Raw genomic sequence first — 288,358 nt, forward strand, 5'->3', positions numbered from 1 at the left:
AAGTGCTACAGTTTTTAAGACACTTTGTACACTACGTTAAGAACACACATAGCCATTGGAATAATTTTTTTGTTTTCCTCATCTCATGTGGGAGTTAGAATACAGACCCACAAAAATTGCAACAACCTGTTTTAATATACCCCCATCCCCCCACTTATGTACAAAGCTAACATATACAATAAACAATTCTTGTAAAATACGTTTGCACATATTACACGTTCTATACAGATAACCTATCAGAAACTGTTGCTCTTGCAACCATAGGTACGCGTTTTAAGTAGAAAATCTAAAGTGGTTAACTAATGGATAGTGTAATTCAACAACTTTGCATGCTGTCTAATTCGCTGTTTCATTCTTTTATACAGCAGCTTATATATCATTTTATTTATCAATTCATCCATTCCATTCATCTTTTATCTTTCATCCTACTTTATCTTTCATCCACGTATCCATTCATTTGTCTATACAGTTGGCTGGCCTTCAATTCATTAATCAATCCCTTTCTCCAACCTCTACATGTATATATGATGTAGGCCTTTCCATTAATCCATCCTACCATTTATTAATTCTGTTTCACCTATCTATCCGTGGTTTCTTTATACCATCCATAGTTCTGTCATTCATCTATTAATCAATTTCTCCATTCCTTCACCAACTCACTGATTCTATCATACATCAACACGACCATTTATAGATACCATCAATCCAGCTACTGATCTGTCTTTCTTCCACCAAACCAAACGTTCTTCAGTACACCCATATATACCTTTTCATCGTGCTTCCATCAACAGACCTATCCATCCCTGATGCTTTAATATTCGTACCCATGTATTGTTTTCCATTAATTCGCCCGAGCATCCATCAAATATCCATTTTTTCAACAAGTCTTTATTTATCTCCGACCAAGCATCCATTCTTCAATCCATCCATCCATTCATTCTTCCATTTATTCATCCAGTATCCAACCTTCCATATCTCCATTATCATTCTAACAGCCTAAAGAGATTCCCCATTTATATTCTTGTACCCTCTGCACTAAATCCCCCAAACCTACTCTCCCCACCACCTCTACCACTTATGTTCGCCGTCTGGATGACCTCTTTGGTCAGAAACCCGGAACTGACACGATAGCAATGGCAATTTTAATAACCATAATAGACTGTGGTGATATTACATAGAAGTAATACCATACTGAGACAGCGAGTATAAAGAGCTCATTTCAGATTCTATTCACCATGTTGAATTGCTCTCAAGAACATGAAAACATCATTTACCGAAATCGGAAGACCTTTTGTCAAGATCATAAGCAACCATCACAAAATGAGCAAGATTCTGCTGACCAGAGGGTAAACGAGTCCAAAGATCTGACACGTTATTTTAACTTGTGGAGCGTCTCTTAGCATTCAAATGCATTTCGGAAATCCAATTTTGATGTCTACACTAAAACGGACAGATAGTGAGCTTTCTTAGAAGAGAAATGTCAATAATCTCTTTGGAAATTGGCGGAAATTTAATTCCAACGGTTTAAATGGTTTGTGATATTGCATGGCTTGTCACACCTTTTGACACTGCGGCCCTATGTCAGACAAGCAAAGTAACAGTGCACTGGACAAAGATTAGTGACGCTCTGGGTTGTGTGAAGAATTTATTGAACATTGACTTTTTATATTAGTTTTTATACGGTCACGTTTTTAGATTTGTAGAGATCATATTTCCATTTAACCCAAGTTGATATCAGCTGATTATATACCAATTTTCGTTCGTTTAACAGACCAAACAAACACCGTGTGCAAATCTGGTTCAATGTGAATACTGGACAGCTGCACAAACATGGGCAATGTAAACATTTCTATCCAATGAAAGGAAGTAGAAAGGCCAAAACACCAATGATCCATTACTTCAACAAGCGGCAATTCAGGGGTTAGTTGTTAACAGTCACATGGCGTCACTCCTTGAATTAAGTACTAACAGGCGGTCAAAAAGAGCTCATTTTCACAGGACCAACGAATATTCAACAAACTTGAGTCAGCTTGAATATTATGTCAGTGCCTACATCAAACAAAAGTCAAGGTTATCATCCGAATAAGAACGATTAACTGTGATACGCACATAACGTGTTAGGCAGGAGGCCAATAGAAAATGTTATTGTTCACATCTCGGATGTTTATGGAAGGAACGTTGAGGGTCACGCTTCCAGCTTCAACGTTTTTTTCTGTGTATTTTATCGGTAGTGCTCAGATTTCTAGACTTGCCCTTCGAAAATAGCGCCACAAAATATGTTTGGATAAGAGCACTGACGGAAGAGTCGTGGCACCAACTTAAATCTGGATATCGTCAACCCAAGGGTTAAAATCTAATGCAACATTCCCACCTCCCGCGATAGTCAACTGATGTGGCCAATTCTTTTGCATCCCAGCGTGAACTTTGCTCAGTTAGAAATATTGAGCATACTGATATTTTCCCATATTTCAACCAACCTGACTGACATGGCCCTAAAGCACATGTCTCTGAAACTAATTTATTGCTCTTTCACGCTTCACATTTAGTCAATGAATGTTTTATTGATGGTGCATAGAGATGTGCGAAACATGCTGGCACAAATATTAAAAGTGACGGACGTGTGTTATATTTTCAGATGCAAATTAATTGATCAGTGGATAGTTGACAGGGTATTGCTTTACTGTTTCACACCGATATTTGGTCATAAGACCAATATTTTGGCACTTACGCAACGATAGAATTCCCTCAGCCATGATTGTCAATCAACCTAATTCGAGTTTTGATATTTTCTTTCTTTTTCCACCTCAGAAACATGCCCAATAAACATTTATTTATGTTCCAGTAGTTTTTCATGCAAGTACTCGCCCACAAATACCAGATGACTGGTCCTCTAGCTTCGAGATGTTGTAGGAAACCACAAATATATGCAAAGGCAAACGTGACGTAGAACCATTTTTGTGTATATTTCTATATCCATGGTTCAATATGTTTTGACAAAACGATTCATTTTTCAAGGACACTGTTTCCTTCAGTCATCCATGGTTCATGGTTGTTTTTGAAACATAAGGTTTATTATCATGTCCAAGATATTTTTATGGATTAAACTTCTTTTTTATTTCCCTCACGACGTTTCGGGACCATTCCAGGTCCCTTCATCAGGTGAACTCATCAGGTGACCTGGAATGTTCCTGAAACGTCGTGAGGGAAATAAAAAAGAAGTTTAATCCATAAAAATATCTTGGACATCTATGTACAACTTTTAAATGCCACTGAAAGACATCGTTTATTATCATCTTCAAAGAATCAATTTCGAACAGTGCCAATGAATAAAATAATTAAACAATCACTGAAATCCAGTCCGTTAACTCCGGACTGTTATTGAAATGTTATTGAATATGTCATATGCATAAAGACATATATCAGGACTTCTATCCTAGCAGAATTTACACACAAAGAATTACACACACATTCAACATACAGCTGTATATCCAGGTTAAGGGGCGTTCTACTACATAGGTGTAAAATATCTGCATAATGTCGCAAATTGCTGACCATCTGATTTGGTCTCAACTTACCGCTTTGATACTTTGGCTGACTGGCTGGCTGAGTATGGTTTTACGCCGTTTTTAGCAATATTCCAGCAATATCACGGCGGGGGACACCGGAAATGGGCTTCACAAGTTGTACCCATGTGGGGAATCGAACCCTTCGGCGTGATGAGCGAACGCTTTAACCACTAGGCTACCCCATCGCCCCTTGATACTTTGGGAGACAAGTACTATCAATAATGTTATTCTTGTCGATGCAGAACCATTGTTATCTTTGATAAATCCTCACAACATCCGACCTCAAACTGACTAATCTGTATTCTAAGAATCACGAACCCGCTTTATCACGCGTATTGCATACCAACCAGTAGCAGAACACCTTACTTATATTTGATGCTAGTTTCATAGGACCCAAGACAGATATTAGGTTAGTTTCAAATATTTGACGTTCTCAACGAAAATGCAAAAGGACCCGACTTAAAACTAGACGTCAGTAATATTGTCCGGATTTCAAGCATTTACTCACTTCCAGTGGAGAATCTAATACCCAGAAATACCGACACAAAACACAGATTAAATGTCGCTAATGCAGATACCACACATGGGGTCCCTTCCATCCGAGAGCCTGCCTCACAGTGTTACGTTAACAACAGCATCGCAATTATCCCACAGATGAGTCGTCTTATGTAAGGTCCACTGTGTCATTAGGCTCATGACGGGGAATTTTGGTCTAACTCTGTCTCTGATTGAAGCTACTTGGTGTATTTCCTGTGGGCTTAATGCTTCCTTGTCGACGAAGGCATGTTTGGGTTCCATTGCGACACACAATCTCGCGTACAAATACTGATGGCCGGGGACCAGTTGTTGCACTCAGCAATAATCTAGCTATATGACAGCAGGCAAAACTAATCTGGATTAGACAATGCAGTGATCAAGAGCATGAGCATCGATCTAGGATCCAGTACCCACAGTACAGAGGAGGATGTGCAACGTCCATGACTAATTGTTATGCCATTAGTCTGCATCACTGGGGATTAAGTACTGTTAGGCTTCACGGCTAAAATGCCTTGTCAGACCTTTTGGGGAGTAAGGATTTGAACAGTACACCATTCTAGAGGGATGAGGTGTTGATTTAAGCAGTTTCACCACCTGTTGTCTTTGAGGGTTATGTGTTAAATTCATTGGAGAATCAAACGTTTAAATCTCTTTTGTAAAGCCACAAATCCACGAAATCGTTCATTGTTTCACCCTTTCATCGTTTTAATAATCCACCCATCCACCCACGTCCATCCACTTTTAAATATTTACCATTTCACTGTTCCATCCATTCGCCAATCACAATCCAAAGCTTCATGTCTGTCTGTCTGTTTGCATTTTCTTTCATCCGTTCTCCCGTTTCATCAACGGTTCCAACCGACCATCTACATTCACCCATGTATTCTTTTGTCCATCCATTCATTTAACAAGCATTCCTCCATCCATATATCTTCCCAATGATCCTTCAGCCAGTAATTTCGCTCTTTCACTCATCCATTTATTAATTATACTTGCCGAAACTGCACATTGGAAATCAAAATATATACTGGATCGACATGTGTACGCAATTACAGTTGTACACACAGCGATTAATCATGCTACGATGTACGCCTGCACAATGTCATGAAGCTATTGGGATGGTCTGTGGGAAACTGTGAAACACTGTCTTACAGCCGTTTCCCTGTACATTAATTTGTTCCCTCAATTACATCTCATCACCACCATCTGCCCTCCATCGTAACTGAAGTCGACTTCTTGAGACAATTTTATTATATTGATAGATTGTGATGATATTATAACTGGGAGTAATATCAAATTGCAGCAGCAAGTATCAAGCGCTCTTTTAAGAGTTTATTCAACAACTGACATGATAATTTAAAGTTGCAGAGGTCTCTCCACCGTTAAAAAGGTTTATAAAATCAAATTTCCTTGTTGACACTAAAACCAACAGAAATATAATTTTTTCATAGGGAAATGTCACTACCTACTCTTTTGGGAAATATAACGTTCTTTTAATATTTTATTGCTTGTCACAGCTGTTGACTCTGCTACCTCATGCCAGAAAAATAACAGAGTAACAGCGCGCTTCATAGAGACTGGAGTCGCTCTCGTCTGTATGAACAACCTTTTTCAGAAATGACTTTCTATAAAGTTGGTGGGGGGCGGTGGGGTAGCCTAGTGGTTAAAGCGTTGGCTCGTCACGACGAAGACCCGGGTTCGAATCCGCACATGGGTACAATGTGTGAAGCCCATTTTTGGTGTCCCCCGCCGTGATGTTGCTGGAATATTGCTAAAAGCGGCGTAAAACCAAACTCAGTCAGTCAGTCAGTATAAAGTTGGTGAATGGTGCAAGAGGAATACGACCGATGTTTTTAGATTTGTGGAGATGCTTGTTCAACTCATACCACTTTGGATATCAGCTGGATATAAGAGTTGCTCCAGATCCACGGCAAAAAGCCACGCATTTCCATTTGCCCAGGAGCCCTGAACTCACTTTTGATAAAGTTTGCAAGAAGAACACCGCGGGTTTCTGGAGATGATATTTCTAAATACTTAGGACATCAGCTGGATATTAGAGTCCAGGTGCAAACCGCGACGTATCTCCTGTGTCTCCACTCTGTTATATTTGATGCGTCATGAAACATCAGGTACCATGGCTTGACTTCCGAAGAGACATTACGATCTCCATCTTTCTGATCAGTAACCTGAATATCTCACGAAATAGTTGCTAATTTCTAATATTCATATTTATAACTTGAACAATTAGTTACAGTGCTAAAAACACTTACAAGTGAAGTATTTCAGCGGTATATGGGGTACAGCAATTGACGGGGAAAACGAAAAGATGTCCAATGGTTTCTGCACTCCTTACAGCCTTCGCTCGTCGCTGAGAGCACAAGTTCGATTCCCCACATGGGTACAATGTGTGAAGCCCATTTTCTGGAATCCATACGATGATATTGATGGAATATTTCTAAAAGTGGTATAAAACCATATTCATTCATTCATTTCTTCAATACCAAAATTATGATATCCACGAGAATTAGTGTAATAACATCTTTATGAACGATTTCATATGCATTAAATGTAAATGAGTGACAATTTTATTCGTTTAACAAACTAGCCCATGGCATCTCCAATTGCTTATAAGTATTCGTAAGTCCCCAAGCAGGCCATTTATAACGATTTCTGTGCATTAAATCTTCCCGTTATTGTGTACGCAAACATGACAGTAAAAACTGCCAACAGCCCAATCGCGAATTATTTGAACTACTGGTATTTCAAGGGCATACACAATGAAACAGTGGCGCTATTTGAGCTTCGGACAGAGTCGGTCAATCACACCACCGCCATCTCCACTAAGTAATCAACATCATTCGAGTTCCTTACCATCTTAAGAATCGGAAAAGAGTGTGATCGCCAAGAGAGTTCATTTTAACTGTGCCACTCGATAATGAATAAGTGAAAAACAACAGAGGGCAAGGTCACCACCGGAACAAGATAAAGAACAAACAGAGATCAATATGGAACGTTTTTGTTCACGTCAGGATATCATGATACGCGAACACAGTGTTTCCATTCATAATACAAATATATGTAGAGTGACCGCACAGCGTCACACATGTATATTTAGACATTGCTTACACGGGCTTCAATTCGCTAATCTGAATTTTTAATAATTTTAGTCAATGATCAAAATGACGGGTGCATGTGCTCATAAGCCTCGTCTAAGCGAGCACGATCTGTGGATTTAGGATCCATGGCGAAACCGGACTGAATCAAGTCAGAGCAAGTGTGAGTAAAGAAGGTTCAAAGAAAGTTGCATGTTCACTTCATGGAAATAGAAGAATGCATGTTCACCTCATGGAAATAGAAGAATGCATGTTCACCTCATGGAAATAGAAGAATGCAAATAGAAGAATGCGTGTTCACCTCTTGGACATAGAAGAATGCAAATAGAAGAATGCGTGTTCACCTCATGGACATAGAAGAATGCGTGTTCACCTCATGGACATAGAAGAATGCATGTTCACCTCATGGAAATAGAAGAATGCATGTTCACCTCATGGAAATAGAAGAATGCATCTTCACCTCATGGAAATAGAAGAATGCATCTTCACCTCATGGAAATAGAAGAATGCATCTTCACCTCATGGAAATAGAAAAATGCATCTTCACCTCATGGAAATAGAAGAATGCAAATAGAAGAATGCGTGTTCACCTCATGGACATAGAAGAATGCGTGTTCACCTCATGGACATAGAAGAATGCATGTTCACCTCATGGAGATAGAAGAATGCATGTTCACCTCATGGAAATAGAAGAATGCGTGTTCACCTCATGGACATAGAAGAATGCATGTTCACCTCATGGAAATAGAAGAATGCATGTTCACCTCATGGAAATAGAAGAATGCATCTTCACCTCATGGAAATAGAAAAATGTATCTTCACCTCATGGAAATAGAAGAAAAAGTCTGTGCTAAAAGCAGAGTCGATTGCACAGTTGTGACTATACCATGAGTATATTTTGTTTCAGCAGTAGTACAGCTGTACGATGTTGTTTGTAAACAAATCGAGTCTGGGCCAAACAATCCAGAACAAGTCACTGTCAACCAGTAAAACGTCAAACACACGTCTGTACAAATTGCTCAGGCCGAAGGACCTGGTTTGATTCATAATAAGGACAATGTCTAAAGTCTGTTCCTAGTGAAAGTCGGCGTAAAAACACATTACTCACTGACCATATTCCATAAACTTATATGTGGTCATAGGATATCCACCAATCAATACGTTGACTCTTACACAAAGATAGCATTGCCCAAACTCACTATTGTAAATCAAATTAATAATCTATTTACGAGAACATGCAGTTTCCCCAGGAATACATTCCATAGTTATTTTCTGACATGCAATACGACTACCGTGGATTGTTGCAATGTCGTTATATTGTCATGATTTTAATCTGCGGCCAAAGACGGGATTCTTTTTTCATATCTAATGATAACAAAAATCTTGTATACCAGTCTTGAACATTTATTTCAATACAGCGCTTTTTAAATGCAGACATAAATAGGGAAATATCGCCAAACTCTTTATTTATCCACATATGAAAACCCTGTTATGAAAAATAGTGTACGGACATGGAAGATCCAATTCTGGCTACCATTTTGATCATGCTGTTTTAACATTTGATAGCATGCAGCAGGATATACCTTAACATTTGATAGCATGCAGCAGGATATACCTTAACATTTGATAGCATGCAGCAGGATATACCTTAACATTTGATAGCATGCAGCAGGATATACCTTAACATTTGATGGCATGCAGCAGGATATACCTTAACATTTGATGGCATGCAGCAGGATATACCTTAACATTTGATAGCATGCAGCAGGATATACCTTAACATTTGATAGCATGCAGCAGGATATACCTTAACATTTGATAGCATGCAGCAGGATATACCTTAACATTTGATAGCATGCAGCAGGATATACCTTAACATTTGATAGCATGCAGCAGGATATACCTTAACATTTGATAGCATGCAGCAGGATATCGTGAAGGGTGTAAACGAATTAACCGACACCAATATCTAATACAATTGCAATAGTATCTTACACACAGGATGTATCTGCCAGTATCACCCAAAACAGCTATAGTAGAAGATTTCTTACTGATTGATAAATATTTCTTAATGAAGTTATTTTGAACCTTTTCTATTGAATCTCTGAAACAGTATCCCCACATTTCACTGCCATATATGGCTATCGGGGCTATTTTTGTATAAAAAATATTCATGATAGTTTTAATTCCAATATTTGGGTAGTTACGTAACAAACGATAAATCGGAAAACATGCACGTTGTGCTTGTAAAGCTATTTTTCACAATTTTTAGACCATTTTTAACGAGATAAGAAAATGACTCCCAAATATTTAAAATATGTTGTAGGAACTATTTCCTTTCCTCCAAAATACCTTTTTTCTGATCTTCTTAAGTACCCTCCGTTTCTAAAAACTACAACATTTGACTTCTCAAGATTAACTTCAAAACCCACATTATACAAAATTGCTCTAATATATCTAACTTTCTTTGTAAGTCAGTTGGTGAGTCTGCTACCAGTACTACATCGTCTACAAACAATAGTATTCTAATTACCTCAATGTAATCATTTACAAATATACCATTACTGTTACTTTCATTAAGTTCTCTAACAAGCCGATTTATACAGAAGATAAACAGAAGCGGGCTGAGCTTATAGCCCTGCCTAACTCCAGAGGAAGTGTTGAACGACTGTGTTCTGCATCGACCTGATCGAATACAGGACAACACATTAGAATACCTACTTTCCAACACCTTATAGGTCTTACCATGGACACCGTTTTTCCACAAAAGATGTAACATTTTCCTTCCGTTTACAAAATCGAAAGCATTTTTGAAATCTATAAAAGCCGCGTAGAAGCGGTGTTCGGGTTTTCTCAAATATGTTTGTACAAGAGCAGTCAGTGTAAAGATATTATCAACAGTAGAATAGTTATTACAAAATCCTCGTTGTCCTTCATTTAACAATTTATTGAATTCAACGAATTATCGCAGTCTGCGTTCTAAAATAGATGTGAAAACTTTACCTATCACACTTAAATGAGAAATTCCTCTATAATTGTTAGGATTGGAAGAATCACCGCTCGTATACAGTGGCACCAAGAGACCAGTACTCCATGATTCCGGAAAGAGTCCGGTGTCCATGATAGTAACAAACAGAGTATGTAGATAAGGAGCTATAAATGAAGAATCTTTAATAAATTCTAGTGGAATCCCATCAATTCCTGCGGCTTTGCCAGCTTTAAACTGTTGAATAGCCTTAATTACTTTATCTAGACTAATCTCATCAGATAACTCATCAGCATCAACACACTCACGACAGTCTACTGGGTCATGATGCAATCTGGTATTTTCGTCTTCGTCTTCGTACATGGCCTGACGTCTCAGGATTAAGTAGATTTCTAAAATACTCATACCAGCTACCTGGGTTAACCGCATTTCCCTCACGTTTTCCAAAACGTTTTGCAGTCTTTACCTGCCACAGCTGTGTTAACAAGCTCGCAAGTCTTACAATGGGATAAATCTCTCTTGGCTTGACAGGCCTAACGGAATAATTTCTTAGCTTCAAGATAATTATCAAGTCAAGACAATATACAAGACTAAACAAATCACATTATCTTTCCTTGTATAGATTCTTTAAAATCTGAATCTTTGAATCTGAATCATATATTTTTTCAGATATTTTACCTAAAGATTTATCAAGGTTGTTTCTTAAATCAAGATGTCAGTCTCACAATCTCGAAGTTTCTAACAATTGCATTTCAAGGAACAGACTACATCCATATATCATTCCAAACACCAAACACAAACGCCATTAAATATTTATGTGTTAACATGTTTTCTCTACTTCGACAAACACCATGAAACTGTACGAACCACTCGCTGCACTACCATACACGTGATATATGTTCTGAAGTTGAAAACAAAAAAGGGTTTTGTCATTGAAACTAAAAAGTTAACCGGGAGTTAGTCCGCAAGAGAACTAAGTGTGAAACAAAAAAACAACAACAAAAATAATGTGCTGAAATCATAAACATGTGTTCACAATAAAGTTCACAAATCAACGCAAATCTATACAAAGGTATCGCTATGGCAGTTCCAAATTTTGTGGCAATACAAGAGCAATGATTATAGCAAAAAAAGACAATGATGGTAATATTCTCAGGAACAGTAATCAAACAACTAGGGCAAGGCAGCATATATGATCATCACACACAATGCTGGTCCTCTGGTAACTTGAGATGTAATGCAAGATGCGGGGCAATATCTACCTCCCCTTATATAAAAAATAATTGCTGGAAATGTCCATATTGTTCTCTTTATCAGAGGAGGGTTTTAGTGTGATTTCAGCATTCTCTCAAATATACTTCAAGTTCAAATATAGCACACCACTGTTCCTCACAGTCAGGGGCGGTGGGGTAGCCTAGTGGTAAATGTGCTTGCTCGTCACGCTGAAGACCCGGGTTCGATTCCCTACATGGGTACAATGTGTGAAGCCCATTTCTGGTGTACCCCGCCGTTGTATTGCTGGAATATTGCAAAAAGGCGGCGTAAAAATAAACTCACTCACTCCGTGTCAGATTCTTAACGACGGCTTAATTCTAAATTTCTCCAACACAAATACAACACGATGCAATGTCTTACTTTGTCACGACAGTTATTTATACAATTTCTTTACCAAAATGCAAATGAGCCGGTTTAATAGCCAAACGAGAGCCGTAGTGTCCGACATTCAAGAATTTACTCACTTCCTTTAGAGCATCCCTAATTGCATTGGGAATGAAGAATTTGATGTGCGGAGTCCATCCTGGTTAGAATTGGCCTTCAGCAACCAATGATTGTGCTAAGAGGCGACTAATGGGATCGGGTGGTCAGGCTCGCTGACTTGGTTGACACATGTCTTGGTATTCCTGCTGTGCAGATTGATGCACATGGAGTTGATCACTGGATTGTCTGGTTCAAACTCGACTATTTTCAGACCGCTGCCATATTGCTGGAATATTGCTGAGTGCGGCGTTAAACAACAAACAAACCAACTGCCTTGGTTCAGGCATGTATTTGTGTCTGAACTGTACAGATCGATGCTCATAATGTTAAACACTGGATTGCCTTGTCAAGACTCGAGTATGTACAGACCGCCGTCATATAGCTAAAGGACTGCCTAGTGTGGCAACAAACAAACAGAAGCAATTCCCCTACCCACTATTCATCTATACACCTGAGCACTCACAAATACAATCAACCCTGCAGCACATCCCTTCTTCCGTACATATATTATATTTCTCACTTCCTGCTTCGGTAAATGGTTGCATTTTGATAAGCACAAAGTCATCATTCAACCATGAAGCAATCTGCCATATTTTCCGTTTTGCGATCCAACTTTTCATTCTTCCATCCGTCCATCATTCCGTTATTTAACTTGCCCCTTAACATTGTCGTATTTCCTCATTTACACCAACATCCCCAAACGGACACGGAGTCTCCCCACCACCATCCATACATTCTTCAGCTGTCTGTATCCATTCAACCAAGGCTCCTTTGAAATGCGGAACTGACACGTTCTCAACTGCAACAAAACTCTTTTCTGAGCATAACTGACTGTACTGATACTCTGTCAACAAAATATCAAATTAAAGAAGCAAGTATCAATTATATTTTTGAGTTCAACATACTGAATATTTACTTCTGAGAAAGTAGAAACCAAATTGACCCAATTCGGAAACCCTTGTAATCAACATGTTCCACTAAAGTAAACTGAACCAGATTCTGCTGACCCAACTGAAATCGATTCCAAAGAACTGTCATGCTAAATTTAAGTTGTATAGGCCTCTCCGCTTTCTAAAGATTTCCGAAATCCAATTGACATCGAAACTAACACGGACTGAGATTGCATATTTTTTTATCAGAAATGTCAATGGTTTCTTTGAAAATCAGGATAAATATGATCTAAACTTTATACTGGTTTTTAATATTTCATCACTTGAGACCCTTGTTGACACCAAACATTCGAGCCACACAAGCAGAGTAACAGCTCCCTGAACAGACAGTAGAAACTCTTCCCTATTGTGTGAACCAAGTTCAACCTTTTTATAAGGTTTTATACGATGGAAACGGCACATACACGCAGTTTTGTGAATTCTAGAGACAATATTTCGATTTAGGCCTGCTTGTGACCGCAATTGACTGGTAGAGTTCATTTGCTGATGAGCACTAGAGTCCTATTGCACCCGTGAAGATCCGGTTTAGAATTGATTTTCAGCAACCCAAGCCTGATGTAAGAGGTGACTAACTTGATCTGCTTTTCATCTTATACCGATGCTCATGATATCAATCACTGGATTGTCTGGTCCAGACTCGACTATTTTGAGCCTGTAGCCTTATAGCTGGAATATTGCTGAGTGTGGCGTTAAACAACAGACATACAACCTTTAAATCGTGACACATGTTCGATTGTCCATGGTATTATATCTCCACTGCGATTATTGCCCCATGACCATTCGCAGCCATAGCTTCGTTTGAAGAGTGACGTTGTCATCTCCATCTCGCTTATCAGTTCCCCACCATGGGAATATCTCTTTCACATGCCTGTAGTATGTGTGAACGGTTTGTTTTAGAGCCGTATTATTGTAAAAAGCTTGTGCAGACTCTTTCAGTGTTGTGACAAACCCTAATGCAGTACATAACGCTGTGCACCTAAAAGAACCTACGGGTACAACGTGCAATGTGGACGACATCCACCCAGTTGTGAATGGGTACCTTGTAGAGATGGGAAAGCCACATTAACTCGGTGCGCCTAGTTGCTGCAACCAATGTATGATCCCCAAGGAGTCACTATATCTAACGCAAACATGTTTTCCTCGACAAGGACGCACTAAGCACACGGGAATTACACCAAGTAACTTCAATCAGAGATAAAGTTCGACCTACATTCACCGTCATGAGCCTAATGACACAGTGGACCTTAAGACGACTCATCCGTGGAATAATTGCGATGCTGTTGTTAACGTAATGCTGTGAGGCAGGCTCTCGGATGGAAGGGACCCCATGTGTGGGATCTGCATTAGCGACATTCAATCTGTGTTTTGTGTCGGTATTTCTGGGTAATAATCCGGTACATCTCCCTATGGATGCAATTAAGGATGCTCTACCGGAAGTGAGTAAATGCTTGAAATCCGGACACTACGGCTCTCGTCTGGCTTTAATCCGGATTCTTTCGAATCTGCTTATAAAATTGTAAAATTGATTGATCTGACAAATTCAGACTATGCATCATGTGTTTCTGGGAGAATCTACAAATAAGTCATTAAAATACAATTGTCATGTGAAAAGTAGCACATGCTTCTTTAGCTATAGCGCAGATCTAATGTGTGGCATTGCACGGAGTGACTCTCCTGGTATGCAGAGTGTTGACTGACTGACTGAGTTTGGTTTTACGCCGCTTTTAGCAATATTCCAGCAACAGCACGGCGGAGGACACCAGAAATGGGCTTCATACATTGTGCCCATGTGGGGATTCGAACCCGGGTCTTCGACGTGACGAGCCAACGCTTTAACCACTAGGCTACCCCACCGCCCCTAGAGTGTTGATAGCAGTACATCACACTATTGAAAACATTGTAGCTCCAGGTTTCTCTATTGCGGGATTGGGGTGGGTTGTTTTCATAAATAGATACTGTTTGTTTTTAAAAATATAGCGCACAGCTGTGAACATTCTAACACCACAGAGCTCTTGTTTGGTGCGTATATTGTGATAAAGGGGTGTAGTATATGTGAGGAAACTGGTATACACAACTGAACACAAATACAGACATGAGACTATTGGAATGGTCCGTAGGGAAATATCTCAACAGTGTAACAGCAATTTCCCTGTACATTATTTCCCGCAATTACATCTCCCCACCACCATCCTCCCACGAATCGCCTATATTCACTCAACCGTGACTTCTTCACACAATCTTACGATCTTGACAGACTGTGATGCTACTCTATGGAAATAATATCAAATTGAAGCAGCAAGTATCAAGCGTTCATTTCATGATATATTCTGAGTAGGACCCTGGAAATCTGTAAACATTATTTACCCAGTCAGGAACAACGTTGTTTATATCTATATTTTACCACTGCAAACTGAGCAAGAGTCCACAGACCACGATTCCAAGGAACTGGGATGATAATTGTCAGTGCCACAGGTCTCACCACCTTTAAAAACAGTTTCTAAATCCAATTTTCTTGTTGACACAAAAACGAACAGAAATAGGATTTTTTTCTTGGGTAATGTCACTAACTCATTTGGCAAATATAACGGTTTTCAATATTTTATTGCTTGTCACAACTGTTGACTCATCCCAGAAAAAAACAGTGACATCTCACTTCACAGGGACTGGAGACGCTTTCGTCTGTGTGAACAACCTTTTTCAGAAATGGCTTTTTATAAAGTTGACGCATGTTGCACGAGGGGCACGACCGAAGTTTTTTTGGATTTGTGGAGATGATATTTCCACTCTGACTACTCAGGATATCAGCTGAATATGAGAGTACCTTCACATCAAAGCCGAACGGCGACACATCTTCTGTTGTCTGGGGTATTATGTCTCCACTCTAGATCTGTCATAACTGACGCTCCTTCAAGCATCAGGTAACATAGCTTCGTCTCTCCGTCTCGCTTATCAGTATGGGTACAATGTGTGAAGCCCATTTCTGGTGTCCCACGCCGTGATATTGCTGGAATTTTGCTAAAGCGGCGAAAGTATCCATTTAGATATCTCATTATTTGATATTTTCCGTTTTTTCTTAATTTGAACAAATATTTACATTAAACACACTCACAAACAACAAGAGGTTTCTACACTTCTTTTCGTTACAGTGAGGGGGCCTAGCAGTCAAAGTGTTTGCTCAGGTTCTAGTCTCACATGGTACAAGGGTATAACGTGTGAAGTCAACACTGTGATATTGCTCTAATATTTATGAAAAACAGCGTAAAACTATTCTCACTCACTCTTTGGAAGCCATTTATATGTAAACTTATTTTATTCACGAGAACTAGTTGTACAACCCTTTTTTACAGATTTGATAAGTATGTTATGTAAATATGTAAACGATTTCGTTTGTTTAACGCACCAAAACCCGTGGCAAATCCAATTACATATGAGTATTGGTAAGTCGCGCACATGAGCGTTTATAACGATTCTTAGTATTGAATTATCCTGTTATTGGGAATGCAAAGATGTAAAAACAACACAATCTTTCACTAACTATTTGAACTATTGGTATTTCATGGGCATAGTTGTAAGTACACAATGAGAGAATGCAGCTATTGGAACGTCGGACACAGTCGGTCAATCACACCACCAGCATCTCAACTAAGCTCGAAACATCTTTCGACTTCCTTACCATTTTAAGAATCGGAAAACAGTGTGATCGCAGAAGGAGTTCATTTTAAATGTGCCACTGGAAAAAGAATAAGTGAAAAACAACAAACTGGAATCGGCTTCAAACAAAGGGCAAGGTCACCACCAGAATAAGAAAAATGACAGATCAATATGAAACGTTAGAGTTCACGTCAGGATGTCAGGTAACATCATATTTTCCATTCATAAATACACAAAAATGATTTGAAGGGTAGAGTGACTGCACATACCCACAAACATACAATGTATATTTAGACATTACTCACACGGGCTTCAGTTAGCTAATCTGAATTTTTAAATCTTTAAGTCAAAGATTAAAATGACGGGTGCATGTGCTCATAGGCCTCGTCCAAGCGAGCTCGATCTGTTGATTTAGGATGCATCGCGAAACTGAATCAAATCAGAGCAAATGTGAGTTACGAAGTTTCAAAGAACGTTAAAAAAATGGTCATGCATGTTCACTTCATGGATATTGAGCGACAGAATCCTTTCTACATCCATAAGAAATCTCTGCTAAAAGCAGAGTCGATTGTTCAGTTGTGACTATATCATGATTAAATTGTTTCAGCAGTAGTACAGCTGTATGATGTTGGTGGTAAACAAATCGAGTATGAACCAGACAATCCAGAAGAAGTCACCGTCAACTAGTAAAAACTAGCGTCAAACACACTTCTGACGCACGTATGTAGAAAATCAGGCCGAAGGAACTGGTTTGATCTATAATAAGGACAATGTCCGAAGTCTGCATCAAGTGAAAGTTGGTGTAAAAACACATTACTCACTGACCATATGCCATACACGTTTAGAAGAAGAACACGACATTTTACAAGAAATTTAAGAGTTTAATTTGTTCCTTTTGTCTGAATCCTCTCTGTGTGAAATCAAACAACACAACGGTTTACAAGACGTATTTCCAGAATGAATTGAAATTGTTCCTTTTGTCAGAGTCTTCTTTGTAATAAGATATTCATTTCCACATCGCCCCCTCCCACATCTGTTTCCAACAAAACCTCCACAGCAATAAGAAAACACAAATGACAAAATGAAGACCATCAATCCTGCACTGGACACAATAATTAATATCACGGCTCACAGGAGAGATAGTTGCGTCAACTGCCAGAGGTAAAAAGTCTCAATATTGAAGCCAGGAGTATACTGACTAATGATGGCTTAGTAGAGTGAGTGACAGTGAGTTTGATAGAGAGAGCATCAGCGATGGCTGGGTTACTTAAAACAGTAATTAGCCCTGTCAGAGACCACTGATACTTCTCTCCAAAGCTGAAGAATCATTAACATGGCATCGAGATAATCTCTCGTATAACTCAATCAAATCTGGTTCAAAATGTCCACCTCCAACACATAAAATGAAGTGACCACTTTTTTAACATCCTATGAAAATCCAACCGAATCAATGAACATCTCGAAATATTGGCATAAGTTTAGCCTTGGTGGCTAAGGCTAATACAATCAGACCTGTAACAATGTATTGTTCTCTTCTGCTTCAATTAAATTAATTAGTTGGTAAGTTGATTTGTATTAGTGGCTCAAAGAGACTTTGAAGTGTGTGTAGTAATTGTGAATTCCTGCATATTCGTATACATATGATGTCAACAAATTTCTGTCCAAGGGGAAGAGATATCGGCAAATATTACCATTTTAAGCATTTTTCGCTGTTTCGCTGGTGTATTAATTAATCAATGGATTGTATCAGGAAGTTGCTTTCCTCTTTCACACACATGTGATTCTATTTGGTCATAGGATATCCACCAATCAATACGTTGACTCTTACACAAAGACAAAATTGCCCAAACTCACTATTGTCAATCAAGGTAATACTCTATTTACGAGAACATGCAGTTTCCCAAGGAATACATTCCCTAGTTATTTTCTGACATGCAATACGATAGGATTGTTGCAATGTCGTTTTTCTCTTTTATTGTCAGGATTTTAATCTACAGCCACACCTGAAGACGAGATTATATTTTCATATTTCATTTTCAGATTATATTCATCTCATCTTTTGACTATGATTCATATCCTGTTATGAGATATACATATTAATTTTGGTGCTGTTAATTAATCTGTTTTAGGTGTAGTCAGTGAAAACGTCACAGGCAATTCTGGCGCAACCATTATCTGGTGTTGAGTATGTGAGGTGTGGGATTGTGTTGGGAAGTGTGTGGAAAATTGGGACACTATGTTTTTAGTCACGGTTTCAAGACATACATACTCAGTGAATTTTCTTTGGGTTAACTTAACTATACCATAATTTTCCATTCTCTTCCTATGCACAGACCTTCCTGAATATAGCAAATGGCCTGTCTCCAAACAGGCTGACCAGTGAACATTTAAACTGTCCTATTGCCCAATATCGGTTGTGAATTGGAGTATTAAATTGTTCTTTTTCAGTTTACCATTTAGCCAGGTGACAAGCGAACATTAGAACTATATATCATATTGCCCAATATGGGTTGTGAGTTGGATTGTAAACTTGCTCTGAACATTTTTTCTGTTCGCATATATGTCATTTGGCCATTCTTCTTTGCTAATAAATATATTTTAAATACATTTTTTATAAATATCGCACCTGTCCTCAAAGGCCCCCTGAAACAGCTAAACCGTAGCTGTTTCAAATGACGCATTAACGAATTACAAACAGGGTTTGTAAAGTAGTGTACATGTAGTTAACAAACATTAAAAATATGCATAATCTATGTATTATGTGAACTTCGTTACATCACTCCAATTGTATACGACCCCATTTACTTATTACACTAATTACACATCGCTCCACTTACAGATCAGTATCATGTTACATTTAGTTCCGGTTACATTTAAGAAAAACGTTTCAGAAGGCTTTTCAGCACACATTTGATAATGACACTGCTGTTTATATCAAGTTGCAAAGGTGACAATACATCAGGGTTATTTTGTTTCTCAAACGGCAGTTGTTGAAATGTTACTTTGCTGTTACTGATGGTGATTGATCACTGTGTCTGTAAGTGGTAGTTTAGAAGTTGTTGTGTCAATGGTGACAGAATTGACATGAATTTCAACTTTTCCTTTCACTTTCAAACATTTTGGTACAGGGCCAGAACATCTTCAGCCTTTACATCACCAATGCAATTCCGTTGAGTCTGTTTAATGTGCATTTTCTAACAATTGCATTTCAAGCAGCAGACTACGTCCAATTACCATTCCAAACACCAAACACAAACGCCATTAGATAGCAATGTGTTCACATGTTTTCTGTACTTTGACAAACACCATGAAACTGTACGAACCACTCGCTGCACTACCATACATGTGATATATGTTCTGGATTTATACCCTTCTATACCATTACGTATAGATTCCTAAGTTGAAAATAGAAAGGGGTTTTGTCATTGAAACTAAAAAGTTATCCGGGAGTTAGTCCGCAAGAGAACTAAGTGTGAAACAAAAAAACAACAAAGAAATGTGCTGTAATTAAAAATATGTGTTCACAATAAAGTTCACAAATCAACGCAAATCTATACAAAGGTATACTGCTATGGCAGTTCCAAATTATGTGGCAATACAAGAGCAATGATTATAGCAAAAGAGACAATGATGGTAATATTCTCAGGAACAGTAATCAAACTAGTAGGGCAAGGCAGCATATATGATCATCACACACAATGCTGGTCCTCTGGTAACTTGAGATGTAACGCAAGATGCGGGGCAATATCTACCTCCCTTATATAAAACAAAAACAGTGGCTGGAAATGTCCAGATTGTTCTCTTTATCAGAGGAGTCTCATTTTAGCATTCTCTCAAAATATACTACAAGTTCAAATATAGCACACCTCTGTTCCTCACACTTCCTATAACATGCCCGGCAATTGTCCATGTCAGATTCTTAACGACGGCTTAATTTTAATATTCTCAAACTAATACAACACGATGCAATGTCTTACTTTGTTACAACAGTTATTTATATAATTTCTGTACCAAAATGCATATGACCCGGTTTAAAGCCAGACGAGAGCGGTAGTATACAGATTTACTTACTTCCGGTAGAACATCCCTAATTGCATCCATCGGGAGATGTACCGGACTTATACCCAGAAATACCGACACAAAACACAGATTGAATGTCGCTAATGCAGATCCCACACATGGGGTCCCCTCCATCCGAGAGCCTGCGTCACAGTGTTACGTTAACAACAGCATCGCAATTATCCCGCAGATGAGTCGTCTTATGTAAGGTCCACTGTGTCATTAGGCTCATGACGGGGAATTTAGGTCGAACTTTGTCTCTGATTGAAGTTATTTGGCGTATTTCCTGTGTTCGTAATGAGTCCTTGTCGAGGAAAGCATGTTTTGGTTAGATATAGTGACTTGTGGAACCTCAGACTTCCAAGTCAACAATAATTGGGTAAATTTCGGTACAACTCATCCATATCACAAACGTGCTCGGTTATTATATTTTCTACACTATGTTGGGATTTTCCTTATTTTGAAGTTACATTTTTCCATCCTTTCTGAACATTCATAGGTTAAGAGTGCATCAAAGTTTATGGCTATTGTTGTAAATATATTAACAACACATACATAGACACACATACACATATACATACACACACACATATGTATATATACATATATACACGCACATACACACATATATACACACACATATATCATGTATTCAATTTTCAGGAATCAGTGTAGAGGATTTCTAAACATTCAATGGAAAGAAGACCAGAACGCATGAAAATTTTTAAAATTACAGTTTGAATATGCAATAAACGTTGAGGTTTCGTAATATCTTACTATTTCTTTTTGAAAGGTTAAAAAGTTTGGTTTCGTCCTTTTTCTATTAAATTAAAGGAGAGATTTTGCTATCATGATAACAACATTCAAAGGATTATTATATTTACCCTTTAAGCCAAACAATATATGCTCTTAACTGAAGGTGATTCTGCCTTCTGTATAATTTCCAATCCATTCTAATAGCTTTTCCCATATATCAACAGAATATAAACATTTACATAAGATATGTGAACTTGTTTCATCTGGTTCGTTACATAAGGTACAAGCTGCTGATGGTACATAGCCAATCTTAAATAGATAACTGTTTGTACTCAGGATGTCGTGTAAAACTTTCAACTGAAACCTTCTTAAGTCACTACTTGGAGTATATCTTTTTACCATCAAATTATATGCTTGATTGGCATTTTAGAAGATGATATTTGATGAACATAGAGAAAAAAATTTCTGGGTTACATCTTCGAGAATAAAAAGAAGATGTAACCCAGAAAAAAAAATCTCTATGTTCATCAAATTATAGTTTATCCGTTCTGAATCAGTATATGTTTGCCCTAGGTAACTTTCCCACTTTCTGTAGGTCTTAAGTTTTGTCAAAGTAGGCTCATGTAGAATTGTAAAAAGTAACTTACATCCAGATTTATTATGCATTTTTGAGATGCTGAATGGCAATATTGGTCCTTGAGAAATTTTCACTAAATGATTCTTATTAATATTTTGTAAATAGTATGTAGCTTTTGTAATGTTAATAGTGAAACTTTATGTCATGTATATTGGGAATGTGTTGTAACCCAAACCTCCTGGAAGGAACTTGAAAATTGGATAATCCAAAACATACAGAAATTTGAAATAACAAAGACCTTGGTTTGGTTTGGAATTTTGGGTAATAAGCCATTACTATATGATATAATCTTATCTGCTAATATAAATATACTTGCACTTTGAAGAAAATAATTCCAAAAATTAATACTTTTTTTAAAATTTTGAAAGACATTTATACGGTTAAAATTTCATATCCAGAAGGAACAATGAATTTGATTAATTTTCAGACAAATGGTTTCATTTATTCTCAATATTTAACTTCTGACTTCATCTTTAATCAAGGGGAATAACTTTACTGGATTATATTCTCTATATGCTATCAGTTGATCTAACATTTTTGTTGAACCCAATCAACTTTGATCATGTATTTGTACATTTATTGCTGTACTCAATTATGGGAACAAAAAAGAAAATATTTAAAAAAAAATACATCCCCATTAAAATAAATATAAATATATTTTGTAAATAACTCAACATAGCTTTTATGGGCTTACCATCAATTTTGGGGGATTGCTATATCAAACTGATTTGCTCATAATGTTTTCAATAGTTATTTCTTTAGTGTCAAAACTGCTTCATAATAGCAGTATCTCCTTCCAAAAAGTGTTATGAATGTTTGGAGCAATATTTTCATAAATATATGAACCATCAGCCAAAGTCATGACAATTGTATTCACTACAGTTTCAAAAAATATGATTGCCCACTTGGATTTACCAGTAAATAATCTTTTAATCCATCCTAATTTCTGAGCTGCAATTACTTTTTCTACAACAGGCACACTAATGCCACCATATTCGGGCTCTAGTGACATTACCTCCCTCTTGATCTTGTCTGGTTTAAACTTCCAGATAAATTGAAAATATTTTTCTGAAGATTTTCTATTATATGTTCTGTCAGAGTAGGTATACTCCTCCTGCTGAAAAGATTATTAAGCTTGGGTAGAAGCAAAACTTTTTAATACTACATTTCTACCAATTGGAGTTAATGTTCTCTTTGCCCATAGTTTCATTTCTTTCTCTATTTTAACAAACTTATGTGGCTAACAATATTTTCTAATTCCACATTAAACTCTACTCTATGTTATAGACACCAAATCACAACACTATAAATAACCGTTCCCATGGAGGGAAACCGATAAGCGAGATGGACATGCCTATGTCACTCTTCAAACGAAGCCATGGTCGCAAATGGTCGTGGGGTAATAATCACAGTGGAGATATAATACAATAGACAATCGAAGATGCGTCACAGTTTGAATTTTGTTTGTTGGTTTGTTGTTTAATGCCGCAGCTATATTCTAAACCGGATCTTCACGGGTACAATAGGACTCCAGTACTCATCAGCAAATGAACTCTAACAGTCAAATGCAGTCACAAGCAGGCCTAAATGGAAATATTGTCTCTAGAATTCACAAGACTGCGTGTATGTGCCGTTTGCATTGCATAAAACCTTTTTATAAAGTTGAACTTGGTTCACACAATAGGGAAGAGTTTCTACTCTCATTTCATCGAACTGTTACTCTGCTTGTCTGTCTGTATGGTGTCAACAAGGGTCTCGAGCAATGAAATATGAAAAACCAATATAAAGTTTGGATCATATCTATCCTGATTTCCAAAGAAATCATTGACATTTCTCTGAGAAAAAAATATCCAATCTCAGTCCGTTTTAGTTTCGATGTCAATAGGATTTGGGAAATCTTTAGAAAGTGGAGCGTGACAGTTCTTTGGAATCGATTTCAGTTTGGACAGCATAATCTGGGTCAGTTTACTTTATTAGAACATGTTGATTACAAGGGTTTCCGAATTGGGTCAGTTTGGTTTCTACTCGCACAGAAGTAATTCAGTATGTTGAACTCATAAATATAATTGATACTTGCTTCCTTAATTTGATATTTTGTTGACAGAGTATCAGTACAGTCAATTATGTTCAGAAAAGAGTATTGATGCAATTGACAACGCGTCAGTTCCGGATTTCAGATCAAAGGAGTCTTGGTTGAATGGATACAGACAGCTGAAGGATGTATGGATGGTGGTGGGGAGAGTCCGTTTGGGGATGTCGGTGTAAATTAGGGAATACGACAATGTTAGAATGAAAAGTTGGATCGCAAAACGGATAATTTGGCAGATTGCTTCATGGTTGAATGAAGACTTTGTGCTTATCAAAATGAGACCATTTACGGAAGCAGGAGGTGAGAAATGAAATATATGTACAGAAGAAGGGATGTGCTGCTGGGTTGATGGTATTTGTGAGTGCTCAGGTGTATGGATGAATAGTGGGTAGGGGAATTGCTTCTGTTTGTTTGTTGTTTAACGCCACACTAGGCAGTCCTTTAGCTATATGACGGCGGTCTGGACATACTCGAGTCTTGACAAGTCAATCCAGTGTTTAACATTATGAGCATCGATCTGTACAGTTCAGACACAATTACATACCTGAACCAAGGCAGTTGGTTTGTTGTTTAACGCAGTACTGAGCAATATTACATCTATATGGCAGCGGTCTGTAAATAGTCGAGGTTGGACCAGACAATCCAGTGATCAACTCCATGTGCATCAATTTGCATAGCAGGAATACGATGACGTCGACATGTTTCAACCAAGTCAGCGAGCCTGACCAACCGATCCCGTTAGTCGCCTCTTACGACAAGCATGGTTTACTTAAGACCAATTCTAACCTGGATCTTTACGAGTTGAACCGAGCCTGACCACCCGATCCCGTTAGTCGCCTCTTACCACAATCATCGGTTGCTGAAGGCCAATTCTAACCCGGATCTTCACAGTTCTAGTGAATATGTGGTAGATTTGATAAATGGATGGTGGAAGACCGGTCGGTACCATGGAAATTAATAAATGATAGACTGGATTAATAGGTGATGGAATGAATCGGAGAAATTATTATAGGCAGATGGATGTAACATTTCTGCATTATGAATTTTGACAAAGTGAAAAAAGGTTGGGGTAAATGGATGAAATGATGGATGAGTGAAATAAAGCAAGGGTATGTGGATCAGTGAATATACAGGAGATATTTTGACTTCCGATAGCTATCACCTATCAGATCATAATGTATTTGCAAACTCACAAAAGAACTACATTTTTCTACTTAAATTAAGATTAACAAGTCATATATTCCCTAAGATCATTGTGTACTGTTAAAATAACTACTCCCTGAAAGGTTTCCCAAAACACAACGTTTTAGCCTTGTGCCCTAACTGTATGTGTGTTCCCAATGATGCAGGTTAATGGCAACCTGATTGGATATGGACTCTGCACATCCAATTCTTCATTCCTCATTTCGTCTGAAGTACGGCACATTAACTATATCCACAAGTCACTATATCTAACCAAAACATGTTTTCCTCGACAAGGACGCATTAAGCACACAGGAAATACGTCAAGTAACTTCAATCAGAGACAAAGTTCGACCTAAATTCCCAGTCATTAGCCTAATGACACAGTGGACCTTACATAAGACGACTCATCTGTGGGATAATTGCGATGCTGTTGTTAACGTAATGCTGTGAGGCAGGGAAGGGACCCCATGTGTGGGATCTGCATTAGCGACATTCAATCTGTGTTTTGTGTCGGTATTTCTGGGTATTAGTCCGGTACATCTCCCGATGGATGCAATTAGGGATTCTCCACCGGAAGTAAGTAAATGCTTGAAATCCGGACTCTGCGGCTCTCGTCTGGCTTTAATCCGGATTCTTTCGAATCTGCTTATAAAAATGTAAAAGTAATTGATCTGACAAGTTTAGACCATGCATCATGTGTTTCTGGGAGAATTCTGCAATTAAGTCATCATATTTCTTTAACTATATAGCACAGATCGAATGTGTGACATTGCACAGAGTGACTCTTCTGGTATTCACAGTGTTAAAAGTACATGCACTGTAATCTGGGGCTCTTGACTTGGGGTATGGGTTGTTTTCATGAATAGATACTGTTATTTCTTACGAATATAGTTCACATCACTGAACACTCTAACACTACAGACCTTTCGCCTTTTGTGTAGATTCTAAAAGTTGTGAAGAAACTAGTGTACACCACTGAGCACGCTAAAACTACAAGGCTCATGAATGGGGGTGTCGTAACTGCCGATTGGGCGTCAGCAGACCCTACAACAGTTACCTATTATTATGACCGTTCCACGTTGTCAGAGGAGGTGTGAACTCAAGCTCTACACTGGCTTGATCCGTTTAAAGATGTTAAGTCAAGGAGTGAGGGGTCGGACGACCGGGACTCCTAGCGAACAAAATTATATTCAGTGGAAGTCGCAGTGGCTGAGCGGGTTAGGCGGCTGACTTTGTGTGCTGGCGATTTGGTGCCTGACTCTGAGGGTGTGGGTTCGAATTCCGGATGGGACTCAACCCAAAAAGGTACTAGAATTTGTACTTCACTAAGAAAGTGTAATCCCAAATATAACACATGTAACATTACATTCATGTACTGGCGCACATTCATACAATGATTAGCTCAACACCAGATGACATACTCACACAGGTTTACTCAGTCCATCTCGTCATTACAAAGTGACTCGGACTTTACATACAGGGCAAGGTCTTTACCAAATGTGGAACTGCAACGGTCGCGATGCGAACGTTCTTCTGACTGAAAGCCGCACCACTTTCTAGTGCCGGCGGAATGTTGTTAAGGTGTTCGGGTCATCCCTTGTCACATGTCCCCATGCAACGTTTCTGATTCGTTCAAAATTACATCATTACATGGTTTCATGTCTTACCTCGTGATCGGAGAATTACTGTAAGCTACCCATCGCTGATTCACCATCAACTAATACTGTAAGAGTCTGTTGGATTCTGTTACTCCTAGTGGTTAAAGCGTTGGCTCGTCACGCCGAAGACCCGGGTTCGATTCCCCACATGGGCACAATGAGTGAAGCCCATTTCTGGTGTCCCCCGCCGTGATATTGCTGGAATATTGCTAAAAGCGGCGTAAAACTAAACTCAGTCAGTCAGTCAGTAGTATGTCCTATATCTCTTGATTTATTACCATCTTTTCTGTCACAAAATAACCACAATTCTCAGTAATGGGTTTGTTTTACTTGTCTTGTATAACAGGTGTATATATTCATGAAATGGTGCAGTTGGTTTTGAGGAAAATAATGTGTTTGTTTGTTCGTTTTTTTGTAGTTTAGCGCTACACTCAGCCCTATCCCAACTATGTGGCGTCGGTCTGTAAATAATAGTCTGGACCAGGCAATCCAGTGATTACCAGCATGAGCATCGATCTACACAACTGAGATACGATGACATGTGTCAACCAAGTCAGCGAGCCTGACACCCGCCTCTTACGACAAGCAGGGGTTGCTGAAGATCAATTCTAACCCGGGTCTTAACGGGTGGAAAACAGTGTACATCACCGAATACGCCATTACTTTTAAAAACTCTTAATGGCGTCTTCTCTAGCCTATTGGTTAAAGCGTTCGCTCGTCATGCCGAATCTCCACATGGGTACAATGTGTGAAGCGTATTTCTGGTGTCCCCCGCCGTGATATTGCTGGAATATAAGCGACGTAAACCCGAACTCGCTCACTCATTGCATACTAATAAATGGGTTAATTTCTTTGTTAAATGGTTTAATAAAAGAATGACTTTATATTCATAAATAGATACCCAGTTCTTATAACAAAGGAGAAATATATGTCGCCCAAGATTATTCCAGACAGGCTCTATTTGTGGCAAGTCGAGTGAGGTGAGGTGAGGTGAAATTGGGTTTAACGTCGTGCTTGAGAATATTTCGCTCATATGACGACGTGCATGCGTATGTATGTGTGTGTGTGTGTGTGTGTGCGGCTACTTGTACTAGCCCAAACTGAAGCTCAGACACATTATACTGACTCCGAGCCGACCAGTCCTTGTTGTACCCATTAATGCCGAGCGCCAGGCAGAGACCAACAAGTACCATATTTTAACGTCTTTTGGTATGACGCGGTCGGGGATGGAACCCGCGACCTTCCGCTCTCCGGGCGGACGCTCTAACCACTACACCACGGAGGCGGTCCAAGTCGAGTGAGAGAAACAACCAGGGTAACGCAGGAAGTTACTGATACCGAGAAAATCCTCGATGATTCACACAGCATGGGGCCATGCATTCCACGGATGGAACACCATTCCTTGTGACTTTCTACCTGACAGGGAAGGGCAGCTGGGTTCAAAATGACAACCCTGTAACATCATGAAGTGGGGTAGCCTAGTGGTTAAAGCGTTCGCTCGTCATGCCGAAGACCCGGGTTCAATTCCCCACATGGGTACCATGTGTTAAGCCCATTTCTGATCAACAGAAAAAAAACTAATTTGCAAGATTAAGCTTCTGTTAATAAAAATACACTCCAGTCAGATATATTTTATGTAAAATGACGTTACTCACTGTTTATGCCTTTCGAAAACGTTGTTTACGAATCTGACGTCTTCAAAAGAATTTGATTTATGTATACTGATAACAACTGTAATCCATAAACAAAAACATACCAAAGGTCTGGCCTTATGTGATTTTAAACTGTTGAGATGTACGCCAAACTAAATTCCTATCAAATTTGTCCGGTGGAAGGTTCCGAATTTCATGGAATCAACTCAGACGTTCCTGTACACGGCTTATGGTGTAAGGGAGGTTACTCTTCATACCAGTGTCGCCTTCATGTTTTGCTGACAATAATTTTTCCGAATTAAATATCATCCACCATCTAACCCCCAGCTTGTCCAAGACATGCGTCAAACTATATCATTTTAATGGAATTGAAGAAAATTATATATTTTATTTAAATAAGTTGTATTGTCAAAGAAATATCAAACATCGAAAGAAGCGCACTAAAATCCTTTCAGATCATTTCTGAAACCTAAACTGTGTTTATCACTAATAACAAGAATCATTATTTATAAAAATAAAGCATTCCTTGTCGGTCGTACTGTTTCACATATTCATGTTCAGTAAATGAAATTATGTTGAGGCGATTAATATGTGTTCCTGACTCAAAACGTCGAAAGCTGAAATGGCAAGTTTGCAGCATGTTGAATGTAGTAGTGGTTGTGTGTGTGCGTGCGCGTGTGTGTCTGTCTATCTGTATGACCTCTGACTAATTGTTGGGACATGTTCACCACCATCCTCGAAAATAGCCTGTTTTGCCATCCATCCATTAATCAACTCTACCACCGAGTCACTAGAACCGAGAAGATCCGGGTTAGAATTTATTTTCAGTAACCCATGCTTGTCGTAAGAGGCGACTAACGGGATTGGGTGGTTAGGCTCGCTAGCTTGGTTGACACATGTCATCGGTTCCCAGCTGCGTAGATCGATGCTCATGCTGTTGATCACTGGATTGTATGGTCCAAAGTCGATGATCTACAGACCGCCGCCATATAGCTGGAAAATTGATAACGAACATCCGAAACCAGTATCTGGTCCGGGTCTGCAGATAGCAATAAGCTAATCAAATTCACTGTGAACTTCACCCATCAACACCGATGTCTTCAATACGTTTATGAAAATTATCATATAATCCGGTCAAGATAGAGTAGCTTAAGTGCGCAGTTGGCACCGTATCGTCAGTCGAGTTAGGCAATAGGATTTAGATATGATAATAATGTTATCAATGTCACCCTGAGCAGCTGGAAGATTGTGAACCGTGGTCAGTTAATCTGTACATGTCCAGTTTTCAATAATATATACTGTCATAAATATTGGTAAAACTTTATCCAGTTTTACCGTGTAAATAGTATGATAAAGAAGCTGTCATCCATGAAGTATCATAACGTTGTTATTATTCATCAACCTCTAAAATGATAATCATAAAGAGCTATGTTTAAAGTTTGTATCCTTGTTTACACTACAGTCATGCATTTGTGAATACGTTCTAATTTTGTACTTTGTTTCGGTTTTTATACTACATATACTACCCATCAGAAGTTTAGACACGCTAGTGTAAATGTAGCCACTTTCTTCAGTCAGCTGTTCTAAACTATACTACCCATCAACAGTTTAGACACACATAAAGCACTCATTACATGTTATGTATGTATATATGGTTACATCGAAGATTAATTTCTCTACAACTTGGGGGAACCAACTGCACACCTTATGCAGATGATGTTGCAAGGGGATCATGCATCAAATTGCTGCAACGCATGTGCAAATATCATGCATGTGAACAGCTGCGTTTTGGTGTTGAGTTTTGTTAAGAATTCGCCAATTTTCACTGAGTTTCACCATTTATTCAACTCATGACAGTAATCTTTTCAACGTTTCGAATTTGTTTTACAATACATCAGTACATGTATAAACAGTACGGAATATTTTGCAAAATCTAGTTTAGAACAGTTGACTGAAGTAATAAAAGTGGCTACATTTACACTAGTGAGTCTAAACTTTTGATAGGTAGTATAGATTTTGCTAAATATTCCATAATGTTTAAAGGTACTGTTTACACATGAACTGATGTATTGTAAAATAAATTCGTAAAGTTGAAAAATATATTTTCATGAGTTCAGTAAATCATGAAACTCAGTGTAACAATTGGCGAATTCTTAACAAAACTTTACACAAAAACGCAGCTGTTCACATGCACGATATTTGCACATGCTTTTCAGAAAATTGATGCATGATCCTCGTGCAGTTCACCTGCATAACGTTTGCAGTTGGTTCCCCTAAGTTAGTGGAGAAATTAATCTTCGATGTAACCGTCACATATATACATAACATATAGTGCGTGCTTTAAGTGAGTCTAAACTTTTGATGGGTAGTATACATACCTTTACAACGATATATATATATATATATATATATATATATATATATATATATATATATATATATATATATAGAGAGAGAGAGAGAGAGAGAGTACAGTCTATGCGTCACCACTGACATGACCTTTTTTGGTGACCTTGTTCCTAATGACCCCTTGGCCCCATCCCATCGAGCCATTATTTGAAGCGCTCGTAAAATATCACAATTCTCCTTATATGAAACGTTAAAATACGAAGGAATATTTGTCAAGGCTAAAGTACGGTTAACAGTCTTATCAACTCCCCTCATATATGTTGACAATATATACTACAGGAGATCTACAACCCACAATAACAACCCCCATTCCCAAAACAGTTTGACATGTGTCATGTGACCAGCTAAGGTGTACATCGGGTCACATGATCACCGTACATGTTGAGGAAGTGTAGGTATGGCGGCTTGAGGAACCTGCTCCGCTGCCTCAAATTCGAGCTCAGGTAAATCCACTCATTATCACCTGTTTGTTTGCTTCCTTCAACCGTTCATCACAATCGTCAATCACGCAAATATACTTACACCAATTTATTTGCACTCTGAGGTGGAACTGTAGCAGATATTCGCAATTCTTGGATTCTCCATAATCAGCTCTTCTGCTTGCAGTGAATGAGAGGTGTAACGATGCATAACTTTCATGATAAACAAGTTGCGCTGTACGTACTCTATCCCAAATGTATATAAATAGACTGCCCGCAGCATCGCTTTTCCGGGCCGTGTTTGCGAGTAGCTGAGGGGGGAAGATAGATGAAAACTACCTGACAACGGCTCGCAGGGTCAACATGGTGGAAAATGTGAGGTATTTTTCACGTCAGACGTTCCAGCAAGTGCAGGGATGTAATGCCAATAATTGATTCATACATGTATCTAGTCAGAGCGTGTCTAGTATTACATGCCTCGGCAATTTGGATATATAACTCCAGCTGCAGACAGTGCACACATCTACAGGAACGCTGGGAAAAGGCTTAACAAGAAGCAAGCTATCAGTTTGTTGAGGTAGATACTATTTCTGTTTGATTGGCATTTCCTGGGAGTTGAGGAATGACAAAATAGACACAATTCAATGATAAAAAAGTTCTACCATTGCTAAATAGTAGGCCTACATTAAAGAAGTTGTGTCCATCAATTGTGTCTACTTTAAATTCTATTCATCTACTGTCTTGTAATTATATGATATTGGCTGCACAATTTGGGTGATCTTTTCTGAAACAAATGTCGTAGGTTGATCTACCTCTTTGGGAAATTTTGTCCCAAGATATTATGCTATATAAGTCTACAGGGCTCCAGATAATTTTGCATGATCAGGAGTACTTACTCCTTATTTTTTCAATATAGGAGTACTGGAAAACAATAAGAGTACATTTAGAGTACTGAATGGAATTTAATGGCGTAGCAGTAATCTTGTGTTTCATTTCATATATGCACCACAACATTGCTACTCTTGTGTAAACAGGTCAGTAAACAATAATACTTTTTCAGATAAATACGTCTGTAAATGATTCTGAAACCGTACACCATTGCTGTCGTGCGTATCTGCTACGTTTTTACAATTGTTTCCTACCGTATCGTGCTTATTTTATATCCGTACATACGCCGATACGGCCCTTATCTGGAGCCCTGAGTCTAAATATATATTGTTTGAAACGCAGATAGTTAGCATGAACATAATAATATTATCCACAAGTGTGTGTGTGTGTGTTACTTCTTCCTGAAGTTAAATCTGAAATGTTGAGTATAATTCATGCTGTGTGGGTGTGTTCTGAATTTCATTAAATGTCTCTATATGTTTAAATTATGTAGTACTGAAAGAAGTTAAGGATCACCCGTGTCTTTCATACACTGACAGCTTATGTGGAGTACTATGAAACAGTTGTGTGTTCTTTAACTTCTAAGAGTGTACATAACATGTTGAAACTTGGATTGTCTAGTACTAGTGAATTAACGCTGTAAACACGGGTACCTAAATATAATCTGACAGTCCTTAATCTCATTTGTTACAGTAAGTTGTATCCTACTAATACACACATACTTATGGAGGTCAAGGTTAGGATTGGTCTTCAGTAACCCATGCTTATCATAAGTAGCAACTAATGGGATCGGGTGGTCAGATTCGCTGACTTGGTTGACACATGTCAACATATCCTGATTGCGTAGATTGATGCTCATGCAGTTGATCACTGGATTGTCTGGTGCAGACTCGATTATTTACAGACTGCCATCATATAGCTGGAATATTGCTGAGTGACAATCAAACAAACAAAACAAACTAATCCAGACCTTATTTCAGAATGGTGGAATATTATTGCACTGTGATAATTTCAGAAGGAAGACAAGTTGAGCGTGTGCCAGTCTGCTTGCCTTAGCTATAAACTTGGAAAGGATAAACCTGTTTCATAGTAAACTCATGAAGGTCATTTGTTCTCGTCGCTGGGGTAGGTAATGGAAAGGCATTGAATGACATGCATGATATTCAAATTTAACCATTCAGGAAGTTGTCACTGCTTATCTACAAAATCTCTGTTTTTACTGTTAGACAATATATAATAGATTGATAGTATCGACGTTTGCATTGTCAACTATGAGATACGAGTGCATCGATACAAAACACTATATATCAGGATATTTATATCGCAAGGGTCCATGATACATCGATGTATATTGCCACAAGAGACGATATATCCCGATACTACTTAACTACAACTTAAAGTTGCAAGGAGTATTGCATTAGGAATAGGATGGGAGTCTCTTTGAAATCCTTTGAATTAGAAACAAATTGAACCTTAAAGGAATTTGTTTGTGTCTGTTATCTTTGTTACATGAACAAAGGAGTCGGTGTATAAGTCAAAGAGTGTGAACATTTTACAAACTCTGTGACCTGTAGATAACTTGTCTTCAAGTAATGAAATATGCAGATATGTTTTAGTTGTTTGACAAATACCACCATTTATTAACAACTATGAACGATGTCTTAGCTTTGTTAAGAAGAGAACAAAGAGAAGATAAAGTTTACAAAGCAGACTTAAGAGTTTTTTCAGTGATTCTTAATTCTGATATAAATTACAGTGAGGTGTTTGTGAAAGCATTGGTGTAGAAACACAACTTCCCAAGGGAAACTTCAGTTTAAAATGTATATATATTAGATCAAGGTACCGGTATACTGAGTATGTTTGACTGTACTTTCTTAAGCATTAAATGCTGAAACTTTATTAGATGAACAGCTTTTTAAGTGTGTGTGAATGTAACACAAGTTCTGCTGTATAGCGAATAAAGTTTCAGTCATTTTATCTATCATATCTGTTCTGTTATTAGAAATTGTAAAGTATTAGATCAATTGTACCATTGTAGTATCGGTTCCTTGCCAATACTTTCATGATATATCGTATTAAACTGGTATCATATATCGTCATTGTAGGCCACGATGACAGCTCTAATATGATGTGACATCAGTTATATCAACCATATTGTGACCCACTTGAGATTTTAGCGATTGTTATAAATCCTGTTCAATATTGACAACATTATCATTTATGTGTCTAAAATGGTATCATGCATGTGAGGTATGAAATCGGGTTTTACGCCACTTGAGAATGTTTACACATATGGCTAATATGATGAGACATCAGTGTATCGCTGCGGCTGCTTGTATCAGCCAGACTTAAGCTGGTTTTATAGACTAGCCCACTGAGATACCATGCCGCATTGTTATGAATCCTGTTCAATACATTATACTGACTACATTATCAGTCCTGAACCATTAATGTGTCTCAAATGTTATTTTATTTTGCATGGAACCCACGACCTGATAACTCACGGATGCATGCATGTGATAACTCAGGGATCACTTTAGGCATATAGTAAACTTGCACTGGTGCAACCTGAAGCTGCTAAATGCAGCTTAATATTTTTACCGACTTGCACCCTGTATGCTAGTACTGTAAATCATGAATTTAATGCGAGCATATTATTAATGCGAAAAAAGAATCCGTAATCTTCTCGCATTATTATAATGACACATTTCAGTCTGACCATGTCTACTTTTGAGAACATATGACAGAAAACGTAAATCTGTTGACACTACACATTACACCAATACAGGTCACTTCCTCATTACAGGTATCTCAAGCCACATGTAATTATCACTGGTTACAATCACTGGTCATTGTTTAAAGTCACTCAAGCACATCAGCCAGACCGGACATTCTCCAGCCACGTGTTTGTTGTACCTGAGTGGTAGATGACTAGTCTTTCAAGTCGGATTACGTTTATACATGTTGTCATAAGACAAGTAGTAGCAAGCAATCACGTGATCAAACAAGGCAGCGTAATCAAAACATCGTCAGCTCATTTCCATTCATTGCTTAACAAGCTCAATTCAGGTTATTTGGTAAATAACAAGTGTGAAAAGAAAAAGAACAACACCAAAGATTCAGGGTGTCACATATTATCATCAACACAGATTCCTGAGCTCGCATTAATTTTGTGACGCATTTTAGACCAGACCCTGGCACTTGCATTAAATTCGTGACGCATTAATTTCATGATTTACAGTATTTTACTATATGTTGCGATGCGTTAGCCTAGTGGTTAAAGCGTTCACTCATTATGCCAAAGACCAGGTTCGATTCCCCACGTGGGTACAATGTGTGAACCCCATTTGTGTTGTCCCCCACTGTGATATTGCTGGAATATTGCTAAACGCGGCATAAAACTAAACTCACTCACTCACTGTGCAGCTGGAAAACAGACTGATGAGTAACTGACTTGGAGCAGTGCCTCAGATGACTGCAGTGACTGACTGACTGTTACCATGGTTACTGTCCATGTCATGGAATGTTTTGAAGCAAGATAAGGCCAGACCAATTTTATTTCTTGTTTTACGGATTTTTGTCCTCAGAAATCCTAAAGGCAGGAGGGGGAAAAAAAAAAAATCACCAGTGAAAGTAATAATCCTTTTGCATACTAAAAGTATTTTATTTTTGGCAAGTTATAAAGTGTATATGGGGCAAAAAACAATCAAAACAATTTTTTTTCGTAAGTTTGCATTTTTTGCCAATAAAAACATGACGATTTTATTTTTGAAGCGGGGAAAATTAAATTTTTTTATTATTATTCTTGAAAAAATACGACCTGCGGATCCGTAAAACAAGAAATAAAATTGGTCTGGCCTAAAATATCTTATCAGATCTTGAATAGTTTTGTTATAATGACATTCTGAATCATCAATACCAAAACACAAGCACTAAGCATAATGTTAGGTTGAGCAGCAAGATAAACCTGTTTTTGTCTGGTGCAACAAGGTAATCATCTAAGGTTGCACCTGGTGCAAGTCAGTTGTATTTCCTTAAATGAAGCCCGTAAATTGTCAGGGGTGTTCGGGCCATTGAGCCTTTAATGTCATGAGATATTTGTACCCCGGAAGGGAGAATATATAATGTGGCAGCTTTTATTAGTCTTCCCCATCTAGCAATTTTAATTGTAAACCAAAAGTCACTGTGTTATTTAATCTGATTGGTTGAAAAACGTGATCAAATGGTATTCGATTCCCGGAAATTCGCTGCGTATTAATACATACAAACATCGCTCACACCATTGTATTGTTACGTCGTCAGCTGTGATGACATCATTAAAATCATATTGTGACGTAAAGTCCGAATGACGTCACAAATGAGCAGTTCCAGATGCTACCATGGGAGACAGCCGAAACGGCCAGCTGATAACATTTCACTGCTGTCGATGTTAATGAGTGCAGACACAAAAAACGTGTGTAGACCTTTGGTTTACTTGTGTGTTTACAATGTCGATAAACATCATGTGTTGGCCAATTTCCTGGTGTTATTGAGTATTTGAAGCACGGGAATATTTCATTTGAAACCTCCGGCTGACGCCATCGGTTCCAAATGAATTCCCGTGCTTCAAATACTCAATAACACCCGGGAAATTGGCCAACACATGATGTTATCTCCTTAATAGCTTCGAAACATACTCAGGTCCGCTTTGGTTATCCATACTCATTGTACATGCTTCCTGGCACTTCTTGTTAGCAAGCACTTGTTTCTATAAACTGTCACTAGTTGACCATATAATGAACATATGTTTGATATTTGATTTTTGTTTCACAGGTACAAAACCAAGAGAGAGGCTATAAACAAGTAGGGCAAGGAACATACAAAGATGGGTATGTAGTCATGGTAACACGGTCTCCATGGTGACCACTAGTAGCACAACACACAGTTCATAATTTCATAATGGCGCGTTCAACCGCCTCGAGTCCATGGTGTAGTGGTTAGAGCGTCCGCCCGCAGAGCGGAAGGTCGCGGGTTCGATCCCCGACCGCGTAATACCAAAAGACGTTAAAATATGGTACTTGTTGGTCCCTGCCTGGCCCTCGGCATAAATGGGTACAACAAGGACTGGTCGGGTCGGAGTCAGTATAATTTGTCAGAGTGGGGTATTCATGCTTCACTGTGGCATGGTATCTCAGTGAGCTAGCACTATAAAACCAGTACAAGCAGCCGCACGTACACATACACACGCATTCACATCGTCATATGAGCGAAATATTCTCAAGCACGTCGTTAAACCCAATTTCACCTCACCTCACCTCATAATGGCGCGTTCAGTTTTCACAGCACTTGTGCACAATGTTCCTCTCAGTCTGATACTTTTCGTCTGAGATACTGCATCTCTAAACTATCTGTAGGACAAGTGAATGCGAGTCTGTATGACGAAAGTGTACAGTATATGAGCGTCCATTTTGCATCAAATCCAAAGGATGATAACATAAATTTGTGAGTTAGTTTATGGGTCCTGGACAAATGAAGCTGAGCTACTTTTGCAGTCATGAAAGTGTTTTGAAAATCCAGCTCTCAAGTTTACAGGTTTACATGATGTTTACTGATTTATTAAACAATAAATTGACGTGACATAATTGTTGTGATGTTTTAAGATTAATTGGATCATTAAAAGGTATGGGCACACTTGTTTTCACAAAGGCACGCCTAAATCATCTGTCTGGTGCTCTATGGCACTCTTTGCAAACGGGGGGCGGTGGGGTAGCCTCGTGGTTAAAGCGTTGGCTCGTCACGCCGAAGACCCAGGTTCGAATCCCCACATGGGTACAATGTGTGAAGCCCATTTCTGGTGTCCCCCGCCGTGATGTTGCTGGAATATTGCTAAAAGCGGCGTAAAACCAAACTCAGTCAGTCAGTCAGTCTATGCAAACGTTGCATTTCTATCACTGTATATATATGTGATGTATCGTATGTCCAAAAGTAATACACCACATTTGTGATATACATACACACTAACACAGTATTTATTGCATACATGTTATGTGATATGTGCATATATGTCATGTAACACTTCATGTCAAATAGTACTTACATGTCAAACCTACATGTGTTATATAGTACATATTTACCAGTATTTATCATATACTCATGTAAACTTAAGATAGCAAATACAGGGGTGCAATATGGATGACATTGTCAAATTCCGTATTGCACCCTAGATTCTGTATTGAACCCCTGCCAGTTACTACGCTATGATTTGTTTTTTTCCCAATGGCGCAGATCAATGCTCATGCTGTTGATCACTGGATTGTCTGGCCCAGACTTAATTAATTACAGACCGCCGCCATATAGCTGGAATATTGCTGAGTATGGCGTAAATCTAAACTCACTCACTCACCTAGATATGAGTGGATACATGTCTTATCACATATGCATATGTCATACCATGCATACATGTGTCATATAGTACATGCATATCATATAATTCATATGTGTCATGTAGTTGATACATGTGTTAATTATTGCTTGATTATATATATCATGTATATGATACAGATATTTGTCATAGTGGAAGAATTATCAATATATATAGCATGACATGTGCCATTGTATCTATGACACAATATTCCTGTCCACCCAATGATCCATCCATCAGTCCATTCATCCATCCATCCTTTGTACATGTGTGGTATTGCATGTATATATCATGTATATGATACAGATATATGTCATATATTGTATATATGTCACACAATACATATATAGCGACATAACCTTGTATCTATGACACAATATTCCTGTCCATCCAATGATCCATCCATCAGTCCATTCATCCATCCATCCTTTGTACATGTGTTTGTACATGTATTGCATGTATATATCATGTATATGATACAGATATATGTCATATACTTGTATATATGTCACACAATACATATATAGTTCAGGCATAACCTTGTATCTATGACACAATATTCCTGTCCATCCAATGATCCATCCATCAGTCCATTCATCCATCCATCCTTTGTACATGTGTGGTATTGCATGTATATATCATGTATATGATACATCCATCACTCAGTATATGTCATATATTGTATATATGTCACACAATACATATATATCCAATGATCCATCCATCACATAACCTTGTATCTATGTCACAATGTTCCTGTCCATCCAATGATCCATCCATCAGTCCATTCATCCATCCATCCTTTGTACATGTGTTTTCGTACATGTTCATTACTTGCTTCCACGCATTCTTTCTTGCATGTTCAGTTGGAAGACTCATTTGTGAACTAATCCATCTAGAACCCTAGATGCACAGTAAATTGTTCAACCCATCCTTCCATCACTCAGTCGTCAGCTGCTTATCCCATCCACCACTCAGTGGTCAACTGCTTATCCCATCCACCACTCAGTGGTCAACTGCTTATCCCATCCATCACTCAGTGGTCAACTGCTTATCCCATCCACCACTCAGTGGTCAACTGCTTATGCCATCCACCACTCAGTAGTCAACTGCTTATCCCATCCACCACTCAGTGGTCAACTGCTTATCCCATCCACCACTCAGTGGTCAGCTGCTTATCCCATCCATCACTCAGCGGTCAACTGCTTATCCCATCCATCACTCAGTGGTCAACTGCTTATCCCATCCACCACTCAGTGGTCAGCTGCTTCTCCCATCCACCACTCAGCAGCCAACTGTTCAGCTTATCCATCATTCAGTGGTCAACTTCTAATACCACCCAAACTCCATTCCATTCTCCAGTGCTTCTTTTATTGATAAACTGCCAGCACATCTATCAACCCATCCTGTTCATGCTTGTTCATTTTTTCCCCATCCATTTCGCCCATGGAGATTATAGGCCTTCATCACAACAGTCTTCCTTCCCTCAGACCCAAAGCCATGGGAGTCAGACTACAAATCACGATTAAGGCCCACTCAAAGGACAAGGCCAACATCCTCTGAAGAGTCTTCTACAACACCAAGGTGGGGTGCTGGATCAACAAGGTCAACAGGATCGTCCAACCAGGACCCTTCTTCCACACGAAGATGGGGTGCCTCACCCACATCCACCAAATCGGATGAACCCCCGAGACGCAGATTCGGCCCAGGCACTATGCCCACACAGTCAGAAGACTCTGCTTCAACTTCTAGATGGGGATCTAACACATCGTCAACTTCATCAACTCCATCTGAGGAGACCCCAAGACGTAGATGGGGGTCAGGATCAGCCAGGACTTCTGACACAACATCAGCAACATCAACAACACCTACCGAGGAGACCCCAAGACGTAGATGGGGGTCAGGATCAGCCAGGACTTCTGACACAACATCAGCAACATCAACAACACCTACCGAGGAGACCCCAAGACGTAAATGGGGGTCAGGATCAGTCAGGACTTCTGACACAACATCAGCAACATCAACAACACCTACCGAGGAGACCCCAAGACGCAGATGGGGGTCCTCACAATCATCAGCATCAACTGCAGAAGAACCTTCAACACCAAAGCAGGATACAGAATCTAAAAAAGCATCTGACTTCAAACCAAGGAAATACAGATCCTTATACGATCCATCTCCAGAACCCTCGCCAGAACCAGAACCAACTGAAGTGTCCTTGACATTGCCAAGCGGAGAGGCAGAACCAGTTGTAGAAGCTACAGAGGAGCCAGTTGAAGCGACCTTCACCTTGGAACCTGCTGTATCTACCCTGGCAACAACTTTCATTACTCCAGAACCAGAAGAGGCACCCAAACTTGCTAGTTAGTGTTGAGCGTTCAGCGATAATCATGGCATTATGACCTATGTACATTGTGTGTGTGCAGTGTCATGCTAATAATGCTTTCGCCAAGAGAACCCTTGTGTTTATTGTATCATGAATGCCAGATAGTGTATACCATGTCCTTAGCGTGTGATGAAGATGTGATGGATTATTATTTCTTAATAACATTTATTATTTTCAGAGAATATAGCATTGTGCTTGTTGTTATCAGTTATCCTTACCCAGCCAAACCATAACATATATTTTAGGAATACACTATTTTTTGGCATTCATAAATATTCCTGATATGCCAACATATTTAACAGTGCTCTCTTTAACCCAAAGTGGCAGCAGCCTTTGGGATTTCCTTACAATCCCAAAACAACCCAGTGCTCTCTCAGTGTATGACAGGTTTCTTTTGTTCAGTATTTAATTACAATGTAAAAGGACAATGTTCCATTGCTATGACAACCAAGGCTAAGACATCATTTCTTCCAAGCCATACCATCTTAGATGGGGTAGAATAGTGGTTAAAGTGTTCACTTGTTGAGCCGAAGACCCAGGTTTGATTCCCCAAATGGGTACAATGTGAAGCCGATTTATTTTTGTCCTCCACCCTGATATTGCTGAAAAATGCTAAAAGCGGTGTAAAACCATACACACTCTTGCTCACTAAGATTGATCATTTGCAGAGATGCCAACTCTCCCGAATTTATCGAAATCATCTCGAAACTTGCATGTGGATTCCGTCATTCCGACAAAATTCATTCTGATTTTGTTCAACAAAGATATGGATAAAGGGATAGGATCAACATTGACTATAAATAATGATAATTAAATAAATATAACACTTATTTACAAAAGTAATCCAAAGTTGAGTAAGCAGCCTGGTAAATTCCACACACTGTTTATGTTATTCACTTATCATTCACAAAAGTACTGCTGCGGTAAATTCCACGCACTGTACTGCAAACCAGTTTCAGTTGTATAGGATCGCTATGTGTAATGCCATTGAAAAGTTTCGTTCCTTGAGTGCAACAATTTATAGGAACCCCTAATTTGTTGCGAAAATTCCTATTTTTTTCCATCTTAGGGAGCTCAGATTCCTAATTGCACCAATTTTGGGTTGGCATCTCTGCATTTGTGGCACCAATGCACTTGCACTTAGGATATATCCTTTTATCATCATTAACAGGCTCGGACCACAAGTCGATTTCATAAACATTTACTACTTGGAAATATCAAAATCTTACAAAGTTTGGGACTCACTCTACTGGGATCAACTGTCTATCAAAGAAATGGTAGTTGATGACGACCAACTTCCGGTTGAGCATAGACAGGGCTTACACCCTGTGATTTAGTCTCAGTGATGATAATACTTGAAAACTTGTCTCTTTGAATTGCCTTTAAATGTTGCAAGAGGTCCAAAGAATCTCCTCTCTTTTAGAAAGCCAAATTATTATACCACAATGTATTATGTATAGAAGTCCAACTCAGATCTCAGACTTTCGCCACCTGTAGCTCAAGTCTTGCACAAATTCTGTCACAAGTTCAAGTTGGAGAAGCACAGGTATTTCAGACAGATTCAATATAAGTATGGTGGCATCGATTAGTCAGCTTTAATCATGTAACTTATCTTGAACAGATGTGAACATGACATGGTCGGTCCTGTATGAACAATATTTAACTTTGTTGGTTTATAGTTTTATCTAATCCTGTCATTACCCTACTGATTCTTTCTTATTTTATTTTGTAGCCTGGTGTGTGGTTTTTTTTACTTTTATTTATTATATTTTGTAATAGGCATACAATAGTGTTTCAAACAGTGTTCAGATTTGTATAAAGTGTCCAGCCTTCAACTTTAATCAATAAAATAGTAATATCTCGCAGCAGAGCATGGATTTCCCTGTCTAAGACTCTAGAGTTGTGTCCCTGTGGCCTTCTAAGAGCTTTCTAATTCTGTCAGCATTATGCACCAAGATTGATGCTCATGCTGTTGATCACTGGATTTTCTGGTCATGATTCGATTATTTAAAGACTGCTGCCATATAGATTGAATATTGCTGAGTGTGGCGTAAAAACAAAACCAAAACAAAACAAAACCAAGTCATGGTTTTCAGTAGTGGTGAACATGTAAAACCTGAATCAGTTTTGCGTTCTTTCACGTCAGTTGACACGCTGTGACATAACTGGAGTACTGTTCAAGACAGGAACCCAACTCACTGATAATTAGATTCCGAAAAAACGTAACAACCTGTACCTGCATGTTGTACTCACTGTGTTATTTTTTTTAATGGTGAATTTTAAATTTGTTTTAGACACGATATGGCTGAAATATTGCTGATGTGACTGTAAATCTTAACTCACTCACTCTCTGTTTTTGTAGTTCAAAATTGTTTGGTTAACTAAACAATTAAAGTAGGTTCGAACTCTCCTGGTACTTATCTGTCGTTACAGTGAATATTTTGATGTTTTTTCAATTACATACTGTTCAGGAAGACAGACACTGTGTTGTGATCAAGAGCTTCTGACTAAACGGCAGTGTATCTATATTATCAGTTGTTCCACAGATGTCTGTCCTGTGATCAGAGTCCAGCTGATTATTGTGCTATATTTAATTATATTGTTATAGTATTTGACATAATCAGCTTACATCACTAACATAATTCAGAGTCATTAATACAGCTTGAATGATCATAAGTGTTGATCAGTTGTATCTCCAGTAGAACATACTTAACCAAAAGACCGAAACATACATCATAGGAAATATGGCCCTCATGGCATCACATGGATATGAACTTTTGTTTCATGACAACCAAAAATTCTAGCAACCAAATAACCCAGTCAGCGTGCAACATTCTGTATTGCATCATTATTCTGTGATCAATATACATACAATTTTGACATTTTCCATCATGAAATGAATGAATAATAATCACTTATATAAGCCCAAACATATTTAGTTGTGATAATTCCGGTGACGTTATACTTTGAATCTTGCATTATGATATTCCCAAATTCCATTAACTCTTTATTTTTTTATTAATTCTAACTTCTACTTGGTTGTCATCCATATATATGTTTGGTTGAAAATGCTGTGTATTTATATATCCGAATGATTTTACTGAACTTTCTTGGAGTATGCAATATTATATGAAAAAAGAACTGATAAAAACTCTTTATTTTGCTCTCTAAGTTGGCTTTTTGCCTACTAAGCAAACAAAGTCAGATGGGAAGTACGTTAAATGTACAAAAAAGTATAAAACTAAAAAGGTTTAATTAACTTTGAATGTTAACTTTTAGTTTAATTAACAATGTAACTCTTTCCACTGTCATAATGCTAGTTATTTCTATTTATCTGTCAAGCAGAATCAACATTTTCAGCATAAAATAATAATTTCTTTGTGTAGATGACTTGACAATGCTTAATTCATAGCTGTAATTTATGCCATCACCTGACTGATTATTATTACAGAGTCAAATGACGAAGCATCAAAGGCGGCTGAATCAAAACCAGAGCAAGTACCAGAGCAAGTACCAGAACCGGAACCGGAACCAGCACCAGCTCCAGTTCAAGCACCGAAACCAGAACCTGTGGTGGCACCTGTGTCGCCACCTGTGTCGGATCCTGTGCCCAAGCCTGTGCAAGAACCCAAGCCAAAACCTGCACCAGAACCGAAGCCAAAGCCTGTGCCAGAATCCAAGCCGAAGTCGGTGCCAGAATCCAAGCCGAAGTCGGTGCCAGAACCTAAACCCAAATCTGTACCAGATTTTAAGCCAAAGTCTGTGCCAGAATCAAAGTTTAAGCCGGTATCAGATCCAAAGCCGAAGTCTGTTGCTGATCCCAAACCTAAGCCTCCTGTGAAGGCTGTGGCAGATCCTGTGCCACAGACCGTGCCACAGGCAGAGAAAGAGGAGCCCCCAGTCAGTGAGTATCTGTTCCTTTATATTCCCTGCATGGTAGCGAATATAGCAGAGCATTAGTCATGCCAGTCACATGACTTGTGGACATCCAGTTTGTAGGGATGCCACGATATATCGATACATCAATGCCTCGATACTTTTTCTAAGATGATACAATTATCGATACATTCAAAACTGTATTGATATTTAGTTTTGAAAGTATCGGTTTAAATATGTTTATGTATCGTTTACATTTTTCAATTGTATCATGTTTTTTATATCATGAGTTATAAATGATTATTTTTTTATGCACAAAGATGGAAAATTAGAACTTTTTAATCTCTGAGAATAAAAAATGTTGATCTTTTCATATAAAATATGAAATGTTAATGTTCAAAATGTAGCTAAATTTACGCAATAATGCCGCAAAAATAGGTATCATGATACGAATCGAATCATGACATGGGTATCGTGATACGTATCGATTCTTGAAACATCCCTACCAGTTTGGTGCCCAGGTCCACAGTGCTTGGTGCACACTTCTAGCAGGCTGGTGTATAAAATAGCGGTATGATTTGGCTGAGGTGATGTTGCTGTGACATTCCAGTGGTATGTCTGTGTGATATCACTGCCTCCGTGGTGTAGTGGTTAGAGCGTCCGCCCAGAGAGCGGAAGGTCGCGGGTTCGATCCCCGACCCCCGCGTCATACCAAAAGACATTAAAGTATAGTACTTGTTAGTCCCTGCCTGACGCTTGGGATTAATGGGTACAACAAGGACTGGTCGGTTCGGGAGTCAGTATAATGTGTCTGAGTGGGGTATTCATGCTTCACTGCGGCATGGTATCTCAGTGGGCTAGCACTATAAAACCAGCTTTAGTCTGGGGTAGAACCAGCAGCTGCACATACACATACACACGCTTGCATGTCGTCATATGAGCGAAATAGTCGCAAGCACGACCCTAAACCCAATTTCACCTCACCTCACCTGTGTGATATCGCTGTTATGTATATGTGATACTACAGTGACATACCTGTGGTATGCAAGTGTAATATGGCTGTTATATATCTGCGATAATGCTGTTTTATGTCATACGTCATGTCATGTGTTTTATGTCATATTGCAATGATATACCTGTGGTATAGCCGCATGATATTCCTGTGGGATGTCTGTGTGATATAGTTGTTATGACCTGTGATCTGCAGTGATATACCTATGGTATGCAAGTGTGATATAAAAGTTATATCTGTTATACTGCAATGATATACCTGTGGTAGAGCTGTGTGATGCGTCCATCACGTGATATTATCATGGCTGGTTACATCACACAATATGCCCCACCTCTTCACACCATATGGCCGGAGAGCGGAAGGTCGCGGGTTCGATCCCCAACCGCGTCATACCAAAAGACGTTAAAATATGGTACTTGTTGGTCCCTGCCTGGCGCTCGGCATTAATGGATACAACAAGGACTGGTCGGCTCGGAGTCAGTATAATGTGTCTGAGTGGGGTATTCATGCTTCACTGCAGCATGGTATCTTAGTGGGCTAGCACTATAAAACCAACTTAAGTCTGGGCTAGTACAAGCAGCCGCACATACACATACACACGCATGCACGTCGTCATATGAGCGAAATATTCTCAAGTACGACGTTAAACCCAATTCCACCTCACCTCACCTCACACCATATCCCTACTCTGTAGATCCGGAGGTGATTCGGTCCTGGGAGTCTGATGCCAACAAGGGCTCTGAGGAACATCAGCTGAAGCTAGGGAAACACTTCCTGTCTCTGGCCGACTCCGACATAGAGAGGGACCGCAATGCAGGCCTGGCTCTTGACTGGCTGATTCGAGCCTCCAAACAGGGTAGTGAGGAGGCAACAGAGTTGCTGCAGAGCTGCGTCAACAGGGATCTACCTGGTAGGTTTTAGATCCCTACTATATGAAAACAATAAACATGATTAAAAAATGGAAAGTGGAAAAATTTATCTAAAATTTTTTTTAACATTTTGAGGGCTTTTTGTTGTAGTTAGTACCCAGATATGACCATGATACCATTTACTTCCAGTCTTGCAGAACAACTTTAGGCTGTACACAGTTGGGACTGAGCATGGGTGTCAGCTAAATATAGATCAGAATATTCTGAGAATAAATGACCTTGGCAAAGTTGTTAGCATTTTATATACAAGATCAGCGATATTGAAACTGCTTTATGTGTAGGCACAAAATGACTTGGTAGCTATAGAATATGAACGAGAAAGAAGTCATAGAAAGAAAATAACTTGCAGTGTCAGTTATATGATTTTTTATAGTTTTTATTTTGAACAATACAAACAAATAACAGTGATATTCTTGCAGATGAAAAATCAAATAGTTTTAGCAGAATAAATCATGACATGATTACCAAAATGTTTAGAAAGCATTTTGTTCTTATTGCTTCACTTTGTTAACATATAATATTCAAACAGTTTTGTTGAAAAACTTGAAAAAATGGCATTATCATAAGCTGAGTTATACAAAGGACATTTTTCAGAAAGTTTTCTGGCGATACTTATTATAGCTGAGTATACAAAGGACATTTTTTTGAAAGTCTAAGGCCACACAAACATGTGTCAGTGTGGATAGGACCTGAAACCTAGAAACCATCACGTGATATCTGATGGCTACAGTCCGTTTGAGTCAGAAACGGACCGATGAATTGCAAATTTTATCATTGTACAAAATTGCCACATAATTGCCACATAAATATAAATAGTACACATGTTTATCATTTACCCAACAGCTTTCTTATATTTGAAAATTTTCCGGACTCCACCAAAAAGGTTCTTTAAGAAACTATCATTAAAATTTTGACACAGTTCACTATTTGTTACGAGGGAGGAGTGCAGAGGAAGGGACAGCCGGGTGTGCGAGAAAGGATGGAGACGGCACAGCACAGGCTAATGAATCAATAACTTGGTGGGCACTTGTGCACGTGCTTCTCTAACACCTGGCTGTCCCTTTCTCTGCACTCCTCCCTCGTAACAAATAGTGAACTGTGTCAAAATTTTAATGATAGTTTCTTAAAGAACTTTTTTGGTGGAGTCCGGAAAATTTTCAAATATAAGAAAGCTGTTGGGTAAATGATAAACATGTGTACTATTTATATTTATGTGGCAATTATGTACAATGATAAAATTTGCAATTCATCGATCCGTTTCTGACTCAAACGGACTGTAGTTCTCTAATCCTTTAAGGGCGGTGGTGTAGCCTAGTGGTTAAAGCGTTTGCTCATCATGCCGAAGACCCGGGTTCGATTCCCCACATGAGTACAATGTGTGAAGCCCATTTCTGGTGTCCCCGCTGTGATATTGCTTGAATATTGCTAAAAGCCTCATAATACCAAACTCACTCACTCACTCACTTTGATCCTTTAAATTGTTATAAATTTGCTGAGGACATTTGTGGTACTGCAGGCGTCAACGAAAGGGATGCCAGTGACCTCACCTGGTGCCTCAAGACGTCATCATATGAGAAGAAGATCCGGCATGCGGCTCGCAGCTTGTTCCAGAAGATCAACACAACACACAAGGAAGCTATCTCGAAGGATGAGTACATGGAGGCCATTAAAGGGGTCACAGGGAAGGTGACGGAACAGCGACTGCTGATGGCTGCAGGTAGGGGACGGTCACACAGTTAGCAGTCCGTTAACTACCACCACATGGTAACACAGTTATCAGTTGGTGAACTATGACCACACGGTCCACACACTAGGAATTAGGGGAGAGAATCAGTTGGCCAATATCTCTTTGAACTCAAGTGTTTATAGTCGTGTCCAGTATCAGTTTAAACTCAAATATATAGTCTTGGCCAATATCTGTTTAAACTCAAGTGTATATTGTCTCGGCCAATATCTGTTTAAACTCAAATGTATATAGTCTTGGCCAGTATCAGCTTTAACTCAAGTGTATATAGTCTTGGCCAATATCTGTTTAAACTCAAGTGTATATAGTCTTGGCCAATATCTGTTTAAACTCAAGTGTATATAGTCTTGGCCAGTATCAGCTTTAACTCAAGTGTATATAGTCTTGGCCAATATCAGCTTTAACTCAAGTGTATATAGTCTTGGCCAGTATCAGCTTTAACTCAAGTGTATATAGTCTTGGCCAATATCTGTTTAAACTCAAGTGTATATAGTCTTGGCCAGTATCAGCTTTAACTCAAGTGTGTATAGTCTTGGCCAGTATCAGCTTTAACTCATGTATTCAAAATCTTGGACAATATTAGCTTAAACTCATCTATTTATTTTCTCGGCCTGTATAGCTTATCTGCTTAACCACTGTCATAAACCATTCAGTTTTACCACTTGAATTATTTTCATTTCACTTATATTGACTTTATTCCAAAATCTCTTCACCACACAGGTAGGAAAATCGGCAAAGAAATATCTGAGAATGAATTTGTGAAGATGCTTTCGAAGAAAATTCAGGGGACTGTGACCTTGACCACAGAGGAGCTAGCTGATACCAACGTGTCATACGAATCGGCCGGATATTTAACGAAGGTAAATCAATATGTTGATATGACACATGTTGTATTTGGAATTGAACGTTTTCAGCGAAGTAAAATTTCTAATATTTTGCAGGGAGTATGGGAGGGATTCAGTCCCATTCAGATTCAAACCCACCCTCTCAGAATGAGGTACACAATCACCAGCACACAAAGTCAGTGATCTAACCCATTTCTTAATATCTGAGGCAGTGGGGTAGCCTAATGGTTAAAGCGTCCACTCGTCATGCTGAAGACCTGGGTTCAATTCCTCATATGGGCAAAATGTGTGAAGCCCATTTCTTGGGTCCCCTGCCGTGATATAGCTGGAATATTGCTAAAAGCGGCGTAAAACTATAATCACTCACTCACTCACTCACTCACTCACTCACTCACTCACTCACTCACTCACTCACTCAATCACTCAATCACTCAATCACTCAATCACTCAATCACTCACTCAATCACTCAATCACTCACAGGCACGGTGGGAATCCGTCACATGAGATAGGATAAGTATATAATTATACAATTTATATTAAAATTTCCAAGTTTTATAACTTATCCTATCTCATGATTTATATAGAGCTTAAACGTTTCTACTATATCGTTTTAAATACTTAGACCATAGCTTGCACTATATCATTATGGGCATATTCTTTATCCCACGGTTGGACATCGGGTCGCAGATTATCCTTAGTCAAAAGGCACTGACAGTATATACTTTATAGGCTAATGACTAGGGCTGTGCAATATAACCGGTTTACCGGTATTTATTGGTTCAGAGATGAAAACGGTACATATTGCAAAACACTGATCGAAAACCAGTATTTTGACTTTCATTCGGAAAACTTCGTAACACTCGGAAATCTTCGGATATTTCCTTGTTTCATATGTGCCAAATATTATTTACATTTTTATTTTGTCATGATTAAAAGTTTTTATCAAAGCTTAATCAAGCATACTGATTTTGTTGTGTTCATGCTTTATAAATCAATCATTAACTCGATTATACGTAGTTTTTTGTTTAAAAATACTTCTTGCAATACATATCGCAATAAATGCTTTTGCATCGCAATATATCGCAATATGAAAATTCTCTGCAATACCCACCCCTACTAGATAGCAATGAACAAGGGAGACCGGATCTGACTAGCATAGTACTTATACTAGTGATGGGTTCTCCTGAACCCCTTGGCTTACTAGGCACCATCGCTCCCAAGGAGTGGGTGCTCCCAAGCAATGTGGTGTTCGGCACAGGATCCGACTAGCATAGTACCTATACTAGTGATGGGTTCTCCTGAACCCCTTGGCTTACTAGGCATCATCGCTCTTAAGGAGTGGGTGCTCCTGAGCGATGTAGCAAGAGAGAGAAGTGCAAATTGTGAGACAGGATAAGTATATAAATATACAATTTATACTTAAAATTTCCAATTCTTATTGTAACAAATAAACCTGTTTTAGCTGAAAAGAAGCCCCAGAAGATGGGAAATTCAGAAACTGAGGGAATCTAGACTTGCTTCATTTAAGGCTTCAGCTTTGCAGGAATGGCAAGGCAGTAGGGAAAATAATGTGGTTCAGGGACTGTCAGACAGACCCTGTGGATGCTGAGGAGCAGCAGCGAGTCAAGGTTCCTATTGATAGTGGCTGCATGTGTGTGCCCATTATTGAACACAAACAATAAATAGATGATTCTGAGTCACCAGAACTATGACAGTTTGATTGCATGCTTGTGAAGTGATCCTATTTACCTTGGCAGCAGATGGAATTCACAGATACTTTATTAAAAAAATGGCTGCATCATCTCATGCAAACAGATGTTGTCATGTGTTGTTGTTTTAGTACACTTATGTAAGTGGCATATTAGATCATTTTTCACTTAATCTTAGTGTGTGACATGGTCATTTGTAAAATCTTAATGTAAATAAAAAATTATTCTTTTCAACACTTTAGTATCATACATGGTCAATTTTACTACCTTGTGCAAAACATTATCCATTTTAATACTTTAGTGCCATACATGGTCATTTTTACCATCTTAGTGTAAAGCATTATTCTTTTCAATACATGTCAGGGGTGGAAATAACTTTAAAATTGCTAGTGTACTCCGGTACAGTGGCACATGTAAAATTACTTGCCCTGATAATTTTTCCACTATACCGGCCGTTTTCTTGTTGATTTTTTAAATGAACAACATAATTAATATTGGAAAGTCAACTTGACACCGATACAGTGTGATATAAAAATTTGCTTGCCCGACAGAAAAAAACACTGGACTCGTCGGGCAATGGGTTATTTCCACCCCTGCATGTGCAAAACATTGTTTGTTTTAAAACTTTAGTGCCATATGTGGTCACTGTTACCAGCTTAGCGTAAAGCATTATCCATATTAACACTTTAGAGTCATACATGGTTATGCTGAACATCTTAGTGCAAAACATTATTTTTTTCAACCCCCTAGTGCCATACATTGTAATGTAGCATTGTGATGAGAGGTATACAGGGTTTTATGCGTCCCGTGTTAGGTTTTATCCACCGAGCCGGATACTGTAACGAGGGATACATAAATCCTTGTATACCCCAAATCACAATGCTACAACAAATTTATCTTACCGAATGTTTAAATCTCCCATTATGGAAATATAGCATTAAAACAAACAGAAATTCAATCATATATATCATAACATGGTACTGACTAGTCGATCCAAACCGCTGGTTCACGGTTCACTGACTGCTGTGGATGCATCCTTTTTCCATGGAGTGAGGTATAAATGATTTATTCTCTCCCCACTTGGGCAGTTTACGGCCGTGAACCGGGCATACATGGTAATTTATTCAAGGTCACATGAACCAATCAGAGATGGACATTGTTACATGAGGTAGGATAAGGGCAGTTTTACCATGTTTGTGTAAAGCTTTATCCATGTTAACACTTTAGAGTCATACATGGTAATGTTTAAAATATTAGTGCGAAACATTATTCTTTTCAACCCCTTGGTGCCATACATGGACATTTTTAACATCTGACTGTGGCACCTTTGTGGCATGTATGGTTGTTTATCCATGAAGTCTTAATTGTTGTAGCCTTGATCAAACAGTGTCACAGTCTTTGCAATCTTCTGTGCTCGTCACATCGAAGGTCTGGGTTCGATACCCCACATTGGTACAATGTGTGAAGCCCATTTCTGGTGTTCCCCTCCGTGATATTGCTGGAATATTGCTAAAAGCAGCATAAAATCCAAATCACTCACTCACTCACTCACTCACTCACTCACTCACTCACTCACTCACTCACTCACTCACTCACTCACTCACTCACTCACTCACTCACTCACTCACTCACTCATTCACTCACTGTCTTTGCAATCTCCATAGAAACAGCATGTGCGAAAGTCAGTCAAAACTTATGGAATGAAAGTAAAAACATGAAAAGGAGCTTCCTATAAATATATGATTGTTTGTGTTGCAGGTGTACCGCTACCCGCGACAGACCTTTGGTACCGTGTTGGACCAGGCCCTGGAATACTCCTCCCAGGAGGGACTCAACTGGGTTGTGTCACTCATCCCCACCAATCAGCTGTACGTCCTCGGCCTGCTCTTCGTCTACAGCTTCATCACTCCCGACTTCATGTTCTTCTTCATCCCTCTCTTCATCTTCTACCTCTCCTTTGCTGCCATTATCGTTTGCACTTTGCAGATGTTCTACAAGAGGAAGAAGCAGAACGATGCTGCAACTCTCGCTGGTGTTCTCAAAGACCTGGACGTGACCATCGATCTGGACAAAACAGAATCACAATTCACCTGGAACACCCTCACTCCTTACATTGTCTTCTTTTGCAATTTGCCCCTCGTTATTGCGAGCTTCTCGCTTTGCAATAAATCCTATGTGCCTTGTGCTGAGATTTCAGTCATTTCTCTTGTCATGACTGGATTATGTTTCTTCAGCCTTAGCGACCACCATGACAAGCTGACCTTCTTTGCGCTGTTCGCCAACCTGCTATCCTCACTTCCCATCTTCCTAAACAACTTCCCGTCGGTACCGCTACTTAAAGAGATCATCGGCTTCCTCACGGATCCATTCATCTCTCTGGACACTGGCGTGGGTATTTCTTTCAATGTCAGTATTCCCTCAATAGCATATGCAATAATTCCCTTGTTCTTTGTCCGAATGGCCACCCGGAAGTCATGGCAAGGCACGTACCGAGTCCTCATCCCCCATCTTGTCTGCTATTTCTGGTTCAACATCCTCACCTCCACTTTCCCTTTCACATCCTGGGTGGGTCTGGCTCGGGCCACCATTGGATACATGCTTCTTCCCGTGCTGGTCCCGCTCAGCCTGGTTGGCGTAGCTGCGATGTCCGCCTTTGCTGTCTACAAAGCCTTCCAGACAGAGATGCTCGGAAAGATCATTGTGACTGTTGTCCTTCTTGCAGTACCGATTCTCATGACCCAAACCAAGAAAATTTTCGGGAAAAACTTCGACGCCAAGTTTGGAATTGCCAAAAAGGTTGTCATGATTGTTTTCGCCATTCTTGCTTTGTTGCCACTGATTTTCGTCAAAATTCCTGCATGGAAGAAAGAGGTTCCTGTCGAACTGTCATACGATAATTACACTTCGTTATGTTTCCGAGAAAAAGTTGTAAACGATGTCCCGCAGCAAATAACATGCAGCCATCTCACTGGCACAAAAATTAGATGGACCGGAACCGTTGAAGGAGTGACTGTTGTAAAAATTGAGAATACAGCTGAAAGCGTTATTCGAAGTCTTCCCTCTCTCGTAGCCAAGCCATTATATTGCATGTATGGCCAGCCGTTCCCACAGTGTGACCGGAAGCTTCTTAGTAAAAAGGGTTACAATTTCTGCATTATTATGCGTGGGCTTGGACATACGTGCCATGTTAAGAACCACAATGTGTATACTTTCGAAATACTCATGCTTACTGGAAGTCAGAATATCAAAATAGAAGCTGGCGATAACTTCAAGGAAACTGTACTTGCGCTGGAGATCGGAGACGTGGTGGAATATAGAGGGGTTCTTGGGGATAACCTTGGTGGAACTATCCCCAAATTAAAACTGTCTTCTTTGAAAGCAACCAATCGCACGCTGCCGATCATGACATGTTGACGAGGATGACGACAAGTACATGTCAGCTGTTCAGGAAGCAATAGCCGTCACATTCAACTTCCTCTGGTTTCCGCTGCTGGAGTTTTCTGTCAAGTAACCATGGCAACATGATATTTAATGGATGGATTGGATATGAACATTTTCTTTATGAGCTTCGAAGTGATTGTTTCATTTTGATAAATACTTCTTTATGGACAGATAATCTTGTATGCTAGGGCTGTCTACAGAATTTGTTTGAATTGTTCATGTAATGTCGTGCATGCATAAATTTTATGGTGCTTATGTGTATGTTTGCATATATAATTAGGGAGCGGAAAAAAATTCTATTTGCTGTCTTGGGTGATTTGACAATGTTTTTGGTGTGGATGATATCAAAGTAACCATAAAAAAGTATTACAAAAATATTGATCTATGGGTAAGGATTTTTATCATTTCCACAAGCATTGCAGATTATAAAAAGTATAAAATTTGCATTGAAATTCATCAAGGATATAGTTTTTACTTACAATGTTCAAAATCCCTGTACCTTTGCTTTTGAGAAGATGTGTATTTGTGCAAAATATGCAAAAGATATCACCATTATGCTGTTAAATTGTGGATGCTTGCAAAATTATGCTTTTGAAAAATGTCAAAACAGCAACACAATGCATAATGACCCAACAATGGATTTTCTGTAAGCCCTTACAGATTTTGATTCACTGATCAAATGTAGGCATTGTCTATCAATGAACTGACTGAAGTGATGCGCAAAAGTGTGTCATCGTGTCTATTGTAGTTCTAACATGTATATCACTGTTTATGAGACATTTAGGTCCTGCACAATGGCATATACAATTTATTTGTTGCTGAAAAAGAATTTCCAGAAACGTTTTAAACTAGTTTACTTGTTGGTTTGAAGATACACTATAGTTGGACCTATTGCTGTAAAAATATATGATCAACAACCTGTTGACTCACACGGCGAGTGGGTTAGACAGTCTGAATGTCAGGATTCTGATGTACTACTTTAGATAACATGTCATGAATTTGAGCCCTTGTAATGATAGACAACTTGGTCTGGAAATTAGAATTTTTAATTTTTATACAAAAATATAACTGAAACTTTCAAATCAAGGAATGTTTATGAAAAATTCGGGAAAGAAAATTGTACATCCTCACCAATCAGGTGTTTCCCATGCAGGTGCTTCCAGTGTGTTTCTTGAATCAAGGCCTGAGCCCTGTTCCTCAAAGCGATCGTAGCGCTACGACTGTCGTAAGTCTATTAAAGAGTCATCAGCAAGTTCGGTTATATTTTCATATCCTTCTCAAAATGTACAAAATAAGCAATATTTTTTATGTAAAAATACAAAATTAGTTGCTAGCATAATATTTGAAGAGACGTTATCAGTTATTATTTTTTGTGTTGTGTGACTATTCCAAACATTCTGAGAACGATCTAAAAGCTCAAACCTATTCTCACCGGACACATTGGTGTTCAACAGCAATCAAAAATCGGTGATTATATTATAAAATTTTGTTTTACTTTTGTTCTTGTTCAGTGTTAAACTTTTGTACACTTTGTCAGGTGGATGGCAAAAAAAATTTCAGTAACTGAAATGCAATCAAATATTTCACTTGTTCTTTGTTATGGAATTTTAACACTATTTCCTTGCATGCTGTTAATTCCGTGATTCTTTAGTGTATATTTTGATCTGATTTGTAATCATTTGCTTTAAAAAATCTTAATATATTGTCAAAGACACAGAGCAATACTTCCTGTATAGCTGTTGAACTTGTTTTTATATTATAGTTTCAATACAGGGAACACATGTTACTGAATATCAAAGATCGACAGTACTGATCAAATATATATATGTGCAGTTGGCTTGTATATCTGATCTCTTGTTCCATGGCTGACATTAGTTACCTATCACTAAATTCTGTGTGCCCCCTGTGATACTTTTGTTCTATTACATATCCTTGTACTCAATATATCAGTTTTATAGTTTATTATTTAATATTTCAGATTATCAATTATTTATATATTGGGATTGTGTCTTTTTTACATCTATGGTTTAAAATATATGCTCTGATGCTCAGGTGGAACTACCTGCAGATTGCAGGGTTGTGTTAACTTCCATGTTATTCTGATTAGAACAATGTCTTGTTGCATTTGGATCTTGGTCAGAACAAGACACAGTACAATGAAACGCACATGAAAAATGTTTTCAAATGAAAGTTTTTGAAATAACAGATCAAACAGAATTCAGGAGCGTAGCTTCCTTTATATAAAAAAAAAAGCCCAGGGTTACACGTGATTTTGAAAATGAAAGTTGGGCAAGACCTCGATGCTATGTAAATATAAGCTCTGCAATATGAACTGATAAGTTAAGGAAGTTTTTGAGTGAGTTAGATCTTAATCACAAGACTGATCAGGATACTATGGGTTTAAATACACCCTGTATATCGAAGAGGTAGTTATAGTGCTTGCCAATGTATATTACTTTATAACAATTGACTGTGTGAAATGGTTGCCCTATTACCTAACACATGCCTTGTTTGTTGACTCCCTTGAAGCAAATGTGTTTAGTTTCTTGCCATGAGATTATTACAGAATTAGCATTACGTTATGAAAACAGGGTTTATGAGTGTGGATGATACATGGTGTAATGTTTGAACTTTGTTGCCTGTGCTGCTTAAACAAATGTATAAATTGCTTATAATTTTTATAGAGAGTGAGCAATACTTAACATCACGTCAGCATTATTTCAAAGTCAGAGGGTACAAATTACGGAGTATCAACATTTCAAACAAGCCTCTTAAGAGTATAAGGATCAACTTAGATAATTTCAGCTACCTTCAAACTTTTGGATTGAGTACAAACATTTTAATGTTTTTCTCTAAATGTAGCACATCAGTCCTGACGATCCTCAGAAACAAATTCTGTCTGGTGTAAAGGGAAAATAGCAGTGGAAATTATATGAGTGGAAAGTCTGTGATGACACCAGGTGTTTGTGAAAAAAAGTTTAAAAAATTGATTCTGTAGTTATACAAGTTAAACACAGTACATTATTACCTAGTTCTTTCATTTGACTGTTGTTACTCTGTCATAGAGAGATGTAAAATCAAAATATATTCTTTTGTTGAATGTAACATATAAGTTGATCATGTGTATATTCGTCTGTTTCACGACTTGCCGTTATGCATATATTACATGAATGTAAGGCGAGCTGTGCTGATGGGGGCTGGTGGGGTAGCCTAGAGTTCGATTCCCCACATGGGTACAATGTGCTAAGCCCATTTCTGGTGTACCCTGTCATGATTTTGCTGGAATATTGCTAAAAGCGGCGTAAAACTAAACTCACTCACGCTGTGCTGATAGGGCCGCTGTTGACCCAGCCAGCTAAAGTACTGCAGTTAGCTGTCAAGAGTTGCCTCCCTTGGAGGTGTCAGTAACACACAGTCAATCTAATCGTGGTTCCCCGATATGTTTTTGAGTTTGAGATAAAAATGTGAGACCAGCATCCCTTTGGGTTTTCCTCCAATATTGGGGGCGGTGGGGAAGCCTAGTGGTTTTTAAGCGTTCGCTCGTTACGCCGAAGGCCCAGATTAGACTCCCTACATGGGTACAATGTGTGAAGCCCATTTCTGGTGTCACCTGTCGTGATATTGCTAGAATATTGCTGCAGTCTGCGTAAAACTCATGCACTCACTCACACACTCACTCACTCACTCTCTCATTGTGTTGGGGTGGTTGGGTAGCCTAGTTATCAAAGCGTTCGCTCATCAGTCGGAAGACTTGGGTTTAATTCCTCACATGGGTACATTGTGTGTGAAGCCCATTTCCGGTGTTCCTTACCGTGATATTGCTGGAATATTGCTAACAGCAGTGTAGAACTATACTCACTCACCATCTCTCACTTACTCACTCACTCACTCACTCACATTGTACTGATGTTTGTACACAGATACAGCAGTGCTTTGACCACGCCAGGCCATGACAGAATGTTCTAGTTGAAATTAAATTATTTGCGGCTTTTATATCATTAAGTTAAAATGACAAATTGTTCATTAATAAAGAATCAGAGATTCACTTGTTCAGTAGTTGTTTTGAGTAGGTAGTTCTGATCACAAGGTCCAGGATGAGGTGGAATGGGTTTTTGAGACTCTTTAGCATCTGTATTCAAGTAGTCATATTAATTTCATGTTCCAGAGTTGAAAGAATTTATTAAGTCTGTATTTGTTGAGGTGTGATAAATGCGTCGGGAGTGGTGGATGTTATAGCTGTTAATTAGCCTCCTGACGAGTATACTTATCAAATATGTACATGTGCATCTACTTAGATTGTGTGCCTACACTGCTTTGCAGTATGTAGCTATAACAGAAAGATGTGGCTTCCAATAAAGGGATTAGACTGAAACTGACACTGGTTCCTGGATTTGTCTTCATTGTGGAGTAGGGTAACCTTGTGGTTAAAGCGTTCGCTCGTAACACTGAAGACCTGGGTTCGATTCCCCACATGGGTACAATGTGTGAAGCCCATTTCTGGTGTCCCACCGTGATATTGTTGGAATATTGCTAAATATTGGCGTAAATAAACTAACTCACTCACTCACTCACTCACTCATTGTGGAGAGACCGTGAAGATCAAGGTTTGGACTGGTCTTCAGCAAACCCTTGTTGCCATAAGAGACGACTAACGGGATCGGGTGGTCACACTCCCTGACTTAGGTGACACATGTCATCGTGTCCAAACTGCATAGATCAGTTGGTCTTCATTGTGGAGAGACACAGTATATACTTGTTGAAAGTCTGGACTGGACAATCCAGTGATCAACACCACAGTGGAAGAGTAAGTTAGGGAACAGTATTTGAATAATGTTACAAGTGGGATGAAAACCCGACATAATGTTGGTGTGGGATAATTGCCGTCTTAGTGAAACCCAAGAGCGCAAGTAAAAAACCTGGAAACCTAATGAGGGCAAATCCAGAATCAAACCTGCGATATGTTGCGCCTTAGATTGGTTGATTGTTTAACGTGGCACTCAGCAGTACCCCAGCTATATGGCCGCGATCTGCAAATAATCGAGTTTGGACCAGACAATCCAGTGATCAACAGGATGAGCATTGATCTACGGATACGATGACATGTGTAAACCAAGTTAGTGAGTCTGACCACCCAATCCCGTCAGGTTCTGCACCTTGTAAGAATGGACGCCTGTGCCCTCTAGCAGATCATATCAGATGTTGTCATAATAAGACAAACCATACTGGAGATGGAACTTGCCCCAGGGGAAGGCACAGCACCCGATCAGGACTATCTTGGTCAAACCACCTCAAAACCACACTACTTGAGTGTGCAAAAGCGACAGGATGGCCTGATAATCCACGCATAAACAGCAAGTCGCTAAAGCTGCATTGGGACAATGCCATGCCCATGTATGCTTTCCTGACGGAGCAAAATCTCCGAGATCAATTCCGGCGGCTTAAAATTCTCATGCCCCGTGAGCCAGTTCAACCCACAACTGGTGCCCGTCAGGGACCTTTGCTTGAGCACAATGCTCAAGTGGCAGCAGATCCAAAACTTCTGATGGACGTCCGCGTTAACCTCTCTCCTCTTCCTGGTGGAAACTCTTCCGGCGTAAAGCCGGTTGGCCCCGAAATTTCGGAACCTCACTCTTTCTCTTTCTGTTCCTCAATTGCAGATCTTTCCGAAAACCCTGTGTTTATTTTGTTTCATCCTACTTATGATGTAATATCTGATTTACCCATTTAGAAATTAAACAAACAACTAAAACTTTTCCCAAAAATTAAATTAAATTATTAAATGATAATATTTCTATGAAACTTTCTACGGACAGTTCGTTACATGAAGTTAATTGTTCTGTCTATGCTGCCGCTTGAACCTTGGAGGAATTTCACACAGTTTCCAAAGAAAACACATCCAGTCCTAAGAACAGTACACAAAAGAAAAACCAGTTTCAAGTAAAATTAACAGAAACTAGAAAATACATTTCCTGGATAGAGCTTTGCCTGAAGTTAAGATCATCGGGGAATCCGATGTCTAAACGACAAAAGGCAATTTGGAGAAAATTAAAATTACAGTATAAGACAAGAAAAGAAAAAATACTTCTCCAAATTGTCGATTCCTTGAAGGCCAAAATAAAGGTTTGGACAGAAAGAAAGAAAAAATGAGAAAAGAAAAATAAATTCATCAAACAAAATAAACTTTTTAGAAATAATGAAAAACACTTACAGGCAACTGAAAACAAACGGTGATGGTGAGCATGATAAATGGCCTCCCATGGATGCCAATGAAAGGTTCTGGAAACAGTTGTGGTCTGTAACCTGGAGGCACCATGGGTCCATGATTATGACCATGCAATGCATGAGAAAGTAACTAGGTCGTTTGTCTGCTACATCTCACCAGATTGCCTGAAAAGTGTCATCAAAAAGTCCAAATCTAATACAGCTCTAGGGCCTGATGGCATTCAAAACCGGTACTGGAAACTGTTCCCCTGTGTCCAAACACCATTACTCCACTGCTTCAATACTCTCATGGACACAGGTGATGTTCCTCCATGGTTCTGCAAAGGTCGCACATCGAGTATGACATCGAGCTCCTTGCCAAAGGAGATACCAATTTGAAAGAACAGGTTCTCCTTGTCGAATCCTTTTCTAATGGTATTGGCATGACATTTGGACTCGACTCCTTTGGAGTAGTTGATTGGACAAAACAAGACATCCAGAGTCTTGACCGCCTGACCAGAAGGATCATGTCTGATAACAGAGCCCACCACCCTCGTTCCTCTCTTAACCGTTTATATATGCCAATCAATTCTGGAGGTCGGGGCTTGATTAATGTTGAGGCTCTTCATGATAGAATTTTATTGTGTACTTTTGCACATATTTATTTATCGGATGATCCTCTGGTGATGCATGTCAAGACTCATGATGAAAGCAAAGAATTCCACAGCTATTTTAAGCGTGCCAAGGTTGTTGGCCAGACTCTGAAATTTCAGGTTGATTTTGCTGATGGCGATGTACTGCTGGACGGTACAGCGATGGAAGTAAACCAGGTGAAGTCCTTCACCAAGTCTGCCCAGAGTCGTTCTTTGGTGGAGCGGCTTTCTGAGAAGCCATTGCATCGTGTGTACATGCAGTGTGTGGAACAGAATAGCAATCCCACCGACTCCTTCGCCTGGATGAAGTCGGCTGGTCTCAAATGTGAAACCGAGGCCTTCCTTTTTGCTGCTCAGGACCAGTCACTTCCCACTCGTAATCGTCAAAATGTGATTCTTAAGGAAACTATCAATATGAAATGTCGACTGTGTAATGAATTTACAATGACTGTCCAACACCTTGTCAGTGGATGCCCTTCCTTGGCACAAACAGCATATCTTAAGAGACATGATGACATGGCTCGTTGCTTTTACCACCGTCTTTGCCATGCCTGTGGCTTTGACTCTGAGGTCCATCCATGGTAAGACCCCGAACATGTTGCTTTCAAACTTTTGTGGAACAGGCCCATATACAGCCTTAGAAGAATTCCTGCCAACAGACCTAATCTTGTCCTTTTTGATAAAGCCAATGAATTTATTTATATCATTGAATTTTCTGTCCCTTTTGACAGCAATGTGATTGACAAGATTCAGGAAAAGCATGATAAATATGCTGACCTCGCCTTTGAAATGTCTCGCTTGCTTCCAAAGTACACTGTCGTCAGACTCCCCATTGTTCTCGGTGCCCTTGGTTCGGTACCTCCTGATCTCTTGGCGCAGATCAGGAGAGTGCCAAGGTTCTCCACCGGGAGCACAGCCCTTTTGTTACTCTGAGTAATGCAGAAGGCTGCAGTGTTGGGGAGCCTTCATATTCTCCGGAAAGTTCTTGGTGGGTTCGACTAGGCAGTGTTTCCTGGGAGAGGTCCCATTCGCTGTCTGGGCTGCGAGGGCCCTGAGCTGATGATGAGCCTTACCAGCCTGACTGTGCCAGGATCACCCGAACCCTCTCTGCTGCATTTTCATCTTTAATCTGTAAAACATAATAATAATAGCACTCTTCCATGCAGTCAACACTCATACCATCATACCGTGTCAACAAACCATCCACTTACATATCCATGCAATAAAATCACCAACACAATGTCGCACTGAATAAAACACCTGATATGAGCAATTTCTTACATTCCTTCCCATTCAAGGTCACCCACACCCAACTGTTTAGGTATCGACGTGGGGATGTAAGGGACACAACTCTGCAAGGCATATCGTGGCACCTAAGACGCTGAAAAAACGAGCAATGTTGGAGAGTTCAAAAAGTGGCCGCCGCCGTAATCTGGGAAATAGCGTCTGCCTGGAGAGGACGGTGGTTCGATCCCCGACTGCGTCATACCTAAGTTGTTGAAGGATGGAACTTGTTGTTGCCTTGCCTAGACGTTAAGCGTGGAAAAGAGACGAGGACTGGTAAATGTAGGCACACGTACGCACACGCACGTGCACCGGCGGAGGAATAACGTTCGGCAGAGTTGCATTATGGGAATGAAAATACACCTGCATTGGAGACTGAACACATGTATGTACAACCGAGTTTCTGAGTTTCTGACTGATTGACTGATGTTGTGAGTGAGTGAGTGTCGCACGCAGCAATATTCCAGCTATATAGCGGCGGTCTGTAAGTAATCGAGTCTGGACCAGACAATCCAATGATCAACAGCATGAGCATCGATATACGCAATTGGGATACGATGACAAGTCTCGATCTTCACGGGTCTCTCCACAATGCAGACAAATACAGGAACCAGTGTCAGTTTCATTCTAATCCCTTTATTTGATCTCGTCACTATATGGCTGAAATATTGCCGAGGTGACGTTAACTTCTAACTCACTCACTCACCTTTATTTGAAGCCGCGTCTTTCTTTTATTGCTGACAGTAAAGAAATTTGAAGCAATGGCTTCAAACACACACACCCTGATACTACCAACAAACACACGCGCGCGCGCGCACATGCAAAAACTCGTCCAAACACGTCCCTATGTAACAGTTCCACCCATACGTTCGACGTAAAGCCCCATTTAACAGCTGTTCAGGGATGTCTTTTTGTACATTCATAAGGTTCTTTTCTACATCGTGCTCAAAATATTACTCCTACTTATAATGTGCACACGACAAAGACACCATTGTTATATCGTCTTCGATCGAGTACCGCCTGTGTCCAACATCATGGCCGAATCATTGACGCAGAGGAACAGCTGGTGGACACTACCGTACACAACATAATAACGGACGAGGCACGACTTCATCTGCTGATAAGGTTTCATATAGAGAACGCGAACTACAATTGATCTGTGTGCTTGAAATATAAGAAATATATGGAAAACCTTCGTGAACTGTGTATTTGTGATTAACAAAAAGAACCTTAGCAAAGTAAATATTTTTTGGAAATAAAAGTGCTAACATTCAGAAAAACGCTTTTTCACAGGTTCGTGTTCCTCTCCGTTCTTTATGGCTGATTTTTTGTTCAATACATCAATACACTCAGGCAGGAGTTTTAGAACAACTGTCAATGATAATGATTATAACGTATCCATAATCAATAATCAATATCAATATCGGTGACACATGATGTACACGCCCTTTATTGAGACTACGGTACAACAACGCTTGTCTCAACCGTGGCAGACTAGTTGTACTCATAGACAAATCAGGTTACCGAGTTCTCCTGGTGAATTATGAGGTAACGTTTTGTCCAAGGACATATGGCAGGGTTGCGATTACCTAGCTAAAACACCCGGATGTGCTACTGGGGTCGGAACGGTAAGGTTGACGTCAGTGTGACACGACGACGCCGTCTGTGTGGGATTGACGTGTTTTAGGTATGTATTCCGAACAACTAATCATGATAAGTCTATTTTAACACATCTTTCTTTGTTTATGTCTAAAAACACTTAATTTGTTCGTTAAAGCAGATGAGTGATTTTTGCATTTTCCTTAATGAGCAATATCACAGTTGAATCACGAGTCACGTAAACGGGTCTCGATCAGGTAAACGAGGATCATCACCGATATTCGATAGTGCACCGACATAATGGAGGCAGGTCTGAAATCCGGGCTGGTGACAGCTGTGGTCTCCAACCCATGTCTTGCCACAAGGCGACTAAGCGGGTGGTCAGTCCACTTCAAATGTTGGTTTCGTGATATCACTGGATTGGGTACAGCCATACGTCTTCGGCGTGTACATATCACAAACCCGTGAAGGTCCGGGTTAGAATGAACCTTCAGTAACCCATGCTTGTCGTAAGAGGCGACTAACGGGATCGGGTGGTCACGCTCGCTGACGGTTGACACAGGTCATCATATCCCAATTGCGCAGATCGATGCTCATGCTGTTGATCACTGGATTGTCTGGTCCAGACTCGATTATTAACAGACCGCCGCCATATAGCTTGAATATTGCTGAGTGCGGCGTAAAACTAAAATCACTCACTCACACTCTACATATCACAGTGGTCTGAGGCAGAGCTACTATATAGTGTTTCCCCAAGGATCCAAAGAGAGCAGGGAGACAGAATTCAAAAAGGGCACCATTATTCTAACACGGAAATGCAATGACATATTTCCAAGTATCAAGTAATCCATACATATGATTCTTAAAGGCTCAAAGAGCACAGTTGTTTCACTAAACTTCAACATAAAAAATACTAAACACAAACAAGTGTCGATATCAATTATTGTATTCTTTGAACAGCAATCTTTTGAGGAACACACTGAAAGAGGTCAGTCTCATATTCTTTTGTTCTAAGTATATGCCTCAGTTGAGTCTCAAGAACCTCTGTTTAGGAAGTCTTATTACAAACACTTAACCTATCAACATTCCAGAATTAATATTGAAGGTAAACTGTTACATCCGTGAAGATCCGGGTTAGATTTGATCTTCAGCAACCCATTCTTGTCGTAAGAGGCGACTAACGGGATCGGGTCGTCAGACTCGCAAGCTTGATTGACACATGTCATCGTATCCCAATAACGTTGATCGATGCTCTTACTGTTGATCACTAAATTGCCTGATCCAGACTCGATCATTTACACATATAGATGGAATATAGGAGGGGAAGCCTAGTGGTTAAAGCGTTCGCTCGTCACGCTGAACACTCATTTTCGATTCCCCACATGGGTACAATGTGTAAAGCCCATTTCTGGTGTCCACCGCTGTGATATTGCTGGAATATTGCTTCTAGCGGCGTAAAAGTAAACTTACTCAATCATTCCACATGGTCTCGTCAGCATGTAACTCAGTCATGTACATGTTCTTCGTGAAATAAAAGTATTGAAAAACCCATTCTCGTATGTATGGAATCTTGCAAAGGGCAATGTTGCATTGTCGCATTGTCGCGCTTTAGTCAACTGTGACACTTTTGCTTGTTCTTGTAAGGGCGACAATGTGACGGTGCGACAATGTCCCTTCAAGAGTTCCATACATATACAGAGTTATCATACCTCAGCAGTTTATATTTTTCTATATTTAATTTACAAGAAGGATCTTCCATGGTCGTCATTTGGAGAATTCCCGCCTCTCTTCCAAAATGTCACGATTTCGTCAAAGACTTGGTGCGTACCTTCTGGCGCTTGTGTTTGTGTGGGGAGGAATGTCGTGGTTGTTCCTGATGTGGACGCACCTCGAGAGTGATGGAACACGATTGCCAGGGAAGACAGAGCGTCATCAAGGAGACAGCATGCTGAAGGGGGAATACAGAATAGCGACAGGAAGGGAGGACGTCGACAACGCCACTGTTGTGTTCAGGGGAGACTTACCTCCTGAACCTATGCCTAATGAACCCGACTTTGATGTTGTGCGACACCTTTTCAACATAACACGTGCCGGTAAGTAACTGTTTGGGAACAAAAAAACACATCATCATTATCTCTTGCTTTCCCATGTCTTCGTCCATCCCCGGGATAGTGGGGTAGCCTAATGGTTAAAGCGTTCGCTTGTCACGCTGATGACCCGGGTTCGAATCCGGACATGGGTACAATGTGTGAAGCCCATTTCTGGTGTCCCCCGCTGTGATATTGCTCTAATATTGCTAAAAGCGGCTTAAGACTAAATTCACTCACCCACTCTTCCATCCCCATCCAAAGACCCATCCAAGGACAAATGATTTTGCCTTTTCAAAACTGGTCCAGAGTTGGTCGCGATGTCGCGTGTCGCGTTTTGAATTTTGCCTCATTTTGCATGTATTTGAGAGGGCGACACCCTTCCAGGATTCCATAGTTTAGAATGCTAAAACCCGTCACACACTCACCAAACCAACAGCCACCACTCACTCACTCAACAGAAGAGTTCGATATTTAACCTTTTCTTATAGACAGAGGTAGGAGATTTAGATTTAATGTTCAAGAAGAATACAAGATTCAAATACTTTAAATATCTGTGTTGTAGGCGACGGAGGTATAGCGTTCCGCCTTGACCCTCAAAAGTTACCCCTAGAAGAGCAAAAGAAACACCAGCTTGCCTTCAGAAAGAACGCCATGAACGAATACGTCAGCAACATCATCGGCGTGAGACGGAAGCTGAGGGATGTGAGACTGGAGGGGTGAGTTGTCCAGGTGCTTGGTTTACACAGGTGTACATGGTTTACAGATGATACATATTAAGTATCCTTGGTACATGGTAGCCTGTGGACAAAGGAATGCTTTGATGGTTACACGATGTACAGATACATGGTTTACAGATGATACATATTAAGTATCCTTGGTACATGGTAACCTGTGGACAAAGGAATGCTTTGATGGTTACACGATGTACCGATACATGGTTTACAGATGATACATATTAAGTATCCTTGGTACATGGTAACCTGTGGACAAAGGAATGCTTTGATGGTTACACTATGTACAGATACATGGTTTACAGATGATACATATTAAGTATCCTTGGTACATGGTAACCTGTGGACAAAGGAATGCTTTGATGGTTACACGATGTACCGATACATGGTTTACAGATGATACATATTAAGTATCCTTGGTACATGGTAACCTGTGGACAAAGGAATGCTTTGATGGTTACACGATGTACAGATACATGGTTTACAGATGATACATATTAAGTATCCTTGGTACATGGTAGCCTGTGGACAAAGGAATGCTTTGATGGTTACACGATGTACCGATACATGGTTTACAGATGATACATATTAAGTATCCTTGGTACATGGTAACCTGTGGACAAAGGAATGCTTTGATGGTTACACTATGTACAGATACATGGTTTACAGATGATACATATTAAGTATCCTTGGTACATGGTAACCTGTGGACAAAGGAATGCTTTGATGGTTACACGATGTACCGATACATGGTTTACAGATGATACATATTAAGTATCCTTGGTACATGGTAACCTGTGGACAAAGGAATGCTTTGATGGTTACACTATGTACAGATACATGGTTTACAGATGATACATATTAAGTATCCTTGGTACATGGTAACCTGTGGACAAAGGAATGCTTTGATGGTTACACGATGTACCGATACATGGTTTACAGATGATACATATTAAGTATCCTTGGTACATGGTAACCTGTGGACAAAGGAATGCTTTGATGGTTACACGATGTACCGATACATGGTTTACAGATGATACATATTAAGTATCCTTGGTACATGGTAACCTGTGGACAAAGGAATGCTTTGATGGTTACACGATGTACCGATACATGGTTTACAGATGATACATATTAAGTATCCTTGGTACATGGTAGCCTGTGGACAAAGGAATGCTTTGATGGTTACAAGATATACAGATACGTCTTACACATACATGTGTTCAGTCTCCCATGCAGTTATATTTTTATTCCCATCATGCAGTTGTGCCGAGCGTTACTCCTCCGCCGGTCTCCCCAGACCAGCATCATCATCTGTTTCGTCAACGAGGCGTGGTCAACGTTGCTGAGGCTGATTCACAGTATCCATGACAACACCCCGCCCCACCTAGTAAAGGAGGTGATCCTCGTCGACGATGGATCGTCATGGGGTAGGTGCCGTGTTTGTATGTTTGTTTGCTGTTTTACGCCGCACTCAGCAATATTTCAGTTAAACTGGCGTACAAAAGAAAGTACACACACGGTTCTTTTAGATTACTTTCCAAAACGCGACGTAAATGTTTTGAAAAGAGTTTTTACAGTAATATAGAAGTCCCATTCCTAATATGTTGCCAAAACACCGCAGATATCGTGCCCAATTGCGAAGTTGCCAGTCAAAATCACAACACTTTTCAAATAATCTCAAAACACCAGGTGTGTACTTTCTTTGTAAGTCAGTTTTATATGGAAGCGGTCTGTAAATTATCGAGTCTGGACCTGACAATCAAGTGATCAACAGCATGATCATCGACCTACGCAATTGGGATACAATGACATGTGTCAACCAAGTCAGCGAACCTGACAGACCGATCCCGTTAGTCACCTCTTACGACAATCATGGGCTGCTGAAGACCAGTTTTAACTCGTATAATGTCTATAGGGCTTGTCAATCAGAGGTTGTAATTGAGATTTGAAACCTCTGATTAACCAGATACAGAATCAAAATAGTGGTGGGTATGATGTCCATGGTAGAAATAACTGGTAGTGTGTGATAGTCTGTGTCTGAGATGGAGAGGTTTATGCTGCCTTGAGCATATTGTAACCATATGTGATGAGGGATGTCACCAGAATCTGGTTTCTCAAGCTGTAGCTATTTGGAAACTCGAACACTAATATTCGCCGTGACGAGCGAACGCTTTACCCACTCTGCTACTGAACGCCACTAGAAGTATTTAAAATCCGCGGATACGAGACATTACAAGTGGGCTTATTTATACGTGGACATAACTTTAGATAGTGAAGCGAACCAAGGTGTATTTCTACACAGCAAAACGTAACAGTGACTTCATACTGTGACGTCATCAACCAGATGTCCCAGTGTGAACCAGAACTCTTCTACCTCCACAACATGCACCCTCGTTTTCATAGTTGTCAAATGTACCGCCACGTGTTTATTTTTCTTGTTAGGAAATGCATACAGTTGCGATACTGATTAACAACGATGTGCGTCCCTCCAATAATGTTAACAGCAATGCGACCTTTAAATCGCGGTCAGCCGTCAGAGGTTGTAACAGCAATTTGAAACCCCTGATAAATCGATCCGAACTGACAACTTCAATTCTCAATTTCATGCTTGTCTGGACCGGTTGCTCGATGTGTGTTTATGACTAGTTTAATTAGGGGTTGTAACTGCGATTTGAAACCTCTGATTAAGCAAATTCAGAATTAAAATAGTCAGATTCGTGTCCTTAAAAGGATTCGCCATTTCATATTTGTCTGGACAAGTTGCTCGATGTGTTCATTTAGAGGTAGTAACTGCAATTTGAGGCCTCTGATAAACCGATCAGAAAGTTATAAGGATTTTCCATTTCCAGATTTCCTGGGGAAGCCGCTGGACGCCTACATGGCTCGGTTCCCTAAGGTGCAAATAGTCCGAGCCAGGAAGGGCCTGGGGCTGATGGTGGCGAGGACATTGGGCTACAACTACACCACGGCGCCCTTCATAACGTTCCTGGACTCACACTGTGAATGTTTCCCAGGTAATCTACATGACGACTCAGACTTGACACTGGCCACAATCATGTTTAAGACCATTGTAAATCAGTTAATGTCTATGAGTGACAGTAAACATCAGTACAATATGTGTTGGTTTACATCAATGTATGTCAGTTGACGTCAATGTATGTCAGTTTACATCAATTTGGGTCAGTTTACGTCAATGTGTGTCAGTTTACATCAATGTGTGTCAGTTTACATCAATGTTTGTCAGTTTACATCTATGTGGGTCAGTTTACATCAATGTGGGTCAGTTTACATCAATGTGTGTCGGTTTACATCAATGTGTGTCAGTTACATCAATGCGTGTCAGTTTACATGAATGTGTGTCAGTTTACGTCAATGTGTGTCAGTTTACATCAATGTGGGTCAGTTTACATCAATGTTTGTCAGTTTACATCAACATGTGTCAGTTTACATAAATGTGGGTCAGTTTACATCAATGTGGGTCAGTTTACATCAATATGTATGTCGGTTTACGTCAATGTGTGTCAGTTTACATCAGTGTGGGTCGTTTACATCAATGTGGATCTACGTGGGTCAGTTTACATCAGTGTGTGTCAGTTTACCTCAACGTGGGTTAGTTTACATCAATGTATGTCAGTTTACATCAATGTGGGTCAGTTTGCATCAATGTGTGTCAGTTAACATCAATGTGTGTCAGTTTACATCAATGTGTGTCAGTTTACATCAATTTGTGTCGGTTTACATCGATTCGTGTCGGTTTACATCAATGTGTGTCAGTTTACATCAATGCGTGTCAGTTTACATCAAAGTATGTCAGCTTACATTAATGTATGTCAGTTTACATCAAAGTATGTCAGTTTACATTAATGTATGTCAGTTTACATCAAAGTATGTCAGTTTACATTAAAGAACCACTAAACTTTGTTTTTGTTACTCTTTTAACCATTACATATGAAAGATTTGTGGTTAGTCTTATGCGGAACACCAAATTTATTCTTTAAAACTTGTGGTTAATTAATACCGAGCGATTAAAAGTGGCCAAAAGTCGCCTGCTTCCCTCTCGCCCGCGAACGAAACCACAGACAGGTTACGTAACTCTGTCGCCAGAGCACTGCAGTGACGTCATATGAGGAACGATTTTCAGTTAGTTGGATAGAAAGTGTGTAGCACGCTCATCATTTTGTTGATTTCTCGACATGAACGACGACATGCCGAATCGTTGCTTTGTCGTCAATTGCCCCTAGGGGTCGGGTGATGGTGTCACCATGCACAGATTTCCACAGGACCCCGCAGTTCGTGCTAAATGGGTTATGTTTGTGAGTGCGAAGCGAGCGTTGTGGAAGCCTGAAACGATATCTTACTTGTGTTCAGATCGCTTCACGGAAGTTAAAGAATCAAAACTACTTACTAGTTATAGTAAAATATGTATATGATTGATGACCATAAAGATTTTCCATAACACAACTTGTAACATAACGATTTCTTCCTCGGAAGTGAGGTTGTGGTCGAAGTAACAATAATATTGTAAGTAGTATTATATTGACACCCACCTCGCTGCCAGGAGAAATTGTTATGTTATACGCTATGTCATGCAAACTCCTATTGGCCATCAATAAAATACATATTTTGCTACCAGTAGAAAGTAGTTTTGATTTTGTAACTCGGTGAAAACAAACCTAAATAGCATTTATCCACAGACTGGCGGATGTTCCCGACAGAATGCCGCCATTTTTTGAAAATCGTAAAGTCTGTTAGAATTAATGAGATTATAGTTTGTTTTCATCAAGTTAGCAAATCAAAACTTCTTTCTACTCGTAATTAAATATGTATTGGAATCATAACCAAAGGATTTTGCATGACACAACCCATAACATAACGATTTCTTCCACGGAAGCGAGGTGGGGGTCGAAGTCACAATACTGCGCGATAACTTTCTTGCTACATTCCCATGGTTAATGTCCACTCACCAGTATGTAGATACTAGTCAATGTGCGTCTTTATATTTGGTCTTATAACCCTAATTAAATACTTGTATGCATTTTGAAACTAAATAAAAGCAGACGATCTGCTGAATACTTATAGTGAATTTATAACAGAACTGTAATATCTAGACATTATATAGTTTGCCAATGTGAATCATAATTCGCACACACCCCCTAGTGCATGTTGTCTGTCTCATTACACTTCACGGCGAAAACAATGATTCTGTTGATATGCTACGACAAATGAATAAAAACAAAATGCAAATATTAAAATTAAAACAGATTAAACTTATAGGAACAATATCAGGCCATTACCTTGTTCGAGGAATGTATCCATCAATATCAACAAAACTGTTCCAAATGATGTGCCTTTAAACAGTTTAATATACGAAAAAGTGATAAATCTTTTCAGGTATTGGTGTATAGTCTCATTGGTCACCCAAGATAGCACACCTGGCAACTAATTGCATAATGTCCGCCTTTCTTTAAAAACAGTAATTTAGTTAGCCAATAATGGGCAATCAATCAATGTATTGCCGGTTAATCCTTTGAAAGAAGGACGTTGTTTTTACGCAGACACCGACACGACAGAGTGTATTCAGTATAGATTAGTAAATCTACTTACATAAACACTACCTTTTGACAATTCCGCTGTGTAAGATGAAAGTAATTAATCAATCAGCGTGTTATCGGTTAATCCTTTGATCGATGTTTATAATGTTGAATATTTACTCCAGACACAAGAAATGCCAAATGGGAACCTTTGTCGGGTAATCTAAGTGTGTTACCACTAATTATACCTGTTGTAAATTCATTAACTGACCATCAAGTGAATGATGACAAATAACATATGTAGGTATATACCACCTAACACGGGTTACAACAAGGGAGTATTAATTGCTGTATTGCATGTGAAAACTTATGGGCCGACACTGTTTTGAGAATACAAACAGATTTTTACATGACATGATTAAATATCGAGGTAAAAAAACACAGAAATGGGATCAATTTGAATCAGTCATTATACAAATATGGCCTAACGACACCAATCGATTTTGACAGAATCGTCTATGAAAACAAGTTGTAACTCGGAAACTAGGCAAAGCAGGAGACAAAACTAAATGACAGTAGATTGTGAGAACATATAGCTTTCATTTTCCACAACAATTGTCACGATTTCAGGTTTATACAAGCCTGTAAACAAGATAATTTAACCCTAAAATGTAGATGAATTCTGCATCGGCCCTCAAAGCTATTCCTCATATGACGTCACAGATGCGCGCCGCTCTGATTGGTTGAAATTTCGTTCGCGGGTGAGAATTGTGCACTGTTGTCAAAAGGTCGATTTAAGTCAATTAAAGGTCGAAATGAGTAGTTTTAATGACGGGGTTTCATTTATAACGATGCCAGTTAGTGATTTATGTATTTTTACCCCTAGGGTTTATGTGACCTTTAATGTATGTCAGTTTACATCAACGTATGTCAGTTTACATTAATGTATGTCAGTTTACATCAACGTATGTCAGTTTACATTAATGTATGTCAGTTTACATCAAAGTATGTTAGTTCACATTAATGTATGTCAGTTTACATCAAAGTATGTCAGCTTACATTAATGTATGTCAGTTTACATCAAAGTATGTCAGTTTACATTAATGTATGTCAGTTTACATCAATGTATGTCAAATTACATCAACGTATGTCAGTTTGCATCAAAGTATGTCAGCTTACATTAATGTATGTCAGTTTACATCAATGTATGTCAAATTACATCAACGTATGTCAGCTTACATTAATGTATGTCAGTTTACATCAAAGTATGTCAGTTTACATTAATGTATGTCAGTTTACATCAAAGTATGTCAGCTTACATTAATGTATGTCAGTTTTCATCAAAGTATGTCAGCTTACATTAATGTATGTCAGTTTACAGCAATGTATGTCAAATTACATCAACGTATGTCAGCTTACATTAATGTATGTCAGTTTACATCAAAGTATGTCAGCTGACATTAATGTATGTCAGTTTACAGCAATGAATGTCAAATTACATCAACGTATGTCAGCTTACATTAATGTATGTCAGTTTACATCAAAGTATGTCAGTTTACATTAATGTATGTCAGTTTACATCAAAGTATGTCAGCTTACATTAATGTATGTCAGTTTGCATCAAAGTATGTCAGCTTACATTAATGTATGTCAGTTTACAGAATGTATGTCAAATTACATCAACGTATGTCAGCTTACATTAATGTATGTCAGTTTACATCAAAGTATGTCAGTTTACATTAATGTATGTCAGTTTACATCAACGTATGTCAGCTTACATTCATGTATGTCAGTTTACAGCAATGTATGTCAAATTACATCAACGTATGTCAGCTTACATTAATGTATGTCAGTTTACATCAAAGTATGTCAGTTTACATCAAAGTATGTCAGTTTACAGCAATGTATGTCAAATTACATCAACGTATGTCAGCTTACACTAATGTATGTCAGTTTGCATCAAAGTAAATATTTGTCGGCGTACATCAGTGTATGTCAAATTACATCAAAGTATGTCAGTTTACAATAATGTATGTCAGTTTACATCAATGTGTGGAACCAATCTGTTTACATGCGTCACCACTATGACCTCAGGGTGGCTGGAGCCCTTGCTGACCCCCCTGGCCACGGACCCCAAGGTGGTGACCACGCCCTGTATAGACAGTATCGACAAGAACCACTTCGGCATCGGTGTCGGGCCAGATGCGCTGGTTGGGGTGGTGGAGTTCCCGACGCTGCAGTTCGGTTGGCGAATAGCGCCCCCGAGAGAGAGGAAACGGAGGAAGAGCAAGCTGGAGCATGTCAGGTAATATATTTATCTTCATGTATAGAGTATCGATTTTGTCGTACGCAAAATTCTGAATCCGCTGATGCGTTTTAGTTTTTGGCGATTCATGGGATTCGGGTGATTCTACGATCAAAGGCGCCAACTCGTGGGTTCGAAACCCGGATCAACCCTCTCATACACCTTGGCTTTCAATGCAAAATGTGTATTGTTTCCAAAGAGGATGGGTTTAAGTGATGTGTCACTTAGCACTCTCCATAGTGCCGAGGTGATAAATAATATGCTGTCCAAATGGCTTGCATATCATTAATTACAAGCAAACAGTGATGCCAGACCCTTGGCGAAAGGTTGAACTTGTCCTGCCCGTTCGGGGGCGCATGTCATAAACACACGCAAAGGCAAGTCATTTGTTCATTCCTTTTTCATCCCTTATTGACCAAACCAACAGTGCTCAAATACGAGTTGAGTGTGTTTATCCTGTTACCTTCACGGGCCGAACTTCTTATATTGTATTCCCAGTGTAGTTCTATTATACATAAATCATAATCAGCTTGAAATTGACGCTCGCAAACACCGGGTGTCTTCACTGATTTTCGGGACCCATTCATATAACTTTCACTGCAGTGTTTCCCTTCACACGAGAGGATGGATAGTCAAGACAGGGTATTCTTTTCCATTGACGTTCGGGCGGTGGGGTAGCCTAGTGGTTAAAGCGTTCGCTCGTCACGCCAAAGACCGGGTTTGACTCCCTAAATGGTACAATGTATGAAACACATTTCTGGTGTCCCCCGCCGTGATATTGCTGGAATATTGCTCAAAGCGTCGTAACACTAAATCCACTCACTCACTCCACTGACGTTCTATATCTATGTTCTATTCTTAAACATCCCAGAAGCCCAGCAATGGCGGGAGGCCTTTTCTCCATCACGCGTGAGTTCTTCGATCTTCTTGGAGGTTTTGACCCTGGAATGAAAATCTGGGGAGGGGAGAATATCGAGATGTCGTTCAAGGTAAGTCTATAACCATCACCATCTTAAACCTTGGCTGAAGTTCTCGTATTTTCTTTCAAAGTACTTTAAGTGTGTTTTTTTAAGAGTTTCCAGGAAACCTATTCCCATTTAGCTCACTCAAGATTTTAGAGTCCCTGATCGACTGATTCTATATATGTAAATGTGTGTGTTATTATCCGGTCGGCAAACAGCTGCGATATTGCGTAGGTGATAATATTAACTCCCTCCCTCGACATACCCTGAACTATTCATCCATTCAACTTTCTCATCTCTCGTGAATATTTCGACTCTCCTGGAGCATAAGGAACTGTCATGGGAATTGCTCCCGTTCTACAGCTAAAGCATGCCACCACAAACCAATCAACTGAAAAATGGATACATGAAATTCTTCAAACACGCTGCTGTCAAATTGTAATAGTTGTTCAAAGATGGTTTTATTGGTTGATTATGTTCCTCATTAACATCCAATGGGAGCGTGCGATGCAGTCCTCTGCGGCATCATCATTCATTGTGAGGAGTTGTGTCCCTTAGGAGAGACAGAATTCGCAGATTTGTAACATGGACACTCAACCGTCTTAACTACTGATATGAGCGTAACACAGTGACTACCATACGTAGCTTAACCTCGATTCCTCACCCATAGGGTAAATAGGTCCCCTAACCCAACGGGTTTTATCCCCTAGTATGCTGAACCCTAGTCAGGGTAACAAAAAGTACCATTGTTAATATATGTATCTTCTTGTTTTATGCCGCTACCGTGGGACCGTACAACACACCTTCCGCTCTGTCCACTAGAGCAAGTCGGTCGTAGATCAAAAGATTCGTTTTTCTTTTTGTAATTTGGAGTGGCACTATTTCAAAACAAGGAAACAAGGAAAATTCTATAATCGAGTCTGGACTAGAAAATCCAACGATACTTACCTCAAGATTTCAGCAGATTATCCAAGGACTTAGGCACATTTCCCGCGTCAACCATGTTACGAAAGGTGACCCTTAATCAATATCACTCTTAGTCACTCGGGCGGTGGGGTAGCCTAGTGGTTAAAGCGTTGGCTCATCACGCCGAAGACCCGGGTTCGATTCCCCACATGGGTACAATGTGGGAAGCCTATTTTATGGTGTACCCCGCCTTGATATTGTTGGACTATTGCTAAAAGCGGCGTAACACTAAACTCACTAACTCACTCCAGTGTTATAAATGTTATAACAACATCATAAATACTTCCATTTTTGTTTACCATAACGAAACTGCCATAATGATGTTCCACCAGATCTGGATGTGCGGTGGGCGGATTGAGACGCCCATCTGTTCACGTGTCGGTCACGTGTTCCACAGTCACAACAGCTACCAGGGGCTACGTTCGGGGACCTTCGAGGCCGGTGATGCCAACAACGCCCGCGTCGTGGAAGTGTGGATGGATGACTACAAGAAGTACTTCAACCACTACAGAAGAAAAGTTCGTGAAACACGCTACGTATGTCTATATACAGAAACTTACAATAACATATTACAACGCTTCCTTAGCCTCCGGTGGGGAACTCCAGCAATCTTCACACACTGTACCATGTGGGGAATCGAACAAGGGTTTTTCACGTGAGGAGCGAACGCTTTAACCACTATGCTACCCCTATTAGTAACAACTTGTGTCATTCAGGCAAGCCGTATGGCGACTCGTACCCCTCTTGTGGGCATGTTCATGACTGGGCCTTGTCTAAGCGCAAACGGGGACGAAGATGAAAATAGTCTAGGACTATTTCCAAGGAAAGATAACTCTGAAATTCCAAACATGGCTACTCCTAACACGAAAGTCACTTTACGTAAGTCTATTGTGTCGTTAACAAATTCAGTAACAAAATAAAAAAATTTAATCCCGGAAACAATATTAAAAATCGATAATCGCAAAGAAACTATTTGACCTCATTCACATTTTACTACGCGCGATTTGATCGGTTTGCTACTATTCTTGGCAATAATGGCGTACTATCCAGTCTTCTTGTAGGTCACGGTGGAAAGAGGCGAGTAGTTACGAATGGGCTACCCCATCGCCACCAACGTCATACATGGTTATACATGTACATTAACTAAGGTTATATCGTACCAAAAGAGACCAATAATTTTAGTTCGTAATAACTGTAGTTTTGTACGCAGTGCGAATAAAGTATACAGAAAATGATAGAGGTTAAAAAATGCTCGCTATAGCCTACGCGTCTTCGTTATAAAAGAAATTTACTGTAATTTCACCACAAATTGCAATCGCCTTGTCTTCCTCGACGCGCAGGGGTGATGGCGTAGCCTAGTGGTTGAAGCGTTCGCTCGTCACGCCGAAGACTCGGGTTCGATTTCCCACATGGGTACAATGTGTGAAGATCATTGCTGGTGTCTCAGGCGTGATATTGCTAGAATATTGCCAAAAGAGGCGTAAAACCATACTCACTCACTCACTCCTCTGGATCGGTAAGAGGCAACTAACGGGATCGGGTGGACAGTAGTGTTGGGAATTGGTTAAAATCTCATAATTGATGATTGGTTCATTACAACCGATCAATCATCGAAAATAATTGGTTAGCGTCATTTATGAAATTTGTTAATGCACATAAATATAAGGATAAAAAACATGTAGTTCTTTGGGGCTTTTTGGCAAATTTCACATCTTTAAAGGATGACTAGTATTTTAGGAACATAAGTTTCTTGGAGCCTTTAAGATAACTTCAATCATGACTTGGAACGAGCTTGTAGTGCTTACAAAATGTAACAGACAAAACCATCCTTGTGAAAAATATTGTTAATGAAAACAAGTGTTCTAAAATTGGTTGTGTTCGATTATGAGAAATTATGATCGATTGCTTGGTCGTTTAGTCACTACGACCAATCTTCGATTATTTCAATTAATTGGACCACAACTATTGGACAGGCTCGCTGACTTGGTTAACACATGTCATCGTATCTCAGTTGCCTAGATCGATTCTCATACTGTTTATCACTGGACTATCTGGTCCAGACTCGATTATTTACAGACCGCCGCCATATAGCTGGAATATTGCTGAGTGCGGCGCTAAACACCAACCAACCAACTCTAGAATCTCCCCCTTTGTCATATTTTAGGCTTACCAGACAGGGTGCGTTCCACAAAGTGATCGTAGCGCTACGACTGTCGTAAGTCAATGTCAGTGAAAGAGACTTACGATCACCTTAGCTCTAAGATCCACAAAGCAATCTTAGCGCTGCGACTGTCGTCAATGTTAATGAGACTTATGAACACCTTAGCGCCAAGATCCACAAAGCGACCTTACGACTGTCGTAAGTCAATGTTAGTACGAGACTTACGATCACCTTAGCGCTAAGATCCACAAAGCAATCTTAGCGCTGCGACTGTCGTCAATGTTAATGAGACTTATGAACACCTTAGCGCCAAGATCCACAAAGCGACCTTACGACTGTCGTAAGTCAATGTTAGTACGATACCTTACGATCACCTTAGCTCTAAGATCCACAAAGCAATCTTAGCGCTGCGACTGTCGTCAATGTTAATGAGACTTATGAACACCTTAGCGCCAAGATCCACAAAGCGACCTTTACGACTGTCGTAAGTCAATGTTAGTACGAGACTTACGATCACCTTAGCGCTAAGATCCACAAAGCAATCTTAGCGCTGCGACTGTCGTCAATGTTAATGAGACTTACGAACACCTTAGCGCCAAGATCCACAAAGCGACCTTACGACTGTCGTAAGTCAATGTTAGTACGAGACTTACGATCACCTTAGCTCTAAGATCCACAAAGCAATCTTAGCGCTGCGACTGTCGTCAATGTTAATGAGACTTATGAACACCTTAGCGCCAAGATCCACAAAGCGACCTTACGACTGTCGTAAGTCAATGTTAGTACGAGACTTACGATCACCTTAGCTCTAAGATCCACAAAGCAATCTTAGCGCTGCGACTGTCGTCAATGTTAATGAGACTTATGAACACCTTAGCGCCAAGATCCACAAAGCGACCTTACGACTGTCGTAAGTCAATGTTAGTACGAGACTTACGATCACCTTAGCGCTAAGATCGCTTTGTGGATTGGGACCCAGTTGTTTATATATCCTAGATATGCAAGTATGGAAATGAATTACAATGGTTTTTTGCACATCACTGCAAACAAAAGTGATAACTGTCATAGTGAAATGAAAAATTAAGCTGATGTATATCACCTGTGCCAAAATATGCTCTTGTCATGGTTTTACTGCACTTAATCAGAATCAGTGGTTCAACAAGCAGTTTTCGTAGGCCCTTCAGTGCAAAACAGCAGATGAGAATCATCTGACCGCTGTGATTGGATGATTTTGTTTAAGATTTCTGCGTTTTTTAAATGTACATCCATTCAGTAAATAAAACGATCCATATTATTCGATATTTCTCGCTGTCTTTTTCAACATGATGACTTACGTTGAATGTGACCACAATTATTTTCAAGTATGTGACATTTTGTGAGGAACTGGGTTCGCCTGAACATGTTCATGTACAATGTATTCGGAAAAAGAGATGGTTAAAGAAGTCTTTTTGCGTTTATTTAATTTCAGCTTTAATGCCAAGCAGCGCACACATATGCATGTAAAACCTGTCGGTCGTTTAGTCAAATAGCCTTTAAATATATAGTTACTTTAAATGTCAGTCGAAATATCTTTGGTTCAGTGTACCTTCATACCTTATCCTTTGTGAACAAACTGCTAGACTATTTTCACGTCCTAATTACTGCTTCACAGATACCAGGAGATGTCTCTGAACGCCAGAAGCTAAGGGAGAGAATTGGATGTAAGTCCTTCTCCTGGTACATCGAAAATGTGTACCCGGAAGTAGCCCTACCGGGAGACGGTATATACTCAGGGGAGGTAAGTCAGTGCAAGATGGCGGTCCGAAGCTGCCTTTTCTTTCAGTACCCGTGAAGGTCCGGGTTAGAATTTTTTTTTTTACACTCACTTTTCTTTCAGTTGAACATGATACAGGTGAACAGCTGAATCGAATGGATTGGTTTATCTGTAAGCGATATTTCTGGAGTGTATAGCTCACACATCCATTTTTCTCTATATTACACTACATTACAAATATTTAAAAACACATATTGAAATTTTGAATGTTTTTCTCGTAATTTCAATTTTTTTCGAAGTCTTTTACTTTGTGATTATTTTAATTATTTTTTTTTTAAATTTATATATACTCAAAATTTATATTTTAAAAAACTAGCTGATGCTTTCAAAGAGGCAGATTGCCGTTTCTAATTATCTCTGAAACACATGAGGATGGTAAGATGCAGTATTGTGTTTGTATTTTTCTTTGGCCAAGTTGCTTAGAATTTTGTCTGGTATTTGAGAGAATACCAATGGTGTTTTATGAACAGTCAGAAACTTAGCACTCCTATTTGTTTAACCTAAACTGTTTCCTTTTTCAGATACGTAACGAGGCCTTTCCCAAATTGTGCCTCGATATGATGACTTCCAAAGAGGGGGGTCACCCCGCCATGTTTGGCTGTCATGGGCAGCGGGGTACTCAGGTGAGTTAAATGATGTTTGGGGTGTCGGTGTTATTTAGCTATATAAATATTTCTTTTCGGAGGGTGGCGAGGATGGGCGGTATTGGCGTCACGTATTGGTTTGTGGAACTTGTTTGAGAGGCATTTAGAAGTTGGATCAGTGAGGAAGCATGACAATATACTAAGTATGCTTATACCGCAAGCATCGCTATTCCATCTACCTAATTTAACCAACCAGCCATCCATTCTGTTCCATCTACCTTTAATAACCGTCACGTAACCAACCAACTCATTATAATGAAGACATTGCGACATTGTTCATGCATATATATATATATTGTATTCCTTCCTGGTTTGTGGATGACTGACTGAATGTCCGACTCTCTAGAGTTACGACCCATAACGATGTCAGGATCGGCTGAAAGTTGTGAATCACAAACAATATTCATCATGATTTGACCTGCTACTCTTGGGGTCTCCCCCTCTGGCACACTGTCAGCAAACTCCCCCTGCTCGCCTATTTACATTATTATGTGTACCTGTGAAGATCCGGGTTAGAATTGATCTTCAGTATCCCATGCTTGTCGTAAGAGGCGACTAACGAGATCGGATGGTCAGGCCCGCTGACTTGGTTGACACATGTCATCGTATCCCAGTTGCGTAGATCGATGCTCATGCTGTTGAGCACTGGGTTAATCTGGTCCAAACTCGATTATTTGCAGACGGCCTCCATATAGCTGGAATATTGCTAACTGTGGCGTTAAACAACAAACCATCTACATTATTATGTTAAAACCACGATGCTTGGACACATTTACACTTCGTGTTTCCAGTTATTCGACATGACGGATCTTGGAGAAATCGTGTCGTTGAACCGCTATCTGGCCCGAGTACACGGCGGTGTATTGTCTAACCAGAAGAGCAACTGGGGCTCTCGAAAACACGTCTGGGATTACAAGGTAGCTAACAGTAGCTAACTCACGATTTGTGAGTGCCAATTTGTAGACCGATTTATGTAATCGTAAAAGTGTAATTTCAACGCATAAATCATACAGACCAACAAATTCCCTCTTCACTAATAATTCAGCGTTGGCTTCCCAAACACGCCAAAGACCGGGTTCGATTCCCCACCTGGGTACAATGTGTGAAGCCAATTTCTGGGTGTCCCCGCCGTGATATTGCTGGAATAATGCTAAAAGCGGCGTAAAACCATACTCACTCACATACTCACTCTACACTGAAGCTAAAACTAAAGATTTTAATTTCCATGCCTAAGCGTTTTTCATAATGCACGTGTAAGAGCTGTATTTATAATCCTGGTTAACATAATACAGGACAAATAAGTCAGAACAGTTACCATTACTATGCAGCCTGTCCTTTTAATTTGCATGCTTAGCTTCCACGGGTAACAGCTGTATTTCATTCATCCTGGGTTAGATCATAAAAGACCGCCTCCGTGGTGTAGTGGAAGTTAGAGCGTCCGCCCGAGCGGAAGGTCGTGGTTCGATCCCCGACCGCGTCATACCAAAAGACGTTAAAATATGGTACTTGTTGGTCCCTGCCTGGCGCTCGGCATTAATGGGTACAACAAGGACTGGTCGGCTCGGAGTCAGTATAATGTGTCTGAGTGGGGTATTCATGCTTCACTGCGGCATGTGTATCTCAGTGGGTTAGCACTATAAAATCGAAAAGCACTTCAGTCTGGGCTAGTACAAGCAGCCGCACATACACATACACACGCAAGCACGTCGTCATATGAGCGAAATATTCTCAAGCACGACGTTAAACCCAATTTCACCTCACCTCACCTAGATCATACAGCTCTACAACGTCCGGACAAATAAGTTAGAATAGTTCCTTAGTCAACTACAGAAAATGATTCAAATCACTGAAATTATCATCATGTATGTCTAGTGACTAGCGGCTTTGAACACTCAATTAACTCACACATTGTACCCATCGGGAATCGAAACCGGTCCTTCGGCGTGTCGAGCGAACGGTTTAACCACTGTAGGCTATTCTCATGCTGGAAATTATAACTGGCTCTCGCGCGAATTGCATGTGCGGCGTCAAACACTGTTCATTCACTATTCGATTTTACACTTTCAGATAAATGTAGTATCTCATCACCAAATTCATGATAGGCTGAGTTAGAGAGGCAGAACGTGACAGAAGACACGAGTGACGGTAGGAATCGATTAAACTATATATTGGATGGTTAGAATCTGAGATAAGTACGTCAACAGCAGTAACGCTGCTCATTTTAGCAACAACACAACAACGGTGTTGGCGGCGATATGAAACCAGTGACATCGTTCAACGCATTATGCAACATAAGTAAGAATGCCTGATGCTGTGACGAGAAAATATTTGATGTATCGAGAAATTAATCGAAATTTCAAGTTTTGGAAAGAAACTTGAAATAACGAGAAAATATTCGAAGCAACATTTCTGAGTACTATTTATACTTCTTCATAAGAATAAACTCCGAAACGGGACTGTCCGTATTTTAGTCTCCAGTCCGATATAAATAATGCATTGATGTGACAAAAATAAACCCATACCCGTGCACACTCATAGAAAAACAGGCGGTGGGGTAGCCTAGTGGCTAAAGCGTTCTCTCGTCACGCCAAAAACCCGGGTTCAGTTCCCACATGGGTACAATGTGTGAAGCCCATTTCTGGGGTCCCCCGCCGTGATATTGATGGAATATTGCTAAAATCGGCTTAAAACCCAAACTCAGTTAGTCATTGAAAACAGGTCAGCTTGACCTGTCCTCATCTAATTATATTGAAAACATGTCTCCGAACCAAGGCTATTCGATTTACATCATAAATTAGTATAAAGACATTTACGAATTGATCTAAATTTATCAATTCATCAAAAAGAACGTTAGACAGTTATTTTTTCTTAAACACTTTAATAAGTACGGATTGCCCTTCACAGATGTTGTTAATTAACCACTAAACTTTGTTTTTTGTTACTCTTCCCCCTCACCATTTTTCACAAAGTGGTGATTAAAGCGCCCATAAAATATCACTTACTGACCGCAGTGTGGACTCTAACTGCAAGTCTGCAACGGTTGTACAGTTAAGACAGTCTTCAAATAACCGCGTTGAGACATATCTAACTACGGCGACCCAATCAATCAATCGATCTATCTGTCGATTTAAGTTTTATTTAATTTAATTTACCGTTGTAGGAATATTGAGTTTTGTGACATTTTCTGTAAGTCAAAATTTAATTGACCGTTCTAAGAATACTGAAATTTAGCGACATTTTCTGTAATTTAATTTAATTTACCGTTGTAAGAAAACTGGAGTTTAGTGACATATTCTGTAATTTAATTTGATTTACCGTTGTAAGAATACTGACGTTTAGTGACATTTTCTATAATTCACTAGTAATATCAATAATTAAAATACAAGTTGTTACTTTAACTATATTATCATATTCATCATAAGCCGGGTTTCTTGTTTTGCAGGTAGCTGACACATGACGTCGTCTCGATTATCCTATTCTTCTTCCACCATGCTCAAACGTCGACGTAACCTTGACCTACTGTTGGTGCTAGCTGTGTTTGTCTGGGGAGTGATGGCGTGGTCCCTCTTCAGTTGGGTCCACAACGAGAAACGGGGATCCTTGCCGAGGATGACGAGGAAGTACGTGGCGGACTTTATGCTCAAAGATGAATTTCGGATGGTGCCAGGAAGGGGAGGACCGGGCAAAGCATCATGGGAACGTAGAGAAAATATGGCATCCCCAGAGTGCCGTTAACGCACATAGGACTTCTTTAAATAACACAGCTGGTGTACATGTTGAGAAGAAAGGCAAAGAGGACGTTCACAACGCCACTGTTGTGTTGAGAGGCGAATGGCCACCTAATCCACTTCCTAATGAACCCGACTTTGACGTTTTGCGTCGGCTTTTCAACATTACAAACGCTGGTACGGATCTAATGTTTTTATTTGTTTTATCTTTTCACATTTTATTCACATTTGCCGCTACGTAGGATTAGCCCTGCATATCTGCCAACATGCTATTTTCAGGAGTTTTGTCATTTCCATAAATGGACATTGTTGATTGTATTCGACCAAATTCTCCAGTTCTTCCATTCCATGACGTTTCTTTCTATTCTTTCTAAGAGATGTTACATTTGAATTCAAGCCTCTGCAAAAATGGCTGAAAATGCAATTATTCTTTTTAAATTTCGACATTGATAAATTAAATATTTCACATGTACATTAAGATAATCAACCATGACACTTCAAAAATTACCATAAAGAAACTTTTTTGTTTGTAAAAATATCAGAAAAACTAAATATAACTTATAAGTATTCATTTAGAAACGCCCAAAGATAATTAAAATGATGCCAATATTATCTCTCTTGTTTCAGCATGGACAATGTTCAGAATCAGTAATATTTTTTTTTTTTCAACCATGTATATGTTTTTACTATATCATTCTCAATCTTTGGTTGAAGCTATTTCACTGTATTTTCAAATGATATACGATGAAACAATTCAAGGGGTTTTTTTTTTCATGAAACATGGACCCAAAGCGTTTTGTAAAATTCTTCCATAAAACAATTTTGCCGACTAATTTGAATCAAGCGAAATACCGTTTAGACGTGGACAATAGACGTGGACAATAGACGTGGACAAATGTTAGCAATCGTTTTATTTCTTTAATCTCAATTTCAGTTTTCGTATATTAACACGGAATATTTCTGAAACTTATCTTATACTAAGAAATATTCCCTCATCATCAAATACATCTCTCACAAATACAATGCCGACTTTATAGTGAGTGAATATAGTTTAACGCCGTTATAGCAATATTCCACCAATATCACGGCGGGGGACACCAGAAATGGGCTTCATACATTGTACCCATGTAGGGAATCCAACCCACGGGTCTTTGGTGTGACGAGCGAACGCCTTAACCACTAGGCTACCCCAACCACACATTGTACACATATGTTGAATGAACCCAGTCCTGCATCGTCACGAGCTAGCGCGTATGACGACAAGGCTACCCAATAAGCTGGTTCCCGGCTCCCTTTGCGCGCGCTAACGTATTGCGATATGCGAGACGGGGCCCAGCTTAGGCTACCCAACACCTTGTCTGTCATGCAGACCCCGAAACAAATATATCCAAGAAAGCCCATGCCCAAGAAAGTCCAGATTTTCACAGTTTCAGTTTCTGAAAATGAGGAAAGTCTCTGGGCTCCTTTTCTTCATATTTTATGATTATTGTTTTATGAACAGTTTTTCTTCTGTGAAATATGTTCATGTCTGTGACTAGATGTTGGTCTACCCAACACCCCGTCCTTAGTTTTTGACGATTTTGGCTGCACCCCTCGTTTGTTCATCGAGCGGGTCCTGTATAGTGTTGTAACCTTCCTAAATCAAGCATCCAAGTTGGCCGCCATTTTGTCAAAGACACTCGATTCTTTTCACCTTTTTCTACTTTTTGAGCATTCAATTAAAACATTACTTTCTAGGGGATAGAGGCGAGAGGTTCAGCATAGACAAAGACAAACTGCCCCCTGGGGAGCTCAAGAAATATCAGGATGCTTACCGAAAGAACGCCATGAATGAATACGTCAGCAACATCATCGGCGTGAGACGGAGGATGAGGGATAGCAGAGTGGAGGGGTGAGTTATCCACAGGAGCAAAAACTCATGTCCGTACTTGCTGTGTTTTATATGATCGATTTCTTCATGTACATTGAAATTAATACGAGTTATCTCCCTTACCCTTTCTCCGTCGCCCTGTCCCCAATGCCCACGTTTCAATGAAAATCAAGGGCGGGTAATTTGCAGTGGCTTTGATTTCTAGATAATACGTATTATCTCCCTTACTGTTTCCCTGTCTGTAAAGCCCACGTTTGATTGGCCGTTATATGTAAATCAAGGGCGGGTTTTGCGATCGCACGAACCACGGGAATGGATCCAGGGTAGTGTTAGTGTAAGTGTACCGAAACACAAGTCAGAAGCTGGCACTCGGTCCATTGAAGCCCAACTTGCTTGGCACATGTATATTACACATGGGATTTTTATTTATTTTAATCACAGCATAATTTTTTATATGGGATTTCATTATGACAGATCCTGGCGTGAAATTTCAATGATTATATGATTCGATTTTTGTTATTTGTTATTGCTTCCCATTGCTGTGCTCTTACAAAGAAAGCTTATGTTGTCGAAGCACAATACACAGGCCCTCGTGTCTTTGCGAGGATTATTTTTTTACAAAAATACATTAAAATGTGAGATGACCCCCGACTCGAAATGCTTCACAGTTCAATACATAATGAATGAGTGAGTGAGTTTAGGTTTACGCCGCTTTTAGCAATATTCAAGCATTATCACGGCGGGGACACCAGAAATGGGCTTCACACATTGTTCCCATCTGGGGAATCGAACCCGGGTTTTCGGCGTGACGAGCGAACGCTTTAACCACTAGGCTACCCCACCGCCCCAATACATAATGATATGGTCGGACACTTCTATATACCCCACCCGCCTGCTTTGCCAATCGCTACGCTAGTCGATTGAAACCCGATTATTGACTCTCAACTAAACGATATTGACACAAATTGATGACGATACATCCGCACAAAACGGGGGTGTGGTCAAAGCAAGCCCTCCGATTGGTCACCGCCTGTAAATCTGCACATTCTTTATAAATTCGCGGGAATTTTTACTTTCATCGACTGCTTGACTTGGAAATGTAAGATTCTTTTTTTCTAGCAATGGCTTCCCAAAAGAAAGCTTCAGGTGTAAATGTCTCCTTAACAAACATCAACCAACCAGAGGGCTTGCTTCGACCACACACCCGGTTTGTGCGGATGTATCGTCATCCATTTGTGTCAAGATCGTTTAGTCGAGAGTCAAAATCGGGTTTCAATCGACTTGCAGAAATAACAATAAAGAACTGGTAGGGTGTCATGAGTGGTGCTCGATAGGCCAATCATCCATGATCATGTTTCCATTTCCAAGTTTTAATCGATTGGATGCGATGGTAGCGTAGCGATCGGCAAAGCAGACGGGTGGGGTACACCGAAGTGTCCGGCCTTGTCATGATGTATTGCACTATGAAGTATTTTGAGTCAGGGGTCATCTCAAAAACAATATTTTTAAAATAATTTCTATATTACAATCAGGGCTGCATTTAAAGCGTCCGCTCGTCACGCCGACGACCAGGGTTCGATTCCCCACATGGGTACAATGTGTGAAGCCCATTTCTGGTGTCCCCCGCCGTGATACTGATGGAATATTGCTAAAAGCGGGATAAAACTAAACTCACGCACTCGCTATTTTACAGCAAATCACGGCGAGGGGCACCAGAAATGGGCTTCAAAAGTTAATCGCTTGCTTCATAAGGGTATTAGTACCTACAAAGCAACGTTGCTCCTAACTGTCAAAAAGAACTTGTTCAATCCATATAACTCATCTATATAGTACCCCCAACTTCTAAATGTTTCCCTTGGGGCAGTGGTTAAAGCGCTCACTCGTCACGCCGAAGACCCGGATTCGATTCCCCACAAGGGTACAATGCGTGAAGCCCATAACTTGTGTCCCCCGCCATGATATTGCTGGAATATTGCTAAAAGCGGCGTAAAACTAAACTTACTCACTAACTCACTCACTCTAAATGCCTCTCAAATAAGTAATTGCCCATCTAACCAACGTGCCTTATTTAGTAATCTGTTATCCCAATATTTTGCCAATAAATTTCCAACAAAACAAATTTATGTGTACTTGTGCATATACATTTTGCAATCTATGGGGTGGTGTAAATTAGACAGGTTTCTAAGTAGGGAAGTCGATCCCAGCATCTTTTCACTTAGGGCTGTCGGGAAACACTGAGCTTGTTCTGATCTACTATTTCCTCAATAATCCAGCTGTGCCGAGCGTTACTCCTCCGCCGGTCTCCCCCAGACAAGCATCATTACCTGTTTCGTCAACGAGGCGTGGTCAACGTTGCTGAGGCTGGTTCACAGTATCCATGACAACACCCCGCCCCACCTAGTAAAGGAGGTGATCCTCGTCGACGATGGATCGTCATGGGGTAGGTGTTGTGTTCGTGTTGGTTGGTTGGTTGGCTGGTTGGTTGGTTGTTGAATGTCGCAATATTCCAACTATATGGCGGCCGTCTGTAAACAACCGAGTCTGGACCTGACAATCCAGTGATCAACAGCATGAGCATCGATTTACGCAATTGGGATACGATGACATTTGTCAACCAAGTCAGCGAGCCTAACCACCCGATCCCGTTGGTGACAATCATGGGTTTGCCGAAGACCAGTTCTAACCCGGATCTTCACGGGCATCATGTCTATAGGGCTTGTCAATCAGAGGTTGTAATTGAGATTTGAAACCTCTGAGTTACCAGTTTCAGAATCAAAATAGTCAGATTCGACAACTTTTAACGATTCCATTTCCTGTTTGTCTGGACAGGTTGCTCGATGTGTTCAATTAGTAGTCAATTTGAAACCTCTGATAAACCAATCAGAAAGTCTCCATTTCCAGATTTCCTGGGGAAGCCGCTGGACGCCTACATGGCTCGGTTCCCTAAGGTGCAGATAGTCCGAGCCAGGAAGGGCCTGGGGCTGATGGTGGCGAGGACACTGGGCTACAGCTACACCACGGCGCCCGTCATAACGTTCCTGGACTCACACTGTGAATGTTTTCCAGGTAATTTGATTGTAATTTTAGAAACATATAATCACATATTCCTGAGTGTAATTTTATATATAATTTTATGTATAATGTTTATTACATGTCTGTTAAACTACTGCCTTTTTATGCAGTCAGATAGCCTAGTGGTTACAGCGTTCGTTCGTCACGCCGAAACCCCGGGTTCGATTCCCCACATGGGTACAATGTGTGAAGCCCATTTCTGGTGTCCCCGCCGTGATATTGATGGAATACTGTTAAAAGCAGCGTTAAATCAAACCCACTCACTCACTACTGCCTTTTAGTAACGTATAGCAACTTATATGTACGGAAATTATGGATGGTAAATGGTTGTTTAACCAAAATAACTGTATGTCAGTTTACGTTGATGGGTGTTAAAAGTAATATTTCCAGGTAACAAAAGTGTCTACACGTGGTCGTCAGTAACCCACGCTTGTCGTGAGAGGCGACTAACGGGATCGGCGGGTCGGGCTCGCTGATGTCACGTTATCCCAATTACGTAGATCGAGTTGATCAAGGGATCGTTTGGTCCAGACTCGATTATTTACAGACCGCCGCGATAGGGCTGGAAAATTGCTGAGTGGGGCGTTAAACAACACACAAACCAACAGTCAAACAAACACGTAGATCAATTCTAATTATGCCAATCACTGGATTAACTGGTCTGGATTCGATTATATACAGGCCGCCGTCATACAGCTTCTCATAGACAAAGACGTTCATTATGTCAATCACTGGATTGTCTAGTCCATTAACAGACCGGCGTCATTAACTGCCGTTGGGTTGTTTTTTGTTGGGATTTGTTGTTGTTTGTTTTGTTTTGTTGTTTTGTGTGTGTGTGTGCGTGTGTGTGCGTGCGCGTGCGTTAGTTTTTGCTAACTGTGATGTTGATAAATCAATGAACACACCAGTGTGCCCGTTTACAGTGATGTATTTTAGAACGAATGTATGCCAATCAATATTTGTACCTGTCAGTTGACACTGATTAAGGGGCGGGGAAGTAGCTTAGTGTTGGCTCGTCACACTGAAAATCCGTGTTCGATTCCCACATTGTGTGAAGCCCATTTCTCGTGTCGCCCACCTTGATATTGCTGGAACATTGCTTAAAGCGGCGTAAAACTAAACTCTCCCACACTGATTGATGATGGCACTTATCTTAACCTGTACCAACATGCCAGCAGTGATATATATACATGCATGTCACAGATCACTGCTGTAGGCTTTAACTTGACATATCACATAAGGTTAGACTAACAAACATGGACTGATGCTTCAGGTTGGCTGGAGCCCTTGCTGACCCCTCTAGCAACGAACCCCAAGGTGGTGACCACGCCCTGCATTGACGACATCAACAAGGACGACTTCAGCATCTCAAATGGTGCAGAGGTGATGGTAGGGGTTGTAGAGTTCCCGTCGCTGCAGTTCGGTTGGCGTTCGCAGCCGCCCAGGGAGAAGAAACGGAGGAAGAACAACCTGGAGCACGTCAGGTAAAGCAGATTCTCATTATTGTTGACGTGAACCATTTCCATGCCTTTGCATGTGTTTGTGATGGTTGCCATGCGTGGCTAAGGATAGGCTCACCTTTCAGCTTAAACCTGGTATGGCCACAATTAGTGATTTATAGATGCATGTTTATGCCATAGTTGGAATCGTACAATGGAATCTGATTTCTAAGGTGATTTCGTGTTTTTTTGGAAAGCGTTTTGACTTTTTTATTTACAGATCTTCATTCTCATTTCTTCCAGATCCCCTACAATGGCTGGAGGCCTTTTCTCCATCACCAGGGAGTATTTTGATTATCTGGGAGGATTTGACCCTGGAATGAAAATCTGGGGCGGGGAAAACATCGAGATGTCATTCAAGGTGAGTTCATAGTGTTTGGGGGCGGTGGAGTAACCTTATGCTTAAAGCTTTCGCTCGTCGCGCCGAAGACCGGGTTCGATTCCCCACATGGTTACAATGTGTGAAGCCCATTTCCACCGCGCGCTGCGATATTGCTGGAATATTGCTAATAACGGCGTAAAACCAAACTCATTCACTCACTCATAACTAATTCCTGTTTAGTTTACTATAACGATACTTCCACTTATGTTCCACCAGATCTGGATGTGCGGTGGGCGAATTGAGACGCCCATCTGTTCACGTGTCGGTCACGTGTTTCACAGTCACAACAGCTACATGGGGATTCGACCAGGGTCGTACATCGCAAGTGCAGCTAACAACGCGCGTCTCGCTGAGGTGTGGATGGACGACTACAAGAAGTTCTACCAGGGCAGATTCTACGTGCGTATGATGATGATGATGCTACGGTGAAAATAGTGTCAGAATACGGGCCATTATCAACAACATGGGTACTACGGACAAACCAGGGCTCGAGCTTAGCATGTGTATGAAGTACACTATGTGAAGCACAAAATGTGAAATACAATACGTGAGGTACAATATCTGATTCACGGTATGTGACCACGAAATATGCTCCCCATCAAAAAGTTTAGACTCACTAGTGTAAATGTAGCCACTTACTTCAGTCAACTGTTCTGAGCTAAATTTTGTAAAATAATCCATACAGTTTAAAGGTACTGTTTATACATGAGCTGATGTATTGTAAAACAAATTCGTGACGTTGACAAGTTTATTGTCATGTGTTCAATAAATGATGACACTCGGTGAAAAATGGCGATTTTTTTCTTATCAAAACTTTACACCAAAACGCAGCTGTTCACATGCACGATATTTGCACATGCTTTTCAGAAATTTGATGCATGATCCTCGTGCAATTAATCTGCATAAGGTTTGCAGATGTTTCATCCAAATGTGATAAAATTCTCCCCACTGTTAAGTAGTAAAAATCCAGTTCTTCTACAAAATATTTCAATGTTCATTTACTATGCTATGATTACCCGATCTAAATTCCTCTCAAATGTAACATAACTTTATGTACTATAGGCCTGTGGCCTTCTCAGTGCAATTATAGATTATTTTTATTATTATTATTATTATTATTATTATTATTATTATTATTATTATATACAAGTTAAGTACAGCATGTAAGGTACATAATCTGATTCACGGTTTGTGACAAATAACGAAGTATAACACAAAAGTACAATATGTAAAGCACTGACTTGGCTGACACATGTCATCGTATCCCAATATTGCTGAGTACAGCCTAAAACAAAAACCAAACAAAACTTGACACAGTTGTTTCCGCCATTCGACATTCTCAGTCTGCATACAGACCACTGGCCCATGGTAAAATTTTGGTCAACATACATTATACATAAATATTCCAAAGTATACAAATGTCAAAATTAGAATATTGACAATTATCTTTCATTACTACTGCAAATAAGACCTTCTCAGGCCCATTGCATGGTATACATATATAGCGACATGTCGTAAAAGGCGAGGACATGCGCAGCCATTTCATGTACATGTAAATTTGGCACCACAGCCTCGCTCGATTAGCAGAGAGTTAGCAATTCGGATGACCTGATTCTCACGGTTTGTCTTTCATTCAATAACATGGCGTCGTCTCTACAGCAACCTGGAGATGTCTCTGAACGCCGCAAGTTGAGAGAACGACTCGGATGTAAGCCTTTCTCCTGGTACATCGAAAACGTTATGCCGGAAGTAGCCCTTCCGGGAACGGCCTTTACTCAGGGGAGGTAAGTCTGAACCTGAATAAAAACTAAAAACTGCATAAAAACGAAGAACCTGCACCTTCGATTTTGCGCATGCGCACATGGAAGAAGAAGTCTCGACCGCACGTTGACATTTTCCAGCTTGGACAAAAGTTACATTCCTTTTTAAGTATTTCTGTTGTGTTATTTGACATTTATCATCATGATACTTGTGTGAACATTTGTTTAGTTTACTTTCCATTCGTATGAAATGATTGACAGCAATTATTTCGACATATTTAATACTTTTTCTACGCGAGGCGATTCACGGTTGCTCGGAAATTGGAATGAAGCGCGGATCGTAATGCGCATGCGCAGTAGAGGTCAAAGTTCGCTGATGTAAAAATGTTGCAGTTTCATAGTTTTTCGTTGCCGTTTTTACTGTTTCAGTAGCGAGGTATTCTGCACAGTGGGAAAGTTTTCTTTGGTAGGCCTGACTAATAACACTAGATTTTGTTGTGTCAGGCTATCCTCATGTGTTTGAAATTACCGTATTTCCTCTAATAAGCGCCGAGTCTCCAGTAAGTGCCAAATGTTTACAATGGAGAATCTATGTTTATTTTCGTTGAAACTTTAAGCGCAACGGGTCTGCAATAAGCACCGGGCCTCTAATACGCGCCGGGTCTGGAAGTCCGTTGAAAAAATAAGCGCTCAGGTGCTTATTAGAGGAAATACAGTTGTTGCAATGCGAAATCCTCACAGTGAGTCGATATCCTATTCAAATGAAATTTATGCAAAACTGTTGTCAACAGAAATTCCATATTTCCTCAAGAACAGCTCCTTTTAAAACACTATTGTGCTTACAATTTTAAACTTAAAAAACTTGACGAGATTTGTTTGTTCCTTCAAAGTCAAACGGTAAAGTAAAAGAGCTGTAAGCATTGTTAATGTTGCAGTTACGCAACGAGGGCATCCCCAACATGTGTCTGGACATGATGTCCACTGTAGAGTGGAACCAACCCGCAATGTACGGATGTCACGGACAGGGGAAAGCCCAGGTGAGCTATGAACGATTGTTAGGTGAGCTACTACCTGGCATCTTCATCTACAAGTGGTTTGCAAGTTTATGGAGTGAGAACTAAAGATTTATAATATAATTTGTTTATTTGTTTAACGCCACATTCAGCAATATCCAAGCTTTATGACGGTGGTCTGTAAATAATCGAGTCTGGACCAAACAATCCTGTGATCTACGTAGTTGGGATACAATGACATGTGTCAATCAAGTCAGCGAGCCTGGCCACCCGATCCCATTAGTCGCCTCTTTCGACAAGCATAGGTTGCTGAAGACCAATATCTAACCCGGATTTTCACGGTAAGCTATAAATAGAGACAGATATATGTGTTATTGCTCTTTGAGCCTATAAGTGGATCAGGCAGTGGGGTAGCCCAGTGGTTAAAGCGTTGGTTCGTCACGCCGAAGACCCGGGTTCGAATCCCCACATGGGTACAATGTGTGAAGCCCATTGCTGGTGTCCCCCGCCGTGATGTTGCTGGAATATTGCTAAAAGCGGCGTAAAACCAAATTCAGTCAATCAGTATAAGTGGATCAGGAATTGGACACAGTACATAATAATGACCATAACTGTTAACATACCAACAGGACTATCTTTCTCATTTCAATTGTTTTGCAGATGTTTGATATGACAGATCTTGGGGGAAATAGTGGCCAATAACCGATGTTTAACCCACGCACGCGGAGGTGTGTACATTCAAAGATGCAACTGGTCGACCCGGGAACACGTATGGGAGTACAAGGTAGAACGATTTATCTCGTTATATAGCAACTTGTCTCTATAGTGAGTGAGTGAGTTTTATGCTGCTTTTAGCAATATTGCAGCAATATGAAGGGGGACACCAGAAATGGGTTTCACATATTGTACCCATGTGGGGAATCGAACCCGGGCTTTCGGCGTGACAAGCGAACACTTTAACCACTAGGCTACCCTACCGCCCCTCGGTATTATATTGTATGGTATACGAGTATTCATATGTAACAACCAGTCAGTCTGGTTGGCAACGCCTTCTGGGGCATTCCGATAGAGGAACACACATACATGTTGACTGGCCGTGATTGGTTCTTTATTTCAGAATAAGATAATAAGTAGGCGACAGAAAATTAGACTGAATTTGCATGTCCAGTTATGGGCAAGTTAATAACAAGAAATGCTTGAATGGCCAGATGTGTTCCTTTGTTCCAGGACGAGTTTCCCGTGAAGATCCGGGTTAGAAATGGTCTTCAGTAACCCATGCTGTCGCAAGTGGCGACTAATGGGATTGAGTGGTCAGGCTCGCTGACTTGGTTGACACATGTCATCGTATCACGAATGCGTAGACCGATGCTCATGTTGTTGATCACTGGATTGTTTGTCCAGACTCGATTATTTACATACCGGCGCCATATAGCTGTTACATTGCTGAATGCGACGTGAAAAAACCAAAAACAGCCAACCAAATCAACCATAATATTTTGTCATAAATGTCACTGTCCTCTTGTAAGTCTTTCCAGTATCGACAATTCGTTTAATATAGTTTCATATATATATGAGTGTGGCGTAAAACTAAACTCACTCACTCACTCCAGGACGAATTAATATGGTGACATCAAAAGGTCACCGACCGTTTGTTTCAACGTTCCAGTACAAGGTCATGAGGGGGCATTTTTACCAACCTATTTTTTGTGTGTTCCAGGACAAGTTAATAAAGAGACACGATAACTGTTTGACTTTGAACGCGACACTGCACGTGGTGATGGAGAAATGCTCCGGAAAGACGTCCCAGATGTGGACGTGGAATTATCACAGACCGCGGAGGAAGAATGTGCTGAGGATTGAAGAAATGTGAAAAATGATATCATTTTAAAATGTCATGGCGTTGAGTGCAGGGTTGTGGTTCTTTACCTGAAATATCAGATGGCCGTGAAACGAGTACATTTTAGGAAGAAAGCCAAGGTATCCCACTTCTTATCGGAAAAGGGGCGGCGGGGTAACCTAGTGGTTAAAGCTTTCGCCGGTCACGCCGAAGACCCAGGTTCGATTCCCCACATGGGTACAATGTGTTAAGACCATTTCTTGTGTCCTCCGTTGTGATATTGCTGGAATATTGCTGAAAGCGTCGTGAAACTAAACTCACTCTTACCGGAAAGATCAAGCTGACGGATTATCTCCCCTTTGTGTGAAACGATGTCCTCCCTGAAGTATTCCGATCAACCGGCATCACTTGTATCAGATTGACCTATCTCCTGTTCTAATGTGCAGTGTTAAACAAGCCGGGTGATCATTTATCAATTACCAGGCCTCATAGGGGCTGCATATATCACGTATAAACCGTTGGTGCAGCCGAGACTATAGAATCAGATATTTATAGACTAATTGCAATTATTTTTCCACCGTGCAGTGAATTCAAGGAGGCGGTGTAAGTGAATTTAGGCTGGCAGTATGTAACGGGACTCGAGAGTCATAACAAATGGTCATGAAGTAACACATGTGACCTGGGACAACATGAAACCTCACGCCCCTTGAAGAGCTAGGACGAACGTCGGTTTGAAAGAGGTTGGGATAGAGAACGGCAGGTTGAAAGAGGCAGCGGCACAGAACGTCGGTTTGAAAGAGGTTGGGATACAGGTTGAAAGAGGTGGCGACAAATATTGCTCAGCGGATGAGTATTCTTCCTCAGTGTGTCCGGTACAATTTCATTGTCCAGGTTATTGGTAATATATAACTTGAACAATAGGTACACAGATGTATTACTGACTCTGTAACATATTGACATGCCTATGGGTATATAATTCCTAGAAAAGGTCATCGCATTGTCATTGTCTTCTTATAATAAAGGAACAGTGAAATGGCGACAAATTCTGAAGTGGTTATTTACTGATTTCACAATGTAGTTATGTTCGCAGCGAGTTTGGGGTTAACTTTGTGTTTCTATCTCACACGCTATGAAAATACACCAATACAACAATGTTTGTTTGTCGGTAGTAGTTCAGTTACATGACGATGGACTGGATTGCATGTCATCATGACCCTATTGTGTAGTTGATGTTCAAGATGTCAATCACTGGGTTGTCTGGTCCAGATGGAAAAATGCAACCACAACCCTTACCACAGAGATCAATACATTACCGATTTCGGGGCGGTGGGGTAGCCTAGTGGTCAAGGCGTTCGCTCGTCACGCCAAAGACCCGGGTTTCGATTCCCCACGTGGGTACAATGTGTTAAGCCCATTTCTGGTGTCCCCCGCCGTGATACTGCTGGAATACTGCTAAAAGCGGCGTAAAACCAAACTCACTCACTCATTACCGATGTCAATGATCCCGGAAAAAACACGTTTTGAAACAGCCTAAAGTCAAAACGCTTAATCATATAAGATGTGACGTTTTCATTTCTGCAGATGTTCACATTGAAGTCAGTTAGCTGCGTTTTAAGACTGACTAATAGTAAGTACAACATGATCCGATATCACAAATCCCGGGACATAACACAGGGCTCTTATTAATATACATTGACCTTAAGTGCACAAAGAACGCGTCGAAGAAGAAATATTTTCATAAATGAATTAAGTATGTCATGTTGATTGTCAGAATTCTTGTAAACACCAGGCAAGCGCTTGACAAGAATCGATTTCCGTCCATATCCGTTGTGTGAATATTTGATCAAATATTCTAGATAAATTCGCTCTCATGGAACAGATGTCTAATAACTTCAAGGCCACGTGTTGGTTGAATACACAATGCCATTTATACGTGGTTTATACTACGTTGCTGAAGTTGCCAAAGTTCATTACAGAGAGTGAGTGAGTGAGTTTAGTTTTTTGATCACGCCGCACTCAGCAATATTCCAGCTATATGGCGGCGGTCTGTAAATAATCGAGTCTGGACCAGACAATCCAGTGATCAACAGCATGAACATCGATCTGCACAACTGGGAACCGATGACTTGTGTCAACCAAGTCAAAGAGCCTGACCACCCGATCCCGTTAGTCGCTTCTTACGACAAGCATGGGTTACTGAAGATCAATATTCTTACCCGGACCTTCACGGGTGTCATTACAGAGAACCCATCACCCGGAATAAAACACTCAAATAGGTGCCCGACTTGTTGTAGCATCAATAACTAATGATAGCACTAAGTCAACACATTTGTCTTATTATTCATAGGACCGCCTCCGTGGTGTAGTGGTTAGAGCGTCCGCCAAGAGAGCGGAAGGTCGCGGGTTCGATCCCCGACCGCGTCATACCAAAAGACGTTAAAATATGGTACTTGTTGGTCCCTGCCTGTCGCTCGGCATTAATGGGTACAACAAGGGCTGGTCGGCTCGGAGTCAGTATAATGTGTCTGAGTGGGGTATTAATGCTTCACTGCGGCATGGTATCTCAGTGGGCTAGCACTATAAAACCAGCTTAAGTCTGGGCTAGTACAAGCAGCCGCACATACACATACACGCGCATGCACGTCGTCATATGAGCGAAATACTAGTACTAGTATTCTCAAGCAAGACGTTAAACCCAATTTCACCTCACCTCACCTATTATTCATAAACATAATGGGCTCAGTTCCACATTATACTGAGAATGAAATTGGCATGGTGCTGACAATGGAGTGAGTGAGTATGGTTTTGCGCTGCTTTTAGCAATATTTCAGCAATATAAGGTCGGGGAACACCATAAATGGTCATCACACATTGTCCTCATGTTGGGAATCGAACCCGGGCCTTCGGCGTGAGGAGCGACCGCGTTAACCACTAGGCTACACAATCGCTCCGCACACATTATACTGAGTGATATCTGATCTACTGTTAGATTGCCTTAAGTTTTTATCGCCTAATTCACAAAATTAACCATTATATTTTCAAAAATAAAAACAAATTTAGAAGTCAGTCTGGCACAGACTTTACTGAAGTCAGTTTAAATGACAAAGGTGATCCGTTTATTACGCCATTAGCAATGGATTGCGTCATATCATGGTGTTCTCTGCAACCATGCATGAGTGCATATATTAATGTCGAAATATTCTAATAAACGTCTGGAAATGTATCTTTTATGCCAAATAACATGCTCAGCTAATCGGGATCTGACAAAGCTGAAATTGTAATGTCAACGGCCTTTTCTATGTGCGTGTGTCGATTAGTATAACTTCATAACTTTCTTTTTTCAGCTTCAGTTTTATATATGCTTGAACTGTGTGTTTCGGCAGAGAAAACACACGGGGCTTCAAATATGCTCAGGCATACACACACATTATTTAAACGATTGAACTGCATAGATCTCCCTCAACGTGTGGGAGAATTAATAGAGCAGATTTACAAGGTGTCCCAATGAAGATTATTTTTAAGAATCCCTAAATATTGTAAAAAGCGGGATATTTTAGCAATATTCCAGCAATATCACGAAGGACACCAGAAATGGGCTGCACACATTCTAACCACGTAGGGAATCGAACAGTCTTTCGATGTGACGAGGTATACACTCTCGGGTCTGTAGTGAGTGAGTTTACGCCGCGCTTTTAGCAATATTCCAGCAACATCACGGCGGGGGACACCAGAAATGGGCTTCACACATTGTGCCCATGTGGGGAATCGAACCCGGGTCTCCAGCGTGACGAGAACGCTTTAACCATTAGGCTTACCCATTGGGGGTCGGTAACAGAACCTTAACTACCGCCAAAATAAGGTCTTTGAATGAACGGTGACTGTGACTGACTGAGTGTGGTTTTACGCCGCTTTTAAATATTCCAGCAACATAACTACAGATTTGTGGGGAATCGAACCAACGAGCCAACGCTCGTTCCCTGGTGAACGCTTATGATACCGCGGCCATGCATTTGTGCGCAGCATCTAATCGTAATGAAACTTCACACCACGCACAAACGGGGACGTGCACGGAAAAACATGATGTAGAAAATTGACATGCACAATTAGTGTCACTCAGTGTCAAACACTTACCTTCCTAATATATCGCAATATGTACCAGGGGCGGATACAGCTAAATCGCAATATATTGCAATGCAATGTATTTGCCGCTTATGTGTTTGCCAATACACAGCACAGGCCCTCGTGTCTTTGCGAGGATTAAAGATTTTATAAAATATATTAAAAAAATTGAGATGACCCCCGACTCGAAATGCTTCACAGTATAATACATAATGACAAGGCCGGACACTTCGGTGCACCCCACCCGACTGCTTTGCCGATCGCTACGCTGCCATCGCATGCAATCGATTAAAACTTAATGTAAACATGATCATGGATGATTGGCCTATCGAGCACCACTCATGACACCTACCAATTCTTTATTGTTATTTCTGCAAGTCGATTGAAACCCGATTTTGACTCTCAACTAAACTATCTTTGCACAAATGGCTGACGATATATCCGCACAAACCGGGTGTGGTCGAAGCAAGCCCTCTGGTCACTATACCTAAATACTAATGGTATAGTGAGTGAGTTTAATTTTACGCCGCATTCAGCAATGTTCCAGCTATATGGCGGCGGTCTGTAAATGATCGAGTCTGGACCAGACAATCCAGTGATCAACAGCATGAACATCGATCTGCGCAATTGGGAACCGATGACATTTGTCAACCAAGTCAGCGAGCCTGACCACCCGATCCCGTTAGTCGCCTCTTACGACAAGCATAGTCGCCTTTTGTGGCAAGCATGTATCGCACTTAGAGAAATAGGTTGTTACTCTATGTGGATGTCTTGTCATGAACAACTCATGGTATAGAATAGGATGTTTGAAGTACTCATGTGGGCATGTAATAAATATATGAAACAAAATTCTGTCAGATGTCCAACTACTCGGTATATACATGACGTACAATATTTCATGTTTGATATATACAACACCATGTTTAATTATGTACATTTGGGCATCATTTACTCATATGGTGATTCCGCATTAGCTTTTGGTGCAGGTTTCTGTTTGTTTTCTAAATCATATCAAATATCAGTTAGCCGCTCTAGCCTGACAGTGAGTGGTTGACAATTTGTTAAATGTCCCTGCCGATCAACCGGAGAAAGGAAGTACCCTTAGAGAGGATAAAGTGGTTGGTTTTACATTAATTATACTTCCTTTGGCGCTTTGAGCAGCCATTCTCGTAAAGATCATTAGTAGTAGCAGTAGTAGTAGTTGTTGTTGTTGTTGTTGTTAATGTTGTAGAAATAGTACCAGAGGGGGGGGGGGGGGTGTCAGGGGTGCGCGTCCCCCTTTTGTCCTGAAAGTTTATTATATGACAGTAAAGGACCATTGAAACTCTCGCGAAAACGGGTGGAAATGAAGTGTGCACCCCCTTCCCCGCCCTGCCAGTAGTAGTAGTAGTAGTAGTAGTAGTAGTAGTAGTAGTAGTAGTAGTTATTCAACATAAACCAATGAAACCTGCTCTCGCTTTTAGATTTCACCTTCATATTTTATATTTTAGCATTTCAATTCATGTTTTCATTTTGTTATTGATATAAAAGCAAAAATAATGAAATAGTGACAACAATATTTTTAGTTTCTTAGGTCGACAAGATATCCGAATTTGCTTTGTTAACTTGCACCAGAGACCCATATGAACTGAGCTGGCACTTAGTTGTTAGATTTTACAAGCGCCTCTTTGCATAAAGATTACTTCCCTTTACACATCCTTCGAACCAATAGCGGCCTTTCTTTCTACACCGTAGAGTTTTGAAACAGACGCTGTTATTGGTTCATTTTAGTATCAAGGTTCACAGACATGGCCGAAGACGAGAAAACACCTCTGCGTCAACAATTTAACCCGTGGTCATGACAGAACGAATACTCTGTTATTCCAACGCGTTGATGTAGCAGACACAAAGGTAATACATCAATCGTATGTTTCAAAATGAAAATAACAGTATCACAAGGCTGACGTAGCCAAAGACTTGTTGACAGTATCGACAGGTTGGAAGAAGTAGGCAGTGCCTCTCGATCCTGCCACTTGTGATGTGAGGTAAATTTTGACAGTTCGTTTAGGGGGTGTGTATGCTTAAGTCTGCCGTGTGCTTACTTATCGTAATTTGTTTCGAGTTATTCCAACTAGATGACGCCACAGTGTAAGGTTTATCAGGTTCATTCATATCTGTCCTGGCAGATCGACATTTATGACTAATGTCACGGCCATAATTAAATAAAATCTAAGAGATCTTGTCAGATTGTTTCAGTTGATTGCCGTCAGTTTCAATAATGACGAAACTTCAGTTTTGCATTTCAAAACAGGTATGACCTTGTGAACTAGATACAAAACCAGATGACAAGTTACCATAATGTACACTGTTTCAGGTAGAGATAAAAAGTTAGATTTTTAAGATTGAAATAGTATTTGGCCTTTGCCATTCTCACAGACTTGTACATGTTTTCATCTACCTACAGACTTTATACCTCTGAAGTATTTGTTGTGGAAGTCTAGTGGTTAAAGTGTTCATGCGTCACGAGGAAGACAGGGTTTGATTCCCACATGGGTACAATTTGTGAAGCCCATTTCTGGTGTCCGCCGCCATGGTAATTGGTATTCCTGGAATATTGCTAAAATCGGCATAAAACCATGCTCACTCACTGTTGTTTAAAGACCATTCAGATACAAATCACAAACTCACCTGTCCATGTCATTGTATTGAGAACATTAAACATGTTAAACATGTTGATGACAATGGCATCAATCTTCAGACAACCCCCTTTGGATAACACTTCCCTTGGCAGTAGTGGGGAGGTAACTCAGTGTTATAGTATAAAGTATATTGTGCACATTCTTATATATTGTCATAGAGGGTAAGATAAGGATAGTCGTACAACTTAAAGGAAATGGTACAACTATGTATAGAGTAAGTTACAAACGTAAAATCTGTAAATATAATCAGATAAGCATGGTAAGAATACCACGCCCCCTTCCTTAAAGCAATCTTAGCACTAAGGTGATCGTAAGCCTGTGACAAAGTATAGGGGATAAGGTCACCCCAGCACAAAGATCACTTTGTCGAACAGGTCGCTTGGAAATATAGAATCTGATGTTTCATACCTAGTCTCAGGTACTGAAGAGAAAAGTTTATTTTCCTGCAGTAAATCACTGAGCATGATTAGTTATGTTGTGGTAAGTGATATATAAGCAGTGTTAAAGTAAATAGTGTCTGACCCTCTGACAAATCCGGCATAGCGGTCCGATAGAAGTTACAACCCAAGGCCCCAGTGTCCGACTGTATATTTTGCAATGACTTTGACTGAAGTTGTTATATTTGACATGTGACACTTGTTTGCTGTTTATTTCCATCTTAATTTTTCTTATGTTTGTAAATAATTTCAATGCCAATTATAAGAAATGGTAAATCTGAAATGTGTGTTTAATTTTATTCCATGGGTCCTGTGAATTTTCAAAGGGTCAGACAGACATCTTAAACTTACAGGACCCAATGTCCTGTTACTTTGAAACACCATTAAGTGAACACTGCATAAGTTCTGTGAAAGTGACATATAAGTGTTGCAGAAGGGTTATGAAAGTGTTGCTGAAGTAATACATAAGCATACATAAGAGTTGTGTGATTACTTAATGTTGTGAAAAGGCAGTATCTATTCTCATTATCATTATTGTACTTTGATATGATGCGTAACACTAAATATTTTCTTTTGCCTGGAGATAGGGACAGGTGGCATGCATAAATACATTGATTGCCAGTAGGGCTGGGTATTGCAGAGAATTTTCATATTGCAATATATTGCGATGCGAAAGCCTATATTGCGATATGTATTGCAATATATTGCAAGAAGTTCTTTTTTAACAAAAACTACTTATAATCGAGTTATTGCTTGATTTATAAAGCAAAAACACAACAAAATCACCATGCTTGATTAAAAGCTTTATTAAAACTTTTAATCATGACAAAATAAAATGTAAATAGTATTTGGCACAAATAGAAAAAGGAAAGGAACAATTTATAAAACGGAAATATCCGAAGATTTCCGAGTGTTACGAAGTCTTTTCGAATGCATGTCAAAATACCGGTTTTCAATCAGCGTATTGCAATATGTATTGTTTTCATGTCTGAACCGGTATATAACGGTAAACCGGTTATATTACGGAGCCCTAATTGCCAGGCTTATTAACCATTGTAATGGGAATGACAAGTCTTTATGGATGATCAACTTTATGGCAACGTTTCGGTATAGATACTTATGCCGTTTTTAAGCATGAATCATGCTTGAAAACAGTGTAAGTATCTATACTGGAATGTCACTATTGTACAATAAAGAAGTTGATCATCCATAAACACTTGTCATTCCTATTACTTATAACTTCTAGAATGCCTGTTAAACAAACCGTAGTAATGGTGGTAAAAGTGTAAAACAGGAAACTGAGCTGATTCAATTTTTCTCAAATCTGTAGCCGGTGAGAAAGTAATACAGCTGGTATCAACAGGATCAGTGCCCCTGTCCATTTGGGACAGGGCAATCAAGCTACATAAAATGGAACCCCACTTTTCTGGACACCTACCAAACAATATTTACATGAAGCAAAATATATGCTACACAGGAAAGAATTCTAACCGTTCCTGCAACTCTTTGCTGGGTAAGAGTCAGGGTTGGTTTGCCTAAGTATAACCTAACCTTGATTTAAGTCATAGAAAATTCTCTTTCGTATAGCTTCTAGTTTTTGATAAATAAGAATGACTTAAAATTATAACTTAACTGGCTTGAAGGATCAGAAGTTTTACTGCCAAGCAAAATGCTTCATTTACATTGTTTCTGAATCTGGACTGTTAATTCAGTTACGAACAGTGCCAAATATTGTGACCCACTTACCAGACGACGATCATGTCTGACGATGTTTGTTTTGCAATTCATCACAGAGCATCAAAAGATGGTTGGTTTGGTTTGTTGCTTAATGCCGCACTCAGCAATATTCCAGCTATATAACGGCGGTCTGTAAATAGTCAAGTCTGGACCAGACAATCCAGTTGTCATAAGCATCGATCTACGCAATTGGGATACAATGACGTGTCAACCAAGTTAGTTAGCCTAACCACCCGATCCGTTAATGCACCGCTTACTGAAGACCAATTCTAACCCAAATCTTCATAGGTCTATCAATTGCGGTTATTAAATGCTGTTATTACTATAAAAAGTACTCGTATTGAAGCAATGTTAATAATATCAAATGTTTAGTTTTTCTTCTAACCAATTTATTCAGCAGTCCCTCCTGGATTCCGTGATTCTGCGGTTGAAGAATAAATAGCGGAAATGACCTTTTCATGCAGAAAAATGCCTGGTCCGCGGAAAACGCATTTTCATGCAGAATACCTGTAGAATTTGCCATTATTCTGCCGCAGAATTTACATATTTTGAAAGCTGAATCAAGAATGACATCAACTGAAACGAAAAGTAGGAGTAAATGTCAAAAGTATGATTGGTTACACAAAAATGAACTGAGACATTTGTTATAACGATATTTTCAAAATATTCACAATTAAGGTGGATTTATTCATTAAGTAATATTACGTCAGCACCTTACAATAATATTATTTGAATTTGACACACCATTATGTTCACAAAATCGATCTTTTTGAAGATCAAAATGGCATTATTTTGTGTGGGGTTTTTAACCTTTTTTAAACTAAGCTTTTAACTGCAGAATTTTGAAAAATGTGATGCAGAATTAACTTAAATTTGCTGCGGAATTAGTCGCAGAGTCCAGGAGGGACTGCATAAATCAATTTTTAAACATTACAGGGCTCGATTTAGTGCTTCGTTACTTGCACTGGTGCAACCCAATATTACAAAATGCAACCTAGTTATTAGGCTAACTTGCACCAGGTGCAAATCAATTTTTGAGTGGGTAAACTTCTGAAATTTTTTTCTAAATAATTCAATAGCTTATTTCTTCATTACATGTTGCAATAAATGCAGTGCAACTGGAATTTGGCGGGTGCAACTAGGTTTTTATCTTAGGTTGCACCTGGTGTAAGTGGGTTAACATCTCTTAAATCTAGCTCTGCATTACGAGTGATCGTATGAACTCACTGTTACTTCTATCAACCATTGAATGTGTGTACAACTTAAGGCTGTGCAATATAACCGGTTTACCGGTATTTACCGGTTCAGTCATGAAAACGATACGTACTGCGATACGTTGATTGAAAACCGGTATTTTGACATGCATTAGGAAAACTTTGTAACACTCGGAAATCTTCGGATATTTCCGTTTTTAACACCGGAAGTCATGTGATTGTTGTAAAATGGTGACACCCAACAACGGACAAATACTAGGACAAAGGTTTAAGCATGGCAGCATTTTGGGTTGAAAAAGTTCACGGTTTTTATTTTGTCTTGATTAAAAGTTGTTATTAAAGCTTAATCAAGCAATTTGAATTTGTTGTGTTTTTGCTTTATAATAAAGCATTAACTCGATTATGAGTCATTTTTGGTTAAAAGAAACTTCATGCAATATATTGCAATACATATCGCAATGTATTACTTCGCATCGCAATAGATCGCAATATGAAAATTCTCTGCAATACTCACCCCTAGTACAACTGATGGCTATTTCTAGCCAAGTTCACAAGAAAATACATATAGTAAACAATACCTAGCGGAACTAAAATATAATTTAAATGGTAAATCATTCCTTCAAAAACCACCTCTTGTCATGTTTTTATCGCCAATTTGACATTTTAATTAACCATGTTGGTTACCAGCTGTTCATTCACCTGAATTCACTCAAGGGATACAATGTAGTATTTGAATGCGCATAATAGTATACTGAAATAATCGTATGCATTATGTTGTTATTGTCTTTTCACCTCCTTACAATAGGTACTGGAGGTCACTGACAAGAGATCGACCACAGATAACTGGCAGTTACCGATAATTACAACTTAGGTCAGCATTATTCAAAGAATTCACAATCATATTGTGTCTACTCACACCTCGAAATGAAGTGTAGTTGACAGAAAATGGTTAATATATTTTGTTTTGCTAAATATCATACTTATTGTAGCTGGACGATCACATGTCAACAAACTGGCTTGCGTATTTTACCCCATTCCATGTGCGTACAACTTCCGCTTACCATGTTCATGAGGGTCCGTATAACCGTGTTGATTATACATGTATATTTTACATTTAAAGAACAAAACCTGTAATTAAAATTACACAATGCTGGGAAATATTTCTTTGGGTTAAGTAATAATTTTATGTATTAAAATTCATCCTGTTAAATTATTGTGTATGTTTTAACTAACAGGATGCTTGGGTTATCCGGGGTAATAATGTGCTGTGCCTTGATTGTTAGTGCTATGAGCATACCTAGTGTGGAGATTGGCGCTATATAAATGGACATATTATTATTATTATTATTATTATTATTATTAAATCACCGGTTGATTGCCGAGGAATGTGTGCACAGCTGATTGCTATTTCCGGCTACAAGACAAATACACACGGTAATCTTAATCCCTGAAAAATAATACAATGCCCAGCAAAAACAAATTAGAACTTAAAAGGTAAATAATCTTGTCTAGTGATGTTTAATTGCAAATTTGATGTCTTTACTGAAAAAGTTGTCTCTCTTTGTTTGTTTGTTAGCATGAAGCGTCGATGTAATGGTTTTCTTACCCTCTGGAAAAAGTTTGACCAAAGTGTAACCCATAGATATGCTGACCCCTTCTACAGACTGCTTTTTTTTCCCTCAAAATTAGAAGCTTATCTCACGGTAATATAACGGTACTTGTTTTTCTATATTTTTAGTGCATTAACAAACATAACAAGGAGAATTTGATAAATGGCGCTTTACCAATTAATTTTGATGATTGATCGGTTGTAATTACCCAATCATCAATTGTGAGGATTTTAACCAATTCCCAATACTAGTAAATTACACAAATATTTAAAACTCAATTCTTATTAAGTCATTGCATACAAATGCGGCTTGAATTTTAATAAATACTCAATAAATTTGATCTTACCTCATGCACAAAATAACTGAGGTATATTGTGAGGTTCCATTTCAGCACATTAACTTGGCAACTTGCAGTCTTTCTTATCGTTTCCCATATTACAGATCAAACATAAATAGCAAACACGTAAACCAACATTTGAATTTTATGATATTATAACAATACATGGAAAATGGCAAAATATCCAATTGAGTTTGAGTGAGGCGGGTACAGTTTATTTGGTTACTCAAAGGAAAAGTTAGATACCCAGTTGAGATGAACACAAGCGAGTACATAACTCAATGACCCGAAACGTTATCTGTAGCTCTGTATTTATATCGGAACTCAGTGATTGATGAATAATCGATTGTAATCGTAAACGGAATCACAAAGCTTATGCGAGCAAAAACAGAACACAGTCATAACATTTTGAAAACGAAACAGGCACAGATTAATACGACGATCAGGGTTATTTCCTGCTGAACATTTGTATGTTGTGTTTCTTCATCTTGTGGGCTTTTAGATGCTTAAGAACAATCGTAAATTGTATGAACAAAAACAAACGTGTCACTAACTCATTAATTCAGTAACGACAACTTTTCTTTACAACTCATCGTTCAAGTATTCACGGGGCGGTGGGGTAGCCTAATGGTTAAAGCGTTGGCTCGTCACGCCGAAGACCGGGTTCGAATCCCCACATGGGCACAATGTGTGAAGCCCATTTCTGGTGTCCCCCGCCGTGATGTTGCTGGAATATTGCTAAAAGCGGCGTAAAACCAAACTCACTCAGTCAGTCAGTCAAGTATTCACAATGATGTGACAAACATAGCAATAACAAGCATACTTTCTGAAGTTTCTTTTGATGTTTCATTTCATTGTATTGAAATAAACTACGAAGGATTAAAAACTGTAACCAATAATGAAATTACATTTCAAAATTTGAGACATCCCAAATTAGTTGCAAAAGTGACCTTACACATGATATCTATCAGATGAACCTGAAATCAATTCCCTCAGTTTGTTCATAAAAAGCAAGTTTTGGAAAAGGCATGCATAGAAGACTGTTGACTAAATACCTCTTAGACAAAACTAAGCCTTGTAATTTGAAACATGGATAATTGGCAATTAAATTACAGGAAATAGACTGCTTCGTCTAATTTACTTAAGAAATGAACTGAACAGAATATTTTTACTGTCACCAATTTGGTGTCGGTGTCAACACACAAAATGGTGCCATGTGCTCTAGTTCCACACGACAGCTTTATGTAAGGAAATATTGCGACACAAACCTGTTGTTATTACAAATTTAGGTATCATTCATGCCTGGTGATGTGCTGTTTTCAGGGTCATGCTATAGACAAGACATATTCATAAATTTATCATGAAATCCCAAGTCTTAAGTAATTTTTCAGTCACCCACCGTACGAACAGATTTTCAATGTTATTAAATTCAATCATCAAATAATGTTAATCTTTCCAATCTTCATCTATAAGTCATAACAGAAGAATACAAATTACTGTAAATCCTTGTCTACGCATGCTGAGAGACGAGGAAGTATGTCAGTTTATATCCCAATTATTGATTATTAACTGACAACTATCATAAATAATATATAGCGGTAGATACAACTTCATGCATGTATGATATATCACCATGTGTACCCACTGAGCAATAACATTAAGTTGACGTTATAACTCCACATTAACAAGGCACCTTTGTGTGGCATGATAAGTTTCATTAGCAGGGGTGGAAATAACTTTAAAATTGATTGTGTACTCCGGTACAGTGGCACGTGTAAAATCACTTTCCCTGAGAATTTTTCCACTATACCAGCCATTTTCTTGTTGATTTTTTAAATAAATAACATAATTAACATTGGAATATCAACTGGACACCGGTACAGTGTGATATACAAATTTGCTTGCCCGACAGAAAAAAACACTGGACTCGGGCGTCGGGCAATGGGTTATTTCCAACCCTGATTAGTGTTACATTCTGACGACGACACATGAGGCATTCCTGAAGTTATTATTAACGTGAAACGCTGTGGGGATTCCACCTGTGGTAGCACTGACTGAGACGACATTAACACCTTCGGTTCTCGCTGATAGCTGGCATTGCCGGCAGCATGAGGAGGTCCCTAAGCACGGAGTTCTTATCGTAACCAGCCAAGTAGGTTAAATGAATGTTCACTCCCTACCTCAAAGACGAAGTTCTGTACATCATATATTGAAAAGTACTTTGAATTTGGGAGGAAGGATAGCCTAGTGGTTAACACATTTGCTCGTCACGCTGAAGACCCGGGTTCGATTCCCCACATGGGTACAATGTGTGAAGCCCATTTCTTGTGTACCCCTGCCGTGATATTGCTGGAATATTGCTAAAAGTGGCGTAAAACTGAACTTAAAGTCCCACTGACTTTGAATTTTGTCATATGTCTTGAAAATATTTCAAAATTACTGCTTGAAAATTGCATGTTTTTCCGCAGTTTTCATTGTCACTTATGTCTTACTGTTTTCAAACTCAATTTTGATTGATCGTGAACAAGCAGATAATTCTATATATCGCATGCTGCTTTTCTTCTGTCTGCTACTAAATACTTGTGAGAAAGGCCATGACAAACAACAACTACAATGACAACATTTACAACATTTGATGTGTGAGCATTAGCAGTTTACTTTGCTCGTGTGAAGTCTTTGAGTGCCCAGGGTGCATTTCATGTAGGGTGTTCCACTTCAGCTGACAACAGTATTTTATTTTATTTTGACCATGTTTGCATGTTTATATTCATGTAAGCTGCAACCACATTTTTTTAAATTTTTTTTATTTATTTATTTTTTTTATTGTTTAGGCCAGACCAATTTTATTTCTTTTTTTTACGGATTTTGTACTGGGGAAAACCTAAAGGCAGGAGGGAAAAAAATAAAAATCACTAGTTAAAATAATTTTCCTTTTAAATGCTAAAAATATTTTATATTTGGCAATTTATGAAGTTTATATGGGGCAAGAAACAATCACCACACACCACGATCTTACCCCCTACCCCACCCTCCAAAGACGCGACTAGCTGCAAAGTTGCTGATGCGGCTTAATGCAACATATATTCACTCAGTAACTCCACCACCCGAGCAAAGAAGAAAAAAGAGCCTGTTTACTTAAATTTATTCATTCCTATGGTATTATGTCTTTTGTACAAAATAACCTTTTTGGCACATCATCACCCCTTCATTGTGCTATCTCGGAATAAAGGTGAGCTTCAGAACCTGGTACTTAGGCTTAATTTCTTGGCCTTATTGTGTCGAGACATCTACCATTATATGATAAATCAAGTTATCCATACTTCATTATCGGCTGAGTGCCATAAGACTGCAGTGAGGCAAGTTGCTAAAAACTGTTCAGCCCCTGCAGCTGCGACACTGATTCCTTGGTCTAGCGGATACAGTGTTCACCCTGACATCGGAAAGTTGGTAGCTCGATCCCTAGCAGTGAGCGAGTGAGTTTAGTTTTACGCCGCACTCAGCAATATTCCTAGCAGTATCTCGCCAAAAAACTTTAAAAACTTGATAAAAGTTACTCAGAAATCCCAAGCATTCAGATTTAAGGGGATAAGCATACTTTAGGAATAACGACCAAACTTAAGGAGCCGTTGAAGGAGCCTAGTAGTTAAAGTGTTCACTTGTCATGCTGAAGACCTGGGTTTGATTCCCCACATGGGTGCAATGTGTGAACCCATTTCTGGTGTCCCCTGCCTTGGTATTGCTGGAATGCTTCTGAAAAAGAGGGGAAAATCGTACTCACTCACTAACTCAACCATGTAGACTACAGGAAATACACATGAACTTCATCGAGAGAGGTGTAATTTTACTGTAAATCCTAATTGTAGGTAAAGTCATCAGATTGTAAATTGTCAAACAGTCTGGCGTATTTTAGCTGAATCTACCACCGATCCAAACAACCTAAGGCTCAGGGTCCCACTTCACCTACCTATTGTACAGCTCTGACTGGTTTAACTACAAAACTTGAAGTCGTAAATCGGCAGTAATTTTGTGAAACGAGACCCAGGCTGCCAATCTGCTGCCATTTTCCAGGTCATTCCTGACCAAAATGTACACGGGTGAAGTGTGCCACAGATGGTTAATTTATTCCAGCCAGTACTCCGTTTGCTCCATAACACAATACATAAATACAGATCAGATTTGGAAATTTGACAGGTATCACTTAGTAGACATTTACATATGGCGATATATTGATTATAACTCGTTAACAGGTGTGAAGCATTGCTGTGTTTACCTGTCCATTGACTCTACCAGGGTTAGGTTCTGTGTGTCTGTGATCTGTTTGCTTTCTAGACATTTTGATTCTATTGTTAATTGTTTGTATTGGGCATTGTCAGAATGGTATATTTCAGTTCTAAGTGAAATACCTCTTGCTCAACATTATCCATTGTTTCTATTGAGAGAATGTACTTTTTCTTTCTGTCATTAGTTTCTGTGTGAATCTGATCTGCTGGATTTGGAGAAATTTTGATTATATCGTTAGTATTGTGCGTTTTCAGACAGGTATATTTAATTCTAAGTGAAATACGTCTAGTTCAACTTCAAACCTATGCATGTAACTTAAGTAACATTTTATCAAAATCGTTTCCATTAAATGTTTAATAATGTTGAAAGATAAGTCCTGGTTGCGCATGTCAGAGATTTTTAGTCAGATAATGTTTATTTGTCAGCGGCCATGCCAATTTTTGGTTTTACAGGACTGGAACGGCATATTTTTTTAGCCGTGCAAATTTTTCCTTATTTGGGTAAAATTTTGTCCAAATTTTAGCCTGAGCAGTAAAATCAAAATAAGGCTAAAAACATGATAGGAAGAATGAATATTTCAAGTTCAAGGAAATGATACTCTGAAATTGAAAGAGATACCAATAGTTAAGCATTTATTATGCACAATTTTGTTTTTCAACTTGAAAATTTGGAGTCAAGAACACATTCAAAATTTAAATGTTAGCTGTCAAAACAGAAACCGCAAATCAATATGCATGTCTGGGTACACATTTAAAATGTCCCATTTAGTATTCAGACTCACACTTAGGGTAAGCGTCTAATGTGTTGTACAAATAGGGAAACCACTTACAGTAGCTGAGGTGTGGCCACAGTGTACATAGCCTGTAAAGAAGCATGTAGACCAACAGCTAGTCTCTGAAATGAACATATTTTTTTTAAAATAAGATTTTTTTATTTTTAAAAGTAAAATTAAATACAATAAAATGGAGCCCAGAGACTTTCTTCTTTTCCTGAAAATTCGGTAATCTAGACGTTCCACACATTCTAGACTTGCATCGGCTGCATTGGGTCTATTTGTTTCAGGGTCTGTATGACAGACCAAGAAGCGTGTTACATCGCATGTTCAAAAACATTTGGTTAGGGACATCAATCAGTTTTCCAATTTTATTTAAGCCTGTTAGCTTAAGCATTTTTAAAAGTGTTCCATTTTTCTGTTTGTAAGCCCATGAATGCGAAAAATAACCAGGGGCTTAAAAACGTGCCATCCTGACAGTGATAAACATTGTACAGTGTATTCATGGTTCCAATTCTGTTTCCTACACTTAATATTCAGCTCATGTAGCTAAACCCTCTCATGGGTATTCCAGCTTAGTGTAGGTTCCAGGCAAAATACGATGTTGGTAAGGGGCAGCTAAATGGTAGGGTTCAGGCTCTGTGACTTGGTTAATACAGACAAAATACGATGTTGGTAAGGGGCAGCTAAATGGTAGGGTTCAGGCTCTGTGACTTGGTTAATACAGACAAAATACGATGTTGGTAAGGGGCAGCTAAATGGTAGGGTTCAGGCTCTGTGACTTGGTTAATACAGACAAAATACGATGTTGGTAAGGGGCAGCTAAATGGTAGGGTTCAGGCTCTGTGACTTGGTTAATACAGACAAAATACGATGTTGGTAAGGGGCAGCTAAATGGTAGGGTTCAGGCTCTGTGACTTGGTTAATACAGACAAAATACGATGTTGGTAAGGGGCAGCTAAATGGTAGGGTTCAGGCTCTGTGACTTGGTTAATACAGACAAAATACGATGTTGGTAAGGGGCAGCTAAATGGTAGGGTTCAGGCTCTGTGGACTTGGTTAATACAGGCAACTTGGTTAATACAAACGGCAAAATCTCTGACTTGGTTAATGTTGGTAAGGGGCAGCTAAATGGTAGGGTTCAGGCTCTGTGACTTGGTTAATACAGACAAAATAATGATGTTGGTAAGGGCAGCTAAATGGTAGGGTTCAGGCTCTGTGACTTGGTTAATACAGGCAAAATAATGCATGTTGGTAAGGGCAGCTAAATGGTAGGGTTCAGGCTCTGTGACTTGGTTAATACAGACAAAATACGATGTTGGTAAGGGGCAGCTAAATGGTAGGGTTCAGGCTCTGTGACTTGGTTAATACAGGCAAAATACGATGTTGGTAAGGGGCAGCTAAATGGTAGGGTTCAGGCTCTGTGACTTGGTTAATACAGACAAAATATGATGTTGGTAAGGGCAGCTAAATGGTAGGGTTCAGGCTCTGTGACTTGGTTAATACAGACAAAATAATGATGTTGGTAAGGGGCAGCTAAATGGTAGGGTTCAGGCTCTGTGACTTGGTTAATACAGACAAAAATATGCATGTTGGTAAGGGCAGCTAAATGGTAGGGTTCAGGCTCTGTGACTTGGTTAATACAGACAAAATAATGATGTTGGTAAGGGGCAGCTAAATGGTAGGGTTCAGGCTCTGTGACTTGGTTAATACAGACAAAATACGATGTTGGTAAGGGGCAGCTAAATGGTAGGGTTCAGGCTCTGTGACTTGGTTAATACAGACAAAATACGATGTTGGTAAGGGGCAGCTAAATGGTAGGGTTCACGCTTAGTGTAGGTTCCAGGCAAAATACGATGTTGGTAAGGGGCAGCTAAATGGTAGGGTTCAGGCTCTGTGACTTGGTTAATACAGACAAAATACGATGTTGGTAAGGGGCAGCTAAATGGTAGGGTTCAGGCTCTGTGACTTGGTTAATACAGACAAAATACGATGTTGGTAAGGGGCAGCTAAATGGTAGGGTTCAGGCTCTGTGACTTGGTTAATACAGGCAAAATACGATGTTGGTAAGGGGCAGCTAAATGGTAGAGTTCAGGCTCTGTGACTTGGTTAATACAGGCAAAATACGATGTTGGTAAGGGGCAGCTAAATGGTAGAGTTCAGGCTCTGTGACTTGGTTAATACAGACAAAATACGATGTTGGTAAGGGGCAGCTAAATGGTAGGGTTCAGGCTCTGTGACTTGGTTAATACAGACAAAATACGATGTTGGTAAGGGGCAGCTAAATGGTAGGGTTCAGGCTCTGTGACTTGGTTAATACAGACAAAATACGATGTTGGTAAGGGGCAGCTAAATGGTAGGGTTCAGGCTCTGTGACTTGGTTAATACAGACAAAATACGATGTTGGTAAGGGGCAGCTAAATGGTAGAGTTCAGGCTCTGTGACTTGGTTAATACAGACAAAATACGATGTTGGTAAGGGGCAGCTAAATGGTAGGGTTCAGGCTCTGTGACTTGGTTAATACAGACAAAATACGATGTTGGTAAGGGGCAGCTAAATGGTAGAGTGCAGGCTCTGTGACTTGGTTAATACAGAAAATTATTCCCTGATGGTGTTGATCTTTACATCAATTTAATCACCTGATTGTCTGGTCCAAATTTGATTATGTATAGATTGCATGTATACGGATGGAATATTGCCGAGTGCCGTGTTATACAACCTGCAGCATCAGTCCTACACTTGCGTGTTTCACAATTGGGACACACAAGTATGGGCAAAATAAAAAAATGTTGTTCCGATTACACCTCTTTAAAATTTAGGGTAGGTAGATAGGAATTTATATATTTTTTTACATATTGTTTTAGAAGTAAAGTACAAACTAATAACATATTTATCAATGTGTAATTGTTTACTTAATCAAGCTTGCGGCTATCATGTCGACTTTCTCTATCAGAATGACCAATGTCTGTCGGTGCCGGGAAAAAGCAATGGTATCCGAAAGCTTATTTTATTCATTCCGCTTTAAATAAAATAGGGTCGGCACCAGAATTCAAGGGTTGGTCGGGTAATCGGAAGCACAAAATTTTGTGTGTGTGTGTGTGTGTGTGTGTGTGGAGGGGGGTTTGCTAGGTTGGATTTTTTGGTTGTTTTTTTCCATCATGTCTTTTTGGCTTCACAATGTCCTCAGGATGTATTAAAACTTGGTATTGGTATTGAATGTTATATCATAATTTGCTGAAATCAGTCATATCCAAAAGGCAATTGTTGTCAGTAAAATCACTGGTACAATAGATATGGGAATCATCTTGAATACAACTATTGTTACTTCATAACCAGAGCTCGGTTAAGTACTTTGTTACTTGCACTGGTGCAACCCAATCTTACAAAGTGCAACCTAGTTATTAGGCTAACTTGCACCAGGTACAACTGAAATTTTGAATGGGTAAACTCTGAATCAAACATCTAAATAATTCAATAGCATATTTCTTACACTACATATTGCAATAATAGCTGTTCAACTGGAATTTGGCTGGTGCAACTAGGTTTTTATCTTAGGTTGCACCTGGTGCAAGTAGGTTAATATCTCTTAAATCGAGTCCTGATAAAGTTGACAGATATTCTGTCCCTTGAGCTGAGATTCAACAACAATGAAATCTCACCCTAAGCAATATTGTTACCATAAATTATGAGTTTTTCTCTTATGTTTCGACCCAAGTGAATTTCGGGGCAGAATAGGTCCTTAGCAACAACACCTGTTATACAAGGTGACAAAACTGATAGGGTTGCCAGGCGCTCTGACTTGTCATGTTGCTCTAAAGGCGTAGATGTCACTCACTGGATTGCCTAGTCCAGGCCCGATTATTTACAGGCCACCATCAAGAAACTGGAATATTCCTCCATGAGACATGAAAAACAAAATATGCATGTGATTGACTTTGAAAGACAGTAACTGTATTTAGGCCAGTGTGGAATTGATTTGGTGAGCGTGGCTCGCATGGTTAAGGCCTGGCACACTGTTAATGTCAGATAATATTTGTTTATATTTTTGCTTCAATAGAGTTTACTGTTACCATGTTTACTGTAACCACTATCAATAAGATTAACTAAACCAGGCCAGTTATTCCAACTAATAATTGAAGATATGAATTCGCTCAACTATGTAACTGCAGATCATTAAGGAGCTCCTATTGATTTTATTGATTTTCGTTGCCTCAATAGCTGTGCCTACTGCCTACAAAGTCAGGTGCACGGTTGCAGGTATTAGTTGAATGACTCAGGTGGGTCCAACAATTCATCAAGTAATGGTAATGTTGCTTTTTGTATGGACTTGACTTGAATATTCCAAATAGCTGCCTGCCCACTGAACCATTGCTCACAGTACATCATTTATTTGGTGGGCTGTGGTGTAGCCTAGTGGTTAAAGTGTTCCATCGTCACACCAAAGACTTATGTTCGATTCCCCACATGGGTACAATGTGTGAAGCCCATTTCTGGTGTCCCTGCTGTGATATTGTTGGAATATTGCTTAAAGCAGTGTAAACTCACTCACTCACTCACTCATTTGGTAACGTTTTTGTAGGGATAGGTTTTGTTATATCTGAAGAAAACATTAATATCTAACTTCCCTGAGACAAATGGTAATGATTACCATTACCTACCATATATGACTGCAGATAAGCAAAATTTTGAGTACTGAAACAGCATTTTGTACTCTAGCAATTATTTACAAATTTCTGGGTGGGCATTGTCAGCTAGTTAAGTTATGGGTCGCCAGACCTCCTGGCTTGTCTCTGAAGGAAGTAAGAGGCAACTAATGGGATCAAGTGGTTAGGCTCGCTGACTTAGTTGACATATGTCATTGTATCCCAGTTGTGTAGCTTGATGCTCATGCTGTTAATCACTGGATTGTCTGGTCAAGACTCAATTATTTACTGATCACTGCCATATAGCTGGAATATTGATGAGTGCGGCGTTAAACAACAATCCACTCACTCACTCACTCACTCACTCACTCACTCACTCTCACTCACTCGATCATTCTGGGATCAGTGGGTGTGATAAGCTACTTTTTTTCAATAAGCAAAATAGGTCTTGCAAATCATGATCAGTCCTAAAAGACAGAATGTTAGTATTTACTGTATTTACTAGTCCTGTTAAGATTCAGTCAATTGAACCATATTCTTTCATGAATTCATTATTGAATCACAAAAATCAAAATATTTTTTCAAGGAGCATTTTTACTTGGATCTATAATTTCTTGATATTGAACAAAGAATTCACGTATACACATCCCTATTTGTCACCACATATTTCAAGAAACATATCATGTTCACATTATATTGTATTAGTTGCAGCTGTTGAGATTTTGTTAGTCGTAAACAGCTCCAAATGTGCCCAGAAATATGCTGTTTGTATGGTAATAGACATCCTTGATAATCTCCAGGGTATATGTTCCAATAAATCTCCACAAGTACCCTGGATGCTCGGCCCTTTGCTGGCTTTTTATCCAATCAGGTGTCTCTGCTGGGTAGTCGAATGTACCGTTCACGAGGCTTCTATCATAACTCACTTCATGATGTTGAGTGTTGTTACAGACAATGAGTTTAACAGTCATTTTAGATGATGATGTTGAGTGTTGTTACAGACAATGAGTTTAACAGTCATTTTAGATGATGATGTTGAGTGTTGTTACAGACAATGAGTTTAACAGTCATTTTAGATGATGATGTTGAGTGTTGTTACAGATGATGATGTTGAGTGTCAATGTTACGAATGATGATGTTGAGTGTTGTTACAGATGATGTTGAGTGTCAATGTTACAGATGATGATGTTGAGTGTTGTTACAGATGATGATGTTGAGTGTTGTTACAGATGATGATGTTGAGTGTTGTTACAGATGATGTTGAGTGTCAATGTTACAGATGATGATGTTGAGTGTTGTTACAGATGATGATGTTGAGTGTTGTTACAGATGATGATGTTGGGTGTTGTTACAGATGATGATGTTGAGTGTTGTTACAGATGATGATGTTGAGTGTCATCTGCAGATGATGTTGAGTGTTGTTACAGATGATGTTGGCGTCAATGTTACAGATGATGTTGACTGTTGTTACAGATGATGTTGAGTGTTTTTACAGATGATGATGTTGAGTGTCAATGTTACAGATGATGTTGAGTGTCAATGTTACAGATGATGATGTTGAGTGTTGTTACAATGATGTTGAGTGGTGTTACAGATGATGTTGAGTGGTTACAGATGATGATGAGTGTTGTTACAGATGATGATGTTGAGTGTTGTTACAGATGATGATGTTGAGTGTCAATGTTACAGATGATGATGTTGAGTGTTGTTACAGATGATGATGTTGAGTGTCAATGTTACAGATGATGATGTTGAGTGTTGTTACAGATGATGATGTTGAGTGTCAATGTTACAGATGATGATGTTGAGTGTCAATGTTACAGATGATGATGTTGAGTGTTGTTACAGATGATGATGTTGAGTGTTGTTACAGATGATGATGTTGAGTGTTGTTACAGATGATGATGTTGAGTGTCAATGTTACAGATGATGATGAGTGTTGTTACAGATGATGATGTTGAGTGTTGTTACAGATGATGATGTTGAGTGTCAATGTTACAGATGATGATGTTGAGTGTTGTTACAGATGATGATGTTGAGTGTCAATGTTACAGATGATGATGTTGAGTGTTGTTACAGATGATGATGTTGAGTGTCAATGTTACAGATGATGATGTTGAGTGTTGTTACAGATGATGATGTTGAGTGTTGTTACAGATGATGATGTTGAGTGTCAATGTTACAGATGATGATGTTGAGTGTCAATGTTACAGATGATGATGTTGAGTGTTGTTACAGATGATGATGTTGAGTGTTGTTACAGATGATGTTGAGTGTCAATGTTACAGATGATGATGTTGAGTGTTGTTACAGATGATGATGTTGAGTGTCAATGTTACAGATGATGTTGAGTGTCAATGTTACAGATGATGATGTTGAGTGTTGTTACAGATGATGTTGAGTGTCAATGTTACAGATGATGTTGAGTGTCAATGTTACAGATGATGATGTTGGGTGTTGTTACAGATGATGATGTTGAGTGTCAATGTTACAGATGATGATGTTGAGTGTTGTTACAGATGATGACTGACTGACTGAGTTTGGTTTTACGCCGCTTTTAGCAATATTCCAGCAACATCACGGCAGGGGACACCAGAAATGGGGTTCACACATTGTACCCATGTGGGGATTCGAACCCGGGTCTTCAGCGTGACGATCCAACGCTTTAACCATTAGGCTACCCCACGGCCCCTACAGATGATGATGTTGAGTGTTGTTACAGATGATGATGTTGAGTGTTGTTACAGATGATGAGTTTCACTGTTGTTACAGATGATGATGTTGAGTGTTGTTACAGATGATGATGTTGACGTCAATGTTACAGATGATGATGTTGAGTGTTGTTACAGATGATGATGTTGAGTGTCAATGTTACAGATGATGATGTTGAGTGTCAATGTTGCAGATGATGATGTTGAGTGTTGTTACAGATGATGTTGAGTGGTGTTACAAATGATGATGTTGAGGAGTGTCAATGTTACAGATGATGATGTTGTGTAACAGATGACGATGTGTTGTTACAGATGATGATGTTGAGTGTTGTTACAGATGATGATGTTGAGTGTCAATGTTACAGAAGATGATGTTGAGTGTCAATGTTACAGATGATGATGTTGAGTGTTGTTACAGATGATGATGTTGAGTGTTGTTACAGATGATGATGTTGAGTGTCAATGTTACAGATGACGATGTTGTGTTACAGATGATGATGTTGACTTGTTACAGATGATGATGTTGAGTGTCAATGTTACAGATGATGTTGAGTGTCAATGTTACAGATGATGATGTTGAGTGTTGTTACAGATGATGATGTTGAGTGTTGTTACAGATGATGTTGAGTGTCAATGTTACAGATGATGATGTTGAGTGTCAATGTTACAGATGATGATGTTGAGTGTTGTTACAGATGATGTTGAGTGTTGTTACAGATGATGATGTTGAGTGTTGTTACAGATGATGATGTTGTGTTACAGATGATGATGTTGTGTTGTTACAGATGATGAGTATGACTTGTTACAGAGGATGATGTTGAGTGTTGTTACAGATGATGATGTTAAGTGTTGTTACAGACAATGAGTTTGACTGTCAATGTTTCAGATGATGATGTTGGAAAGCAGCTGGATATGGCTGACACTGGCTGCAGGACTGTTTCTGGTGTCGTTTGGCAGCTTCGGGCTGCTGTTTGCCATCTACGCCCTGGCTGTGGCAGCAGGGTAAGTCACACAACACTTCCTTATCTAGTTCAGAATTAGTCAATATGGACAGAGTAAGAACTAGAAATTCAAAACCTTTGAATGGCATATATAATATTATGTACATACCACAAAACGTCATGCTCATCATTATACAGAATATACAGAAGTTGACATCCATTAATTTAATATATGTTTTGACATTGATTGGTGTATATCAGGGTTATAATAAAATAGGCAACAGACTTTCCCGTGTGATTTCCTGAACTTGAATGCTTGTGTTAATGTTGATATTATAGCAGTATTGATAAGGGTCTGGGTTCATCTAAAGATTCTTGTACTAAAAGGAATACTGATGAATATGCATTAAAATTTGCTTGCAAAGTACTGATAGTTGAGAGGTTTACTAAGTGACAAGTCAAATTGAAATTAAGAAGTTTAGATATCAGCAGCTGATCCTGGAATAAAAAAAAGTCTACTGTTTGTGACCACTTCCCTGTATACAATGTGTCATACAAGTTGTTTAGGATAGCAAAAACAATGTGGGGAAGTTTTTCATATTCATATATGTCAAAGATTACTGTTATCTTGTTTTGAAGGTATATTAATGCATACATAATTGATGTACTTTACAATTTTCCTCTTTCTTTACGTGATTCTATCGTGTGCAAGAACTATTGTGGAACAGAAGTCCTGGTCTAATACTATTGTGGAACAGGACCATGGTCTAATGCTATTGTGGAACAGGGTCCTTGTCTAATGCTATTGTGGAACAGGGTCCTTGTCTAATGCTATTGTGGAACAGGGTCCTGGTCTAATGCTATTGTGGAACAGGGTCCTTGTCTAATGCTACTGTGGAACAGGGTCCTGGTCTAATGCTGCTGTGGAACAGGGTCCTGGTCTAATGCTGCTGTGGAACAGGGTCCTTGTCTAATGCTATTGTGGAACAGGATCCTTGTCTAATGCTGCTGTGGAACAGGGTCCTCCTGTCTAATGCTAATGCTATTGTGGAACAGGGTCCTGGTCTAATGCTGCTGTGGAACAGGGTCCTTGTCTAATGCTATTGTGGAACAGGATCCTTGTCTAATGCTGCTGTGGAACAGGGTCCTGGTCTAATGCTGCTGTGGAACAGGGTCCTTGTCTAATGCTACTGTGGAACAGGATCCTTGTCTAATGCTGCTGTGGAACAGGGTCCTTGGTCTAATGCTGCTGTGGAACAGGACCCAGGGTCCATGGTCTAATGCTGCTGTGGAACAGGGTCCTGGTCTAATGCTACTGTGGAACAGGGTCCTGGTCTAATGCTATTGTGGAACAGGGTCCTTGTCTAATGCTGCTGTGGAACAGGGTCCTGGTCTAATGCTATTGTGGAACAGGGTGGTCTAATGCTATTGTGGAACAGGATCCTTGTCTAATGCTGCTGTGGAACAGGGTCCTTGTCTAATGCTATTGTGGAACAGGGTCCTGGTCTAATGCTACTGTGGAACAGGGTCCTGGTCTAATGCTATTGTGGAACAGGGTCCTGGTCTAATGCTATTGTGGAACAGGGTCCTGGTCTAATGCTATTGTGGAACAGGACCATGGTCTAATGCTATTGTGGAACAGGGTCCTTGTCTAATGCTATTGTGGAACAGGACCATGGTCTAATGCTATTGTGGAACAGGGTCCTGGTCTAATGCTATTGTGGAACAGGATCCTGGTCCTAATGCTGCTGTGAACAGGGTCCCTGGTCCTGGTCTATTGTGGGAACAGGGTCCTGGTCTAATGCTATTGTGGAACAGGGTCCTGGTCTAATGCTATGTGGAACAGGGGGTCCTGGTCTAATGCTATTGTGGAACAGGACCATGGTCTAATGCTATTGTGGAACAGGGTCCTGGTCTAATGCTAATTGTGGAACAGGACCATGGTCTAATGCTATTTGTGGAACAGGGTCCTGGTCTAATGCTATTGTGGAACAGGGTCCATGGTCTAATGCTATTGTGGAACAGGGTCCTTGTCTAATGCTATTGTGGAACAGGACCATGGTCTAATGCTATTGTGGAACAGGGTCCTGGTCTAATGCTGCTGTGGAACAGGGTCCTGGTCTAATGCTATTGTGGAACAGGGTCCTTGTCTAATGCTGTTGTGGAACAGGGTCCTGGTCTAATGCTATTGTGGAACAGGGTCCATGGTCTAATGCTATTGTGGAACAGGGTCCTGGTCTAATGCTATTGTGGAACAGGACCATGGTCTAATGCTGTTGTGGAACAGGATCCTGGTCTAATGCTACTGTGGAACAGGGTCCATGGTCTAATGCTACTGTGGAGTGGAACAGGGTCCTGGTCTAATGCTATTGTGGAACAGGGTCCTGGTCTAATGCTATTGTGGAACAGGACCCTTGTCTAATGCTATTGTGGAACAGGACCATGGTCTAATGCTACTGTGTGGAACAGGGTCCTGGTCTAATGCTAGGGAACAGGGTCCTGGTCTAATGCTATTGTGGAACAGGGTCCTGGTCTAATGCTATTGTGGAACAGGGTCCTTGGTCTAATGCTACTGTGGAACAGGGTCCTTGTCTAATGCTATTGTGGAACAGGGTCCTGGTCCATGGTCCTGGTCTAATGCTATTGTGGAACAGGGTCCTTGTCTAATGCTATTGTGGAACAGGGTCCTGGTCTAATGCTATTGTGGAACAGGGTCCTTGTCTAATGCTAATGCTACTAATGCTAATGTGTGAACAGGGTCCTGGTCTAATGCTACTTGTGGAACAGGGTCCTGGTCTAATGCTGCTGTGGAACAGGGTCCTGGTCTAATGCTATTGTGGAACAGGGTCCTGGTCTAATGCTATTGTGGAACAGGGTCCTGGTCTAATGCTATTGTGGAACAGGGTCCTGGTCTAATGCTATTGTGGAACAGGATCCTGGTCTAATGCTATTGTGGAACAGGACCCTGGTCTAATGCTGTTGTGGAACAGGGTCCTGGTCTAATGCTATGGTGTGGAACAGGGTCCTGGTCTAATGCTATTGTGGAACAGGGTCCTTGTCTAATGCTGCTGTTGAACAGGGTCCTGGTCTAATGCTATTGTGGAACAGGGTCCTGGTCTAATGCTATTGTGGAACAGGGTCCTGGTCTAATGCTATTGTGGAACAGGGTCCTGGTCTAATGCTATTGTGGAACAGGACCATGGTCTAATGCTTTTGTGGAACAGGGTCCTGGTCTAATGCTATTGTGGAACAGGACCATGGTCTAATGCTGTTGTGGAACAGGGTCCTGGTCTAATGCTATTGTGGAACAGGGTCCTGGTCTAATGCTATTGTGGAACAGGGTCCTGGTCTAATGCTATTGTGGAACAGGGTCCATGGTCTAATGCTATTGTGGAACAGGGTCCTGGTCTAATGCTATTGTGGAACAGGGGCCTGGTCTAATGCTATTGTGGAACAGGGTCCTGGTCTAATGCTATTGTGGAACAGGGGCCTGGTCTAATGCTATTGTGGAACAATGGCCTGGTTTAATGCTATTGTGTAACAGGGTCCTGGTCTAATGCTGTTGTGGAACAGGGTCCTGGTTTAATGCTATTGTGTAACAGGGGCCTGGTGTAATGCTTATGTGGAACAGGGTCCTGGTCTATTGCTATTGTGTAACAGGGGCCTGGTCTATTGGTATTGTGGAACAATGGCCTGGTCTATTGCTATTGTGTAACAGGGGCCTGGTCTATTGGTATTGTGGAACAATGGCCTGGTCTAATGCTATTATGGAACAGGGACCATGGTCTAATGCTAATGCTATGTCTACAGGAGTATGGTGATCATCTACTCCTATGGCAAGGTGATGTCCCAGGAAGATCTGGACGACACAGTCACTGGTGTCCGGAGGCCACAGAGAGCTGTGCAGAAGGTAAACTATCATGCCTACCTGGAAAAAATCTCCAGAAGATTTTGGATAGTATTGAAGTATTGTCAGTAGAATGCAGTATAATTGATAGTTTCAATAGTTGCCATTCGTTTCAGATAAAACAAAAATTCTGCTCACTGCACACTGTCTGTGTGTGGATGAGCAATGATTAACTTCAGCATGTTCAGATAAGAGTTACTTCCCTTTAGTTTGTAGAGCAACAGGAAGGGAAGTGGCAGACTTTGAGATTGTCAGCAATACTTTATTCATTTTTATAAAATTAAGATGATTATCATGCTGTATTTTATTACTACCACAGTACTATTAAATAGTGTGGGCTGCTATAGCAATACATTCTCAATAGTGAAAATAGCCCAAATAGTCATCCCTAGTTAAGCCACAGTCCCCTGCTGGGGGTTAGAATTGGACCCAGCAAGAAGCCATTTACCAGATAAGGTTAGATTAAAGTTTTCAGATTAGAGAAAATCTTTGAAAACTTTTCAGATAAAAGCAAGGATGGAGCAGACCACAAAGTTGAAAAACTTTGACAAAAGAATGACAGGCCAGCATCATCGACGATGCCCTCCAAGAGGTAGGTAGTCGATAATAAACGAATTGCGTTCTTGTCAGTTGCCCTAGTTAAGACAAGTATTTTCAATCAGTTAAGTATAATAGGCATTTTAAGTACTTAATGTTGCAAATGTTTATTGTTAGTTGGACCTTTTATCAAATTTGATATGAAAATTCATAAATTCTCCTTGTTTCATTGTCATGGAAACCTGTGCATGAAATAATGAACTTGAATTCTGCTCCATGATGTTTCTGAGTTTGGCAAGTCCACCATGAGGGGACACCAGAAATGGCTTTTCATATTTGTACCTGTGCATGAAACCCAGGTTTTCAGTGTGATGAGAAAACACTTGAACCACTGGGCTACCCCACCAGTTTGCTTGAAGATGTAGCATTGTATGTCGATGACATGGATTGATGCTCATGATATTAATCACTGGATTGTCCAACCCAGATTCCATTATTTACTGTCTGCTCTGACATAGTTGGCCTGTGTTAATGTCTCTTTATATGCAGGTGTTGGACCACACCATCCGAGACTACATCAAGACCTGGTACCGACAGCTCAGTGATCACGACCGCTTCCCCTTGGATGTCCGACAGTGTGCCCAGAAGGCTATCATCACCTTCTCCAACAGGTCGGTACATGATTGTCCAAAATTATGCCCTGAAAGCTAGTATTATGCTATCACACCCTTATAAATGGCTTATAAAGTCCATTCCCTAAAAGTCAAACCTGCTTTTAAGTATAATTTCCAGTAGGATGTTGTAAGTCAATTAGCAGAGCTTAATTGATTTTACTAGATTCGATCTTCGGAACTGAAATTAAAGTTGCCATGTTATGTTATCACACTCTGCTTACAAACCCATGCTAACCATTTTAGTAAGAACATTGTGCCATTTTCAGAGCAAAGGAGATAGACTGGATGCCCCACTTCACCAGGCGGCTTGTTGACGACTTTGCATCACACATCCGCCTGTACCGGCAAGCTGTGGACAAGAAGGCGAGGCTTCCTAAAGAAGGTGAGTCCGAGCTGTGGACAATGATGCAGCAGCAGCAGCTGCTACAGTAACAGGCAGTCACTGCTTAGAGGATGTACATGGATCTGGGAGTGCAAACTAATTGCCTCTTGCCAGACGAACTGGAAAATTTATCTGATTTTAATGAAATTGTGGAAATAGGACCTGCACTGTAGGCATGTGTGGAGCTCCCTTCATGGCCATTGTCACTGCAGCCAGATACAGCACCTTTATCTCAGTTTTATGTGTTTTAGAAATGTTATTGCCTTGTTTACTATGTGGGTAAAGTATTCTATTACCATGCTGTGGTTTAGTTCCTCATAATGAGTGTAATATGTGAAACCCATTTCTTGTGTCCCTTCACCATGATGTAGCTAGAAGCAGCATCAAACCCGACTTACTCACTCACTCAATCCATGGAGCTATCGTATTGGGGAAGATTAAGTCTGCCCAGTGTTTAGATCTCGATAATTGTTCCTGCTTATCCAGATTACTTGGGGCTGGTGGGATAGCCTAGTGGTTAAAGCATTCGCTCATCACGCCGAAGACCTGGTTTCAATTCCCCGCATGGGTACTATGTGTGAAGCCCATTTCTGGTGTCCCCTGCCATGATATTACTTGAATATTGCTAAAAGCGTTGAAAAACCCAACTCACTCACTCACTCCAGATTACTTGACAAACCAACTTTGGAATATGCCATTCATGATGGGTATCACTTTCATTCAAAACTAGAACTTTCTACCCTAAAATCTATTACCTATGTCATGATTCCATTTCAGAACGAGAAACAGCTGATCTTGAAAATATTTTCTTTGACCTGGAGGTTAATATGGAAAACAACATGAGTCGTGATCTTGTATGTTTATCCCCAGAGGCAGAAAGACGTAAGTATGATTTCTCAGTTAACTACTTGTCAGCCTGACCCATACTCACTTTACAGTGCAACACTGTTGTGTCGAACTTAGATGTGTTGTCTCAAGTAAGCGCTTGTTCCCTGCATAATTCTTCAGTCATAGTTTTGCCGTTGTGAATCTTGGATGATTTGAAGCATTTATGTAGGCCCCATCAGTTTCAAAACAGTGGTATACAAGTGTATTCTCAGACTGCAAAACAGACAGTTAAAGATCCAGGTTAGAATTGGTCTTCAGTAATCCATGCCTGTCGTAAGAGGCCACTAACAGGATCAGGTGGTCAGACTCACTGACTTGGTTGACACATGTCGTCGTATCCTGATTGTGTAGAACGATGTTCATGTTGATCACTGGATTGTCTGGTCCAAACCACAGCTATATAGCTGGAATATTGCATTTAACAACAAACAAACAGACTGCAAAACAACTATGCTCACAAAGAGTATGATGAAACAATATTCACTGCAGATCCTTCCGGTTCAACCACTGAGACTTCCACTAAAATGGAACCCATGAAGGTCCGGGTTAGAATTGATCTTCAGTAACCCATGCTTGTCATAAGAGGCGACTAACAGGGTAGGGTGGTCAGACTCGCTGACTTGTTTGACACATGTCATCGGTTCCCAATTGCGTAGATCGGTGCTCATGCTGTTGATCACTGGATTGTCTGGTCCAGACTCGATTATTTACACCATATAGCTGGAATATTACTGAGAGCAGCGTAAAACTAAGCTCACTCACTCACTCACTAAAATGAAAGTCCGACAACTGGTAGTCTAGATCCCATGCTTTGTGTACTGCTGTGACAAGCATGAATTGGCATGGTTTCCCTTGTCAAAAGATACATATAAGCCTTACAGTGGGTGTGATATGATTGCAGTTGTGAAAATAACACAATTAGCCCTCTATTTATATCTATATCATGGTTAAAATTGTTGTTCTGTCTTCCAGAATATCTACAAGACCTGATTGAAGTTATTTTATTCCTACTTTTACCAAAAGAAGATTTCTACAACAAACCCTTTAGATATGTAGTTAGGGTAAGTGATCTGTCTGACAATTTGTATACATATAGCTTAGTCTTTATTTCATGTGAATGTAGGCCATCGGCACATGGTACAGCATTATACATTGGCAGCCTTCAAGCTGTAGCGACAACGATTGTTAGCATAGAAGATAAATAAGGCAAGATGTCTTAAAACCAGAGGAGTAGCATTACTCATCAGTCGATTAAATTTACACAAGGTTGGATGGGTGAAAACATCGACAGGGATAAAACGTTTACTTAGATCATCATAGGCAGTACAAATCAGTAAAATGTGGTACTCATTTTCTACATAGTTACAGGAACACATTTCACACAATCTTGAGTTTTTGGTTTCTTTATGCAAGATTGGGGAGAAATTTAAGTAACTTGATCGTAATGATCCTTCAGAGACATATTGGTCAGCAGATACATTCTACACTGCTCATTCAACATCCGCAAATATCCTATAGCCTTCATGATTCATGGGGGGGGGGGGAGCCTAGTGGTTAAAGCGTTCACCCGGTTCAATTCCCCACATGTGTACAGTGTGTGAAGCCCATGTCTGGTGTCCGCCGTGATATTGCTGGAATAGTGCCACGACTACACCCCTCTAGCCCTCGTCCCCCTAGCCTCCTGTTGTTACAAGCTGATAATTATTACTCACCGTATTACTCAGCTGTACTCACTCCCCTGTAACTGGATTAACTGCTACTATTAATTAACTCGTTAGGTCAGGTGTTGTGAGTAGGTGACTACCGGCACTTGGTATAGAGAATCACAGCTCAGTGATCATTATTGATCATTAGATGATCATTGTTGCTAATAATTGACAAAACAAATATGCTTCCTTCCTTCTCACAACCATCAACTGCTTAATGAACATTTCCTCCTGATCAGTGATCCATGATTCTCTATTATCTATACCAAGTACCGGTAGTCATCTATTCACAACCCACACCTAACCTAACGAGCTAACCTAACAGGGAAGTGAGTACAGCTAACAGAACAGCCAGGCGAGGGGCAAGAGGTACTATAGTGGCTTGTAACAACAGGGGGACGGGGGCTAGAGGAATGATGCCATTGCCACAACCGGCGTAAAACTAAACTCGCTCACTCATTCACGATTCATGCTAGTCGAGAAGCCTATGACTACAAAAAGTACAAGGCATGCACACACATGATGGACACAGGCATGCACACACATGATGGACACAGGCATTCACACACATGATGGACACAGGCATTCACACACATGATGGACACAGGCATTCACACACATGATGGACGCAGGCATTCACACATGATGGACGGACACATGATGGACACAGCATGCACACACATGATGGACACAGGCATGCACAGGCACACACATGACAGATGGACACAGGCATTCACACATGATGGACACAGGCATGCACACACATGATGGACACAGGCATTCACACACATGATGGACACAGGCACACAGGCACACACATATGATGGACACAGGCATTCACACACATGGACACAGGCATGGACAGGCACAGGCATTCACACACATGATGACGGACACAGGCATTCACACACATGATGGACACAGGCATTCACACACATGATGGACACAGGCATTCACACACATGATGGACACAGGCATTCACACACATGATGGACACAGGCATGCACACACATGATGGACACAGGCATGCACACATGACATTGGCATGCACACATGATGGACACAGGCATGCACACACATAACGTACACAGGAATTCACACACATGACGGACACAGGCATTCACACACATAACGTACACAGGCATGCACACACATAACGGATACAGGCATTCACACATGATGGACACAGGCATACACACACACATGATGGACACAGGCATGCACACACATGACGGACACAGGCATTCACACACATGATGGACACAGGCATGCACACTCATGACTGATGCAGACCTACACACGCATGAACAGACACAGGCATTCACACACTTGATGGACACAGGTGCACACACAGCCTGAATTTGCACACATCTAATCCAGGTCTCCTCTTCATAGTGTTTTTTCTTCTCTTTTTTTCAGGAAGTTTTAGTCAATGGTGTTTTTATGCCGACAATAGATCTCTTGTCAGATCCAGACTATATCAACCAATATATCGCATGGCTGGTGAGTAATGACATTAATCCCACTGGAGTATAACTGTGTCCCAGTTCATAGTTTAGTGCCAAACATTGTAATAGTCAGGTCTGAAAACTTGAGCAAGATTTTCCTTCTAACAATTCATGTATGAATTTTGTTTCCATGGAAAAAGTTTTAAAAAGCCAAAACAAGCTGTAATGAGAAACAGATGAAACAGAATAAATGTTTAACAGTCATGGATTACAGTTTCACTGGCACCAGCAGAGGAACTCTATATACGACCCAATGAAAGTAGCGTATGGGTGGTGTGATAGTCTAGTGGTTAGAGTATTCGCTCATGACACCAGAAACCCAGGTTCAGTTCCCCACCCACTTTGGTTGACATTGCTAGAATATTACCAAGAGCAGCATAAAACCATACTCACTCAAAGTAACAAAGGTGGAATGGTGCCTACGTTTGTTTTAGAATGTGGAATATATACTCATGGAATTATTTTTAACCGATTCTTAATACACCATATCCCCACTTGAATCCACTGATCCTTTACAACATGATAAAACATGGCTTGAAATTGGAAATGACTTGTATGCTTTGCATTGTATCAATTATTTGTTTGTTTATCCTCCAGTGCCGTGAACCATCCTTTACTAAGGAGACATTTCTGACTGTGATAAAGACAAGTGATACCGAGGCTGAACTTGACGCTGTGAAGGACATTATAGAGTCTGAGATAGCCAAGTGGCGATCTAAGGATACTGGGGGCAGTGATGGTGAGTGCTTAGTACTCCACCATGGAGGTATTACAACGTTTGAAGTATTGTAAATGTCTTGCGAGTTCATTTGACATTTTGAGTGTACAAGTCCAGTGAAAAGTCTGAATGAGGCGTAGTCAGCATGTCTGTCTACTTTTGGTGCAACTAATTAACTTATAGGAGGCACAGTTGGTCGTCGTCTGATGTGCCACAATAGGCTGTGCAGAGTTGGCTCCCTTGGGCACAACTGATAAATATGAGCTCCATAAAAACAGGATTAGTCCAAGACACACACAGACAAAAACTAGCACTCACACACACGTTACGTTTGAAGTGCAACATGTTTTAACAGTACATTACGTCCATTTTCACCTCTCGTCTTTAACACCCGTGAAGATCCGTGTTAGAATTGGTTTTCAGTAACCCATGCTTGTCATAAGAGGTGACTAGCAGGATTGGGTGGTCTGACTCACTGACTTGGTGGACACTTCATATCCCAATTGTGTAGATCGATGCTCATACTGTTGATCACTGGATTGTCTGGTCCAGACACGATTATTTACAGATCACCGCCATATAGCTGGAATATTGCTGAGTGTGGCTTAAACCTAAAGTCACTCACTCACTCACTGAGTGTGGGGTAGCCTAATGGTTAAACCTAAAGTCACTCCCGGTTCACTCCTGGGCACAATGTGTGAAGCCCATTTCTGGTGTCCCCTGCCGTGATGTTGCTGGAATATTGCTTAAAGTGGCGTAAAACCAAACTCAGTCACTCACTCACTCACTCACTCACTCACTCACTTCTTTAACATGAATGTATTGACCATCACATCTGCCTCTGTTTCAGATGCTATTATTAAGCAGAACTTGAACAGTTTAGTGTTTGTGCGGGACACATGTGAGGCTCGCAAGAAGCGGTTACAGGATGGACCAACAGAGCCAGACATTCTACCAGAAGATGAGGTATACAGTTATTCTGCAAGTTCTGTTTACACACTATTGAGCACCCTTCAGTTACTGTTTTTCAACATCTCCTCCCGAAGTACAAGTCTTATGGATGTGAAACATCGCATGAATTATCCCAGATGTAGTGTGTCTAAAAGTTCTCACAGAATTCTGATCAGATTATATACTAGGCCACCACTATATCTTCATAGGTCAGAACCTGTGCTTCAGAACCTTGTCAGTCTTTTTTTAGTTATCAATAAGTTTCCCTCAAATCCATCATTACTCGTTTTGTGATGCATGGATTCAATTATGGAATTGGGCTGCAATTAAAATATGTTCTGAACGACTGTCAGTCCCATAAATGGCATCAAAGAGCACTCAAGTTATGACTGTCTGATCAGGCCCCGATTTCTCGAAACAAACTTAAGTCTGAGTTTTTACTCAAATTTGAGAAAACGCAGGAAAATGCATTTCCCAGAATAAACTGAAATCAATATTAAACTCAAACTTAGTAGACAATTTGAGTTTGGTGGATAGATTACTTAAGTTGTTTGGGCTTTTTTTATTTAAAAAAAGCAGTTGAGTTAAAAATACAGCTGTTTCAAATTGTCAAACTCAGTTTGAAATTTGAGTAAAATTTAAGCTTGTTTCGGGAAATCGGGGCCTGTAGCCATGGTAACCATGGTTTTGATATTTTTAGCTCACATTAAAATGCCAAATTTAAATGCTTTGAAACAGTTGTAGCTTTATAGATAATAGTATAATGTAGGGCTATCTATCGCTATAGATCATAAATATTGATAATCATTAACTAAATAACGATCAGTAATTATCTGTGAAGTAACTTTGAGCAAAAAGGCCAAAAACTGTGTGAAAGAAATGAATATATTTCACATCACTGGTGAGTGGAGACATGTCTGTGCATGGTAACTAACTAAACATCATCCGAAACATTATTTAGAACTAGCCCATGATAATCATTAACTAAATAACGATCAATAATTATCTGAGAAGTAACTTTGAGCAAAAAGGCCAAAAACTGTGTGAAAGAAATGAATATATTTCACATCACTGGTGAGTGGAGACATGTCTGTGCATGGTAACTAACAAAACATCATCCGAAACATTATTTAGAACTAGGCCATGATTGAAAAGTTAACTTTGTATATTATATGGGTAAATTAAAACTTTATTCTATCACAATAGTTTGTGTACACTAGGGCTGCAACGAATACACTATGTGGCAATATGATACATATCATGAATATTGGGTAACAAATATGAATAATTATTCACGAATACAATATTGTAGTTAAGTGATTGATGTTCAGTATGGAACGCCCATGTTGACAGTGTTAATTTGTCACAGCAATAACCAGTGATTTCATGACACTCAAATTTGGTATGTAATAGTTATAGATGACAGTACCATGTGTGGCCTTGGAAAACTAACATGACTTGTGCTACTGCAAGGCTAGTACATATTCCATAACTCCATATCTCACTTTGAAAAAGGACATGAGGGTTCAAGTAAAACATGCTCCCTTTAAAAAATTGTAAGTATTCGTTAATATTCGGTTCTGGGCCTAGATTTTCGAAGCTCTCTTAGCTCTAAGATAGTCGTAAGTTAATGTTAATGAATGGCACTTACTGACTATCTTAGCGCTAAGAGAGCTTCGAAAATCTAGGCCCTGGTGACCACGAATAACGAATTGAATTCATGAAGGGTTACAGTTCGATTCACCAAATATGCGAGTGAATTGTTACAGATTTAATGTACACTATTTTCACATCGATAATCTTTTATTATTTTCCTATCGACGCTATTCTTGATTATCATCTTTTCAGCCATCCCTGATATAATGTAAACTGCTCCTGTTGCAGGGTCCTGACTTTCTGAAGTACCACAACTTGTATATACTGAGTCTGGACGACATTATGGCCAACAACATTGCTCTTCAGTCTTTCATTGGTCAGTTTCCTGCTTTGGAATGTAAATATCTCCTGCTGTTCTGCCTGTAATGGATTGGATTAGTGGCTGTTTGTCCTAGGAAATCTTGTAAGAGGCAACTAACGGGTGGTCAGGCTTGCTGACTTGGTTGACACATGTCAACGGTTCCCAATTGCAAAGATCGATGCTCATGCTGTTGATCACTGTATTGTGTGGTCCGGACTTGATTATGTACAGACCGCCACCATATAGCTGGAATGTTGCTGAGTGCGGCGTAAAACTAAACTCACTCACTCACACCAACACTAACAAAAATAGAAACATTTTTTCTTATGAAAATACATCTTTTTATTTGCAGAATTCATGACCTGTAAAGGGGGGCAGCAGTATTTATATTTCTACTTAAACGTGGAAGTAAGTACTCTCAGTAATTGACATGTGAACTAGTATGTAATAATAATAATAATAATCCCTTGGTTCGGTACCTCCTGATCTCTTGGCCCAGATCAGGAGAGTGCTCGGGTTCTCCAGCGGGAGCACAGCCCTTCTGACACTCTGGGTAATGCAGAAGGCTGCAGTGTTGGGAGCCTTCATATTCTCCAGAAAGTTCTTGGTTGGTTCGACTAGGCAGGGTCTCATGGGAGAAATCCTATTCGCTGTCTGGGTGCGTGTAGAGGGGGCAAGGGCCCTGTGCTGATGATGAGCCTTACCAGCCTGACTGTGCCAGGATCACCCGAACCCTCTCTGCTTCATTTTCATCTTAACATAATAATGCAGTAATAATGTGAATAATGATAACTAAATCCACGCAAAAAGCATGGTCACATTATCAGTTTCATTTCATCCTACAAGGTGTCCTAACTGTGAGATGAACAACGGCTTTTGTTTACCTAAGACACTTAGATACAAATTGTAATTTGTAAAGGATGGCTTTTTTAATGTCGTTGCGGTCCTTTTAAAATTAGATCATATCTCTCACTACTGCTAAATATATAGATCTTAGGGCATCCCATTATGGTAATAGGACACAGTTTGTTCAGTGTGATGGAAACTCATCTTCGTCCAAGACATCCTCTTTGTAGCACCTGTGATGATAGCCTTGGTCTGTGTATTAGGGTTTCCGGGCGGCAGCTGAACAGCAGATCAGAGAAGCCCACAAGTTGAAAAACGAGAACTGCAAAGCAGCAGAACCAGACCTGGAGTCACTACGCAGAGCAGCAATGATCATCTACGATCAGTACTTGTCTGACAAGGTAATAACATGTGATCAGTATTTGTCTGACAAGGTAATAATATGATCAGTATTTGTCTGACAAGGTAAAAACGTGATCAATATTTGTCTGACAAGGTAATAACATGATCAGTATTTGTCTGACAAGGTAATAACATGATCAGTATTTGTCTGACAAGGTAATAAAATTATCAGTATCTGTTTGACAAGGTAATAACATGATCGGTATTTGTCTGACAAGGTAATAACGTGATCAATATTTGTCTGACAAGGAAATACAGCTGTGATAATATATGATCAGTATTTGTCTGACAAGGTAATAACGTGATCAATATTTGTCTGACAAGGTAATAACGTGATCAATATTTGTCTGACAAGGTAATACAGCTGTGATCATATACGATCATTATTTATCTGACAAGGTAATAACGTTATCAATAGTTGTCTGACATGGTTGTACAGCTATGATAATATATGATCAGTATTTGTCTGACAAGGTAATAACATGTGATCAGTATTTGTCAGATAAGTTAATAATATGTGATCAATATTTGTCTGACGAGGTAATACACTTCTGATAATATCAACATCTCTGATTTTAGATTTACATGCGACATTGATTGTCTGAAATTTTAAAAGTATCGTGAGGTAATGTAAGTCCCCTTTGACATGACTTGATCTTTAATACATAAATTGTTCTCATCATAATATGGCTGAAATACTGCCAATGTGACGCTAAATATTAACTCGCACACTCACTGGTGTGACATGTAAGTGTTGATTGTTCCAGGCCAGCTCCAGGATTAAGGTCGAATCAGACATCAGCAAGAGAACCATCAACAACATCAAGAGCAAGATGCTGTCGGAGGATGTGTTCGACACTGTGCAAGCTCGGGTAAGCAAATAATGTCAGCTGTCTGGAGTAGACCAAGGCTATCCTGATAAGAGGCATTTTAAAATAATTTTAAGTTATTTAAATCCTCACTCAAACATCCATTTGGGTACAGGTGTACCAGAACCAACATGTCTCTCTCTCTCACACAACAGGTGTACCAGATCCTAACATATCTCTCTTGCTACAGGTGTTCCAGATCCTACATATTTCTCTCTCTTGCTACAGGTGTACCAAATCCTACATGTTGCTCTCTCTTGCTACAGGTGTACCAGATCCTAACATATCTCTCTTGCTACAGGTGTACCAAATCCTACATGTTGCTCTCTCTTGCTACAGGTGTACCAGATCCTAACACATCTCTCTTGCTACAGGTGTACCAAATCCTACATGTTGCTCTCTCTTGCTACAGGTGTACCAGATCCTAACATATCTCTCTTGCTACAGGTGTACCAGATCCTAACACATCTCTCTTGCTACAGGTGTACCAAATCCTACATGTTGCTCTCTCTTGCTACAGGTGTACCAGATCCTAACATATCTCTCTTGCTACAGGTGTACCAGATCCTAACATATCTCTCTTGCTACAGGTGTACCAAATCCTACATATTTTTCCTTATCCTGACTCATGCTCTTTTGCTTGTCTTCTTCTTCTTGCGAACATAGTGGAACACTTGTATCTCCTTATTTGAAGCTCCCTTCAAAATAAAATCACTAATTGGTACTCACCACGAGTTGCTCCCCTTTGTCTCCCCTGGCGGGAAAGGTGTCGCCACCCTCTGGCCATGTGCTGCACTCTCTCCTTCTTCGCCCAGTGAGCAGGATGTGAGAGCGCCTTGTGTCTCCTTACACACCATATCCTTTGATAATCTCTTAGTTTTTACCTCTCATAGGTTACTATAGAGGTATAGCTAGTATCCTTTACTATTTGTATTGATTAATTATCGTATTTCTACTGTTTATTCACGTGTATTCGTGATTGTTCAGCTAGCTTTACGTTGATGAAAATCTGTGCGATTTGTAGATTACGTTTTCTGCCTCCGATCCACATGTAATATGCCCTAGTTGTTCTCGCCCGTGCATGCGTTTAATTCCGCGTTGCAGTTACTGCATTAATTTATCTCATTCTGCATTTAATAAATATCTACTTTATGTCTTAAGGCGTGCTGCAGATAGATCACGCAAACAAGGGCAAAACATGGCAGAGAGTCCAGATATTCCATCCAGTCAGCTGCTAGCGTCGACCCTCTCCCGTCTGGTGTTCTGCTAGAGACCCCTGCGGCAGAGGAACGTGGGGCATGATCCGTTACCTCAAAGAAACGACCGGCCTCCCAGACATCCCGGCCATTGCAGACCAAGTCTAAGAGGGCCTCATCGTCGCCTCAACGCAGATTGAGGGACACCCAGGGCAGCGCAGACTTCCAAAGGGAAATCACGAAGACAGCAAGAACTTTCTCAGCCGAGATCGCTCCAGCAGCAGAATTGGGCCTCTACGATGATCAGCCGATAATCATCCCCGACTTACGGCAGAAGAAGCTGACCGGTGTCAGCGACTGTGACTTCTGCAGAGATCACCATGCAGCCTGATGCCTCTACACCGGCGTCAGGCGTCATTGATGTGAACCCCATCGCAGAAAAGGCGCCCGGCGACTTCGTCACAGATCATCCCAGAAGACATGATGCGGCAGTTTATGAACATCATGGAGGACCACTACAAACTGCGCCAAGCAGTCCGAAGCCAGCGAAGGCTCCAACGTGACAGCACCCCAGAGGCACCCCCGTCAAGCGTAGCAGCCAAGGCGATGTCACCTTCGCGAAGCGAAGTCCCGCACCACCTTGGACGAAGGACCTAGATGTACAGCCTTCAGCGGCGGGAGAGATCATCACCATCTTCGATTTCATCTCTAGATATGGACTCAGACCATCAGACATCACGGAGGCCTTCGCGAAGGTCATATCATCGATCCCCGGACCGGACGAAATGAAGCTTCAGCGAAGGCATTCGCGAAGGACATATGATTCCAGATCCTCATCATCTAGAAGAACATCGAGGGACTGCGAAGAGCCCGCTAAGCTATCAACACAAGTCTCCGAAGATCATCCCATAGACGATCTCCACTTCGTTCATCACCAGGCCGATCACCCGTCAGATCTCCACATAGAGCGCGACAAGTCAACTAGATCGATCGCCACAAACCTCATCAGATATACAGACAGCTACATGCAGTCCCAAAGAGCATCTACAATTTGTTGATGATGATGGTTTTGAGGATGATGGAGGAATCATATTTTCTGATGCAGAGATACGGTATTGGATGGTCAATAACCTAGATCTCACATCACCATCTAAAAGTGGCAATACAGGCGCAGAGACGTATTTGATGAAGGAAGATGATCCAGATGCAATCACTCTACCCCGATCGACCCGATTAAGCGGCAGTGCCACAGAATCTAGATGCAGCTTTCCAGAAAGCTACGAAAGTTCAGATACCACATCTGCCCAACTTTCAAGCCAAGAAGTTCTCCACGCATAACATGGACTCCTTCTACAAGGCCCAGGACATCGATGAGAACTATAAGATCATCAGCGATGTAAAGAACAAGATTTACAAGATGGATGATCGCAAGTTGGCTCATATAGAAACCATGGCGAGGAGACGTATGTTCTTTGGGTTAAATAGATCTAGGACGATCAATGAGACTCTTATTACTAGATTCCGGGATTCCACGACGGAAGATGATAGAATGATTTATTCTGCCTTACTTATGCAAAAGAAAGATCAGCAGTTTTTAACGGATCATCTTACATCTGTTTCAGCAGCACTGACCTTAGCTCGTCGTCAAGGCCTCCTGCGCCTCCTGTAATTAGGGGAGAACTTTACAGCCCCACTTTATACAGCCCGTGGTCGACAACATCCATCTTTGACGGAGATCGACGACAAAGTCGCCAAGGAAGTCTCTAAGGATTCCAGGGAAGTCCTTATGATTAGATCGATGGACACACTAGCCAGCGTCATTCGTCAGACTTCACAAAGATACTCAGGCAGATCTAAGTTCACGGGCCTACAAAGAGGAAGAGACAGGAAGATAGCCAGCTCTAGAGGTAAAGATTCTTTTCACGCCCATATGGCAACTATAGAGGAGGATCAGGAAGAGGCAGGACACCCAGAGGTTCCCGCAATTATAGACGCTGAAACACAGGTTGGAACGACTGGAGTCTTCCACCCCAGCCGTTCCAGTACAGCCAGCTCAAGTGGGTGGGCGCCTCCAACTACACTGGGAAAACTGGGGAATATTGCAAGACCCTTACGTCTCCAACATTCTTCAACACGGATTTCAGATCCCTCTACAGGCCAAGCCTCCGCTGACAATCAAACCCCCAAGTTCGATTTACAAGCTGCTAACAACTACCAAAGATAAGAGAGGCTGTTTCATCACTCCTATCCAAACAGGCCATAGAAGTAATAGATCAAGCAAGCGTCCGAACCAGGTTTCTACTCCCCAGTTTTCCTAGTTCCCAAGAAAAACTCCACGGAGAAATACAGACTCATCTACAACATGAGCTTTTTCAACAAGAACTATCTACGCGAACCACCAGAAGTTTCGCATGATACATTTACCTCAGTTACGCCAGATGATTAGATCCTATGGACTACATGGGCAGCATAGATCTACAGGATGCCTACCTGCACATCCCCATTCATCCCGATTCCAGGAAATACCTACGATTTACTCTAGAAGGGCTACATTACCAGTGGAAAGTACTCCCATTGAATATCATCAGCCCCTGGCTATTCACGAGGATAACGAAACCGATTATCAAATTTCTACATCGTCAAAGGCTACGCGAGTGCGTTTTACCTCGACGACCGGGATACAAGTAGATCAAGATCCACTGCGTCTCAAACTACAGTTAAATTACATCATAAAGCTACTAACACAACTAGGTTGGTTAGTAAACTTACATAAAGTCGGACCTAGTACCATCGCAAGACCTGCAGTTCCTAGGTATTCGATTCATCACAAATCGCAACCGTATTATGGTACCAGAAGACCGTTGGCTCAAGATACAGCAGACCATTCCACCAGCTCTACTCTCTCGTTACCACTGCGACAATGGCAGAGCCTACTAGGTCTTCTCACATCAGCCCAAGACATGACTGTCACAGGCAGATTACAGTTACGTCCCCTACAGGTCCTCATCAACGCACATCTCAACGATGTACAACCATTCAGTCTACGAAACATCTCAGACCGCATCTACTATGGTGGACCAAGAAATCGAATGTCTGCGAAGGGATTTGTTTAGCAGAGCAGGAATACAAAACCCATCTGTATGTAGAGCGTCACTCCAAGGTTGGGGAGCTCATCTCACCAACCACACGATATCAGGGTTATGGAATCAGCAAGAATGCAAACTCCATATAAACAGTCTAGAAATGAAAGCTGTAATCAACGCCATTCTACATTGGAGCACATTCCTACAAAATGCTGGCCTAATGATCCATACAGACAATTCGACAGTGGCGTTCTACATAAACAAGCAAGGCTCAACGAGATCGATGAACCTTTTGAACCTAAGCTTTCAACTGTTCGATTTAATACAAGATCTAAATCTACATGTCAGAGCAGTGCACATTCCCCGAGCCAGAAATATACTAGCAGGCGGCTCTCTCTCGGCCTCATCTACCATCACCGACAGAGTGGATGATCAACAGGAAATTTTTGCACAGATAACCAAGCAATTAGGAGCGCGCTAATAGACCTATTAAGCACGCTGATTCAACAATCAGCTACCGACATTAGGTGTCACCAGTCCCAGACCCCCAAGCTTGGGCAACGGATTCTAAGTCTATCATGGAAGGCCTCAATGCGTGCGCGTTTCCGCCGCCAGCAATAATACCTCAAGTATTACAGAAAATCAGACAAACACAGAGCCTACAACTCACTTTGGTCGCCCTACTGGCGGCCAGAACGCGTGGTTTCCATACTAATTCAAGAAATCGGTCAACCAACACTGGAGCTACCCAAAGCGGCGCCAAACCTGTTAATTCATCCTCACACCAAACAAGTGCACGGAAACCCAGCAATGTTCCAACTACTACGTTATGGACTGTATACAAATGTGTTTAAACAAGAGAGGATATTCTGCCAGGGCGGCAAAAGCAGTCACGCTTTGCCTTCACGTTACTCAACTTCGTAACTTGTAACGACGACAAGTGGCACAGTTTCGAAAATTATGCAACAAAGAAAGGGTTTACAGCAAGAGAGGCTTCACAACCTCAAGTGGCAGACTATTTGTGTTACCTACGCCAAAACAAACATTTAAAAGGTTCAACGATATCAACATATCTTGCGGCTTAGTTCTGTAATCACCATGAGAGCGGGTGTCAAATTGACAAGATCTCCAGAGTTACTGGCCTTACTCACGAGCTTTCGATTGGAGGACCAAAAGCGGAAGTTCCACGCTTCCAGCTTGGGATCTGAATGTAGTGTTACAACACCTCACGAGTGAGGTCTATGAACCTTGGAATCGACAAACTTTGAATTTCTCTCACAGAAAACACTGTTTCTGCTATAAGCTAGCCACAGCAGCAAGAATGTCTGAAATTCACGCTCTGGATTCTGAGAGGATACAGTTTGATGACAATCATAACACAGCCCTCTGGATTAAGATGGGATTTCATCGCCAAAAATCAACTGCCAGGTCAACCAGACAGATTATTCCACATCCCGTAGCTATCCTCTATTCTCGGATCACAAGATACACAAGACCTATCACTGTGTCGGTAAGAGCTCAAAGTTTATTTCACTGACGATCCAAAACAAGGAGAAGATTTCTCAAGCGTTTATTCATCCCCTTATCAGCCCTCTGAATCAAACAGAAGTGTCACGGACCACAATATCTATTTGGATAAGGACTGTCATTCTCCGTGCCTACAAGGCAGCAGGCTTGGACCCACCAACAGCATCAAATCCACATGAGATCAGGGCACTGGCCTCTACCCTCGCCCTACACGGTAACTGTTCCTTGAACACGATTATGGAAGGATGCTATTGGAAATCTAACATGGTATTTGCTAATCACTACCTAAGAGACATCACTACAGAAGATGTCTCTGGCATTCACCATTTCGACCACTGGTCCTCAGCTCAGCAACTGACAGTCCCTCGTAGGCGTTAAAATATTATCCTCACAAGATTAATATGTATTTTATACATACTCATCTAGCTTATAACTCTACGGAGTTTTAGGGCTATGTATATATGTTCAGCTTAAGTATTCAACCTTAAGCATATACTTTGGTATAGTCAATTTCAGTGCCTCTATCAGAGTCACCTATATATATATATATAATTTATATGTATTGTTCAATATATTCATAATGTAATTCCCCTTTAATGGCTTTATATAACCTATGGTTTCTTTATACAGGAAACATCCTAAATCTAAGACTTCATGAAGTTCCGTGAGGAGATATTACAGTATATCTATACAAAATCACTAATTATAAATCCAAAGTATTCTGTTACCCACCTCATCTCCGTAGGGATGCTACAAGCAAAGAGCATGAGTCAGGATAAGGAAAAATATGTAATTTTTAGAGTAAAATTGATATTTTATACTTATCCTGACTCATGAGGTTAGCCCTCCCATCCTCCCCACATAACACTTTGGATTTCCCTGTAAATTCAAGTGTTGGGCTCGCTAAATCAGGAGAGAGTGGAGCACATGGCCAGAGGGTGGCGACACCTTTCCCGCCAGGGGAGACAAAGGGGAGCAACTCGTGGTGAGTACCAATTAGTGATTTTATTTTGAAGGGAGCTTCAAATAAGGAGATACAAGTGTTCCACTATGTTCGCAAGAAGAAGAAGACAAGCAAAAGAGCATGAGTCAGGATAAGTATAAAATATCAATTTTACTCTAAAAATTACATGTTTCTTTCTCTTGCTACAGTTGTACCAGATCCTAACATATCTCTCTTGCTACAGGTGTACCAGATCCTAACATATCTCTCTTGCTACAGGTGTACCAAATCCTACATGTTTCTTTCTCTTGCTACAGGTGTACCAGATCCTAACATATCTCTCTTGCTACAGGTGTTCCAGATCTTACACGTTTCTCTCTCTTGCTACAGGTGTACCAAATCCTACATATCGACTTCTATGAGGAGTTTCTCCAGAGCCACGCCTATGTGAAGCTGCTGGGAGAACTGGGCATGTTACCCGACAGCAAGTCAGAGGACCGGGCTGACACCCTCAGCATAGATGATGGTGGGTAGTGCCCTCTCAATCCTTAACTCTAGCTGCAGGTTACATTAGTTTGGGGGACTGACAAGAATTAAAAAGAGCAACTGTTACTGATTAAATATTAGTGGCCTACACAGCTTGTAATTTACAAAATGGGTTTAAGGCTTTTGGGGTTAATTAGTGCTTTTTTAGTATGTATTAAAATTTGCTTTAGTTTATCAGTCAATTGGCTGTAATTTTATAGTTTGTTATTTCATCTTCTGGTAATCCTCCTTTATAGCATGAATTCTTAGACTGTCCTAGTACACGTGGAATGAATTTGGAGAAATAAGCTTGGATTAATCTGTTTCTTTACTATGCCCAATAACATTGCAAACAGCTGTGGCCTTCGCTATGATTCTTTTCACTTGCTGAAACTAAGAGAGAGCACAGACCATTGTGGCCTCGTACTCTGTGCAGAGTTGCCTCCCTTTGTCATGTCAGGATTTGATGATCATGAGTTTAAACCCAAAACATTTTACCCTTGCTTGGTAACACTATATCCAGACTGGTGAATTTATCTTAGTGATAAGCTTGCGCCAAAGTTATGAACTTGATGGTAGCTAGTTTATTTTATTAGCTACCATATTTCAGTGTTGTACTTTCCACTTTGCCCTGTCTATTTAATGCCAAAATTCAGCTGTCATTGTCATACCACATATCCTTTATATGTACCATAACCATGTACGATAGGATTCAGTTTTTATGGAAGTAAGTATTGTAATGAACTGAGGCTTCAAACCATTACACACTGTCAAAGAATATGCTTTTCTTGAAAATTACACTGTCATTGTCATAATAATTAAATTGGGTTAGAATTGGTGCTCAGTACCCTATGCTTGCTATGAGAGGGGACTGGGGCACTGGATGGTCAGGCTTGTGTTATTGTCCCTATTTTGATAATTCATTAGATATTTATCAGCCTCTTGCAAGGATTTATCTGGATCTTCTCAGAGGCTTATGTTCAAAGACTACATTGGTAAAACTTCTCAAATTAAAATAAAGGATTCAGGTTATCATGAATAAGAACTCTACTGGTAAAAAATTGCAGAAAGAAAAGTTTCATTAGAAATTACCATGCCACAGGCACTTTGTTTAGGCCAGAAACTATCCTGCCGCATACACTTTGTTTAGGTCAGAAATTATTCAGGTCAGAAATTACCGTGCCACAGGCACTTTGTTCAGGTCAGAAACTATCCTGCCGCATACACTTTGTTTAGGTCAGAAATTACTGTGCCACAGGCACTTTGTTCAGGTCAGAAACTATCCTGGCGCCGGCACTTTGTTCAGGTCAGAAACTATCCTGCCAGAGGCACTTTGTTCAGGTCAGAAATTACAGTGCCACAGCAACTTTGTTCAGGTCAGAAACTATCCTGGCGCCGGCACTTTGTTCAGGGCAGAAATTGCCCTGTCACAGGCATTTTCTTCAGGTCAGAAATTACACTGCCGCAGGCTTTTTGTTTATGATCGTAGATGAATCCCTGTGTTTGTTTATGTTGGAGCCTTCTCAGAGGCTTCATTTCAAAGGCTGCATTTGTTGGTAAAAACTCTCAAATTGAAATATAGGATTCTGGTAATCATAAATTACAACTTAACCAGTAAGAAACAAAAGTTACTTCAGAAAATGCCCTACCACAGCCACTTTGTTTAGGATCCAAGATAGATCTGTGTGTTTGAGTATGTTGGAGATTCCAGTTGATTGTGATACTGATGCCTATGTTGCAGTGCCGAGGATTATATGGTTTAAAGTAGGTGGAAGTTCTGGGTGCCTGTTGCACTCTGCCCTCATGTCCCATTGTTCGTTCATGCATGGATTCTGGGATTCTGATTTTAATGTTTGTTCTTCATATTGGAAAACGAGCATCTGTAGTTTCTTTCTTTGTTGAAAACTTGAAAATATGTTTTCTATCATCGTTTGAAGATTGAATGAATTTATTTATATTCATGTGTTATTTTTTAATGAGAACTAAAGAAACTCTATTAAAATCACATGAAAAGAAATGTTTTTGAATTCATTTTGTTCAAGTGTTCTTGAATCTATTTTTTTCTTTTTAAGATCATATGAAATATGAACTATTTTTGAAGTTTGGTAGAATTAAAGATCTAGTAAATACAGAAATAACTTTTTGAAACATCTTATGATCCTTATTCAAGAAATGCTCCTTTCCCAAAAAATTAAGTTACCATGGAAACTGCATGGCTGAGTGTACATATATGCATGGCTGAAAATAGTGTGGACAATGAAACATTTAACCTGTCTTACTGATAGTACTGACTTGAGTCTGTCTATTGCATCAACCAGAACCCTATCTCCTGCCCTGGACTGACTGCATGTTAGGTATTTCCACTTGACATTAAACTGCTCACGTCACAAGTCTGCCATAAAGTGAAAGTCAAACTAACTCTTGTTTTAGTTGCATGAAGACCAATGCAATGAAACATTAGAAGTTGTTATACTGTCTTATTTCTTTATCTGATTTGTCTCTTATTTGAAAATTGATACATTTCAGCACATTCAACATAATTACAGTCAAATCCCGATGAGTCGAATCGCTGGGGACCAAGTAATTAATTCGACTTATCGATGTATTCGAGACATAGGTATGTCTATGAGGGTAGAAAAAAAGATGATCCCTTCCTAATTCCTGCGCCTAAGCATTTGTTTATCTAATGATTTCCCTATCACTAATAGGGACACCTTATCGGTTCCAGTCTGATTAGCACAGACAGTGATTTCCGTAAAATCACAAATCTGCCTTTTGAACTCACCCGTCAATGGCGGAAAGGTGTGAGCCGCGCTGGTTTGTTAATTGGATCAGTTTGCTACACCAATCAACTTCTCATTCACTGACTTCGGCTTACGTATACAAGATTGCTGTTGTTTGAATCTCATGGGACCAAATTTCCTTCTCGAGTCATCGTGTGTATTTATGAGACGAATTCGTGTAACCGGTATTCAAATGATGACAACTATAACAGGGAATGGTCGGGACCGACAGGTACTTCGAGTTATGCATAATATTCGAGACACCGGCATTCGACTCATCGGGATTCGACTGTATAAGTTTACTTAAGATGTAACACAGCTAGGTGTTCTCTGAATCAAAATTTCATCCATATTTTCAGCAAACATTGTCAAAACTTCATATACTTGAATTTCCATGTTATGATAACTAATGATGTAACTTTACAGAGGTATCTTGTATTTTACTGATGTCATTAATAAAAAAAGCAAAAGAGCTTTTAAACACAGTTAAGCATTATTGCATAAAGTACTGAAAAACAGAAGTTGCATCATAAGCATTATTAATAAATAGTCTTTGTATCTTACAGTGCTGGTAAAGTTTATTTAAAAGTGAAAGATTTTAAACGTTAATTAGAACGTTAATTAGATCGGCACCACATTTGACTATTAAACACTATATTAAGATTTTAACTAGCTAAGTTTTCCCTTTATTTCTTGACATTAACATGCCTTACTATCAAATGCACCCGCCTTAATTACTATTTTTATTTTAGCTGATCTTACTATTTTCTTTAAAAGGGGTAGGCAAGTCTGTGACAACACTGGTTGCTCATTATATCAATCACTGGATTATTTGGTCCAGACTTGATTGTTCACCTCCTGCTGTCACAGGAATATGATATCTTTTAAGAAGACCAGAAGACAGTTTCAGTGCACGTCATGACAATACCGACCTGAAGTTGAGTCAACCAGCAAAAGAACAACATTGTGTGCAGGTGCAGCTAAAGGATCTGTACCATAGACTGAAATATATTACACATTTCCTAGAATGCTTGCTAACAAAATGAAATTCTGTCTTTAGAATTGTGAAGTAAAATTGTAAAAGAAATTTTGTAAGTCAAAATATAAAGATTAGATTTTGAAATGATGCATTACCAGCTCAGTAGCATGGTTATGACAATGTTAAAATCTGACCCCGATTTCTCGAAACAAACTTAAGTCTGAGTTTTGACTTAAGTTAAAGTTTTTACTCAAGTTTGAGAAAATGCATTTTGCAGAATGAACTGAAATCGATATTAAACTCGAACATAGTAGACAATTTGAGTTTGGTGGATAGATTACTTAAGTTGTTTGGGCTTTTTTATTTATAAAATGCAGTTGAGTTAAGCATTCAGCTGTTTCAAATTGTCAAACTCAGTTTGAAATTTGAGTAAAAACTTAAGTTTGTTTCTAGAAATCGGGGCCAGATCTTCTCACCACCCCAAACACAGATCAGAGGATATGCTGTTACTTGTCACATCAGACAAATCAGACTCTCTCTTACCAGATCAAGAAACTGACTGAATGTTTGTTTCCTCATGGAATCACTACTGGTCAACATTACAACAAAGGGTTTTCCACATGACTTTTACGGACTGGCAGAACAACAGGTTCCATCAAGACCTTTTTCTGTCTCTGGTCTCAAAGGGATAGACATTTCTAAGCATAGAGACTATCCTTAGCCCATGGAAAATATTGCCAAACACTTTTGTTTTACAAAGACGAATTTTAGTTATTTCAGCTTTCAAACTTTGAATAGATGATGGCAGTGATGAACTAGAGCTGTAAAGCTTGTGAAAGTTGCTGTCTGGTTGGTTAATATCGATTTCTTGTTTGTCTTATTGGTTATTCAGAATTTACGAAAGGTCGCCCTGACAGGACTCGTAATTCTTCAGATTTTTGTGTAGTGGTAGAGGGACAAAGATCTGATTTTAGTGAGATTGTGGTTAAAAAACATTTGAAATTAATAACCAGCCACACACTACCCATGCTTATGTAGCGTTTCATGTCAAGATACACTCAGCCACGTCAGTCAGTTATTGTTGACTGTAGTATTTATGCTAAACATAGCTCCTAGATGGCCTTATAACCTGATCTCATATATTGCTGTTTATGTCATTAATTGCATTTTTCATCTCATACAAACACTAGTGAGTGTGTTTTCTTTTTGCTTTGCTTAGACATGTCTGCACGGTCTGGTTCGGTGGGCAGTGTAAGTTCATGTTTTTTCCTATATCTTCTACGTTTATCTCTGTCAACAGTGTGTGTTTAGACTTTTTATCTGTAATTTCTTTTGAGAAAAACTGTTATTAGTTGAATGTTGTTTTGCTTTCAAATTTTCATTTCCATTGAGCTGCTGCATCCCATATAATGTACTAAATAGTATTAGTTTAAAAAATAATTGAAGGGCAAATAAGTTTTCAAAGGAGTAACTATAGGCAATGTGAGAAGAAGCTATTACAAAATTTCAAATTTAATCCTGAAATGATATCTTAGAATATTTTCTAATCAATCCTAAGAACCGTTTTCAAATTAAACCTAAAATATGTTTCTGGAATAATTTTTTTAATCAATCCAAAAATTCATGATTGGAAATTTTCATATAAGTCCAAAAAACAATTTGGGAAAAGTTTCAAATGGAACTAAAGACATTTTTTTTAAAAAGGATATTTTTATCTTTCATTCAGTTTGTTGATTTTATAACCAGTTTCCTCCATGCTTGAGATTACAAACTGGAAACACAATATTTATCTGGTTTTGTAACTTAGCACAATTGATCTAATTTGCATTACTATTTGTAAACAATTATTTTATCTTCATGCAGTTAGGTCTACAAGAGCACAGATTCTGTTTTTGAATTTTCATCATTAGTTTTTGTGCAAATTATATTTTAGTTCAATGTCATAGTTAGGCACTTTAATTGATTGTTAACACAAATTTGATTTGTCACTCTGCACGTTGACTCATTGAAACCTGACTCATTTTTCAGACACTCTTTGGAATGTGTTTTTTTAAAGCAATGCATTCAGTTTCTTTATTGCCTTCTGTTGAACAGAGATAAAAGTAAAAGACAACCCTTTGTCCTTGTCATGTAATTTCTAAATGGTGTTCTGTATTTTAAAGTTTACATGTTTCTCACAGAAAACTGTAAATGTTTACACACCCAGTAGTCCTGCCGATTTGTAATGACCTTCAATGCACTCTTCAGTTGCTCTTTTCACTGTTTTGTTATCAACTGAATGTTCTAGAATGCTCATCAAAGCTTGTACTCGAATGCTTTCTGTTGCCATGGTTACAGTAGCCATGAGAACCTAGTCAGCTTAATCACTTTCATCTGTTTGCTTATAACGATATGTTTGAAATAAGAATGTCTAATTTAATATCTTTTTAAAGTTGTAATGGTATTAAATACTTTATTTAATTTATTCAATTGTAAATATTTGAATGTTTTCTGAAATATTATGTTTTTCCAATTGTGGAAATCAGAGAATCATTTTGGCATGAATGATGTCAACTCTAATGTTATGTGAACAACAACAACTCCTGCTCTCACACAAGAATGTTCATTTTCATACACCTCACATCTCATCTCCATGGCCTCAATATAGCTTATACTGAACCCCCCTGACATTCACTCATGTTTCCCTTAATTGGCCCCTATGGGGGATAACCGATACCCATCCAGATACCGATATTCTCCGTCTGCAATACATCATCATCCCACAACATTATATTTCGGTAAATAAGAACTTCAAAAATATTAATTTTGAACCAGAAAAAAGCAGCTACCTATTTTCCTAGTCTGGGATGCAACTGAAATACTCCATATCTGTAACCAATCAGTCAACTCCATAACAACCAACCACAGTGGGATGTACCTGAAATACTCCATATCTGTAACCAATCAGTCAACTCCACAACAACCAACCGATGTGGGATGTACCTGAAATACTCCATATCTGCAAACAATCAGTCAACTCCATAACAACCAACCACTGTGAGATGTACCTGAAATACTCTATATCTGCAACCAATCAGTCAACTCCATAACAACCAACCACTGTGGGATGTAACAGAAATACTCCATATCTGCAACCAATCAGTCCACTCCATAACAACCAACCACTGTGGGATGCAACAGAAATACTCCATATCTGTAACCAATCAGTCAACTCCATAACAACCAACCACTGTGGGATGCAACAGAAATACTCCATATCTGTAACCAATCAGTCAACTCCACAACAACCAACCACTGTGGGATGCAACAGAAATACTCCATATCTGTAACCAATCAGTCAACTCCATAACAACCAACCACTGTGGGATGTAACAGAAATACTCCATATCTGTAACCAATCAGTCCACTCCATAACAACCAACCACAGTGGGATGCAACAGAAATACTCCATATCTGTAACCAATCAGTCAACTCCATAACAACCAACCACTGTGGGATGTAACAGAAATACTCCATATCTGTAACCAATCAGTCAACTCCATAACAACCAACCACAGTGGGATGCAACAGAAATACTCCATATCAGTAACCAATCAGTCAACTCCATAACAACCAACCACTGTGGGATGCAACAGAAATACTCCATATCTGCAACCAATCAGTCAACTCCATAACAACCAACCACTGTGGGATGTAACAGAAATACTCCATATCTGCAACCAATCAGTCAACTCCATAACAACCAACCACTGTGGGATGCAACAGAAATACTCCATATCTGTAACCAATCAGTCAACTCCACAACAACCAACCACTGTGGGATGTAACAGAAATACTCCATATCTGCAACCAATCAGTCAACTCCATAACAACCAACCACTGTGGGATGTACCTGAAATACTCCATATCTGTAACCAATCAGTCAACTCCATAACAACCAACCACTGTGGGATGTAACAGAAATACTCCATATCTGCAACCAATCAGTCAACTCCATAACAACCAACCACTGTGGGATGCAACAGAAATACTCCATATCTGTAACCAATCAGTCAACTCCATAACAACCAACCACTGTGGGATGTAACAGAAATACTCTATATCTGTAACCAATCAGTCAACTCCACAACAACCAACCACTGTGGGATGTAACAGAAATACTCCATATCTGTAACCAATCAGTCAACTCCACAACAACCAACCACTGTGGGATGTAACAGAAATACTCCATATCTGTAACCAATCAGTCAACTCCACAACAACCAACCACTGTGGGATGTACCTGAAATACTCCATATCTGTAACCAATCAGTCAACTCCACAACAACCAACCACTGTGGGATGTAACAGAAATACTCTATATCTCTAACCTTTCCTCAGTGATATTCCCCACAGTTCCCAGCTTATAACATACCGTATATTACCGTCTATAAGACAACCCCATGGATAAGACGACCCCCAAACTTGACCCTTAAAATCAGTGTCAAAATGGTATGTTTCATGGATAAGTCGATCCCCCACGATGGGGTCCTAATCGCAGCAAACACAGACCACAGACAACTGGCAGTTACCAATAATTATAACTTTGGTCCACAGAATTCACAATCATATATATTGCGTCTACTCACGGATCGAAACGAAGTGTAGTTGACAGAAAATGCATAATATATTTTGTTTCTCTAAATATCATATTTATTGTAGCAACAAACTGGCTTGCTTATTTTACCCCATTCAACAATCACGAACTGATTACCGCCTCGTTTTCCATTGACTGCTAGTTTACAGTAACATCGGTAAAAATGTGTGAATTTAAATGGCTTCCGTATTTTACCCCATTCCATGTGCGTACAACTTCTGCTTACCACGTTCATGAGGGTCCGTATAACCTTAGTGTTGATTATATATATTTTACATAAAAACTGTAATTAAAATTACACAATGCTAGGTTATATTCCTTTGGGTTAAATAATAGTACTCTGTATTATATTTTACTGATGACTGCGTCAGAATTTGCCCCATTATATTATTGTGCATGTTTGAACTTGTTCGCTGCTGATTGCTATTTCTGGCTCAAATACACACGGTAATCTCAATCTTAATTAATTTATAGAGCAAAAAATGTAATTAAAATTACACAATGCTAGGATATATTTCTTTGGGTTAAATAATAGTATTCTGTATTATATTTTACTGATGACTGCATCAGAATTCATCCCGTTATATTATTGTGCATGTTTGAACTTGATCGCCGGGAAACGTGCACAGCTGATTGCTATTTCCGGCTCAGATACACACGGTAATCTTAATCCCTGCAAATAATACAATGCCCAGCAAAAACAACTTAGAACTTAAAAGGTAAATAATCTTGTCTAGTGATGTTTAATTGCAAATTTGACGTCTCTACTGACAATGTCGTCTTCTGTTGTTTGTTCACACGAAGTGATACGATGTCGTTTTCTTACCCCTGGAAAAAGTTTGACCGAAAGCGTAACCCATGGATAAGACGACCCCCTTCTACAGACTGCTTTTTTGGGTCCTCAAAATTCGGCTTATAGACGGTAATATACGGTACCCTATTGTCAAACCTCACAGATGCACAATTAACCTTTCCCCTGTCACTTTTCAAATGGATTAGGGATGTACGATTTTCACTTGTTAATAACACATATCATGTGTAAAATGTATACATTTACTCTAATGCCACAATTAGACACCATTTCTCTCATCAAGTATTCTGGATATAGAGATACAACATTTGAAAATACTTGTATCTAAGTTTGTATATTGTAGTGTTCTGTTCCTCAGGCTGAAGATATCATCGACGACAGTTCCCCAGAGACACGGTCCCTGGACTCATTGTCCTCAGCCTCTTCTGGAGGAACACCGGCAGAGATAACGTACCTGGCTTCTATATCTCAGTGTGGTATGTGTTGATGATCCTGTCAATGATTGCTGGCTCAACTGGCTCACATAACATGCATGGCCTGTATCACATCAATGTATGGAATAGTGATCCATGGATCGGCTATAATCAGTCAGAGGATGCTTCAGTTTTGCTTCAAACTGAATAGAAAATGTGAAGACTGTGAACATTGTTTCTTGTTCAATCAGGATTATCTACAAACTCGTATGATCAAAGAAATAGCATTTAGATTCTTATTAGTGTCCATAAGTATCTCAGGGTGACTTGAGATGTGGCTGTTGCAGGTATTGTGAAGGAGTCTGGCAAGTCGTACGCTGTGTTCGCCGTGACGGTGAAGAAGCGGGTGAGGGGAGTGGAAGAGGAGGAGATCTGGGACGTGTACAGACGCTATAGTGACTTCCACGACCTTAACATGCTGCTCATAGAAAGGGTAGGTCAAATAGAGGTCTCTTGAGTTAGGACTTTGAGGGAGTTTGAAACCATTGGTGATTCCAGTCCCATGCTGGCTGTAAGAGTAAGTGAGTGAATTTAGTTTAGTTTTACGCCACACTCAGCAATATTCCAGCTATATGGCGGTGGTCTGTAAATAATCGAGTCTGGACCAGACAATCCAATGATCAACAGCATGAGCATCGATCTGCACAATTGGGAACCGATGACATATATCAACCAAATCAGCGGGTCTGGATTATAGGAGAAAAAGTCCTTGGTAAAAAAAGTACCGAAAAAAAAGTCCTATTATTGTGAAAACAGATTAAACTGATGTTGACATCAAAGTTATTGTAACATTAAAAGTAGGACTTTTTTTCCCAAGGACATTTTTCCGAACACCCGAGCCTGACCACCCGATCCCGTTAGTCGCCTCTTACGACAAGCATGTATTACTGAAGATCAATATTCTAACCCGGACATTCACGGATGTGGCTGTAAGAGACATCTTTGTGGATTGGGTGGTCTGGCTCGATGACTATATATTGTGTATCATCCTACACCCAACTGCTTAGTTCGATGCTCATGCTGTTGATCACTGGATTGTCTGGTCCAGACTCGATTATTTACAGACCGCCGCCATATAGCTGGAATATTGCTGAAACGCCTACACCAGTAGTAGGGATCATGGTGCACAATATTGATCACTGGATTGCCTGGTCCAAACTGGATTATTTACAGGCTTCCATCATGCTCAGTGGTCAGTCTTGCATACTTGGTTTGTTATGTCATAATACCCAAAATTGTTGCTCACTGTATCAGTCACTGGATTGTCTGGTCCAGACTGAACTGTTTTTCCAGGCTAGGTCATAATAGTTGGAATATTGCTCAGTGAACCATTGAACAGCAAACCAACAAATCAAAGAGGGCTAGGTATTCACACTAAGTGGCTTGGTTGATCGTGTCAGTATTCACCGGTTGTTGTGCATGCATTTAGATTTCCGTTTGTGTTTAGCATCTGAGATTAATCCACTGCGGCATGAGCTATATGGCACAAATATTGTTGCCTGCAGTATTGAACAAAATGTTTATATGTACCAGTTTTGGTTGCTGTTTGTGTTGGCATCTAAACAGCTTTATTTATGGAAGTGGACATAATGTTAAATGTGAAGGTGAGTTACAGTGCAATGGCGTTTCTCTCAGTTTCCAGAATGGATTGGGCCTCACCTGCCTCCCAAGACATTAGTGAAGAACACAAGCAAGGACTTCCTGGAGAAACGGAGGAAAGCTCTTGATGCTTACTTCAGGGTGGGTACTCTTGCTTCAGGGTGGGTACACTTATTTCAGGGTGAGTGCTCTTACTTCAGGGTGAGTGCTCTTACTTCAGAGTGGGTACACTCAGTTCAGGATGGTTACTTTTACTTTAAGTTGGTTGGGTGCTCACATCAGGGTGGATCCTCAGTTAAGTCTGGGTATACTCAGTTCAGGGTGGATGCTCCTACTTCAGGGTGGGTATTTTCCGTTCATAGTGGGTAAAGTCATTCACTTATACTCTTATATTGGAGAGGGCATGCTTACTTCAGGGTGTCCACTGTTGCATTATATGCTTACATTTTGTTGAACGACTTCATATCTCACTCACTCTCATTGTTACAGGGTCTGCTTAAGCCAGACATGTGGACCAAGTTTCCTGGAATGGAAGAACTGGTTATACAGTTCTTGGCTCCTGGTCTCTGGGAGAAACACAAGAGTGATCTGGCACGGAAGGTGAGTTCTTGGATACACAGCCCATAGTTTCTGGTTGTAAATAGGTCCCGAGCAACATATTCTACACTTCAAGAGGCCACTGAAGAAATTATGAAGATCATACACACAAAATCAATCAGTGGATGGTCTGGTCCAGAGCCATGTTTTTAACAGCCAGCAGTGATATTGCTGGAACACTGCAGAGTGTAACATTCAATGACAAACACTGACTGTTTCAGATGGATACAATCGTCAACCCATTGAAGACGTCCATGAAGAATGTCAGCAACGCTGTCAAGAGTATTGATGGGATGAGGACAGGCAATAATGTGAGTAACCATGACAACGTGTCAGTTTAGTCACACCATTTTTGTGTTATATTTTAGGCCAGTACACTGATGTTGAATGAATAAGTGATTCAGGACTTGATATTCAAGTTCCAAGACCATGACTTTCTTGAATTACAAACTCTGTTTTGTCAAACTTTGATGTTTCAAACTTATAGTCGTGTCTACGTTGAAAGTGGGTACCTGCATATTCCTTATATAGTCATCAGGGGCGGTGGGGTAGCCTAATGGTTAAAGCGTTGGCTCGTCACGCCGAAAGACCCGGGGTTCGAATCCCCACATGGGCACAATGTGTGAAGCCCATTTCTGGTGTCCCCTGCCGTGATGTTGCTGGAATATTGCTAAAAGCAGCGTAAAACCAAACTCAGTCAGTCAGTCAGTTATTTAGTCATCATATTATGATTACATCTAACCTTTTTTTTATCTTGAAGTATTTATGTAGGTCCATTCGACTTGAACACAATTGTGTTTGACTGAATATTTAAAATGATACTTATACAGTAATAATGATTATCATGATAACAGCAAGTCAGAACCAATCAAATTGTTGAAGAGTTACTTGGTTTTTATGCAGGGTGAACTGCAGGATGGCTTCAACAGTGGTAAAGTCGGGGCTGGCTTGCATGGCTTGGACGTGAGTGACATAGGGACACCCCACTACTCAATGAGTTCATTTGTAGTCGCAATTACTGTACTTCCTCTTTGAGAAGCCTCCAATATACACGGGCCTCTTATTGTTGCCAGGTTATATCAGCCACTATGACAGGGTTTTACATAGGTCTTCAAAACTGGGAGTCCTGGAGAATCGGGACATATTTTCTTTAGAGTCCATTTCCAAAAATGGGAGTCCATCAATTTGCATGAGATCTTTGATCATGGATGCTTCCCACCTGATAATGATTATGTTATAATGTGTGTTACTTTCAATGTCATTAGAATAGTGATTGTAAACAGAATGTTTATATTTAATTATGGGATATCATTACAAACTCAGAAAGTTCTTTCCCAGAAAAACAAAATTATATTGCATCCACAAGGATGCACATGATTTTAGTTTGGGGGTACTTCATCAAATTTCTGCATCCAATACGCAGGAATCACACGTTCTGTAAACCCCTGCTATGACAACTGAAAACAAGGACGTGTTTATCGATGTTCATGTGAGGAATATCTCCTGCATAATTTTTGGGACTCTAGTATTTGTTATTTGTTTTCAACATGCTGAATAATAACATAATGATTACTGCTGTAAATTCATTCATGTTATTGATATTTTTCATATGACAATAATGTCATACAGATTTTAAATGATGAGTAGTTGTGCTGACAAGAATGTCATGCAGATTTTAAATGTTGAGTAGTTGTGCTGACAATAACATCATGCAGATTTTAAATGTTGAGTAGTTGTGCTGACAATAACATCATGCAGATTTTAAATGTTGAGTAGTTGTGCTGACAAGAATGTCATGCAGATTGTAAATGTTGAGTAGTTGTGCTGACAATAACGTCCTGCAGATTTTAAATGTTGAGTAGTTGTGCTGACAATAATGTCATGCAGATTTTAAATGTTGAGTAGTTGTGCTGACAATAATGTCATACAGATTTTAAATGATGAGTAGTTGTGCTGACAATAACGTCCTGCAGATTTTAAATGTTGAGTAGTTGTGCTGGCAAGAATGTCATGCAGATTTTAAATGTTGAGTAGTTGTGCTGACAATAATGTCATACAGATTTTAAATGATGAGTAGTTGTGCTGACAATAATGTCATGCAGATTTTAAATGATGAGTAGTTGTGCTGACAATAACATCATGCAGATTTTAAATGTTGAGTAGTTGTGCTGACAAGAATGTCATGCAGATTTTAAATGTTGAGTAGTTGTGCTGACAATAACGTCCTGCAGATTTTAAATGTTGAGTAGTTGTGCTGACAATAATGTCATGCAGATTTTAAATGATGAGTAGTTGTGCTGACAATAATGTCATGCAGATTTTAAATGATGAGTAGTTGTGCTGACAATAACATCATGCAGATTTTAAATGTTGAGTAGTTGTGCTGACAAGAATGTCATGCAGATTTTAAATGTTGAGTAGTTGTGCTGACAATAACGTCCTGCAGATTTTAAATGTTGAGTAGTTGTGCTGACAATAACGTCCTGCAGATTTTAAATGTTGAGTAGTTGTGCTGGCAAGAATGTCATGCAGATTTTAAATGTTGAGTAGTTGTGCTGACAATAATGTCATACAGATTTTAAATGATGAGTAGTTGTGCTGACAATAATGTCATGCAGATTTTAAATGTTGAGTAGTTGTGCTGACAATAACGTCCTGCAGATTTTAAATGTTGAGTAGTTGTGCTGGCAAGAATGTCATGCAGATTTTAAATGTTGAGTAGTTGTGCTGACAATAATGTCATACAGATTTTAAATGATGAGTAGTTGTGCTGACAATAATGTCATGCAGATTTTAAATGTTGAGTAGTTGTGCTGACAATAATGTCATGCAGATTTTAAATGTTGAGTAGTTGTGCTGACAATAATGTCATGCAGAATTTAAATGTTGAGTAGTTGTGCTGATGTCAGTATCATTCTGGTAACTTGAAATCTCTAGTGATGTTGAGGTGTTACAGGACATGTCATGTTTTCCCACAGACTGAAGACAACATCCCACTCCGCATCATGTTACTGCTCATGGACGAGGTGTTCGACCTGCGGCACAAGAACCAGTGGCTTCGTCGTCGTATGGTGGCCATTCTACGTCAACTCATCAAGGCCACATTCGGGGACATGATCAACAGGTAGGCCACTGTAGCATCTGGACCAGTGTGTGTGTGCGATGCGGCGCGGCGGCATGCGTCATGCAAGGCGTAGCGGCGCGGCGCGCATGCGGCGCAAGGCGCAAGGCACAGCAAGGCGTCGTGAGAGAGAGAACCATTCGGTCGTCAAACCAAAGACCCAGGTTCAATTCCCAACGTGTACAATGTGAGAAGCCCATTGTCCTGAAGAAGGAGAGCTGTCACTTTAGTGTTTAAACTTTTTCGCATTCAACATTTCCCGACGTGGCATAAGGTATGGGAAGTACACATTGGTATATCATAGTTAAGTCCCTTCTTTATGTTATGCTTATGACAGTACCAGTATTCCATCTGTCATGTAGGACCCGTGAAGGTCCGGGTTAGAATGAACCTTCAGTAAGCCATGCTTGTGGTAAGAGGCGGCAAACGGGATCGGGTGGTCAGACTCGCTGACTTGGTTGACACATGTCATCGGTTCCCAATTGCGCAGATCGATGCTCATGCTGTTGACCACTGGATTGTCTGGTCCAGACTCGATTATTTACAGAGCGCTGCCATATAGCTGGAATATTGCTGAGTGCGACGTAAAACTCAACTCACTCACTCTGTCATGTAGCACCACATGACAGCATCCAAGATGGCTATTCCAGGTCACATGAAACCTATGAAGATTCGGGTTAGAGTTGGTCTTCAGCAACCCATGCTTGTCGTAAAAGGCAACTTTTATTGTGTATGTAAATGAGATAGCTGATAAGCTACATTGCATAACTCGGCTTTTCGCTGACGATACTTCACTGGGAACTTTATCAAAGGACAAACAAGTGATGGAAAGAGCCATGAATGAAAATCTAAAAATATTAAACGATTGGGCAAAGGTCTGGTTAATTTCCTACAATCCGGAAAAAACTGAAGCTATATTATTTACTTTGAAAGATGGCAAAAAAGACATTAATTTGAAGTTTGATAACTGCAATATAAAAACAGTCGATTTTCATAAACATCTGGGTTTAATCTTCACTTCTAACGGAGCTGGCATCATCATATTGAAAACATTATCAAAAGACATCTAAAATGATTGATCATTTCGAAATTAAAGTTCTTATTAAATAGAACAACACTAGCTTAAAAATATATACTGTATTCATAAGGCCACACTTTGAGTACGCATGCGAGGTATGGGATGGATGTTTAATTGAACAAGCTAATAGATTAGAAAAACTTCAACTTGAAGCAGCATAGTTACTGGTCTTCCAAGATATGCATCTTCCAGTTCATTGTATTACTTAAACGGGATGGGATTTACTTTCTGAGAGAAGGAGAAGACGCGAAATTAACATTATTTTATAAAATTAAGAAATGCCTGACACCAGTTTTTCTTCAAGATTTACTCCCACCTGTAGTTAGCAACCAGACAAGTTATGAGTTAAGAAACTCAAATAACTTTAGTCAACCATATACAAGACTGAGGTACTCAACGTCATCTTTTATTCCATCAACAGTTAAAGTGTGGAATAATATTCCCTTAGCTATTAGAAATTATGACTCTGTTGCCACGTTTAAATCTTATATCCACGCAGGAAAAATGTGCACCTATATATTATTCATATGGAATAAGGAAGTTCAATGTTATGCACACTAGATTAAGATATATGACGAGTACACTTAATTATGATTTATATAGAATAAATGTAAAAATGACGATCATGTCAATGTGGCCATAGATGTGAGAATGTTTTTCATTACTTCCTTGAATGTCCTTTGTATACTATTCAAAGACATAAACTGTTAAAATCTTTAGAACATATTGTCAAAAATAGAACACTGATTGATATTAATCTTATCTTACAAGGCAATGCAGGTCTCTCAATCACTGACAACCAGAATGTTTTCAAATATGTACATATCTATATCTCTCAAACAAAACGCTTTCTCAGTTAACATCTGTTGTACATATCCTAGCCTATGTCTGTCACTTGTGTACTTTGTTGTAAGATGAATTGTGTAATTATCTGGAGAGGGCTTTTCTAAGTTGGATAACTTGTGCCCAATCCTTTTCTTGAATGAATAAAATATGTTTAAAACAAAAAAAACAAAGGCAACTGACAGGATCGGGTGATGTGGCTGACACATGTCATCGTATCTCAACTGTGTAGATCGATGCTCATGATGTTGATCACAGCATTTTCTGGTCCAGACTCTATTATTTACAGAACGCTGCCATATAGCTGGAATATTGCTAAGTGCAGCATTAAACAACCAGCCAACCAGGTAGCATGCACTCATACATCCAAGACTGTTTCAGTCCAGCCAAATAGCTCTAGCTCAGTTGGTCATGGCTTTCAGTGGCATGTGATATCGAGCCTGTTCATTTCATTTACACCTGTTGTCATACTGACTGTTTTCAGGAAAATAGTAGATCACGTGAACTGGATGACATCGGCAGAGCAGATGGCAGAGTACATCAAAACTTTCAGGTAAATTGCATTGTCTCCCTTGATCATACACTTCTCATGGACATATTTAGCTCACCTTGTCATCATCAATCTGAGCTGACGTTATGGTCTTTGTCAGTCTGTCCATCCTACCCGGGAAGATCCGGGTTAGAATTGATCTGCAGCAACTCTTCTGAAGAGGTGTCTAACGGGATCGGGTGGTCAGGCTCGCTGACTTTGACACAAATCATCATATCCCAATTGCGTAGATCAATACTCGTGCTGTTGATCACTGGATTCTCTGGTCCAGACTCGACTATTTACAGACTGCCACCATATAGCTGGGATATTGATGAGTGCGGCATTAAACAACAAACAAACATGAGCTATATCCATCCATTAACACCAAACTTGAAATCTCCAGTGTCGATTTCTTATTCATATGTGTTCTACATGTCTTCATTAAGTGGGGCGGTGGGGTAGCCTAGTGGTTAAAGCGTTCGCTCGTCACGCCGAAGACCCGGGTTCGATTCCCTACATAGGCAAAATGTGTGAAGCCCATTTCTGGTTTCCCCCGCCGTGATATTGCTGGAATATTGCTAAAAGCGGCGTAAAACTAGACTCACTCACTCACTCATTCTTCATTAAGTTTATACAAATTAAACTTTTCATGTTAAAAGATTCAAACAAAAACAAACGAAAGTGTTGATTTTTTTCCTGGTTAAATTATATAGACTCAAGTAGGTATTGTAAATTACTTTCAAGTGTAGATTCATATCTCTTACAACTATTTAGTCCATGTAGTGAGAGCACTACAGAAAGCTATTGATAACTTTTAAATGCTACAAAGTTGATAAACATTATGTGTTTCAGTTTTTGCGTTATCATTATTTGATATTCTATGCAGGCAGTGGGATAGCCTGCTAGTTAAAGCATTCACTCATGACACTTAAGACCCAGGTTTGATTCCCCACATGGCTACAATGTGTGAAGCCCATTTCTGGTCTCCCTCGCCCTTGATATTGCTGGAATATTGCTAAAACTGGCATATAAGCTTACTTACTAACTTAGACTCAATGACACTTGGAAATGTTTTTCAGGGATTCATTCTGGCCCATGGGTCAACTGGCTGAGCCACGGCCCACACGTGACGATAACACCATGATGAGAACACGGGTACTGTGCAAGGCCAAGATGCTGGGTAGTGTGTCAGGTATGTGATGGAGCAGTAAGCCACTCACTCACTCATTCACTCACTCACTCACTCACTCACTCACTCATTCTCCCACTCACTCATTCTCCCACTCACTCTCCCACTGTTAACCGCCCACTCTGTATCACTCAATCACTCATTGTTGACCAAGCACTCCTATAACTCACTCACTCTGTTAACCACCCACTCAATCACTCCCTATCACTCACTCACTTTGTTATCGTGTTATCACTCACTCACTTTGTTAATCTGTTAATCGCCCACTCTGTCACTCACTCACTCACTCTGTTCACCACCCACTCAAGAGCTCTGTATCACTCACTCTGTTAACGGCCGACTCTATCACTCCCTATCACTCCTTCCCTCACTCACTCACTCTGTTAACCACCCACTCAAGAGCTCTGTATCACTCACTCTGTTAACGGCCCACTCTATCACTCCCTATCACTCCTTCCCTCACTCACTCACTCTGTTCACCACCCACTCAAGAGCTCTGTATCACTCACTCTGTTAACCGCCCACTCCATCACTCCCTGTCACTCCTTCACTCACTCACTCACTCTGTTCACCACCCACTCAAGAGCTCTGTATCACTCACTCTGTTAACCGCCCACTCTATCACTCCCTATCACTCACTCACTTTGTTATTGTGTTATCACTCCCTGTCACTCCTTCCCTCACTCACTCACTCTTAACCACCCACTCGAGCTCTGTATCACTCTGTTAACCGCCCACTCTATCACTTCCTATCACTCACTCACTCACTAACTCTGTTAATCACCCACTCTATCACTCCCTATCACTCACTCACTCACTCACTCTGTTCACCACCCACTCAAGAGCTCTGTATCACTCACTCTGTTAACCGCCCACTCTATCACTCCCTGTCACTCCTTCCCTCACTCACTCACTCTGTTCACCACCCACTCAAGAGCTCTGTATCACTCACTCTGTTAACCACCCACTCTATCACTCCCTTTCACTCACTCACTCACTCACTCACTGTTAACCACCCACTTAAGAGCTCAGTATCACCCACTCTGTTAACGGCCCACTCTATCACTCCCTATCACTCACTCACTCACTCTGTTAACCACCCACTTAAGAGCTCAGTATCACCCACTCTGTTAACCGCCCGCTCTATCACTCACTCACTCACTCTGTTTACCTCCTCTGGGATCGATTCCCCACATGGGTACAATGTGTGAAGCCCATTTCTGGTATCCCCCGCCGTGATATTGCAGGAATATTGCTAAAAGCGGCTTAAAACTAATACTCACTCACTGTTTACCTCCTACTCATGAGCTCTGTATCACTCACTCACTCTGTTAACCACCAACTCAACCACTCCCTCTCGCATCGTCTCACATCATTTTCCTCCCATGTTAAAGTCCAGTGTTATAACTGGAATAACAGCACTAAACCCAACTTATTCTCGTGGTAATCAAAGTAACCTACTGATACCCTGTAATTCAGCAATATACAATATGTCCACCATTTTCTATTTCAGATGAGCTGCGGCATCTGATGGGAACAGAGACAATTCGTATTGGAGTTTCCAGAGTGTTCGACATGTTCCAACACAAAAACTTAAATCGAAGACTTGTGTATGTTTGTCTTGAAGGAGTACTAGAAACATTATTTCCGACCAATAAATTCCCAGAACTGTTACGAAAACTACATTCTCGGTCCAAACGAGTTAGACCGCAACAATCAGAAACTTACTCTGACTCCAACAAAGAATCAGTGTTACGGCAACGGTCCATCAGACGATGATGAAGCCCATCGTCAATGCAACTGTCTCAACAACTTATCTCTCACATTCAAAGTATTTTATATGATCAGTGTTTTATTTATCAACCGACGACATTTTTCATGGTTAGTACTTTGATGCAATTAATACAAATAGTGCTTTCATTGAGATTAAATTGAAGTGTCCAAGTTCTGAAGAAGCTGAAGCTTCAGGTCCAATTTTAAAATCTGGAGATGGTTACCAGTTTTTGTCTATTGTGAAAAAGGAATCAGACATTTGGAAGAGCAATGTCCAGGTTTCCATCAGAGCAACATTATTCCCAGGGAAACCTGTGTTGCCATCCCAGTGCCAATACTACCACTACCCCTGTGCTTACATAAACAGAGCAACAGTCTGAAGAATTTCAGTGTAAACCAAAATTCTGGGAATATGTTTCATGGCTCTGGAGGTCATCTGAGGCAGTTGTGAAAATGGTTGCTTCTTTATCTCTGTTTTGAAGTTTGGTTGAAGTTTAGAACAGTAACCACTTTCTCAATATTCTAAACTTGTTGTTTGTATGATAGTTCAGAAGAAAACAATTCCAGTGGACAAACAAAAACATTCAGCCTTCGCCTGCTGCTGTTGTATATGCGAAGGGAACCTACAGCGCCAGCTTCATTTTTCTCCGTTACCATGGTATCAAAGACACAACCAGATCTTCATACATCATCTTTGTAGAAGAAATGGTCAGCAATTCAACTGTGTTCATCTTTGAATGCTATAAGTATTGTATCTTTTTTTTGTGAAAATGTTGTTAAAGAATAACCTCGAAGTTGCCAAGCTTTCAGCTTTTAAACATGACATCGAGGAGCATCATTGATGTGAGTTCAAGGTCATCAGTGTTTTATGACAAACTTCAAACAATTCAAGGGAACACATCCTGAGGAAGTTCATTAGAAAGGTCACCTGTGTTTTGTGGCTTGAAAAAGTTCAGGATACAATTAACAAGCATTCCGTGAAAAGGGCAAATGTTTCAACTGACCAGTGGCTCAATGGGTCAACTTTTGGAAGAGGGGTTTTGTACATATTGCCATCCTTATTTAGTATGGATGAAATAAGTGAAGTATGTATTTAATGTCCCATGGAACATTTCTGCTGCATCCAGTGGAGAACTTCACTTGCTCACGAAGCAAGCTGTTCATGCTGAAGTAAGAAATCAAGTCAAGTTGTCAGAAATTCAAGCACATCCTATAAAGTTTTCTCTGAATTAGGAGCACATTAGGTCAAGAATACAGCTATGTGTGAAGGAATAAATCTGTACTGAACAAAATTAATTAGGGATCAAGAATAGTTTTGGAATATTTCCCAGAAATATTCATGCTCCCATACTTGCAACCAAGTGATAAAGGGAAGACTGTTAGTCAGCTTTAAGTCTTGTCTTGATGATATCATAATGGAGACCCAAGGGTGACGAGCAGATGCCATGCCTCAAGATCCCCTACTAAAACATTAGCTACACACAGGGACAGTATTATCAACACGAATAGTCCTGGGTATCATTTGTCCACAACAAACAATGCAACATCGAATATATAGTTCCAGATGTTATAGTATTATCATGTTTCATCGTTCACTTGTGTTCATCTTCAGTTGTGCTGAGTGTGGCGTAAAACTAAACTCACTCATCTTCAGTTGACTGATCCTGAGACAATGGTTGTCGAGAGACTCCCTGTCCAATAGGGCTGGGACGGGTAACCCGGATACCCGGGACGGGTTGGTAATGAGTTGGACCCGGGTACCCGTCTCAATACCCGGACCCGTTATGATCACGTGACTATGTCTAAATCTTCAAAGACAATAAATCTTTTTACCATGAAAGAATAACACATTACATTGTTTAATATATCAGTCACGTGATAGGTATCCGGGTAGGGTATGCAGGGCTCCAGATAAGGGCCGTGTCGGCGTATGTACAGATAAAAAATTTGCACGATACGGTAGGAAATAATTTATAAAACGTAGCAGATACGCACCACAGCAATGGTGTACGGCCTTAGAATCATTTACAGACGTATTTATCTGAAAAAAGTATTTGTTTTATTGTATATTGACCTGTTTACACAAGACTAGCAATGTTGTGGTGCATATATGAAACGAAACACAAGATTACTGATACGCCATTAAATTCCATTCAGTACTCTAAATGTAGGCTTAAGGTTTTCGAGTACTCCTATATTGAAAAAATAAGTAGTATGTACTCCTGGTGTTCAAAAATTATCTGGAGCCCTGGTATGTAATAGGGGGTAGGGTACCCGGGTAGAAAATGTGGACCCAGTCCCAGCCCTACTGTCCAACTGTCCCGTTATGGATATGTATTTGTTTACATGCCGGGCATCACGTGTTGTTGGGTGTTGACTTCACTAAGCTGCATACTGTCCAAATGTTTCATATTGCTTACAAATTTGCGACAATAATATGATTTCTTCCGTTGTTCATACAAATATTGTGCCAATCTATGAAAACAATTCACAAGGACTAAATGTTCATATGGTCACTGGTAAAGAGGAGTCTTTTTACCCTTACCAAATCTGCTACGATTTTGGGTACATCTTGTGTATCAGCTTATATGAAGTCTATTTGTAGTGTTGAGTATGTACAGTTGAGGCCCGATTGGCCCAGTTGTCCAAGGTCCTGCAATTCACTATCATGAGTTGCGTCTGTTGGTAATGTTCTTTGCTCGTGTTTCGTCAACGCTGTAAACATCGGAGACCTACATCACTTTGGGCAAACATGCCACGATATACCTATTGTTGTTTAAGTCAGTCACAGTCGGTCAGTCTAGACACTTCAGTCTTTAGACAGGGCACCTGTCAGTTAGTTCTGAAATCATGCCGGGAAGTTGTGCATGCATCATCAGCTGTCGTGGTCAAGGTTGCTGACTCTAATCTGTAAATAGAAGATCTGCATCAAGGTATTGAAAATTAGCAACTGTACCGTAGGTTCCAGACTTCTGTGTTACTTCTTGGCCATGAAACAAGGGCAGATAACTCTGTTATAAAATTTAGCTTTATGAATTCTCATGACAGCAGGGGTGGAAATAACCCATTGCCCGACGTCCGAGGCCATTGTTTTCTTCTGTCGGGCAAGCAAATTTGTATATCACACAGTACCGGTGTCCAGTTGACTTTCCAATGTTAATTATGTTGTTTATTTAAAAAATCAGCACGAAAACGGTCGGTATAGTGGACAAATTATCAGGGCAAGTGGCATTACATGTGCCACTGTACCAGAGTACACTGTCAAGTTTAAAGTTATTTCCACCCCTGGACAGCATTCACTCAGTGATGGTTCTATACCATTCAATAGCTGAGTCAGCACTTTACATGGAGAACAAGAATTATTCAACTTTTCCATCTTTCCTTTCATACGTTCTTGTCACAAAGGAGGAGCATTATTTGTTTATATTTATTTGATGTGAATTGGAAAAGGGACAAAATGGCTGTCGGTTCATTTTCTTGAGAGTGGTGAGTGAAGGTGTTCAGTGAATGGAGTTTGTGCGAGATGAACTGTTGATGTGCTATTTAATTCAAAGTTTTCCTGTCAGTCACCTAGGAGCTATCGTATCTCTTTGTGGTGAGGATGGACATTGTGCACACTGTGCTTCACACTTACAGCTGATAACATCCCTGTGTGGGGAAGATGTTCACTAGTCGATAACATCCCTGTGTGGGGAAGATGTTCACTAGTCGATAACATCCCTGTGTGGGGAAAATGTTCACTAGTCGATAACATCCCTCTGTGGTGAGGATGTTCACTAGTCGATAACATCCCTGTGTGGGGAAGATGCTCACTAGTCGATAACATCCCTCTGTGGTGAGGATGTTCACTAGTCGATAACATCCCTGTGTGGGGAAAATGTTCACTAGTCGATAACATCCCTCTTTGGTGAGGATGTTCACTAGTCGATAACATCCCTGTGTGGGGAAGATGATCACTAGTCGATAACATCCCTGTGTGGTGAGGATGTTCACTAGTCGATGACATCCCTGTGTGGGGACGATGTTCACTAGTTGATGACATCCCTGTGTGGTGCGGATGTTCACTGGTTGATAACATCCCTGTGTGGTGAGGATGTTCACCAGTCAATGTCCTCCCTGTGTGGTGAGGATGTTCACCAGTCAATGTCCTCCCTGTGTGGTGAGGATGTTCACTAGTCAATGTCCTCCCTGTGTGGTGAGGATGTTCACCAGTCAATGTCCTCCCGGATGTTCACTAGTCAATGTCCTCCCTGTGTGGTGAGGATGTTCACTAGACATGTCCTCCCTACATTGTGAGGATGTTCACTTGTCAATGTCCTCCCTGTGTGGTGAGGATGTTCACTGGTTGATAACATCCCTGTGTTGTCAGGATTTTCACTAGACGATGTCCTCCCTACATTGTGAGGATGTTCACTAGTCAATGTCCTCCCTGTGTGGTGAGGATGTTCACTAGACAATGTCCTCCCTACATTGTGAGGATGTTCACTAGACGATGTCCTCCCTACATTGTGAGGATGTTCACTAGACGATGTCCTCCCTACATTGTGAGGATGTTCACTAGACGATGTCCTCCCTACATTGTGAGGATGTTCACTAGTCAATGTCCTCCCTGTGTGGTGAGGATGTTCACTAGACAATGTCCTCCCTGCATTGTGAGGATGTTCACTAGACGATGTCCTCCCTACATTGTGAGGATGTTCACTAGTCAATGTCCTCCCTACATTGTGAGGATGTTCACTAGTCAATAACCTCCCTGTGTGGTGAGGATGTTCACTAGTCAATAACCTCCCTGTGTGGTGAGGATGTTCACTAGACGATGTCCTCCCTGTGTGGGGACAATGTTCACTGGTTGATAACATCCCTGTGTGGTGAGGATGTTCACTAGTCGATGACACCCTTGTGTGGGGAAGATGTACACTGTGCATATAGCCTCCATCCTCACTATGTTGCGAGGTATACTGAAGATGTTTATTCCCATGTATACATTAATTTATAAGTGTAGATATGTCAGTAATGCAGCCATTCTGTGGCTACCGGAGAAATTCAATCCCTGTACATATACTGGCAAATGCTCACCATACTTGACACTGAATGGGGAAGCTGACAGTGTATGTCTGTGTATGATAAATGAATATTTGTGACACCTTGTAAAATATACCTGTACTTACATAGAGGAATCTCCCAAGCATTGTCATGGACTATTCCATGTTGGATGTGAGGGATTAGCGTCAAGGAAAATGGAGTTGTGATATTTTCTTCTGTGTTCAGTGTATATCGTTTGACATTCATCATTTTCATTGTGTAAGTTTGCACCTTATTTTCACATTTCAAATTCACATCTGGGGGTGGTGGGGTTGTTTATTGGTTAATGCGTTCATTTGTAACACTGAAGACCTGGGTTCGATTCTCCTCATGGGTACAAAGTGTGAAGCCTATTTCTAGTGTCCCCTGCCGTAATATTGCTGGAATATTGCTAAAAGCAGCGTAAAACTAAACTCAATCACTCAAATTAACCTCTTATCTATCCTTCTGTCTTAAATTTGGGACTGGTCATTTGACAACAGCAAAATTTAAATAATGCCACAGTTCTATTTTTTTAATATTTTTTTTACAAATAATTAATTTTTCAGTTCAGTTGTTAAAGACTTTAAAGGTCTTTAAGACAGTTCTGTTTATGCTAAAATATTGAATATTATAAATGACCAGTCCCTTAGATGCTAATATTTTATAAGTTGCATCTCTGGGTGTCGTCGTATAAAGCGACCTTAGCACTAAGGTGACCGTAACTCCCATACCTTAGCATAAACTTAGCCTTAGTGCTAAGGTTGTTTTGTACAACGGCACCCTGGGGCACTAATTGTAAGGTTTGTTTGCGTGTTGCAAGTCTAACAAGTTGGATACGATTTTGCTTGGATTAGATCAGTCATGCCGTCAAATTTGTGAAAAGTACCTTGTCAAATTGCACAGGTGTTCATGCTGTTTAATCTCATTCTGGTGCAGTTTGGAAGTCCAGTACAGAATAACTAACTCTGGGGGACAAGTTTGTCATTTTCACAGAGTGAAATCAGTTGTGGTAGCTTTGTGATTGAAGTGTTAACTTGTCGTGGTGAAGACCCAGGTTCGATTCCCCACATTGGTACAGTGTGTAGAACTTATTTCTGGTGTGCCCTGTTGTGATGAGTCTAAAATATTGCTATAATCATGGTCAAACCAAACTCACTCGTCCAATAAGGAAATACTGAAATATCTGGCCCAACATTCAAGTAAAACAAAAAAAGAACACGATCACAACCAGCTGCCTTTCAGCTATTTTCAAGTCATTCAATATGAAAATCATTAAATATTCTTATGCGAGAAGTGACACGTGGCATATACACCCAGTGTAGACCAAAATATGTTTGCCTACAGAAAACAGCATCACAGAATGGCTGTATATGCTAAGTCAATATTACAGAGGAAGTTTTCGTTAAATTGCTCTTTGAACTAAGTTCCTTCCCAACTGCTTAATCTCTCAAAAATATATGCGACTCATTTGGTAAGGTTTTAATTTTCTGAGTTCACTGGGTTCTTAAAAACACATTCTGACCTGAATCATTAGATTCTGTCAATTAAAACAAATTAGCGGGTGCGACTTTTTCAGATTTTAGTCTATAACATATTGACTGTGAACCCAAAATACCCCATGGGACATGAGTGTTAGAATGGCTCCTTACAGTCTGTTTTTCTTGTGAACAGGAATTTTAATGGATCATGTGGTTCGTGACTTGGTTGATCGAGTGTCAGTGGACCTCACTAACATGGAGGGGCAGTGGGGTAGCCTAGTGGTTAAGGCGTTCGCCCGTCATGCCGATGATCCAGGTTCAATTCCCCACATGGGCACAATGTGTGAAGCCCATTTCTGGTGTCCCCCACCGTGATATTGCTGGAATATTGCTAAAAGTGGCGTAAAACTAAACTCAGTCAGTCAGCCATGGGACATGAGTGTTAGAATGGCTCCTTACAGTGTTTTTCTTGTGAACAGGAATTATAATGGATCATGTGGTTTGTGACTTGGTTGATCCAGTGTCAGTGGATCTAAATAACATGGAGGGGCAGTGGGGTAGCCTAGTGGTTAAAGCGTTGGCTCGTCATGCCGAAGATCCGGGTTCAATTCTCCACATGGGCACAATGTGTGAAGCCCATTTCTGGTGTCCCCCACCGTGATATTGCTGGAATATTGCTAAAAGTGGTGTAAAACTCACTCACTCACTAACATGGACCATTCCTCATAATATCAATCACTGATTGCCTGGTCCAGACTGAATTTTTTGCAGCCACTGTCATATGGCTAGTCTTTTCCTGAATGTAACATTAAACAAAGACACAAACTATCTGCATCTGTTTGACTCGCCATGCTGGGCAGGTGTGTTTCAAGTGTCATGAACTCTGACATGTCTGCTCGTCCGAGAGTCCCGTACACGAGATTCATTTGATTCAGACATGTATTTTCTGCACATATTTTTCTTTTATTACTTCCTTAATTCACCTTTTCATCCTACCTCTTTATAACACTTAATTATGGATACATTATCCAAAAACGCAAGGATTTCTTTGCTATATGAATTATTATGTATTTAACTTTCATCCATGTGTAAAAAGTTTGGATACCAATCCAAAGTGTAGTTTCAGCATGTGTCACTGACAAGATCTTCCTTGAATAAATTGCAAAGTCAGCACATCTCAATCAATGTCCACAAAATAGAGCAGCTTGACCTACTTTCAGCTCATTGTTGTTAGGATTTTCAGCTACAGAACTTTGAAAAATATACTCAACAAAAAAAGGACCACCCCAATTTTTAATATTAAAGTATTTAATAGTTCATATTATTATCCATATAATACTAAAATATTGAGGGGCAGTGGGGTAGCCTAGTGGTTAAAGTGTTCACTCGTCACACCAAAGACCCTGCGTTAAATTCCCCACATGGGTACAATGTGTGAAGCCCATTTCTGGTGTCCCCTGCCGTGATATTGCTGGAATATTGCTAAAAGCGGCATAAAACCATACTCACTCACTCACTTGAAAATTGCATATTGGGTAGGTCCTTAACTTTTGTTGTTGAGTATATTTATCTGTACATGGTAAACATCTAACACCTGTAGGACATCAGACTTTCCTTCCACATTGAGTTGACATGCCAGAGCTGAAAGACAATTTTAAGTGCATGAAACCCAACTTGATCAAAGCAACTGCCTTTAGTTTGACTCAGACGTTATAGACAAGCATTGAGCTCCTGTGCTTTTTGGTGTGCTTTGCTTTGCTTTGTCAGCCCCGCTTTATCTGAAGTTGTGAAAGTTTGAATGTCCTCTGCTTGTAAATATTATGTGAAGAAATTGTTCTGGGAACTTTTTATTCATGAAAATAAAAATGAATAGTTACTTTTATGAGAAACACCCATTTCTGTAAATGGATAGCTTAAACAAGCAAAGCAATAGCTATTTATCAGTACTTATTTTCAAACGATTGTCTTATTTTAGGATATTATGTGTAAATATCTTATATCAAAGTAAATGCACAGAATATTTATTAATTTGCACAAGTTATGAATTTGTACAGAGAAGTCAGCTTTATTTATTGTTTTTTAGGATTTGTTAATATTATTGAACAGTTACGAGTATCATTAAGCTTATATGCTCCGTCCATGGTAGCTTGATGTTGTGTGTTACTGTGGTAGCAAGAGTATAGCTCTAACTATATCTGCTTGTATCTTAGCAACTTGGTTGTCATGCCAACAACTGTACACTTACTTTAACCAAGGTTTTGTTAGGTGATTCAAAGATGTGATGTAGCCACAATATATGGGGCAGTGGGGTAGTCTAGTGGTTAAATTGTTCGCTCATCACGCCGAGCACCCAGGTTCGAGTTCCCACATGGGTATGGTATGTGAAGCCCATTTCTGGTGTCCCCTGCTGTGATATTACTGAAATATTGCTACAAGCGGTGTAAAACTAAACTTGCTCTCACTATTCACAATATGTTATAGATACTTTTCATATTGACAATTTCTGTATGAAGTGAGCTTAAACGTGGAATTGTTTCCCATTATCAATAATGTACTGCACAGAAAGTATTCATTAGTCGGAGAAAGTGTTGAAATTATTGTAGTACAGTCAAGCTTGTTCCTTCATGGGGATCAGTGGACATGTTGCTTCTTGCAAGCTCATTCCGACCCTCCATTTTTAATCTGGGGAGAGGCTAGATATTTTGTCAGTCAAGACTTCAAAACATACAAAATTCATGAGAATATAAAACCTCAGAAGCTTAAATCCTGTACTTGTTGGTAACAACACTATAAAACTTTGAGATATTCAACAGAAGTTCTCTTGACTATCATTTAGCCATAATAAGTTGTGCAAGTAATAGTAGTCAAACACTATTGTGTCAAAGTTGAAGGGACCTACGTAGATAATTCCAGATACATGTACATGTATTTGAGGTTCTACACAACTGTTCTAACAACTGTACTTCACAAGCTTTTACTTTGAGCCAACTGTAATTTGACATAAAGCTGTTTGATTGTATCTTGATTAACGGTACCACACAGATTTTATTTTTTCAGCACATCTTGAAAACAATTTTATTTCGAATTTTAGAAGAAGGAAAAATAAATCATTTCTGGAACAAATTTTAGTTTTAAATCCAATGCACTCTGCCTCAACAGAATATAATATGGTAGGTCTTTTCTGAACACAAACTCAAGCACAAACCCATCATATCAGGCAAAATATGTATCAGGCAGATAGTGCGATATGCATATTGATAACGACTCTACACTGCAGCCAATCTGCTACAGGCTTACACACTAGTAAATAGGTTCTTGTTATAGAGATCATAAAGGACATCCTGATGGTGGCACTGAAAAATGGATGGACTGTTTAATTATCAGAATTATTTTTTGTTTCTCAGGTACATGTTCTTATTTGTTCATATCTGCAAAAATGTGTATTATTTTAGGATAAATTTGTATTGATATTTTCACATCAATGGTTTCTCTCGTTTTAGTCCTTTGCTTTGTTATGCTTTTTGGACCAACTGTATTGTATTGGATTAGATTCATTGTAGACCTCTCTCTCTCATGAAATCTTTGCATGAAACCTTTATAAAACAGTAGGAAGTGTCTACTTGTAAGTACTGCCATGAACATGCTTTGAAATTTTACAAATACAATTACAGTTTGTAATGAAGGCTTTTAAATCTGCAAGTTCATTCCATCTAACTGTTAGAAGAAAACAGTGTGAATGAGTTGTGAGGGACCGGTTATTCATTACTAGGGTGTGTAGGATGGACATTTTTTATGCACTTACCGTATGTTCTCCAAATAATGACCTACCCTGAATTTTCCTTGGCATTTTCAATTGAACGTACCAAAGTCCTTATACATTTTTCATGCCTCACCCAGGGAAAAAAATGCACAAAGGCAGTTTATATTTTATTATTTAATGTGAATTGTTTTAATAACCCTCTCTGAAAATATGTGTATAATTCTTAATGACCTTCCCTTGTGCCTGTCATATTTTTTGTGACCCTCCCCCATGCTATAATGAATTACCGGTCTCTAGCTTAATCCTTAAAAGTGTTCAAAGTGTCCTATTCACCTCACTATTTAAGAGTTATTTTCTCCTCCACGTTTCATGCCATATTCAGTAGGCCTGTAGAAACTGAAAATTGACTTACCATCTTCCATTGTCTTTGATATTTCTGCATTTCTGCATCAGCCGGTTGAAATATTAATCAACAGATTTAATCTCACACAGTTTGGCAGAGTATGTCTTTCATTTTAGCTGTTATGTATTTTTCTTAATTTGTTTATCTTTCTGTTCTTGTAAAGGTAATTACCGTTCCAAAAGTGGAATAGTTTCTATGGAAATGACCATGAGTGGTACTTGATTATGATTGGGGGACACAGCAGGCACATTATTGTGTTGCATCATATTAACCTGTATTTATTCAGTGATTAACTATAGTGATCAGGGAATTCATTCACTACATATTGCATCCTGAGGCGTGAAATTAACAAAATTCTGTTTCTTTCAACTTTCTGTAACCATGGCAACATGATATGGATAGTGGAGTACTCAGGATGTTTTTGTCTCATTTGTAGTTATTTCCAGCGACAATCCACCTATATCTACATTCCAATTGTCACCATGACTGTATATTTTGTGTATATTTGCATATATGACCGTGTGTATGTTTTGCTGGCTATCATCCATTTGTACAAATCATGCCGACAAGGAGAAGTGAATTGTTCTGAAGTATGAAAAAACATGTCAACCAATCACACACTAATCAGCTGAGGAAGAAATTAAAGGCGATACCTCTCTTCATATTTGGTAACATGAATTTATTTATTTAAAATTTATTTTAAAAAACATCAGCCATGTGAGCGTCATGTGAGATTAAGTGTATTTCTTGTTTTTGGAAAAGTCATCATTGTTCTGATTATTTAATTTCAACAAGGGAATATTGGCATTTGGAATTCCTACTTTGGACTGTTAATTATTCAGTCATGTTAACTGACTTTGAAGAAACTTGAGTTAGAGGGGGTAACTTTACCTTTTATCATATACTACTCAACAGAAGTTAAGGATCAACTGATTCTTTCATATAACTAAGCTAATCTGTCAAGCCATGACCCGATTACTTTGGTAATATGACAGTATTCGGTGAGGTGAGGTGAAAATCGGGTTTAACGTCGCACTGAAGAATATTTCGCTCTTATGATGACATGCATGCAGCGCGTGCGTTAGTGTGTGTGGCTGCTTGTACTAGCCCAGAGTTAAGCTGGTTTTATAGTGCTAGCTCACTGAGATACCATGCCGCAGTGAAGCATGAATACCCCACTCAGACACATTATACTGACTCCGAGCCGACCAGTCCTTGTACCCATTAAAGCCGAGCGCCAGACAAGGACCAACAAGTGCCATATTTTAAAGTCTTTTGGTATGACACGGCCAGGGATCGTTCCCAAACCTTCCGCTCTCCGGGCGGATGCTCTAACCACTACACGACAGTATTGGGTAATCCTTAACTTATTTTGAGTAGTATAGGTTAACATAAATAGCCATAACAGCTACCTGCACATGCTGGTTCACCATTATATGGTCACATCTCATAGAGACAGTTCAATCATCACTTCTACATGTAGATTCATAAAAGCTTGTTATAAGTTATGTAAGTGGCTTAGGGCATTTCACAGGAATTTTATTTAAAAACAACTGGAAGGGCATTTTAGAAAATACAGTTCCATTAAAATGCATAGACTAAGGCATTATATATACATTTTGATTAATTAATATGAATCAGTAATTATACCTGTTTTAGATAAAAACCATTAAGTCAATCCATATGAGTATTATTGGAAAATTATTATAGATTATTAATAGCGGACAAAGTTTGCTGTTACTTCTGGTAATTAAGATGTACAGTATCTGGCAATAATTCTGTGACAAGGAAACAATGTTTTAACCCTTTCCATCAGATTTGGAGCACTGTGGACCCTGAGGGCTTGCTTGTTATTGCTGTGTGCCAGACAGTCGTTGATTTGCTATACTTATTTGTTATAGGAGCCTTAGCTCCTCAACAGAGTATATGTTTTTATTTATGTATGTATGTCTTATGTTGTTGTGCAAGTTTTCAGGTCATTTTATCAAAATACTGAAATAAACTGATGCAAAAATAATTATTTGCTTGTTCTCTTGTGGAAGACTGTCTCAACACTCTTGTTTCGATTCTCTTTTTATGGATTAAACTTCTTTTAATTTCTCACGACGTTTGAGACCATTCCAGGTCCTTTCATCAGGTGAACTGAGACCATAAAAAAAGTTATCTTGAGCCACTTGAAAGACATCACTCTTGTTTTCGTTGACAGAGTTTGGGCTACAGAAGCCGAAATGTATAATATCCAGATTTCAGATTTCAGGGTTTTTTTTAGGAGCACTGCCACACAAATCACTTCATAGGGTATAGTTCCTCTGGTGTCTTGAAGAGGCTTTGGTTAAGTAGATGGAATATTGCTGATTGCGGCATAAAACAAGACTCAATCCATGATCTTATTCTCTATGTCCAAGCTCTTCTTGCATTAGTATATTCACCAAGTCCTTTTCTGAATAGGTAGCTGGGACATTGATATTCATTTGTTCCAGGGTGGTGGGGTAGCCTAGTGGTTAAAGCGTCCGCTCGTCACACCAAAGACCCTGGTTCGAATACCCACATGGGCACAATGTGTGAAGCCCATTTCTGGTGTCCCCTGCTGTGATATTGCTGGAATATTGCTAAAAGCGGCGTAAAACCATACCCACTCACTCACTCCATTTGTTCCAAATTACAGTTGCAACATCATTTTGTCATGTTTTGCTTGTCTTTAAACTTTTTTTTGGTTGCCGCACATATTCAAGCTGTATTTCCGCTGTCAGTATTAGTGAGTGAGTCTGGACTAGTGTTAATAATTGGTTAAAATCGCGTAATTGATGATGGGATCTTTGACAACTGAATCATCAAAAATAATTGGTTAGCGTCATTTTTCACATTTTCCTGTTAAGGTTGTTAATGTAGATATATAAAAAAGAAAATGTCGTTCTTTGTTTTTATTTGCAAATGGCACAAAATGCATTGGTTGTCTTTCAGACGGGTTTGACATTGATCTTGTTGTGACGCAGTGTTGTAATAACTGTGTCGTTCTATAACTGGTTTGCTTGGTGTATTTGTCTCTATACGAGACCTAAAAGGATTAAGAAAAGAAATGAGAGAAGAAGAAATTATTTACAGCAAAATCAGTATGACACATGTACAAACTGGAAAAATACAAAGTCACATGCTCGTATAATGATCTGGTTTTATTAAGCTTTGATATAAAGCTGCACTTTATCAATGTACTCTACAAAAGACGTGGAGAAACATTGATATTCATGAGCAGATATTCATGGGTGTCATGTTGCCTATGATCGGATTACTTATGCTGTTGATACTATTACGTCTGTACTATTGTTCAGGCTGTGATGTAGATATAGTATTCCCAGAAATTATTAAGAAAATCTGATCATACTGGTAATAGAATGTTATAATAGGTGCTACAATATGTAGTACGGTACTCAATATGGGAGGCAACTCTTGGAGGCTTAAGAATGAACTTACTACATCAAGAGTTATCTCCCCTGGTGTAGCAGACCGCATACTTTGTTGACATGGCAGATTTGACAGCAGAAGAGAAAAGAAAGCAGGTTAAAGATGATTTTGAAAGGGATGTGACTAATGCAAAAGAGTTAGCTGGTAGACATGACATTCCTCTGTCTACAGTATACAGAACTTTGAAGAGTTGGAATTTAACACAAGACGGGCAGGGAGGCCAAGGAAGTTCAGTACTACGGATCGCTGGCGACTTGGTCAGATTGTGAGTAGGGGAATATTGAAAAGCGTTGAGAATATCAGAAATGAGATGATAAATGGAGGATGTCCTCAGATATGTAATGAAACTCTTAGACACGAATTACAAAAACTTAATTGGGTGAAAAAACGCGGAATTCCCGCACAATTGATGAAAGATGCACAAAAAGAAAGACGTTAAACTGGTGTAGGGCTCACGAAAATCAAGATTGGGATAATGTTTTCTTTTCTAATGAAAGCTTTTGTCTGGGTTTTTCCGAACTGTGTGAAAATTAGGACAAAAGATACCATGAAACCTATCTACCAACGCCCAAAACACAGCCCGAAATTTAACATGTGGGGTGGGATATCATCACGTGGAGTGACACCGTTGTGTATTTTCAATGGAAATTTGACGAAGGAACGATATGTTGACATCTTAAATGGTCACCTCCTTCCAACGGCCCGAACACTGTATGAAGATAATTGGATTTTCCAGCATGATAACGACCCAAAACAGTGATTGTCGGACGAAAATATTCAAGTTTAGACTGGCCCAGGTACATCCCAGATCTTAACCCTATTGAGAATGTGTAGGGACTAATGAAGGACAGAATAAACAAAGAAGGACTTAGAAATATTGAGGATACGAAGAAGGAAGTGGTCGAATATTGGGATACGCTGTCACACGATTTCCTACAAACTTTGGTCGGTAGTGTACCTAGGCGCATTTAATCGTGTTTTGCAGGGCAAGGACTTCTCACAAGGTACTGAAAAGACACATAGACTGTAAGAGAATCATATCTGGACATATTCATTTAAGTAAACCTTCTATAGTTTATATGTACATGTATTAGATATTTGCCGAAACAACTTTCTCGGGAATTTCTGGGAATACTATAAAAACAATAAAACCAATTCCATCATCTTCAGACATCTTCAATTGTACGATTCCTACTATATCATAAGATCAAGTTGACGAATCAGGATGTTACAGTGATATTTTCGAAAGAGTGAGTGTTTCCCGCCTCACCGCTGGAAACCGTCACCAGAGACCATCTAATATTATATGGTCTCTGCCGTCACCAACAAATGCAAATTCAAGTTTACTGTCCAAATGAGAAATACAAAAAAAACACACACATTGCAACCTGCGACCATATAATTATATAATATTTGGTCTCTGATATATTTATATCATATGGGGGGCGGTGGGGTAGCCTAGTGGTTAAAGCGTTCGCTCGTCACGCCAAAGACCCGGGTTCGATTCCCCACATGGGCACAATGTGTGAAGCTCATTTCTGGTGTCCCCCGCCGTGATATTGCTGGAATATTGCTAAAAGCGGCGTAAAATCATACTCACTCACTTATATCATATGGTCTTTGTCGCCACATACAGCTCAGGAATTACATCAGATAGCGTCAAAACCTTTAAAAAAGCTTTCCCATGTTTCAACCTGATTAAACAGCCGTGTGAGGCTGTACCCCCTACCACAATATTTATGACCAATCACTTTCTAATCTTGACTCAGATGCTCATCATACCGACCGCCTCCGTGGTGTAGTGGTTAGAGCGGAAGGTCGCGGGTTCGATCCACGACCGCGTCATACCAAAAGACGTTAAAATATGGTACTTGTTGGTCCCTGTCTGGCGCTCGGCATTAATGGGTACAACAAGGACTGGTCGGCTCGGAGTCAGTATAATGTGTCTGAGTGGTGTATTCATGCTTCACTGCGGCATGGTATCTCAGTGGGCTAGCACTATAAAACCAGCTTAAGTCTGGGCTAGTACAAGCAGTCGCACCTACACATACCCACGCATGCACGTCGTCATATGAGCGAAATATTCTCAAGCACGACGTTAAACCCAATTTCACCTCACCCCATCATACTGCTATTGGGACCTTTATTTTTATCCAAATCTACTTCGCAACACACCATACGTGTGTTGTGCCCTAAAACACTTAAGACCATTGTAGGTTTAAGGGCACAACATACGTGTACAATTTAGTCAGATAACACAGGGACCATATAATATTATATGGTCTCTGGATAACACAATGAAAATACATAATATCGATTACCCCGTCATGCTAACATATTCGGTTTAAAATTAGATTCGAGGGCTCAAAACAACATTAAATCTAATTCTCACCCTTCAAAAAACATAGAGATGCAGGTCCAATTTTAGAAAAATGACCGAGTCAATGAAGAAACAAATACTTTATTTTAAATTGTAAAGGAGACCCATTGAGATGAGAGATTCTGACCATGAGAAAATCTAGACATGCTTCATTTAGGGCTTTAGCATTGCAGAAAAGGCTGGGCGGAAAGGAAAATAACGATTTTCAGGGACTGTGAGACAGTTCAATTCACTCACTCACCCCAACTGAAAGAACACACATATTATAACCCTTTGTAAAAGCACAGTACTTTCAGTAATATCAGGGCACTGCATTATACTGGGGAGTCTACATAAGACGTATGTAGACTCCTACATTAAACATAATGGTGATTTTATTCTTGTTGGTGAACTAATACAAGTGAAGTGGTAAAACTAGAGTTCGATGAAGGATTGTTCCGGATTATAAACATGGTGCACTTCCGGTTCCGAAACAAGATGGCGGGAGCGAGCAGCCTTTCAGCCCTCCCGGCAAATACTGTTCGCCTTATTGGAAGTACACAAGTGATAACATCTGTTTTCAGCGTTATCAAAGAACTAATCGAGAATTCGTTTGATGCTGGATCAACAAGTATCGATGTCAAATTGGTACGGTGCTTGTTATTAGTCGTTCGCTCAAGGATCCGTGTAGCGCTTTCTCAGTTTCTGACCTATGATTATGAATCGTAGTGTGAATATGATGGCTTGTGTCTGTTGTTACGTGGGAGTGGGACGTATTTGGTATAGATTTGGATTCTCACTAGTACCGAGTCACAATTCCATTTTCGCAGTGACTGTCATAGTTGGTTTGTCAACACTACACACATACTGTTTACTGGTCGAGAGCCGCGATGCGGTCCTATACAGTCAAGACATGACCCTGCATCGCGGTCTTGACTGTATAGGCTATCGCGGCTCTCGGCTAGTCGTAAGAGGTGACTGATCGGGTGTTCAGGATCGCCGACTTGGTTGACACCTGTCATCGTATACCAACTGCGTAGATTGATGCTCATGGTGTTGATCACTGGATTATCTGGTCCAGAATGGATTATTTACAGATCTCCACAATATAGCTGGAATATTTTTGAGTGCAGCTATAAACAACAAACACAACACACATACTGGGATTTCCAGTGGTGATACAACTTTTGTGATAGGAAGAATGTAAACTTGAACTGAAAATGAAAAGAAATGCTAGATGTAAGCAAATGCAGCCTATTTATGGAAGTGTTTGTGTGTTTTGATGTATGTATATTTATCATGGTAAAGCTCTCAAAAGAAAAGTCTCATGATCCACTTTCCGAGAGTTTTTGCATTGTTAAGTGTCTCACTAGCTGCTTGTCTCTCTGATTGTATTATCTTTTTCACAGCATGTCTGAGAACGAACACCACCAACTGAGGTGGTTAACAAAAAACTTATCATGATTTACAGGAAAATTATGGTCTTGACAAGATTGAAATACGAGATAACGGAAGTGGGATCAAGCTACAAGATGTGGAGTTTGTGGCTCAAAGACATTACACATCCAAGATATCCTGCCATGCTGATCTAGAGTCACTTACAACATATGGCTTCAGAGGGGAGGCTCTAGGTAACTATTGTCTTAAGTATTCAGCCATCGAAATTCATGCAAGTCCACCAGCCAAAGGCTACTACATTGTCTTGAGGACAAGTTAACATAGTAGTATTAGTACAAATCTATTGGGAACCCTCATTGAGCAGTAGCATCCCTACAACAATATCTGCAGGTCATCAATCAATTACTGACTCAGCTGCTCATTCACCAGCTCCCTCATGCTGGCTCTCACTCGCCAACCTACGCACTGTCACTCTAATACCTACCCCTACATGCTCTTGTTTGCTCCAGGGCGGTGGGGTAGCCTAATGGTTAAAGCGTCGGCTCCCCTACATGGGCACACCAATGTGTGAAGCCCATTTATGGTGTCCCCCGCCGTGATATTGCCGGAATATTGCTAAAAGCGGCGTAAAACCCAACTCACTCACTCACTCTTGTTTGCTCCAATACACAATCAACCAATCAATCAATCAATCAATCAATCAACAGCCCGTGTTGGAAGTTCAGTCAGTCAATCAATAACTGTTTCAGTCTCTGTGTGCAGTATGTTCAATCAATCAATCAATAAGACTGTGCTGGATGTTCAGTCAGTCAGTCAATCACTGTTTCAGTCTCTCTCTCTGTGCAGATTGTTCAGTCAATCAATCAATCAATCATCTTTTCAGCCTCTCTATGTGCTCTATCTGATGTTTCTGTGACTACCAAGACTGCTGATGATGATGTCAGTACGACCAAGACTGCTGATGACCTATGTCAGTATCCGACTACAGTCTGACCAACCAGGGACAGATCTCCGACAAGAAGCCATCTCACCTTGATAATAATATTGTTCACATGACATCTGATCGTGTGGCACATATTATCAGATAGTTGACTTATGTCCCTCTCCGCAGCCCTGGATCAAAGTCAAGATAGCTTGTCTCATCTGTCAGTAATCCTCATCTGCTCTGAAACCAGCACTGAAGAAGCTGAAACTTGACATACTTGTTCTAAGCCGAAATCAATCGCCTCCGTGGTGTAGTGGTTAGAGCGTCGCCCGGAGAGCGGAAGGTCACGGGTTCGATCCCCGACCGCGTCATACCAAAAGACGTTATAATATGGTACTTGTTGGTCCCTGCCTGGCCCTCGGCATTAATAGGTACAACAAGGACTGGTCGGCTCGGAGTCAGTATACTGTGTCTGAGTAGGGTATTCATGCTTCACTGCGGCGTGGTATCTCAGTGGGCTAGCACTATAAAACCAGCTTAAGTCTGGGCTAGTACAAGCAGCCGCACATACACATACATACGTATGCAAGTCGTCATATGAGCGAAATATTCTCAAGCACGACGTTAAACCCAATTTCACCTCACCTCACCTCTAAGCCGAGATCATCCCGATTTGTTCAAGAGATCCAAATCTGATTTCCAATATAGTTGCCTCATCATCCATTGAGGAATGATGTTCTAGCAACAACCTTAATATCCAGTCCAGTTGGTAAATAGATTTGATGTTATGTATAAATATTTTCAATCCTTTATAAGTTGAATTTGCATTTTTGATCATTTGTTACTGTAAGTGCATACCGAAAGGTATCAGAATCTGCAAAGTTGTGTTTTACGTTGCATGTGACCTTTAAGCGATCACTTCTCCCCATCACCAGGCACCACGGTGACAGCCAGCCACCTGTTCCGGAACCTCCCAGTGAGGAAACAGTACCACAACACTGCCAGGAAGAAAAAGGAAGAGTTAAAGAAAATCGAAGACCTGTTTATATGTTATGGTGTGATCCGTCCTGACGTCCGACTGTCTCTCCGTCACAACAAGGAGTCAGTGTGGCAGAAGAACGTGTTGCCCGACCCCAAGGCCGTGCTGCTGAGTGTGTTGGGGAGAAACGTGATGAATAAGCTCATCAAGAAGGAATGCCACGAAACTGATCCCGTGGTAAATGAAATTCAAATTCTGTTTTATTTATCATGTATTTTCAGTAGATTTTATTAGCCAAGAAATGTGCTGAAAAAACTGATCAAGAAGGAATGCCACAATCTGATCCTGTGGTAAATGAAACTCAAGTTCTGAATTATTTTATCATATTTTTTATGTGGAAGTTATTAGCCAAATGTGTTTACATAATAGCATAATTTAGAGATGAAAGCAGTATCATGAAAGGCTTTTCATTCAGTAAAGTAACCACTGAAATTAAGATTCAAGACAATGTATGAGTGGATCGCCGCATTTATTATGTAGTGCAGAATGATTTGCTACCGTGTTTGCCTACAGAATCACTCATAAGTCATGGAGCTCTAAATCCATTTGAAATATTAGTCAATAGTTTGCTAAGCAAGCAGGTATTGCCTTGATGTATGGAGCTTGAAAGTCATTCCTGCTTGGTACCCTCATCGTCAGCTGCATATATATTTGGAATCTGCAAAAATAGCTTTCAGAAAATACTAAATGTAAGTTTCTGAAAAATATGCACATAGGTGAAATTCACTTTTCAATATCGTAAAATTTTGCTTAAATTTTGCACATTTTGGTCAAAATTTGACTACCGTATTTAATGTATTCTTTTTACGTTTCTATTCATGTCAATCAATACCTTGAACACCTATCAATGACTGTAGCAAATTTTGTTTCATTATTTTCATAAATAACACTTTTAAATACGTTTTTGTGTGACATGCAGAATTTCCCTGTCTGTGATCAGGCAGTCACGCGAATGAGTGACCCGCTTTCAGGTAGTCACTTGTATGCGTAATGGGGGGCCGTCTCACATACACGTTACGTCCTCTACTGATCATTGCTCTCACACAACGAAACCATGATACAAAGTGGATTAGGTTTGGTTTATTGCAGTGATGATCCATTATGTGATAAATCACTAGATAAAACAGACTGTTGAAACTTAGCTTGTAAAAGTGGGACAGAAAGCATTAAATCATTGTATTGTATGTTTATCACGTTATTCAGGTACATGTTAATTTTGTTGAGGTTGATGTTTATGGTTGTGAAGGTAGATATCAATTGTTGTTAAGGAAGAGAACAATTGTCATCCAGGTAGATGTTGATTGTTGATCAGATGGATGTTGCAGTTGTTCAGGTTGTTGATTGTTGATCAAGAGATATGATTGTTGTTAAGGTAGAGAACAATTGTCATCCAGGTAGATGTTGATTGTTGTTCAGATGGATGTTGCAGTTGTTCAGGTAGATGTTGATTGTTGTTCAGGGAGATATGATTGTTGTTAAGGTAGAGAACAATTGTCATCCAGGTAGATGTTGATTGTTGATCAGTTGGATGTTGCAGTTGTTCAGGTAGATGTTGATTGTTGTTCAGGGAGATATGATTGTTGTTAAGGTAGAGAACAATTGTCATCCAGGTAGATGTTGATTGTTGATCAGTTGGATGTTGCAGTTGTTCAGGTAGATGTTGATTGTTGTTCAGGGAGATATGATTGTTGTTAAGGTAGAGAACAATTGTCATCCAGGTAGATGTTGATTGTTGATCAGATGGATGTTGCAGTTGTTCAGGTAGATGTTGATTGTTGTTCAGGGAGATATGATTGTTGTTAAGGTAGAGAACAATTGTCATCCAGGTAGATGTTGATTCTTGATCAGATGGATGTTGCAGTTGTTCAGGTAGATGTTGATTGTTGTTCAGGGAGATATGATTGTTGTTAAGGTAGAGAACAATTGCCATCCAGGTAGATGTTGATTGTTGATCAGTTGGATGTTGCAGTTGTTGTTCAGGTAGATGTTGATTGTTGTTCAGGGAGATATGATTGTTGTTAAGGTAGAGAACAATTGTCATCAAGGTAGATGTTGATTGTTGTTCAGGGAGATATGATTGTTGTTAAGGTAGAGAACAATTGTCATCCAGGTAGATGTTGATTGTTGATCAGATGGATGTTGCAGTTGTTCAGGCAGATGTTGATTGCTGTACAGGTAGATGTTGTGATGTACATCCCCTCCCCCGGCTCGGATGTCCAAGTGATGAGTAGAGCGTCCACAGACAGGTGTTTCATGGCTGTCAATGCAAGACCTGTCGATGTCAAAGAAATACACAAGGTAACACTGTGATGAAGTCATTTTGTAGGAGGAATTGTTCGTTTAACGCAGAACTAAGCAATACTTCAGCCATGAAAGAGTAACTTTGGTCATTTCAAAAGAAAAAGGTGTCCTTCAACATGTTTTACTTGTGTATATAAGAGTATCAATGGCTGTGTAATTGTTGAAATTGTGTTTGTGTGTGATCCTGTACTGCCCCTCTCAGCAATATTACAGCTATATGACAATGTCCTGTAATAATTGGATCCCTTTGAGTCATGAAATAAATCTCTGTGTCTGTCTGGGTTAGAATTGGTTGTGGTCAACCCATGCTTGTCGGAAGAGGCGACTAACAGGATCAGGTGGTCAGGTTCGCTGACTTGGTTGACACATGTCATGGTATCCCAATTGCGTAGATCAGGGGCGGTGGGGTAGCCTAATTGTTAAAGCGCTGACTCGTCACGCCGAAGACCCGGGTTCGAATCCCCACATGGGTACAATGTGTGAAGCCCATTTCTGGTGTCCCCCGCCGAGATGTTGCTGGAAAATTGCTAAAAGTGGCGTAAAACCAAACTCAGTCACTCAGTCAATTGCGTAGATCGATGCTCATGCTGTTGATCATGAGATTGCCTGTTCCAGACTCGATTATTTACAGAACCCTGTCAATATATATATGTAGCTGGAATATTGCTGAGTGCGGCATTAAACAAGAAACCAAGAAACAACTCTGTTTCTGACCACCTTATCCACTGTAGACTCTTGCGACTAGAAATACGATGCTGTGAAGCAGTTCTAACCAGACAGGGGCAGTGGGGTAGCCTAGTGGTTAAGTTGTTCGCTCATCATGCTGTAGTCCAGGGTTCGATTCCCCACATGAGTACAATGTGTGAATGCCATTTCTGGTGTCCCTGCGGTGATATTGCTAGAATATTGCTAAAAGCGATTTAACTAAACTCACTCACTCACTCACTCTAACCAGACATCCCCACAGGGTTGTTTGACTATCAATTCTCATGTTGTTTTTTGTGCAGCTTATTCGCCAGTACTACTGCACCTGCCACAGTGTCGACACACTTCGTCACCCTGTCTACTACATCTCTGTGAACATACCACCCAGCCAGGTGGACGTCAACGTCGAACCCAATAAAACCAAAGTCATGCTGCAACACATGGTAGTGCTACTGAATATTTAGAATGTGAAATTAAATACTTGACCATTTGTCTATTTGGTCATTTTATCCGATTCCCTTTTGGGTCAGAAAGTGGGAAAAGTGTTCGCTCTTCTTGCCAAAGGTCCATGTTCTATTCCTGACGTGGGTGGTGGGGTATCCTAGTGGTTTAAGCGTTGGCTCGTCACGCTGAAGACCCGGGTTCGAATCCCCACATGGGTACAATATGTGAAGCCCATTTCTGGTGTCCCCCGCCGTGATGTTGCTGGAATATTGCTAAAAGCGGCGTAAAACCAAAACTCAGTCAGTATTCCTGACGTGGATACTATATGTGCAGCCCACTTCTGGCATCCCCAGCAGTGATATCGCTGGATTATTGCATAAAGTAAAACTATTCTTACTCTGATTCCACTTGCCATTATTATTTTTTTCAAACAATTTATACGCGAGAGAAACAAATAAAAGACTACAGGAAAATTCAAGTGTTCCTTTTTTATTTTCTAGTTTTCATCACCAGCTTTGAATAGCGCTGTGGTGATGATAACTGGAAAATAATAAAGGAACGCTTGAATTTTCCTGTGTGCCTTTATTTGTTTCTCTACGTATATTAAATCTTGATTTGCTGCAGCTGTTCAGAGCTGATTTGTGTAACTATAGTGAAATCATGTCATGGACAAAACAATATTCACTTTGTCAGTTATGATTCAGAAATTGTCACAAGATCTGTTCTGTAAGGTATCAAGAAATCTCATCAAATCAGTTATTGTAAAGTGCCTACCAACCTGTACCTGTTGAGGCAATTTTATCTGGAAATATATACTACCCATCAAAAGTTTAGACTCACTAGTGTAAATGTAGCCACTTACTTCAGTCAACTGTTCTAAACTTGATTTTGCAAAATATTTCATTCATTTTAAAGGTACTGTTTACACATGAACTAATGTATTATAAAACTAATTCGTAACATTAAGAAGATTATTGTCATGAGTTCAGTAAATAATGAAAATCAGTAAAAATTGGCGAATTATTAACAAAACTTTACACCAAAATGCAGCTGTTCACATGAACAATATTTGCACATGCTCTTTAGCAATTTGATGCATGATCCTCATACAATTCATCAGCATAAAGGTTGTAGTTGGTTCCCCCAAGTTAGTGAAGAAATTCATCTTCGATGTAACCATATAGATATATATATATACATAACATATAGTGAGTGCTATAGGTGAGTCTAAATTTTTGATGGGTAGTATATACATATTACCTGAAGTGTATGTTTTCAATTGTAGGATGTTGTCAAGAAATGTATCGAAGCTGAGCTTCTGTACGTGTATGGTCCCTTGGACAATCAGCCATCATGGAAGTACAAAGATCCAGACCCAAGGGTCAAGGACAGTGATGAGATCAATAATTCTGAGGTCAAGGAAAAGGTCACAAAGTACATTTCCCAAAAAGCTTAGCAAAGATGATGTGGTAGATATTGACAATGTTCCAGATTGTGATGAGACTATGATCAAAGAAACTCCATCCTGTAAGAAATCATTGAACAATAACAATGAAGACAATAACGGTTTCTCAGACAGTGACTTCGAGATATCTTTCATGGAGTTTGGTGATGAAAGTGTCTCGAAAGACAAACAGCTTCCTGCTTCAGATCCAGGGGGTTCAATATCTGCTTCTAATCCTTCTTCCAAACATGGTGAGGACAAAGATACAGCACAACTTACCTCAGATGTGTCTCAGCTCATTTCAGATGCATCAGTGAAAGATGTAGTTGGTTCTGAACATCCTCCAGAGGGCAACAAGGATGTAGTTGATTCTGAACATGCTGCAGATGGTGACAAGGATGTAGTTGATTCTGAACATGCTGCAGATGGTGACAAGGATGTAGTTGATTCTGAACATGCTGCAGATGGTGACAAGGATGTAGTCGATTCTGAACATGCTACAGATGGGGCTTTGGATAAAGTCATTTCTGAATCTTGTTTGAACAGCAGTCAAGAGGTGGTACCGGTTGGTGTTGGGGAGTTCAGCATCAGTGATGATGTGTTAGATGATACATTCTCAGCAACACAACAACAGAAAAGACTCAATCCTTGTTTGGTTACATCTACAAAGAAAGTTAGTGATGCTGTGTCACATGACCCAGGTAACAACCTTGACATTGACCTGACTAAAGAAAGTGTATCTGGGGAGTCTTGGAGTAGAGGTCAAGGGTTGGTGTCTACCAGCGGACAGCCTGTTCAGGTAAACAAATCTGCCATATTAACATCTAGGTTAGCTAGATGATGACCTGAAATAAACAATATACACATCTCTCAAAGGGAAGTATGCAGCTCTTGCCTGTAAACAGGAAATTGATCATGTTTCAAAATTTGCTCCAAAGAGAAGACACACTGAGATTAATGAACCTGCTTTTTGTCAGCAGTTTGTTTAATTTTGTTTTTATTTGTTGATGTTTGAAAACTACTGGTTTGTACTGACACAAGGCCTATCAAGCCAATACCTTTGTCATGGCCAAAAGTATTGTAAGGATGGATTGAGTCAGGGTTGAAGTCGGGGAAGTAGCATGTAGCATTGTTAGCATTTTTTTTTAAGCTGATTTGTGTTTCTGTGCAGCCTGTGACACTGTTGCCACCGACAACCAATCACACGCCAGGAAAACGTCCACCATCACCTTCCCATGATGCATCATTCATCAAACAGTTGGGACCTCCCGAGAAGAAGAGAGCTGTTGGGGAGAAGGTGAGATAAGTAGACATTATGTTACCGACAAAGATTTTGTTATAACTGAGATTCACAAGGTGCATAAATGCGGCGTATTTGATGTAATTTTAGTTGCTAAATATTCATTATGTTTTTCTCCCATTTGACGTAACATATTTGACCAGTCGGTACAAGTTCCTGCAAACACATCAATGTGATTGTAACAGAAAACGTTAATTTTTAATAGTAAAATGATTCAACCAATAATGTTCAAGATCTTACTTTTTGGTTATCAGTGTTAAACAGACTTGTGCATGATTCTGTAAGTTGTGCTAATGATTCTTAAAAACAAGTAGCATATCCCTGGACCTCTGGATAGAGGGTCCTCCCCCAAAAATGGAAAGATTTTGGTTAAATCCACTGACCATAACATACCAGATGATGTTAACAGATGGTACTTGATGTTACCCTGCCTGGCACCGACATAAATGGGATAAACACGTACTGGTTGGCTCTGAGTCAGTGTACTGTGTCTGAGAAGGGTATCAATATTAAACTGTGACATGGTATATAACCAGGCTAATACTTGGTGTTTCTTTAAGGATTGACGACCACCTCCATGGTGTAGTGGTAAGAGCGTCCGCCCGGAGAGCGGAAGGTCGCGGGTTCGATCCCCGACCGCGTCATACCAAAAGACGTTCAAATATGGTACTTGTTGGTCCCTGCCTGGCGCTCTGGCATTAATGGGTACAACAAGGACTGGTCGGCTCGGAGTCAGTATAATGTGTCTGAGTGGGTAATTCATGCTTCACTGCGGCATGGTATCTCAGTGAGCTAGCACTATAAAAACTGCTTTAGTCTGGGCTAGTACAAGCAGCCGCACATACACATACAAACGCATGCACGTCGTCATATGAGCGAAATATTCTCAAGCATGACGTTAAACCCAATTTCACCTCCCCTCACCTTTAAGGATTGACTGTGTATATTCATTGTGGTATAAATTGAAATATCACTGTGGAAACAGTATGAATCTGCCTAGGTCAGTGAAAAGAAGCTGTGAGAACCTTCAGGGAGTGATGAGGATTTTTTTCCCCCATTCCTACTTGACCTCTGACCCTCTGTTTGCATACACATATGCGAGGTCCCTGAGAGCTATTTTCACTACTTTTAAACCATTGCAATGAGAGTTTGACAAAAATCCATGCAAAACAACTTTCATTTTTGATAATGATAATGTCCCATGAGACATGACTTCTTCCATTTCTTCAGAATAATCAACATGTCACAGCATTTTGAAAAATCAGCCAGTATGCATTATGGTGTGAGAATTGTTGCATTTCTAAATATTGTCTTCCATGTCATGGGCAGATTCAGTAAATCATTCCAACTAATTGCTGTTCCAGACGATGCTTCAAGGGCAGACAACTCTGTACGACCTGGTGGGCAATGAAACTGTGAAGAGACAATCGGCTTTCCAGTTGTTTGTCAAGGACAGAACACAGGATGGTATATATCATGTTTTCTCTAGACATAGTTGCTGTACAGAGTTGCCTCCCTTAGTTTACTTTGTGCTGGCTGTTGGTTTAGATCCCACTGTCATCCTTGGTTTATAGAAGCAGTTCTACCTTTGTTGATTCCACTGAATTTGTGAAAGTCCATGACTTTGGCTTTCTTTCCACAGACGCTCCGTTTTTGTCTCCAAACGAGAATGATAAATTGCAAAATAACTCGAGTGAGTGCGTGAATATGGATTTTCTCCGCTTTTAGCAAAATACCACCAATATGACGGCGGGGGACACCAGAAATGGGCTACACACATTGTACCCATGTGGGGAATTGAACCAGGGTCTTCAGCGTGACGAGTGAATACTTTAATCACCAGGCTTCCCCACCGCCCTGTATATAACTCAGGAACAGTATTTAATGCCAATACGGTACATGACAATGAATACCCTCTACCTAACAATATCTGCTGTTAGTTCATCCCCATCACTGGAAAATATTATTGATATGTGTACAAGTTGACATCTTTAATGGAGGGGGCACCACAGTAGAAAGAACAGCACAAACAATCACTCTCCATGCTGCATGGTGTATGTCATTGTTGACTGGCAAGATGTGCTATTATTATTTTGCAATTCATCATTCTCATTTGGAGACTGACTGTAGAGCCGACATACTGTGATATGACTGAAGCACAAAAGCATTTATCACTTGTATATGACTAATATTCAGTGGGAAGAAACTAAATTCTTTCACTATTCCCTGTAAAAAGGACTAATAGTATTATGAATTAGTAGTAACAGGTCGTGACTTGGCTCATTCAGTCATTCAAAACAATATATTCACCACACAATATATTGATCTCTATGTGAGTGAGTGAGTGAGTTTAATTTTACGCCGCACTCAGCAATATTCCAGCTATATGGCGACGGTCTGTAAATAATCGAGTCTGGACCAGACAATCCAGTGATCAACAGCATGAGCATCGATCTACGCAATTGGGAACCGATGACATATGTGATCTCTATGTAACCATGGCAACAATGCTTCAACCTCTGTCGCTTTCCTCTCCACCAGTTGTTGAGGAGCATCCAGATGCTGACCAGGATGAAATTGGAGCCATTCTGAAACAAACTTGGAGCACGATGCCCGAGTCACAGAAACAAAAGTACAGAACTCATGTGTGGGACATGTAAGTACTGAGTGAGTGAGTGAGTTGGGTTTTATGCCACTTTTAGCAAAATTCCAGCATATATCTCGGCCGAGGACACCAGAAGTGGGCTTCACACATTGTACCCATGTGGGGAATCGAACTTGGGTCTTCAGCGTGACAAGTGAATGCTTTAACCACTAGGCTAACCCACCGCCCCTTGTAAATACTAAGTGATGACTAGATATGTTCAGGGTTGACCTTGAGTCAAGACTTTGGTGTCTAATTTACAAGAAGGTTACAGAGAAATTGGACACAATTTAGAGATTGGCTAATGGTTATGATTCCAACCAGTCTGTATCATTTTTAAGTCGTCTAGATGAGAATTTCCAGGTAACAAGTACTACATATGGTGATTGCTGTGAATAATGAGGACTGAAGTTATTAATATCAAAGGGACACACGATTTCACTGCAGTTTATAAAAGCACTCTTTTTAGACATTTTAACAGAAACATACACAGGTTCCCACATTAGGGTTCAGTAAAATCTTTAATTAGATACTATTCTCACCAAACATACTTACGTTTTACATCCAAGAGGGTAACTCCCAGTTGTCTTGTGGTCTGAGTTGGCTGCAGTTGGGACCCCATCGCGGGGTCGGCTTATGTACGAAACATACAGCTATATGTCCATATCCAATCTGTATCATTCTTCTGAAGAATGTGAAAAAGTTGATAAAATCGTTGACTCATACTGATGTCCCCAACAAAGATTGGTGCACACATTTTGTGAATATTTCGTGTTATTATGGAATACAATTGTTCTTGGGTATGAAAATGCCATCTTGTTATATATTAGAAGAGATTATCTTTTTGTCCAAGATTGTCTTGTGAAGAAGGAATTTGGTGACAACATATTGCAAATTTGAAAAAAAGTTTGAGGAAAGTGTAACCCATAGATAAGCCGACCCCTTCTACAGACTGCTATATTCGGCCTATCTACGGTAATATACGTTATGTGAAAAGCTTCGCCTACTGTTGTCACCATGTAAGTTAATTCTTTGTGTAGGTACAAGAATGAAGAAAGAGAGAAGGAATTCTCAACCAAAGGCAAGAAAAAAGTGGAAAAAGTAAGTACAGGTAGATGTGTGGTGAGCATCCAGCGTCATTTCCGTTGTCACTCGTTAGGATTCTGTGACTGTAGGAATTGCTTCATAGGATTCTAATTGTATTCTGATCAAGGAAACAATTGCAGTAAACATAAATCAAAATGTGTCCTTTTTAAATCAACATGCTTAGACTGGGTGTGTGTAACAGTGACTTTCCAATCATTTTATCTTTTATCAGAACAAGAGATTTGCTTGCCCACTTGGTCGACGTTATCCTATCCCAATTGCATAGGTCGATGCTCTTGCTGTTGACCTCTGGATTGTCTGGTCCATACTTGATTATTTACAGACCACTGCCATATGTCTGGAATATTACAGAAGGCGGCGTTACAAGCAAAAGATGTGACCATATCAGTCACTGGATTTTCTGGTCTAAATTAGTTGCAAGCCATCGGGAGCGGTGGGGTAGCCTAGTGGTTAAAGTGTTGGCTCGTCATGCCGAAGACCCGGGTTCAAATCCCCACATAGGTACAATGTGTGAAGCCCATTCTGGTGTCCCCCGCCGTGATATTGCTGGAATATTGCTAAAAGCGGCGTAAAACCAAACTCAGTCAGTACATCTTTTAGCTGGAATATTGCCGATTGTGGCGTGAATCAACAAACACTAACATTGAAGATCATTAGTCTTCTGTTGACTGTACTATGTTAAACCCAGCACTATTTGACCATTAATCCAGGGTGAGTGAGTGAGTGGTGTTCTCTGTGTTCTAGGGACGTAGCTCTGTTAGGGATCATCTTGTTTCCTCATCAAAAAACCTCAAGAAGTCCAACGATCAAACAGAACACACCAAGGTCAGAGATTTGGCCTTCAACCTGGAAGACCTCAAAAACAAATACACAAGCGATTTCAGACAAAGGTATGTGATTTTTGTCTCCCTGTTGGTATTGTAGACAAGTTCCTTGATAACTTAATATGCCTGTCACCCCATTGGGTGCCGGGGAACATTAGGTCCTCAGTTTTTACGTGTTTGTTTCAGCATGGGTGTTCCTGTGGTAGAATTAGTCCTCAGTACTGAAGGCTTGTCTAGTGATGGGTTCTCTGTGTAGAATGGGTCTTCAGTACCCCATGCTTGTCTCCTCTTAGGATTCAATAGCAGATTAGGTCCATAGCAGTACCTATGCTTGTCTCCCCCATAGGATTCCCCTTATAGCAGGATTCCATAGCAGAATAGGTCCACAGTACCCCAGAATAGGTCCTGTTTGTCTCCTCCCCTTAGGATTCCATAGCAGAGTAAAGGTCCACAGTACCCCATGCTTGTCTCCCCTTAGGATTCCATAGCAGAATAGGTCCTGAGTAACCCATGTTTGTCTCCCCCATGTGAAAAGATTCCATAGTACCCCATGCTTGTCTCCCCTTAGGATTCCATAGCAGAAAAGGTCCACAGTACCCCATGCTTGTCTCTCCACACAGAATAGGTCCTGATGTTCCCAGGGGTAGACCCCATGCTTGTCCTCCGCTTATGTTCCCAGGGTAGACTCCGTCAGCATCATCCCTCAAGACAAGATAGGTCCCCATGTTTGTCATCACAACCATCCTGCGGATCAAATGGTTACAGTTTGCATCCCAGCTGAATCTGTCACTGTACTTGGGTTGCTCGACAGTCACTGACTTGACTTGATTAGTTCAGACTGTGATGATTTGACAACATTTACACAAAATAAATGCATGCACCATCAAAGTGGCTAATGTTCACTTTGAATAAAAATCTGTTTGTTATCATCTTGTATGTTTAGTCATGCAAGTGATAGCAGCAACCTTGTTAGCTAGGCCACATGGAACATGGCAACTTTCACCCATAAATAGCTTCACGATTGTGCTTCTCAATCACAACTCATGTAGTTGATATGTATCATAACTCAAATGTTGTGATATGTCTCATGACTTGTGGATGAAGTTTTGTTATTTTACACTATTGATATGCGTGATGAAATCATTTCAGTCAAAGTCAAGTTTCTCACACTTCCAAGCTAACACTGATTGGTCCCCTGAAGTCATGTGGGTCCTGGGTATGTAGCCGTGGCAACAAGATTCTCCTGGCAAACCCTCACCGATTGGCTGAGACTATCCTGTATCATCGACTTCTGACTCAACATCAGCTGGCACCTCGGCCTGTGGACACGCCCATCCCACTGACAGTCAGGTATTACTGTGCTTCTCACCTGGCAGCCATAATGCAATGAGAGGGTTTTGCTTGCTTAGACTATACATATTTAAATTTGATTAGGTATTCACAAACCATGAAAACTCTTTAAAAAATATTACAGAAATAAAACCTGTTACATATTGTTAAATGTGATCAAATATTGACAGAGCTAAAGGAAATTCAAGATTGTTGAGCCAACACTCACTCACTCACTTGTGCATTCACTCACTCGCTCACTCACTCACTGAGGATTACCGTATTGATGGGATTTAGACTGACTCTATGACCTAGGGTATACTGTCACCACTTGGAAGTGTCTGTGTCTGAGGGTTTATCAGGATGTTTGTGTTTGACTGTAGAGCCTGGGAGACGAGAGTCTGATGACGACCTTGGAGAGTTTGGCCAAGGAGAATTGGACTCCTGGACCGTATGTAAACATAGGAGATGAGAGGATAACAGCCAACGGCTTCAGCATCAGATGTCGGAGAGGTGGGTCAACAGTCTCCTACAAGTGTTTCAGTCTGTATGAAGTCTTGTATACTGTTCAATGTTTAATAGGGATATTCTAACTGTCTAGGCTAGGGATAATCTGACTGGTTTTGTAGAGATGTTGTTTTATGAATAGGATGCTATTTGGGCATGGATCTGATGCATTATAAGCTTCATTTCATAATAAACAAAAGTCGGAATATCGGAATATTCCTATCAAATGTTTAGTAAAAAAATATGGTTGGTCTGGCTTTTAAAGACTGTGGATAGAAAAGGCTTTATTGTATCTAATGATGTTTCAATGCTACTTCTTGCCACTTTGTCAGATATATATGTATGTGAGAACTACTGATAGGTGTAAAAATTACTGTTAGGTGCAGTAATTTTCCATTACAGTCCTCTATGTCTCAGGTGAGAAATTTGTGTGGATTTGTGTCTTAGTCTCTGTTTTTTGTGGTTTTTTTGAGGGTTTTTTAAAATTAAAAATATGTCTGAGTTCAAATGTAGATGCATTTTCCTGCAGGCATCACTCTGGGTGCTTGGTCAGCTTCTGTAAAAGGGACTCAAAAATAAATATGTTGATTAAAAAAATATGGGAGGAAACAAATACTCATGTTTGTTCTCACAGGGCAGATGTCATACAAGACTTTTTGAATACAGATTATTTAAGGTGCTACTGTCAATCTGGCAACAATGTAAAATTATTGCAGATGTGGATGGGCAGTTCCAGGCTGAGCTGGTTGGCCTGGCAACTAACATTCCAATGTATGGTGTGGCAGATCTGTCTGAAGTTCTTGACCTCATCACTAACACAGATGCCAGCACCCTCAAGCAGGCACGACCCCTCAAGGTCATCAACTTTCTCAAGGTTAGAACGTTTCCCTCCAAGTGTCTTTGCGTGTGTGGGCTTGAATGTTCACTTGGACAACTGTAACATGACTCAAAGGTGTCATAGATATCCCAGTCATCTTAGGCTGCCACACTAGCTGTGTAGGGTTACCTCCCTTGGGCATGGCAGAATCCTACGAGCAGTATTTTTATCCCCCGCAAAGCGTTTTGCGTGGGGTATTAAAATGGACTCCGCCCGGTGGCGTCGTAAGCGTCCGTCCGATTCATCCGGTCCGTCCGTCCAAGTACACATTTGTCTTTTCGGAGCATAACTCTAGAACCGTTCAATGTTTCTTCACCAAACTTGGCACATAGATAGATCTGGTGGTGAACTGGTGCCTTTTGGTAGTTTTGAAATTCTGAATAAAACCATTTTGGCGTTTCCATGGCAACAAGTTTGACTTAGACTGAAATTGGTGGTAGGACTCTTTTCCGGAGCAGTACTCTTAAACCGTTGAATGTTTCTTCACCAAACTTGGCACAAAGATAGATCTGGTGGTGAACTGGTGCCTTTTGGTAGTTTTGAAATTCTGAATAAAATATTTTTGGCGTTTCCATGGCAACAAGTTTGACTTATACTGAAATTGGTGGTTGTGCTCTTTTCCGGAGCAGAACTCTAAAACCGTTCAATGTTTCTTCACCAAACGTGGCACATAGATAGATCTTGTGGTGTATTTGTGCCTTTTGGTAGTTTTGGAATTCTGAATAAAATATTTTTGGCGTTTCCATGGCAACAAGTTTGACTTATACTGAAATTGGTGGTTGTGCTCTTTTCCGGAGCAGAACTCTAAAACCGTTCAATGTTTCTTCACCAAACTTGGCACATAGATAGATCTGGTGGTGTATTTGTGCCTTTTGGTAGTTTTGGAATTCTGAATAAAATATTTTTGGCATTTCCTTGGCAACAAGTTTGACTTAGCCTGAAATTGGTGATAGTGCTGCTTTCTGGAGCAGAACTTTAAAAACCTTTCAATACTCTCCTTCCACCTTTCTATATACACACCTAAATATTTGACATAATCATAACTCGTAGACATAATCATGAAGCGTATTTTGCCATTGCGGGGGATATTGATGACTTTGTCTTCTTGTTGATACTGTATTTATAGTTTTTACTGAAGTAAAGAATCTGGTACTAGCACCAGTTTAGGCCTCCTCACACATCAACATAAAACACTGTGATATAACATTCAAAGGAGTCTAAAGCAATGCTAATTGACCGAATCAGAAATATCAGACATTATATTATGTACATTAAAGTGAGTGAGTTTGGTTTTACGCTGCTTTTAGCAATATCACAGCAGGGAACACCAGAAATGGGCTTTACACATTGTACCCATGTGGGGAATCTAACCTGGGTCTTTGGCGTGACAAGCAAATGCTTTAACCACTAGGCTACCCCACCGCCCCTCTGTATATCAGAGACCGCCTCCGTGGTGTAGTGGTTAGAGCGTCCGCCCGGAGAGCGGAAAGTCGCGGGTTCAATCCCCGACCGCGTCATACCAAAAGACGTTAAAATATGGTACTTGTTGGTCCCTGCCTGGTGCTTGGCATTAATGGGTACAACAAGAACTGGTCGTCTCGGAGTCAGTATAATGTGTCTGAGTGGGGTATTCATGCTTCACTGCGGCATGGTATCTCAGTGGGCTAGCACTATAAAACCAGCTTAAGTCTGGGCTAGTACAAGCAGATACACATACACATACACATACACATACACACGCATGCACATCGTCATATGAGCGAAATTTTCTCAAGCACAACGTTAAACCCAATTTCACCTCACCTCACCTCACCTCACCTCTGTGTATCAGAACAACAGGGATTGTGTTTATGTTTGTCATCGTCTTCTGTTGTCCAGGGAGAGGCAGTGAGGATGATGCGGCAGAGCTCCGCTGAGCGAGACCGGGATGATCTCCTGGAGCTCCTGCATCAGATGGAGGTGGATCTCCCCGAGGGCTGCTGCAGATGTCTCCATGACAAGACCTTCTTCCACCAGGTGAGTGACAAGACCTTCTTCCACCAGGTGTTTGATGTGGGCAGCGTGCCTGTAGCGTGTGATGATACACTTACACAGGCCAGTCAGGACTGACATCCTCGCTAAAATGTTTTCTGTGTATCTTTGAAAGAACTTGTCAAATTGTCCAGCACCTACTTGTGTTAAATGATAGTGAATCATCCCAGGGTTTTTTCAAATTTGGACCCAGTCTAAGACACCACAACATTTGGCTATGTAGAGCTCAGTTGCATTCCTTAGGTGTTCCAGGAACCTTTGGTCATATTTTCAAATACATATATATGAAAATAAATACATATGTATATTTTTCTCCTACATTTGTACGTTTTTACTTTTGATATTACTGTGGCTGTGTTTAGAATTTTGAAATTTGCCTCTTGAAAGATTTACAATACGAGGACTTTTGATATCTTTATTGTTTTGATATGTTTATATGATTTCATGAATGTTTGATATATTGACAGCAATCAGCAACAAGTTCTATCATCACATACAAGAATCATTTTTGTGATGGAGCCCCCGCAATAGATCACCGAGGTTTATGTGTATGTAAGAATGTAAGTACCGTATATGACCATCTATAAGACGACCCCATGGATAAGACGACCCCCAAAACCCTTAAAATAAGTGTCAAAATGATATGTTTCATGCATAAGTCGATCCTCCGCGATGGGGTCCTAATCGCGGCAAACACAGACCACAGACAACTGGCAGTTACCAATAATTTTTAACTTTGGTCCACATTATTCAAAGAATTCACAATCATATATATTGCGTCTACTCACGGATCGAAACAAAGTGTAGTTGACAGAAAATGCATGATATATTTATATCTCTACTGACAAAGTCGTCTTCTGTTGTTTGTTCACTCGAAGTGATACGATGTTGTTTTCTTACCCCTGGAAAAAAGTTTGATGAAAGCGTAACCTATGGATAAGGCGACCCCCTTCTACAGACTGCTTTTTTTGGTCCTCAAAATTTGGCTTATAGACGATCATACATGGTATGTGCACTGTTGAGATGGATGTTAGCATGTAATGTCAAGAGTGAAATAGTAGCTGAAATTAAGCCTGTCTTTGCCTGTTATTTGACATATCAGTCAGCAATATTTGCAGCATGTATTAAGCCTGAGTCAGTGTAGTCATCTCTTACCACAGACAGTAGAGTGCTGAAAAAGTGTCTCAGAGCCCCTCGGGTTTAGAATAGAAAATTTGAATAGAAGGAAACAGCTGGTCTTGGTTTGTCTTGAGTCAGCTTGCCCGAATACACCCGTTGCTACACAGTTTGCACGATATATGAATCTTGTGCTTTTTCAAGTTCTGTATCTGAGTACTAATTGAACAGAACCCATGAAGATCTGGACCTGATTTTCAGCATCCCATGCTTGTGGTAAGAGGCGACTAACATGTCAACGTATCCCAATTGTTTGGATTGATGCTTATGATGTAAATCACTGGATTGTCTGGTCCAGACTTGATTATTTACAGGCTGCTGCCACATAACTGGAATATTGCTGAGTGTGGCGTAAAACAATAAACAAACATTGAACAGATAAACATTCGTTGAAATATTATCGTGGAGGGGCAACCACGTCCATGGTACTCCAGTCAGGAGTTCCAAGAGAAATTAATTACATTATCGGAATAGAAAATGCTGTTTATGTTAGCATTCACACTTTCGGTGAATTTGTAGAGAGTGTACTTTGGGGGGATATTATCATGAAATAATAATTCATACGAAAATTCATTATTAATTATAACCACTACAAGCGATATATTAGGATTCAGATATTAGGAAAATATAAATATAGAATATTAGTTTCATCATGTATCAGTAATAGCTTAGAGAAAGACTCCAGTCAAAAGTAGTAAAACTCATCTCACAGACATACTATTGAAAAAGGTATAAGTTACGGCTGCACCATTTCACAGATGTTCAAGATAAATCTTAGCCTAATGTATCAAGGACTCAACTGCTAGACAAACCTTTCAATAAAATACAGCTACAAAATCTATGACTAGACAGTTTAATAAACTGCTTTAAAATAACATTGTGCAAACATTTCAAATAAATAGTCACCAAATCTGATTTTTTGTCAGTGGGGTTTAGACTCCCAACACAGGTCATCTCTAGCCCTCAGCCCAGAGGGTTGTACCAACTCTCTGTGGCCACCCTATGTTATTCTGTTTCTTGTTAATAAAATTGTGATTAGCTTCTTGTGACTTCGGACTCTTTGCTGAGCTAATTCCCCATCAGCAGACTAGCACGCCAGTTAGATAAGGCCTGACTGACTGACTGAGTTTGGTTTTAGGCCGCTTTTAGCAATATTCCAGCAACATCACGGCGGGGGACACCAGAAATGGGCTTCACACATTGTGCCAATGTGGGGATTCGAACCCGGGTCTTAGGCGTGACGAGCCAACGCTTTAACCATTAGGCTACCCCACAGCCCCAGTTAGATAAGGGGTCTCACCAGAACCATCACTGGGACCCAAGACCCTTATCATAATAATATGTTCATTGGTTTAAAAACAATTTTTGTGTGTCTGTTTTGCATCATTAAAGTGTGGCTTTAAACAAACCAAGGACAAAGAGGACAGTGCCAACAGATACATTGTTTATCCTTTATGTCAGATATTAACTTTTTGGGGGTGGTGGGGTAGCCTAGTGGTTAAAGCATTGGCTCGTCATGCCAAAGACCCGGGTTCGAATCCCTGCATGGGTACAATGTGTGAAGCCCATTTCTGGTGTTCCCCGCCGTGATGTTGCTGGAATATTGCTAAAAACGGCGTGAAACCAAACTCAGTCACTCAGTCAGTATTAACTTTTTGACATGTTGTTTATTTAGTGGGGAATATGGACTTCCCCATCCCCCACTTATATGCAGTACTAAAGCTGGTGCTATGTTTTGTTGTTAACTGTATCCGCAATGTGAATAATTTGTGTAAATATAATTTTGTTTGTTCTGTAATAGAGTGTGAAACATCTACTTATGGCAAATGCACATTGATGTAAATTTGTATAAAATCTTCCACAACTTTTATGTGTTCTGTTTTATTAACTCACCTGTCATAAGTGTATATAAATATGTGCCTTGGAATGTGAGTGTATGTGTATGGTTTTATACCAATATTGAATCACAGACTCCAGAAATGGGCTTCACACATTGTTACCATGTGAGGAATTGAAACTGGGTCTTTGGATGACCAGCAAACACTATAACCAAGCTGCCATCACCCCTTTTGAAAGTATAGCAAGGACAATTATCCATATTGTGACAGGATCTGGCGATGACTTGGTTGACATATTTCATTGTAATGCGGTACCATATCTAAATTGCCTAGATCGATGCTCATGCTGTTGGTCACTGGATTGTCTGTTACAGACTTGATTACTTATGGACTGCCGCCATATAGCTCGAAACTTGCTTAGTTGGTTGTTGAACAACAAACAAACACAACAAGGATTTAGGGAGTGAGTGAGTTTAGTTTTACGCCGCACTCAGCAATATTCCAGCCGTATGGCGGCGGTCTGTAAATAATCGAGTCTGGACCAGACAATCCAGTGATCTACAGCATGAGCATTGATCTGCGCAATTGGGAACCGATGACATGTGTCAACAAAGTCAACGAGCCTGACCACCCGATCCCGTTATTCGCCTTTTACGACAAGCGTAGTCGTCTTTTATGACAAGAATGGGTTGCTGAAGACCTATTCTACCCGGATCTTCACTTGTCCATTTAGTTTAGAGTGGTAGGGAATTCAAAACATAAATCATAATTAACATAAGTAAATTGTACCGATCACTGATTTCTGTTGAAGGATGGGAACATGAACAAAATATAATTGCATCATGGACTGTCCTGTGACATGTACATTGGATCATAAAGCACATAGTAAGGAATAAGATCTACCCATGCAGTATTATTGTCCTAAACATGTTTGTTGGCGTGTGTAACTCTGCATTTAACAATATTCAATCTTAGAGACCGACATCATGATCGAATATTAGTGCTGGGAATTGGAGTCAAAATCTCATAATTGATGACTTGTTCATTACAACCGATCAATCATCGGAAATAATTGATTAGCGTCATTTATGAAATTTTCCTGATTATTTTTGTGAATGGAAAAAAGAAATAAAGAAAAAACCATGTAACTCTTTGCATTTTGCAACAAAATTCAAATTTCATCTTTAATGACTAGTAGGTTAGGAACAAATATCAGTCTTGAAGATAAATTCAGCCATGACTTGAACATTGCAGTGGTCATGAATGTAACTACCCAGCCTTGTGATATTGTTAATGCAAACCAGTGTTCCAGAATTGTTTGTGTTATTATGAGAAAACATGATCGATTGCTTGGTCGTTTAGTCATTGCGACCAATCTTCGATTATTTCAATTAATCGACCACCACTATCGAGTATCCATCTACCCGGGATATGAAGATGTGCATTAATCATGAGCCTCACATGGGTACAATGTGTGAGGCCTATTCCTGGTGTCCCCCGCCGTGATATTGCTGGAATATTGCTCAGGCCTACCATACAAACGGTGAACAAATCATCAAAACTGAACTCATATACACCAAAACAGAACACAAATCACCAAAATAGGAAAATAAACTTCCCAAACTGCAAGAATATCCTCTAAAACCGAAACAATACATCTGTAATGGAAGACTAACCGTTTGAAATGGAAACAAAACTCGCGTATCAGCTACAAGAGCGCGCGAGAATGGTCGCCGAGCGTACAAAACGGCAGTCGTAGCATCCCAACACGGCAGTCATAGCATCCGACAACGGCAGTCATAGCATCCCGAAACGGCATACAAATCGTCAAAGATGGCGGCGAGGGGAGACGAATAGGCTATGGTACATAATGTTTTTCGTCACTATGAGTCTAATCTTGAAAATTTGATATTGGGATGTAGCGCATCAACCCCCTATTGTAGTTAGCTTCAAAACTATGTCCATACTTCTCCGAGTGAGGTTTGCAATTCTGCACAATGTGGTCCCTCGTTCGACCGAATAGGATTTCTTGTCAACATGCCGGGCTACTTTTTCTCTTCAGTTGTGTAAATAAAGTATTCATAGCATCACAATCAACATTAATATATTTTAGCGATTTAAAAATTTACAAAACTTTGTTCACTCTCCGTGAACTGCATATCTAAGTGATCATTTTTAAAGTGTACGAGTGCAAACTCGATTTGTATGGTAGGCCTGTTGCTAAAAGCGGTGTAAAACCAAACCCACTCATTCACTCACTCATATAAAAAGCATACAACTGAATAACATATATGTAGAATATAAAGGTTTTTTCTCCAAATATGACAATAACATATACGTGTTGAAATCAAATATCATGTGGAAGGTAAAGTTTATCCAAATACGATGGAATAGCATATAAATAGATGGTATTCCAGTTAGGACTCCACTCCTTGTGTCTGTATCTTACTCTACTGTGAAGGAACATCGTAATCAACAGTTACGGGGACCAGACAATCCAGAGATCAACAGCATGAGCATCGATCTGCGCAATTGGGAACCGATGACATTTGTCAACCAAGTCAGCGAGCCTGACCACCCAATCCCGTTAGTCCCCTTTCACAAGCATGCATGGGTCACTGAAGATCAATTCTAACCCGGATCTTCACGGGTTTGTGAGTATAAGTTACTGAAGGTATATCCAATATTGTCACACACACACATATATCTCAGAAATTAAGTCTCTATAATTCAATTCAACCTGATTACATTCAGCTTATAAAATTCCATCCACCATTGTACAGTGTCATGCTATCCATGTTACTAGCAAGGGTACAATGTGTTAAACCGAGTTCTGGTGTCGCCCTCCGTGATATTGCTGGAATATTGCTAAAAGAGGCGTAAAAAGAGAGTCATTCACTCACTCATATTCATGATATTGCAGGAATATTGCTAAATGCGGTGTAAAACTAAACTCACTCATTACCGCATGCTCCAAATGGCGTTAAACTTTGCAGTAATGATGATTTGGGGGTTGGGGGGTTTGGTCACCCATTTTGTTCTGGGGAGCTAGGGGGTCAGCAATTTTGTACACATGTACTAGGGGGTCAGCAATTTTGTACATGAATATATGTTTAAAATTATACTTAGAAATTATGGGAAGGGGAGGGAGTCACCGATTTTGTACATGACATGCGGGGGCACACTTATTTTGTACATAAATTTTAGGGGGTCATTTACATTGTGCATGCTTCTTCATAACAATCATCGACACACACCCCCACACCCCCACCCCTAGCCATAAATTATGAACGGTCCCTAAAGCTACAATATAGACAGAATGAGTGATTATAGTTCATCTGCCATTGGACCTGTGAAGGTCCGGGTTAGCATTGATTTTCAGTAACCCACGCTGCTTGTCGTAAGAGGTAACTATCGGGATTGGGTGGTCAGGGTCGCTAACTTGATTAACACATGTCATCGTATCCCAGTTGCGTAGATCGATGCTCATGCTCTTTATCACTGGATTGTCTGGTCCAGACTCGATTATTTACAGACCGCTGGAATATCGCGGCGTAAAACTAAACTCACTCACTCACTCATCTGTCATTTAGATGCCTATACTATCAGTTACTGGGTCATCTTGACCAGATTCGATTATTTACAACCCGCCACACAGCAGGAATATTTCTTGCTACGTTAAACATACGCAAGCAATAGTCAAACAAACTTGATATACAATGTACCTCAAGTGTCTTCCTTTGTTGATGTTACAGACTTCATTAAAATCAATACCGCTTTGTAAACGTTTCTTCACTTCAGGCTGCTGCAATTGTTATCATTCTGAAATACGGATCGACCAAGTCATAAATTCCATATACCTGGCTATATAAAGAGGCCATCTGTCAAGCCCTACCAGTGGAATTCAACAATAGCTTCATTGCATCAAGCGATCGAGCAAGTGTCTAACACGAACATTGTCATCGTCAATAGAACGGCTCATACACGATCGTGTAGAGAGACGCGCGTTTGGCAATATGGACGTCCACCGAGTGAGGAGGTAAATTACTGCTAAAGGTAAGACATCATCTTTGTCGAATCATGTATAGTCATATTCTTTACATTTTGAAAATGCTTATCAAATACATCCGATCGGGAAAAATTAAATATCATATTCCCCTTTTAAGAATATAATATCCTACTTGGAAGAATTTTAAAAAAACGTCCGATTCTTCTTTGACAAATTGACTTTAGTAATATGAAAGAGTTTAGAGTTTTTCGACTTCTTTTACGTAGTATATTTTCTTTATTAGATTATCATAACGTTTTTGTCAACAACGAAGATGATGTCACTGAATGGCTGAGCAGGTAAATTTCGAAAAACTGAAATGATGAAAACGTACTTCATGAGTTATCGCGTTTGTTCATGTACTTGTGGACTGACTGACTGAGTTTGGTTTTACGCCGCTTTTAGCAATATTCCAGCAATATCACGGCGGGGGACACCAGGAATGGGCTTAACACATTGTGCCCATGTGGGGAATCGAACCCGGGTCTTCGGCGTGACGAGCGAACGCTTTAACCACTAGGCTACCCCACCGCCCCTGTACTTGTGGAGGTTTCATTTATTAATAGTGGCAGTGAAAGATAAAGATGATTATTAAATGAATTAAAGGTTTCCAGTCTGATAAATTATACTTTATGGTCTTAATACCGAAACTGGAATACATTCATATTGTCAGGAGCCGATTATTTCACTTTCTGTGATGGGGAAGAATGTTTTGTTCGATACTGTATCCTTGAGTGCGTTATCGTCGTCCAAGACGTTCTTATCGGGTTTTGTTTTTGGGGTTGTTTTTTTTTATCTTTTATTTTTCTCTGAAACGAAATGCCACACATCTTTTTAGACCCACAACACATTACATTTCTGGGTCCCGATCCACAAAGTGTTCGTAACGTTACGACCTGTCGTAACTCTATAGTTTATCATAGGCTAACGAATGACGTAGCGCTAAGAACACTTCGTGGATCGGGAGCAAGAACATACATTCACGCACGCGCGCGCGCGCGCACACACACACACACACGATAAGAGAAAGATTAACTCGATAATACTGCTAGAATTGTAGTCTTGTCTTCTGGGATCCAGTACGACGTAGAAACCAAAGAAATCGCAATATTAATTACTTAATGTCATGCAACTATTAACAAAATATTCTTCTCGGGTGTGATATGAGAAATTGTTGGTAAAGCAGATATGCTTAATATATGTCTTCCAGAACCTATATTCAACCAAGGGCCTACAATATCCCAAAGAAAGAGGAGTAGGGGAAAGAGATATTATCCGAAACCTACTTTGAGCTGAGGTTTAACAAATGCCAAATAAGACAAATCACTCACTGGACATATTTGATATGTGCGAGCGTGCGAGCGTGTGTATGTGTGCAGTGCACACATGTGTGTCTATACATATATGGGTGTCTGTGAATGTGTAGCATGTGTGCGTGCGTGCGTGCGTGTGCCTGCCTGCCTTCCTTGTGTGTGCATGCGTGTTTGAGTGAGTAAGTGAGTTAAGTTTTACGCCGCACTGAGCAATATTCCAGCAATATGGCGGCTCATGCGTGTTTGTATGTAAAAGTATTGTGTTGTATCGCAGCCCGTGTCTGTATCTGCGTGCGTGCGTATGTATGTATGTGTGTATGTTTAACTAACAGTCTTACGCTAATCGAATATTTTTTCAATTGATCGTTTTTTCACATATGAACTGCCGTGACCGCTCGGCTGTTCCATTGCCCCGTGTTTACATTTCCACCCAAACCCACGGAGGCGTGTCTCACCCTTTACATATACGTCAGAAATAACGTTCAGTTTGTACAGTACATTCAACGCGTGCTACAATGTAGATGTCGGCCAACAGTCGCTGACAGTTGTACCACCAAGGTCGTGTGTAACCTGACCACTATCTGTTGTATCACAGCCCGTCGTTCCATGTCGTTGTTGGATATACACTGGGCTATCTCTATAGATTTTATGTCACATGGAAACAATGATTTATAATTGTTGAAAAAACATGTGAATTTGATGTAGGTGTCTTTTGACGTGAGGTTTCTACAGGTAAGAAACAGAGGCATTATTTCAGTAATGATTGGGCGGATACAGAATTTATAGAAAGGAAATATACTGAACAACATTAGAAACGCACCACACTAAAATGCACTGACGATGCTCCGATATCATGGGTACATTGCAGTCTGACGGGGATATTTCGTATTATATGGGTGGTGCGTTTCTAATGTTGTTCAGTATATATTGGACTAAATTGTTTGATTGTACTTTGTGGCCATGGCATCCTCTTTTTTCCAGAGATTTTGTATCTCCAATCTGATAAATACCCTCGACCAATTATCCACCACAGCTCTGTTTCGGAAGTGATGTCATTTTCTCCATCTTGTCAATCTTTAACTTAAAATTTCATAGGATGGGTCATTTTAGCATTGTGCTATTAGAATCGAACTTCAAAGAAGCTACATTAGCTTACTTTGTTTGTTGTTTAACGCCGCACTCAGCAATATTTCAGCTGCCTGTTAATAATCAAGTCTGATCCAGACAACCCAGTGATCAACAGCACGAGCAGCGTACATTAACTAATGGTTCTGGGTAGTTAACGCAATGGAGTTGACATTTAAAGAATAAATATTCAAAATTACTGTGTGGTTACAGTAATTTGTCATCTTTTTTCGGGTAGATGGTCCGGTTTCGCTTCCCCATGTGTGTGGGGCGGTATCCTCCCAAAACTTCCACATCCCAAAACTTCCACAGCCTATAACAACAACATTTCTGGTTGACTGCACACTCTTTGGCATACTGATTACCTCTGTCTGTAATGGTTTAGCGTGGTTTTGGCATAGAACCGTGTGGGGCAACTAACGGGAACAGGCTCGCAGACTTAATTGGTTGATGTTTTCACAAGATTGTCTGTCCCAGACTTGATTAGTTACAGACCACCGTCAAATTGCTGAGTGTGGCGTTAAACAATATACAAAACAACAAACAATGAACAGCTAAACATCGTTTGTGATAACATTATCATGGAGGGACAAACACAGTAGTCCAGCCAGGAGATGCTTGATAATTTAATCACAATATCGGGAAGAAAATGCAGTTTATGTTAACATTCACACTGTCGGTAAATGTATGGAAAGTGTACAACAGGGGATATGTTAATTGGTTTATAAAAAATTTCTGTATCTAGTTTCGCGTTATTAAAGTTATTAAACAAGAAACAGACAAAAAGACAAACAAAAAAGGAAGGATAACAAAAAATGTATGGAACAGAATGACGATAGAGAGGCATGTACATGTATACAAGTGTGAGAAGTCTATCGTCATTCTGTTCATCACTTGCGTGATAACGGTGTTAGAAACGTCGCTCTCACTGTTGTAAAGAAGTTGTTCATCTATATAGTGTTATGCTTCCTTACTGCTCCAATTTCTAAATACTTTTCAAAGCAGTTACACCAACAAACAATCTAACAGGACATGCCAGGGGGTACCCTATTTATACATTATGTCTAGCTGTGACAACGAGTATTGATAAATATGCTGAGGTAGGTGTTACTTCAGTGTTAACTATCAACATGCATGGCGTCGCCCCGTTTTATCACCTTGGACCAGATATTGTAACAGTAGAGCACCATTCAAGTAAGATGTCACTCTCTGTTCAGATCGATGTTGTTATCGTTAACTTACCATGTTGTTATCTAAGGCACCCCCGTTTGACAACTCTTTAGTTGTCAAATTGACAACGTTTTATTTACAGTGCACCACCAATCCCAGGTATGAATATGACTATCTGTAGTCTGTCTCACAGACATTGAACCACAACATTTCCTTTCTGCTCAACCCGTTCTGAAATAATAAAGCCCTTAATGAAGCAAAACTAGATTCAATTTAAAGGGAATTATTTGTTTCTATCAAAATTATGTATATTCAGAAACTACGCGTTAGTCTAGTCTGCCTCCCACCAGGCAATTTCGCGTATAGATATTGGAATTTATTACTTGAATCCTGCAGCATGTGAGTAGGCATTTTGACGGGATATGGGTTCAACGGGGGGATTTATTTATTGTTATGTTTGTATACTCCATGATGATGAATTTCCGTATCTGGAGAGACAGGTCTCTCAAGAATAACAGCTCGGGATACTACGCCAAACCATGTGTATGTTTTCTTTACCGGAACATTTCTGAAATACACAACAACCTGTGTCAGTTGGAACTATTGCTCATTGCCTGTGGTCACTGTCTGACAGGGGCGGTGGGGTAGCCTAGTGGTTAAAGCGTTCGCTCGTCACGCCGAAAACCCGGGTTCGATTCCCCACATGGTCACTGTCTGACAGGGGCGGTGGGGTAGCCTAGTGGTTAAAGCGTTCGCTCGTCACGCCGAAAACCCGGGTTCGATTCCCCACATGGTCACTGTCTGACAGGGGCGGTGGGGTAGCCTAGTGGTTAAAGCGTTCGCTCGTCACGCCGAAAACCCGGGTTCGATTCTTCACATGGGCACAATGTGTGAAGCCCATTTCTGGTGTCCCCCGCCGTAATATTGCTGGAATATTGCAAAAAGCGGCGTAAAACCAAACTCACTCACTCACTCACTGTCTGACACTAATCAGTGACCTTGTGAGGTAACATATCTTTTAGCACTTTCCAGGAAAACGTATGTGCTCTTTTGGACCACAGATTCTTTAAATGATAGCATATTTAACATATGTTATCCCGCTTATATGCTTGGGGGGTTGGGGGGAGGGGTGGAAATCCTGTATTGTCCTGTATTAGACTCAACGAGTCTCCCTATATACAGTGTATATTGTTATACCGAATATATACCACAATACATTTACCTCACAAAGGCTCCCTATATACAGTGTATATTGTTATACCGAATATATACCACAATACATTTACCTCACAAAGGCTCCCTAAGTGCAGCGTTTATATTTATACCGGATATTTAACACGATGTATTTAACTCACAAAGCCTCCCTAAATACGTTAATTCCATACACAGGATATTTACCACAATGTATTTAGCTCACAAAGCCTCCCTTGATATGTTTGTTCCCCACACAGAATATTTACCACGATGTATTTAGCTCACAAAGCCTCCCTTGATATGTGTATTCCCCACACAGGATATTTACCACGATGTATTTAGCTCACAAAGCCTCCCTTGATATGTGTTCCCCACACAGGATATTTACCACGATGTATTTAGCTCACAAAGTCTCCCTTCATATGTTTATTCCCCACACAGGATATTTACCACGATGTATTTAGCTCACAAAGCCCCCTTCATATGTGTATTCCCAACACAGGATATTTACCACGATGTATTTAGCTCACAAAGCCTCCCCGAATACAGTGTATATTCCCCACACAGAATGTTTACCACGATGTATTTAACTCACAAATTAACGCCCTCTCGAATACAATATACATCATATATATTCCCCACACAGTATATTTACTTTCCCAACCACACACGAGTGATATTTATCCCCGACAGCAGCATCCGGGCGCAAGTCTGATATACCAGCTGTGTGTATAATCGTTGCTGAGCTGCTGCGTTTTACCTGTACGCTGTGTTATGGCATATATATACCACTCGCAACAAGTTAAGGAACATCCGCAATTGGAAGGCTGTGCGTGGCAATACCCACCCGCTTTGACATGTTAACTATTACGCATATGAATAAATCCCATGTTCTTCACCACCTCTGAGTAATGTATGCTCGAACTACGAAGTATTATATACTAAGCAGCAAAAGAAACGTCAGTTTGGAATTTTCCTTCGCAGAAACGGATAACTGTAAACTCATTTATTGTTTTGATTGTATATTTTTTTGACAACATCTCTAACTTTACCTGAGCAAAGACATTCCTTCCCAATGGAACCCAGGAATGGTCTCAAAAAACGCAACCTGATCTCGGAGATGGTACGGTGTTCTCCACGTTTGTCATGCAACTAATGCTGCACGTGCTGTTCACAAGGACCAGCCCTATAAATTCACCCCCCAAACCTGGTTGAAACATTCACATTCCAACGTCAGCAGGATGCCGCGACTCACGACAGCTCAGAGGGACCAGGCGCTAGGAAGACTTGAACCTGGCCATACTGCACAAGCCGTTGTCAATCATTTTCAGGTCAACGTTCAGACCATCTACAGGCTGCAGCAACGTTTCCGGGCCACCAACACCACAAATGATCGCCCCCGTACTGGCAGACCAAGGGTGACCACAAGACGACAAGACGGCCATGTTGTGCGACAGCATGTGCAGTATCCCTTCATGCAAGCATCCGAAACAGCACACCAGACAGTGGGAACACACGGAAAACCAATCAGTACTGTGAACGTCTACAGTTTGCCCGACAACACCAAAACTGGCGATACAGGCAATGGAGAACTGTTCTGTTCACATATGAGAGTTGGTACTGCGTATCAACTGCAGATGGCAGAACAAGAATATGGCGACGACGTGGTCAGCGTTACCCAGACCAAGGTGTTATGCAAAGAGACTCATGGGAAGGTGCAAGCATCATAGTATGGCGCGGAATAGGCCTGAACCGGAGAGTGGGTCCCGTGGTGTTCCAGAACCTTGGTCCAGGGAGAGGAGGCGGCATCACAGCGGTGCGCTCATCGACCAAGCTCTCAGACCCAACGTCATACCACTTTTCGCACGTCACCGGAACAACATTTTCCAGCATGATACATGTAAATCCCGGGCCCATACTGCCAGAGCTACACGGGACTTCCTACAGCAGAACGGTGTCCACATTATGCAGTGACCAGCCCTTACTCCTGATTTAAAACCCAATCTAACATCTTTAGGATGAAATTCAGAGGAGACTGAATAATGCCATACCAAGGCCGAACACAGCCGATTTTTTTGCGCCTGGCCGTTCTCAGAGTGTGGTTCCAGGTGCCACTAGCCTTCATCAATCGATTGGTGCACTCCATGCATAGACGCTGTGTTGCAGTTATTGCCGCTCGTGGTGGTCACACTAGAGTTATTCATTGTTGTGTCAAAATATTGTACACAAAAAAATGTTTTTGATCCGCTTATTATGTCCTTTTCTGTAATGATTTTGAATTCGTACTGACGTTTTTTTGCTGCTGAGTATATAGAATAGATATACGTAATATATCTTCACATGATTTACATTCAAGGATTTTCAAATCATTGTTTCAACGTGGTATATGGACCTTGGTTTTTCAATCACTCAAACTGAATGAACCTGACCAAACGAAATGTCCATGGTCGTCTTTGCTTCAAGTTTGACTAAAGACCAGTGAAGGTATGTACTGGACTAAGCCAGCTGATCACAAACCCTGACGGATTAAGTACTCTAAAGCTGAAAAATGTCCCACTCTAAAATCTGTAGTTTTGCGCAATGGTGTATACTGTTCGAAAGAAGTTAAGGAACTAAGATTTTTTTTAACATTACTGTAGTTAATGTCTCTTGCCATTTCAGTAACCATGCGAGGCCGACATCGACCGTCCCTCGTGGTGGGTCTCCTGACATTCCTCGGGACGCTGACAGTGTCGTCTGCTCGAGCCGTCTGCGATCATAAGATCCAATTTATGACGTTCAACGCTGACCTGAGTACTCAAGTCCCGCATTATGAGAGGAGGAGAAAGCTCATCCCATTGGCTCTCGTGGAGACAAAGGCTGACGTCATCTGCCTCCAGGGCATATGGTGAGTTAGTGAGTGAATTTACTTTCATCTGGAACTATCACATGTACATTACACTACTGTTTGAACGAACTCAAAGGGACCGCTAATTTTAGATCGTCATAACCGCACATCATTCACATTTCGACTAGAATATACTGCAAACGACAGGGATACAAAACCCAACGGTTACATATATTCATCATTTCGTTATAGGTTAGACTACAGCTTCGTGTTCTGAAAATATATAATTCTGATAGTAACAAATAATCCCATTTAAATTGGAATGGATCCCCAGTGAGATGGTAGATTCAGAGCCTGGGGAAAGCTGCAGTGATAGAGCCTGATGGAAATCAATTCGGGCTTTAGCATTGTAGGAAGGACTGGGCTGGAAACATGATACGGTTCTGGGACGGTAAGACTGTGAGTTATAGGTGTATAGTTCTGGGAGCAGGCAAACCAGAGGCTTAGAACATCATGAGAATCCTTTGACAGGATGACGACAGGCTAGGATCCTGACTAAGATGGAGAAATAATATACTGCTCACAGACAGTTGATGACTTCCCGATGGCATAATGGATTGACTATAATACTAACTGACTGACTGAGTTTGGTTTTACGCCGCTTTTAGCAATGTTCCAGCAACATCACGGCGGGGGACACCAGAAATGGGCTTCACACATTGTACCCATGTGGGGAATCAAACCCGGGTCTTCGGCGATGGCATAATGGATCGACTATAATAATGCGAGAGAACCTAGTGGTCCTTTACTGCTTTTGAGTACCTCAAAAAGTCTTTATTCTCAAGTTGGTGAATTACGGAGGTTACTGATCTCCTTCCTCGCGCATATCGACTGAAATTCACCAACTGGATGTTGAAGATTATTTGTATTGTTATTATAGATGTACGATTCTTACTTTTACGCCTTCGTCGTATCTCAGTTGCGTAGATCGGTGATCATGATGTTGATCACTGGATTGTCTGGTTCAGACTGGATTATTTATAGACCTCCGCCATATAGCTGTAATATTGCTGTTTGCGTGTGTATTGTTATTATAGATGTTCGATTCTTACTTTTACGCCGTTGTCGTATCTCACTCAGCTGCGTAGATCGATGCGCATGATGTTGATCACTGGATTGTCTGGTTCAGACCCAATTTTTTTCAGAACGCTGCCATATAGCTGGAATATTGCTGTGTGCGTGTGTATTGTTATTATAGATGTACGATTCTTACTTTTACGCCTTCGTCGTATCTCAGTTGCGTAGATCGGTGATCATGATGTTGATCACTGGATTGTCTGCTTCAGAGTGGATTATTTATAGAACGCTGTCATACAGCTGGAATATTGCTGTGTGCACTGTTAAACAACAAACAAACAAAACTTGCAAACACAAATTTGCAGTATGTATACACAACCCACTTGTTTACTTGAGTAGTACTTATATTATCCCTTAAAAACCAGAGTGTTCAATTTTCCCCCATTTATATATTCATAAAAGTCTAATTGAGTGAGTGAATGGGTTTAACACATCTTTGAGCATAATTGTCTAAGTTATGGCCATTCCGTGTCCATGTGAAGAATTGCAAATCACTCATTGTGGCTCCGTCAACATTATCATACCGTCAGCATACATTCAGCGTCATGAAGTCGCTATATGGGTCCAACCGCCCCGATGCGACATTAAATTTTAACTCACTCACTCAGCGGGTCGGTGGAGGTAGCCTAGTGGTTAAAGCGTTTGCTTCACGCCGAATACCCGGATTCGATTTCCTCATGGGTACAATGTGTGAAGCCCATTTCTGGTGTTCCCTGCAATGATAGTGCTGGAATATTGCAAAAAGCAGCGTAAAACTAAACTCACTCACTCAATCAGCATCACCATATATGGCCCACTGCTTTCAGGAAAGGATCGGACGTTGACCGGATCTCGACAGCTGTGAAAGACGTCTTCCCCCACTCCTTTAGCAACGTGCACTACACCGTGGGGAGAGTCAGTCGGAAGTGAAGAAGATGGTGATCTGGGGCATGCTGGAGAAGTACTTTCCCATGCTGAGGACGGAACCCTGCAAAGTCCTGGAGGCCGTCCCAATGGGCTACTGTCTGCTGTTCAGCTGTCAACGTCAGTCGGGGACCCAGCTAATGCAGTGCATGGCGGCCCACTGCGCCCGCTACATCAACGACATCAGCCCTGTATGCATAGCATGCATAGTCCGGCGTCCGAACACCCCAAAGTACGAGTCCGAGTGTGGCGAAGCTGTAGCGTTGCCAGGGATGAGTGCGAGGATGAATAACCACGGGTTGCTGTTGCTGAGCAAGTTGAACATCACGGGGACGACCATGGTGCGGCAGCAGACGGGGAATCACGGATATCTGAAAATGGAGGTGGGAACACTGATGTTTCTGGAATCATTTGGTTGAAACTAATCCAATATTGGTGCCTGTGGACAAGAAGACGGGTTGAAGAGGAACATTTTTGGGGATAGGTCTACAACTTCGTTATTGCAATATGATGACGTTTCGGTGTAGATGCTGGCACCGTTATCAAGCGCCGCATCTATTGCAATAAAGAAGTTGTGTATCCCTAAAAATTGTTCCTCTTCACCAGAGACAATCTATTATATATATGTATTGACATCTGTCTTCACCAGCTTTTGAATTTCACGCAAAGAAGTAAGACATGTGTTTGTTTACGCTGCACGCAGCAGATGTCTTGCTATAATTGTCCAGCTTTTATGAAAGTGCTCAAATGCTTTCTCAGTTAAGTACAGATTCTCATACTCATATTGGTTTGGACCCGTACTCTCAGACTAAGGCACCGAGTCAGCGATGTAGCCCGAGGTCGCAGATCTGCTGCAGATGTATGTGAATATGTTGCATCTGTTTATACTTCTAATTTTGATTGTTTTTCTTTCGTATGATTTGTCAGATTCAGGATGTCGGTAGTGTTGTTTGTGCGCATCTACACGCCAGTGATGAACTTCCGGGCGTAGAAGGTAGGCTGTTGAATTACAAATGGCGGCTGCATTAATGTGACCTTGACCTTTGAAGCTATGTATTTTTATTGGACTTGGAAGACTCGTTAATCCAGCAAAACCATAACTCCATAATTCCAGCCTTGTTCCGTAAGTGGAAACTGGACTTATATGCACTCAGTTAATTCCCTTGTCTCGAGACATATCATTATATTCTTGTGTGTGTGTTGTTTAACGCTACACTCAGCAATTTCCAGCTGTATGACGGCGGTCTATAAAACCGAGTCTGGACCACACAATCCAGTGATTTAAATCATGAGCACTAATATGAGGTATGAGTCAGTGAGTGAGTTTAGTTTTACGCCGCACTCAGCAATATTCCAGCTATATGGCGGCGGTCTGTAAATAATCGAATCTGGACCAGACAATACAGTGATCAACAGCATGAGCATCGATCTACACAGTTGGGATACGATGGCATGTGTCAACTGGGTAAACTACACTGTTGTAACTAATCAAGTGACATCACACGTAAATTACCACTACCACAGGTGTACTACCACTACCACAGCTACTGACACCACTACCACAACTACAACCACTACCACCACTGCAACCACTACCATAGGTAATCTGATGCTATTTAGGGGGCGTTGGGTAGCCCAATGGTTAAATATTGCATTAAAACTAAACTCACTCACTCACTCACTCACTTCAACCACTACCATAGCTCGTCATGCCGAACACCCGGGTTCGATTCAACACATGGGTACAATGTGTAAAGCCCATTTCTGGTGTCCCCCGCCGTGATATTGCTGGAATATTGCTAAAAGCGGCGTAAAACCAAACTCATTCATACGTAATTAAATAATAACTTCATCCTTTAGACCAGAGTATGAAGAGGATTTCAAACTTTTTCACTGTTGGTTTCAGATTGCGGAGAGAAGGTCGCCAACCCGAACCGCGCCTATGACAACCTGATGGGAGTGTATCATCTCGCGTCGTCAGGAGACACGAAAAACCACGTGATTATGGGAGACTTGAATACCAGCCCACAGTTACCGTGGAACATTGACTCGCTGTTTGGGGCGAGTTACGCGGCCCTCATCTATGGTGGCTTTTCTATTCCTTACGTAGAACACATTGGTCACTGTACTTACTGCGCAGACAACCAACTCGTCCGCAGCATGGGCTACAACAAGAGTCATATCCTTGACCACGTACTGACCAAGGGATTTGTGCCTTACAGCGCCATGGTGAGTTAATAGATTTTACGTGAGTGAGTGAGTTTAGGTTTACGCCGCTTTTAGCAATATTCCAGTAATATCACGGCGGGGGATACCAGATTGCACGTTACACATTGTACCCGTGTGGGGAATCGAACCCGGGTATTCGGGTATGGGCGCCACACATTGTACCCATGTGGGAAATCGAATTCGGGTGTGGGCGTCACACATTGTACCCATGTGGGGAGTCGAACACGGGTCTTCGGGTATAAGCGACACACATTGTACCCATGTGGAAAATCGAACCCGGGTATTCGGGTATAAGCGACACACATTGTACCCATGTGGAAAATCGAACCCGGTCTTCGGGTATAGGCGTTACACATTGTACCCATGTGGGGAATCGAACCCGGGTTTTCGAACGCTTTAACCACTAAACTCCCCACAGCCCCTTATAGACTTTAGGATTACCCAGGCATATACTGATACGAAGAAGTAAAGGATCACAAGCACATATTGCCTCCATGAATGAAAGATTTGGTTTTAACGCCACTTTGAAAGGTACTTCAGTTATATCATGGCATGTCACCCTAATGGGTAAAACGGCCGAAATAATGCAGGTCTTTGACTTTTTCCGCTTTGGTGAAACCCACAAGCACTGGTATGTTGCTGACGAACCTCGAAACATGATCTGGACCAACCACCGATCATAGGCTTCTGATGTGCACAAGGGAGACAACTCTGGACCGCGACAAATTGCCTCAATACGTTTGTGTATTAAATGAATGGTGTTTAAACGCCGCAGAGAACAAAACAGAAAAGACGAGTTTGGATACTCAGAATCATACCAACTGATACTCTAGATTATGACCGTTCCCTTACTTTTTTCGATCAGCATACACTTTCCTATAGCCGAACACAGAACACTAGACCCCAAACTTGACAATGAAATTTGATATACCTGTTAAGGGTTCTGTAAGGGTATTGTTCTGATTTCAGCGGACGCTTGACAGTTATAAAGGAGAGCCCCTGTCAGCACACTATGCAGTGCAGGTCGGAATATGCGTGGACAAGAAATAGCAGAGGTCAATCAACTACCAGTTGCATCTCCATCTTGTTCGTGGTTTTAGGGTGGGGGTAGAAGGTACGAATCTGTCGACTCCCCAAAGTTGAAATAAAGAACCAAGTGCTTATATTTTTATTTTTTATTCCGACGACCAGAAATTAAAAGAAATGTGAAAAAGACCTAATTTACTGTCGCTACCAATGCATGATCATTGACAATACTTTAATTTAAATCCCTGTAAGATAAAAGTATTTAAAACACAACGAATTAAAACTGAAGTATTATTGGAGTTATAATTTGATTAGTATTTTGACCTTTGACCTGAATTTGGGAGCCAAAAACTATGATAAAAAACAAAAACGAAGTCTGAATGTTTACCGTAGTGGTTTTTTTTCTGTTTATGATAAACTAACGAATCTTTTGCATAAGTGCCAAATGTTTCTGGTATTCGGCCCCTGTCTCCTGAGACTGCAATATATGGCACCGACCTCTTCTTATTCCTCATTGCACCCGAAGACCCGACTTTCCAAAACTTGATCCTGCTTCTCAACCCTGTTCTAAGGCCACATAAAATATACGTCTTGTTTCTCATCTCGTGTGTCCTGTTTGCGGTCCTTACACTTTACAATATTTAAATGTCGTATGCACGCACGCACACGCACGCGCGCACACACATTAACCACGCGCATACATGTTCGTTTATTAAAACTTCTTTTCTGTTCTGTATGTTTGTCCTTATACCTATTGATTACAATACCATTTAGAAAGTGGTCAAAGTGGTATATTTGGGATTACACTTTCTCAGTAAAGTACTAAAATTCTAGTACTTTTTCGGGGTGATTCCCATCTGGCGCGTGGTGGCGTATGGTCCTGTGCTCAAAGCTCAGGTCACAAATCGGTGAAGTGAAGCAGCGTCGAGCTCGGAGAGTCCTTGGATGGGTGACCGTAGACTAAGGCTTAGTCTCTGAATATATATAATTTTGATAGTAACAAACAAGCCCATTTATATTGAAAAGGAGCCCTAGGGAGACCAGAGAACCTGGGGAAATCTAGACTTGCTTCGTTTAGGGCTTTAGCACTGCAGAGAGGCTTGGCAGTAGGGAAAATAATGTGGTTCAGGGACTGTGAGACAGACTAGGGTGACCGTGATTGGCAGCTTGACTCCTGAGAGTTTCTAGGACTTGAGTCCTGCCCCACAACGAAGCTCATGTGACACATGTGGTCTCACCTTAGGCAAGTGAGTTTGTTCAAAATTGTCTCTGTTCACCCAGCAGGAAAATGGGTACCCGGTGGAAAAAGTCATATGACTATAACCTTCTAGCGCAGCTTGGGTTATCCGGGGTAATAATGTGCTGTGCCTTGATTGTTAGCGCTATGAGCATACCTAGTGTGGAGTTTGGCGCTATATAAATGGACACATTATTATTATTATCTGAGGGTGTGGATTCGAATCCCGGATGGGACTCAACCCGAAAAAGTACTAGAATTTGTACTTTACTGAGAAAGTGTAATCCCAAATATAACATATGTTGCTTATACCTATTGTTTAAACTTTCCAGGACGTGATTTACCAAAATTTTATGACTCGATTGACTCTTGCTAAAAGGTGGTTTGATAAATGTTACAACATCGAAGGCTTCAGTAAAGACACTTATTTCCAAATATGACGCATCAGGGATAAGGAATTATGACCCATGCAATAGTCTGTTTTGACATACCAAATTTCCGTGATTTTCAAGCGAGCAACTGCCTTGCCTTTGCATGTGTTTGTGACGGGTTCCACCAGTGGGGCAGGATAGCTCTCCTTTCCACGGACACCTGGCGTCATTACTGTGAGTATGATGTAGTCGAAATCGTACAATCGACTGCGCTTTATCGGAAATTCCTTCTGACTACGGAAAGTGTTAGACTAACAACTAGTCTCTGAAATGAACATATTTTACTGAAAAAAGTTCATAGTAAAAAAAATATATATATAATGAAAAGGAGCCCTGAGACTTTCTTCATTTTCAGCTGAGCTGAAGCTGATGAAATCTAGACTTGCCACATTTTCTAGACTTGCGTGGGCTTTCTTGGATATATTTGCTTCAGGGTCTGTACGACAGACTAGGAAAGTGTCTGTCGCTAATATTTACAGATAAGTAAGTAACTATCTTTTATATGACAGTTGTATGTATCACATTCAGACCTAAAACACTGGAGTGTAGAATTAAAGCACAGAGGTGTGGCACAATAGTGAACTAAAGTGATGAGAAACAGCAGTATATTTTACTGTAGCCGAAAAACACATGTTTGAATGTCAGGGCCCACTCGCACAAAGCTACCCTTACACTAAGACCGTAGTCTGTGTTAGAGGATGGGAGTTAACATCATCGTAGCGCTAAGATCGTTTCGTGCAAGCGGGCCTTGCTTAATGGCAGGATTATCAGAAAATCCTGCATCACGAAAATAGGAACGTTTCCCTTTTTCCGTTGCAATTTCAACCGTTAGACTATTGTTATTTAGTAACTTCAGTCATTGACCGTTCACCGATATGTAAACTAAAGAACAAAAGAAACTACACATCTCAGTTGATTTTCACGTTTGATTTTCAGTTATCTGAATTTACGTCATATCCAGTCGATGACCCGTGCTGACTTTAAGTCAACTCTCAAAGAGTACTTCCTCATGGTCATGTTTTAAAACATATTATCTGATTTAAACGTTTGAAAATATTTTCGCATAATACATAACTGCTGGTGTGTATCTGCAACATCTTAAATTTGCATTCTTCGGCTCCACTTTGCCATATTTAAAACATGAAAGGGGTCAACTGGCTTCATGTTTTCCTCTTTAAGTGTACCATGTATCTTGACACAAAATTACCCAGCCACAGATTACTTTCTACAACTGTTGCAGGAATGAGTGATGATTAAAAAGACATAAATAACAAATTTTACAACTCTTTCGGTATTCACTTACATGACAAAAACCTTGGTTTACTTTCTTATAGTGGTGGTCCGATTAATTGAAATAATCGAAGATTGGTCGCAGTGACTAAACGACCAAGCAATCGATCATGTTTTCTCATAATCGAACACAAACAATTCTGGAACACTTTTTGCATTAACAATATATTTCACAAGGTTGGTTTTGTAAGTTACATTTCATAACCACTACAAGCTTGTTCCAAGTCATGATTAAATTTATCTTAAAGACTCATGGAATTTTATGTCCCTAACATACTAGTTAAGTAGTAATCCTTTCAAGATGTGAAATTTGCCACACAAAAAACCCAAAGAACTACATGTTTTTTCATTATGTTTTTTTTTTCATTAACAAAAAACAGGAAAATATATATATTTCATAAATGACGCTAACCAATTATATTCGATGATTGATCGGTTGTAATGAAGCAATCATCAATTATGAGGTTTTAACCAATTCCCAACACTACTTTCTTATAAAATGTCTTAAAATGGTAAACGTTTAGGAGCAACATCACCCTCAGCTTTCCTTCCACCTCAAATTGATTTACCGACATCCTTGGTCGGTGTCGTAACTAGTAACTTGTTACTTTCTTCGTTTCTTCAGTTTTCGTTCGGAATCAGCTTGAGCGTTTGTCTTTCTTTCCGGCAACTTACCTACAATGTCAATAAATATCAATACGCCCATCCAGCTCTACAGGATACTGATCGATATCCTGTAGACAGAGTTATTCGCATAAAAGGCAGTCGGGCATAAATGCCACTTTCTGTTATAACGAGGTGATTGTGGAGATCCGTTATAACCGTATCTTAAAAGGTTTGAGGTGGTTATGGTAGGAACAGTATGTTGTTATGGTCCCGTTTCCAAACATGTATCATGTGTTTGAATAAACTGATCAACACAACGTGATTCGTGTTCGTTTCAGGGAGTATTGTTTTACTCGCTTCTTTTGTTATTGCAACAATGGGATCACTTAAAGTGAGATTACATGTTTTATTCCTCGTCATCTTGTGTTAATGCATTGCTACGACTAGGTTATTTAAGAGTGAGTGAATGACGTTGTATTCCGCCTCTTGCAGTTTTCAGCAATAGTACGACTGAAGCCTCTGAAAGTGTCACCATTATTGCAGAGGATCTGCAATACACATCCCCTAGGGTTGGGACTTGAGCTGCCGGTGCCTCTGCCATTGGCATGAAGGAGGGTCTTGATGGTCTTGCTGCTGGTGAAGGTGACGTCTATGTTGGCTCCGTAACGTCACGTCGTTTTCCTCAAAACGTTGGCTCCCATAGTCTCGCCTATGACAAATCAGTGTTTATTTTTGGCAGCGACCAATGCTCTATGGTGAGTTGAGGTGAAATTGGGTTTAACGTCGTTCTTGAGAATATTTCGCTCATATGACGACGTGCCCACTGAGATACCATGCCGCAGTGAAGCATGAATACCCCATATTGTACTGACTCCGAGCCGACCAGTCCTTGTTGTACCCATTAATGCCGAGCGCCAGACAGGGACCAACAAGTACCATATTTTAACGTCTTTTGGTTTGCCGCGGTCGGGGATCGAACCCGCTCTAACCACTACACCACGGAGGCGGTCCAATGCTCTATGGTCACTACGTTCCATTTTAAACTCAACTTTTAAGGAACTGTATTTGGATGGATAGGACCTGTGCCTGAGAAGGATTAAGACATAATAAAAACAATGGAGAATTCATAGCTTCCGAGAACGATGTAATACGGTCTACACAGTTGCGTCCCTTTGGCATGCCCAAAACGTTCCGACCGAAGCCGGAACGCCCAGTCTGTGTTTCTAGGTTTCTCAGCATGTTGGTTGCCCCACAGTGGTAAACGTCTTAGACCTGCACATATCGGGCTTGTCTTCTACATGATACCGGCGTGACGTCAATACTTTCCAAAGCGACGTTAAATCTCACTCTCACTCAAACACTCACTCACTCACAGATTGAACATTCCATGCATCTCATATATAGACAAAAATAGCAAATATATTCTCCGAAACAAAAACATTTAAACGTGTTGGTTATGTTACGGTTTTAAGTTCAAAGACACCTTCGATCCAATGAACTCTGTATTTTTGTGTTACTGTGAACAGCACGCGTAACATATCGACTACACCCACAACCTCGTAATGTGTAAACATATTGTGGTTTGACGTGCTGCATCTACGAACAGCTTATTGGGAAACAAATAGTCAACGTCAACCAAATTATTGGAAACGTGACTTTATCCCTTTATTTCGATTTAAAACCTTTTCGAGACTATGTTAAGATAGAGTTGTACAGACACCCACGCTGGGCAGGTTGTTGGTGTTCGAAACTTGGGGAGGGGGAGGCGGAGGATGGGTAGCCTAGTGGTTAAAGCGTTCGCTCGTCACGCCGAAGACCCGGTTCGATTCCCCACAAGGGTACAATGTGTGAAGCCCATTTCTGGTGTCCCCCGTCGTGATATTGCTGGAATATTGCTAAAAGCGGCGTAAACCTAAACTCACTCACTCACTCGAAACATCTGACAATCGTGAATGAAAGTGTGGGTGTATTGGTGGATCGATTCCTTCCTACAATGTACAACACGACAAGTGTTGTGTATACGGCAAACAAAAAGTACTATCTGGAACGTGCTTTTCTTAAATAATCTCATTCTGATCTGGACTAGAAGTGGGCATAAGGCGAAATTTAAGACATTGAGTGAGCTTGATTTTACATCGTTTTTAACAATATTCCAACAGTTTCACGGCGTGGGACACCAGAAATCAACGTCACACATAATATGGTTTGTTGGTTGTTTAACCCCTGGATGCCCCGGGTTTTTTTCAGGCGCACATTTTCACACGGTTTGAAAAGTGAACGTTGTGCGAAATTTGCGCTCGCGTGGTCCTGGATCTGCGTACGGCTATAAAATTACACAGAAATGTAGAATATTAAATTTCCTATCCGTTGGTATAAATACACAAAATGTATAAGTGCAACTACCTCGGCGGTTTGAGAGATAGACCCTGTTAAATGTTGTCCAAATTTTTGTTATGGGTTACAAAAACAGTAAATTTATCCGCTTTTTATCGTGCACCGATAAAAGCACTGTGCTACGATTTTTAACTTTGGCATCTTTACGGAAAGTGTGAGCGAAGAAAATACAGCCTGATATCTGAACCACATAAGTGTATATGAATTGGGTTTGTGTGCTTATGCATAACGTTATAGGCTCAACATTAAAAATGACTCGCAATAAATGTCAAAAATGGATTTTCTTCTATGACGTCAAACGACGACAGAGAGGTCATACGTGTATAATAACGCCACACACAGCAATATTCCAGTTAAATTCCAGCGGCGGTCTGTAAATAATCGAGTCTGGACCAGACAATCCAGTGATCATGAGTCACTCATGAGGGGAATTGAACCCGAAACGTCGGTGTAAGGAGGAAATGCTTTAACCACTTGGCTACCCGACAGCCTTCAAAGAATATATGTTAGATACAGCAACACTTCTGGGGTTCCAACAGCTGGACCGATCCAAAAGTAACATGTTCACCTGAGAAAGGGGCGGCGGGGTAGCTTAGTGGTTAAAGCGTCGCTCCTCACGCCGAAGACCCGGGTTCGATTCCCCACATGGGTACAATGTGTGATGCCTATTTCTGGTGTCCCCTGTCGTGATAATGCTGGAATATTGCTAAAGGCGGCGTGAAACTAAACTCACTCACTCACCTGAGAAAACGGTTCTGACATCACATACATAACAGGACCCCCCTGACAGTCATCGATTGGAATTTGGTAGGTGTACGTTGCCTTCACAATGTTTTCCGTCCTTACGTTCCCCGCGGGGCGGTGAGTTAGCCCAGTGGTTAAAGCGTTCGCTCGTCGCGCCGAAGAGTTCGAGTTTGATACAATGTGTGAAGTCCATTTCTGGTGTCCCCCGTCGTGATATTGCTGAAATGTTGGAATTGCTCAAATCAAACAACCAAGATTGTGACAAGCGACTACAGAGATCTAGTTGTCTGGCTTATTGATTGTTAAAGCTTGCCATCGTATCCCAAATGTGTTCATCTATGCTCTTGATATTAACCATTGGTTTTCCGATCCAAATTCAGTTATTTTCAGACCGCCGACATATAATGGAACATTACGGAGTGTGGCGCTAAAACATCAAAACCGGACCTATCGAGTAGAAATTACCTAACTTTGATAAGATATTTGTGGTGCGCTTCACTCAATATGAACAATTTCTGGTGCAGAGTTGATCTTTCGATCACCACGCGATAGCATACAGCTTTTAGAAGAGGGCGGAAACAGCTTTGTGTGTGTGTGTGTGTGTGTGTGTGTGTGTGTGTGTACTATTGAGAACAGTGTGTGTGTGTGGTGTGTGTGTGTCATTTTTATCCGAGTTTCAATGGTCATTTAATAAACTTTCAGGACAAAGGGGGTGGGGTGGGGTGCGCAACCCTGCACCCCCCTTCTGGATCCGCCTATGAGCATACACGACAACCAATGAGAGCCACTTTATTTAAGAAATACAGTTCGCTCTACCACCATGTATAGTGTAATACAGCACACTTTCGCCCTGAACTAGTATAACGTTAAAGCACTCGGACGCAAGTTGAAAAAACCCCAGATAATTTACTGAAGGCCACAAGGGCCTGCAAATATTTGACTGACTGAGTTTGGTTTTACGCCGCTTTTAGCAATATTCCAGCAACATCACGGCGGGGGACACCAGAAATGGGCTTCACACATTGTGCCCATGTGGGATTCGAACCCGGGTCTTCGGCGTGACGAGCCAACGCTTTAACCATTAGGTTCACCCCACCGCCCCGCAAATATTTGAAACTGCCAGCCCGATACAATATCAACCGGCGCTGGGCCTCCGGGCGGGCGATTATTTCGAACGCTTACATCAACATCTACATCAAACTGTTATACCGACAAACTTGATCGGTGTCTTTAAACAACTATCAGGCCACTTGTAACTTGTAGGTGATAAACTCCGGGCATTAATAATCATACTCCTGTACTCATGAAGTATGAGGACTATTTTTATGGATATACAACTTCTTTATTCTATATAGGCGACGTTTCGACATAGATTCTAATGTCGTTGTCAAGCAAGAATCTCTGTCGAAACGTCGCCTATATAGAATAAAGAAGTTGTATATCCATAAAAAAAGTCCTCATTCTTCATCTACCCAACTTCTAGAATGCCAATCAAAGAAGTCTTGTACTCATGTCGAACTTGAAACTAAAAGATACGCTATGGTTACATGCACACAAGTTTTCCGGATTTTAAAGAAGCCAGCCCGATACTGTGCAGCACATTTCTACAATTCACTTTTGTACGACATTGCTATTTAAGATCTTTAAGTTGTCGTTTATAATAATTGCCCATGCTCACAAATTGTATGTGCTCTACACATCTTACACAAATGAAATAGGTGGGGTGGGGTAGCCCAGTGGTTAAAGCGTTCGCTCGTCACACCGAACACCCGGGTTCGATTCCCTACATTGGTAAAATGTGCGAAGCTCATTTCTGGTGTTCCCCGCCGTGATATTGCTGGAATATTGCTAAAAGCGACGCAAAATTAACTCACTCACACTCACTCCACAGAGGACATTACAGCTTCAGTTTACTCTAACTGCTTTTATGACAAATTGCTTGTTTTTCATATTTTTTTTTAATTTGGTGCTATGACTTTTCTGTATGAAAATAATGTTGTAATGAAGACATATGTAGTTAAAAACTCATTTGGACTTTGTAATTACAATGTGTATGTGTACAGACTTGGTCTCGTCGCTATACGACTCAATTATTGCCTATACGACGTAAACGTTTAACTCACTCACTTCAGAAACACGTTCAGAAGATTAACCAGGAAAAACCAAAATATTTATTCAACATGAAAGACAGAAGCACCAATAAAAGAATAAAATGTTGGCGTCATTAAGAAGCTACCGTAAAATATAGAGAGAATTTACATAATAATATATTCCCATTTCGGATTTACAGTTCAATACTTTAACAAAATCATCAGTGATGCTTTTAATAAAACCAACCTTCAAGACAACCTCGTGTTTACATAGCATTCCCCATACGTAGAAAATGAAATATTGTATGTAAGCCCAGTGACCATCCATTAGATCAGAGACTAGATCTACTTCGAAATATCTCAAATTCTACCAGACATTGTTGTACATTATGAGTCATTATTTCTACAACCATTTATGCGAAATAATTACTGGGCTGGAATCGCTGTTTCAATGACTCATTCCTTACGCATCGTTCCTTTGGGAATCCTATTCCACAAATACATGAAGTAGGCTTTTACATTTTTGAAACCACGTTTGGCGCATGTGTAGTGTTGACGAGTGATTGTCATATCCGGTTTGACGAATCGACAGTCTCGCAGTGAAATAAACAAAGTTTCTGCACATATTTTGGAGTCACTGCAGGTAACGAGCCTCATCGATATCTGTAAACAACTCACACTTGATAACATCATTGAATGATAATGACAGCAATGGTGTTTAAATTAGTATTTGATTGTATTTCATGGTGTTAGGGACAGTGCAGACGTCAAAAAAGCTCATGCAAATCAAAACATGTCGGAACGAAAACCCCTGCCATTTTGCGTGTTTGTGGTGGAAACGGCAAACGTTATACCAAATAGAAGACTCAGGATCACTGACACTTGGTGCTAGTTGATTCTTGGTGAATCCTTCATATCGTTGTTGTGCTTTTATTACGAAACAGACTTTCAAACTATCGTACTTGCAGGTAACGCGGAAACTGCAAATTGTTGCGCTGCCATCTGTAAACGTAGATATTATTATTGTTACATACCTACAATGTCATCTCCTTTTTGTCTATTAGCCTCCTTTTCAAATTCGACATTGCTTTGAATTTCACTTTATGAGTACTTGTGTTTAGGAATATCTTTATTGGTCACAAATTGTGATTGTAAATGAATTTCCACAAAATCCCTCGTGTTCATGATGTATACTTTGCTTTACTTTAATTTACTGGTTGGTGAAAAGCACACTATCATCACTGGAAATGAAAAAAGCGAAATTTTGTTTCCATTAGTTTAAAGTATATAGCTGTTCTTTGTGTTTTATTGTTACTAAGGAAGTTACTTGAGCATTTAGTTTTAGCAAACCATACGCAGATATTACAGAATAATAGAGAATATACACTGAGAATGTGTCTGTCATCTTGCCAACCATAATTTTATTAGGAAGGCTGCTTTGGTATAAACAGCAGACTGGCCAAGTAACAATGATGGATAAGTTACTCAGCTCTCAAATGTTCATACAACTTGTATTCTTTAATCTGGCATGTACACTGAATAGGGCTTCAACGAGTCCATTTTCTTGGACTCGAGTACTCGAGGGGTGAGACTCGACTCGGACCCGAGTACTCGAAATTCATACCTTTCAAAAAACGATAGCGTAACCGGCATGACATGTGTTCCGATCACACAAGTGAACACTTACTTCTTTCCGACTTCATATCGTCGTGTGACTAACATTTCCTATTGGTCAGAATCAGTATTTGGATGTTTACTTGCCAAATGTTTTTTTTCATCGTACTGGTTGTACTGCCTGCATAACGCAGTGATATACCGCACAGGCGGCATTTGGTTATTTTTCTCTTTTCACTATCCAGATCAAGACACGCCCATACATTTGATTTTTTATCGTTCTCCATGTCTGTTAAGATAGTTACCTAATCATTTTAAGAAGTGAAATCTCAAACGATGTATAATACTTACTCTCATCTGCAGACTTGTAACAACTAATACCATAGAGCCACACCGTATGAGGAGTAAACTACTTAATCTAGGCCTTAATAAAAACATTATCATATGGGTTAAAGAATTCAGGGTACATAGAACTCAGTATGTTAGTGTCAATGGCTATCAATCTTCTTTCCTCTCAACCCCTACTGGAGCTCCACAGGACTGTGTTCTTTCATCCGTACTCTTCGTTTTGTATACCAATGACTGTTACTTGTCATTAAATGACTTGTTTACTGTGAAATTAGCAGATGACGCCACTGTTACTGGCCTAATTTCTGATTCTGAACCATATTATCGTCAAGGCATTGACAAAACCGTAATAACAGTTTTTATCAAACCTTTATTCAAAGTGTGTTGACCTACAAGTTTCTATGTTGGTATGGGGCCTGTCTGATCGCAACAAAACAAACTTTTCAAAATTGTTAATACTGCCGGCAAAATTTCGAGTATATTCCCTTTATCTATGAGCGCCAGACTGTCAAAAAGGCAACTAAAATTAGATTTGATAGTTAAGATATTTTATCTCACCATTTTGAAGTACTTCTTTCTGGACGCTGCTGTCGATTACCTTCCCTCAAAACAAACAGAGCTCGACAGTCTTTCATACCATTAGTATTCCTGAATGCAACAAATATTTTGAATTATCACCATGTGATAACAACTAGAATTATTCAGCCTCTTTACCTATGTGGTTAATTGAATTATATCATGTCAGTTTTATTGTGTAAATAGCTTTCGTTTTGAGCATGTAATTATTGTGTATATTTTTGTTCAGACAGTTTGGATGTATAAGAATTTCCTCCGGGATAATAAAGTTATATCTTATCTTAATATTAGGCGTTAATGGCCGCTCATGCTCGGCACATGGCAGACAGTCTGTCAACGTAATCCAATAATTCGTCCTAGAAAATGGACTCGAGTCCAGCTAAACCCGACTCGTCCTCGAGTACTCGAGTACCCGTGGAAGCCCTTACACTGAACGTGCTGAAAGTGAAAACCTAATTCCACACAATTGCAGTATGTAAAGCGGTATCTGTGTACTTGGGTGATGGCATGTCTTTTTGATAAAGTTATCTTTTATAAGTTATTACAATCTTCTGCTGTCCATGTGATTAATCAAGGAAACCCCGAATGTTTCTAAAACATCTGAGGATATATTAGGATATGTATAATGAGCGCTTTTTATTACGATCCACACTGAATTTCGCTAGTTTACAATATGATTAACCTGTGTGCAACCACAGATTTGTTGATAGGCTGGGGGAACTTTGTTGTTTTTTAAGGGAGCCACAGATTACCTCACGGTTTGACTGAAACCGCTGTATCACAAAGGGGGTTATAGTGAGGGATGACTGTACCTTGATGCGATGTTGCTGACATGTTGATAAAAGCAGTCTAAAATTGTATCACACTTGTTGCACTTGTTATTGTTTTGTCAACAAGCATCAATGATAACTTTGATTTACAGTGATTCATACAGATACACTTTGCATTTCTGTATAGACCTTAACTGTGCTACATAATCATGATAGTAATTATTCAGTTCAGGCTTACAGATGTAACATAGTGTTTTCAAAAAATATTTTAATATGTTGAAGGCATGAATTCATGCCTGTGATTATCAATAGTTAATATTGAATGAACATGAGAAAGATTTTACAAACTATTAATGAGTCAGTGATCCTGCTTCCGACATTATAACATTTTATGATGTATTATCATGGCTATTATCATGATTATTACCATGGCTGTTGTTTCTTTTAGATTACCCAGAGCTGAACATGAATGTGGGTGTGGCTCACAGTGACGCTAATCCCACCCACTCATACCTAAACAGCAAGGGGATATGGATTACATACATCATCATCATCTTCACTGCTCACCTCCTCATCCTCAGTGTCCCTTTCTTCTCAGTCGCAGTGGCCTGGACACTCACAAATGTCCTTCATGATGTGGTAGGTTACAAATACTTGTAAACCTGCTTGACTTTAATTGTGATTTAAGCCTCAAATGTTAAAATTCATTATTGATATACACAGATGTGTACAGTAGTGTGTACATTGTATTTCCGGTTGAAGATATATTATGAATACACAATGCCATTTAGAAAGTGGTCAAATGTAACACATGCCGTGGTGGCTGAGTGGGTTAGGTGCCTGACTCTGAGGTTGTGGGTTCAAATCCTGGATGGGACTCAACCCAACCAAATTGCTAGAATCTGTACTTACTGAGAAAGTGTAATACCAAATATACCATGTGTTACCTGAGATATACTATATTCCAATTTGATTGGTTGCCTGATTGGTATCCTGAACACTGATTGTTCTATTTTCTTAAGATGTAAATGTTAAAATCTAACCATGCTTACATTAGATATTCTATTTTAAATTTCAATGAAGCATATTTGGAATTGGAACAAATTATCACTAAAATTAGTACAAAAGCTGTCAAAATTTCAAACTTGTTAGATATCATGAGTCTGAGTTAGAGTAAGGCAAAACATCCATTCATGTTTGTCTATAATTACGTTTGTAACGACCAGTAAGTTAGCAAATGAAATGAGTTAGTTTCTAACCCTGGAAGGGTCTGTCTTTCTTGCAGATAATGTTTGGTATCCTGCATGTGACGAAGGGCACACCGTGGGAAACACCTGACCAGGGAGATGCTCGGATGGAGACCCAGTGGGAGCAGATTGACTATGGAAAGCAGTTTACAGCAACTAAAAAATTTCTCACAATGGTTCCTATTGCATTGTAAGTACCTGTTCCATCAGATAAGAGTGGTGGGGTAGCCTAGTGGTGTGAGTGTTTGCTTGTCGTGCCAAAGACCCGGGTTCGATTCCCCACATGGGTACAATGTGTGAAGCCCATTTCTGGTGTCCCCTGTAAAGTAAGGATTAATTGTCCAAAGGAGTCTAAAATCATGGTGTTCAAAGTTCAGGCAAGAACAGTGCAGTTGCTGAGTGATAACGTGGCAGAATATGGATTTAGTTCTCTGTGTAATATCTAGGCACCCATTCCTCAATGTGATCTTACTGCTGTGATTTTTGAAAGGCCAGAGAGAGAGACAGCCACAAGTCTGAGACTGGTAACAAGTTAAACTAGTTGTTTTACGTCAATAGCTAGTACTTCACAAAACAACTTCTATAAGAGGCATTTGGAAAAGAGTTTGTTCATATATTCTTATCCTTACTGACTACTGAACAACTACCTAATCCACAAATGGCTGCAGACCAATTGTTTGTGAGTACGGTTTAACACTGCTTTTAGCAACATCACAGCAGGGAACACCAGAAATAGGCTTCATACATTGTACCCATGTGGGGAATCGAACCCGGGTCTTCAGCGTGACAAGCGAACGCTTTAACCCTTAGGCTACCCCACCAGGCCAGTTGTGTCTGTTTCGGATGTCAATAATGAGTATTGGAGTTAAATCATCTTAGCGCTAAGATCACTAAGCCCCAGGTATGCACACAATGAAACTATCTATATTATCATGATTACCATGTTTAATAAGATGTTGGAGATATCACATGATCTACACATAAACTGAAAGTATTTATGGTTCAGTAACAACATAGTCATTGTTTCTTTTTTATATTTATTTCAGATTTTTCTTGGCAAGTTTTTATACAAGGTACGACAGATATCATTTTATGATGAATGCAGCTTGCCTTGGACTCAGTATTATTCCCAAACTCCCAATGTTTCATGGGGTTCGCCTGTTCGGTATCAACAAATATTAGCTGAAGATATGACCATTTCCTACTTGACTGAGCCAACACTGATGCTATTCAAAGTTGTCATGGATACCACATGTACTCTATCTTCACATTTATGGTATTTTAGTTGCACTTGAGACCAGTATGGGCATTCACCCTGTGTGATATATTTTTTTAGCTCGTGGCTGTAAATGAAAGGAAGTGTCTGTTTCAGAATATTTATTACAACTTTGTGGGAGCCCTTTATACTTGTTTATGTTCTTGAGTCTGTTTAACATTCACTTGTGACTATTTGAGAAATTATTATCCAAAACCTTGCAGATATGGTGTTGTGTGTGAAGAAAACATGTGCTTTTGCTATGATCTGATGTGAGCTGCTCTCAAACATACAATGTTGCAGAAAACTCTTTCAAATATGCCGATGTGATGTTAAATTTTAACTCACTCACTCTTTCAAATAAGTCATTCACATTGAAGAAAATTAACCGAAAGTCTACCCGCCCAAATTGTGACATATGGGAACATTTCCAAAATGTTTAAAATTCGACTTGGACTTAGGGTACCTGTAACATTAGCAAAAATGGCTCATACTAGTGGGCTGGTGCTAATTTCTCTTCCTGATTGAACATTGGATTACAGATACAGCATGTACCCGGTAGTATGTCCCACCAACAAAGGGGTATATGGCTACAGATATTATTATCAATACAACTTGAAAATATCTACTAAACCTGAGTGACATTTCTGTATTGTTACTGTGACTCCTCTAATTTTACTATCGGTAATTGAGTTTTTGTGAAAATATGAAATGTGAAAGTCATGGACAAGAATCCTGAGGATGTATTCCACTATTTAGATTTTGTGAAAATTTAATCTCAAACCTAAACTTTTAATTTTTTTCTATTGTTATAATATTCTCTGGCATCATTCCTCTCTTTATATGTTGGTTGATATTTATGTTCAGCACAATGTCCTTTTCAGTTGATACGTCAATACTGGAATTGCCAAGTAATGGCAGCCCTTGTCCATCAATTTCATTTTACCATGAGAACCTTATGTATATGTGAGAAATATATATGCTTGAATGAAAAAGTGTTTGGAATGTTTGTTTTGTTGAAAATATAGTTACTTTAGCATCTTTATCAGCTTTTGATACAGGTCAGTCTTTGATCTGGAACGGACTGAACATCTTTTTTACTTACGTGTTTCAATCATGGTGAAGTTTTAATATGTTTCATATATCTGTAATTTGATTTCAATTTATCCTGTTTCTTCAGATTAATTGAAAAAAGGAATGATAATAATTAGTAAAGGTGAAGACTGAAATTGCCTGCAAAGTGATGTAAATGTATTTTGAAAGTCAAGCTGATTTTCAAAGCTTTTGAAATTGTCTTTCTTTTGAAATATATCTTTCATTACCATTATGAGTAAATGGTATACCACTCAGCATTGCCAAGGACTACATCTCTGACTAAGTTTGAGAGAATAATTCTCTGATTACAAATTTGTGAAGCTGTATTTGATGATGAGAGATAATTTCCTTGACCTGGTGCAGGGGTTCAAAAAAATGTTAAAAAGCAACTTGCCACAGGGCAAGTGACTTTAAGAAAGTAACTTGTCCTGACTAAATTTCCACTTGCCCTGATTTTATGACATAATCATGATGATGAAATTATGAAAGAATAAATCAACATGGTATTTGATGTTAATGTTTACTGGACTATTTATTGGAAAGTGATAAATAGCAAAGAAAGATAACTCTACTTTATTATCATTGTGAAATTCAATAGCTACATTTTGAGCAAATATGAAATTAAATCTAAGTTTATTTGCAGTTTGAAACCATAAGTGGAAATTATCTAGTAGCCCACGGACAAGTAAGATGCCATTATTTGATTGCCCGAAATGAAAACTGACTTGTCCCGGGCGTCGGCTTTGGGATATTTGAACCCCTGTGGTGGTTTGCCTGTAGTTCACAATGTCTGCAGTAAAGAAACACTGGATGTTTGGAATCAGTGGCCTTGTAACTTGATAAGTGAAATTTAAAAGAAAATTACCACATGTTATCAGCTTTCCACATATTATCTTAGGAATGTTACATTATCCTTGAAATTGAATTTCCATTTCAAATATTTAATGTGTTTGGGAAAAGTGTTATGTCTTGCAGGTATCATGTCAGGTTGCTGGCAAGGTTAGCATTAAATATTATATAGTTTAATATTTATTAATATTGTGCATTGACTTTTGCCCCATCCATCCTAGACTAACCAAAAATATCAGGCAGATATAGGGGGTGATGACATGATCAGTTATTTAGCGAAGTGACTATCATTACATTGTTGACCATCACACCTATTACACTTTAAATGTTTCCTCCGACCATCCTTTTCAAGAATGTTGAGGTCCATATCTTTACCTTTAGAACATATGGATGTAGAGATCTGTTGATACATCTCTGGTAAAACAAACGTAGATGTAGTTTCATGATGTGTTGTCTTAAATTGATTCTTTCCTGAAATGCTTGATGTAAGATCTTGAGGTCCCACACATATATTAAGAATTGTTCTTATTTCTGTTGTCAGGGTTGTTTTGAAATGAATTATCAAAACCATTTGAAATAAAAGTTAAAACAAAAACACAAACCATTAAGTTTTTATGTGTGTCAAATATTCACACATTGTGGGAGTCATGGCTCCCCCAGGTGTCTAAGGTATGTCCTCTGTGCTGAGTTGTGTCCCTTGGACATGCCAGGAACCTGTGAGAGTGGGTTCGAATCCCTATTCACTTTAATGATACTCCTAGGTTTTTCAGCACCCTGCCTATGATTGTGGCTTTCACTAAAGCGGAAAATGTCTTTAGATCCACATCCTATTAAACTTCACTTACCACATGAAGGTGTGGCACCATGATATCACTGATCGGTAGGGGTGGGGTGCCTAAGACCCGGGTTCGATTCACCACATGGGTTCAATGTGTGAAGCCCATTCTGGTGTCCCCTGCTGTGATATTGCTGGAATATTGCTAAATTGGCATAAAACAAAACATACTCTCTCACTGATATGCTAAACTTGCTCACTTTTATTGGCTTTACCTGAATTAATAATTTTCCTTTGCTCTTAAGTATATCATTATAATTTTGTTGTCTAAAGTCAGATCCACAATAATTAGGTTTGATTGTTGATGGTCCAGACTCATATAAGCACGTATTTTACAACATACAACAGGAAAAACTGTTACTCTGAAGGCCTCAACATTTATGCATTCTTGTATCAAAGGTATCAAAAATATGATCAGGAGACATATATAAGAAGTGAAAAATCCATAAATTTCTTTATACATGTAGAAAGAGTGTTGACAGAGATGGAGAATCTGTGATATGCTTGAGTATTTGAATGAATGGTTATATCAGCTGAATTACTCTTTGTTGTCCACGTCTATATGATAAAAGTAGAATGAGGAATTCAGAAAAAGTATTCTTAGGTATCCAGTTGTTGGTATTATTCTCTTATTTCTGTTTATGTTGATTTAGTTTTGTTGCAATTAGGCAATTTTCTGTAGAATCTGATAAAGCAAAATTGTTCTTAGGTATCCAGTAGTTGGTAATATGATCGTTTTTCTGTTTATCTTGAATTTGTTTTGTTGCAGTTAGGCAATTTTCTGTGGAATATGATACACCAAAGAGTGTGAAATCCTTGTTACTAAGTTTGTGTTTATTAATTATTGACTTGGCTTGCTTGTGTCACCTTTCGTTGCCATCTGTTTCTCCATCAGCCGTACATAGTGCACAACGGCCCACGATTTGGTTTATTTTGTCAGTGTTGTGTGTCACCTGAATCTCTTTGATTTGAACATCGCATATGGATCATGCTTCATTGTCCATCCTTTTTGTGTGTAGTGTTCAAAATTGACACCAGGCTAGCTATTCTCGAAACGTTCGTAGACCTACAAACTTCTTAAGCCCATTCTGAACACATTGGCTACAATCAAAATTAAGAATTCCAAGGGCTACGAATGTTTCGAGAATAAGGGCCCAGGGGTCCATGCTACCAGGAAGTTACATGGTCCTGAAATGTATGTCAAATATGCAAGTGTACAGGACGATTGCAGATAGACATTACTGCATCACAGGGGTGGATATAACCCATTGCCCGACGTCAGAGTCCAGTGTTTTTTTTCTGTCGGGCAAGCATATTCGTATATAACACTGTACCGGCGTCCAGTTGACATTCCAATGTTAATTGTGTTAAAATCAACAAGAACACGGCCGGTATAGTGGAAAAATGATCAGGGCAAGCGATTCACGTGCCACTGTACCGGAGTACACTGGCAATTATTAAGTTATTTCCACCCCTGCATCATTGACACACAGTAATATTCTTTGTACCAAATTCTTGACAAGAAATGTAGAAGGTTCTGTAATCAAAATAATGTACAAGTCTTACACTGTACAGTAAACCGTTTAATTATTCTGCAGAACCCCATTTTTCGTGCAAGGACAATGGGGAATAATTATTCAGCCTCCCTCATACTACTGGTGTAGTGAATCAAGTCAAAGGTTGCAGGGTAAAATATAATGGGGTCTCTTGGTTTAAATACTGGTGACACACCTGATCCTATCCCAATTGCGTAGATAGATGCTCATGCTGTTGATCACTGGATTGTCTGGTCCAGACTTGATTGTTTACAGACTGCCGCCATGTTGCTGGAATATTGCTGATTGTGGCTTTATATAAAACCAACCACAATCAAATACTGGTACTTCAAGAGCAAACCTCATTAACCCCAGACTTAGACTTTTAAAGGGGTGCTGGGTTAGCCTAGTGACTAAAGTGTTCGCTCATCATACGAAGACCTTGGTTTGATTCCCCATAAGGGTACAATGTGTGAAGCCCATTTCTGGTGCCCCGTCATGATATTGCTGGAATATTGCTAAATCCAGCGTATAACTTCATTCACTCGCTCACTTAGTTTCAAACACTGCTGTTTGTCGTTAGTAAATGTATTGGCATCAGACAAATGTTTTTCTTCTCTTTGTTTTGGTGATTGCTGGCAGACTATAATATAGCATTGTTAGAGTTCAATCAGCAGTGATTGTATATGAAGAATCCCAGAAACTTCTGAGCCTTCTTCTTCCACAGAATTGTGATTTACTGCCTCTGTTCTTCCCTGCTGTATATGGTGATGTTCTTTCTAATGGGTGATACGGCAATGCTGGCTTGTGTAGTTATCATTGTTATCAAGCCAAACTGTTTACAGAATTATTGTAGGCTTTTAATGTATTGTATCAACTAGGGGTGAAACGGTATGCTCTTACCCGATATGGTATATATTGCATTACAAGGATTCGGTTTTGTCCGTTTCGTTCCGGTATATGAGATATGATAATAATGCAGAAAAGAAACTCATAGATTTTGATTTGATTTCTAGACATTTTAGAAAAGGTTTAAAAAGGTTGATAAAATGACAGTACAAAAACCGAAAATACTGATTTTTTGGATTGCATTATGGTATACCGAACCGAAGGCAAAATACCACGGTATACCATTTCACCCTAGTATTAACAGGACGAGGGACAGTGGGTTAGCCTGGTGGTAAAAGTGTTTGTTCATCACACCTAAAACACAAGTTCAATTCCTACAGGAGTGCAATGTTTAGAAGAAAAATCATTTCCGGTGTCCTGCGCTGTGATATTGGTGAAATAATGCTAAATGCAGTAAAATCTATACTCACTCAGTCATCAAGTGTAAATTTGTGATCATACATTTGTGAATTGTGACACCCCTGATCTGTATACATGGTATAGGTGAAGCCTGTCTACTTGCTAGCCCTAACTTTACATTGTTCGTGGACAAAAATCAAAACAGCTTATGGATAATTAGTTCATAATAATTAAACATGAGTGACGAGCAGCGAATCCTTTTTAAACCTAATGGTCACATTCCTGATGAAATCACCCAAATCAACGAATCTTTGTTATGGAGTAAATGTTCCTTTTATATATTTGTTTGAACAAAGCAGTGGAGTTTCGGAACTAAGATAGCTTCATTGTACAGACATTTGGAAGCTCGGTATACTTGAAATGAATGTTGGTATGCTGTTGTGTGCCTAGTAGTATGTGTAGAACTACACCAATCTGTTCAAGCCTCTCCCTTGATTAGGTAGTGGAAAGTATTTTCTTTCAACATCTTTTTTTCATTGGCAAATATACTGTTAGCACATGTTCATCTACATTTATTGCATTCACGACGTACACACCTATTGCACGTCAACTGTCTTGGATTACCGGTATTACAGGGTCGTAACTTATGGGATAAAGCACTGCACTTGAATATTCTGTTTGGTGGTATGGCAGCGGTACTCAAAGCAAACTAGTCCAAATTTGAGTCGTAATAATAATAATAAGTGCATTTGTTATGCGCTATTTTCCATCCATTGCGGTTGCTCAAAGTGCAGCAATCTGATTATTACTACCCTGGATAACCCAAGCTGCCTGTGAGACGCTAGAAGGTTAATAGTCACGTGACTCATTTTCTGCTGGGTGAACAGAGGATGCTGGGTACATGTATGCAAAGTAATAGTATGGATAACTTTTATTTATAACACATTCACTACATTTAGGGCTACTTGCTTCTCCTTTATATATGTATTTTTAAGAAATTGTTATCAATCATATTCCTTGTCTGTGTTTAAAGTTCGTTATGGACAGGTTGTTTTTATAACATGACTACACTCTGGAATAAATCATCTAGTCCCTTTAGATTTTTTGCTAGTCTCTGATAAATAGGCTGTTGGTTATATATAATTGAGCAAGTATTGTAAAAGTTACTAAAGGTTGATCCAATCTGTATGGTTGACCCCCGTGATCATTTTAAGAGTCACTTTTACACATCCATCTTCTTGCATATTGTTATGAAGGACAGTCATGCTGTGTAGACTGTTACCATAGTTACAGCCTTATTTACCACTCAGGCATTGGTGTTACTAAGGATACAATGAACCCCTTTTTTCATACATATACTCATGGAAACAAATAAGGGAACACATGAAAGTACAAGTGTTCCTTTATTCTTTTCCAGGTTTCTTCACAAGGTATGTCTTGCACTGTGAGTGAAATTCTGGAAATAAATAAAGGAACACTTGTACTTTCATGTGTTCCCTTATTCGATTCTGTAAGTATATTTAGGGAGCTCCAACAATGAAGCTAAATGATAGATTATCTAGGCTGTGTTTAGGGATGTTAATCGTGGTCAGCAGGTCAAAAAGATTTTTATGGAGAATAAATACTTTGTGCAGGTTGTTTTTTATTTGTTTTAAAGTTTGATAATGATCAAGGAGTTGAGAAAGATAATGATTTATAGCTGGAAGAACTTCTGTTGAAGAAAATTCCATCTGGTTGTCAAAGCAATTTTGTCAAAGCAATCCACCATTGGTGGTTCAAACTTTGTCATTCTGAGGTTATGTTTTCTGAATTTTTAAGGCTTGCTGATCTGTCAACCAAGCAGAGAAAACCCATTATGTTTTGTTACATCACATCGCTGCAATAATGAGCTGGTTTAACAAGGAAGTATTACCACTACTTTTGACATCAAGCCTGTTGTGTTCTTTCTTATCAAAGGAGTTCTTTAATCATGCTGTTAAAGGATATGTAACTTTTAAAAAATATGATTGTATCACTGATCTGAAACATGGTTTTCTTAAGATAGTTGAAAGAGCTTACCTAATGGTCCTTGTTGAACAAATGTTAAGTCTGGACAGTTCAAAAAGTTTGCTGTGAAGAGTTACATCCACTGGGCTCACCAGAGACTTGTAAGCATGGGTTACAATCCCGTTTTTGCCCAGTATGCCTCTAGGTTTAGTACTGAACCTGTGATGTTGGTTTTTCAAAATGGTTTGTGTCAGAGACCTGATTTACTCAGCTTTCCAAGGGGCGATTGGGTAGCCTAGTGGTTAAAGCGTTCGCTCATCACGCCGAAGGCCTGGATTGGATTTCCCACATGAGTGAATCCCATTTCCGTTGACACCCGTCGTGATATTGCTGGAATATTGCTAAAAGCAGTGTTAAACCCAATTCACTCACTCACTTAGCTTTCCAAGGGGCGGTTTGGTATCCTATTGGTTAGAGTGTTTGCTCATCACACTGAAGGCCCGGGTTGGATTCTCTACATAGGTACAGTGTGTGAAGCCCATTTCTTGTGTCCCATGTCATGATATTGCTGGAATATTGCTAAAAGTGGTGTAAAACCATACACACTTAGGCTTTCCACTGATATAACTGGAATACTGGAAGCAATACTACACCTAATTCACTCGTTCTGGGCAGTTTAGCACTGACATGAGTTGTTTTGTTTCATGGGAAATACTACACACTACTAGGATATTGTTAAGACCATGAGTAATTAAAACTTTGTCACTTGTATGATGACACTACCTCTTGGAGTCACATTTACAATCATGCTTTAGTTGGATTGCTGTAACCAGGCAACATGCTTTGTAAAATGATAGTCGTAGTGTCTGCATGATGTAGGTTTCGCTGAGAATGTTAAATAGGTAGGAATGGAGGCTTTTGTATATAATGCCTATTTTAATTACGCATCAATATCCTTGTATATACTTGTATATAAAAATAAAAGTTGAAAGAAAAACATTTGTTGTTTTTATTTGGTTCACTAAATGTGACCAGAGCTAAAAATTTGAAATCTGGACACAGATACTGGTATTTTTGTTGGGGAGTGTTGGGTTCACTGATTGTTAAGAGCTAGCGACCAAGTGGTTTAGAGTACAGGGCCTAGATTTTCGAAGCTCTCTTAGCGCTAAGATAGTCGTAAGTGTCATACATTAACATTAACTTACGACTATCTTAGCTCTAAGAGAGCTTAAAAAATCTAAGCCCTGCAGTCCAGATTCTGACCCTTCAGCATAGTGCCCAAGACGGTAGGTTGAAAAATTCCCTTAGTGTTTATGACCTGAGTCAATTTAGGCTTTTACTCCCCAGTGTTAAGCTGATGCGCGCCTTGTATGTGAATACTGTTTAGAACAGTATGTATAACTTCAGTCACTGACTCCAGGGAAGCAGTAGGGGAAAGTGGCTGTATCGTGGTTTGGACTGCTGTGATACTCCATAACACTGCATTTCTTACAAACCTTAGTTCGATGCTCATGCTGTTGATCACTGGATTGTCCGGTCCAGACTCGAGTATTTACAGACCCCTGCCATATAGTTTGAATATTGTTGAGTGCAGCATTAAACAACAAACAAAAAACAAAACAAACCTTACTATTATGAAGATCTGGTTCAAAATTGGTCTTTCTTTCACCTTTGCTTGTCGTCAGAGTGACGGGAAAAGTCAGGCTCACTGACTAGGTTTATGAATGTCTTTGTACCCAAGTTGCTCATATCAATGCTCATTTTGTCAACCACTGGATTGTCTGATTAAATTTATTGGGATTCATACATATCTTTCGACTCTAAAGACAAGCAAATGCATACTTTTGATGGAAGAACATCATTTTCTAAAATGTTTGCAAGTTTTGGGTATTAGTTATATACAAAAACAACCAATCTGAATTTAATATCCGATTGGATGAATGGAAACAATCATGGCAACAGTGGTGAACAAACAATTCCACATTCATCGTGATGCCGAAAAATATTATGAACCTTTTGATGTATCAAATGTGTTTGCTAGAATTGATTACATTACTGAGTTTGTAAATGATTTTGTTGATAAACCTTCAGACACTGACTTTGTAAACACCCGTAGATAACATATTAGAGGGTTGCCTAACTCACGTTTTCTTTAGTTGAATAAACAGAACTAATATGTGAAAATATGCGCTTGCAAACAGGATCTGAACTGACCCATGTTGGGAATCGAACCCCAGTCTTCAGCAGGACTCACTACCCCACTGCCCATCGGAATTAGAAAGTTTTCATCAAAGATGGTAAAGAATTCACACACCTTTCAATTGAGTGCGAACCATGTTGAATGAGTACTACCTTGACTACCTTCGAAATAGCATGCAGAAACAGGGGGAGATTGTGTTGGAGGGTTGACGGGGGGAAAGGATGACATGACATTCATCAAATTCAACAGTTTTATTAAAATTTGTATAGAATATATGTGTAAACAAGTATATATGATAACAAGAGATGTTTAAATAATATATATAGCAAAAATGTTTTTTGGAAATAATATATGTGAAACAACAATATTCCATTCAGATCTAGCTCCTCAGTTTCACATGATTACCACAATAAAGTATTCACTATGTGCAAAATATCAAAATCTGTCTAGAACAATCATCTATATTAAAGCACATCTCCAATGTAGACAATGTTACATAAAACAATCACAAATATTCAAAGATTCTGTTTTGAGATTTGGAAGGTTTTTTAGCAAGAACAAATCGTAGATAAATACATCATATGCTGATGTACTTGTATATTTCATAGCACAAGATAGGATACCAGAATGTGCCTTTAGTAAAGAGAACTATCCTCAGGGAGCTATGATTAAAAGTGGATATGCCAGTGGATATAAAGTACAAAATATTCACTGTATGCAAAATATAAAAATAATATCTACAGTGGTCATGTTCAAAGGTACATTAATCACAAAATTAACAAAGATTCTGTTTTGTGATTTTTTAAAGTTATTTTTTAAGAAAAAATGGTAGATCAAATACATCATATGCTGATGTACTTGTATATTTCATAGCACTAAATAGGATATCATAACATGCCTATATTGTAGCCTTTAGTAAAGAGAACATTCCTTAGGGAGCTATGATTAAAATCAGATTTACCCGTATGTCAGTGGATACAAAGTACAATGTACAAAATATTCACTATATGCAAAATATGAAAAACATATCCAGAGTAAACAAGTTCAAAGGTAGATTAATCACAAAATTAACAAAGATTCTGTTTTGTGATTTTTAAAGTTTTTTACAAGACAAAATGGTAGATCAAATACATCATATGCTGATGTACTTGTATATTTCATAGCACTAAATAGGATATCATAACATGCCTATATTGTAGCCTTTAGTAAAGAGAACATTCCTTAGGGAGCTATGATTAAAATCAGATTTACCCGTATGTCAGTGGATACAAAGTACAATGTACAAAATATTCACTATATGCAAAATATGAAAAACATATCCAGAGTAAACAAGTTCAAAGGTAGATTAATCACAAAATTATCAATGATTCTGTTTTGTGATTTTTAAAGTTTTTTTGACAAGAACAAATGGTAGATCAAACACATCATATGCTGATGTACTTGTATATTTCATAGCACTAAATAGGATATGAGAATGTGCCTAGATTGTAGCCTTTAGTAAAGAGAACATTCCTTAGGGAGCTATGATTAAAATCAGATTTACCCGTATGTCAGTGGATACAAAGTACAAAATATTCACTGTATGCAAAATATAAAAATAATATCCAGAGTAAACAAGTTCAAAGGTAGATTAATCACAAAATTAACAAAGATTCTATTTTGTTATTTTTAAAGTTTTTTACAAGACAAAATGGTAGATCAAATACATCATATGCTGATGTACTTGTATATTTCATAGCACTAAATAGGATATCATAACATGCCTATATTGTAGCCTTTAGTAAAGAGAACATTCCTTAGGAGCTATGATTAAAATCCGATTTACCCGTATGTCAGTGGATACAAAGTACAATGTACAAAATATTCACTATAATGCAAAATATGAAAAACATATCCAGAGTAAACAAGTTCAAAGGTAGATTAATCACAAAATTATCAAAGATTCTGTTTTGTGATTTTTAAAGTTTTTTACAAGACAAAATGGTAGATCAAACACATCATATGCTGATGTACTTGTATATTTCATAGCACTAAATAGGATGTCAGAATGTGCCTAGATTGTAGCCTTTAGTAAAGAGAACATTCCTTAGGGAGCTATGATTAAAATCAGATTTACCCATATACCAGTGGATATAAAGTACAAAATATTCACTGTATGCAAAATATAAAAATAATATCCAGAGTAAACAAGTTCAAAGGTAGATTAATCACAAAATTAACAAAGATTCTGTTTTGTGATTTTTAAAGTTTTTTACAAGACAAAATGGTAGATCAAATACATCATATGCTGATGTACTTGTATATTTCATAGCACTAAATAGGATATCATAACATGCCTATATTGTAGCCTTTAGTAAAGAGAACATTCCTTAGGGAGCTATGATTAAAATCCGATTTACCCGTATGTCAGTGGATACAAAGTACAATGTACAAAATATTCACTATATGCAAAATATGAAAAACATATCCAGAGTAAACAAGTTCAAAGGTAGATTAATCACAAAATTATCAAAGATTCTGTTTTGTGATTTTTAAAGTTTTTTACAAGACAAAATGGTAGATCAAACACATCATATGCTGATGTACTTGTATATTTCATAGCACTAAATAGGATGTCAGAATGTGCCTAGATTGTAGCCTTTAGTAAAGAGAACATTCCTTAGGGAGCTATGATTAAAATCAGATTTACCCATATACCAGTGGATATAAAGTACAAAATATTCACTGTATGCAAAATATAAAAATAATATCCAGAGTAAACAAGTTCAAAGGTAGATTAATCACAAAATTAACAAAGATTCTGTTTTGTGATTTTTAAAGTTTTTTACAAGACAAAATGGTAGATCAAATACATCATATGCTGATGTACTTGTATATTTCATAGCACTAAATAGGATATCATAACATGCCTATATTGTAGCCTTTAGTAAAGTGAACATTCCTTAGGGAGCTATGATTAAAATCCGATTTACCCGTATGTCAGTGGATACAAAGTACAATGTACAAAATATTCACTATATGCAAAATATGAAAAACATATCCAGAGTAAACAAGTTCAAAGGTAGATTAATCACAAAATTATCAATGATTCTGTTTTGTGATTTTTAAAGTTTTTTTGACAAGAACAAATGGTAGATCAAACACATCATATGCTGATGTACTTGTATATTTCATAGCACTAAATAGGATATGAGAATGTGCCTAGATTGTAGCCTTTAGTAAAGAGAACATTCCTTAGGGAGCTATGATTAAAATCAGATTTACCCGTATGTCAGTGGATACAAAGTACAAAATATTCACTGTATGCAAAATATAAAAATAATATCCAGAGTAAACAAGTTCAAAGGTAGATTAATCACAAAATTAACAAAGATTCTGTTTTGTTATTTTTAAAGTTTTTTACAAGACAAAATGGTAGATCAAATACATCATATGCTGATGTACTTGTATATTTCATAGCACTAAATAGGATATCATAACATGCCTATATTGTAGCCTTTAGTAAAGAGAACATTCCTTAGGGAGCTATGATTAAAATCCGATTTACCCATTATGTCAGTGGATACAAAGTACAATGTACAAAATATTCACTATATGCAAAATATGAAAAACATATCCAGAGTAAACAAGTTCAAAGGTAGATTAATCACAAAATTATCAAAGATTCTGTTTTGTGATTTTTAAAAGTTTTACAAGACAAAATGGTAGATCAAACACATCATATGCTGATGTACTTGTATATTTCATAGCACTAAATAGGATGTCAGAATGTGCCTAGATTGTAGCCTTTAGTAAAGAGAACATTCCTTAGGGAGCTATGATTAAAATCAGATTTACCCATATACCAGTGGATATAAAGTACAAAATATTCACTGTATGCAAAATATAAAAATAATATCCAGAGTAAACAAGTTCAAAGGTAGATTAATCACAAAATTAACAAAGATTCTGTTTTGTGATTTTTAAAGTTTTTACAAGACAAAATGGTAGATCAAATACTTCATATGCTGATGTACTTGTATATTTCATAGCACTAAATAGGATATCATAACATGCCTATATTGTAGCCTTTAGTAAAGAGAACATTCCTTAGGGAGCTATGATTAAAATCCGATTTACCCATGTATGTCAGTGGATACAAAGTACAATGTACAAAATATTCACTATATGCAAAATATGAAAAACATATCCAGAGTAAACAAGTTCAAAGGTAGATTAATCACAAAATTATCAAAGATTCTGTTTTGTGATTTTTAAAGTTTTTTACAAGACAAAATGGTAGATCAAACACATCATATGCTGATGTACTTGTATATTTCATAGCACTAAATAGGATGTCAGAATGTGCCTAGATTGAAGCCTTTAGTAAAGAGAACATTCCTTAGGGAGCTATGATTAAAATCAGATTTACCCGTATGTCAGTGGATACAAAGTACAATGTACAAAATATTCACTATATACAAAATATGAAAAAAATATCCAGAGTAAACAAGTTCAAAGGTAGATTAATCACAAAATTATCAAAGATTCTGTTTTGTGATTTTTAAAGTTTTTTACAAGACAAAATGGTAGATCAAACACATCATATGCTGATGTACTTGTATATTTCATAGCACTAAATAGGATGTCAGAATGTGCCTAGATTGAAGCCTTTAGTAAAGAGAACATTCCTTAGGGAGCTATGATTAAAATCAGATTTACCCATATACCAGTGGATATAAAGTACAAAATATTCACTGTATGCAAAATATAAAAATAATATCCAGAGTAAACAAGTTCAAAGGTAGATTAATCACAAAATTAACAAAGATTCTATTTTGTTATTTTTAAAGTTTTTTACAAGACAAAATGGTAGATCAAATACATCATATGCTGATGTACTTGTATATTTCATAGCACTAAATAGGATATCATAACATGCCTATATTGTAGCCTTTAGTAAAGAGAACATTCCTTAGGGAGCTATGATTAAAATCCGATTTACCCGTATGTCAGTGGATACAAAGTACAATGTACAAAATATTCACTATATGCAAAATATGAAAAACATATCCAGAGTAAACAAGTTCAAAGGTAGATTAATCACAAAATTATCAAAGATTCTGTTTTGTGATTTTTAAAGTTTTTTACAAGACAAAATGGTAGATCAAACACATCATATGCTGATGTACTTGTATATTTCATAGCACTAAATAGGATGTCAGAATGTGCCTAGATTGAAGCCTTTAGTAAAGAGAACATTCCTTAGGGAGCTATGATTAAAATCAGATTTACCCATATACCAGTGGATATAAAGTACAAAATATTCACTGTATGCAAAATATAAAAATAATATCTAGAGTAATCAAGTTCAAAGGTAGATTAATCACAAAATTAACAAAGATTCTGTTTTGTGATTTTTAAAGTTTGAACAAGACAAAATGGTAGATCAAACACATCATATGCTGATGTACTTGTATATTTCATAGCACGAAATAGGATATCAGAATGTGCCTAGATTGTAGCCTTTAGTAAAGAGAACATTCCTTAGGGAGCTATGATTAAAATCAGGATTAACCCCTATACCAGTGGATATAAAGTACAAAATATTCACTGTGTGCAAAATATGAAATATTATCTAGAGTAATCACGTTCAATGGTAGAACAATCACAAATTATCAAAGATTCTGTTTTGTGATTTTGAAAGGTTTTTTGACAAGAACAAATGGTAGATCATATACATCATATACTGATGTACTTGTATATTTCATAGCACTGAACAGGATTTCAGAATGTGCCTTTAGTAAAGAGAACATTCCTAAGGGAGGTACAATTAAAATCAGATTTACCCGTATTCCAGTGGATACAAAGTACAAAGTAGCCACAGTATGCAAAATGTATAAAATGTCTAGAGTAATCACATTCATCTAAATTGAACACACCACCAGTGTAAACAATGATAAGACAATCAAACAATACCAAAGATTCTGTTTTGACATTTTGACAGTATTCTTAAAAGAAACATTTTGAAGTTGAACAAATACATCCTATGTTGATGCACTTGTCATAGCAGTAAACAGGAGATCATAATGTGCCTTGCATGAACCTTCAGTATACAGAACATTCCTAATGGAGCAATGATTAAAATCAGATTTTCAAGGAGAAGTGTATAAGGTCAACACTATTTTTGAACACGTATGTTTGCAATGAGCATGTATGAAAACAGGGTTGAAGTATTGGTTTTACATTTTAAATTTGTACAATTTAAACAGGAATCAAACTTTACCAGCCAATACTAAGACTATGTATCTTGCCAGAATATGTCATCAGCCTTCGTTGTGACTCGAAAATACTGTGTCTGATTTGTAAATAGTTGCCAAACTGGACCTCTGGGCCCGATTTGCAACGGCCATTGTTGTGGTTTTACATGGATCATGGCCAGATTGACATCAATCGTGGTTGTGACTTTCCATGCGTCAATTTAAGCTCTGTATCTGCCAGTGGTGTGACTTTACATGTGTCTTGACCAGAATGACACCTGCCGTGTTAACTTTACATGCATCAAGATCAAATTGAGACTGGGCATCACTGTGACTTTACATGCACCAAGACCAGATTGACATTAAGCATGGTTGTAACTTTATATAGGTCAAGACCAGACTGGCCATGCACATGGCCATGGCATTGTGGCTGTGATTTTTACATGGGTCTAGACCAGATTGGGCACTTTACATAGGTCAGACTAGATTGACTGTGGTTGTGACTTTACATAGGTCTAGACCAGATTGACATTGGCCATGGCTGTGACTTTACATAGGTCTTTGACATTGGCCATGATTGTAACTTTACCCAGATTGACATTAGCCATGGCTGTGACTTTACATAGATCAAGACCAGATTGACATTGGCCAAGGCTGTGACTTTACATAGGTCTGACTTTGACACTTTACATAGGTAGACAGATACATAGGTCTTCAGACCATACATTGATTGTGACTTTACATAGACCAGATTGACATTTTACATGGCCATGACCAGATTGACATTGGCTGGCTGTGACATAGGTCTAGACCAGATCTGCCAGTGGTGACTTTACATGTGTCTTGACCAGAATGACACCTGCCATGTTAACTTTACATGCATCAAGATCAAATTGAGACTGGGCATCACTGTGACTTTACATGCATCAAGACCAGATTGACATTAAGCAAGGCTGTGTCTTTATATAGGTCAAGACCAGACTGACATTAAGCATGGTTGTAACTTTATATAGGTCAAGACCAGAATAGCACTGGCCATGGTTGTGTCTTTACATGGGTCTAGACCAGATTGGCATTGGTCATGGCTGTGATTTTACATAGGTCTAGACCAGATTGACATTAGGCATGGCTGTGACTTTACATAGGTAGGCCAAGACCAGATTGGCATTGGCCAAGGCTGTGACTTTACATAGGTCTAGACCAGATTGACATTGGCCATGGCTTGTGACTTTACATAGGTCTAGACCAGATTGACATTGGCCATGGCTGTGACTTTACATAGATCTAGACCAGATTGACATTGGCCATGGCTGTGACTTTACATAGGTCTAGACCAGATTGACATTTGCCATGGATGTGACTTTACATAGGTCTAGACCAGATTGACATTGGCCATTATTGTAACTTTACATAGGTCTAGACCAGATTGACATTAGGCATGGCTGTGACTTTACATGCATCAAGACCAGATTGACATTGGCCAAGGCTGTGACTTTACATAGGTCTAGACCAGATTGACATTGGCCATGGATGTGACTTTACACAGGTCAAGACTAGATTGACATTTGCCAAGGCTGTGACTTTACATAGGTCTAGACCAGATTGACATTAGGCATGGCTGTGACTTTACATAGGTCTAGACCAGATTGACATTGGCCATGGCTGTGACTTTACATAGATTAAGACCAGATTGACATTGGCCAAGGCTGTGACTTTACATAGGTCTAGACCAGATTGACATTGGTCATGGATGTGACTTTACACAGGTTAAGACTAGATTGACATTGGGCATGGCTGTGACATTACATAGGTCTAGACCAGATTGACATTGGGCATGCCTGTGACTTTACATAGGTCTAGACCAGATTGACATTAGGCATGGCTGTGACTTTACATAGGTCTAGACCAGATTGACATTGGCCATGGCTGTGACTTTACATAGATTAAGACCAGATTGACATTGGCCGAGGCTGTGACTTTACATAGGTCTAGACCAGATTGACATTGGCCATGGATGTGACTTTACACAGGTTAAGACTAGATTGACATTGGGCATGGCTGTGACATTACATAGGTCTAGACCAGATTGACATTGGGCATGGCTGTGACTTTACATAGGTCTAGACCAGATTGACATTGGCCATGGCTGTGACTTTACATAGGTCTAGACCAGATTGACATTGGCCATGGCTGTGACTTTACACAGGTTAAGACTAGATTGACATTGGGCATGGCTGTGACATTACATAGGTCTAGACTAGATTGACATTTGGCATGGCTGTGACATTACATAGGTCTAGACCAGATTGACATTGGGCATGCCTGTGACTTTACATAGATCAAGACCAGATTGACATTGGCCATGGTTGTGACTTTACATAGGTCTAGACCAGATTGACATTAGGCATGGCTGTAACTTTACATAGATCAAGACCAGATTGACATTGGCCAAGGCTGTGACTTTACATAGGTCAAGACCAGATTGACATTGGCCAAGGCTGTGACTTTACATAGATCAAGACCAGATTGACATTAGGCATGGTTGTAACTTTACCTAGGTCTAGACCAGATTGACATTAGGCATGGTTGTGACTTTACATGCATCAAGACCAGATTGACATTAGGCATGGCTGTGATAAGGAAAATATCCGGCTTTCATTACGTGCTATGGCAAAGGCTATTACATTTATATATATATATACTAAAAATTAACTGTTAAATATATACAGGAAATGAACTCACATTCGTCCTTTCACAACAAAATCAAAATCACACTCTCTTTTGAACAAACACATTCGCGCTCAACCATACAGACGCACATCACCACACATGCACGCGCGCACGCACGCACGCGACGCATCGCGCGCGCACGCACATTCGCACGCACACATTCTTGCACACACACATAACCACATACATACATAATCACAATGTAATCTATGATGACAGTCTAGTTCCTCATCCGCTTAGCGGCATGAAGGGTATCGGCAAATTCCACAGCCTTTCTCTTGCCACAGGTCACTGCCCTGATAGGCTCATTTGTTCCAGACGTGTTCGTCCTTGACCTCTTAATGCCTTTCACATCTTGGACATCGTCATGCTGCCTCTTTCTGCCCTTGGCTTGGGTCACGAGCTCATCGTCTCCGCCACCATGAGAGCCGGCCTGGAATAAGAAAACGTTTGTAGTTCAGGTCCCGAACTGACAACATTGGGAGAGGTGATACCATCTAGAAACTAATATAAACGATGGATGTGTGGGTTAGGTGGTGTCAATGTGGCACCAGAGGACGACAGTGCCACGATCACCGGCTGTCAGTCAGTCATAAAGCTGCTATTATGGATTAATAGGTTACTCTTGCCAACACATTATTTTCAGAAAAAAACATCTGTACATGTATTTTCAGCTCTCACGGGAGACTCTCCTTCCACTAGAAGTCATATCATTTCAGAATATCCAGCAAGTTATGAAATAGTATATCTGCACACTAGTGGACGTGGTCCCTGTTTGATTGAAAACGCTGTGTTTCTTTTGTCAGTTATAGTCTAGCTATATGATGCCGGACAAATCAGGATTAACATCATGAGCATCGATCTATGCAATCAAGATACGATGACAGGCATCCTCATGTCAGCAACCTGACTTACTACCGCCTTGAAATAACGGTTCTAAATCTATCCACTTCACTAATCCACCATTCCACATTTTATCCAAGAATCATTATTAAATCATTTATTTTTACAAGACTAATAACCTAAAGACCTCTTACCATTCCATATCAGTATGGACCTTCACACTGACCTGATTCATGTTAACATGACATTAAAGTGAGATACTGTTACATGTGTCAACACTTGTGGTTCACTTACATTCAGGGCGTGTTTGAGACTCAGTTTTGACATGGGTGGGACAAGGGTAGCGATGACGTCCCCTACATAGGGGGCTGTTGGTTGTGCAGGGGGCCGGAGGAGGCCAATGATGTTGGTGTCGTAGTCAATCTGGAAGAGGAGACAACCTATTTTGTAGAATGTTTACACGTGTAATCAGTTTGTTGTTTTGTAGCTATATGACAGCAGTCTGTATATAATCGAGTCTGGAGCAGACATTCCGGTGAGTGACATCATAAGCATCGATCTTCGAAACATACATTAACTAAGTCAGCGAGCCTGACCACATGATATCATTAGTCGCCTCTTAAACAAGCCTGGGTTGCTGGAGACCCTGATCTCCACAGGTCTGTCAAATTTGTAGAAGAAATATAAATGGAATAGACCTATGCAAGTGGTTGAAAGTAAAAACATCAACCACTTAATCAAGCATCATAACGTAACTATTACAAATCATTGACGCTATTCAAGGTATAGTTTGAGTCTTGAATAGCATCAATGTTTGTAACACTGAATGCCAACGAAAAGAAAGAACCCTAAATATGAAGCACACCAGAAATGCTCCTGCGATGGTGATGTTTTGGGGAGCTTAATTCAAGTTTTTTCACTGAGTTTGGCGTCAAATCCGAATTGCATGTGTATATTTTTCTATTGATCAACAGTTAATGTCACATAGCACATCGCTTCCACCTACCATGTCTTCATCAAACCACGGGGCGAAGGCTCGAGGCTGAAAGGTTAAGAAACACCATTAGCTTTGCTCTATTCTGTTTGTTTGTTGTTTAACCCCGCACACAACTATATTCCAGCTATATGGCAACGGTCTGTAAGTAATAGAGTCTGGACCAGACAATCCAGTGATTGACATTATGTGCATGAATCAACACAAGTAGGATATACAAGCATGGGTTGCTGAAGACCAATTCTAACCCGTATCTTATCAGGTTAATTTTCTCTTAATCATTTGAAACGTTGACAATTAAGGCAAGAGACAATGTGCATTTCACAGTGTGCGGGCCTACCCTGTAAGACGACACATGCAAGGACTAGTTATACTAGTATCCCTTAGATGGTAATGAACCGATAGATGATTTCCTCAGATGAGTTCACAACACCAAGTGACATTATCAGAGTTAGCAGACGAAGCACAGCAGAATTTGGACGACTATTCAAACATAGATTTGACTACAGCCTCATTCCAGATCAGCAACCCCTTCAATACACATAATACTTTTTCATGGGTTGCTCACAGGGACACCTACCTCCTGTTTACATAGGGGTATTGGTTCATCCCATAGATGGCATCCCCACAGCAGTTTATTGAGGGGGTTAAACTCTTTGGTCATGTGGAAAAAGCGTTCGACTTCGGTCCGTGGTTTGAACCCCAGCTCGGAAGTATTATGCCCGCTACACCTACTTTTCCTAAGTGTTTTGAGGAAGACGTTCTGTACCAAGCATGAAGTGATGGACAGTGCGACTCACCTGTGGCTTGTATCTGATGGCGTGGAGCTTCTCATCCAGAGAGACAGAGTTCATGGATTTGCGGGCCTGAAAGACATCAACATGAATCAGTTTTACAAACTTTGTACCATAATTTGAGTAGATAAACTAGATTTTAGTTGTTTGAAGGTCGATGTTTGTAGAACAGTATTATTCTGTGGCTTAGAATGGATGTAGCTTTGAATAGCATTTTCAGTGATATAGATAAACTTTCCATGTAACAGTGAAGGTATTGTAGCTATCATTTCACTACTTACTACTGACACAAGTAAACTGCTATTACCACAGGTAAACTGCTATTACCATTGTTGGACTAACTGCACTATAACTACAGCTACCATAATTAAACCTCCGCTACGATAGCTAAGCTACCACTATCAAAGATTAACTATCTCTACCATGGCTAAACTATCACTACCACCATATAACTTAACTAAATTGTACTAATACCACAACTAAACGTCCACTACAATAGTACAGCTACTACTACCATAACTAAACTATCACTACCAAACTGCTGAAACAACAGCTACACTACTGAGAGCTAAACAAACAGCACTGCAACTGAACTATACCACAGCTAAACTACTCTCATCACAGTTCAACTACAACTAAACACGTAAACACCGGTAACCTAGGTAAACTACACTACCATAACTAATGAAGTGACATCACACGTAAATTACCACTACCACAGGTGTACTACCACTACCACAGCTACTGACACCACTACCAGTCAACTACAACCACTACCACTACCACTACCACATGTGTACTACCACTACCACAGCTACTGACACCACTACCAGTCAACTGCAACCACTACCATAGGTAATCTGATGCTATTTAGGGGGCATGGGGTAGCCCAGAGGTTAAAGCATTCGCTTATCATGCTGATATCATGTTCGATTCCTCACATGGGTACATTGTGTGATGCCCATTTCTGGTGCTGGAATATTGCTAAAAGCGGCATAAAAGCCAACTCACTCACTCACACACTGATACTATTTCTGTATCTCACCTGGAGGATATGTCCAGCAGCAAGTCTTGCCCTCAGGATTGCAGTGAGACGTGAGTCTTCATCCGGGTATGTAGGGGCGTTCACGGTGTCGGTGATTGATGTTGCCGAGCAGGAGTCTGTATCGGTCTCCCAGCTGCTACTGTCACAGTCAGACCAGGATTCGTCCCCAGAGTCTGGCATCTCTTGACTTCTCAGCTCCAAAATCTGAATCCAAATATCTTGCATGTAACGTTTCCCATCATGACGTTTTGTTGTTTGAGGAAGTCGTGTGGTTGAGACCTAGATTTGATGAGGTTATGATCCTTGATCGATCAAAAGTCTACAGACTCTGACCCGGCCATTCTGTGTATCCACAAGGCAGTGTAACAACAAACATAATCTTTTAATGTCTTTTGGTATGACGAAAATTGGTCTTCAAGCAGATGCCCTATTCGCTAACCAAAGGAAACGGTCAAGTGTCTAGGTCATAGCCAACTATGGACCATTGAGTCCCATGTCTAGGTCATGGCCAACTATGGACCCTTGCGTCTCATGTGGAGATCATGGCCAACTGTGGACCCTCGCGTCCCATGACTAGGTCATGGACAACTATGGACCTTTGAGTTCAATGTCTAGGTCATGACCAGCTATGGACCCTTGAAACATGTCTTGGTCATGACCAAGCATCCACTTGTAAATCGCACACTCCTTCAACATGTAAAATGTGTACCAGAGTATAATTTGTCTGTTTAACCCTTAATTTGTAAATAATCGAGTCTGGGCCAGACAACCCAGCATCATGAGGATCGATCTTAAACACGATGACATGTGTCAACCAAGTCAGCATGCCTGACTGCTCGATCCTGTTAGTCGTGTCTTACAACAAGCATGGGTTGCTGAAGATCAATTCTAACCTGTATCTACTCGGGTACCTGATAAAGAACTATACACCATATACATGTATTCGCACATACAGTGATGACAACAATGTGATATGTGTAATTATCATCCAATTAAAGAATCCATTAAATAAACAAAATTACCATTTTTATTGCCATTTGACGACGGGCCTCATAGTCTGACGAGGCAGATTCTCCACTTGGCTGTGAACAGCTTGGTTTTACCATGGTGGCTGCTGTGTTAGAGGGCTGTTTCTTCACAGATACTTGCTCAGGGGTGATAACTCTTGTCTTAGCAGATACTTGCTCAGGGGTGATAACTCTTGTCTTAGTAGATACTTGCTCAGGGGAGATAACTCTTGTCTTAGTAGATACTTGCTCAGGGGTGATAACTCTTGCCTTAGTAGATACTTGCTCAGGGGTGATAACTCTCGTCTTACCAGACACCTGCTCAGGGGTGATAACTCTCGTCTTACCAAAGATGTCTTCATCCGAGGGGGAGGAAGGAAGAGCAATTCTTGCAGCTTGTTCGATCCTCAGCTCAGTCTGAAGATATTTGCACACATATACTAGTACTCCATTGTATGTTCTTAGAATAAATTCTAAAGTTTAGACTGTTAGCTTTATAAAAACTACAACCATGTCAATGCTAAATGAAATGTTTTAACCCCACTTCAATTTCCTTTCAAACATTTAGATGTAAACCTAAGGTTGGTAAAGGCACTACACTTGTGGGATGTGGGCAAACCTCGAACATAGAGCGGACTTAGGACACTGATGGTTACACATCTGAACAGTGACTTAGACTAAGTTTCTGAGAGCTTATACCTTTGATTGCATATACAACATTTAACAGATTCCCAGTGGCTTTCGGGACTTGTGGATAATCTTGCTTCATTTAGGGATATTGCGTTCCTGTAAGGGCTTGGCAGACGGGACAATAATGTGGTTCAGGGATAGTGAGACTGAATAGATTTGTGGCACCCAACCCTTACCCCTCTGCCCTGTCAAGGCTTATTGCTAGTTCAGTTGAGGGGCTGGGAAGGCATAAGGGTTCCACACCAATAATTCAGACATATGTTTGAACGATCAATGATTACCTTATTTCCAGATGTAGAAGGCTGGATGTTTCTCTTGACATCATTAACTGTTGTCTTGGCAACAGCATCTCTGGCAGGGGCAGGAGACCAGATGGGCTCTTCCTTGTGTGAAATAACTTTGGCTAAAGCTCCATCTGGAGCGCGGTTCAAAGGTGAGACTCCCTTCTGAGATTTACCAGCGTTGGAGAAGCCATTTTCAGTGTCTGATGCACCCAGGGTAGTGTAGGCTCTAACAAGGTTTGAGTATCGAGGATTCTCCTGGCAATTCGGGTCTGACAAACTTCTGTGAGAAGAGATCCAGTTGTAGAATTGATCCCGTGTTGAAGTGTGAGCTCTGGACTCCCTTTTAGGGAATCGCGGACCTGTGGACAGAATATTATTTCACTGAGTAAGAGTTTTTGCACTCAGGACTAACATGACATACAATACCCTGTGTCATATTCATGGTTCTTCTTTTGCCATCATTTCAGTCTATATCCATACCCCCCTGCTATGTTTTATACTGTTATACCATATCATGTCAAATATGAGTAGGTGGGTTTCTGTTTCCTACATAAACCAGAAAAATAAAGAGACGTAATGTAAAACATACAATTGCCATATTATCTGTTACCTAAAGATGTACGAGTGCAAAGTGCTGTATTTAAAATGACAACGTCAGAGATTACCGAGTCTCTAATGTACAACATAATCCGTGGGGCGCAAACAGCATGTTAGTAATGTAAAATTATACCCATAAATTGCTGAAAATCAGTAATGACACCAGGTGTTCACAAAAAGTGTACTAGCCCTAACACTAGCACCCGCTACTCACTCTATTTTTGTCAAAGAAGTAAGAGATAGTGACCAAGGAAGTGCGAAAACTCATGGCTTTAAGGTCATGGCAATATAACATGGTATTATAAAAATAAAATAAAGTGGCCATTGACCATACTGACGATCAACGAAAAAAGGTATTTGATTTGGGCATGGTCCAAATACTACACTAATACCTATGACAGAATGTGGGCAAACTACAGAAACTGTAGCTATCACCATCACAGAATGTGGGCACTCTACAGAAACTGTAGCTATCACCATCACAGAATGTGGGCACACTAGGGAAACTGTAGCTATCACCATCAAATAATGTGGGTACACTACAGAAACTGTAGCTATCACCATCACAGAATGTGGGCATACTACAGAAACTGTAGCTATCACCATCACAGAATGTGGGCACACTACAGAAACTGTAGCTATCACAATCAAAGAATGTGGGCATACTATAGAAACTGTAGCAATCACCATCACAGAATGTGGGCACTCTACAGAAACTGTAGCTATCACCATCACAGAATGTGGGCACACTACAGAAACTGTAGCTATCACCATCACAGAATGTGGGCACACTACAGAAACTGTAGCTATCACCATCAAATAATGTGGGCACACTACAGAAACTGTAGCTATCACCATCACAGAATGTGGGCATACTTTAGAAACTGTTGCTATCACCATCACAGAATGTGGGCATACTATAGAAACTGTTGCTATCACCATCAAATAATGTGGGCACACTGCAGAAACTGTAACTATCACCATGACAGAATGTGGGCACACTACAGAAACTGTAGCTATCACCATCACAGAATGTGGGCACACTACAGAAACTGTAGCTATCACCATCACAGAATGTGGGCACTCTACAGAAACTGTAGCTATCACCATCACAGAATGTGGGCACACTAGGGAAACTGTAGCTATCACCATCAAATAATGTGGGCACACTGCAGAAACTGTAGCAATCACCATCAAATAATGTGGGCACACTACAGAAACTGTAGCTATCACCATCACAGAATGTGGGCACACTACAGAAACTGTAGCTATCACCAACACAGAATGTGGGCACACTGCAGAAACTGTAGCTATCACCATCACAGAATGTGGGCACACTAGGGAAACTGTAGCTATCACCATCAAATAATGTTGGCACACTACAGAAACTGTAGCTATCACCATCAAATAATGTGGGCACACTACAGAAACTGTAGCTATCACCATCACAGAATGTGGGCACACTACAGAAACTGTAGCTATCACCATCACAGAATGTGGGCACACTAGGGAAACTGTAGCTATCACCATCAAATAATGTGTGCACACTACAGAAACTGTAGCTATCACAATCAAATAATGTGGGCACACTACAGAAACTATAGCTATCACCATCACAGAATGTGGGCATACTTTAGAAACTGTAGCTATCACCATCACAGAATGTGGGCACACTACAGAAACTGTAGCTATCACCATCACAGAATGTGGGCACACTACAGAAACTGTAGCTATCACCATCACAGAATGTGGGCACACTACAGAAACTGTAGCTATCACCATCAAATAATGTGGGCACACTACAGAAACTGTAGCTATCACCATCAAATAATGTGGGCACACTACAGAAACTGTAGCTATCACCATCACAGAATGTGGGCACACTACAGAAACTGTAGCTATCACCATCACAGAATGGGGGCACACTAGGGAAACTGTAGCTATCACCATCAAATAATGTGGGCACACTACAGAAACTGTAGCTATCACCATCACTGAATGTGGGTATACTATAGAGACTGTTGCTATCACCATCAAATAATGTGGGCACACTACAGAAACTGTAGCTATCACCATCACAGAATGTGGGCATACTACAGAAACTGTTGCTATCACCATCAAATAATGTGGGCACACTACAGAAACTGTAGCTATCACCATCACAGAATGTGGGCATACTATAGAAACTGTTGCTATCACCATCACAGAATGTGGGCACACTACAGAAACTGTAGCTATCACCATCAAAGAAACTGTAGCTATCACCATCAAATAATGTGGGCACACTACAGAAACTGTAGCTATCACCATCAAAGAATGTGGGCACACTACAGAAACTGTAGCTATCACCATCACAGAATGTGGGCACACTACAGAAACTGTAGCTATCACCATCACAGAATGTGGGCACACTACAGAAACTGTAGCTATCACCATCACAGAATGTGGGCACACTACAGAAACTGTAGCTATCACCATCAAAGAATGTGGGCACACTACAGAAACTGTAGCTGTAGCTATCACCATCACAGAAATGTGGGCATACTACCAGAAACTGTAGCTATCACCATCAAATAATCACCATCAAATAATGTGGGCTACAGAAACTGCTGCTATCACCATCACATAACCATCACAGAATGTGGGCACACTACAGAAACTGTGTCACAGAATGTGGGCACACTACAGAAACTGTAGCTATCACCATCACAGAATGTGGGCACACTACAGAAACTGTAGCTATCACCATCAAATAATGCATCACCATCAAAGAATGTGGGCACACTACAGAAACTGTAGCTATCACCATCACAGAATGTGGGCACTCTACAGAAACTGTAGCTATCACCATCACAGAATGTGGGCACACTACAGAAACTGTAGCTATCACCATCAAAGAATGTGGGCACACTACAGAAACTGTAGCTATCACCATCACAGAATGTGGGCACACTACAGAAACTGTAGCTATCACCATCACAGAATGTGGGCACACTACAGAAACTGTAGCTATCACCATCACAGAATGTGGGCACACTACAGAAACTGTAATCACCATCAAATAATGTGGGCACACTACAGAAACTGTAGCTATCACCATCAAATAATGTGGGCACACTACAGAAACTGTAGCTATCACCATCACAGAATGTGGGCATACTACAGAAACTGTAGCTATCACCATCACAGAATGTGGGCACACTACAGAAACTGTAGCTATCACCATCACAGAATGTGGGCATACTACAGAAACTGTAGCTATCACCATCACAGAATGTGGGCACACTACAGAAACTGTAGCTATCACCATCAAAGAATGTGGGCACACTATCACCATCAACTGTAGCTATCACCATCAAAGAATGTGGGCACACTACAGAAACTGTAGCTATCACCATCACAGAATGTGGGCATTCTATCAGAAACTGTAGCTATCACCATCACAGAATGTGGGCAAACTACAGAAACTGTAGCTATCACCATCACAGAATGTGGGCACACTACAGAAACTGTAGCTATCACCATCAAATGAACATGGGCACACTACAGAAACTGTAGCTATCACCATCACAAAATGTGGGCATACTATAGAAACTGTAGCTATCACCATCACATAATGTGGGCACACTACAGAAACTGTTGCTATCACCATCAAATAATGTGGGCACACTACAGAAACTGTAGCTATCACCATCACAGAATGTGGCATACACTAAAGAAACTGTCACAGAATGCCATCTATCACCATCAAAGAATGTGGGCACACTAAAGAAACTGTAGCTATCACCATCACAGAATGTGGGCACACTACAGAAACTGTAGCTATCACCATCACAGAATGTTGGCACACTACAGAAACTGTAGCTATCACCATCACAGAATGTGGGCATACTATAGAAACTGTAGCTATCACCATCACAGAATGTGGGCACACTACAGAAACTGTAGCTATCACCATCAAAGAATGTGGGCACACTACAGAAACTGTAGCTATCAGTCAGTGGACACACTGCAGAAACTGTAGCTATCACCATCAAAGAAACTGTAGCTTGTACTGTGACAGAATGTGTCCCTTCTGTAGAAACTATGCACCCAGCATTATGACAAAGTGTTGACCTTTAGAATTTATTGTGATAGTAATCATTCATTTCTAACACACTCAAAAGGATTTGAACTGAATGCATCTGCTGCACTTTTTATTAATATTGAAAACTATTGATACATCAATCAAAAATGAAATATGATATGTCACAAAGCATGAACTCATTGAATGAATTAGTTGACATGATATACGTGTATAAAATACTTACCTCATACACAAACAAACACAGTTTCAATCGATATGTTTTATTTCATTCGTGCTGAGTTTTGATTCGAAGAAGAAATGAACGAAACAAAAGAGGAAAAGGAGCAAAAATGATTACTCATCCACCGTGTGTAACCTTTGATTTATTCGCGGTCTTAGTAGTCAGTCAGTTTATTATTTATGTTACACTATCTATAATATTACACTACATCACCTACATAGCCGTTCATTAAATTCATTGTATCACTTTTGTACACCAAGTCGACGCATTCAGCTAGTGTTAGGATATCTACCCAATCCCATAAGCCATGATGTCAATGACGAAAGGTTTCGAAGTCTTCTGGGCGGAATATTCGAACTGACGAATTATTAAATATTCATATTCAATTTTGAAATAAATTCAACGTAAATACGACGACCCCAGTGGAAGTATTATCATACGCTTCGTTGGTTCTAGTGCACTGAGACGAACTGGCTCAAAATCCCCGTAGTATTGAGTCGGTAGGCTTAGGAAATGAAACTAAACAGTCTGAAAAAGGACGGGTCAGAAAAATAGAACAAATATATAGAAAACAGAGAAATAAAACAACAGAAAAGAAACACAACTGAACTGAAATACCTGAAGAGTTTCTCTGATACATGTCAACAATGCTAAACGAAGAAACCCATAGAAAAACAGGAGGAAAGGAAGACAGACATGTAGACGTGATGCGACTGTCAGGTGACAATCTGCAAAGATGGCAGGCGTTGCTAGGCGACTATTACTATAAAAAGTAGCCCGGATGATATCACATCGTATTTTTCTGTTATTATTGAAATACAGAAACAATACTAGGGTCTTATTTATCTTAATTAGTTTATTTGTGCAAAATTTATGCAATATTTTCAAGACATTTACGAAATTTTGTGTTCTCTCGTGACACCGTGACTAAAATGCCAAGCGCTACCATGACGTCATGTGTTTGTGACGTCATCGAATTCTCACCTCGGGTCCATTCGGCTTGTTCCGTTTTCACATGCCCTACCATAAGAAATCGTAAAGCCTAAAAGTAAAACACCTACGTTTTCAATGGAAACTGCAATAAACTGATTGCATGCGCGCTCGGATTTTACTGTGCGTGATGTACTGTGTTTGAGCCCATTGGAAATGTGGCGGGTGTCATCATTACGATTCATGTTTTGTAACATTAGCGTGGCTATTTCTATTTAAAAATGTTTGGACATATTCCAGTTTAGTTGCTCTCTGCTGGTTTTCCACGGTTGACCTGAAAAGTGAGTCAGTGAGTTTGGTTTTACGTCGCTTTTTGCAATATTCCAGCAATATCACGGCGGGGGATACCAGAAATCGGCCTCACAAGGGCCTCATGGAAAGTCCCCGTCACAAGGGCCTCACCCATGTAAAGTCGAACCCGTGTCTCGGCGTAACGAGCGAACGCTTTAATCACTAGGCTACACCACCTCCCCTGATCTGAAAAGTACACAGTGTACTCAAACTGTGTGTTTTACTAACTTCAATCACTCCATGAAGAGTGGTACTTTGTATCTGAGTAAAACAGCTTTAAATTATTGATATTTATTGAATTGTGAAGGTGGGAACATTTGTGACTCAAGTCACATTGCATGGTATGCAAACTATTCAGTTTCGTTATACAGCTGAGCTCACACGTGAGCAGATGGAAGTAAATGTCCCTCGAGAATATCTGTGTACCGATCACTGTTCATATTCCCTTCAAATACACAGAGGGGCGTTGCCCCTAACACAGATATGCCACCCCACACGTTAAATTTCGGAATGTACTTTGGGCGCTGATACAAAGGTTTTTCAGTTTGTTTGGTCCAGAATTTCAGTGTATTAGCAAACATCAACACAGAACTTTCATCTGAGAAAATCCCATTGTCCCAGTTAAAATTTCTATGCTGTAAGCACCAGTTGAACCTTCGCTCCTTTTTGTTCAGGTTTCATGATCAGTGATGGAATTCCTCGACTTTTCTGCCAACCCATTGCATGCAGCTCAGTTCTAATTGTCTCCTTACAGACAGCCACAGTTCCTCTATCAATCATATCCAGCCTTAAGTTTTCTAAACTCCTTCGTTTGTTTTTAGAAACAAGAATACCTGTCACCGACAGTCAATTTTCTGGGCCTACCTGCGCCTCCCTAGTGCTCAATGCATTGAGCACCAGGGAGGCGCAGGTAGACCCAGAAAATTGCCATATCCATTTGCAATATTTTTCAAAACACAATAAACGGTGGACAAAGGGATGCCTGTTCTACTTGAAATCACTTTAGCTGATCTGATGTCCTTGTTATAATACTCTAAAATCAACTTCCTCTTCTCTAAATCATCCATAAGTTGAGGATCACTGAAAATGTCGTCTGCTAGCAAGTAAACAAAGGGGATAACTCTTCACAAACTAATGAAAAAGGATTAACGGAGTTGTCTCTCTTGAATGAAACCAAGCACTTGATAGCTGGTCAAGGTTGTTTATACTAGAAATCCAATTAAACATATTCCTAAAATTCTCAATAATTTCTGGTCATACTATAGCTAGGTGGCCTCGTGGTCTGAGGTGCAGCTTAACCATGCCAGGTGCTTCTGATCGATGGTTCAATTCCCGTTTTCGCCCAGGGTTTGTCTGCGCCATACCCGGACTCACATCGCTTGTGGTTCTCATTGCGTGTTTAGGTGTTATGACTGACGGACTGTTGAACCTCGTTAAACCAAACTCAATCAGTCTTGGGAAACAACTGGAAGCGAGATCTAAACTGCAGCACCTATTCTTGAAAGGTGGGCGGTGGGGTAGCCTAGTGGTTAAAGCGTTCGCTCGTCACGCCGAAGACTAAGATTCACCATAAGGGAACAATGTGTGAAGCCCATTCCCGGTGTCCCCGACGTGATATTGCTGTGATATTGCTAAAAGCGACGTAAAACTAAACCCACTCGTGAACTCACTCTTGAAAGGTTGTGTTTCTACTGTATACAACATTGTTCCCCTAAACTCACTCACTCACATTGACAACAACATGTGCTGAATGTGGGTTCGATTCCAAGTTAGGATGAATAAAACCATTGTTTTGTCAGCACCAAATTTGTTATTTTGCGTATCACCAAGGTATTAAAGTTTCAAGCATGGTTTCCTTTTTTCTCATTTCACATGAAGCTGACGCGTTGTGACACCACTGGTAAAGTTCAGTATTGCATTTTTAGCAAAAAGTTAAAGATCCGTCCGGTTAAACATCCGGTTCAGATTCTCGCGACCTCCCGATATTACTTCCGGTTTATTTGGAAAATAATGGATTCTGACTGGTGAAAATAAGTTTTCGACATGAGTGACAGAAATATGCCAATAGACAACAGTGTTCACGAACTGAAGTTAGGCAGGAGTTTTGATCCTTCCACCCGGGCAGCTTTTCATTCAATACGCTGTGAGTCCTAACAGAATGTACAGATTACACCGCCAAATATGGTGGACGAAACAACGATTTTTCGAATCACTGCCACAAATCCCATCCTATATCTCCGCCTGCAAACCTAAATGGCTAAAACTCATGTATGAGTGAAGAGATAATGATTTGTTTGACTAACAGATAGCTGATGAGTTATGGAATCATAACACAAATATATATCTTTATATCTTTCTGCCCCCTTACATTGCAATTTATGTCTGCAACAGGATGGGAGGAAAGTGTTTACAAGGACCGCGGATTCAGATTTTACATATTCTGTGTTTATTTGGCTCATCTTGGGTTGGGTCACGTAAAACATACAAAACTATTATCAGTAATTACCCCATCAGGATAAAAACAGTCACCATGTTGGTTCTGTATGATCATGATGATGACATTCACCCTGTTCACCCATAATTCAATCTTTTTACAGAATTCACAGCAATGTGTTTTGTCAGTGAAAGATCCTCACACCTCTAGTGATTTATCTAGAACTAATCAAATGCCGATATTTGACCACAAATATGGTGGATAACAATAAGCCTCAGTCCTATAAAATTCAGAATAGATTTGAAACCCTCTAACCTGTTATCATGCATTACACAATGGCTGGTGACAGATATTATCAGACAATGAGAAAATATTATATATTTCTCAATTCTATATGTTATTCTCAGCCATGTTGGTTGAGTGAAGGACACCAGGTGAACTATGAATGTTGATGTTGCAGATGACTTCAAACCAGCATCAGTAGACACAGCACGAGAGGCAGTTTTTGAAGTTGGCGAAGGACACCAGGTGTCTGTTACAGTTCCACCGCGTTACAGGTGAGACACTGGCTGAAACATCTAAAAGATTTGAATCCCAAATTTACCCTGATTGTTTCTAGGTTTGTCTGAACCACATCAATATTTTGTGATTTCACCTGCTTCAGGCTTTTCTCCCACACGAAACTGTCATATAACTGGAATACTGTTCAAAGCAACACTGGGCGGTGCGGTAGCCTAGTGGTTAAAGCGTTCACTCATCACAACGAAGACCCAGGTTCATTTCACCACATGGGTAGAATATGTGAAGCCCATTTCTGGTGTCCCCCTCCATGATATTACTGGAATATTGCTACAAGCTGGGTAAAACTAAACTCACTCACTCACTCAAAGCAGCACTGAACCAAATTCACTTCCATACTCACTAGGAAGGATAACAATGTACGGATGAACAACTTTATCACAGTGGTGTATCAATATGGAATGAAGTCAGTTGTTAAGTTTATATAGTAATTAATTAATAGTATGGTAATTCTTGCAACATTCAGGTTAGTCATAGTGCCTTTCAGCTGAAATAGCTTTTATCCAATGCTTATCCAATGTCACATGCAAAGTACCCATTGTGCCTTTTATCATCTAAGTATAAACAAAATTATAAGCGTGCAATCGCGAAATCAAAGTGCAATATTGTGTTCTTCGGTTTACTTCCCAAGAAAGCGAAGCAGCGGGATACCGACCCAGTCAGGCGGTGGGTGTGCACTCAAGTGTAACGGCTGGTTCATTTTGCAGATGCCCTCCGCGGCTTATTGTGTTATTATGTATGTAGAGATGTTGGGTTTTGTAAATACATGCTCATTTTTTGTGTATAACATTTTGCAATCAACAGACATCAAAACATGTCATGTGTTCAACTATCACACCTGCCTGTCTGTGTAATTACATAATGTAATCAATGCATTTTGTTTATGGTGTATAGCCTGATTGGTGTTAAGTTCAAATTTGCATGTGCTCAGTGACAGCAGCTGTGTATTGAATATTGTCATTAGCAGACAGGCAGGCAGACACACAGGTGTCAATAAAACAAGACATTGAGTTTTGTCTGTGAACAGCGACATTTCTATATCACAGTTAGAAATTCTGTCAGCAGCTAAATAATGACATTGCTTTTATGTATCGAACTGAGAAAGTGACTTCGGTAAGAAAGAGCGTGTGGTGAAATTATATAAACAGTTAATTTACTGTCATAACATATAAAAAGCTTCGGCCTGTGAGATATCAACACAACATTAGAAAAATAAGCTCACACCAAAGCCTTCACTGAGTATTCACGGACAACCCACTTCAAGCTGCGCGAACCCTATTTCACTCTTGGATGATGCTATGAGCCAGCCTGGCTGTTGAAACCCATTTTTCCCCAGAAAGTCTGGGGAAAATTAGTGAAAGCGTTGAACTCTGATTTCGGCGCTGTTTTCATCGGCGTTATTTTTCCAACTTTATAAGTTGAATTTGCATTTTTTGATGATTTGTTTGGTGAAGTCCATACCAAAGGTAGCCGGAATCTGCAAAGTTGTGTTTTCACGTTGCATGTGACCTTTAATCATATCAATTTTGTGTTACAGGAATTCAGGAACAAGCCATACAGTGTACCAAGGGCAACAAGAAGCCATGTCAAAGGAGTGTGTGTTGATCGTATCGACCATGACACTGGAACATTTACACTGGAGAAACTCACAAACACAATACAGCTGAAGAAAACCAGGTGTGCAGGACCTACTCAGCTTCATGCACATCAAACCCGTGAAGATCTGGGTTAAAATTGATCTTCAGTAACCCATGCTAGAGGCAACTAACAGGATTGGGTGGTCATACTCGTTGACTTGGTTAACACACGTCGTTGTATCCCAATTGCGTAAATCGATATGTGTGATGTTGATCAATGATGGCTACACATGTCATGCTTGCATATTACAATTTACATATACAATTACCTGTTTCAGAATTGAAGGGTCAAGCCGCGCACAACAGCGACCTTTGACCCCTGTTGAAGTTGCTAAGCAACGACCTACATCACCTTCAAGACCCAAGACCAACCAAAGAAGTCCCTCATCTGTAAAAGGTTTCTCGCCAGTATCCAACAGTCAGCAAGACATGGATATAGGTACAGACTCGCTCTAAATATACATATATTTCTTATCCTGACTCATGCTAAATGCTTGTCTCCTTCTTCTTACGCGAATGATAGTGGAACACTTGAAATCCTTGAAGTTCCCTTCTAAAAAGCGGGCGTGATAAAATCATCACTCTCCCTTGCCTCCTTGGCCTCTTTGGTTACATTACCAGCTATGTATGTCTCTCTCCTTCTTCGCCCTTGAGGAGGGCCGGTTGTGAGAACACCTAACGTCCCTTTACAGCACATATCCTTTTCTATTTTGGACCTTTTACATATAAATGGCAGCTGTATATCGCTTTTGATTGTATATTATCAAAATGTTTTGATATTATGTCTAATTTATACGTTGTTTATGCCATGTTTTCATCTGGTTTACAATTGATGAAAACTTGTAGTTGTAGGTACTGCTGTCTGTGGCTGACCCTCAAGATATATTATGTCCCTGATTGCACTACTACATGTTCTTCCAGCTCTAAAAGTAAACATTGTCAGAAACTAACTACTTTTGAATTTAATAATTACCTTTTTCTCTTCATAGACGTGCAAGGACTGGGTAAGAAGGTAATCACAAGTCATGTCTGGTAAATCGAAAGATTGGCGCTGATCATCGATCGGTGTTAACTACTGCTCGCGGAGGTTCATAATTCCAGTGAATTGACGAAGCGTTCCACGAGGGCGAGTCGCTGTTCCAGTGATGAACTCTGTCTCCATTAAAGTAGAGATGCGTCGCCAACGGAGCTATCCTCATTGCAGACGAAGAAGACGCAGATCTTCTTCAGCGCAGAAGAAGAAGTTCAGCTCTAAGACTTCGCCGGGTTCTTCACAGCTCTATACGCGAGAAGACGAGATCCTTCACTCGCCGATATTGTACCTCCAGAAGAAAGCAGACGCAAGTATGATGAGTCCCCATCATCATACCTGAAGTCACAGTCGTCAGCAGGAAGACGGCTTCCGCTTCAACAGCTACATCGGGCAACTATATCAGCGCAGATATTGACAGAAGACTCTATCAACGCAGATATACCGGTACCAGAGATAGCAGCAGCGCCAACTTCGGGCTTCACAGCGCAGCCGCATCGCTTAGAAGACGCTAACGTTTTCAGGTATCATCATCAGTCTTGGGAAACAACTGGAAGCGAGATCTAAACTGCAGCACCTATTCTTGAAAGGTGGGCGAGTGAGGGTGGCCTAGTGGTTAAAGCGTTCCTGCTCGTCACGCCGAAGACTAAGATCTCACCATAAGGGGAACAATGTGTGAAGCCCATTCCCGGTGTCCCCTGACGTGATATTGCTGTGGATATTGCTAAAAAGCGACGTAAAAAGCTAAACCCACTCGCGAGCTCACTCTTAGAAAGGTTGTGTTTCTACTGTATACAACATTGTTCCCCTAAACTCACTCCATTACGACAACAACATGTGCTGAATGTGGGTTCGATTCCAAGCGATTAGGATGAATAAAACCATTGTTTTGTCAGCACCAAATTTGTTATTTTGCGTATCACCAAGGTATTAAAGTTTCAAGCATGGTTTCCTTTTTTCTCATTTCACAGCCGAAGCTGACGCGTTGTGACACCACTGGTAAAGTTCAGTATTGCATTTTAGCAAAGTTAAAGATCCGTCCGGTTAAACATCCGGTTCAGATTCTCGCGACCTCCCGATATTACTTCCGGTTTATTTGGAAAATAATGGATTCTGACTGGGTGAAAATAAGTTTTCGACATGAGTGACAGAAATATGCCAATAGACAACAGTGTTCACGAACTGAAGTTAGGCAGGAGTTTTGATCCTTCCACCCGGGCAGCTTTTTCATTCAATACGCTGTGAGTCCTAACAGAATGTACAGATTACACCGCCAAATATGGTGGACGAAACAACGATTTTTCGAATCGCTGCCACAAATCCATCCTATATCTCCGCCTGCAAACCTAAATGGCTAAAACTCATGTATGAGTGAAGAGATAATGATTTGTTTGACTAACAGATAGCTGATGAGTTATGGAATCATAACACAAATATATATCTTTATATCTTTCTGCCCCTTACATTGCAATTTATGTCTGCAACAGGATGGGAGGAAAGTGTTTTACAAGGACCGCGGATTCAGATTTTTACATATTCTGTGTTTATTTGGCTCATCTTGGGTTGGGTCACGTAAAACATACAAAACTATTATCAGTAATTACCCCATCGGGATAAAAACAGTCACCATGTTGGTTCTGTATGGCCATGATCATGATGATGACATTCACCCTGTTCACCCATAATTCAATCTTTTTACAGAATTCACAGCAATGTGTTTTGTCAGTGAAAGATCCTCACACCTCTAGTGATTTATCTAGAACTAATCAAATGCCGATATTTGACCACAAATATGGTGGATAACATTAAGCCTCAGTCCTATAAAATTCAGAATAGATTTGAAACCCTCTAACCTGTTATCATGCATTACACAATGGCTGGTGACAGATATTATCAGACAATGAGAAAATATTATATATTTCTCAATTCTATATGTTATTCTCAGCCATGTTGGTTGAGTGAAGGACACCAGGTGAACTATGAATGTTGATGTTGCAGATGACTTCAAACCAGCATCAGTAGACACAGCACGAGAGGCAGTTTTTGAAGTTGGCGAAGGACACCAGGTGTCTGTTACAGTTCCACACGTACAGGTGAGACACTGGCTAGAAACATCTAAAAGATTTGAATCCCAAATTTACCCTGATTGTTTCTAGGTTTGTCTGAACCACATCAGTAATTTGTGATTTCACCTGCATTGCTTTAGGCTTTTCTCCCACACCAAACTGTCATATAACTGGAATACTGTTCAAAGCAACACTGGGCGGTGGGGTAGCCTAGTGGTTAAAGCGTTCGCTCATCACGCCAAAGACCCAGGTTCATTTCACCACATGGGTACAATATGTGAAGCCCATTTCTGGTGTCCCCCGCCATGATATTACTGGAATATTGCTACAAGCTGGGTAAAACTAAACTCACTCACTCACTCAAAGCAGCACTGAACCAAATTCACTTCCATACTCACTAGGAAGGATAACAATTTACGGATGAACAACTTTATCACAGTGGTGTATCAATATGGAATGAAGTCAGTTGGTAAGTTTTTATAGTAATTAATTAATAGTATGGTAATTCTTGCAACATTCAGGTTAGTCATAGTGCCTTTCAGCTGAATAGCTCGCTTATCCAATGTGAAAGTACCCATTGTGCCTTTTTATCATCTAAGTTAAAGGTCACATGCAACCAAAAAATCAAACATAATTAAAACACAATTATCACTTATTCATGACATATAATATACATTGCTGGTTATGAAAAAACATATAAACAAAATTATAAGCGTACAATCGCAAATCAAAAGTGCAATATTGTGTTCTTCGGTTTACTTCCCAAGAAACGAAGCAGCCGGGATACCGAACCCAGTCAGAGCGGGTGGGTGTGCACTCAAGTGTAACGGCTGGTTCATTTGCAGATGCCCTCACGGCTTATTGTGTGTGTGTGTATGTAGAGATGTTGGGTTTTGTAAATACATGCTCATTTTTTGTGTATAACATTTTGCAATCAACAGACATCAAAACATGTCATGTGTTCAACTATCACACCTGCCTGTCTGTGTAATTACATAATGTAATCAATGCATTTTGTTTATGGTGTATAGCCTGATTGGTGTTAAGTTCAAATTGCATGTGCTCAGTGACAGCAGCTGTGTATTGAATATTGTCATTAGCAGACAGGCAGGCAGACACACAGGTGTCAATAAAACAAGACATTGAGTTTTGTCTGTGACAACGACATTTCTATATCACAGTTAGAAATTGTGTCAACGCTAAATAATGACATTGCTTTTATGTATCGAACTGAGAAAGTGACTCGGTAAGAAGAACGTGTGGTGAAATTATATAAACAGTTAATTTACTGTCATAACATATAAAAGCTCATACCTGTGAGATATCAACACAACATTAGAAAAATAGCTCACACCAAAGCCTTCACTGAGTATTCACCGGACAACCCTACTTCCAAGCTCTTGCGAACCTATTTCACTCTTGGACGTGCTATGAGCCAGCCCAGCTGTTGAAACCCATTTTCCCCAGAAAAGTCTGGGGAAAATTAGTGAAAACGTTTGAACTCTGATTTCGCGCTGTTTTTTTCATCGCGTTATTTTTCAACTTTATAAGTTGAATTTGCATTTTTGATGATTTGTTTCGGTAAGTCCATACCAAAAGGTATCGGAATCTGCAAAGTTGTGTTTTACGTTGCATGTGACCTTTAATCATATCAATTTTGTGTTACAGAATTCAGGAACAAGCCATACAGTGTACAAGGGCAACAAGAAGCCATGTCCAAAGGAGTGTGTGTTGATCATCGACCATGACACTGGAACATTTACACTGGAGAAACTCACAAACACAATACAGCTGAAGAAAACCAGGTGTGCAGGACACTACTCAGCTTCATGCACATCAAACCCGTGAAGATCTGGGTTAAAATTGATCTTCAGTAACCCATGCTAGAGGCAACTAACAGGATTGGGTGGTCATACTCGTTGACTTGGTTAACACACGTCGTTGTATCCCAATTGCGTAAATCGATATGTGTGATGTTGATCAATGATGGCTACACATGTCATGCTTGCATATTACAATTTACATATACAATTACCTGTTTCAGAATTGAAGGGTCAAGCCGCGCACAACAGCGACCTTTGACCCCTGTTGAAGTTGCTAAGCAACGACCTACATCACCTTCAAGACCCAAGACCAACCAAAGAAGTCCCTCATCTGTAAAAGGTTTCTCGCCAGTATCCAACAGTCAGCAAGACATGGATATAGGTACAGACTCGCTCTAAATATACATATATTTCTTATCCTGACTCATGCTAAATGCTTGTCTCCTTCTTCTTGCGAATGATAGTGGAACACTTGAAATCCCTTGAAGTTCCCTTCTAAAAAGCGGACGTAAAATCATCACTCTCCCTTGCCTCCCTTGGCGCCCTCTTTGGTTACATTACCAGCTATGTTGTCACTCTCTCCTTCTTCGCCCTTGAGGACGGTTGTGAGAGCACCTGCGTCCCTTTACAGCACATATCCTTTTCTATTTTGGACCTTTTACATATAAATGGCAGCTGTATACGCTTTTTGGATTGTATATTATCAAATGTTTTGATATTATGTCTAATTTATACGTTGTTTGCCATGTTTTTCATCTGGTTTACAATTGATGAAAACTTGTATTCGTTGTAGGTACCGGCTGTCTGTGGCTGACCCGCATATATTATGTCCTGATTGCACTACTACATGTTCTTCCAGCTCTCGCTGTAAACATTGTCAGAAACTAACTACTTTTGAATTTAATAATTACCTTTTTTCTCTTCATAGACGTGCAAAGGACTGGGTAAGAAGGTAATCACAAGTCATGTCTGGTAAATCGAGTGATTGCGCTGATCATCGTGTGTTAACTACTGCTGCGGAGGTTCATAATTCCAGTGAATTGACGAGCGTTTACGAGGGCAGGTCGCTGTTCCAGTGATGAACTCTGTCTCCATTAAGTAGAGATCGTCGTCAACGGAGCTATCCTCATTGCAGACGAAGAAGACGAGATCTTCTTCAGCGCAGAAGAAGAAGTCTACAGCTCCTAAGACTTCGTCGAAGTCTCTTCACAGCTCTACGCGAAGGCGAGATCCTTCACTGCCGATATTGTACCTCCAGAAGAAGCAGGCGTGTATGATGATCCCCATCATCATACCTGAAGTCTGATGTCGTCAGCAGGAAGGCGAAGCCTGCTTCAACAGCTACATCGGCAACTATATCAGCGCAGATATTGACAGAAGACCTTCTATCAACGCAGACATCGGGTACCAGAGATAGCAGCAGCGTCAACTCTTCACAAGTGCAGCGTACGTTAGAAGACGCCTCAACGTTCTCAGTATCATCATCAGCCCTGCAGCAGTCTCAACATACGTCGCAGAACTTCAACCTGGGGCTGTTTATGCAACAGTTTACAGATCAGATGATGTCGATGATGGAACGTCGCTTCGCGCAGGAGGAATCTGCTACGAAGACCACTACGATGACTACAAGCCTGCTCGAAGGTTCAGCAGCCTCTCCAACGCACCTGGATGAAGAGGAAAGCCTGCGCGAAGGCAAACGCACCTGACGATCTTCAACGACTGAAGCTAGACAACGCTTCCAACGTCAGCTCAGCCTTAGACGTCCCCGAAGGAGCCTCTAAGATTCTCCACACAGAAGCAGATTGAAGCGTTCTCCAGAACGCTACAGACGCCGCAGATATGGATTGTCATCACCATCGGACTAAGACACATCGGGAACTTGCGCGCAGGCACTCCACATCTCACAGAGGGGAGATTATGTCAATCAGCCTTCGTGAAGGCTTAGAGAGATATCTCAAGACTCCAGGAGGAATACACGGTCACACCGGGACCGTTCACCTGCACGCAGCTCTACATACAGATCTACATACAGAGACTCACGTCATTATAGGGAAATGTCCAACTTCACCGTCTGAAGTTAGAAGTCTGGAGAACTCTACTAACGTCAGCTCAGAATAGCAGACCTCTCCAATGAAAATCGCCCTGCGCGAATGAAATATTAGCTATACAAGCTCTCTCCGATGAAGGCCTGCACTTTCGCGAAGATCTTTACTGTCAGAAGTATCAGCAGTTAGAAGCCTGGAGGATTCAACGAACGCCAGCTTAGCGTTAGCAGTCCACGATGGAGCCTCCACGCAGTTTCAGCGTCTCAGCAGGAAAGATTCTAACACAGAAGTAGATCCAGTCGTTCTCCAGTATTCTACAGAAACTGCGCAGATGCGGATCTTCCAACTTGGACCTTCATCAACCTGCGCGAGGCACTCACGGGGAGGATTATAATCAGAGTCAGCATGTCCCTCCGTTCAACGATAGCAGATTTCCCCTTCATCATACGGAGCCCTTCATGATAACATCAGGGTTTGAGATTACAAGATCATCAGTGAATCCTGTAATAGATCTTCAAGTTGGAAGATAAGAAGATAACGCAACTGGACACTACAACTAGATGTTGGCAATGTTGGATCAACACGTGGCTTAAGAAAGAGACGCACACCTGAAGTAACGATGTTAGATAACATCCGATGAAACACTGAAGATGAATTTTCATCACATGGGCTTACAAGATATCAAGGGGATAGTTGACAGCATTGTCGCAGTTCCTCAGCGAGACATCAGTTACGGTCAACTTTACAGAACATCTGTATAAGATGACGACTGCAGTAAAGATTATAAAGTTGAAGAATACAGTCACAACAGACAGGGAACAGTCTGCTTACATCGGTACTACGTGCCGAAGTTTTCGCGCGCTTCAACTCAGCCATCTATACACGTGTTCACTCGTGTAACTCCGGCACATGCCGAACAGAGAGGTTACGGACAAGGCCGAGTGTTGATGAAGAAATCAACGGCTGCACAAGATTCTATGAGGATCATTTACCTGCAACACCGACTCATCAGATGGAAGTTGGAAGAACAGAATCATCAACAGTGCCGTCATAAGTTCCCACAGCCAGTGAATCCCGGAAGTGGCCTGACCCACCACCGATTCCGACAGATTCTGCAAGCATTTAGCATGTCAGGATAAGGAAAAATATGTAATTTTCTTTCCACAATTTTCCCTGTAAATCCGGGTGTCGGGCGTTCAAACTGAGAGAGTGACAACAAAGCTGGTCATGTGACCAAAAAGGATGCCAAAGGAGGCAACGGAGACTACTCATGGGTGAGTGATGATTTTACGTCCGCTTTTTTAGAAGGGAACTTCAAGGGATTTCAAGTGTTCCACTATCATTCGCAAGAAGAAGGAGACAAGCATTTAGCATGAGTCAGGATAAGTATAAAATATCAATTTCAGTCAGAAAATTACATACACCATGAAGTCTTGTATGTTTTAAAATTCATGGACTGTCGATGTTTAGCAATCGTTTACCCTATGTTGTTTGTTAAAGACAGGGGGCTGTAGGGTAACCTAGTACTTAAATCGTTTGCTCGTAATGCTTAGACTCAGGTTCCCCACATGGGTACAATGTGTGAAGCACATTTCTGGTGTACCCGCTGCAATATTGCTGGAATATTGCTAAAAGCGGCGTAAAGCCAGAGTCACTCACTCACAGTTATAAACAGGTCATTTGATGGATGAGTGGGTTTAAAGCCACTTTGAACGGTATTCCTGTATTCAGGAAACCCCGCCTTTTAGACTATTTTTAGGTGAAACGAAACTTACCTTCAGTAATTGTACTTGCTTAGCCGGACCCTGCACTTCCGGACCCGGACAAAGAATTTTCAAACCATTCCCATAGGTTTCCATTGAAAAATGATCCTGTTATCCGAACGGAAAGCTCTGTACGCATGTGCATATGCATGTGTATGCTATCGCTCGACTAAGTGTATTCATTGTTAATCTCTCTCGGCAGGCGTTTGATGTGAATTGATTAATCACCCATCAAAACACTATGGACGCGTGCCACTTGAGTTGTTAATTAGGATTTGGCAGGTGTGAGAACATCTCATCAGTAACGAAAACACATGCTAATTAGGATTAGGATTAACTACATTGTACTTGTTCTTTATATAACGTCTCGTCAATATGCATCGTCAGTGCGTTTTGCTTGTTTCATCCAGTTAACCGATTTCCGAGTGTAACCAAAATGTCCGGATAAACAGGGTTCGACTGTATAATCACTGTGGATTGACTTATTGTGGGAGGCAAGCCAGAAGTGATGCAGGTCATGAATTCGGTTATGTGCTGACAACCCTTGAGACATGATCAGGACATAGGATTGTGGGTTACACACCACCAAATGTTTTACTAAAGGCTTCTATAGTAACCTTATAATTTTTTTAAAAATAGACAGGCTATCAACAGCCATTCCATGTACACATGGGTACACTCTGGCCTTTAAACTACCATAAAACACAATATCTGGCCAACTTGTCCGGCTCGTTTTGCGAGCACAGGAAGTGGAACACATCAACCCCAGTTCCGCACCAAATGTCACCTACTGGAAAATATCTGTACACACAATAAGCATAAGTGATGTTGATAAAAATGACAGCACTAAATACTTAAAATTGTGGTCAGTTTTAATTACTGGTTGGATGTGCTTTTAAAAAACAAACATACTACACTATTTCATCCAATCACAGCTGTCACATGTCTCTGTCTCTCTTGACTTGTTTACATACGGACCGGCTCAGCGAGCAAGCGATACTAATGTAGTGTAGTGGAACCTATAGCGGAGCCCAAGGGACACAACCCCCTCCAAGTCACTTGCTGTGTCTTAGAAACTGCAACAGGTGCTTGCTGTATTGTGATTGGTCACAGTCTGCCTTGGTATTTTGTCTCCATAGTCAGTGCTCTTTCTGTAGAGGCAGACATGGGATTTGCATCAAAGTAGGTTGTCATGTATCAGGTGCATAGATACTTCGGCCTAGGATACCTGTATCCACAAACTGGTCTTAGTGCTACAGTATTCATGTGTCTGTAAATCATGTCTAACTGCTAGGCTAACAGGTCATGGTAATGGTATTCTTGCTCATGTGTATTGTTATTACTAGTAGTGTGACGATTCATCGATACTTCGATCAATGGGCCACCGATACAGTGAATCGATACAAAGTTTTACATTGTCGTATATCCCGATACGATACTTTAAATTGGCAACGATACATCGAAGTTTAACTTTGAATATTGCCGAATCGCGATATCTGTCAAGAAAAAAAGACTCACTTTTGTTTGATGATGAAAATGTTTGCTTACTTATTTTCCTTCATAAGTAAATGTTTTCTCAGAAATTCTTGCGTCAAGAACTGTGTCAGACATAGCACTCACATGTTATTATCATTCACAAAGTCTGTGTATAAACTTAATTATCTAGATTCCGAATGAACATTGAAAAACGCGCGCGGAATTTGACAAAATTCTTTAAAATGGTTTTGTTTTGATATTCAAGTGTTTTATAGTTGTTAGAATGAAATATTTTAGAATCGTGATGCGTATCGTATTGTCACCCTTATATCAGGATTCGTATCGTATCGCAGCTTCAGTGCACGATACTTTGGCAATATATTGTCATGTCTAAAATTTTAGCATCATGATGTATCGTATCGCAGGTTGTATGCCAATACCAGCACTAGTTATTGCAGTGAAAGGAAGTTGATCTGTGTTTGCTTCTAGTGATGCCGGACGTGAAGGAGGCGAGCTACATCGGGGAGATCAGCAGCAGCAGTAGCTCCTCCAGCTCCAGCGAGGACAGCGACTCTGACAACGAAGCTCCCGCACAACACAACCCTGCTGGTATGTGCACCTTCTTACTGCATAGACTGTAGGGGGGCTTTGATGTGATGCCTGACTTTAGAACAGATACAGAAAAAAGCAGTCTAAGTAAACTTAGGCTCAGTATTATTCGTTACACTGCTATACTGAGTCTAACAAAACCTTGTGGAAGGTCGCATCAGGTAACCTTTGAGCGACCTATGCTGTTCTGTTCAATCCAACGCGAAACGGCCGAACGATTTAACCAATCAGACAACTGCTACTATTTAGGGTTTGGCGGGACTTACAAAATGGATTTTCTCTTCCTCGTTGCCAACACTGATCTCATAACAAATGAAAACCCGCATAAGACACAGATATATGACCTGCAGAATATACGCTTTTGGGTTTCTGTTGACATGGCTATCATTAGCTAATATTTCCGCAAGCTGACATCCTTGAATACTGACAAAACGCTATTCTCAGCAACTGTTTACTCACTGTTGTGGCGTGCTCCATGTGCATCACTCGGAAGCGATCGTACGGAAAATAGCATTCGGAATCGTTCAGGTACAAAACGTTTTCGAGGTAAAAGTTCAAAAGGTGCGAAAGTCAACTTTCGCGATTTGGTAAGCTGTGTTCTGATTGGTCCATTGAAAAGGTCAGCTGACGCGACCTTCCACAAGGTTTTGTTAGACTCAGTATAGCAGTGTAACGAATAATACTGAGTCTAAGTTTACTTAGACTGAAAAAAAAAGGAATATGTTGCATCCAGAGGAATTACAATGATATTCATTGTACCAATATGGTGGTGCGTGGTCCTGTGCACAGAGCTCAGGTCACGAATCAGTTGAAGCAACGTCGAGCTCGGACAGTCCTTGGATGGGTGACCGTGTTTTGTAGCTTGACTCCTGAGAGTTTCTAGGACTTCTATCCTGCCCAACAGTAAAGCACGTGTAATACATGTGGTCTCACCTTAGGCAAGTGAGTTTGTTCAAATTGCCTCTGTTCACCCAGCAGAAAGTGGGTACCAGGTTGGATAAAGTCATGTGACTTTAACCTTTTAGCACATAACAGGCAGCTTGGATTATCCGGGGTAAAAATAATAATCAGATTCTGATTAAGTGCCGCGAGCAATCGCTTGGTGTTTGGAGACTGTGCGCTATAGAAGATGACTTATTGTTATAATTATTATTTTTACAAGAAATGTAATGTTCCTATAAATATGTAATTGAAGGAAGCGTTCACTCATCACGCCAAAGGCCTGTGTTCGATTCCCCACATGGGTACAATCTGAGAAGCCTATTTCTGGTGTCCCCTGCCGTGATATTGCTGGAGTATTGCTAAAAGCAGCATAAAACCATACTCCCTCTCTCAAAACATATTATGGTGTGTCTTGATTTATGCAGCTCACTTCCATTTTCATTATAGGTCAGGTCCCACCCAGTATGCCGAGCGTGCCTCCCTCCAACCAGTCCAACTCAGGGCGACAGTTCTCACTGATAAGTAAGTTGTGCTACGTGAGGATGATGTTGTAAATTGTTTACATGGACCTTCAGTAACCCTGTGTGAAATCTAGTGGATAAAGACTCTACCCAAAGAGCAGAACTTGGGTGGTTTGATCCCTTGGCCTTGTCATACCAAATCAACTTTAACACATACACACACATGGACGTCTTCATATGAGCGAAATATTCTCAAGCACGACGTTAAACCCAATTTCACCTCACCTCACCTCACCTCACCCAAATAAACTTTAAAAGATGGTACTTGTTGATACCCTGCCTGGTCCTCAGCATCATAGGGATTAGTGTTGGGAATCGGAAACCAAACCCACCATCGATTATCGGAGGATTGTCGTGAAAGATTATCGATTATAATCGAAGTATATACATTTTTAATGTTATCACCAATTTCAAGGGTTTTTCCCCCCGAGGTTTTTTCTAATAAATGTTTTTTATAACTAATACTGTCATGCAATGAAATACACGCATGCAAGAAAGACACTGGAATTGTAATTAAACAATAAAAGTGGTTAAAATGTTACAATGCGCATAGCTTTACGCTGTTGAGTGCATGTTTGTTCGTGAATATTTGTCAAATTTAATTTTTACTTTTCTTCATTCAAGTGTGTGATACTAAAACAACAAAATTCTGATTAATTGAAAATATGTTTTTTTACTTTTGATAATCATATTTAATCCTTCTTTCGATCGATTTTCGATCATCGGAACACCAGTAAAAGGGATGAAACATGGAGTGGTCAGCTCAGAGTGGGGTGTCCCTTGTTATACTGTGGCCCGGTGTCTCAGTTGGCTAGCACCATAAACTGGTATTGGTCCATACAAGTAAATGCAGCCACACAGACACATACAACCATGTGTATTCGTGTTGCCATATAAGGGAAATAATTTTGAATGCAACATTAAAGTCAATCTCACCTCATCTCACCTCACCATTGGGTGATTGATTTGGATAGGCAAGGAGAGGGTTGCTTTGTCATGAAGATTCCATTTAGAATTCATCTTCAGCAACCCGTGCTTGTCGTAAGAGGCGACTGACAGGATCGGGTGGTCAGGCTGACACATGGCATATCCCAATTGTGTAGATTGATGCTCATGATGTTGATCACTGGATTGTCTGGTCCAGACTCTAATATTTACTAACCGCTGCCATTAAGCTGGAATATTGCTGAGTGTGGCGTTAAATGACAAACAAATCAATTTTGTGTCAGTGTCAGGAATAATATGTGATTCTGTGAGCTGTGGCTTGTTCCTAGAACATTGATTTAACCAGAATCAAGTAATTGAGGTAATATTTTCTTTCAGATGATCTGGAATTGAGTGAATCAGGCAGTGACAGTGACTGAGATATGAACTATCACCATAGTGATGACCTTCGATGATGACAATATCCGTTTCCATGGTGATGATAATGTGTGAGACAAGATGTGTTTCTGTGGTAATATGTATGAGTGATTGTGAGAGAGATTTTAAAATTATTGACTGCAAGTGAAAACTTTCTTTATACTTGACACGCATGACATTTAAGTCATGTGGGGCTGCTTATGGGATAAAAACTGGAGGGTGCCTAGATACTGTGTATTGAAAGAGAACGGTGCCTTAACACAGTCTATTGGGTGAAGTGGATGCTTTGATACTCTTCATAGGGATAGGAGGCTGATTAGATCCCCTCTTTGAGAGAGAGGGTGCATGGATACTGCCTATTGGGAGAGAAGTGGGTGCCTAGATACTGTCAGTGTCAATTGGGAGAGAAGGTGCCTAGATCCCATCTTTGGGAGAAGGTGCCTAGATACTGTCTGTTGGGAGAGAAGGTGCCTAGATCCCATCTTTGGGAGAAGGTGCCTAGATACTGTCAAATGGAGAGTTGGTTGCTTAGATCCCATCTTTGGGAGGGACACTGTCTATAGGGAGAGAGGTGGGTGCCTAGATACTGTCAGTGTCAATTGGGAGAGAAGGTGCCTAGATCCCATCTTTGGGAGAAGGTGGCTAGATACTGTCTGTTGGGAGAGTTGGGTGCCTAGATCCCATCTTTGGGAGAGATTCTGTCTAAAGGGATAGGTGGGGACCTTGATACTTTCTGTGAGGACAGAAGGATGCCTAGATACTAGGAACTAAAGTACTGTCGGAAATAGAAAAAAAACTGTTTTTAGGCTGTTACTCTGTATCCCTAAAATATACACAACTGCAAATAGCATATGTGGAGATAACCCACATCGGCCTAACTGAGCGTTCAGTGGGATGTGTAATAGGATATCCAGAAAAGCATTTTACTCGTAAAATCAGGCAAAACTTGAATAGCTGCTGAAAACAATAGATCAGACTATAGATGGCAATTGGGTCGCTCAGCCAGGTATGATGACGGACCGTCGACTCACCTGGCATGAAATGCATGTGCTGCCTACAGGCACAAGGGGTCATCTTAAAGATATTTTATGCTTTCTCATGTGTGTTGGCTATACCTCATCTATTGATTAACATCTTACGTGTCTTTCTTTCATAAAGTTTATGTTGAGATATGTAAAAGAGTATGATACCTGATAACCATAGAAACGCATCGTATTAAATGTCTCAAAATATATAGGTGGCATGACCACCCGATCGCGAAGATCGACAGGACTGGATATTATTTGTAAATTATTATGACATGCAGTGTACTTCCCCAGTATAATTGCCCTAAAGGATTATCTTATCTTAGTTGATATCTCTATCCCCCATCCCGACCCCTACGATCGTCAGCGACACCCGTCCATGTTTTGCTTTTGAGACGACCCTTCCTATCTGTTTCTTTTTATAGTGACAGTGAGACTCCATGGTAGCTACATCCTAAATAGTTTCAAAATGTGTTTAACTTGTGTTTCATGTAGTCATAAGGTTGTCAAGGGGATCTGTGATTTAAATATAATAATTGAAAAATTGGCTCTAGTTTGCTAACAGCAGCTAAGTATGGGTAAAGGAGAGAAATACGACACCTGTTATGAATATACTGTTGCTGGTCTATATATTCTGTACAACATAGTCACACTTCATGTGATTCCATTATGTAAATACTATTGATTCTGTTGATGGAATAAATGATGTATGCTTGCAGGATGTTGTCTATGGCGTTGTGTTTCATTAGGAAATTTATACCAGAAGAAACGGCAGTTGATTTGCTGTCCAGAATTGTTTCTCTTGGGTTCTGACACCCATAATTCTTTCGAATCCTTTTCCACATTCTTCCCATATTACTATTTTAGCTTCAGTCACAGACAACTAAACCTAAGATTTTACAGCAGACGCCCTCTTCACTGTCAACTGCACAAAACCAGTTGTCGAGATAATAGTAGCACAATAGGCATCCAGCTCTTCAGCTTGTGTGGATGGGAAAGTCCTCAGTCTCTCCTTACATCCATTTGTCTGCATGTAAGAGTGTCCGACACTCCTCACAGTGATTTATATTGAATTTTCTTAAGCTACCGGTATATGGACTCTTGGGTTTACATACCTGTTAAGCAAAACAAATGCATTCTACACACACTCAGAAACCTCTGGGCATATGTACAAATCTTGCTACCTTCAGGGCTCCAGATAAGGGTCGTATCGGCGTATGTACGGATATAAAATAAGCATGATACGGTAGGAAATAGGTTAGAAAGCGTAGCAGATACGCACCACAGCAATGGTGTACGGTCTTAGAATCATTTGCAGACGTATTTATCTGAAAAGTATTGTTTTATTGTTTATTGACCTGTTTACACAAGAGTAGCAATGTTGTGGTTCAAATATGAAACGAAACACACGATTACTGGGACTCCATTAAATTCCATTCAGTACTCTAAATGTACTCTTACGTTTTTCCAGTTCTCCTATATTGAAAAAATAAGGAGTACGTACTCCTGGTGTTTAAAGATTATCTGGAGCCCAGTACCTTGATTCAGGAGGAAGTCTGAAGTGATTCAGATTACATATTCTCAGTGAAACCAAGCAGCATGGATATGACACTTAGACAACTAGGAATCTCCATCTGTATGAACAGTAGGGCTGTATCGATGCATCGAACTATTGATGGATTGCAGTTGTCATGCCTCCGATAGCAGTTAATCAGATGGGGTGATGAGAAACATACAAAGTATTTTCATTTCACCATATAGTCTTAATCAGGGTTAATGAAGCTGAAATATATCTTTTAATATAATGGAAAATTCCTACACTGTTTTCTAGTTGCACAATGGTTAGTTTGCTATGGTGGTGGAGCTAGGGTTACCTGGAGCTAGGGTTACCTGCCCTTGCCTTGTACAGAAATTTAGAAATGAAACATTACTGGAATTAATTTGTGCATAAATCAGTGTAAAAAGATCTTTTGGTCTGTGTATCTTATGCTGAAATGCAGTGTATAAAACAAACGCTGGAAGTTGTATCAACAAACAGTTTTTATTTATCTTATAAATAATTAACTTTCCAGCACAGTAACGAGAATGTTTCTGATAACACATACGTCAGTAAACAGAGAACGGGACACAGACAAGCATGAGTGAGATACGCATCGTGAAGACTCCTAGCCACTAAACCATGTGTAGATTGGCTGGCCTTTCTAGACAAGGAAGTATATATCTTGGTTATAGGCCAAGGATGGAATAAACCCAAATCCTTGTCTTAATACCACTATTTCCCGAATGTAATTAATCTGCCATCTCATCCAAAGTATCCTAACATTCCTATTAACTGAAGGTAAAATAAGCGGACAGTGTTTCTGTATTGGGAAGAAATGGTTCTATTCAACAAAATGGGCCACCGAATCGAATGCTCTTACGAAGTGTTCCCTTACTGTCAAATAATATAAATACATAAATGAGTTAACAAAACATATTCTTTACTGCAATGTCCATCAGTATAAACTGATCAAGTTGACTTACCTCAGGTTCTTTTAAAAGAGTGGTGAAGGCATTTTATTTTCTTACTGTTTTCTTCTTACAAACAATAGTTAATTTCAGAAATAATTAGGGCTCCTTGCCTCTAGGCAGGAGACCTATTGTAATCGTTCGGGATTATTATTATTATTATTTATTATTCCGCCGATTTTTGTACCAAACATAACTCCTAAACCAATGCTCCGAATCACTTACAAAAAATCACACAGATGCGCACCGAGGTGTAGATATTCCCCTTAAAAATCTCTAGGCTCTTGGCCCAATAGCACAGGGGCGATAATTCAAAATTAATTCCAAAATTTCAACGTTTGACAGCAAATATCTCAAGAACTAATTGTTCCGACACTTCCAAATTTCTTGTACAGGTGCACAATTGAATACCCAACAATTTTGCCTGGACGGGTCAAGTCGCTAAAATGTACCGTTTGGCAGTATGGTAGATGATGTCCTGGCGATTCCAGAACACTAATTGTTTTGAACGTAGACCCAAGAACAACTGAGATACAGCCTTTTAAAGGGGGAACTATTTCTTCTCCGGAACTACTTAAAAGGTACATAACCCCCGTGACCCCGGCTGTATTCAGAAGATCCGCTCGCCTGTCAAAACGTGTTCTGGCTCCGTTTTGGACGATGATATCTAGCCCTCAGATGCAATAGATAGAAAGTAAAGCCAAGGAGACCTCATCGTTG

The 288,358-nt window shown here is 39.9% G+C and overlaps 9 protein-coding genes and 1 long non-coding RNA gene across 10 annotated transcripts; 9 read left to right on the forward strand and 1 right to left on the reverse strand.

Moving 5' to 3' along the window:
- Positions 1-31,773: 31,773 nt before the first annotated feature.
- LOC124291186 (wolframin-like) lies at positions 31,774-57,800 on the forward strand. The gene is given in 8 exon segments (XM_046728120.1): positions 31,774-31,800; positions 37,126-37,181; positions 44,551-45,003; positions 46,682-46,897; positions 48,433-48,633; positions 49,381-49,520; positions 52,974-54,622; positions 54,624-57,800. Coding segments are annotated over 7 exon segments (2,766 nt in total). The 5' UTR covers positions 31,774-31,800; positions 37,126-37,177; the 3' UTR covers positions 54,727-57,800.
- Positions 57,801-66,188: 8,388 nt separating this feature from the next.
- LOC124291190 (putative polypeptide N-acetylgalactosaminyltransferase 9) lies at positions 66,189-96,985 on the forward strand. The gene is made up of 11 exons (XM_046728124.1): positions 66,189-66,486; positions 67,084-67,199; positions 68,479-68,644; positions 70,067-70,231; positions 74,843-75,053; positions 75,925-76,042; positions 77,314-77,517; positions 80,794-80,919; positions 81,477-81,578; positions 82,391-82,516; positions 96,641-96,985. The coding sequence occupies exons 1-11, from the start codon at positions 66,189-66,191 to the stop codon at positions 96,791-96,793; spliced, it is 1,785 nt and encodes a 594-aa protein (XP_046584080.1). The 3' UTR covers positions 96,794-96,985.
- A 5-nt stretch (positions 96,986-96,990) lies between these two features.
- Positions 96,991-97,803, forward strand: LOC124291189. The gene is made up of 2 exons (XR_006902159.1): positions 96,991-97,520; positions 97,573-97,803. It is a non-coding gene; the product is annotated as an uncharacterized LOC124291189 (long non-coding RNA).
- Positions 97,804-102,667: 4,864 nt separating this feature from the next.
- Positions 102,668-165,758, forward strand: LOC124291188 (sorting nexin-13-like). Its single transcript, XM_046728122.1, is given in 28 exon segments — positions 102,668-102,769; positions 122,186-122,301; positions 126,051-126,150; positions 126,652-126,710; positions 126,712-126,739; positions 127,234-127,355; positions 127,625-127,740; positions 128,518-128,622; positions 129,601-129,689; positions 131,754-131,837; positions 132,440-132,581; positions 133,411-133,526; positions 135,396-135,483; positions 135,821-135,876; positions 136,578-136,715; positions 137,484-137,588; positions 144,725-144,860; positions 146,601-146,623; positions 154,427-154,544; positions 154,829-154,974; positions 156,177-156,281; positions 156,630-156,740; positions 156,959-157,048; positions 157,641-157,700; positions 159,716-159,861; positions 162,264-162,332; positions 163,391-163,503; positions 165,014-165,758. Coding segments are annotated over 27 exon segments (2,847 nt in total). The 5' UTR covers positions 102,668-102,769; the 3' UTR covers positions 165,280-165,758.
- Positions 165,759-182,284: 16,526 nt separating this feature from the next.
- On the forward strand, positions 182,285-200,983 carry LOC124291199 (PMS1 protein homolog 1-like). The gene is given in 18 exon segments (XM_046728133.1): positions 182,285-182,444; positions 183,268-183,427; positions 184,078-184,144; positions 184,177-184,229; positions 185,049-185,335; positions 187,334-187,456; positions 188,467-188,607; positions 189,894-189,989; positions 189,991-190,851; positions 191,224-191,353; positions 192,715-192,819; positions 193,894-194,008; positions 195,037-195,097; positions 195,848-195,993; positions 197,077-197,277; positions 197,639-197,769; positions 198,480-198,637; positions 200,519-200,983. Coding segments are annotated over 18 exon segments (3,216 nt in total). The 5' UTR covers positions 182,285-182,294; the 3' UTR covers positions 200,750-200,983.
- A 14,193-nt stretch (positions 200,984-215,176) lies between these two features.
- Positions 215,177-220,794, forward strand: LOC124291197. The gene is made up of 5 exons (XM_046728131.1): positions 215,177-215,422; positions 217,306-217,785; positions 218,330-218,396; positions 219,309-219,631; positions 220,601-220,794. Exons 2-5 carry the CDS (start codon positions 217,414-217,416, stop codon positions 220,679-220,681), a joined length of 843 nt encoding a protein of 280 aa, XP_046584087.1. The 5' UTR covers positions 215,177-215,422; positions 217,306-217,413; the 3' UTR covers positions 220,682-220,794.
- Positions 220,795-230,006: 9,212 nt separating this feature from the next.
- LOC124291198 (ORM1-like protein 2) lies at positions 230,007-236,249 on the forward strand. Its single transcript, XM_046728132.1, has 4 exons — positions 230,007-230,092; positions 233,206-233,396; positions 234,043-234,194; positions 235,051-236,249. The coding sequence occupies exons 2-4, from the start codon at positions 233,223-233,225 to the stop codon at positions 235,184-235,186; spliced, it is 462 nt and encodes a 153-aa protein (XP_046584088.1). The 5' UTR covers positions 230,007-230,092; positions 233,206-233,222; the 3' UTR covers positions 235,187-236,249.
- A 17,885-nt stretch (positions 236,250-254,134) lies between these two features.
- On the reverse strand, positions 254,135-265,252 carry LOC124291187. The gene is made up of 8 exons (XM_046728121.1): positions 265,156-265,252; positions 259,631-259,992; positions 258,675-259,076; positions 257,653-257,856; positions 256,614-256,679; positions 255,826-255,861; positions 255,114-255,242; positions 254,135-254,409 (listed from the first exon to the last, which is right to left on the reverse strand). The coding sequence occupies exons 1-8, from the start codon at positions 265,175-265,177 to the stop codon at positions 254,197-254,199; spliced, it is 1,434 nt and encodes a 477-aa protein (XP_046584077.1). The 5' UTR covers positions 265,178-265,252; the 3' UTR covers positions 254,135-254,196.
- A 2,556-nt stretch (positions 265,253-267,808) lies between these two features.
- Positions 267,809-270,961, forward strand: LOC124291196 (ELL-associated factor 1-like). The gene is given in 6 exon segments (XM_046728130.1): positions 267,809-267,961; positions 268,713-268,802; positions 269,835-269,841; positions 270,369-270,438; positions 270,441-270,508; positions 270,747-270,961. Coding segments are annotated over 6 exon segments (513 nt in total). The 5' UTR covers positions 267,809-267,861; the 3' UTR covers positions 270,925-270,961.
- Positions 270,962-272,624: 1,663 nt separating this feature from the next.
- On the forward strand, positions 272,625-284,972 carry LOC124291200 (ELL-associated factor 1-like). The gene is given in 9 exon segments (XM_046728134.1): positions 272,625-272,722; positions 272,724-272,739; positions 273,497-273,591; positions 275,233-275,369; positions 275,609-275,769; positions 281,161-281,280; positions 282,670-282,744; positions 284,067-284,515; positions 284,597-284,972. Coding segments are annotated over 8 exon segments (729 nt in total). The 5' UTR covers positions 272,625-272,638; the 3' UTR covers positions 284,108-284,515; positions 284,597-284,972.
- Positions 284,973-288,358: the final 3,386 nt, after the last annotated feature.

Source organism: Haliotis rubra, unplaced genomic scaffold (genome assembly GCF_003918875.1).
Source record: "Haliotis rubra isolate DU_JTF1 unplaced genomic scaffold, ASM391887v1 Scf485, whole genome shotgun sequence".
In the NCBI taxonomy this organism is placed as follows: Eukaryota; Metazoa; Mollusca; class Gastropoda; order Lepetellida; family Haliotidae; genus Haliotis; species Haliotis rubra.

Coding starts and splice junctions, on each gene's coding strand:
- LOC124291190 (XM_046728124.1), top strand. CDS start 66,189: ATGTCACGATTTCGTCAAAGACTTGGTGCGTACCTTCTGGCGCTTGTG. Junction 67,200..68,478: donor AGGGATGTGAGACTGGAGGG/GTGAGTTGTCCA, acceptor CCCATCATGCAG/TTGTGCCGAGCGTTACTCCT. Junction 80,920..81,476: donor ACGGTATATACTCAGGGGAG/GTAAGTCAGTGC, acceptor TTCCTTTTTCAG/ATACGTAACGAGGCCTTTCC.
- LOC124291197 (XM_046728131.1), top strand. CDS start 217,414: ATGGTGATCTGGGGCATGCTGGAGAAGTACTTTCCCATGCTGAGGACG. Junction 217,786..218,329: donor ACGGATATCTGAAAATGGAG/GTGGGAACACTG, acceptor ATGATTTGTCAG/ATTCAGGATGTCGGTAGTGT. Junction 219,632..220,600: donor TTGTGCCTTACAGCGCCATG/GTGAGTTAATAG, acceptor TTCTGATTTCAG/CGGACGCTTGACAGTTATAA.
- LOC124291198 (XM_046728132.1), top strand. CDS start 233,223: ATGAATGTGGGTGTGGCTCACAGTGACGCTAATCCCACCCACTCATAC. Junction 233,397..234,042: donor CAAATGTCCTTCATGATGTG/GTAGGTTACAAA, acceptor TCTTTCTTGCAG/ATAATGTTTGGTATCCTGCA. Junction 234,195..235,050: donor ACAATGGTTCCTATTGCATT/GTAAGTACCTGT, acceptor TATTTATTTCAG/ATTTTTCTTGGCAAGTTTTT.
- LOC124291187 (XM_046728121.1), bottom strand. CDS start 265,177: ATGTATCAGAGAAACTCTTCAG. Junction 255,243..255,825: donor CGTGGTTTGATGAAGACATG/GTAGGTGGAAGC, acceptor CTCCTCTTCCAG/ATTGACTACGACACCAACAT. Junction 254,410..255,113: donor GTCTCAAACACGCCCTGAAT/GTAAGTGAACCA, acceptor TTCTTATTCCAG/GCCGGCTCTCATGGTGGCGG.